Source organism: Leguminivora glycinivorella, chromosome 13 (genome assembly GCF_023078275.1).
Source record: "Leguminivora glycinivorella isolate SPB_JAAS2020 chromosome 13, LegGlyc_1.1, whole genome shotgun sequence".
Classification (NCBI taxonomy): domain Eukaryota; kingdom Metazoa; phylum Arthropoda; class Insecta; order Lepidoptera; family Tortricidae; genus Leguminivora; species Leguminivora glycinivorella.
Genome location: NC_062983.1, coordinates 20321893 through 20565685, shown reverse-complemented (window position 1 = coordinate 20565685; position 243793 = coordinate 20321893). Strand labels below are relative to the sequence as shown.

General features: G+C 37.4%; 1 protein-coding gene across 1 annotated transcript; it reads left to right on the top strand.

Annotated features, from left to right (window-relative positions):
* The first annotated feature begins 3263 nt into the window (after positions 1 to 3263).
* On the top strand, positions 3264 to 223798 carry LOC125232358 (sodium/calcium exchanger 1). Its single transcript, XM_048137990.1, is given in 10 exon segments — positions 3264 to 3327; positions 3330 to 4920; positions 152759 to 152850; positions 156021 to 156080; positions 196683 to 196825; positions 211768 to 211867; positions 214781 to 214879; positions 217507 to 217665; positions 220417 to 220588; positions 223617 to 223798. Coding segments are annotated over 10 exon segments (2523 nt in total). The 3' UTR covers positions 223660 to 223798.
* Positions 223799 to 243793: the final 19995 nt, after the last annotated feature.

Below are 243793 nucleotides of genomic sequence, written 5' to 3'. Positions count from 1 at the left end.
TGACAGATTAAAGTCGACGAGTAGAAAAAATCAGTACTGTTGTACTTATACCTTTAGTTTTTCAGAAAATAGTAAAATATAAACCTGTGATTAATGATAACCTAACTTAACTTATGATAACAATAACCTTATTAAAATTTTCAAAAAACTCCGATATAGTGGACCGATTATTATGAAATATGACTAAAGAACACTCCCGAGTAATTCAGTTTTCAAACAAACAAAACGAAATCTAAATCAGTTCATCCATTCGGGAGCTAAGATGCCACAGACAGACACACACACACAGACAGACAGACACGTCAAACTTATAACACTCCGTTGTTTTTGCGTCGGGGGTAAAAATACAGTAGATTGTATGTTTTCTTTTTGAAATGAATACCTAACCTAAACCATGAAATATCCATAACCCTAAATTAGATTTGACTGCAATGCGAAATTACCCCTAACTCGCGAACAATGAAAGCGTCTCTGTGAAATATTAAGCTGCATCAATCAGCGAATTCATTAAAGTCGCCCGTCACCTAAATTATTATCTCCCGACGCCCGACGAGTCAATCTAAAAGATTACAACTAGGCTTGTGTAGTACATGTACTAATAGTACAAAAGACACGATTCCCTGCACTGTACTAGACCGAACTATTCCCAAATGATTCTGCTCTCTTACATTTAGTACACTCACACACGCGCAACAGAATGGGAGCGAAAGGAACGAAGAGCCGAGAAGTGACAATGACAGCAAAGCGGTCCGTGTGATCCGACTCATCCGACCGCAACCGAAACATAATCCACTGACTCGGACCGAGAGCGCGCGAAAACGGTCGATCAGCTCTCGGTTAGTACGATCGAGCGTTACTGTACGCCATATCAAAGACATATATATAACTCCGTGTAGACAGATAAAGTCTAAGAAAAAAACGTACCTCAGTATCATACAGAAAAAGGTACGGTGGTCTAGATGGCATTACACCTTTGGGGTACGCTCAGCTAGATGGCGCTAATATTAATATTTGACATTTTAAAACATATCAAGCTAAGAATATGGGCCAAATTGTCAAAACTGGGGTTCAAAAGTTTTAAACCTGTGTCAAGAGATGGCAGTCTATGCTCTGTGATTACACTTTTTACTTCGACAGTAACTCTCTATAATACTCGATCCTCTTTGGCCATATGCACAATTTGTCTATCGCTCTCTCGGTGTACTACTGTACTAAGTGTCCTAAAAGAACGAACTAGTACACTTCGGAGATCGTATTACTAGTTGGGAGCGATCTTTTCAGTGAACGAGCAGGTACAACTCTAATTACAACCCTTTATTGATACACGCCCTTCTTCAAGACATAAATAACTTAATCGCCTTCAAAACTTCTTAATATTCACACCCCCTACCGCAAACGACAATATAAACCGCCCGCCCCGCAACTTAGCCAAACTTCTCATAACGAGAAGCGATTTTAAACTTAGTTTGATAAGTTTGAAAACTTATCGCGAGCTAATAACCTTTTTACCGCGAACTTTCTAAGCTGCGTACATTAAATCTAGGAACAAATTATGGGTCGCGTCCGTGGACGCGCGTCCACTGCCGCGATCTAGATGATGAATAGAGAGCGGATTTTTTATTTATTTATAAGCATCATAATTTTTGCCCAATATTCACAACAGCAACCAAAAAGGGTTTTACTTTTATGCTAGTCATATATTTAAATATAATATTTATATAAATCGCATTAATTTTTAAATCGCTACCTGAAATAGATGAACACATAAACTGGAAAGCGCACATTGAAAAAATTGCTGGCAAACTTTCAAGCTTTTCATACGCCCTCCGACAAATAAAATTGACCACAAACTTAAAAACCGCAGTGTGTGCTTATCATGCCTTTGCGCAGGCGTGGCTGCAATATGGAATAATACTGTGGGGAAATAGTGTTAATACTACAGACCTCTTTATTTTACAAAAGAAATGTATTAAGAGAACTTGTAAATATAAACGATGAGGAAAGTTGCAAGCCTCACTTCCCTAATCTAAAGATTTTGCCGCTGACAGCCTTATATATTTTAGAAACCTGAAAATTTGTTAAAAAAAACGTTAATCTATTCGAAGAAAATAAATACCATAGTTCAGAAACGTATAACCTGCGCCAACGAAATAGAGTCTTTATGAATGTCCCTGCTACGCTGCAAATGTTCAATAAAGGACCTCATGCAATGGCTATGACGATTTTTAATAAAATTCCTCAAAATATATTAAGCGAGAGAAAATACAAAACTTTTGTAAACAAACTAAAGTCCTATCTACTGAATTTGCGCCCATATTCCTTGCATGACTTCCTAGAGACCAAACTTAGCTGTAAGTGCATGTTGTTTTTGTTTTGTTTTGTTGTACTATTTATAATATGTAAAAATGCTACACCCTAGTGGGGTCCATGTTTGTACCTACAATCTGTAAACACCTCTGTAAAATACCATGGTTGCATTGAATAAATGAATATGAATATGAAATCCGCTCTCTAATAATGAATATACCTACACTGAATTGTGCAAACTATCGGTTTTAAGCCGTGAACGCGGCTGGCGAGCTGGTTGTTTTATGACTGTGCACACTTTTCAGTCGAGTTCACAGCCGCGTCCGTGAACGCGTCCGTGGACGCGTCCGCCTAATGTGTTCCTAGATACAGGAGGGGTCACAGATTATTATTATTTTTATCTGCGTCTGACCGTTTTGATTTTTTTGATATTCTTATTTTTAAAGACGCTACAGGCCATCAAAAATTTCCAAAAACGGCATTATTGTTTATGGCGCAAAAAGGGTGTGGTATTCAAAATTGGTGGCAAAAACAATTAGCCAAAAAAACTAAACTGTCCGACACTGATAATTTCATTGTTATTTACATTCTCAAATTTGGTTACGATTGATTAAGTTTTGAAAAAGGAAACTTAAAGGAAATTTAAAATTTTTCGCAATTTATCTTTTGACTGAGTTCTGAATTTACATTTTTTTTTTCGATAAATGTAGTTAATAACTCCAGTATATTTAAGTGAAATTTCCAATTCCATTTTAGCATTTTCGCTCCTGTAGCGTCTTAAGCGCATACAAAGCCTAAATGTTCGAATGTGAGTTTTAGTTAACCGCAAGAAGCCTCGTCGGGTGATGCGCGGAGCGGGGCGGCGCGGCGTCGCGACGCTCAGTCGGGCGCCGGCTTCGAGCAGCGCCGGTCGCCGGTCGCCGCGCATGGGAGGCGTCAGGTAACGCGGCAGCGGCATGCGGCCCGCGCTCGCCGCGCTCGCGGCCTGCTGCGTGGTGGCCCGCGCCGAGCCGCCGGCGCGCCCGCGCCGCGCAACGCCACCACCCCGCATCGCCTGCAGTGCTCGGACGGGCTCGTGCTGCCCGTCTGGCACCCCCTCGACGATGTCCCGACCCTCGAGATCGCGCTCCGCGGCCTCGTCTACTTCTTCGCGCTCATGTACCTCTTCATCGGCGTCTCCATCGTCTCGGACCGCTTCATGGCCGCCATCGAAGTTATCACGTCGCGTGAAAAAGAGGTGCGCGTGCGGCGGAACGGCAGCGACCAGATCGTTGTCGTTCGCGTGTGGAATGAGACTGTTGCCAACTTGACTTTAATGGCCTTAGGGTCTAGTGCGCCTGAGATTTTGTTGTCCGTTATAGAGATAGCTGGAAAGAACTTCGAAGCGGGCGATCTGGGGCCGGGGACTATCGTGGGCTCCGCCGCTTATAATTTGTTCGTTATTATGGCGATATGTGTGGCTGTGATTCCTGACGGTGAGGTGCGGAAGATCAAGCATCTCCGAGTATTTCTCGTGACCGCCACCTGGTCCATATTCGCATATGTGTGGCTCTACCTCATCCTGGCTGTTATATCACCGAACGAAGTCGAAGTATGGGAGGGCGCTGTCACCTTCCTCTTCTTTCCAGCGACAGTTATGACAGCTTACATAGCAGACCGCCGGCTGCTAGTGTACAAATATTTAAAAAAAGGATATCGTGTCAACGAGCGCGGAGTGATTGTGGAAGGGGAAGGAGATGGTTCCGTAGAGATGGCTTTAAAACCGGGCGATGACTTTGCATCCGATGACGATGAAGGTCGAGAAGTGGAGAAATCTCGTAGAGATTATGTTGCTGTTCTCAAAGAACTGAGGAGACAACATCCAGAGGAGGATTTGGAGACCGTAGAGAGGATGGCATTGGAGACTATGATGGCAAAAGGTCCCAAGTCTCGAGCATTTTATCGAGTGGCCGCAACGCGGAAGATGACTGGGGGAGGTGACTTCTCGCGTAAGATATCGGAAAGGGCTCAGAGTGATCTTAGTGAGGTGAAAGCCGAGTTGCAGCGGCGAGGATCAGGTTCACCGTCGATTGAGCCTCGCGGCCCTAATGTCCGTTTTGAGCCTGACCACTATACGGTCATGGAGAACTGTGGCTCGTTTGAAGTTCGAGTGGTTCGGGCTGGAGACTTGAGCGGAGAAGTTTCCGTGCAGTATACCACTGAAGACGGCACAGCCGAAGCCGGGTCAGACTACGTTGCCGCTCAGGGCACTCTAATCTTCAAACCTGGTGAAACAGAGAAAACCTTCACTGTACAAGTTATCGACGACGACGTGTTCGAAGAGGATGAGCACTTTTACGTGCGTTTGAGCTCTGCTAAAGGTGCTTGTTTGGCTTCGCCGTCGTCAGCAACTGTAGTGATATTGGACGATGACCATTCCGGTGTGTTCGCGTTCGCTCAGAGGGACTTTGAGTTGACGGAGTCGGTCGGCACGTACGACCTGCGTGTGGGTAGGACCGCGGGAGCGCGGGGCAAGGTTCGGGTCCCGTACTGGACGGAGGATGGGACCGCCAAGAGCGGTGCTCAGTACGAGCCTGCTGAAGGGCACATCATCTTCGAAAACAACGAAACTGAGTGAGTACTTAGCCTTAGCAAATTTTCTCAAAAGCATGATAACATCCTCTTTACCTGCTTTTCAGATACCGTGATGTGAACTAATGTCCAACTAATTATGTAGTAGTACAAAAAATAATTATCTTTATGAATAGGTTTAAATTTGGCTGTCAAAAAGTGCCAAATAAGTAAATAAATAGGTACCACTGAAAATCAGCATAATGGCGAAATCCAAATAATATTTCGTCAGGCTTTACTATATCATCTAACTAAAACTAATTTAACCTAAGTCATTACTAAGTTAAACATAGATAGAATTTGTAATTTGATTTGCGATTTCAGTAATTTGGTTTGTGAAGGATTACGCAAATGGATTTCGTAGCCCGTTGTCCCGTTATGTCATCCATGGTAGCTATTTGCTGACCGCAGTGCGTTGGATAGCACTGTTAATGGTATGATGTTATCAACTAATGTAAATTCGAGGTTTTGCTGCAATATTAACATTACAGGGTGTCCCCTTATTATTATTGGGTATTTATTAATTAGTAAAACACGTTTACATGACATAACAGTAAAAGCAATGCGTCACGAAACTTAGACTGACATAACAAAAAAGATAATGTTTAAAATCAAAATCTAGAAGATAACTTTGCGCATCCGCGAATATCAAAGTAATTTCCTAGATTTTCATTAACATGGATTTCCGCAATGTACCGCGCGAGTCCATCGATTAATGTTTAAAAATTAAATTTTATTAAAAAAGTTTTATTGATTGTAGATTAATAAGTATTTTGAAAATTGACATTTCTAAGTCAATCACTCGAAACATGAACTAAAAAACCGGCCAAGAGCGTGTCGGGCCACGCTCAGTGTAGGGTTCCGTAGTTTTCCGTATTTTTCTCAAAAACTACTAAACCTATCAAGTTCAAAACAATTTTCCTAGAAAGTCTTTATAAAGTTCTACTTTTGTGATTTTTTCATATTTTTTAAACATATGGTTCAAAAGTTAGAGGGGGGGGACGCACTTTTTTTTCCTTTAGGAGCAATTATTTCCGAAAATATTAATATTATCAAAAAACGATCTTAGTAAATCCTTATTCATTTTTAAATACCTATCCAACAATATATCACACGTTGGGTTGGAATGAAAAAAAAAAATCCGCCCCCACTTTACATGTAGGGGGGGGTACCCTAATAAAACATTTTTTTCCATTTTTTATTTTTGCACTTTGTTGGCGTGATTGATATACATATTGGTACCAAATTTCAGCTTTCTAGTGCTTACGGTTACTGAGATTATCCGCGGACGGACGGACGGACGGACGGACGGACAGACAGACATGGCGAAACTATAAGGGTTCCTAGTTGACTACGGAACCCTAAAAAGTATCAATCACTCGACTTAGCGAAGCATCAACATTTAAGTAGATATTAGGTATGATTAAAAGCAAACATAATCTAACAAAGTAACCAACATATTTATTTTGTGTGTTGCATTCTAATAAAACAATTATGACATGATTAAGTTTTAATACGTGTAAGTATGTAGACTTTTTCTTCTTCACTTCCTTATATTCATATTGGCCTTAGCGTCTATTTCAGACTATTCATGGTACCTATTGTCCCGGATCTGTAAGTTCACATTTTAGACACAATTGTTTTGAAGTATGTTGCGATGTGGCTAAGACGTATCTTTTGCCAAATCTAACGATTAATTTCGAATTGGTTGAATCGATTAGGCCCTATGTGCAAGGAGGCGCTTAAACAAATATACGATTTCTGTCAACTTACTGAAATGTCATTTGAATCGAAATGACAGACTCTGCCACAGCACTAGTTTAAAAATAAAAATGAATGATAAATGACATAATACCTCTAAGTCAATCCTGCGTGATAAATTAATATCGTAAAATACTCACTAACGAAGATCCGCAAAAATGTAACATGTGTTAGATTATGTTTAAAGTAAGCGAAATATTGTTTTTAAATACTTGATTTTTTTAAATATTATTACAGGATTTTATTTAAAATTTCATTAGATTGCGCGAGTTTACGTTTTGTGGACGCTGTCATGTGTCAAAGAGAGGTTCTTACAGCTCTGGGACAATACATGTAATGTCCGAGAAACAACGCTTTTGGTGACTAAACAGACTTATGCGAGAGCGACATACTTTGCTACATTTCTTTACCGCCATATTAAAATAACCCATCTCATAAGCAACTATCAATATCATTTGAATGGTTTATTCATGCGGCGTAATTCCCCCGCGTGCTACGTGTTCGCTCCTACCCTTTCCAGTCCGCACCAATTTTTAACCCCCGACGCAAAAACGACGGGCTGTCTGTCTGTCTGTTTGTTTGTCTGTCTGTCTGTGTGTGTGTGTGTGTGTCTGTCTGTAGCATCATAGCTCCCGATTTTTTTTTTGTCTGAAAGCTGAGTTAATCGGGAGTGTTCTTAGCCATGTTTCAATGAAAATCGGTCTACTGTGCCGCGGTCGGGGGTTTTTTCAAAATTTTAATTTTGTGGTTATGTACGGAATACCCTCCCTGCCTGGATCTTGATGTTGTATAAGTTTGACGTGTCTGACTGTTGTCTGTCTCTGTCTGTGTGTGGCATCGTAGCTCCCGAACGCGAACGGATGAACTAATTTAGATTTAGTTTTTTTGTTTGAAAGCTGCATTAGTCGGGAGTGTTCTTAGCTATGTTAGATGGAAAGCGGTCCACTATGCTGTTTTTTTTTTTTTTTTCTGAAATAATACGTATTTTTCAAGTCATCTCATATTATGCGTATTAAACGTGATACGTAGGTATTAAGCCGTGTCTCGTACCCTTTTGCAGTTCAGGCCAATTTTTGACGTAATATCATGAAGTGATACTGTATTCTTCAAGTAGGTATCCTTTTCAGTCCGCACTCATTTTGTACAGAATTCCCTCCCTGTGAGTTATATCACCACAATGACACTTGACGCTGACTATAGTGCCTATTTCTGGGTTGATAAGTAACATTGTTACTCAGCGTCAATTTTCGTCACTACTTTTTAAAAAACTTGTATCTTCGTCTGTCAATGAAAAGAAAATTGTGGTAAGTATGTATGGAATGCATATAGACTTACTGCGTTTTAACTTTGAGGAGCAGCGTGAGATACGAGATTTTTCAAAGTAGTGACGATTTCCTTGTTGAACAGGCAATGAACGGCAAAGTGTCACTGTCAGGCGACAATTGTCACTGTTGTGATTGGTAATCTTGAAAAACAGTCATTTTATGGAGCAAACTTTATACGTATTAAGCCGTATCTCCAAAAAGGAGGTGGGGAAATGCGAGTGATAGGGTCGAGTGGAGGAAAAGAGGGGAGGCCTTTTGCCCAGCAGTGGGACACTAACGCAGGCTAAAAAAAAAGCCGCATATCGAACCATTTGCAGTCCGCTCCAATATTGTTTAGAATACCGTCTCAGAGTATTCAAAGCTCTTGGTATTTACCTATTTAAGAGATAAAATAGTATTTTCATAATACTTTAATTAAGCGTGTTACGAGTGGCGATAAATTAAAACACCGATTTTTGAATCTCACTTTCACTAAAATACCGAGTTGAAAACGGTGAATTGCTTATTATTTTCAGTGACAATTTTCTGAATTCGAACGCCGTGAGACTCAAAAAACGGCCCCCTGAGGTGAATTTTTATCTATCACCGAAGTGGCAATTTTTGTAGGACATGTCATGAGTAGCTATCGACATTGATAAAAGTTCATGAAGCCTGAGGCCCATGACTTTATATCTAACCTGACAGATTTTAATCTACATGTCCCAATTATCGACATTGATAAAATTCACGATAGGTTCCCAATTTAAGAATAACCAATACAGATTCCCAATTCCACAGTTCCATAATTTAACAGATAACCAATTACTTCCCAATTCTACATATTCTTTATTCCACAGTTTCTTATCTCTACAGTTTCCCAATTATACAAATTCCTAACTGCACAGATTCTTTAGTTTTTTTATTATCTTTTATAAAACAGAGCCGCTTTCTTTGTAGTCAGATGAAAAACTTTGGTTAAATTTTTAAAACCCTACAGATTAGCATCCTTCAAAATGACCAATTTTACCGTTACAGTAAAGAGCTTCATATTTATTGAAATTCTAATAGGAGGTTCTGTCACTTCTGTCTATGGACAATTTTAGTTTACAACAAATAAAACGAGTGCGAATAAAATTTAAACTTATCATTTAATCACTCAACAAGACCTACCTAAGAAATAGTTTTTATCTAATTTGATACAACATACTCAAATAACATATCAAATTTTTATGGTGCTATTATAATATTTAATAATATTGTATAAATATATATGTATTAGAGTAAAATTGAAAATAGTATACATATTTTCAAATATGGCCGTACTAATAGTATAATCTGTAGAATTGGGAATCTGTAGGACTGGAAATCTGGGAGTTTGTGGAAATGTCTGTCTGTTTGTTTGTCCGTCTTTCACGGCAAAACGGAGCGACGAATTGACGTGATTTTTTAAGTGGAGATAGTTGAAGGGATGGAGAGTGACATAGGCTACTTTCTAATGCGAGCGAAGCCGCGGGCAAAAGCTAGTATTATTATAAAGTGATAAAGTGTACCCGTACCTACTCTGTATTGATTGTTGGTACGAATATGAAGCCAAACCGATCGACGGTCAACATTATTGTCTCCGGATCAGCGGATGTACTCATTTAGCGACAATTGATGACCTATGTCAATCTACCATCTATTGCTATTGCGAGGCAGAGGAATTAGCTAATATTTTCAAGTGCAACAAACTGATTATACACGGTGTAACATTAGGAAACCGAATAATTTTAACAGCGTATCATTTAAAAAAAAATCACTTAATATTCCTCACAGTTTCGTTTTCTGTCAACCCCTTATTTGCCAAGAGTGGCACTGATACTTTAGTAATAGTTTCATGTGCTCTGCCTACCCCTTCATAGGATACAGGCGTGATTGTATGTATGTATGTTAATATTCCTCAGTACAAAACGCTCTTTCAAACAATTCACAAATTTGTTTTTTCTTGACTTCATATAACATTTTATCTTTTGACCTCAGAAATGCTTTGTTAAAATCTTTCTGTTCCCTCATGTTACATCGTGTAATTACAAATAGTGTGACAGTTTCAAAATTGTCTAAATAGTAACACTTTAAATTCTCGCGTTTTGAAATTATTTAAGTCACACACGGATCGGACGCGATAATAGTACATTACTACAGAGGCCGGGACAAAGGGGGTTGCCGGCCGAAGACATATAGACGGCCGAGCGAGGCGGGTTGGTTAGGTCTGAGTGGTCGCGGAAGACTGATTCCCGCCGAGGTATGTATAGTGCTTTTCTCAAACATGGTATGAAATAAATAAAGTCTACTGAAAATAGTAACTTTGGATGGCTGTTCTCCTAAACGGTGCGTCGTAGCGCAAAAATAATCGAATTTTCGTTCCTCTTTGATACTCCGTATACGCTTAAAGAAAACAAAAAGTTAAAAAAAAAAAAAAAAAAAAAAAAAATTTTTTTACACATTACACAGTATGAAAACGCACCGGATCCCAAAATCAAATATTGTCTGGGGCCCGTACCAGTTGCAGTCAGATATTGCACGTCTAAAGCCCCTTATAGTTTTTTTTGTGTGTTGGCTAAATACCTGTGTGTGTTATGTCACAATTATCTGTGTTTGGAAATTAAAAAAGAGGACTTGTGCCGGTTGGCCTGCAAGGTTTGTATGAAATTCCATTATCTATCAATCGTCCTAGCCGCACCTGCAACGTCATACTTCGCTGCCAATTATAAGGCACATAACATCAATATTTCATACCATGTTTGAGAAAAATATTTTTCCCGTTTTTTCAACGTTTCGGCCAGGTTGCAGGTTGGTTCGGGACTTCGGGCAGGTTCGGTCGGTGGGTTGGTTGGTAAGCAGTGGTCGCGGAAGACTGATGTCCCAGCAAAGTGGCTAGTGTAAGTAGTATAACCTGGCCGAAACGTTGGAACAAAAATAAAAAAAGTTTTTAGATCGCGTTCGACCCGTGTGTGACATTAAAAAAAATCTAAATAGTGGTAAAAATTTCGATAAAGTCATGAAAGAAATGAAGAAAGTCTTTAAAATGTATATTATCTCTCAATTTTGGAACGTTCCGACGACCCATATTATCTATCAATTCATAACTTGAAATAAATCCGACCAATATTATAAATTTATCACGACACGCTGCGCGGTGAAAACAAATGAAGTGATTCTTTAGTTTAAAAAAAATCTGTGCAACACAAGTCCCAACACATCACAGGCCAAAACGCAGTTTTACTGTATTATTTGACGACAAAAATTAATATTCTCGACATGGGTATGCCCGTAAACCATCGGTTGTCTATGTCCACGTTACTAGCTATTAATAGACTGGTAGTTAGGAAACTTCGCGTTTATATTTAGTTAAGTGTGTTTGTTTACTCTCTAGACGGCAGCTTTTTATAAATAAGTATCTTCGTGTGTCTTTGTTTTACCTTATGAGCGGGGACCCATTTCGTTACAAGTCTCTTTCCAACTTGTCATATTAGACATTGACAACCACTTGTAAATTGTGACTTGTAGTTTTGAGAAATGGGCCCCAGATCAACTTTCTTTTTTATACGATAGGGGGCAAACGAGCAGACAGCTCGCCTGGTGGTAAGCGATCACTGCCGCCCATGGACACACGAAGTGTTGAAGGTGCGTTACCGGCCTTTAAGATGGGTGTACGCTCTTTTCTTGAAGGTTTGAAGGGTCATATGCTGTAAAGTTTTTTAATCAACAAGAAATTAATAAATATCGGGTGTGTTTACATACCTATTGATTAGTATTTATTGAGTGTTTGTAAATTAGCTATTGCATATATAATAATCAAAATGTAAATTATATTCAGTATGAAGCTTACACGTATTCTGAAATAGGAATTTCCGAAGCAATATAAAATAAAAACGGGAAAACAAAATAAGAAAATATGGGAATTATTGAAAAATGTAACTGGAAAATAGAAATGATGCGAAAATAAAGAAAGAATTCCTACTTATTTAGATTTTATTGTAATGTAGAAATAATAAACACGTATGAAGTAAAATCCGAAGCCTTGCAAAGAGCATATTATCATGTATTTTAATTGGCTGACTAATTGGACACGCAATTCATTTTCACGCCATGTGTTCCTTCTCTTTCTGATTAGAATGTACGAGAAGGATAGATAATCAATTTATGTTCGGTATTGCATATTAAATATAAATCAACAAATGTCTGCGTTAGTTATCTATTTTTCTATTGGTACGTTCTTATCGTTCTATACATCTCATGCAAACTGTTAAGTAAGTTAAGTTACGAACATACTATTGACAGACAAACAGGTTTCAACATTAACGATGTTTAACACTTTAAGTTCTCGCGTTTTGTACACATTTTTTAAAGACATTGAACACATTTTTTTTTTTTATATTTTTTAAAGACACTGATTGATTGAAGAGATTGAACGCGATAAAATAACATTATTTCGCTGGGACGTCAGTCTTCCGCAACCACGGCTAGTGCAACCTGGCCGAAACGTTGTGTAAAAGGTAATAATGTTATTTTATCGCGTTCGACCCGTATGTGTCTTTAAAAAAATCACGATATTTTGCAAATAATATTCACCAAATCATTAATTTCAAAATTTTCCCCCGAAATTTCGAGGACGATACGACGCTTAGCTCGAATATTTAGTATGAGTACATCTTCTAGGATCGCGAGTTATTCTAACAACCCGCTCTGGGTCTTATTACAGGTTTATTAAAAGTAACATGAACGTTTTGCCCACTAGAGATGTTACTCTCTTACACTACATACAATTACGCCTGTATCCCATGAAGGGGTAGGCAGAGCACATGAACTACTCAAGTTTCAGCGCCACTCTTGGCAGGGGGTTGAAAGAAAACGAAATTGTGACATTGCAGTGACAGGTGGCCAGCCTCTCGCCTACGCCACAATTTAACCCATATACCACAGTCGACTTCTACTACACCCACGGGAAGAAAGGGGTTGGTACACGGGCACACTAACACATGTTAATGTCACGTCAGTGCCAAACTCGTGGTAAGGGTACTCAACGATTCGGAAAAGCGCCAAATAACAATCCGACTGTAGTACACATCGTTAGCGGGTAGGGGGTTTCGCAAAAAATGTAACACTTTCCCCTAACTATGTCACATACGAGGGAGGGGTGGTTTACCCCGGAAATGTGCTTTTTTAGATGTAAGGTTTTTTACTACGAACCGTCGAGCTTACAAGTCTGTTGTCAAATAATATTAAATTCAATTCAATTCAATAATTTTGCTAGATCGCAAAATTGCAATTTAAATCTTTTCTACATACCTTACGACTAGGTAAATCACGAAGGTTGAAAATATATTATACCGTAAAATATAATTGTCTTGTCAATATGGTAGGTACTACACACTTAAGTATTAAGTTATTACGCCTGATTAAGATGCACATTTGAGACAGATACGTACAGTAATAGGTACGTTCATATGATGGGAAAATAATTGAACAGGCATTCACGACTACTTTCCTAGGTTTTAAGATTGATCAGGGCTTAAAATGGGACCAGCAATTAGATAAACTGTGTGGTAGTCTGGGCAGTGCGTGCTTTGCCTTAGGTCGAGTTGCAAAGACTGTGGCTCCAGAAGTAGCCCGGACATGCTATTTCGCCACTGTCCATTAATTAATACAGTACGGTGCGGAGCTCTGGGGACGCTGTGCTGAATGGGAGGGTCTTTCGCTTTCAGAAACGAGCTGTCAGGATCGCTGCTCAGTAGTGCAGACACCCCGGCCAAAGAACTCTTTAAAAAACTAAGAATCCTCACACTGCCTGCAATAGTTATCATGCAGGTAGCCATTTATATAAGAGAGAACTTGGCGGCATACAAAACAGCAAACAAAAAGCGATTATTTCCGAACCCTATTCATTTTTAAATACCTATCCAACAAATATCACACGCTAGGGTTGAAATTAAAAAAAAATCACTTCCCACTTTACGTGTATGGGGGTGTACCCCAATAACCACTTGACAGTCCAGCCCGCACGACCATTTTCCGGTCAACAGTCCGGATTTTTAAGTGACGCGCGCAGCGCGCTGCGCATCCACAACTTTCTACAAAAACGTCTGTATCTTCTAAACTACACAAGATATAGTTAAAAAAAAAATACTTCGGCATAAATGAACGTACAGTAATGCCGAGCGAACAGACTGGTGTAAGTTAGCTGTCCCGATAACTTCCCGCCCCGCGACGCCGTCTCCAGGCTCGTTAAACATTCACCATGGAACTTGTAAACACGGTTAACTTCGCCCTGCGGCTTTCCCGTACCCAAGGAATGCAGGAAGTTTTTGATTATTATCCTGTTGGGGTTTTAAGAGTAAGGGCCAGTTGCATCAACTACATATATTTGACAGGCAACATCATCGTCACGCACCAGACGTCTATGGAACATCGCATACAAACAAAAACGAACGCTTTAACGATGACAGATGGTTTGATGCAACCGGCCCTAAGTATAGTGTAAAACATACTCGTAGGACTACAGATTCAAATCTTTCAAAAATATGCAAATGTACAAAGCTGATGCCTAGCTATAAGTGCGTGCCACTTTCGTTCCGGAGGTCGCGGGTTCGAACCCCGGCTCGCACCAATAAGTTTTTCGGAACTTATGTGCGAAATGTCATTTGATATTTGCCAGTCGCTTTTCGGTGAAGGAAAACATCGTGAGGAAACCGGAGTAATTCCAATAAGGTATAATTACCCTTCGGATTCGAAGGTCAGATGGCAGTCGCTTTCGTAAAACTAGTGCCTACGCCAAATCTTGGGATTAGTTGTCAAAGCGGACCCATGAGCCGTGGCAATGATGAGGATGATGATGTACAAAGCTGAACTTAAGAAAACGTTTTCTGCTGTCACTTTCCAAGTTCAGAGTCAGAGTCAATGAAACGAACAGAATTGTAATGAGTGTACTTTCATTACCTATATGTTATTTTTTCAATAGCCTGTAGAGTGTCTCACTGCTGGGCATAGGCCTCCCCCCCTAGATTGCCAATCCTCCCGATTAAGTGCAGCATCCCTCCAGTTGTTGAGAAAGGAGTCCAGGTCATCCCGCCATCTCTTTCCGGGCCGATCCCTCGGGCGTTTGCGTTTTGGCACCCACTCCATAGCTAACTTAGCCCGCCGCTGTGGATGCATACGCCGTACATGGCCTGCCCAGTCCCACTTCAACCTGGCGGTTTTGACCCCAACGTGCCTGTCTTGGCGCGCAACGTAGTATTTCGGACCCGGTCAATCCTTTTCACCCCAAGCATGTTGCGCTCCATGGCTCAAGTCATGAAAAACATAGTCTTGATAATCATGATACTCTTAAAAAGGCATTAACGAATGAAGTTTCCAAGATCCAAAATTTCTCAGAAAATAACGATTACATCTTTGAAAGTTTCGTTCGTAAATTTTTAACGAGGTGCGTGCCGGGATCCATGTTTCAACTTGAATTTATTGGGGACCACTAACTTGTGTGAGATAGAGTAGGGAATATGTATATCTTGTGTAGAAATTTATTTGTATCAGATGGTGTACAGTCACCAGCGAAAACTTGTTATACAACAAAGGTCGCAAAATTTCTGACACGTTCTTATTGGTTAGAGCGAAGCGGACAGTATTATTGCTGCCGACTTTACAAAATTGTGTCAAGCGATATACTAAATATAAGAAGATCATACAATCTCATACATTAAAATGCGACCGCCTAAGAACGCGCATACACTACACCACACATAGATGGCGCCACAAAAAATGTCTTGTTGCCATCGATTATTTGTGGATTGGCGTTAAGTGTCACTTTCGAGCCATAAATCTATATCAAAAGTGACACGTAACGCCATCTACAAGTATTAATCGAAAGCTACAAGACATTTTTTTTGTGGCGCCATAATATGTGTGGTGTAGTGTATGCGCGTTCCAGCGTTCCCATGTGATGATATTGAATTAAGGCAAAACAGGACATATGAACGCTCTCCATTATTTCCTCCCTGGTTTATACCTATGTACTTATTATTATTATCAATATCTGTGTCGCACGTCGCACCGTTTTGCTTTTTTGGCATGTTTGTTTTTACTAACGCAAAGACGACGGAGTGGTATAAGTTTGACGTGTCTGTCTGTCTGTATGTCTGTGTGTGTGTGTGTGTGTATGTCTATGGCATCGTAGCTACCAAACGGATGAACCGATTTAGATTTAGTTTTTTTTTGTTTGATAGCTGAATTAGTCGGGAGTGTGCTTAGCCATGTTTCGTGATAATCGGTCCACTGTGTCGGGGTTTTTTTTCTATTTTTTTATGTTGTGGTTAGGTTATTAAAGAAACAAGTTGAGCCTTTCAGTTGGTCAAAACGGCTAAATTTAATTTGCCACAAAGAAAGACGTGGTATTCAAAACTGAGATCAATTATTAGCCAAAATATCGAAACGGTCCGACACAGATTATTTCATCATTATCCTGATTGAGAGGAAGTTTTTGAGAAGTAAACAATCGGGAGCGAAATCTCGATTTTTGTATTTTTCATTAAGTACGCAGGATTTCTCGCCTGAGCAGCAATTGTCCTTATCGCATCAAATTTAGGGGCGGGGTTTTAGTGTCTAAATTCGTACACTGAAATAAAGTGATGATACTACATATATAATTTGATAAGAATTTATTTTTAAAACATTAAATAATAATTTGATACTATATATACTCGACATTCAATGTCGATAATCTAGTGAAGTGAGAAGTTATTGATATAACAGAATTTTGCACAAAATAGGCTCACCCCTTTGATGTTAAAAAGCCGCCACTTCAAAGCAAATGAACCGCACACGAGCAGACGACATTGAATTCTATTGCGCGGCGCGAAGGTCGAAAGCCGCGCCCGCACCTGGCCGTGTAGGTAGCCAAGAGGCTGCACGTGCGTTTTTCTTTGAATTCGCCGACGACGCAGCTGTGAACGCAGGTGCAGCCTTCTATCTCTTTCATTCATATTTCTGTTTCAACGGTTAGCCGTTTGCCAGCCGGCAATGAAGGTTGTTTTTTATAACCGAGTTCAAAAAAAGAAGGAGGTTCTCAATTCGACTGAATGTTTTTTTAGGGTTCCGCAGTCAACTAGGAACCCTTATAGTTTCGCCATGTCTGTCTGTCCGTCCGTCCGTCCGTCCGCGGATAATCTCAGTAACCGTAAGCACTAGAAAGCTGAAATTTGGTAACAATATGTATATCAATATTATCAATCACGCCAACAAAGTGCAAAAATAAAAAATGGAAAAAAATGTTTTATTAGGGTACCCCCCCTACATGTAAAGTGGGGGCTGATTTTTTTTTTCATTCCAACCCCAACGTGTGATACATTGTTGGATAGGTATTAAAAAATGAGTAAGGGTTTACTAAGATTGTTTTTTTGATAATATTAATATGTTTCCGCAACAAAATCAGCCTGTATAATGACGCATCGCGCCGTGTTTTCGCCTCTTATGTGTAATTTAGATTGCGTCCGCGCCCCGTCTGCGCCTCGTCCTCGCCACGCCCGCGCCCCGCCACGTCCGTTGTGTTTATTTTAGACGTAAGACGCGCCCCCAGGCGGCGCGGCGCGCGCCACGCCGCCGCCACGCCACCTGGGGCGCGCCTTACGTCCTTCCTATACAAAATGTACTGAGGAGACGCTTTTTGAATTACACTTAGGTGGCGTGGCGCGGACGCCCTTTGCGCGCCCCGAGTAGGGAATGCAAACCGGTAAACCGGTTTACCGGTTTCCCGGTAATTTTGCCTAATTTGGGTTCGGTAAATTACCGGTAAATATACTCAAAAACCGGTTTTTTACCGAAATTTAAATTTACTTAAAAATTACTACAAAAAGCACTTCTGTCGCTGTTTCTTCGTAAATAAACACTTGTAGATACTTCTGGTAATCACTTTATTTAGTAAGAATTCGTTTTCTACATTAAAACGTTTATTTTTTGTATATATTGTGGTATTGAAAACATGTCTGTTATATCTTATCTTACCCACTGTAATACGTCGACAGTCAATACGCGCGAGAGGGATGACTGGTTGTCGTTTCATAAACGTACCTAAGTACAATATGTCTGCCGACATGTTTCGTGGCATATAGAGAGAGCTCTTGCAGCGGCTAGAGTCCGTGCATTGTTGCCTGCACTGTGCGTGCCTGCATAGTCGGTTCCAAGATAAAAAAAACCTGATTCCTATAAAACCAACAAGTTTGGACTGTGGATAATCAGTTCACTATCCACAGTTGGGTTTATAAACTCCAAATTTAGACCCCGAATGAAGGATAAGACCATTAATTCACTCATTGTTATTTAAATATTTGCTTAGCTTTTAAGATAAGACCCCTTCCTCCTCGCCATGGTATCTTCATTGCTGAGGGTCGTGAAGTCCCAATATAATCAGTTTTATTCTGACTTTTTGTTCCGGTTCTGAAGTTGGGTGTAGAGGATAGAAAGGATCTCATTTGTCCATCTTGCGACCTCTGGATCGTTAGCCATCAACCTTGCCAGTAATGATTAGTTGCTCAAGGTTGTGGCCTTTTTCCCTCCAAAAACTCCAAAATTCTACGTAAACAGATGGTTGATAACCTGGTGTTGATTTTCAATTCGCGTAAGATAGACCCATTTGTACGGAAGGCAATTCAGGGTATTTGCAAAATCTTCATCTAGCACCACATCTCGAAGGTTGTCTATTGTTTGCCCGACAGTCATTTAACATAATATTCATTTGCCCGAATCTAACTTGCCTGAATTTCATTTGCCCGAATGATTTGTTTACCATAAAAATCATATGACATACTCGTTGTTTATCCGAATATTACCTTCCATAATCATACAATGCCATACTATTTGTTAGCCATATTATTAAGTGCAATAATATGGTTCCATAGAATATTCAAACGCCATAAGCAATTATTGCCATATTAATTGTTGCCCATATTATTACCTAACCTAACCTACTTTCTGATAGCAGTTTCATTTTCCAGGGGTCACTGTTCTAACCTAACCTAACCTAACCTAACCTACTTTTCCAGCAGTTCCATTCTCCAGGGGGTCACAGTTCTAACCTAACCTAACCTACTTTCTGATAGCAGTTTCATTTTCCAGGGGGTCGCAGTTCTAACCTAACCTAACCTACTGTCTGATAGTATTTTCATTTTCCGGGGGGTCACAGTTCTAACCTAACCTAACCTACTTTTCAAGCAGTTTCCTTTTCCAGAGGTTCACAGTTCTAACCTAACCTAACCTACTTTCTGATAGCAGTTTCATTTTCCAGGGGGTCACAGTTCTAACCTAACCTAACCTACTTTCTGATAGCAGTTTCATTCTCTAGTCCTTCTAGTACCTATTATAGTAGTTTTCGATTCTGCCAAAGCACATTATGGAAATTGACTTTTCTGGACGCTAATTTGTATGACAAATGATGGTATGAAATGTGGTAATTACGGATTTCAATGATTCTGACAAATGACATTATGGAAACTGACTTTATGGGAAACAAAGTTTCTGGCACTAGATTAATATAGTAAACAATGATTATGGCATAAGATGTTATGAGAAACAATATTATGATTGTTGAATAGGATGGCAAATAAAATTATGGCAAATGAAATTCTGGCAAATGGGGGTATCCCCATCTCGAAAACGTCAATGCGGTTGCAGCTTTTTCAGACTCCAAGTCTCAGCTCCGTAGATGAAAATGGAGAAGACTAGAGCGTAAACCAATCCGGTTTTGGTTTTTCTAGAGACATGCGGTTCTCAGGAACCAAGACTTATGGAGATAATCCTTGTAGCTAGGACTCTTTTGGCCATTCCTATGCGTATTCTGATTTTTTTTTTTCAGAAGAACCGATATTGTCGATATTTGCGCCGAAGTATATGAAGTCATCTACTGTTACTGGCCTAAGAACATCTGTGTGTTGTATCTACCTACCACAATCCACCACCATGAGCTTGGTTTTTACTGTGGTTAATCTTGAGATGCGTTTCCAGACTGATGCGTTCCATTTTACCAGTGCTGTCAACCATTTCCGCTTCATTGGCGGCCAGAAAATTGGTGTTATCTGCCTATCGAAGATTCGTTATTTTGGTTCGCACCAATGATGATTCTTCCCTCCCAGCTTCCGCAGGCTCTTCTGATGACATATTCACCGAAGGCAGGTGACGGGTAATCTTATCAACACCTTTTACAAAAGGGCTCGAAGGTTCTCTGCTACTTCAGTTTCCTTTTTCAACGGAATTTCAATTCAATGAAAGCTACCAAATGCTTGATGACAAAACGATGCAGATCTGTTTGCACCTTTGCCCTTGACGAAACTTGCCTGTTTTTGCGGGATCTGCCAGTCCAGCATGTGACATAACCTGCTGTATAACACAGCACGTTTCTGGTGGGATATAAGAACCAGGGTCCTGTAGTTGTAATTTACGCAATTACAAATACGTTAGGCGGTCGCATTTTAATGTATGGGATGGTAAAATTGATCTTCTTATATTTAATGTATGGCCAAGCGAAGGAGTATATCCCAAATACCAATGTCGTGTGCAAACCCTACCATTTTGATATGGCTAAAAATGGCAGAATACTAATTTATGTGTTCGTTACACAATGAGGGGCATTAATTGTGTTTTAGTTTATGTGATAAGCTGAAAGTGAGTTTCACAAAAACCTCACATAATTATGTAGTTACCAATGTAATTACCTACATAATCAGTTCCAATTAATGAACCGCATATGTTTAAGAAATTACATCCCATCGACAATCCATAGCCTTTCAAATTAAATAAAACCGATATAGACGTTACACAGTTAACAAAATATTGTAACAAAGATTCTTATCTTTATGCTGGTCGTAATTTGCGGTTTTTGAACACAACATAGAGGGTTAGAAACCCTTAATGGCTCACCAATTAGACCTTGACCCCACCTACAGATAATTGTTAGGGGCTAAACATAAAAGATAATTGTATGTTATGTCACAAACAATTTTGTTCCATTTTTAGGCCGACGCCATAAATAAATTGCATTTTGGTTTAGTTTTAAGCTTTTAAGTAAATCTAATTTGGTTTAGTTTAGTTGTAAGATTTGCTGTTTTAGTAGATATAGTAAGGTACAGCGGGGCAAATCTCGACTGGGGGGCAATTGTAACTAATCCATTTTTCCCATTATTACACTATGATGTTGAGTTCTACATGTATCCACTGAACACGCCTACCATATATAGGCAACCGGTGGAAACTCTATTTAATAATGCAAAGATTGTAAAACATGGAGATGGACCAGTTACATTTGTCCCCCAGTCGAGATTTACCCCGCTGTACCTTATCGGCCAAATTTTTATATTACAGGAAAAAATTTAAAAATGTACGCTTCCGTCGGGTCTTGAACTCGCATTCTGCACTCCGTGCATTGCTCTTAACCAATTGAACTACTGAAGCCACGCCGGACCTCGCAAATCTTTCCATGCCTAGGAAAATTAAAATATGTAATTTAAAAAGTTTTTTAGGTGTCATTTCTTCCCAATATCATCGGCGAAACGAAAGCCCACAGACTTCGCTGGTTCAGTCACTTACTTGGAATGGGAAACGATCGGGCTGTCAAGAGAGCGTTCTTGGGTCGACCGGCTGGTGGCCGTCCGGCGGGTCGACCCAGGTATCGCTGGGAGGACAGTATGGTGGCGGATCTGCGTTGGCTTCAAGTCAGTGACTGGCAAGAGGCTGCACAGGATCGGGACAGGTGGCAATCTCTCGTTTCGGAGGCCAAGATTCACTTTGGATCACCGAGCTTAAATAGTTAGTTAGTTTTTATTCATTTCTTCAGATTAAATAAATTAAATTAGATTCTAGGTTTGCAGGCGTTTCTACATATCTAAAAATGTTGGTACAAATATGTATTTTGTGACGTAATTGCCGCTCGTACGTCTATTTATACAACCCGGATTATATTTGTCTACAAAACGCCAAACTAGTAAGCGGTGACGTTACGGATGATCCGGGCTTACGGCTGACCCGCCGCTGGAGCGTGAACGTACGGCTTCCGAAGCCCGAAAATGTGGGACACCTGATTGAGAGACGTTACACTAACTAACAAGCCAATAGGCGAGACGACTAAAAAAAATTAATTAGTCCGTCAGTTAGATTATCAAAGAATTTCAGACACGTATTTTTTCTTTTTTCTCGTAAACGAAAAATGACGATGGTACAGTGCGTTGAAGTTTCGCGTGACGTCACGCCTAGGTACAATTTTTACTTAAGTAGAAGTGACGTCACAAGCCCCCACTCCGCAACTTGGATGCTCTATATCTTTGTATTTTTTATTAATTAGAAAAAGCGAAAAAATGTGTTAAGTATTTTTGGACGATTTAACTGACGGACTAAACAGAATGCCAAAATTATCAGTACAATCAACAGAAAAAATATCAGAATCGGAATATAATAATTCAATTACTATTATATGTTTGTATGATAGTTCGTGTCATTCACAAAGACGTGCTCACCCCTCTTTGTAATCGCTTATAATAAAAATGTGAAATTTTTCAGCGCAGCAGAGTTTCGTCTACCTATAGCTTAAGTGACCGGCCACATCAGAGCGTCGCGTGTCTCGGGGCGCGCAACGGACGTCCACGCCACGCCTTACGTTACGTCCTTCCTATATAAAATGTACTGAGGAGACGCTTTTTGAATTACACTCAGGTGGCGTGGCGCGGACGTCCGTTGCGCGCCCCGAGACACGCGACGCTCTGATGTGGCCGGTACCTAAGGGCGTTCCCTGCGCCAGTGACCTTCGATTTGAATTCTTTGAGCTTATCATATTAACAGCATCGTCTTGAAACAAAATAGTATCTCCTAATTCAAGCTTATGCATGTTTGTGGCAAAATTACCAATAAAATGTTATTAGCTCTTGATAAAATGATATATTATTTCTTTATTCGATTTGTGTCAGCTTTCGTGAATTGATCTAGGAATATGGACGCTAAAAATCCGGTTCGTTCATCAAGTTTGAAGTGTAACCCGGATAACCCGGATTTAACCAGTTAACGAACTTGTCGCTCACGTTCGGTTAATTGTTTGCTTGTGCGCTGTGCATTAACATATGTGCATACATATTGGTTGATTACTCGTACATAGCGCTGAGGTTGCTGGCTTTTCAGACTGGCGGTTATTTTTTCAGTGTCGGTTATTCCATAAGCACTCTTATACGGGAATGTGGTCATTGTGTTACGAAGTTTTCCGAATGTGACATTAAAGGTAAAATGTATAGGTTGTTCTATTAGTAATATCACCCTGTTACAGATAAGGTACAGCGGTGCAAATCTCGACTACTGGGCAATTGTAACTGATACATTTTTCCATTATTACACTATTTAGTTGAGTTCCACATGTATCCACTGAACACGGAAAAAACTGATCATTTGGACTTGCCCCCAGTCGAAATTGTCCCTTCTGTACCTTACCTAGTGTATTTTTTAGCTGAAGCCTTTGGCAGAAACTGATGAGAGCTGGGTATCTTTAAGTATTTGTTTTGTTTTACGATAACTAGATATAAGACTGCTTTGCAATGCCCTCTCAGGGCGCCATGTCGCTCTATTTTAATGAAATGTAACAACTCTACGTGTACCATGGTTCGCAATAAAGATATTGTATTCTAAAACCGAAATAAATTACACATATGAAGGAAAAAGTGACCAAGTCCTCTGGTGCCTGAGGCTGGTAGTGAGGAGGTGCTCTGGCTTCCAGCCTCAGGCACCAGAGGACTTGGTCACTTTTTCTTTCATATGTGTAATTTATTTCGGTTTTAATTTATATACATAGTAGTGTGACTACTTTAAGACAGCACAAGTTGAAATATTTTCAATAGATTATAATTTAACTTGTGTTCATTAGAATATTCTATTCTATTCTATCTCATTATACATAGCCAATCGTTCGCTTCGTGGTAATGTCTCTCTCATATTTGCGGAAAAGATAGTATTATATTAGTTTAGACTAACACTATCTCCACTCATAATATTAAATTAAAACGGGACTTAATCGCGTAAAACTTACGTTCCAAATGCACCATTAGAGGAAAAGGTCAAAGAACATTATCACGGTGGTTAAAAAACGATAAATAAATAAGTCTGCGGTTGCCGAGCATTTGCTGAAGTCAGGACCAAACCACTGGATTCAACTGCATAATCCCAAAGTCCTTTCAACTGAACGAACCGAACGAAATTTTTTATCTGTGCAATGGACTAATAGGGTGGCGCCATCTGTCATAACCTTTGAGGAGGCACCATCATCTCATTAAATCCTTAAAAATAAAGAAATAAGCTAATATTTAGTGTGATACTATACAGCACGACCACGGATGATTTTATTAATTCAGATGCGGTACAAATTCACGAAAAAAAATGTACTTTTTTGTACTGACGTTTAAAAAAAATGTACCCTTATGATTTTGGAGTTTCGACATAGGGCCCGGGGTCGTGCTAGGTAGGTACTCCGTGGCACGACCACACTATATTTAATGAGATTTTAAGTTTCTGTTGCAGTACGCAAATTCACGAAAAAATGTACTTTTTTACTTACCTTTAAAAAAAAAAATACCCTCATGGTTTCGGAGTTTTGACATGGGGTGTGGTCGTGCTAGATAGGTGGTACTTCCTGGCACGACCACACTATATTTATGTTTAATTTGATGGTCAAATGAATACTAAACAAGTGTTTTGAAATTGTACTATGTAAATTACTTCAAAAACTTAGTGCGGTCGTGCCAGGGAGTACCTATCTAGCACGACCACAACCCATGTCGAAACTCCGAAACCATGAGGGTACTTTTTATAAAAAGGTAAGTACAGAAAAGTACATTTTTTTTCGTGAATTTGTACCACTACAGAAATTAAAAAAATCATTAAATATAGTGTGGTCGTGCCAGGAAGTACCACCTATCTAGCACGACCACACCCCATGTCAAAACTCCGAAACGATGAGGGTATTTTTTTTAAAAGGTAAGTACAAAAAAGTACATTTTTTTTCGTGAATTTGTACTGCAACAGAAATTTAAAATCTCATTAAATATAGTGTGGTCGTGCCAGGGAGTACCTACCTAGCACGACCACGGGCCCATGTCGAAACTCCAAAATCATAAGGGTACTTTTTTTTTAAACGTCAGTACAAAAAAGTACATTTTTTTTCGTGAATTTGTACCGCATCAGAATTAATAAAATCATCCGTGGTCGTGCTGTATAGCATCACACAATTTTTATTAAGCAGAAACGTCTGCTAACGATTCTAAACATTTTTATATTAAAGGAAAAAATGGAAAAATTTACGCTTCCGGAGGGACTTGAACCCGCATCCTTTTTGCAATCCGTGCAATGCTCTTACCAATTGAGCTACGGAAGCCACGCCGGACTTCGCAAATCCGTATACATATACAGGATGTTTCAATGAACAAAATAAGTGATTCCGGCTCTATTAACGACGAAGAATATAATACTCGAATTCAGATCTTAAAGTTCCACCAGGGGCGGATCACTCCGCGATTTTATTGCCGCGCTACAAGTACATGCCGTCGGCCGTGAGTTCGCGGCCTTCTCGGGGTGGCGCGCGTTCTCACGGAACGCACGTTCGCATTTTCTATTGTTACTTTATGTCGCGAGATTTTTTTAAGGTTCATATGCGATGTCCGCGTGTGGAATATCTAATGATGCTTAGTTGAATTAGACGTCATGAATAAAATAAATACCATAGGACATTTTTACACAGATCTACTATTGATTAAGTCCCACGGAAAAGTTGAATAAGGCTTGTGATGTTGGAGCCTAAAGAAAAATATATATACTGTATTTATGCCTAGAAAGTACCCAAGATTTGAATAAATAATAAATAAATAAATAAATAAATAAATATTATAGGACATTCTTACACAGATTGACTGAGTCCCACGGTAAGCTCAAGAAGGCTTGTGTTGCAGGTACTCAGAGAACGATATATATAATATATAAATACTTATATACATAGAAAACATCCATGACTCAGGAACAAATATCTGTGCTCATCACACAAATAAATGCCCTTACCGGGATTCGAACCCGGGACCGCGGCGTAGCAGGCAGGGTCACTACCGACTGCGCCAGACCGGTCGTCAAAATTGAATATATAGTATAACATTTTTTCTGAGTATTAATGAGTCTTAATCCATAGGCAACCCTATAGCCGATCGCGGCGCACGTGCGGCTCGTTTCTTTGTTAGAATTTTTTAGGCATTTTAAAAGGCGGCATTTCGTTAACAATGTTAACATCAAAGCAGTTGGCCTTCTGTACTTGTACTATTATATATTCTGCGGTTCCACGTAGTTCAATTTTGTTAATTTTCTAACAAAATAAATAAATCAAACTCTCGAAGTGTGGTCACTCTTTGTGACGTCATGGCATGTCTTGCTATTACGTCAGTGGGGTGTCTTATCAATTGTCAACATTTTAATTTTTGTGACAACTAACACGTCAGAATGCATTTTATTCATAAATTAATCATCCTAGCTAGATAAACGAAAAGGTAAGTTTATACTACAAAACTAGGTTCGAACTTTTTTCTCTTAACAACCTAGGTAGGGTAACCATGTTGTGACCAAAATAACAGGATTAAAGAAAACAATGATACTAATGATTATTAACTAATTTAACAACACGCGACCTAATACACCCTGTTTTTATTGAATTCCGTTAACTTAAAGGAATGGTTCTTTAGATCAAATTTAATTTCTCTAAGAAACTAACGTTTTAACTGTTACGGTTATCGAGTTATTAAAAAAATAAAAATAATTACTGAACACGTCTTTGACAGCCTTTACCACTTCCCAATGTTATTTGTTTTGACATGTGCCGTCAATCACTTGACACTAGTTTGAATATTATTCTAAAGTGTCTCTCACACTAATTAATTCATTTATTATGTATGAAAACGATGAAAAAATTTTTTTGCGAATTTAACTAAAAGTGATATACAGGGTGGTTCCTGATGACAACGAACCTAACGACATGTCGAATTTAAAGGAAAACAAAAAAACACGGTGTTTAGTGTTTTCGCAATAGGAAGACGAGTTTGAAGAACAGGTTTTGTATTACGTTCATTGAAACACCCTGTAGTTCCAACTGTCTACAGAGTTCCAACGGTTTTCCCTAATAGTTTTCTTGGATTACATTATTTGAAACCCTTCATTGCATCCCTTTTGAAGATAATTTTCGGGGTTGTATTTCTAAGGTCTCGAAGGAGAAGTATGAATATAACACTGAATTAAATTATAAAGTTACGTATAATACAGGATGTCCGGTGGCAGATTTCTATTTTTATCTTGAAATAAAACATAACGGCTTAAGCTAGAAACTTGATTAATATCTGAAAACATAGATAACAAATGCGGATTTAGTTATTTTAAAATAATATCGTCTAAATGTCGTCCTTCTACACGTACACACTCCTCGAAACGGAGCCTCGTGTCACAGTATAATAAAGAGTACTATCGTACAGTATGGCCACTCCCGCTCCCCGCTGAAAGCGCCGCCCACCCCCTCTCGGTTACCTCAAAGTTACCGCCTGTCAAGAACGCGAACAGTCGACCTGTCATATCTCACTCATACAAGCATGGTACGCGTTCACCTACACGAGCTAAAATTTTTGCTAGGAACGCGCCTCTCATATATTTGATCGCCAGTGTCCGAGATGTGCTCCTGTTTTGTATCACTCGCCGCAGCATATCCTGCGAAACGTTGCTGATTTCATTAGCGATATTTTTTTTAAATCATCTATAGATCGGAGGGTTAACCCACCATTTTATATGGAATTTGACAGTATAGCCCACTAACCCTGAGTTAAGTGGTTGGTGCAAGTGGGCCTTAATGTTCTTTTTCTACTCGTCGACTTTAATCTGTCAATAGGCTAGTTTCCTACTAGTCAAATCAGCTTCTTTTTAAGAATTGTCAAAACGATTTTTAAGAATTGTCAAAATGGAGTTACTATTAAATACAGTCAATTCATTTACTTTAAGTATATCTTCCTCTTTGACTTATTAAATAGAAATTATGTTTAAAAATAACTACTGTCCATATTTTTCTTCTAATTACGTGGTGCTTTATTTCGTGCACTGCACAAAATATTTTATTTTAAGTATATAGGAAACTAGCCTATTAGGACACCACAGACTAAACTATAAGTGCTGACTTTTCAGTGTTGGATAGTCTTTGACATAAGTGACATAGTTGATTAAGATATAATACAATTACAGTCACTCTTGTTAACTGTAATAATTTCAAAAATAGAACGTCATACAAGTTCTATACTATTTGGCGATACCTGGCAAATATATCTGCATCTGAAACACATTTTTTTTAATATTGCGTTATCGACCAATCAGAGACAGTTTTACAAACAATTGGTTGCCATGGAATTCGATGTTGATACAACGGTGAACGACGCTATTAATATTAGTTTTGACTTGAATGATGATATTGTTCGTCCATTGATGATGAAGATGACGACTATATAGAAAAAGTATTGTATACAATAGTGATGTAATTAAGCTTTTCACTCTCGTACCGTACTATTAGGCCACGAAGCTTGCTGAAACATGGTACTCGACTGAAAAGCTCTGTATTATATCACGATTGTATAAAATACTATCGGTTTGGACATTTTTCTATTAAAAGGGGTGCATAAGCTGATTGGATGACGGATCGCTTAATAGCATGACTGGTCACGCTTCGCCTTGGTTTTTTGTAGAATGAGTTTTACTTTTGCTCGGAAAAGCGGGAAACTTTTTATTTATGTTCGAGCGTTTTAGTAGTTTCGGGAGTTGATAAAAACTTTACATTTTAGAGTACCTAAATATATCTATAAGATTTTTAAAGAGAAGCTTCTACCTGAAAACTGATGTTTTTTTAAAATTCGTCGAAAAGGCAGTATTAACAAAGATTTTTCTATGAAAATAATTTAATTTGTTTTTAAAGTAAGTAGGTATTAACAAAGTTGTTCAAAACTTAATAATATAAACTCGATTAGGTATATAACTGGCTTTATGAACTCATTGGGGGAACCAGTTCAGACATAGTGAACCAGCCTTAAGAATCTATATTACGAGTATTTACGTCTTTTTCTCTTGTGTGTTGTTAGATTGATCAAGGACCATATAATACGGGACAGACAAAGCCCATATAAAAAAGCGTACCCCTGAAATGTATGGGCCTTTTAGGCTTAAAACTAGATGGCGCTGTTTCGCAGCCTGGAAGTGGCCAAAATCATATTTTCCCGAAATATTTTTGCGTTTTTATTTTTATAAGAACAAATGACAGGCTTCTTTATTTTAATATCATGATATCCCGTCAATACACATTTTGAAACAAATAAATTTTTATTACCCCCCTCAGTGTAGTTATGATAGTATTTAATAGGTGGCGCTAAAAACATTAGGTACGATACGATTCTTAGTAAGGAGACTGTAAATCCTAACAAAAATTATCCTTGATTATGATTTAAAAAAATCTATCACATTAGTATGTAAACCAGTGTTTCAACTCGACATCCCATAAGACCAAAATGGTCGCAATCAGGCAACGCGTGACCGAAATGTGTTTAATCGCATCGAGCAGACCGCATGGCTCCAATTACTGCAGTTGAGTGCAGTTGCACTAGTTGCAGTTGCATTATAGGCTAGGTTACCACAGAGCTCGAATGTCATCGACTTTCATTGAGCAATGAAGCGAGATACTAGTAAATACCTAATCCATACTAATATTATAAATGGGAAAGTGTGTCGCTTAACTGGTCAAACGTCTACAGTATCCATACTAAAAAAAAAAAAACTTCAAAAGTTGGTAAATCCATTCTGCTATAGGGTTGATTATATAAAAAATGTAATGTGATCTTAAAGATACCTCAACCTTATAGCAAAATGGATTTACCCACTTTTGAAGTTAAGCGACACAAGTGTGTGTGTCTGTTTGTTTGTCCGTCTTTTACGGCAAAGCGGGGTGACGAATTGACGTGATTTTTTAGGTGGAGATAGTTGAAGGGATGGAAAGTGATATGGGCTTCTTTTTGTTTCTTTCCAACCCCCACTTCCCTAAAACAAGAGGTGGAAGTTTGTATGGAGAATTCCGAAATTTTCGAATTTGACGCGAGCGAAGCCGCGGGCAAAAGCTAGTACACTATAAATTATACCTAACACACAATTATGTACATGAGGAATCAAATTTTAATTTTTTCACTTCGTACCTACCAGGGTTTCAGTGGTGACATCTAGTGTCTGTCAGGATGGCGTGAGAGATGTCTGAATAGTCACAAAATTTGCACCAAATAACTGTACCTAAACTGTACCTATGGCGAAGAAAACTGTACCTCAAGCAATGAAACATTAAATAGATACCTACTTACTTACACGCTGTTTTGACGTCAGCTTGGCGCGCATAGCCTGCGTACTTAACACAGCAAAAGGGAATGTACAAGTTTCTAATAGGGTGGCAACGCGCATGTGACACTGTTTGAGTTGCAGGCGTCCATAGGTTACGGTGACCGCTTTACATCAGGCGGGCCGTATGCTTGTTTGCCACCGACGTAGTATTAAAAAAAAAAAAAAAGCCGTGTATCGGCCCAACGTGTGGGAACTATATTCTGGAACATATATTAATAAACTGTACCTAAACTGTACCTCATTAAACTGCCAAAAATAAAATTTAAATCACACGTGATATCGGTCAAATCAACAACAAAATTTTGTGTCTATTCAGACATCTCTCACGCCGTCCTGACGGGCACGACATCTATCTATACTAACCTTTCAGTGTGCTTCCTTATTTCGGAGGGCTGTCAAGGTTCTGCAAAGACATATGTAACTCCGTATAGACGGATAAAGTCTAAGAAAAAAAACGTACCTCAAAGCCCTAGAGAAAATAGAGAAAAAGGTACGGTGGCCTAGATGGCGTTACACCTTTGGGGAACGCTCGGCTAGATGGCTCTAATATTAATATTTGACTTATTAACACATATCAAGCTAACAATATGGGCCAAATTGTCAAAACTGAGGTTCAAAAGTTTTAAGATTGTGTCGAGAGATGGCAGTCTTTGCACTGTGATTACACGTTTTACTTTGACAATAACTCTCTATAATACTCGATCCTCTTTGGTATCTGTAACGATGACAAATCGTCCAAATAGGTACCTACTTATTTAGATTCGGTCCATCCCTCATCGTGATGAAAAACGAATTTTCTCTCAATATCGAATGAAGCCAAAGAGAAATATGTGTCAGAAATGACAAATGGGCTAAATTTAACGATACCTATGACTTTATTTTATGCTTCTTAAACTTAATTGGAAATAATACAAGACGATCATGACACTTGGTCCCGTAGCCGAATGGCATTTCTGCGATGCGAAACGAAAACGAAACGCCGCGAAAGGTAGTCTGGCTCTGTCGCGCCAATACGCAAATAATCTACTAGCGTTTCGTTTCGTGAGCGTTGTGCCATTCTGCTACGTACCCAGGTAACGTAATCATAGTTGTAGAGGCTCCACTGAGCGTGATAAATAGTGATTTTGTCTCATTCAAGAGTGAACAGGCATCTTCTGGGCGAGTTCACTCCATCGTAGGCCACGTCTTTGCCTTTGGATAGTCTGTGGCGAAGAGTAAGCCCATTTATATTTAAAAAAAATCTGTGCAAATAAAATCGTAGGTAGGCAAATATTTATAATGTATCAGTGACGTAAACCAAATGGAATCGAATTAATTAAATTGTTTACGAGATCAGCAGATTGTAAACATGAACACATAAATTATTCATTACCTCCCTTGTGAGGGAAAGCTCTGTTTATTTTAGCAATTAAGATTTTTGACGACGGCTCTGGAGTTTTCGTCATTAATTTTAATGGGGAAGTTTGGCACATATTTAAATTTAATTTACATAACAACACCCTTAAGTGTTATATTTTGTTTTATATAACAAAATAGCGCCTTAGTTTTCGGTACCTTGGACGCCAATAAATTTGAAAGAAAACATAAAAATACACGAAAGAGGTTAAGCTACGCTAAGTTAAGACGATACGATACAGGTCAATTCTCCATACAAACGTTCTCGACTAATTTCTTCCCTGGTTTTTGAAGATAGAGCAATGATTTTTTCAACACAGATTATTATTATTTTTATCTGTGTCGGACCGTTTTGATTTTTTTGCTATTTTTATTTTAAAATACACTATAGCCAATCAAAAATTTCTAAAAACTTTTTCAATATGGCTCAAAAAAAGGTGTGATACTCAAGATTGGTAATAATTAGTCAAAAAATCTAAACGGTCCGACATAGATTATTTCATTGTTATTCAGATTCTCAAATTTCGTTCCGTTTAAATAAGTTTTGGATGAGGAAACAGTCGAGAGCGGAACCTCGATTTTAAAGATTTTTTCGCAATATCTTTTAACTGAGTAATGACTTAATGGACATTTTTTTTCGATAAATCTAGTTAATAACACTAGTATATCGTCACTACTTTTAAAAAAACTTGTATCTTCGTATGTCAATGAAAAGAAAATTGTAGTAAGTATGTATGGAATGCATATAGATTTACTGCGTTTTAACTTTGAGGAACAGCGTGAGATACGAGATTTTTTTAAAGTAGTGACGATATTTAACTGAAATTTTCGCTCCCGTAGCGTCTTAACTCAGACAGTCAACCAAATCATGGCACTTAAAAGTCACGAAATAAAAAATTTTCTATGGGAATCAAGCCTTTGCCCCTACATTTTAAATCAATTTTTAAGTGTAAGGGCTCAATTCCGCCTACGTCAAGGTTTAGGAAGGCACGCGCGTTACGCCGTGTCTTGCGTGGGCGACGGTCGCGCGACGGTCGCGCGACCGTCGCCGTCGCGTCTCATATCCACTTTACATATACAGGCTGTTTCAATCAACAAAATAAGTGATTCCGGCTCTATTAACGACGAAGAATATATACGAATTCAGATCTTAAAGTCAGTTTGATTTCGTATGCGTCGCATCGCCGTCGCGCGACCATCGCGCAACCGTCGCCCACGCAAGCCACGGCGTTATGAAGACAATTTGCCATTGCAGCATTGCCAAGGTTTGGTTGACCATCTATCAGTGTCGCATAAATATGGAAGAGTAATAGTGCATCAAGTGTATCAAAATCAAAACAAAAATATTTAGAAATTATTAAAACATAAGTATAACCAACCAATTAGAATCCTAGGCCACTCTAGAGCCCTGTCGTATTGACACCGTGCTTCATTTGCTATGGAAGTCAGTTTGACTTTTACTGTGAAAGGATTCTACAGCGGCCTAGGATTCAGATTGGTTGATTAATAAAACAATAAAATTAGCGACTCACGCACCAGGACCAGGACTAAAGCTAAGTCTCCGTAAAGAAGTTCGTTAGGAATTCAAAATTAATTCAATTCTAAGTCAATTGGCCATTGAATATGTATGGCGTAGGCTTTCGGCGGAACTTGGTGGAAATAATTCAGTGTCAAAATTAATACAGGCGGTGACGAGTCTTTTATTACAGATTCCAAGGTTTTGGGATATTTTTTTTTATGATATAGGCAGCAAACGAGCCGCCTGATGGAAGCAGGATGGCAGTCATCAGCGTTGCCGACCTTTGAGATCCCTAAATACCTGCTTCCCATGTCATAGCGCAAGGAGAACACCTCAGAAGGTACCTCATTCTACAACTTGCACGTTCTGGGCAAAAACGAGAGAGAGGCCCGTTTGTTTTTGGTTTGCCACGTGTCGAGAAAGTGAGAATGAACTATGTTTCTTTGTCGGGAAATGCGGTGATGAAAGCGCACGGTGAAAAAGTTCTTCAGAACACTCCTCGTTGTACAGATAGTTAGTTGATAATGATGAAATATTGTGTTCAATTTCATTTGGGGAACCGGTCAGTATTTTTGTTTTATACCTCTCTATCGGACGTCATTTCATCATTCACTTGCATTATTTTCATATCATCTCTCACACAGTCAATCTACCTTTTCTTCGTCGTTCCTGTCTCGCTTCCTCCTTCCAACATTCATCCGTTGGGCACTGGTCCCACAGCGAGCTAGTAAACTATGAGCTATCGGCTATAAAAATGAACAAAACATAATCATTCCCATATAAATAAAAGAGACACGGCGATGTTTATAGTTACTTGTCCAGCGGTGAGCTATCAATATCGCTGTCAGTATCGTGTTCACAGAAATAAATCAAGATTTAGTTCTTGATTTAGTTCTGTGGCTGTGTTTCTTTTATTTGCACGGGAGTGCTTATCTTTTGTTCGTTTTATAGCCGGTAGCTCATAGCTTTACTAGCTCGCTGTGGGACCAGTGCCTAATACTTGTTTTGTAACACTTTCATCCCTCCGGATCACATCACCGTACCGCGCTAAGCACTTTGCCCTTACTTTTTCTGTTATACTTACACCTGAATCCATACTCATGGGCCTTTGACATCAATTATATGATGTATTAAGCAGCGTCCGTAAGATTGCGGCACTTACGCAAATGACTGGTAAGTCCGATGCGAGAGCGGCAGCCGCGGCCGCACAACTGGCAGGAGAATATCATGCCAGGTGTCGAAGGTAGTAAATCAGCGCGTTGGTGTCTCAGTTTTCAAAACTGAATCCATACTAAGTAATATTATAAATGGGAAAGTGTGTGTGTCTGTTTGTTTGTCCGTCTTTCACGGCAAAACGTAGCGACGAATTGACGTGATTTTTTAAGTGGAGGTAGTTGAAGGGATGGAGAGTGATATAGGCTACTTTTTGTCTCTTTGTAACGCGAGCGAAGCCGCGGGAAAAAGCTAGTATGGTTATATGTAATTTAAATTTTATAACTTCACTCAAGATAAAAGGGTCTTGACATACAAGTATACAGCGCGTAAACGTAATAAGGGCGATAAATGAAACCAGGCATATAATTCAATATTCTTATCATTAATTAAGAGGTGTTTTTGAGTTACTCTTAATTTCCACCTTATAGAGAATTTTTGAAAAATTTCCTAGCAGCAATGTACTGTAAACGTGGTTGCGATGACAATCAATGACAACCTGTCAACGAGCGTTTAACGCGAGTGTGTTTGCATTACGTTGCGGGCCGAATTAATTTGTATGGATAAAAAAATATTTCAATTTTAAGTAAAAGTTATTAATTCCATTTTTTATGTCCTATACTCACCACCGTTAAGAGGTTCGCCCGTATTAGGTTTACACCCTGTATACAGACAGTCCTGAGTCCTGACATTTGACACTGACAATATTTCAATTTCAATGGTTTATTTGCAGGAAAAGGGTTAAGTAGTATAAGTCTTAACATTAGGTTAATAATTTTATATTATTTTATTATTATTGGTTATTTTTGGATTGATAAGTAACATTGTTATTCAGCGTCAATATTTTAGATTCAAGATTCAAATTCAATAGTTTATTTCCTTAGTTCATTTCCTTGTTGAAAACGGCGAAATGTCACTGTCGGGCGACAATTGTCACTATTGTGAAATAGGCCACTGGACGGAGTCAAAAAGAAAAACGAATGGGTTCAGTTTTTCCCTTTGTTACTGTACTGGACCTTAAAAAACAGTCGGGCTAAACAAAATTGAGTGAGCCTAAAACGCGGAACCTTATGAATGGGCCCGTAACGAGCGCTCGAGGGCCGCTAATGATCTTTTTGTCACCCCTGGCTGGCATATTTAGTGGAATATCGCTTAATATGACGCAAATTGTGATGATTTTATGACATTACCAAAGGGGATCAAGTATACAGTATGTTATCGGATAGTGGGCTTTTTTTAAGGAGCGTAATCTAACACAGTTATTTAAATTAACTATGCCCTTAATTTAAGGAATAAATTACCTTTTTTTAATACTACGTCGGTGGCAAACAAGCATACGGTCCGCCTGATGGAAAGCGGTCACTTATAGACGCCTAATAAAAAAGTTGGCTTTATACACTTCCTAACAAAAAAAATATTGCTAGCAATGTAATTACAGCAAAATAATTTAAAAGCGAAATAAAATTTTCAGTTCATTTATTTATCAACTATGACATCTTTTCCTGGCAGGAAAGTATGGTCACGCGATAAAGGATAAAACATCTGGCCGTCCCTATCGCACTATTTGTAAGTGCGATAGGGACGGCCTGATGTTTTATCATTTAAGACGCTGACAACACCCAATGACCTTGACGCTAGCGTACACTGTCTATTCGCATGGGAGTAAGTGAGAGCGCGATGTCACTACAAGAGGGCGGCTAGGTACGAAAAATACGGGAAAATATTAAAATAAAATAGAAAGATGCATTATTTGTGCAATCTGTTTCGTCAGTGTTTTAGATATGTATATTTTTGTTATTGTAATTTTAATTAAAGACAACTAAGCGAATAATTGAATGACACAGAACCGTTAAATGACGAACTCGAGACCAATCTTTGCAATTTTTTTCTATCGAGCCGATTTCGTTAAATCGTGTATCGAGTACGGCTGTGTTCGTTAAAATATAATGAATAACAAAATATAATTTACTTGCTAATATAATTTGCTTGCTTATAATTAATTTGCTTGCCTTACTAAAACTAATAGTTTCGTCTTAAAACTGCGCAAGTAACATCAATTTTGCGCAGTTGGGTGTTGTCAGCCCCTTTGCCTGCCAGTCTCGATGGATTGGCTTAGGCTGGCAAAGGGTGGCATAGGCCAAAACAGTCGTCCCCCACAACAGATCTTTAAAGTTTGAATAAATTATTAAATAAAATAGCTATGAGAGCTATTTTACCCACGGAAAATGCAATATCAAGCTGAACAAGACGGACTATTCCTTATAAAAGGCCGGGACAATGCAGGGCTTTCTTTTATAAAATATGCATTGCAACGAAGCATCCTATATAGTCTGAGTGCACAAGCAAGTAGGAGTATACTCGTATATAGGGCAATTTTTATGAAAGTTTTTAAGACCTTTATAAATACATGAGACCGTACACCATATTTTTGGACTTTTTATAATAATTTACTCAATAGTGAAAACGGAAGAGGACTTCGGACTTCCGCGATATAGGCTTTGCCTAGTGTGGAAGTCACAGTGATTGATAAAATTGTAGCTATTCCTTTTCTTGATAAATAAATTATTCTATTCTATTCTATTTTAAAATGACGTCCATTGTTTGGAAAATGTGAACAGTGTCCCAAAATCCCTACTTACTAAAACCAAAAAATTACATACTTAGTTACGTTATTTATCCGAAACATCTATTATATGTACATTGTCGTACATGAATTAATGGCTGTGCTTTCAAAAGTGCTAGGCAGAATAAATTAAACTGTTTCAGTGCGTCTTTTATCAATTAATGGGTTGAAATACCTAGTTTACATTCGTTGAAATGTTTCTAATTGTACACTGGATCAAATATATTATCTTTTGAAATAACCTAAAATGTCTTCAAATTTTCATAATATTACGCGAAAAAGGTAAAGCGACTCGGTTTTTTCACGCCTTAAAGAAACTTTTTCTTCCTAAGTTTTCTGCCAACTAATAAAAATATTTTTTAGAGCGCGTTCCAACTCGCATCGCCGTAAAACTTGAACGTGTCAGCGACCTCTTGGTTTTTTTACGCGTAAGGGTGGTTTCACATTGTCCGGTCCGGATATCGGATAATATATGTCATTGCCCATCCACAGGTGTCGCGCATACCACAACATATGCTATGTGTGCAAGACTGCACAACCTATTTATCCTATAATTTAATATTTTTATAGTTTTTGTCTATGTTTTTTTATATTCCCTTTGTCTATTTTTGCTGATTGATTTTATTACATTTTATGTTACCTCAAAAGACCAGTGCTGTAAAACTATGAACACATAAACATAATGTACTACTTAGCTAAAAGCTTTTCAGCATAAGCATTTGTCTGTGTGTACATACCCTGTATCTAAATTCAGTTTTCGGAAGGTGTACTATCAGCTGCAAAACTGCATGGCGAATTTATCAATGAATTCATTCATAATTTCTTCATGCAATTTTGCAGCTCACTACATCAAAAAATAGCTACAGGTGAGAGACTAATCATCAAGTCCACCATTTTGCAGTATCTATAGTTTTTTTAGTAATAACCACAAAATTAAAATTTTGAAAAACCCCCGACCGCGACATAGTAGACCGATTTTCATGAAACATTGCTAAAAACACTCCCGACTAACTTAGCTTTCAGACAAAAAAAAACTAAATCTAAATCGGTTCATCCGTTCGGGAGCTACGATGCCACAGACAGACAGACAGACACGTCAAACTTATAACACCCCGTCGTTTTTGCGTCGGGGGTTAAAAATGAATCCCTTGATTAATAAAAAAATAAAGTGCAGAAAAACTCGTATGCACGCATGATATCGGATCGGGTAATGGGAAGAGGCTCTTATCCGTAACTCTTGCTCTTATTTTACAGCAAAGTGCAATTTATTTTTTTCGAGGGGCTACTTTTCTCCTCGATTATTCTAGATTCGTGCTGTTTTCAAAAGTAGGTTTCGCTTTGATCTTAGTTTTTAAGGAAACAGTATACTGTATCTACAAAAACGTATATTTATAACTCCGACTAGTCTAAGAAAGTCTAAGAAACAAACGTACCTACCTCGGAACCATTAAGAATTATTTATATAATACACGGTCGCCTACAATTTGGCTGACTTCGGCTAGGATGGCATGCGCTAAATTGTCAAAACTGAGGTTCAAAAGTTTAAAGCCTGTGGCGAGAGATATTATATTATATTATATTTAGTTATTTGTAAATCGGGACTTAATCGCGTATGACTATATATTAAACTGACCTCCAACGTTTCAGGTCGTTGGAGGTCAGTTTAATATGTCATAATTATGCGACTAAGTCCCGATTGGAAAAATAATTATGTGTTATAATCGTGAAAGTTTAAATCAGTGTTTTACATTTTATATTTACTAGATAGTGTAGACGCTACAAAAAATAACAATTTATTGTATGGAGAAAGAGGCAAGAGCCTACTACCTTGTGTTTGACAGTCTTAACGCCACGAACAATGTAGGTATGTACCTACTAATATCATTTCTGACTCTATACTAAATATAAATAACCATTTGTGGGCACTCTTCACTGTTTCCTTTCTGTGTATGTAATTTACCGTAATATTACTCGCTCGCGAGTAAGGTATTCCTAACCCATGGTAGCCACTCTGTTACCTAATAAGTTTGTTTAGTTTGTAATACATAGGTATTACTAAATTAAGCGGTCATAAATTCAGAGCAAGTTTCAGGCATTCCGTGCAATAGTGAAATAAGTCAGTCTCGACAATATTTCATTGGGCTAATTAATTGTTCGTAATATAGCTCTTTATTGGAAAACGGGGTTTCGATTCATTACACTAATACTCCCTGCTTCATTCATTATTATGTACTTCATTATTGTAAACAAATTGATTTATTATTTGTTTAGTTTTAAATGTAATTTTGTAGTTATTTTATTTTTTATAATTTTATTCGTCTCAAGTATGTCAGTTCACTTTTAATTGTTTAACACCTTGATTTAATTAACATGATTTTACAACGATAATTAGTAAAATTACATGTTTCGAACAACTTTATTACATCCATACTAATATTATAAATGGGAAAGTGTGTGCGTCTGTTTGTTTGTCCGTCTTTCACGGCAAAAGAGAGCGACGAATTGACGTGATTTTTTAAGTGGAGATAGTTGAAGGGATGGAGAGTGGCATAGGCTACTTTTAATCTCCTTCTAACCCCCCACTTCCCTAAAATAGGAGGTGGTTTGTATGGAGCATCAGTTTTCGAATTTAACGTGAGCAAAGCTGCGGGCAAAAGCTAGCAGTGGCGGAGCGTCGATACAACTCGATTCCCAACGGGTTCCCTAAAATTCTCTAGTATCTGTAGAAGTCCATACAAAACAGATGCCAAAAACCCCTCCGGCTTTACCAACGAAAATTTTCACGCCCCGCCACTGAAAGCTAGTATATAATATGTTGATAAAATACGATGAAAACTTCTCTCGAATTATTGTGTGTATGTAAGTAAAGATGTAATTGCTGTTGTTTAGCCTTTTTCTTATTTTTCTGTATTTACTCGGATAAAATTTTAGTACCCAAATTTAATTTACTATCCAATCCTTTATAAAGTCACCTTTTATTAAATTACCTTTTATTTAATATGTAATATCTATTTCAATTTTAACATTATCTACAGTGAAAAGTTCATTTGCAAATAATACGCGATATAATCCGTTTCCATAGTTTTACTTCATGAGTCTGTCGCGGTAACCGAAGACAATTTCATTTGCAAAATTAAACACTATCAATAAATATCAAAGTTTCTTTTACAATTAATTGGCACGAGCTGTAAGTTTCTTGGTCTCAATAGACGGCCTTAATGACAATAGAACTTCCAATAAAGAAAGTTTCTCATTAGTGGACGAGGAAACTACACAGAAAATAATAGCAGTAGGTCAACTTCGAATTAGTGCACAAATAATGGCACGAATCGCTTTAATTTGTATTTTTAACCCTGGATGCAAAAACGACGGGGTGTTATAATAAGTTTGACGTGTCTGTCTGTCTGTTTGTTTGTGGCATCGTAGCTCCCGAACGGATGAACCGATTTAGATTTAGTTTTGTTTTTGTCTGAAAGCTGAGTTAGTCGGAAGTATTCTTAGCCATGTTTCATGAAAATCAGTCCACTATGTCGCGGTCGGGGGTTTTGTCAAATTTTTAATTTTAAGATACATACCTACATTTACAATTAGGCACATTTAGATTCAAATTCAAATCATTCTAGATCTAACTCTGAGTCTAACGTTCAATATTATTGTATGTGTTTATAGAATATGTATATACAGTGTACTGTAGTTTTAGCTGCCATACGATAAATAATAATAAAAAAACCGGCCAAGAGCGTGTCGGGCCACGCTCAGTGTAGGGTTCCGTAGTTTTCCGTATTTTTCTCAAAAACTACTGAACCTATCAAGTTCAAAACAATTTTCCTAGAAAGTCTTTATAAAGTTCTACTTTTGTGATTTTTTTCATATTTTTTAAACATATGGTTCAAAAGTTAGAGGGGGGGGGGGGACGCACTTTTTTTTCCTTTAGGAGCGATTATTTCCGAAAATATTAATATTATCAAAAAACAATATTAGTAAACCCTTATTCATTTTTAAATACCTATCCAACAATATATCACACGATGGGGTTGGAATGAAAAAAAATGTCAGCCCCCACTTTACATGTAGGGGGGGTACCCTAATAAAACATTTTTTTCCATTTTTTATTTTTGCACTTTGTTGCCGTGATTGATATACATATTGGTACCAAATTTCAGCTTTCTAGTGCTAACGGTGCTGGGATTATCCGCGGACGGACGGACGGACGGACGGACGGACGGACGGACGGACGGACAGACAGACATGGCGAAACTATAAGGGTTCCTAGTTGACTACGGAACCCTAAAAAATGAGGTTAATAATTTTCTAAAATGTAATAAAAACAATTAAGTTTTTCAATGCAAGTAGAGTAGATACAGTTGAACACAAGCTTTTGAAATCGTGATGAATATTTATTTTTTACTCTTCTTATTTAATGTATTACTGTCAGCTTCAGTAGGTAGTAATGGAACAACACGACCGACCATCAAACGTTGCAAAAAAGAGCGCACCCTTTTAAAAGACAGCAATGAATTCGCAGGCAACCTAATCTTGGAGGTGCCATGCAGTCTACCATTATATTAATCATTTACTTAAGCAAACGATTTAGGAGAATAAAAAAAAATATTCAAAACTTATTAAATTAAAATTATAATTATGATAATGGTTGGGAAAGGAATTTTATAGTGTCATTTTGTATTTATGTAGTTTATATAATTGTTAGCAATATTTTGGTTTTGGTTTACTTTTGACCTTTATTGTACTCCTGTAAGTTTGTCTATCTTACGTACTGGAACGATCCTCTCATGTTCTCCAAGGTTAGCTGGAAGAGATCCCTTATAGGGATAAGCTCGCCTTTGTATCTCTATTCCTACAAATTGTATATAAACTGTTGTACACAATAAAGTGATTACTACTACTACTACTAAATTTAATAATATTTGAACCATGGTCTCTCACTGCTGCATAAGTCTTCTGCGCCATCTTGAAAAAGAGCTTACTCCGCGAGCGGGTTGAACAAAGGTAACTAATTGCTAATTACCGTGGGTTCGAAACCGGCACGTGCCAAATTTACAAGTGGGATTGAGATGCTTATAATAAGTTCTTTCATTTAATATGTAACACAATATGATTCAAAAAACTTTTTTTTTCTACATTTAGCCCAAAAGTGACCCTCAAATTGCATGTCCGTCTTTGCGTCACAGGTTTACATATGTGTACCAAATTTCAAGTTAATCGCTTCAGTACCTAGTTTCGAAGAAAACTGGCTGTAACAGACGGACAGACAAACGCACGAGTGATCCTATAAGGGTTCTTGTTTTTCATTTTGAGATACGGAACCCTAAAAAGAACGTATCACTAAAAGGTCGGCAACATACTCGCAGGCAACTTAATAATGCATTGTACAACTCATCTGCTCGTTAAGACAAATGATAATCCAACATGATAAAATAATAATAATAATAAATAAATAAATATTATAGGACATTCTTACACAGATTGACTGAGACCCACGGTAAGCTTAAGAAGGTTTGTGTTGTGGGTACTCAGACAACGATATATATAATGTATGTGTATTTATATATTATATATATCGTTGTCTTAGTACCCACAACACAAGTCTTCTTGAGCTTACTCAGGAGCGGCTGGTCCATACAAGCCGATTCCCACCGGCTTGCCTAAAATTGATTACTAGTAAAGTACCTAAAGTTAAGGTAGGCTTTTTTGCTCAGTGTTGCCCAGCAGAAATTTTCACCAGCCGCCACTGATATACATAGAAAACATCCATGACTCAGGAACAAATATCTGTGCTCATCAAATAAATACACTTGCGGGGATTCGAACCCGGGACCGCGGCGTAGCAGGCAGGGTCACTACCGACTGCGCCAGACCGGTCGTCAGACAAAATACTTTTGAATAATTTTATCTTTGTCATAGCATAGGCCTCTCTGTGCTTCATATATCTTGTGCGCCATCTTGAAAAAGAGCTTACTCCGCGAGCGGGTTGAACAAAGGTAACTTATTGCTAATTACCGCGGGTTCTAACTGAGCACGTGCCAAATTTACAAGTTGGCACGTTCGTAAACTACTCTGTATTAACATCTTTTGAGGATGCGTCGTGGAGAGGAGAAACACGCGTCGAGTTTTGTATTTTTGGTGTTGGTTTATTGTTGACGCGAATTGTCAACTGCCAGCATATCTCTGATCGGCTTGACCCCTTGGCGCTGCGTAGAAATGTGGCCTCACTCTGCATTTTCTATCGTAGTTAACAGACATATCAACGTCACGCAGCGGAAATATATGGAATTTTTTCATAATGGTTTGATGCAACCGACCCTAAGTCTATTTGGCGACAAGACAATATTTTTGTAGTTTAAAAAATACAGACTTAAAATTAGATTAGAAATTAGAAATAAGTATTAGAAGTGGTCTAAGAGCAATAAATGTGACTTTATCTGGGTAAAGGGACCTTATTGTCGATGACGCTTATGGTATTATGAGCGATGTTCATATACAAATACGACGCCGCCATCGACAATGAGGTCCCTTTACCCAAATAACGTATCAAAATATAGTTTGTAATAACTTTAATGATAATAATTATAGACAAAATATGTTCAAAACACAGACAAATTTAACTTAATAGTAATTACAGCCTCACAAAGCTATTGTGCTGAGAACGTGCGCTCCGGAGCTAACCCCGGTTTTGACGCGCCTTTTCTCGCTTTCATACTGCTCAGGTAAATGCCCGTCATCCTGGAAGACTGCTTGGGTCCATCCAATCCCAAAGAAGGGTGATCGCACAGACCCGGCCAACTATCGGCCCATAGCGATAACCTCCCTTCTCTCCAAGGTAATGGAGCGCGTGGTCAATAACCAGCTTTTAGCGTACCTTGAAGACCACCAGCTTATAAGTGACCGGCAATACGGCTTCCGCCATGGTCGTGGCGCTGGTGATCTTCTGGTATACTTGACTCATCGTTGGGCCACCGCCATTGAGAGCAAGGGAGAAGCACTGGCAGTCAGCCTAGATATTGCTAAGGCTTTTGACCGGGTTTGGCATAAGGCGCTTCTTTCCAAGCTCCCTTCGTACGGGCTCCCAGAGGGGCTTTGCAAGTGGGTGGCCAGCTTTCTATCTGGCCGAAGCATTTCAGTTGTCATCGACGGACAATGCTCAGATCTCCGGCCGATTAACGCTGGTGTACCCCAAGGATCTGTCCTGTCACCGACCTTGTTCATCCTTCATATCAATGATATGCTATTAACTAGCAATATCCATTGTTATGCGGATGACAGCACAGGTGATAGCCAGTACACGGGTCGTGCAAATGCCTCTCGAGAGCAGGTATTGGAATGCCGAATGCAACTTGTGTCTGAAATCGAGGCCTCTCTTGAGCAGGTATCCGAGTGGGGTAAACGTAATCTCGTCGAGTTCAACCCCAGTAAGACACAAGTTTGCGCGTTTTCCGCTAAAAAAATCCCATTTGACATAGCGCCTGAATTCCAGAACACTCCCCTTACCATCTCCAAGAGTATCGGGATACTCGGTGTCAACATTACGAATGAGGTCCAGTTCCGGGGTCATTTGGAACTCAAGGCCAAACTGGCCTCTAAGAAGCTCGGGGTACTCAATAGAGCGAAACAGTACTTCACATCGGGTCACCGGCTTTTACTATACAAAGCACAGGTTCGACCACATATGGAGTACTGTTCTCATCTCTGGTCTGGGGCACCGAAATATCAACTTCTTCCACTTGACTCTATCCAACGCCGGGCAGTTCGTATTGTTGGCAATCCCGAACTCACAGTCGGTTTAGATCCTCTTAGCCTCCGGAGAGATGTTGGCTCTCTGTGCTTATTCTACCGTCTGTACAACGGGGAGTGTTCTGAAGAACTTTTTGACCTGGTGCCACCGTCGCGCTTTTATCACCGCACCTCCCGCCAAAGAAACAAAGTTCATCCTCACTTTCTAGATACGTGGCAAACCAAGAACAAACGGGCCTCTCGCTCATTTTTGCCCAGAACATGCAAGTTGTGGAATGAGCTACCTTCTGAGGTGTTCCCCTTGCGCTATGACATGGGGTTCTTCAAGAAGCAGGTATTTAGGGTTCTTAAAGGTCGGCAACGCATAGGTGACTCCCTTGATGTTGCTTATGTCCATGGGCGGCGATGACTGCTTTCCATCAGGCGGCTCGTCTGCTCGTTTGCTGCCTATTTCATAAAAAAAAAAAAAAAAACAAATGAATTTAACCATTGAACCGCCCCCCAGTGCTGGACTAGAATTATCTATAAAGTACTCCCCACACGCACCATTATTCACGACGCCGATAATTGCTTCACACGATAAATTATGTGGGATAACCTGACGGTATATTCTGAATCTCTGAAAGTTTTGAAATCATATTTATACGGAACTGAGACTAAGCAGAAAACTTACTTATATCTAAAACTAGCCTTTTCCCGCGGCTTTGCACGCGGTAGAAAGAGAAAAAAAGTAGCCTATGTCACTCTCCATCCTTTCAACTGTCTCCATTTAAAAAATCACGTCAATTCGTTTTGCCGTGAAAGACGGACAAACAAACATACACACACACTTTCCCTTTTATAATATTAGTATGGATAGGCATTTACACTTATTAGTTCTGGGTACATAGCCAAATGCACAAACGCTCAAGACAATATATGTTTCGTAGCTATCTGTCTCTATCGCTCTTGCGTATTAGCGCGTCAGAGCAAGATTGCCATTCGGATACGTCGGGCTGGGTACTTAGCAAAATGCAGAAACGGTTACGGGTTAAGAATTTCATCACCCCCTTTCTTCCCGTGGGTGTCGTAGAAGGCGACTGTGGGATATGGGTTAAATTGTGGCGTAGGCGAAAGGCTGGCAACCTGTCACTGCAATGTCACAGTTTCGTTTTCTTTCAACCCCTTTGCCAAGAGTGACACAGGAGCTTTAGTAGTTTCATGTGCGCTGCCTAACCGTCTATGGGATACAGGCGTGATTATATCTCTATTAATCTGCGTCTAGTTCCAACGATTGTCAGATCTCAGATTTATTTACATAATATGTTAGTTTCTGAATGTATCAATTCAGTGGTTTTATGTATTGAGTTAAACCACGTAATTTAATGAAGTACTAAAACTGCAGCGAACAGATGTTTTCATGTAATTGCAAAGAACGTATCTCTGATTTTATGGCGTAGTTCACGTGACTTTTAATACGTACTACCTTTTATTATGTACGGTCAGTAAATTTTAACAGTCTTTCTTAAGACTGCGTCGTACGACCAACGTAAAAGTAACCAATGAATGTATATATAAATCACTGTTTTACTATTGTTGTCCTATTTGTTCTCCCACTCGAAGAACGTGGACATTATTTGCATTTTTTTAATATTAGAAAAATAAGCAAATAAAACTAAGTACGAGCATGCAACAAGGAATTAGTAGTACTGTCAGCAACAACGATACATCCAAAGTGCAAAACATACAGGCAATAAAGTCCTGTAATCACATTTTTACGCTTCAAACATAATTGTCTATGTTTTTATTTCTGACTATAATGACTTAAACATTAACATACATACATACAAACATAAATAATCACGCATGTATCCCATACAGGGGTATGCAGAGCATATGAATTACTAAGTTTCACCACTCAGGTTGACAAAAAGGGCCAAATTGAAAACTGAAATCCAAATTGTGACATTGCAGTGACAGGTTGCCAGCCTATGCACTGTGCCTTTTACTATGACAGTAACTCTCTATAATTTCCTCTTTGGTACAGGCAATAAAGTCCTGTAATCACATTTTTATGCTTCAAAAATATCTATGTTTTTATTTCTGACTGTAAATGACTTACACATTTTTATTTGTGCGTGTCAAACAACTTGTTTTATTAGAAGACACAATCCCACACACGAGGGCGCCATTACACGGACGATAGTCTCTTAAACTGCTTGACTTCCGCGCTCTTAATAGGAAGTAACCTAATAAAACCACGTAAATACTACACGATAGTAACCATACTTAAAACAAACTTTTATTTGCGGTAAAATCTCATATAACTTATCTCAAATGTCCCTTCAAACGGCTGAGTAACTGGTACATGCTCCTAATTCCTTCAAAAAGGGCGCACTTTACCTAGTGAAGGATTGACTATGAATTAAACAACAAGTCACAAATAAAGCCGATATAAATTATAAAAAAATCCCAAACCCTTATATACATTCCCAATAAACATTTCGATAGCGCGATGTAGAAATAGTGACAGTTGGTACAGCGACATCTCTCGTGCCATATACATCTTAAAGTGACACAAACTTACTCTAAGGAACAATTAGCATTAATAAAATTGCACACAAACAAGATATATTTAATAATTCCACTCGGATTTCGACTGTGTTGATGGCAAATAAAGATAAAAGTTGTATGTTTCTGTACCAAATTGTCTTAGATATTAGGAGAATGTGTAAATGAAGCATTTCCTATTTAGTTACAAAGACATCCCACTATACTGTACCTAGCCAACGTTACAATCCCTTACGCTCCTTAAGTGTTTCGTAGCTAGCTGTCCCTATCGCTCTTCTGGGTACCTATGCGAAATTCAAATTTTGAAAAAATACCCGACATAGTGGACTGATTTCCATGAAACATGGCTTAGAACACTCCCGAATATGAAATTGTGTGTGTGTCACAAACAGACACACACACAAACAAACAGACAGGCACGTCAAACTTATAACACCCCTTCGTTATTGCGTTGGGGGTTAAAATTGTACTAAATAACGCTTTTAATCCATAGGCAACCCTATCATCCGACGCTGCGCACGTGCGGCTCGTTTCTTTGTTAGAATTTTGTAGGCATTTAAAAAGGCTGCATTTCGTGAACATCAAAGCAGTGGGCCTCTGTACTTGTACTATTATATATTCCGAGCTAACGCTTACGATAATATCGTTAATCGTAATAGATCCATCGCTCTTCATTACTAGTAGCCGAATTGCATTTCTGCGACGTGAAACGAAAACGAAACGTCGCAAAAGGTACTGGCTTTGTCGAGGCAATACGCAAGAGCGATAGAGATATATATCCACGAGCGTTTCGTTTCGTGAGCGTTTGTGCCATTCGGCTACGTACAGTCCAGTTCATAAATATGTGTACATTTCTTCACCTTAACTCGTTGCAATAAGGTGAAAAAATGTACACATTTATGAACTCGACTGTACCCTGGCGCGACTAGGGTTGCAAATAAAAAAAAAAACATTTTTTTTTTCAGAAATGTGAAAAAAAAACATTATAAAACCGAGTATCATTGTTTCTTTTTCTAAATATGTTTTTTTTTTCAGATGAACAAATAATACGACTATAATGGTTTTTCGTGATTTGTATCGTTTCAATAACAATAACGCACATTTTAATTCGATAAACATTTAGTGTACAAACGTTTATTGGGGAATCCCCGATGCAGCGTGGAGCGTGGAGAGGCCGTGGTGTTGCCAACAGTAAATAGCGACAACTGCTAACTACAGATTTCGTAAATGTTAGTTTGTTAAAACCAGAAATTAAAATTATTAAATGAAATTCGTTTAATAGTCCGAAACGTCGTCCGAAAAACCGTATAAAAGTATTAACTAACTAATACTTAAAACTAATAATTAAAATTGCACGATGCGCAGTTCGGCTTCCGTGCCGGCTTATCGACGGAAAGTGCTATTATTTGTTTGAAGCAGGCTGTAGAGTACTATACGCGTAGGAAGACACCTATCTATGCGTGTTTCTTAGACCTCAGTAAAGCCTTCGATCTTGTTAATTACAATTTACTTTGGAAAAAACTTGACGAAGTGCATTTCCCACGAGAACTCACGCGCATATTTAGGTGTTGGTACTCTGGCCAGAGAAATAGTGTGCGGTGGGGTGATGTAATGTCCGACGAGTACGGACTCGAGTGTGGGGTAAGGCAGGGGGGATTGACCTCTCCGAAGCTGTTCAATTTGTATATGGATGCCCTGATCGGTGAGCTCAGCAATACCCATGTTGGTTGTCATGTAGATAGGGTGTGTTTTAATAACATAAGTTATGCAGATGACATGGTATTGCTGAGCCCGTCGGTCGGTGGTATAAGAATACTCATTGTAAAGTGCGAGTCTTATGCCAAAAAACATAACCTAAGATATAACGTCGAAAAAAGTGTGTACATGATCTTCAAGGCGGGGAGCAAATGCCCATCATACGTCCCACCCATTCGTTTGAATGGAGAACAATTAAAGAGGGTTTATACGTTCAAGTATCTTGGGCATTTGGTCACCGAAGACCTTCGTGACGACGAAGACATTGAGCGAGAGCGCAGAGCGTTAGCTATTAGGGCTAATATGATTCGCCCGTAGGTTCAGCAGGTGTACAGCGCAAGTTAAAATAACACTTTTTCGCGCTTACTGTACTTCGCTGTACGCCTGCAGCCTGTGGACGAAATATACGCAGCGTACTATAAATGCCATACGTGTACAGTACAATGATGCGTTCAGGGTACTGTTGAGACTGCCGCGTTACTGCAGCGCGTCGGGCATGTTCGCCGACGCGCATGTGGACGGGTTCCACTCGACGTTGCGCAAGCGCTGCGCCGCGACGCTCCGCAGAGTGCGCGACAGTCGCCACAGTCTCTTAGCTGTAGTGGCAGGTAGATGGGATAGTGCATTTGTTAGGCACTGGACCTCCCAACATCTTAGTTTAAGTACTAACATAGTAATTTAAGTATTTCTGTAACTAACATACTATGGACTGTATTGTCTGAAATAAATGATTTTTATTTTTATTTTTATTTATTTATTTTTATAGGGACCAGAATGGCGTAGTTTACTTAAATTCGTATTTTTTTCTAAAAAAAAAAACCATATACCTGCGATGGATGTTACATCAATTGCTGTTGAGAAACGGGCTATACAATTTATTAAATAAAGTGTCAAAACTATGACATGTCAACCTCATATACTATGAGGTATACTTATATGATCGTAGGTATACTTTGGCTTAGTGTCCGGATCCGGATAATGACCAATTTTTTTAGTATTGTTTGGAAATATTGTAGGACAATATTTCTTGGGAGGGATATTTTTGTTTTTCATGAATTTATTTCATGAAAATATTTACTTTTAACCCCCGACGCAAAAACGATGGGTTGTTATAAGTTTGACGTGTCTGTCTGTCTGTGGCATCGCAGCTCCCGAATCGGATGAACCGATTTGGATTTAGTCTTTTTGTCTGAAAGCTGAGTAAGTCGGGAGTGTTCTTAGCCATGTTTCATGAAAATCGGTCTACTATGTCGCGGTCGGGGGTTTTATCAAAATTTTATATAATTTTGTGGTTATATTTGAATTGATCAATGACTGAATTAGTTGACTGATCATTTTTTAGTGTACAAAATGTTCGTTAAACGAATCTCTTGTATCAAAACCTGTAACGATGACTGAACAGAAAGCCTGTGGGTGGCTGCCGTGCCTGATTGCCGTTAGATATCTCGCTTTAATGCATTTTGGAGTGATAAGAGTCACGCGAAGGGAAACACCTAGCAGAGTGCTCGGCTTCCGAGGTTCCGTTCCGATGCTTCTAGCCTCATGTCATGACTCAAGTATAGGACTTCATATGTAGAGAAAGGTGAATGTTACGAATCAATAATAATACTCATTATAAATTCAAAAGTGTCTGTCTGATTGTGATACTTCTTCCCGCTTCACGGTCAGCATAAGGGTCGGTTGCATCAAACCGTCTGTCATCGTTAAAGCGTTCGTAAAATTTTATTGTATGGGAAGTTCCATAGACCTCTGCTGCGTGACGATGATGTGTCTGTCAAATGTGGTTGATGCAACTGTGCCTAAGCTTAATAAATCGAATCATAAAGTATACCGAATAGTATGGTATAGAGTTATCAGTCAAGATTTTCGAATGCAGCGCCATCTATTATTAAGTTACGACAACTTCTCGTGTGACTTTCCATGCCGAAAGGTTCCTCATAGCACATAAAACATTTGGACCCTTTAGACAAGGAACGTCTCATATTTATGGTGGGATTTTTAAATAGGTTTGATGTTTTCATTATGAATCTGAGCAAGAAAAACCAACTTATTTTCCAAGTTCCAAAATTAACAGTAAAATTTACAATGTAATTACAAAGAATGTTGTTTGCTAGTTTGCGGGTAGAGATGGGTAGTGAGTAAATACTCAAGAGTAAATATCGAGTAAATACTCAGTATTTATTCAAAATACCCGTATTTACTCGTTTTTACTCAAATTGGTGGGTATAAACTATTTAGCGTGCTGAAATGGAAATACAAATTAGAAATATTGGTGTATTTTAATATCGGCTACTAAGTTAAGTAATCAAATTTATATGAATTTTATTTTAAAGACGTGCTCTCCATACATGTAACTATTTTTCACAAAAATAAAATTCAGAAATTACCAGTGTGTTATACATCATCTGATAGGTCTTTAAAAATTAATTGAATGTTTTTAAAAAAGTTTTTTAATAATATGAACAGTTTTGGAATAAAACGATAATTAAGGCCGAAATAATGTTTATACCTTTATAACTTTCGAATTCGTTGATGGAAAAATATCCAGAAACCGTCAAATGATTGCCCATATAATACAAAACACAAAACTAGTACTTTAAATGTCATCAGCTGAACCATTTTTGAGTTTTCTTTAGAAAACCCTTAATAAAAGGTCGTAAGTGCCACATTAACAATCACTTCCGAAGGTCATGCCGTTATCTAGAACATCAATTTAATTTGAGTCTCATACTTTTACTGTAAATACCTGCTTTTTTAAAACAAAACTGCTAACTAAACATTATCACTATTTTTTTCTCACAATGATTACCTCTTTTTCGACAAACTAAGACTCCCATAAGCTTCTAATAATATAAATATCATTTAAACATGTCCACACAGTTAAAATAAACACGACTAAGTACTTAAATCTCATTTTTTAAATTATTTTTAGGTAACAGTTTCTACTCACCCAAATGAGTAAATACGAGTATTTACTCGGTGCTTTGAGTAAATTACGGGTAAATACTCAGTATTTACTCACCCCTACCCATCTCTATTTGCGGGTGGTACAGCGACATCTAGCGAAAAATTTGGTCATCAAAAAATACTTATACATTTTACGACAACAAGTCATTACCCAGTTTGCGGGTTTTTTTTTTGGTTGGTTATTTTAAGCGGTTAAGCGATCCCTTTGGTCGTTTCTCACTTACCTCATGAATGTTTTCCAATATCTACTAGAATCAATGAACGCCTTGAAAGATTACATCCCCAAATTATTATTTATTGCAGTTTTAAATCTTTTCCGCCCCTCAGCGTTCGGAGTCTACAAACAATAAATCAAATTTAATATCCCCGTCCCGCGGCATTGCAAGTTTGTTTATCTAAGCCAGTATAAAAACACCTAAAGTAAACAACCAAAAGAAATTCGAATCAATTCGTTTATCTTTGTCGCTCATAAGGAAAAGAGATGCAGATATATGTCAGTTATGTAGGTTTTTGTGTTTTGCAGAAAACCCTGGCATGTCATTTCTTTTTTGTTTTCTGAAAGAAGCGAGAAACTTTAATTGATTTATCATTTCCTTGGTCCATTATTTTAGTTTGTTTTCTTTTCGTCTTGCCTAGAATGACTTTGATATTTTAAGATTTTGATGTGAAACAACTACTTTTTTTTTAAAGTATAAATAGGTAGACGTTTGACCACGATCACACCTGATGGTAAGTGATGATGCGGTCTACGGTGGAGCATGCTTACCTATGAGATACCTGTTTACTCTTGCTTTAAAGAGACCTGTATAAAGTCTATAGCCTTTCTTCCTTAGAAATTATATTTTGTCGTTTTTATTTCATGATTATTTAAGGTTCCGTAGGCAAAATGGAAAAACGGAACCTAATATAGATCCTCGTGCGTCTGTCTGTCCGACAGTCACAGCCAATTTTTTTAAGGAATTATGTACCTAAACATTTATTTGTCCCTTCAACATTGTATGCAAATACATGTAAAAGTATTCTACTAAAATTATCATCATCATCCTCCTTGCGTTATCCCGACATTTGCCACGGCTCATGGGTGCCTGGGGTGCGCTTTGACAACTAATCCCAAGATTTAGCGTAGCCACTAGTTTTTACGAAAGCGACTGCCATTCTGTCTTTCCAACACGAAGGGTAGACCTTATTGGAATTAGTCCGGTTTCCTCACGATATTTTCCTTCACCGAAAAGCGACTGGCAAAATATCAAATGACATTTAGCACATAAATTCCGAAAAACACATTGGTGCGGGCCGGGGTTCGAACCCGTGACCTCCGGCATGAAAGTCACACGTAGGTACTTACCGCTAGGCTATCAGCGCCAAGGCTCGGAACCAGTTTATTTTTTACCGGTTAAAACCGATTATTTCGATTTTACTCCGAACTTTTTAACCGTCGCCTCATATCTCTCAAGAAGGACGGTTATCAAGTCGTCTGTATGTTTTTTTTTTTTTATGTTTGTTCCTCGATATCTCCGTCGTTACTGAACTGATTTTGAAAATTTTTTTTTTTGATTGAATGTATATGCATACAGATTGGTCCCATTTTTCTCAGAACCCAGTTCTGATGATGGGATCCTGGAGAAATCGAGGGAACTCCTCACATCTGAAAGGCATACATATGGTGATTTTTGTATTTTTAAAGGAACAGCATGAATTTACGTACGGAACAGTGACATTTGGTGCAGTGGAAGTGCTGATGACGGTCAGAACGGAACTCCTCAAATCTGAACGGCACGCTTATAGTGACTTTGGTATTTTTATAAGAACAGCATGCCCTTACGTCCAGAACAGTGACATTTGGTGCAGTGGAACTCCTGATGATGGTCAGAACGGAACTCCTCAAATCTGAACGGCACGCTTATAGTGACTTTGGTATTTTTATAAGAACAGCATGCACTTACGTCCAGAACAGCGATATTTGGTGCAGTGGAAGTGCTGATGATGGTCAGAACTCAGAACCGAACTCCTCAAACCTGAACGGCACGTTTATAGTGACTTTGGTATTTTTATAAGAACAGCATGCACTTATACGTCCAGAATAGTGACATTTGGTGCAGTGGAACTGTTGGTGATGGTCAGAAGTCAGAACCGAAATACGTAATCCAACATTCGCAAGTAGCTTTCACCAGAACCCCAAAGGCGGCGGTTTTTTTTTCTTAAAAATTATTAAGGAACGCGAACGTTGTGAGAACTTTATTTTAACCGAAATAAACCAGTTTATTTGACGAGCGGCGAGATGCACCTAAATACCTAAGTTCACGCAGCGAGTTTTTTTGTTTGGTTAGAACAGTATTACCTATCATGCTGCGGAATAAACCGGTTTATTTTGTTCTAGACTGGTTAATACAACGAAACCTTTATGAAAGAGTTCTTCTAAAAACCGGTTTAAAAATAGCGGTTTTTCGAGCGAAAACGAAATTTAAAGGTTTGTCCGCAAGTACATGATAACGGTTTGAAAATTAAACCGGTAATATCCGAGCCCTGATCAGCGCTTTTACTAAAATTATATCCAACTAAAATCATCTAAAATCCGTTGATAAAAGCCTTCAAAAAGGAACCCTTTCTTTATTTCGTCCATGGCGGCCGTTTCCCCATATTTCCCGAGGGACTGCCAGAAGATAACTTTACATACAAATCCGCGCTCTTTTCAGATACTTAGGAGGTTTGTTTAGGGCCCGATATATTTTGAATGCAATGATTTTATTTTACGACGCTATAAAATTACGTTTATAGTTACATAACGTAAAATACAATCTAGCCATCCCATAAAGGCATCCCGTTGGCTCGTTCGGTGGACGACATTCGAAAAACTGCACTGAGAGAAAATACAACTAGTTTTCATGTTTATTCAACAAGTTTTTTGGTTAAAATAGCGCCTACGTGCTGCTCTTTGTTGGTTCAAACAACAAGCTACTTGTCATTTGAATCGGCAATATATTTGAATCAACAAGTCGATTTTATAAAAACAACCTGACACATATTGTTTTAAACATACGTTTGGCTGATCCAAACGGATAAACCGCAACAAGTCGAACTTGTTAAATTCACAATGCAAATTTCTCTCAGTGTGCGGGGCACTTCTGGATGAGATTAGCCCAGGACCGGGATAAGTGGCGTACACGAAGGGAGGCCTATGCTCAGCAGTGGGCGATTAATGGCTGAAATGATGATGACGATGATCCTACTCTGAATATGAAACTACTCAAGTTTCAGTGCCACTCTTGGCAAAAAAGGGGTTGCAAAAAAGGAAAGGACATTGCAGTGACAGGTTGCCAACCTCTCGCCTACGCCTCAAATTTAACCCGTCTCCCATAGTCGACTTCTACGACACCCACGGGAAGAAAGGGGTTGGTGGAATTCTTAACCTGTCACCACACGGGCCTAGAATATGTATAAAAATCTAACTGTACTTTGCAGCGCATATTAAAAATAATAACTGAGAAACAAATCAAAAACATTGTGCGGTTCTAACCCATTTTATAATGTAAACCACAAACAAATTGTAACTTTGTTTCATCCATTTGAAGTAGGTACAAATTTGATTGGCATGTATCTGTTTCCATGTCCGAAAAGTTAGTTTACCGATAGTTGTAATGAAATTACTCAGTTCCCTGGTACTGGAAAAACAAACTCAAATTATATTTTGAACCCTAGCTACAGAATAATATTATTCATTCTATACTGTTTTTAACCCCCGACGCAAAAACGACGGGCTGTTATATGTTTGACGTGTCTGTCTGTGTGTGTATCTATTTGAGGCATCGTAGCTCCCGAACGGATGAACCGATTTAGATTTTATTCTTGTTTGAAAGCTGAGTTAGTCGGGAGTGTTCCTAGCCATGTTTCATGAAAATCGGTCGACTATGTCGAGGGTTTTTCAAAATTTTAATTTTGTGGTTAGGTTATTATCATTTTGATACTAGGGGTGACCCGGCTGACTCAGAAACATCTGTGCTCATCACAGAAACAAATGCTCACACCTACCGGGATTCGAACCCTGGACCGCAGCTTAGCAGGCAGAGTCGGTAGGCCAGACCGGCCGTCAAACGAACGGCAAATGAGTCACTATGACTTTTTCACCACATGCACTGGTAAAAGGTTTCTTGATTATTCAAAAACGGATAGCAATGTTGCATTTTATCCACTAGAGTGCAAAGTAATTTTAACTTGGTGTCTTAAACTGGCTGGTAGAATTTACCTATAAATGATGATTTTCAATCATAAATATTGGATAAATTGATCGATTTGATGTTTTTTTTTTTTCTATACTACGTCGGTGGCAAACAAGCATACGGCCCGCCTGATGTAAAGCGGTCACCGTAACCTATAGACGCCTGCAACTCAAACAGTGTCACATGCGCATTGCCACCCCATTAGAAACTTGTACATTCCCTTTTGCTGTGTTAAGTGCACAGCAAAAATTTGTACAAGTTCTAAATGGATTCGGGTTGAATCGACTCAAAGGACAACAGTTAAGTTAGGTTTACAGTTAATATTTTAACTGTGTTGGTGTGGTGAAATATATTGTGTTTCATTCGGTGGCAACATTTGTTTAACCTTCGTGCCTTGAGACCCTCGCAACACTCAAGATTCCACCTTTTGCTTGCTAGGGTATTCAATATTGGCACGTGCGGTTATACAACGTTACCCCCTTGTAAAACAATTAACTATATCTAATGTAATTTAGTTTCTAATGAAACCTCAATCAATAGTGACAGAACAAAACCTTCATTATTATCTTACTCCTAAACAAATATCGGGAATAAGGATCGTATTGATTTAGTTCTTACTTAAGTGTTATTTTAGAGTTCTCACTGTGAGTCTAACCTTTTGGGCGACATGTCATGTCTCTTCAAACACTTTTAGGGTCCACTTGAATATGTTTCACAAAAGGTTATTATGATGATACAGGAGGCGTCAGTTCTCCATACAAACGCTCTCGACTATTTCCTCCCTGGTTTTTGAAGATAGAGCAATAGTTATGTGTTTTACAAGGGGGCAAAGTAGTTGTTTAACCGCACGTTCCAATATTGATACCCGAGCAAGCGAAAGATTCCAATATTGAACCGCGAGCGTAGCGAGTGGTTCAAAAAGTGGAATCTTGAGCGTTGCGAGGGTTTCAAGGCACGAAGGTTAACATACTTTGCCACCGAGTGAAACACAAAATTTTTCACCACACCACCACGAACAAAATACTAACTATAAAACATCAATTTAAATGAAATCCATCAATTTATTAAATATTTTTGATTCAAAATCATCATTTATAGGTAAATTCTACCAGCCAGGTTAAGACATCAAGTTAAAATTTTGTATGAAATTACTTTGCACTCTTGTGGATAAAATGCAATTTTGCTATCTGTTTTCGAATAGCAAAGTAAGCCTTTACCAGTTGGTATGGTGAAAAGATTTTTTCAACACAGATTATTATTATTTTTATCTGTGTCGGACATTGCGGTTTAATTTATTGACTTAATACATTTGGGTTTCAGATACCTAGTTATTATATAATCATGTCATGTGCACGCTTTAACCAAGTTAAATTAAAATAGTTTCGAGAGCGACTCACGAACGAGCAAATTGAAACTTCAGTATTAATTTACTGGTTTTCACTAAAACCACACAGATATAATAACTATAAATTCAAAATTTGGAATAAGATTGTTGAGGCTCTGTTTATTGTATAAAGATCATTGAACTGCAAGTAGAAAAAGTCAGATGGCAGTCGCTTTCGTAAAACTAGTGCCTACGCCAAATCTTGGGATTAGTTGTCACGGCGGACCCGGATAACGCAAGGAGGATAATGATGATATAAAATCGTTCCCATTTCCCCGCATTCCTCGCGAATGATACATAACACTTTCGAACACTTCAACAAAACTCGGTTAAGAAAATTGTTTTTGCAACCATCAGCCGGCGTTTTGGCGCGCGATAAATCTTTTCCACTTATTTCCAGTGAGAAAAAGAAACTTTGTAAACTGCAGCTGACGCGGGTGATTCAGAATCTTGCAAAACTTTCTTATCCTTTTCTTTTATTTCCAATATTTGTCTTTCGAAGAGGATTATAATTTATAACATACGACGTATAACGACGACATCATGGCAGAGTGCCCCTCTCTAATGCGCACACGTAACATGATTCTGGGCAGTTACCAAATTCACCCAGAGGATGAGAGGTATCTCGATCTCAAAAAGATACTACAAGTCTTTGAATTTGTAGGACTTGATCGAGAGTTGTAGTAGGTGGCGATCACAATAGATCAGAAATGGTCGCAGTGATACATAAGGCGCCCTGAAGCCTTACAAAGCCCCTAACCTAGAAGAAGAAGAAGAAGAAGAACATACGACGTTTGTCGAAGCGTGAAATTATTTAACAGAAATAAATAATACTTTTGTAATCTCGATGTTGTTGGGCTTATTTTATTTTTAATTATGGCCATGTTTAAAGAAATAAATAATTTTAGTATTTTTTATTTTAACTTACCAACACTGGACTTTTTCTATTTTTTTGGTGGGACTATAACTGTAAAAACTGAGTGCATGCTCAATTGTTCATATTGGACTTGCAGGGGCGTACAGTGTGCATGTCAAACAATAGAAGGTCATACACGTGTCCTGAGTCCTGAGTCGACGCTGTATAGAGTGGACGCACGCTCGCTCGCTCCGCTGAACGCTCCGCTCCCAATGTCCACTCAGACCTTACACTAAGTGGGTTTTTATAGGACTCCACATGAGTTTGGGATTTGATCAGGTATTTCTAAGTGTTTTAGTTGCTCCAATATATTAGAGGGCGATTGTAAATACATCGAATATCCATTGGACAGTGCATCCCGTATTTCCATTGGCAAGTGCAGGCAGATAATGCATAATCAATGCACCCGGTGTCGGATCGCGATCGTTTTCCATATAAAAACAAAAGACAGTTAGTATGTTTCGATATTCCAATATGGGAACATACTGTCTATTGTTTTTATAGTTTGGCTAGACTATAGAACTGACTGTTGTTTCTGTGCCATTTTTTTTTCAAAGTTGTCCACCCCACTTTTTTTTGGATTTGGAAATTTTTATGTGGTTTCCACTCAGAATCGCGAGCTCTTTCAATTCTAATAGGAGAAAAAAAGTGTCCCAAGGTTTTTTTCCCGTTCCGTTACCATTTTTTCATACATTTTGTATGGCGGTAACGGAATGGAAGGTTCGAAAAAAATGTATGGAAATCTTAAGACATTTTTTTTCTCCTATCAGGATCGAAAATCCTCGCGATTCTGTATTAATCGCGTAAAAAATACCCATGCTAAAAAAAAGTGGAGTGGACAACTTTGAAAAAAAAAAAATGGCCCTTCTATAGATTTGTTAGGATTAGGAACCCTTAGCATGGAGCTCATTCCACAACTAGAACTGGAGCTGCAGTCTTACAATGCCATTGTCACTTATAGGTCAAAAGCGATAAAATAACGATAAAAAAAATTACGTTTTGATTGATGATTTTACGTTGATTTTTTTTATTTTTTATTTTTTTGATCGGGCTAAACTGGCCGTGGTCACAGAAGATCAGAAAGAAAGTGTGATATGTGCCATTTAAGTTCAAGGGTATGGGTATAAACCCTTTGCTAGCGGTATGGTAATAGAACGCGATCGTTGGAATCTCAAACAATTCTTCAGAACACAGAATATTGAACAAGTCTCACCTTAAGTATTATACTGTGCCTTAAGACTTTAAAAGTTCCAAAACCACATATTTTGTAAATTAAAGGAAAAATGGAAAAATTCACACCTCCGACAGGACTCGAACCCGCGACCTCTGGCCTTGCCGGGGCCTTGCAGAGGCCAGAAGGCGCAGGTTCGAGTCCTACCGGAGGTGTGCATTTTTCCATTTTTCCTTTAATTTACAAAATATGTAATATAGCTCGCAGACGTTTCTGCATGATAAAATTGATAAAAAACAAATTTAGTTCCAAAACCACTTAGGAGTTTTGGATTTGTCGAGATATTCTAGACGATGCAATATATATTGCTGGTGCCTGTACATCGAATATCCATCGGGCAGTGCATTCCACATTTCCATTGGCAAGTGCATACAGATAATGCATAATCAATGCACCCGGCGTCGGATCGCAATCGTTTTCCAAACGCGCCATTTTGGAATACGGACCGTATTTTGAAATGGCTCGCATTCGGACTAGGATATGTTAGGCACTGAAATAAAGAATTTTTGTATTTTTTGTATTTTGTATTTGTTTTGTACTTCCTCTAGTAAAAAAGTCATAAAATAATACATCGTAATGTATTATTGTGTGAGACACGTACAGGTGCGTACAAGTGCGAGAAACAGGAACTTCGAAACGAGTGGCGATAAATTTAAATCGACACGAGTTACGAATTTCCTTTTCGCAAGTGTATCGTACGACGTTTTTCAGTACAGATGGCCATCCGAAGTTTCGACCTGACATACATAATAATGAACCACTTCGCGCACTAGTGCGTAAAATACTGTACTGAAATGTTTATTTTCGTATTTTTTTCCATTACATCAAACGTAGTAAGTATCCATATCGTAAACTTATCACACAGTAAATATAATTTATCATATTTCTGTCTTACCGTAGCGCCATTGTTTACACAGAACGACTGTTTGAGACAATCTCCTCGAGATCCACTCGTGACGTCATAAATCACAATCCTGCCACTAAACAAACACCAGAACGCGTAGACAAGTAGCCAATCGTTCCGGCTCCGTAAAAATAATAATCTGCGATAAGTACTCTACAGAGCGTGCAAGGGAAGGCACATAAACAAATAGGCATCCCCGCTTGTTCGTCATCATGAAGGATTATTGGGGTTTATATTTTGGGGTTCTTCAAAAAAGGAGTGTGCAAGTTTCTAATGGGTCGGCAACGCGCATGTGACACCCCTTGAGTTGCAGGCGTCCATAGGTTACGGTGACCGCTCTCTATCAGGCGGGCCGTATATCTGTTTGTTTGGTATTAAAAAAAAATATTTATATAAAATTTACATACTTAATACTAAGAATCGTACCTCGATTTTTTACCGCCACCTATTAAATACTATCATAACTACACTGATGATGCCTACAATTTTTTTTTTTTCAAAATGTGTATTGACGGGATATCATTGTTTTAAAATAAAGAAATATGTCATTTGTTCTTATAAAAATAAAACACGCAAAAATATTTGGGGAAAATATGATTTTGGCCACTTCCAGGCTGCGAACAGCGCCATCTAGTTTTAAGCCTAAAAGGCCCATACATTTCAGGGGTACGCTGTTTTGTATGGGCTTTGACAGGTTAGTTAAATCGTTCTTGGTCATCATTAAAAAAAAAATTAAAAAGTAAGAAGGGAAGACTGAAAGTTTTCCGTTAAAGAATACATTGTTTATATATATATATATATATTAGCTTTTACCTGCGGCTTCGCTTGCGTTAGAAAGAGACAAAAAGTAGCCTATGTCACTCTCCATCCCTTAAACTATCTCCTTTTAAAAAATCACGTCAATTCGTCGCTCTATTTTGCCGTGAAAGACGGACAAACAAACAGACACAGACACTTTCCCATTTATAATATTAGTATGGATATTATCACACAGCACAAATTATTAAGTGTGGTTATGTAATTGTACACATTGTCGCTTACCGTAAGGACGAAATTTGACAACCGCTTGAGCTAAGAAAACGAAACACTATGTCTGTCTACCCCTTCTACATAATATCAATTTAATAATGACGGTTGCATCACAGAATATATATTATAATAGGACAAGTACAGAAGGCCCACTGCTTTGAAGTTCACGAAATGCCGCCTTTTTAATTTTAAATACCTACAAAATGATTACAAAGAAACGAGCCGCACGTGCGCGGCGTCGGACGCTAGGGTTGCCTATGTATTCAAAAAAAAATAATACTCAGATAAAATGTTATGCTATTAAGCGAGTTCTTCGCTTACAATGAGGACTCTTATTATTAAGACATAAGTTAGTAAGTTGCATGTTAGGTATAAGTAGTTAAAGAATTTTGAATTCTTGACTGTTTAAAATTCGCACGCCTGGAAAGGTGTAATATGTAGAACTATCTAGTATATAAGACCATTTTGTAACCATATTACTGCGAATAAACCATTTGTATTGTATTGTAAGTATATTCAAGTCTTGGGTACTTTCTAGGTATATACAGTATTTATATATTTTTGTCTAAATCCCAACGTCACAAGCCTGATTGAACGTTTCCGTGGGCCATAAATGACATAATCAATAGTGGATCTGTGTAAGATTGTCCTATTTTATTCATAATGTTTGTTTAACTAAGCGTTATTAGCCATTCCACACGCGGATATCGCGTGTGAACCTTTAAAAAAACTCGCGACGTATAGTAACAATAGAAAGTGCGAACAAGCGTTCCGTGAGAATGCGAGCCACCCCTGATTAGGCCGCGAACTCGCGGCCGCCCGCATGTACTTGTAGCGCGGCGATGGAATCGCGGAGTGAGCCGCCCCTGGTTGCATTTAGGCATTCGACATGAACTGTGAGCGATAAGCATGTTGCCTATGCTAATACCTTTTGTTTGCACAGGAGTAAGAAAATAATGCTTTCAGACAGACATGTTTGCAAAGTTAATTTAATTAATTAAGCTTTATTTTTGTTGCCATGTATCTTGTTTCTCATTAGTTGTGCTTTCGTTGCCTTTTCAATTAAAACTAATTAAATCTGCCCTTGAGTTTGTCTGAAAAGTCAATATATAAATTTACTTCTCTTGGCCAATGGCCAGAGACTAACCAAAGGCAAAGACGTGGCCTACGATGGAGTGAGCTCGCTTAAAAGATGCCAGCACGGGAAGCATGGTCGCGCGATAGATGATAAAATAGCAGGCCGTCCCTATCGCACTATTTGTAAGTGCGATAGGGACGGCCTGATATTTTATCGTCTATCGCGCGACCATGCTTCCCGTGCTGTTCACCTTTCATTTGAAGATACAAAATTAAAGACACACGAATCTTTATGATACGAGACTTATGTAAACATAGCAGTTAAATTATAAAATTCCTCTAACAGTATGTTTATTAAAAAAAACCGACACAGTGGATATCCATCAAACATGGCTAAGACCACTCCCGACTAATTCAGCTTTCAAACATTAAAAACCTAAATCTAAATCGGTTTATCCGTTCAGGAGCTACGTAGCCATAGACAGACAGACAGAAATACACATACACACACAGAAATTTTTAACCGCAAAAGTGTTGGTAGCAACCCTGAGCAATCTTTTTTTTTATACCACGTCGGTGGCAGACAGGTATACGGTCCGCCTGATGGAAAGCGGTCGACGTAACATATGGACGCCTGCAACTCAAGGGGTGTCACATGCGCGGTGCCGACCCATTAGAAACTTGTACACTCCTTTTTTGAAGAACCCCAATCTACGAGTAGGCTTGGATTTTGTTCAATACGGATTACACCTTAATCCCCAATATAGCAGTAAATTGAACACAACTAAACAGATCTAGCAATTCACTACAATGTCGACTGCGTGCTGTAAATATCAATAGCCTTATAAAGCCCAATGTTCTATTTTTAGGACGATAAAGTTACAAGGTCAACACTTTTCTATAATTCAGACCTTATTTCGAAGCTTGTGAATTGGAAATGAAATTATGACCTAACGTCCAATGTTTGAGATATATCAAGACGTTTTGTGTTACTTGTATTAAAAGAAAACATATCACGTAGGTATCTTTTAAACTACAATTTCGAATTGGAATTTACACTATACAGGTTGTTTCAATGAACGTAATACAAAATATGTTTTTCAATAAGTAGTACTCCTATTGCTAAAACACTAAGTTAGGTCGCGTGTTGTTTTTTTATTTTTTTATTTATTCTATATTAAAAATCTTACATTAAATTTGTTCATACACCAAAGTGCCATGAAACCCTATCAGGTTTGTGTTGACACTCGATTCGTGGATACATTTTACATTTAATTTATTGTGATACATAGGATAAATTAAAATTACAAATTACATACATACATACATACAATCACGCCTGTATCCCATGAAGGGGTAGGCAGAGCACATGAAATTACTCAAGTTTCAGTGCCACTCTTGGTAAATAAGGGGTCGATAGAAAACGAAAGTGTGACATTGCAGTGACAGGTTGCCAGCCGGGGTGGTGAAATTCTTAACCCGTTACCACACGGGCTACAAAAATTACAAATTAACTTTTGTTAAACAAACACATAGGATAAATAAAATGTTAAACTAGTTAATAATCATTAATATCATTCCTAAATCCTGTTATTTTGGTCACAATATGGTTACCCTATCTAGGTTGTCAAAAGAAAATAGTTCGAACCTAGTTTTGTAGCATAAACTCACCTTTTTAGGGTTCCGTAGTCAACTAGGAACCCTTATAGTTTCGCCATGTCTGTCTGTCCGTCCGTCCGTCCGTCCGTCCGCGGATAATCTCAGTAACCGTTAACACTAGAAAGCTGAAATTTTGTACCAATATGTATAGCAATCACGCCAACAAAGTGCAAAAATAAAAAATGGAAAAAAATGTTTTATTAGGGTACTCCCCCTACATGTAAAGTGGGGTCTGATTTTTTTTTTCATTCCAACCTCAACGTGTGATATATTGTTGGATAGGTATTTAAAAATGAATAAGGGTTTGCTAAGATCGTTTTTTGATAATATTAATATTTTCGGAAATAATCGCTCCTAAAGGAAAAAAAAGTGCGTCCCCCCCCTCCAACTTTTGAACCATATGTTTAAAAAATATGAAAAAAATCACAAAAGTAGAACTTTATAAATACTTTCTAGAAAATTGTTTTGAACTTGATAGGTTCAGTAGTTTTTGAGAAAAATACGGAAAACTACGGAACCCTACACTGAGCGTGGCCCGACACGCTCTTGGCCGGTTTTTTTGTTTATCTAGACTGACATTTTATAAATAAAATGCATTTACCTGTCACAATAATCAACACCTTGATAACTGATAAGACACCTACAACTGACGTCTAGCAAGACATGCCATGACGTCACAATGAGTGACCACACTTCGAGAAATGATTTATTTATTTTGAACGTATGGGAAGTTCCATAGACGTCTGCTGAGTGACGATGATGTGTCTGTCAAATGTGGTTGATGCAACTGGCCCTAAATATTAAATAAATGTCATATACAAAGAAAAAGTGACCAAGGCCTCCAGTGTTCCGAGCTGGAATCGAACCAGCGTACTCCGCTTACCGGGCGAATGCCTGAATCGCTATTTATTTTGCCGTTATTTATTTTCTTAGAAAATTATTTTTTCTCGTAATCTTTCACCCAAAAAGGACCTGCTAATATCAAAATGATGTTCAGATGGCTGTGAAATAATTATATTCTAAGTATGTATTAATTTACGTGCCTAACGAACGGAATTATTTATGAATAGCCCCACGTTAACAGATTCTAGTTTAATCATCAATCACGTCCGTTTGAATGGAGTGATTAATATCTAGACCGTGAATGGGACCTAGGCTGGTGCGAGCTTATTGACCTAGCCTGGGATAAATACCAAATACATATGGATATAGATAATTATCTCCAATTGCTAATTCGAGTCCAAAAAAACTACGACAGATACGTCAATGTCCTTATGTCACTGTCAAAATCCTGAAGTGATACAAGCGCAATATCAACTACAATTAAATATATAAATCAAAGGATTGAAATAAATAATAAATAATTTATCTTGGCGTGTGTTTTTTTATACTATTTTACAAACATTTTATTGCACTCGTAGTAACTCGAATTAGCAATTGGAGAATTAGACTTAGTAAAATTAAATTAACAAAAGTTATGTATTTGAAAAGAAATAAAAGGCTTTTAATTTTTATTTATAAGAAAATTATACTTAACTCCGTATAACAGATTAATAACAATAATAACTAACTAAATGCGATAAAAAAGGATCTTGATGGCCTTCCAAACGTGACATCGCCACTTACCCTGATCCTACGCAGCTTCCTGCCAATTATCGTAGTACCTATACTAGATAAAGACTAAAAAAAATGTACCTCGGAACTTTCAAGACAAATGCATGGTCGATTAGATGGCGATACACTACACCTTTGGTTGATTCTCAGCTAGGTGACGGTAATATTAATAATTGACGTATTTTAATTCGAAATTGTAATTGTAACGGAAACGAATAGGTACTTTTAACACAACCAGTTGCGCAACGCGGTCAGTTGCGGAACTTCGGACCGTCAACATCAGCTCCTGAGGATGCCTCGTAGAGAGGCGAAACATGTGTCGAGTTTTGTATTTTTATTCTTTATTCTTTCTTTATTGCACCATGGTAATTAGTGCTAATTACAATATGTTTTTTACATGCGAAATAGTCAGTACCTCATGGACCCAAGATGGGTATGGCAATTTAAATCTTAAAATTAACTTATGTGCTAATACATATATGCATGTATATCATTAAAATTAATTAAGAATTACAATGAATAAAATTTTAAATATGAACATAATTATTAAAATACTAACATCATTATTATTAGCAACATACTTTAATTATTACAAATAGTACCGAATGTGATAATCAATTTCATAGTATTAAAATAGTAATAGGTATAATTAATCAGTGCTCATGTCATGTCATTATCATTCATAAAATCCTTAACAGTATACTTAAGACGATACGGTAGGGGTCAATTCTCCATACAAACGCTCTCGACTATTTCCTCCCTGGTTTTTGAAGATAGAGCAATGATTTTTTCAACACAGATTATTATTATTTTTATCTGTGTCGGACCGTTTTGATTTTTTTTGATATTCTGCTTTTTAAAGATTCTAGAGCCAATCAATAATTTCCAAAAACGGCCTTTTTCATTGTGGCGCAAAAAAAGGTGTGATACTCGAGATTGGTAACAATTAACCAAAAAAGCTAAACGGTCCGACATAGATTATTTCATTGTTATTCAGATTCTCAAATTTCGTTCCGATTGATTAAGTTTTGAAGGAGGAAAGAGTCGAGAGCGGAACCTCGATTTCAAAGATATTTTTGAAATATCTTTTGACTGAGTTGTTCTTAATGGACAGTTTTTTTTCGATAAATCTAGTTAATAACACTTGTATATTTAACTAAAATTCCCAAGTTGAAAGGGGGGCTCCTTTCCATTTTAGCATTTTCGCTACCGTATCCTCTTAATAGTTTTTATTGATAAGAAATGTCGTCAACTTGTTTGAATGGTGGTTTTTGGTGGTGGGTTGTTATATTTATTTGCGTATTTATTTTTATTTTTCCATTTCTATAACAGGTCGGCACTGATTGACTTGCACGTTATCTATTCGCGGATTAGCAAAGGAATATTCTGTTTATGATTAACAATGATTTCCGCAAAGTAACGCCTGATTCCATCGATTACTTTTTTAACGCATGTTAATTTGTTTACCAGCAGCTCAACCTATATTCGATAAGAAAACTCCTTTTACTTTACAAGTTCCCATACATAATAGGTATTAAATCAACCCCGTGCATAAGGCCGCGTCCACATGAACGCATGACGTGCGCTCACATCATTGCGTTGTGCACACGCCACAATGATTTCAAACGCGAACGGAGCTTTGATATAATTGTTATAATTTACTTGAAAGCGTGATTAAGAGGAAAAGGGACAACAGTTTCTCCATACAATCGTAATGGTGAATTGGTGATGTATTTGAATCAAAGCCATTTTAAATTTGAATGAGCTGGGATTATAAAAATGAGGAACAATTCGTTAAAATTTAAAATGGCCCTGTCTCTTATAAATAAACAGACCGACAGACGGACAGAGCGGCACCATAAGGGTTCCATTTATACCTTTTTGGTAAGGAACCCTAAAAATACGAAAAACAAAAACTTGACTGCATCGCTATGTATAATTATAACTATTCATAGGTAGTAATATTATAAATCGGAAAGTGTGTATATCTGTTTGTTTGTCCGTCTTTCACGGCAAAACGGAGTATCGAATTGACGTGATTTTTTAAGTGGAGATACTTGGAGGGATGGGGAGTGACATAGGCTACTTTTTGTATCTTTTTTACTCCCCACTTGCCTAAAATGGGGGGAGGAAGTTTGTATGGAGCCTTCCGCAATTTTCGAATTTAATGCGAACGAAGCCGCGGGCAAACGCTAGTATTAAAATATTTTCAATAATGTGGGTAGGTATATAGGGATTGGCCCATATTTGAGTTTCTTTTTTTTGCCACTTTTATGAAATGTGATATTTTTGAAAAAAAAAAAATGCAATTTCTACTCAGAATCACTAGCTTTTTCAATCCTAGTAGTTAAAAAAAAATGTCCCATACGATTTTTCTTATTTTGTTACCATTTTCCGTACATGTTGTGTGGGGGTAACAAAAGAGGAAAGTAACAAAAATGTATGGAAATTCTGGGACACTTTTTGTCTCCCAGTGAGATTGAAAGTCCTCGTGATTCTGAGTACAATTGACCTAAAATTCCTTAAAAAAATCAAAATAAAAAAATTGCACAAAAAAAAAGAAATGCTCTTTTAATAGCCAGGATATGTCCGCCTCTGATTTGTATCACCAATATACCAATCCGTACGTGTATAGTTGATCGCGGATCAGATCCGAAGCTTGCCCGGCGGACAAATCCGTACGTGTATGGCTATTGTCTAAATTCAGGTGAAAGCTGATATCAACTAGTGATTGACTGTCATCTTGCTTTTGGATGTTTTGAAACGAAACAAACGACTGTGATCGATGAATTTTATTATAGCAAATACGATTATTTATTTGTATAGTGTTCTAAATTTAAATGTACCTACCTAATTAGAGTAAGTACAGTCGAGTTCATAAATATAAGTACATTTCTTTACCTTAACTCGTTACAATAAGGACACCTATCGGTTGCCGATATCGTAAAGTAAAAGTTACGATGCACTAGCAAATACATATTTCTTAAATTAGGCCATTTGCTTATTGCTCCTAAGCAATTTATACAGGGTGTAACAAAAATGGTGGTGATCCGTTTAAGGGCGTATTCAGTATAGTATTCTCATCAGGAAAAAGTAGGATAAAAATTTTTTTTCGCAAAAAAATTTTTTATCTTTGTATGGAGATTCGACCGATTCGCGCGGCCCGGCTCATACAAAAGTGAAAATTTTTGTTACTTTTTGATATGGATGTACCTAGCGAAAAAAAGACAACCTTTTCTTCTACTTTTTCCTGATAAGAATACGATACTGAGTACGCCCTTAAACGGATCACCACCATTTTTGTTACACTCTGTAGAGAACGTATGATATGGATGTACCTACATTAGTTTTGCAAAAATTAGAGAAAGATGGAAGGAGCTAGAGAAGGCATGTGTCAAAGACAACCTTATTACAATTAAAACAGAATAAATTTCGAAGAGGAATAGTAAAGCAAAATATAGAATACGAGTGGATACATAGATAGTTATTGATACTTATATGAATTATCAGTGAATTAAGGCTATTTAAGAAATTATAATTCATGTTTTTTTTTGTTTTGTTTCAGGTAAGTGGCGATCTCGTGGTATAAATATTATAGTAAATTTTACGTAAGTTTTCACTTCGTACAAAGGTGTAAGTACTTTTATATTAACTATTGTTGAGTTTTCCGGAACTCATGTGCGAAATGTCATTTGATATTTTGGCCAGTAGTGTTTATTTATTTATCAATAACACTTAAATAAAAATTTCATACAATAAATATCATAAACTAGGCAATTAAAAAGAAAATTAAAAATCTAGGTCTAATGAGGGTCCCTGAAGCATTTCCTCGCTGAATTGCAATACTTATACGTTGAGCGAGGAAGCTGTTTGTCCCCCGTAGTATCAGTCAGCCGCTTCGCCAAGTCCGTTGCCAGTTGCTATTCGATGAAGGAAACCATCGCAAGGAAACCGGACTAATTCCACTTCGGGAACGGAAAGGTCAGATGGCAGGATGATTTAAATCCCCCTCCCCCCCAACCCTACCTTTTGAACCACAACCTTAAAAAATCTGTAATTCCCAATAAGTTTTGGATTTGAACATTTGGATCATGTCTCCGGTTTGGATAAAAATTGGTAGGCTGATAGAGTCCATGATGCTGAGCAAGTTCCACTAGGTTTCCCAAAATGTCCTAAGTTGATTGTATGACATTTTCCTTTTTTGTTACCGAAAATGTATAGAAATCTGGTAACAAAAAAGGAAGGTTTCATACTAAACTACATAGGACATTTTGGGAAACCTAGTGGATCTTGCTCAGCATCGTGGACTCTATCAGCCTACCAATTTTTATCAAAATCGGAGACGTGATCCAAATCTACAAACTTTTCGGGAACTGCACGAATATGAAAAAAATCTCGTAAGTAGAGTAATGATTTTTTACGGTGAAGAATTTTGAAAAGTTGTACAAAACAATTTGAACTAAGTTTGTATCTATAAATTAACCGTATATGCAAGCATTTTTTTATCTTAGTTTACATATTTTATTAAAAGAAAAGGTATCATAGTTAAAATAAGACTTCTGTTTGTTTCTAGCTGTGTTAATGTGTAGCCAATAAATAATTTTCATTTTAATTTTTTCATTTTCATTTTTTAATTTTTATTTTTTAATTTTTATTTTTTAATTTTCATTTTCATTTTTTTTTCATTTTTTATTATCTTGAACGTATACCACCACTAGCCTCCTTCGATGAGATTCCTTGAATATTGTATTTTTCGCGAATTGAACTCGCAGGGCTGGCTCGTTACAGCCGTTACATTTGAATATTTGATACGAGTCTGTGAGGCAACCCTACTTTACATGGAAAACCTTGGAACGAATTCAATTTTCAATGTTAACGGTTGGAAATTAGATTTGAAATTAGAACGTGCTCTTTTAACGGTTTGAATAACGTTAGTACGTTTCTTATATTTAGTGATCCTAGGCTACCTAGGTTGGTACAGTAAGCGGAAATATACATACATACTTAAAAAATCACATCAATTTGTCGCTTCGATTTGCTGTGAAAGACGGACAAACGAACGAACACACACACACACATACTTTCCCATTTATAATATTAGTATGGATTATCTAGTAGGGTTTTGGAGTTCCTCAGAGATATTTAGAGTCAACAACACAGCTGTGAACACAAACAAAGTAAAGTACCAAAAATATGTAAACTAGAGATGGGCCTAATATTTGGTAAATATTCGGTATTCGGCATATTCGGCAAGTTTTTCAATGTTCGTATTCGGCCGAATAATTCGGTTGCTTTGCCGAATATTTTCCGAATAAAAAAAGTAAAAAAAAAAAATTAAGATCTTACGTATTCCTTTGGATAATAAGCTCCTATTTTAGTAGCTTTCTAAGAAGGAACTACTAAATAGAGATAATTGCCTATGCGTCAAAATACAAATACAAAGTTGAAACAACCGTGGTTCAAGAGTTGAGAAGAGTTTAGAGTTGTTTTAACTAAGTTTTAGATAAATCCCACTGAATCGTAATAACATATGTAGTTCTAGTAACATATGTAACCATTATCAATCATTTAATAGTTTTAATCTTAACATTCGCTTTCTAAATATGGCGTAACCGAATATTCGGCCGAATTTTCGGTTCTGTAAGAGCTGAACCAAATGTTCGGCCGAATATTCGTATTCGGCAAAGTCCATATTCGACCCATCTCTAATGTAAACGCACCTTAATATACAGGCAATAAAGTTCTGTATACATAATATTGGCACTTCGTCTGTATTCACACCTGTGTTGTTGACTGTAGGTACAATGTTTTTATTGATTTCCTTTATTTATATCATCTTTTTTTATAAAGTGTGTAATTTTTGTTTCTGAACTTAATAAAAAGCTACACAGCTATATGTACCAGGCTTCCAGCTCCTCTAGCTCAACTTGCCTTGTCGCGCGCGAGTCCATACTTGAAGTCGGGCTTGATGTATGGACGCGCGCGCGACAAGGCAAGTTGTGCTAAAGGGCCAGGGTATCAATTAATGAGTCTAAGTGCGTTTTCATTTTCACAGTCATTATCCGATCCGATACCGGACGTAGAACCGATATCCTATACTAAGGTAATAAAGATGCCATTTTTGATTTTTGCCTTTGATATCCTTCCTACATCCGATATCGGATCGTATAATCTGAAAACGGTCTAACGACGTCGAATTTAACGGAAAATAAGAAAAAAAAACACAAATATTTGACAATAGTTGATGATCCTTTTGTTTCTAGGCCATTTTTTTAAGTTTTCCACCCCACTTGTTTTGTAACATGGTTATTTTTTACGCGATTCATACTCAGAATCACGAAGTCTTTTGATCCTGATAGAGAAAAATAATATTTCAAGGCATTCCATTACAACCGCCATACACAATGTATGAAATAATGGTAACGGAATGGGAAAAAACCTTGGGACACTTTTTTCTCTTATTAGAATTGAAAATGCTCGAGATTCTGAGTGGAAACTGCATACAAATTTCTAAATAAAAAAATGGCCCTTCTACATGTATATTAAAGTCGATAAATCGGCTATGTTCTTTCATTACTCATTGGACGAGAAGTCCCATAGCTAATAAAGAATACTCTTTTTCATTTTAACCACACTGTGAAATAAACTAGAATGCCGACGACGTGTTTATACTCTCCTTCATTACTTATTCAGCTCTTGCACACACAAATTGCAACCGGAAAGATACGGAATCCACACAATTATATTTTCAACACTTATTATTATGACGACCAGTCTGGCGCAGTCGGTAGTGACCCTGCCTGCTACGCCGCGGTCCCGGGTTCGAATCCTGGTAAGGGCATTTATTAGTGTGATGAGCACACATATTTGTTCCTGAGGCATGGATGTTTTCTATGTATATAAGTATAAGTATTTATATATTATATGTATCGTTGTCTGAGTACCCACAACACAAGCCTTCTTGAGCTTACCTTGGGCCTCAGTCAATCTGTGTAAGAATGTCCTATAATATATATTTATTTATTTATGAAAACCGTAAGACCCTTCAAAATCTTATTCAACCGTATTGTAACTTTTAAGGCAACAAGTTTCAAAATCATACGACATTTTTAATGTAATTCGTAAACAGAATAATATATACTTATTGTCCAAGGTTTTATCTTGTTTGGAGACGCATTTATTTTGCATTTTATAAACAAAGGAAGCGGGTTAAAGAAGACGCTTGAGATTTGAATTTTATGTTTTAGATTAAGTCGAGCTAAAAATAAAATGGAGAGTCCAATATTACGAATGCGTTTTTTTAATAACCTCGTGTTGTGGAATCGAACAACGACAATTGTTTGAAATCTCTAGAATCATCCTAACATTTTGTATCTATCTTTTACACTGTCAAAGTACACACTGTAAAGTCCTTTAAGAAACTCCCGCTATGTGTTACTTTTGCCATGTTATACTATTGCGGGTAGTATCTTTTCCCTTGTTAAAATAAGTTACGGAATGACTGTCATGTCATAACCGAGACAGTAATGAAACAGATATAGATAGACATAGTGTTAACAGTGATATAAAGTCGCCGTCAATTAGAATTTGTGAACAATGTAAACAAACCTTGTAGTCAAAATGTCTTTAATTTCCATTCTAACTCATCAGATACTGGCTAAATTCATGTGCTATTTAATCAATTCATCTCACATTATGATCCTCAACCTTTGAAATAATAAAAATTGTGCTATAATATTGATATTTTATATAATAGTTTGTTTACGTTGTTGACAATTTCTATTGACGGCGATTTTAGCTGGAGCTGCGAAAGTACCTTCCCACGAAGATGCATAGTTAATAACTAACTGCACTTACTAGAGATCGGACGGATTTGCGACATTCTTAGTGACTTACGTCATTTTAATGACTTTTAGTATGAGATGACGCACAAAAATCCGATCTCTGCTTATTATACAAGTTCTTCCTGCCTCGTCTGGAACTTCTGGAAGTAACCAAATCAGTCCCGAGTTTAATCCCAAGCCGGCGTTGGACAAGTTTCGGTTCCGGCATCCTAGACGTTATTAAGTTCAGGCGACAGCTGTAAGGCTAGCGAAGTATTTACGATTTTATATTTCTTGATACTATCTATTATGAATTTAAGATGCCTAAAATTCTCTACTTGATAGAGTAAACGTCAAAGAAAATGTCACATTACAAATGTAAAAAGGTAAGAGCGACCCCAAACATTTACTGAAACTAAAAAATGCACACATTAGAGATGGGCCGAATATGGACTTTGCCGAATACGAATATTCGGCCGAATATTCGGTTACGCCATGTTTTAAAAGGGGATGTTCATTAAAACTATTAAATGATTGATAATGGTTACTTAAGTTACTAGACATGAGTAGTTCCTGAATGAAAGATTCAAATGAAGTACTTCACAAGATGACACCCTTTCATTCACTACTTCAGTTGAGATCTATTTAGTTCAGTCCTTCAACAGTTCAGTTTGTCTATCTTTTCTTTTACTGGCTCACTCGCTCAGTAAGTGAAGGACACAGTGTCGCGTCCCGCCGCCATTTCTCCGATAATTACCGAGCGCGACCGAAGTGTAAGGAAAGCTTTGCGCGCCAAAACTGCCGAGCGGCGTCAATAACTCGTCAAAATCGGAAACACTCCTCACACTTGCGCGTGAAAGTAATATTCCGTTTCACTAAGGCGCCACTGCCTACTCATAAACCCAACGATAAGGAATAAGAAATAATTAGGTACGCCACGTGCATCGCTTGTTTTGTTCTTAAAATCTATCTTTTGCTGCATTTGAATGAAGCAATGTATACTGACACTCATCTAGTAAGAATTTGCACTTTTTGGGTACTTTTTGAGTACGAATTACGAGTAGAATAACGATATTATTTTTAATTTTATTATCAAATTTTACATAAAATTAGTCTTTAAAACGATTGCATAAGTCACTTTTTGGGCTATAACTTCTAAATAACCTTATCTAGTTTTCGTTTAAATTTCAGGCATTTCACATTTTTTCGATTAAATTCATTGAATTTTATTTGAATCATTCATATTGAATGAGATTATCTGATTGTATTTATATTTTGACGCATATGTTTCTCTCTTTTTAGCAGTTCCTTAAAAAGCTACTAAAATAGGAGCTTATTATCCAATGCAATACGTAAGATTTTCATTAGTTATTTACTTTGTTTATTCGGTAAATATTCGGCAATGTAACCGAACTATTTGGCCGAATACGAACATTGAAAAACTTGCCGAATATGCCGAATACCGAATATTCGGCCCATCTCTAGCACACATTCTTATGACGTTATGACTACAATATTTGCTAATATAATAAAAACGAAGGGTTGCCTAGCCTAATTGCCAGCCGCTTACTTACACTGTGGAGAAGTGTCAGAAAGAGACTACCATATTGTTCACCAGTTCACCATGTTTATTAAGTTCAGGCGTTAGCTGTAAGGCTGGCGAAGTATTTACGATTTTTGTCCCAGCGTTAGCAGTCATTCTACTTTAAAAGTGCTTATTGTAAGCCTATTTAAATAATTTTGAGGTTAACTTTGACTTTACTTATTTGAACCAAATTGTACTTATTTACTATCCTACTGTACACTATTTTATGCAAATATATTACTTACTTTAATCTCTCTATGTTACGTGTGAATCCATGTTTGCAATGTAAGGAGCTCATTCGATGTTTTAAGGGCTAAGTACAAATACGAGGAGAGAGGGCTAATTAAATACAAAATAGTTATGTTTTTTTATAAAATAGGCAGCGAACGAGCAGACGAAACTTACTTGGTAGATATTCCTTTGCACGAAGCGCTTTGCTTCTTCTTTTCTTATGCGCACTGCTAAGGAGTGGAATTCCTTGCCGTCGGCTATATTTCCGAGCTCATATAACCCGGCAACCTTCAAATCAAGAGTGAACAGGCATCTTCTGGGCGAGCTCACTCCATCGTAGGCCACGTCTTTGCCTTTGGCTAGTCTGTGGCCAAGAGTAAGCCCATTTATAAAAAAACCGGCCAAGAGCGTGTCGGGCCACGCTCAGTGTAGGGTTCCGTGGTTTTCCGTATTTTTCTCAAAAACTACTGAACCTATCAAGTTCAAAACAATTTTCCTAGAAAGTCTTTATAAAGTTCTACTTTTGTGATTTTTTTCATATTTTTTAAACATATGGCTCAAAAGTTAGAGGGGGGGGGGGGACGCACATTTTTTTCCTTTAGCAGTGATTCTTTCCGAAAATATTAACATTATCAAAAAACGATCTTAGTAAACCCTTATTCATTTTTAAATACCTATCCAACAATATATCACACGTTGGGATTGAAATGAAAAAAAATATCAGCCCCCACTTTACATGTAGGGGGGTACCCTAATAAAACATTTTTTTCCATTTTTTATTTTTGCACTTTGTTGGCGTAATTGATATACATATTGGTACCAAATTTCAGCTTTCTAGTGCTAACGGTTACTGAGATTATCCGCGGACGGACGGACGGACGGACGGACGGACAGACAGACATGGCGAAACTATAAGGGTTCCTAGTTGACTACGGAACCCTAAAAAAAGTGGCGCCTGCTGGGAAGCAGTCCTCGCCGCCCATGGACATAAGCAACATCAGGGGAGCCACTTATGCGTTGCTGACCTTTGAGAACCCTTAAATACCTGCTTCTTGAAGAACCCACCTCCTATTTTTGGTCATTTATTGTCATTCCGATATATTTTTGTTGATTTTGTTTGGGCGATTGTTACCTTGGCCCTTGGCTAAACTTCCTGTACTCTCAAAGACAGAAGCGTACATATCCAAGTAAGTAGTAGATTTGTCTCAAAGACATGACTCCAGAACATGGCTCAGAGTATGTTAACAAGGGTAATGACCACTCATATCTTTTTACTTTGAAACATAACTAGATTTATATACAGAAAGAATCATCCATAAAACTTGAACCTTTCTACCTTTAAAACAAAAGTCACTTCCAATGACCAACTATATTGGATTCTTTTAGATAAAGCGCTCAATTGACCCTTAAAATCGCCCGTGCGCGGACTCCCTAACGTAAGGTTTAATACACTTAACCCGAGTTCTTGAGAACTTGGAGTGGCAAAAACAAAGAGAGGGTTTAGGGTCTTTTAGGACTGTGAAGATATCTTATAGGGTTCTGTATTTTCTGATGAAGGCGTAAATAGTAGGTATATTTAATGGAAATTAGGAGTCTGAATATCGACTTGCTTTTTTATATACATATTAGCTTTTGCCCGCGGCTTCACACGCGTTAGAAAGACAAAAAGTAGCCTAAGTCACTCTCCATCCTTCAACTATCTCCACTTAAAAAATCACGATAATTCGTCGCTCCGTTTTGCCGTGAAAGACGGACAAACAAACAGACACACACACACACACACTTTCCCATTTACAATATTAGTATGGATATATTTATTTATCTCCTTGCTTTTTTATATGCTTTTACTTTGCCACTATTAAAGTGCAATCCACCGGCCAGCTGTTCATCATTACAATAGGCGTAAAACAGGGGGACCCGCTATCCCCAAAACTCTTTACTTACTTATGAACACAAATTTAGAATCTTGGCCAGAATTCGAAGTAATGCTTCGAGATCTAAGGTCAGCAAGCCTTCAAATTGGTTTTACAGTGATAATTGCGCTCCGCTAACGCTACGATATCAAAATTTATTTGTGGCGGAGGCTTAAACCCTTGGTTACAAAATTCAGAAACGTTAAAACTGCAATGCTAGCCACAATTAAAATAGCTTTTAACTGATATTTCAACGAGCTTTATTACCCGCGAAGCCGCAAGCGGTGCTACCTGCAAATGTTTCCTGCTGCACTTATAAAATGGTTTTAATGGCGGGTTTGTTATGTATCTTTACTTATTCCAAGGTAACTGTTGTAAAATATACTCTGTCAAACAAGTTTGTCAGTAAATAAGAACAAAGAAAACTATAGGTATCCTTTTCTCTAGCACCCTAAAGAAAAGGATGCATATAGTTTTCTTTGTTCTTATTTACTGACAGACTTGGTTGACAGAGTATACCACAAAACCAGAGAATTTCAAAATTTTCTGCGCTGTTCTCTCCTTCTTAGACCCTGTTTACAATTTTATGTATAAGCTGCAAAAGTTCATGGCGAATTTATAAGTGAATTCATTCATAATTTCTCCATGAACTTTTGCAGCTGATATGCGTATTTCAAAGTTTGCTTTGAGCTTTTATAGATTCACATGCAGTTCCAAATTAAAAAATAACATATTCAATCAAGAGTGAACAGGCATCTTCTGGGCGAGCTCACTCCATCGTAGGCCACGTCTTTGCCTTTAGCTAGTCTGTGGCCAAGAGTAAGCCCATTTATAATTAAAAAAAATGCATAAATGGCGATTGTATAAAATAATGTACAGTCAACCAATTGGAACCCTAGGCCACTGTAGAACTATGTCATAGTGATGTTATTAAATCAGATTGTAAGAAATCTCTTACTGCTTGTCATTATGACATGGTTGTAGAGTGGCCTAGGGTTCCAATTGGTTGACTGTACAGATGTAGTGAGAAAAGGGTTTCCTTCGGAAACGTTCGTATTTGTCATGCTAGTTCACTGAACTGAAGAACACGAAGTACATCTAATCCTCGAGGCAGCTGGGCCGTCGAAAAACTGGAATTAGACTTCCCTAGAAGCCAATTACTTGGTGCAGATCTATTAGACATAGTGTTTTTAACGTAAAACAAGGCAACTTAAACATTGATTGCTTGAGCGACCTCTAAAACGCAATCAAATGAGCCAATATTTTGCACAACGATTACTACTAATTGACAGACAAAAGTTAGCTATGTGGAGGTAGATTTGAAAAACTTTTTTTTTTCTCCATACAACCGTGGACCACCCTAATAGTTCAGTCAATGTCAGTACATCTTGTACTGACACTGACTGAAATATAATGACACGTTCGTACGTTTCCGTAACAATTCGAAGGCAAATCTTTTCGTACTACATCTGTATCAGTTTGTCTCGGCTACCCTGTAAGCCTGACCCTTTAGCACAACTTCAAGCGCGACTTCAAGTATTGACTCGCTCGCGACAAGGCAAGTTGTGCTAGATGGTCTACAGTGTTGATGTAGGGTTGGCTTTCAGTTTAATCCTATTATTGAGATTTATATTATCTATTTCTTCTGTGACAATTTGATATGTTTTCTCTTAAGAAGAAAGACGCATTATTAAGCCATAATATAATTTATTGAAATCAATTTTCATAGAGTACCTACCTAGTCTGTTGACATTTTTTTTTGATAAATACTTTTGCATGTTAAATTGTATCTTATTATTTAATGCATGTTCATTATAAGATGTAATGTTTTGAAAAGAAGTGGCCCGCCGAGTTTCTTGCCGGTCCCATAGTGGATACCCCCCTCCCAACTGAGGGGGGACTGAAATCTTCTCGAGGCTGAGGCGTAGGGTTAGAGCCGGCGTAGCTTTATTTGACGTTCATATGCGCATTATAATATGCCTACTTGAAAAATAAATATTTCATTTTCATTTTTCATGTATTTACAAATTTAAGCAAAATTGTGTAGCTTAGATTCTTTATACAGTTGATTTATCAGTATTGCCTTTATATTTCCTTCATTTTCATCTTCATACCGTCTCATTTTAATTGCAGACTCCTTCAAAACGAAGATTTATTGCTTATCCCTCAGGACCGTAATATTTATAGCAAAAAAACATATCGCTTCCACGTTTCATAATAAAAGCGCCGGGTCCCCTGAGGGCAGTCAAAGGCGGTTCCGTTTAATCAAAAAGTGGAAAGATTGAGCTATACCGATTTTCCCCTACGATTCGAGCGTGTTTCGTAGACGACTATAAGCAGACTACGCGTTAGAAACTTTGACGTAGGCCCCAGCGATAGGAGATCCTCTTTAATTTTAAACTGGCTTTACACAGTCTGATTCAGTTCAAGGTCAATCTGATGAATTCAATACTAATATGAAATCATCATCATCATCATCATCATCATCATCATCATCATCATCATGACCACAGCATCTTTCCAGATGATAGTTGCAGCACTTGCAGCGACTAAGTAAGAGCTAGGTATTCTGAGTAGCGAGTCTACATCCTACATCGGTTATGATGGCTGTACAAGCCAATGGCGGATCGGCATTTTCTGACGCATCGATCACAAATGTGCCTTGGCTCCTGTGGTGGTCCAGCAGCTCTACGGAGACGCTTTACATACAGCTTCCCATCAGGTGTGACTAGGGTCAATCGCCGATCAGTCCATAATAAAAAAAAAAAAAAGCTTAGCTATCGTCCCCACAGACACATTCGGATATTACCAGATTAAATTAGTGTGGGCGACGCCAGATTGATCTGTTAAGGCCGGCCATAACTCAGGGAGCCGTTATTCTCTGTTGCACATATCACTTCATATATCATTATAACAATAATAAAGATTCCAGTTAAGCGGGATTTAAATAGAACTAAACGATTTCATACAAATTTTTTGCATTATTAAGCATTTTATGCCAAAAGTGGCAGTGCAAAGTGTCGCTCTCTAGTGGCAGTCCTATCGCGAATACCAAAGTTTCAAAATAAGTCGTAAAACTCGTAACCAGATTTATTTTACACTTGACAGAGATACTCGTTACTTCAAAATTCGCGGTTAAAGTCGTCTTGTGATCTTGCGTCGTCTATATTTCACGTGCAAATGGTCTGTGGCACGAGTACATTGGATCTGACGATTGGTTAGTACTTTTTTATTGGGTTGTCGAGTTTTAGGGATTTCGATTGAACTCGATCCGAACCGCAGTTTAAAAAGTAACGAACCAATTTGAAACCAATCAGAGTAACGTGTCGCAAAAAGATTTTCTTGTAAAAAGTGGGATGGCTACTTTTTTATTTAGGTCATCAAAAGCAAGACAAAGAATATAGGTAATTATGATGAAGTTAAAAATACAATACAGAAAGCCAATAAAATATATTTATACATAAAAAAACTTACCATATAGAGGTAAAATACGAAGAAATTAAAAATAGGTTCCTTTTAACCGACTTCAAAAAAAGGAGGAGGTTCTCAATTCGACTGAATGTTTTTTTTTATTTTTTTTTGTATGTATGTTATTTGATATCTCCGAGAATCATGGACCGATTTTCAAATATTTTTTTTCATTCGATCAGATATAACCCCGAGATGGTCCCATTGGCACCAAGTCGGGGTCTGATGATGGGATCTTGGAGAAATCGAGGGAACTCTTCAAATGTTATAGGGATATCTAAACGATAAAGGATATCTAGAAAGGATATCTAAACATCCAAATTATAAACAAATCAATTATTTTTGGAGTCGGGGTCGTATAGCAAGGCGACGAACAGGTCTGGTACCGACTACAAAAATAATTGATTTGTTTATAATTTGGATGTTTAGATTATTGCAATCCGATAAGAGATCAGGGTGGCTAGCCGAATGGCACAATCGCTCACGAAACGCTCACGAAACGAAGCGCTAGTAGATATCTATCTCTATCGCGCTTGCGTATTGGCGCGACAGAGCCAGCGGCGTATCGCTTTCGTTTGGCGTCGGAGAAATGCCATTTCGGCTACGGGGCCTGAATTCAAAGGTTTATTATTTTTTGCTTTTTAGTTACTCCGTGTTTTGTAACGCGCTTATTTTTTTGTAAATTCCTGTTCTTAGTGCGCTTTCACATTATCCGATCCGATATCGGATGTCGGAAGGATTTCAAAGGCAAAAATCAAAGATGGCGGCTTCAATGTATGTATAGGATATCAGACCTACATCCGATGTCGGATCGGATAATTTGAAAACGAACTTACACTTCTTACGAAGAAAATAATACTCTAGGAATCATTCCATTATTTTCTTTATTTGCCTAAAATAAGTAAAAAATAATCATGAAGAACATATATTTCATCATCATCCTCCTTGCGTTATCCCGGCATTTTGCCACGGCTCATGGGAGCCTGGGGTCCGCTTTGACAACTAATCCCAAGATTTGGCGTAGGCACTAGTTTTTACGAAAGCGGCTGCCATCTGAACTTCCAACCCAAAGGCTAAACTTGACCTTATTGGAATTAGTCCGGTTTCCTCACGATGTTTTCCTTCACCGAAAAGCGACTGACAAATATCAAATGACATTTCGCACATAAATTCCGAAAAACTCATTGGTGCGAGCCGGGGTTTGAACCCGCGACCTCCGGAACGAAAGTCGCACGTACTTACCGCTAGGCTACCAAATAATTTATTTATCAGTATGAAATAAATATTGTCGTTTCTCAGAATTCATCTAGTGTGAAAAACCTAGGAAAGCGCCTCTTGAGTTGACGGAGGCAACAGGCGTCTCAAACGGGGCTAAGTATCCACTCAGACTTTCATACATCGCTTAACATGAAGCCTGTCTTTGATAGAAAAATCTAAAATACAGTCGAGTTGATAAATATTTTTATTTTTATTAGCCTACGTCCCTAAAATATAGGTATCTATTTCCACATTGTCTATCTATACTAATATTATAATTGGGAAAGTGTGTATGTGTCTGTTTGTTTGTCCGTCTTTCACGGTAAAACGGAGCCACGATGTTACGTAATTTTTTAAGTGGATATAGTTGAAGGCATGGAGACATAGGCTACTTTTTGTCTCTTTTTAACGCGTGCGAAGCCGCGGGCAAGACCTAGTAAATAATAAAGTTACGAATAAAGGATGGCTCACACTTGAACAGAACGGGACGGGCGCGAAGGCGTCTTGTGATACCCCGCAGAGCATGTAACACTTTCTATAGACATTTACACACTATTCCATGTTATTCGAACGTAAATCGCCCTTTATGAGTTAAAGTTAAGTATGATGATCATATTTCTGACTCAACCCTACTCGAATATTTGCAAAGCAGCAGCTAAAACAACGCGCAAAATGAGTTGTAGAAGCTTAATGCTGATTTCACACTGCATAAAAATCATATCGTCACTACTTTGAAAAAATCTCGTATCTCACGCTGCTCCTCAAAGTTAAAACGCAATAAGTCTATATTCATTCCATACATACTTACTACAATTTTCTTTTGATTGACAGGCGATGATACAAGTTTTTTTAAAAGTAGTGACGATATCTGCCAAAAATGATGACGTCACAAATCCAATATGGCCGCTTTCGCGAACTGCTTAGGCGAAACTCGACGCGTCGCGAAAGCCCAATTATGATATCGTATTCCACCCGCGCCCCCGAGGCGTTTCCAGTAAATTGTTTATTTTATACATCTTCTGTAATCAGAGGATTCTTAAAGCGTAGCGAGCAAGAGTATGTTTTATAGCACGTTTCAAATCGATAAACATAGCTAGCTATGATAACGATGTCATCGTAATCGTTTGTGCATTTGGCTACGGACCACAAACATTTCCACACTCGTGATTTGATTGGTCAATCAAATCAACAGAATTTGGCATGCCAATATCATTTTGGTGTCCATGCAATAAAAATTGCCAAATAGTACCGGACTTAACACATTGACAAGGCTATATTGCCATTCGACTATAGCGGCATTTTCAAAATTTCCGATCCCCCAAATAGCGAAAGTTGTTAACAAAAATTTACTCACTGTCAGTTTTGTGACGATAATTAAGCATGAAATTTCAATAAAAATACTATTTTTATGTTAGTTATATAAATTTTAAGCGATAATCTATATTCAGAATACAAAAAAAAAATTTAGACAGATTTTATGCTTAATTGTCGCCACAAAACTGACAGTGTTTGCTAATTGGGGGACCCAAATTCTGAAAATGCCCATAGATGATTTTGTATTTCACATATCAATATACAACTCAGATAGTTCTTTTTCATAGATAAATTGAAGTCAAAACTTACTGTAAGCAATACATCAAAACTGTACCTAGCGTAAATTTATAACACTTAGATAGTTCTACACTGAGAGAAAATATAACCAGTTTTCATGTTCGTTCAACAAGTTTTTTGGTTAAAATAGCGCCTACGTGCTCTTTGGTTCAAACAACAAGCTACTTGTCATTTGAATCGGCAATATATTTGAATCAACAAGTCGATTTTATAAAAACAACCTGACACATATTGTTTTAAACATACGTTTGGCTGATTCAAACGGATAAACCGCAACAAGTCGAACTTGTTAAATTCACAATGCAAATTTCTCTCAGTGTACCCACTTATATTATGTAAGGGAGTCCCCTCTGCCAACAAACTGTCCTGCAGTTTGGCAGAAGAATTGATGTCAAAAAGGGTTTTTTTTAGAATAAACGATTTACTATTAATTTATTTCAATGCCTGACAACCTAATACGAGCCACAAGATAATATGATTTGTCTCAGCCCCAACTAAGCTTTTGGAATATATTAGGCCTGCGGCAAATGATGTCATAATTCCCCTCCCTCCCCTTTTGTATTATCCTTTAAGCAAATAAATATAGGATGAACATTCTTACGAAGAAAAATGAGGGAGAACGGGGCATAATGTTGCTATGAAATTTAATGCCGGTGTCAGTTTAGTTTTGCATGATGCATGGTCGTCTAGAGAGCAAAAATAATACTCTAGTTAAAGCATTAGTCCTACCAAATGCGACTAAGCTACAAACTGTAACTATCACGCGATCATCGCGTCTCTTTTTAACCCCTAACTCAAATACGACGGGGTGTTATAAGTTTGACGTGTCTGTCTGTCTGTGTGTGTGTCAGTGACATCGTAGCTCCCGAACGGATGAACCGATTTAGATTTAGTTTTTTTTTGTTTGCAAACTGAATTAGTCGGAAGTGTACTTAGGCATGTTTAATGGAAATCAGTCCAATATATCGGAGGTGTTTTTCACATTTAAAATTTTGTGGTTAGGTTATGTTTAAGTACATGAGAGCTATCCGAATAAAGGTTGAGGGAGGCGATGGCTGAGATACGCGTCATACTCGTGAACGGGTGCTGTCTCTGAAGACCGGTCTGTTAAAGCTTACAGGGTCATTATACCAAATAAGTAACATTCATTCTGATTGAAGCTAGGAACATACTACGCGGACGTCCGTCGTAAATCGACCGCGACCGCGACCGATCAGTGTGCACGGAACAAAACATCCAGCGAGCCAGATTTCGATCGGACGTCCATGCGCTCAAGGCCACGTCCACGTCCGTCGACCGATAGTTTGCACGGTTATGTGTAATTTCATTGTCCAGATTCCCGTCCGCGGTCGATTTACGACGGACGTCCGCGTAGTATGTTCCTAGCTTTATGTTTCATTAGGACGCTTTGTTCAGTGCGCGTTGGTTTCTTTTCTTTTAGTTAATATATTGATTACCTATACGATTTTGACTCTTGAAGACCCTATACATCTCTAAGGATAATTAGATTAAGTATAAATGTTACCTTTACGAGGGGTGATCCAAAAGTAATGATAATCAGTATGAAAGACACATAAAATGTTTAATAAAATAATTTATTTTTCTACGTAATCTCCTTCCAAGTCTACACACTTGGACCATCGTTTCTCCAGACTACGAATTCCTTTAAAAAAAAAATCTTTTTCTTGACCCTCCAAAAATGCCTCCACAGCGGCCATTACCTCGCCATCATTCAAAAATTTGTTGCCTCTAAGATCTTCCTTCAGCCGTGGAAAGAGATAAAAGTCGCTGGGGGCTAGGTCTGGCGAATATGGGGGGTGTTCCAGCAATTCGAACCCTGAATCACGGATGGCAGCCATCGCAACACCGGCCTTGTGGGGCGGTGCGTTGTCCTGGTGAAACAGGATGCCAGCTCGAAGTTTACCCCGCCGCTTTTCTTTGATTGCCTCTCTCAATCTGCGTATTTGGTCAGCGTAGTAGGAGCCCGTAATAGTGGTTCCCTTTTCCAGGTATTCGATCATTATGACTCCCTCAGCATCCCAAAACACTGAAGCCATGACCTTACCAGCGGAGCTTGCTACCTTGAATTTCTTCGGTGTAGGGGACGACGCTCGCTTCCAGGTCATGGATTGCTGTTTGGTCTCAGGATCGAAATGATGGATCCAAGACTCGTCCATGGTTACAAACCGACGCAAAAATGTTTCGGGATCAGTTTGAAATTTTTCAAGATTAGACTTCGAAATCTCACAACGTATTTTCTTTTGTTCAGCCGTTAACATTCTAGGCACCCAACGAGCGGAGACTTTTTTCATATGTAATTCATCAGTTAAGATTCTTTGAATGCTGCCATACGAGATGCCTGTGAGCTCAACTAGATGCCTGATAGTCATCCTTCTATCTGTTAAAACGAGATCATTAATTTTTTTTACGTTTTCTCCAGTAAGGGCGACAGATGGACGGCCTTCGCGGTGTTCATCTTGAGTGGATGTTCTTCCCAAGTTAAACTCCTTTGACCAGCGTGCCACTGTAGAATACGGCGGAGCGGACTCCCCAGTGTTCCCACTAATTCAGCGTATATATCTTTAGTACACATTTTTTTCAAACAGAAGTATTTAATAACCGCTCTCACCTCAGTTTTCTCCATTTTTGCGATATTGTTCCGACTGCTCGTGAAAAAACAAATGCAACTCTCTGACAGATACATATTTTTTATTTTTATTTTTTTTTATTTACTAAGGAGTCTTTGTGGACAGTAACGGCATACCTATTTATTTTAATCCGATGCAAAAAGTATTCAGTTATCATTACTTTTGGATCACCCCTTAGAGTAATTTGCATCTCCAAAGTAATTTTATACTTACTTTTTTGTATTTGTACTTTTCTATATTATTATGTGTAGTTTTTAGTTGAATATCGACATTTAGAGACCTTATACATCTCTAATCATTGTAGTAGCGTAATAATTTAGTTAGAATTAGTATTATCAAAGAGGATCAAGTATTATAGAGAGTTACTGTCAAAGTAAAACGTGTAATCACAGTGCATAGACTGCCATCTCTCGACACAAGCTTAAAACTTTTGAACCTCAGTTTTGACAATTTGGCCCATATTCTTAGCTTGGTATGTTTTAAAATGTCAAATATTAATATTAGCGCCATCTAGCCGAGCGTACCCCAAAGGTGTATCGCCATCTAGCTCACCGTACCTTTTTCTGTATGGTTTTGGGGTACGTTTTTTTCTTAGACTTTATCTGTCTATACGAAGTTATATAGGTCTTTGGTATTATGAATTGTAATTTCAGTTCAACTTGTATATTGACGTGTAAAAGTATCCCTGTGGCCTATTTGTTGAATAAATGATTTGTAATTTGTATTCTTTTGCTAGTTTCTACTTACCGCCGATAGCTCGTCGCTTGCCCGCTTCTGGTGGGACCAGTGTCTAAAGAAAGTGTTGCCATTTTTCACCTCAGCGAGACAGTTGCGGTTAACGAGTTTTTTTCTGGGATTTAGTCTTTAAGTGAATTGCTTCACTTAGTCGTTTGATAAATGATAATGTGTCGGCAAAAAGGTAGGGAAAGGGCAAAATAAATACGTCGTTGTAGAGAGGAGTTTAAATTTAATTGCATTAGTAATGAAAGTTTCCGATTGTTCAGATACAAAACAGTTTATTTTTGTTGGGCACTTTGCTTGGTAGAATATAAGAAAAGGGTAGACCGAGGCGAATTGAACCACTAAAAAGCGCTCAGAGTTTGAGTTCACTAAAATTTTGGCATGTGAAGTCAGTCGTAAGAAATACATAAATAATACGGTATTCTGGCTCAAAACTCAAATGTTTTATTGCTGGGTTCACTATGGACGAATTCATATTGGAATTTAGTATGGAGCATTCCCCAATCTTAGAATTTATTCCGAGCGAAGCCGCGGGTAAGAAAGCTAGTTAGTTCAATAAATAGATTCATCTTCATCGTATTTGTAACCCCCGACGCAAAAACGACGGGTGTTATAAGTTTGACGTGTCTGTCTGTCTGTCTGTCTGTTTGTCTGTCTGTGTGTGTGTCTGTCTGTGGCATCGTAGCTCCCGAACGGATGAACCGATTTCGATTTAGTTTTTTTCATTTGAAAGCTGTGTTAGTCGGGAGTGTTCTTAGCCATGTTTCATGAAAATCGGTCCACTAGGTCGCGGTCGGGGGTTTTTTCAAAATTTTAATTTTGTGGTTAGGTTATTTAGTTTCTTCTCCAAACCTAAATGTTGTATATATTTTATCAAATGTGTACCTAAGTGAATTTGAACTTGTTTAATTTAATTGATTGATTGTGATCTACAGTAGGGGTTCTTCAAAAAAGGGGTGTACAAGTTTCTAATGAGTCGGCAACGCGCATGTGACACACCCCGAGTTGCAGGCGTCCATAGGTTAAGGCGACCGCTTTCCATCAGGCTGTTTGCCACCGACGTGGTATAAAAAAAATCGTAAATCGGACCAGTAGCTTTGCCACGTCTCGTTTGAAATATTCGCTAGCGTTGATATATTTAACTTCTTGCTACGGAGAATTTGACAGAGACATGTTCCCTTGTGCCCTTATAACTTCTTGCTAGACATGTCGCTCGCATTAATATGCCGCGAGTAAGGTTTGCCACTGATGTGGTATAAAAAAAATCGTAAATCGGACCAGTAGCTTTGCCACGTCTCGTTCGAAATAAACATATTCGCTAGCGTTGATAACGTTGATATAACTTCTTGCTACGGAGAATTTGACAGAGACATGTTCGCTTGAGCCCTTATAACTTCTTGCTAGACATGTCGCTCGCATTAATATGCCGGGAGCAAGGTGTCTGGGATAAAGTTGCGCTAGCACTATCCAATATGTTAGAGAAAACTCGTGTTAAGACTGCAAATATTATTTTTTATAATCTACTTCAATCATTTGTTGTACAAAAATGTCATATTTTTTCTAAAGATGGTCAATGCCAATGGGATTAAAGAATCGCTCGTTGAACAGGAGTTGTAAAGCGTTGGAAATATCGGGATGTATTGTAAACTCATTATACACGGTATATTCCGTTTACATACTTTTTAACCTGTCTGTCCGTCTGTCTGTTTGTCTGTCTGTGTGTGTGTCTGTCTGTGGCATCGTAGCTCCCGAACGGGTGAAGCGATTGTATATAGTTTTTTTTTGTCTGAAAGCTAGTTAGTCGGGAGTGTTCTTAGCCATGTTTCATGAAAATCGGTTTACTATGTCGCGAATGGGGGGGTTTTTTTCAAAATTTTAATTTTGTGGTTAGGTTATATGACATGAGTAGTTAGGCCCGATTGGGGGCATTTTCAGAATTTGGGACCCAAAATTTTAACAAAAATTAACTCGCTGTCAGTTTTGTGATGATAATTAAGCATGAACTACTAAAGTTTGGGTCCCAAATTTTGAAAATGCCTTTAGACGCATGTTAAGTTATTTTAGATACAATGCGAACGATTAAGGACACATCCAATCGAAGACAAGGGGTGAATGGTTTATGTACAGTTTTCGTTAGTGGGCTTGATCGCTTTTTCTTTAGTGTATGGTATCTATTTCAGTTTATAATTTACGCAACGTTCTCTTTTCAATGAGGACGCAAGGCGGCGTAAGTTTAGGTTTAGTTTTCCGAGGCTTCGTTCGCGTTAAAAAGAGACAAAAAGTAGCCTATGTCACTCTCCATCCCTTCAACTATCTCCACTTAAAAAATCACGTCAATTCGTCGCTCCGTTTCGGCATAAAAGACGGACAAACAAACAGACACATCCACTTTCCCATTTATAATATTAGTATGGAGCAAGTAGCTTTTGCCCGCGGCTTCTCCTCCAATTGCTCAAAGGTTAACTGGAAGAGATCCCTTAAAGGGATAAGTTTGCCTTTGTATTAGTGATAAGCTCTCTTTCTTGTGTTGTTGTATTATTTTCTGGTACAATAAAGTTTTATTACTAAATTCGAAATTTGATTAGAAAAGTGCGGATTGCTGCATAGAAACGCACCCCCCCCCATTTTAGGGAGGTGGGGGTTAGAAAGTAGCCTTCGTCACTCTCCATACCTTCTGACTGTATTCTGCACTTAAAAATCACGTCAATACGTTGCTCCGTTTTGCCGTGAATGACGGACAAACAGACACAAACACTTTCCCATTTATAATATTAGTATAGATCAAATTAGCATCTGTATTTAAATAGGAATCACCCAAAATGCCATTAGCTGTATCCAAGGCCTTACCAAGTAACTTAACACGTGGAGCGCCGTACCATTTTCTCGCTATTATAGTGAAAATGGGTTGTAGCCGTTAAACTCTCCGGGCGGCGAAAGTGTTATGCATACCCGTTTATACATTAAAACTGTTATAGGTAAGTAGTTAGCCGTGTTCTCAAGCATTTTCTTATTTTGATTTAAAAATAGCAAGCAATATTGCTTGTGAAATAAAACTATGGAAACAGATTATATCGCGTATAATGAATTTACAATTCATCCCTAAGTTTCGAACACTTTACAGCATTCGTGGTCAACGGGTGACTGAGGAAAAATTACAATGTGCAAAAGCTACCCACATACAAGAAATATTAATGAACATGACCATAAATAATGTAGATTTTTAAGGCAGTGTGTATCAGTTGCAAAAGTGTATGGCGAATTTATCAGTGAATTCATTAATAAAAAAAAAAAAAATGTTTATTTCTAAGAAACGTACATGCATTTATAATATTTAACTTATAAAGTCGCCATGCACTTTGGCAGCAATAGTACACTACGCATAAACTTCAAAGGTCCATATCTACTGAAAACATCGTACAATACAATACTAGTGCGAAAAGGGACTTTGTAACTCACGATTTAAAACACTTTCTTCCGCAATGTACTATGTTTTGTCTCTCATTTATCACAGCCTAAAATAGTTTAAAAAAATTTGCACATGACAACCCCAGTATGAAAAATAACGCTGAAAACGATTATGCTGAACCTTGAACCAGTTTTTGTCTGTGGTCGTTTATTTGGCAGCTTTAATGGCCGCTCTGTTTTCAATGAAAAATGGCTTTAAAATTGAGAATATATTTTTAAAACTATGAAATAGCTTAATTTAATCGGGTTGTGTTGAAACAAGTTCGAACACTTTTTCGTTAGTGATTAATGAGATTTGAGAAACATGAAGAAACGTAAACTAGAACTTTCCTTTGCTAATCCGCGAATAGATAACGTGCAAGTAAATCAGTGCTAACCTGTTATAATTACTTGCGTATTTTTTACATGCAATTAATTTTCCCACCCTCCCACCGCAAAAATAAAAATAAATACGCAAATAAATATAACAACCTACCACCAAAAATATAGGTCCGAAGTCCCGCAAACTTCGGACCGTCAACATCAGCTCCTGAGGATGCCTCGTAGAGAGGCGAAGCACGTGTCGAGTTTTGTATTTTTGGTGGTGGGTTGTTATATTTATTTGCGTATTTATTTTTATTTTTGCGGTGGGAGGGTGGGAAAATTAATTGCATGTAAAAAATACGCAAGTAATTATAACAGGTTAGCACTGATTTACTTGCACTTTATCTATTCGCGGATTAGCAAAGGAAAGTTCTAGTTTACGTTTAACATGGATTTCCGCAAAGTAACGCCTGATTCCATCGAAACATGAAGAATAAACACATTTGGTCTAAAATTTACATGATGTATTTTAGTGAATGTTTAATTAAACCTATAATAAGTTAGTGTATATTCCAGTGATTAAAACTCGCCTCTTTAATGAATGTGTCCTGCCCACCATGATCTACGGTGCAGAGACATGGACGCTCACAAAGAAGGCTATCCATACGATACGAGTAGTACAGAGAGCCATGGAGCGCGCCATGCTCGGTATCAAGTTTCAAGATCGAGTGAGGAATACCGAGATCCATCATCACACTGAGGTGCAAGACGTAGGTTTCGTTATTACCGAACTAAAATGGAGTTTTGCAGGACATGTTGCTAGGCAGAGTGATGGCAGGTGGACTAAAATGTTAACGGAATGGTGGCCGCTAACAAATGTAAGAAGCGCCTGGCATCCGTTGGCTCGTTGGGTGGACGACATCCGAAAAACTGCGGGTCCCACATGGATGAAATTAGCCCACGACCGGGACAAGTGGCGTACTAGAAGAGAGGCCTATGCTCAGGCTGTGGGCGATAAAGGGCTGATATGATGATGTATATACGTTACTAAAATAATATCATGTTTAGGTAGTTTGTACCGTGATAAAGCTATTCCTACTTTCGTAAACATATTAAACATTGAGCTTAATATTATCGCTGACAGCATGAATTTTGATATAATGTAAAATTATTCCGTGGATGCTTAATATTCTGAGGCAAACTATACACATGTTAATTTAATTTTAATTCTCAAATTGACGTGACAGGTTACTAAATTATTCAAATTCGATGACTAATATTGTCTTGCTAAGTTTAAAACTTTCGTAGCGGCATCCATACTAATATTGTAAATGGGAAAGTGTGTGTCTGTTTGTTTGTCCATCTTTCACGGCAAGAAGGCGCGACGAATTGATGTGATTTTTTAAGGTGAGATAGTTGAAGGGATGGAGAGTGATATAGCCTATTTTTTGTTTTTCTAAACCCCCACTTCCCTAAACTGGGGGATTGAAGTTTGTATATGGCATTCTTCAATTTTCGAATTTAACGTGAGCGAAGCCGCAGGCAAAATCTACTTTTATTCATAAATTAAGCACACTTGAAGAGGCTGAATCAATCCGATGGCACAATATCATATTGTTACACATTTTTTATTATGTTTCAAATTATTAACGCTCTGTGTTTAAAATATCTAAGGCCTAAGAAAAGATGGATGGAATGTGTGAACAATGATATGAGAGTGAAAGGTGTTAGTATGGAAATGACGGCTGATAGAGAGGAATGGAGGAGGAAAATCTGCTGCGCCGACCCCAAATAATGGGAAAAGGACAAGAGAATGATGATGTGTTTAAAATATCTTAAGAAAAAACACTTTGTTATTATTCCAATTTAACAAATATTTTAAATGCAACTTGATTGGAATACTCTTTCGCTATACTCGGTAATAACCTAACCACAAAATTAAAATTTTGAAAAAACCCCCGACCGCGATATATGTAGTAGACCAATTTTCGTAAAACAACATTTGATAGAAATAGAAATATATTATGCAATTTTTTTTAATAATACATACATACATACATACAATCACGCCTGTATCCCATAAAGGGGTAGGCAGAACACATGAAACTACTAAAGCTTCAGTGCCACTCTTGGCAAATAAGGGGTTGAAAGAAAACGAAACTGTGACATTGCAGTGACAGGTTGCCAGCCTCTCGCCTACGCCACAATTTAACCCATATCCCATAGTCACCTTCTACGACACCCACGGGAAGAAAGGGGGTGGTGAAATTCTTAACCCGTCACCACACAGGCACCGTCACCACACAGGCAATAATATGTTTGTGTTTTTATGATAATATGTTTTGCAAAACTCTTAACTGAAAAAATAAAACTTATAAACTTAACACCTGTGATTCTAACTTTATTGCGATACGGCGGATCCGTCTGTTTTCTATTTAAATAACCTTATTCAATTGGAATAAGATTCTCAATTGTCTTGACTCTTTACTTATAAACTTCGTCTTCAATAGGAAAACAGACATTCGTACCGAAGGATAACATTCGAAACAGCTTTTTATCCCGGATAAACCTAAGGATTTTGTGGCAGCCAAATACTTTAGATTCTCGTTTTAGCTCGTCTTGGCAAATAAAGCTTTGCTTTCTTTTTTTGTATTTTTTATGACACCACAAACAATCAGATATTTAGATCGATTGATTGGAAGCACTGACCGTTGTCCAAGGACTCATGGAACATCAAAAAATTACAAGTTCGTTGCCAGTCTTAAGTATTAAAGCCTGGGTGCGTAGCCCGAACGCTCAAGAAACGCTCACAAAACGTAGATCTATATCTATCGTTCTTGCGTATTGGCGCGACAGAGCCAAACTACCTTTCGCGGCTACGGGGCCTGACCAGAAATATAATGATACGTGTATCACTACGCGCCATCTTGCGGAATTTCATGAGAACTATTTTCTTCATACTATATTGAACTGTCACGGCATACATCAGAATAACAGCGCCCTCCTTACGATAGTCATATATTTCTGGTCAGGCTTTGGGTATTACTACTAGTACTATCAGCTGCAAAAGAGCATGGCAAATTTATCAATGAATTCATTCATAATTTCTCCATGCGCTTTTGCTGCTGGTAGTACCTACACTTTTTTGAGGGTTGACAGTTGTAACGGTCGGGAAATATGTACAGTCATCTGACAGAGAAAAGGATACCCCCTTGCATACAAATTTCTATGTAGGGGGGTTTACTTTTCTCTGCAGCTGACTGTACCAACAATATCATTGTAATATGTGATCTCTGGTTTACGCGCGTTTGCGTGCCAGAATTAATGATAATTAAACCAAAACTAGGACAATCCATGACGCTCCCACAAAATGGCGCGATATCAGAAAATCAGGATTTTAGTCGCTTTATCGCAAAGCCACATGAGATTAATCAATATGAGTACAGTGCTTACTTAATATCTGCTTTCATAAAAATCTTCTACAGGCCTGTCGCAAAGACTGATTCACACATTACAGAGGTTTTTTTCTTTTACTCCAATTAAGGCGTCATGAAAATGACAGAAAGAAAAAAGTCAAATGGAAGAAGCTGTAAATTATGGACCTCCGATTTTCTTGGTAACAGTTTGGTTAACAGTTCACACGACGACGTAGAATGAGTCTGCCGACATAGATATTTACATTGGAATTTCTATAGATTAAGTCACAAATATTTTAGTAGCTTATTCACAAGTACTAGATTTACACTTAGCCTAATACGCGTCGAGATTTACATTTAGCCTAATTCATCTGCTCATGTTCTTTCTTTGCAGTCTGCACGGTCGAGGAAATTGATCTTACCAATTTGCGTTTCAAGTACATTTGGTTGCCACATGCACACAATTAAAGCTGTCAAATGTAAAGTGAACCGTTGACTGCTAAAGAATCAATTTCCTCGACTGTACTTTTATTTGCTTGTGTCGTAAATTCATTTGAAATTTTGTTTGTATTCGTAGAGCGGTCAAAGCCAGATGAAGTAGTTTTGATGGCGATTTTTAATTTTGAGCGCTTAATTTCACTTGAAAATCTATGTTAAACGAATAAAATGTTATTTTCCAAAAATAAATAGAAATTGGGAATCTATAATGACATTGACTAGTCTTTTCCAATTCTATTAGTAGATTGCGTCTATCTACGTCGGTGGCAAACAAGCATACGGTCCGCCTGATGGAAAGCGGTCACTGTAACCTATGAACGCCTTCAACTCAAGGAGTGTCGTCACATGCGCGTTGCCAACCCATTACCAGCGTGTACACTCCCTTTTGCTGTGTTAAGTACCTACACAGCAAAAAAGAGTGTACAAGTTCCAAGGAGGGTTCGGGTTGCCGACGTCTCAAAGGACAATAGACGGAACAAATTAGTTCCGTAGATCCTTCCGTCACCAGCACACCGCGTCGTCGTTGAGCTCTGGCAGCCTACTCACCGGCAGGAACACAACACTATGAAAGTACATTTTACTTACTTGGGTGGCGTGATAACCCAAAATGAGTTTTGGCCTCCAACACAAGAGCACGCCACTTTGTTCGGTCTTGAGTGGTATCGCGCCAGCTTTCGCCGACAATTGAAGGTAAAAACACGAAATCGAGCGATAAAAAAACTCCCCCCCCCCCCCCCTCCCCCCTCGTACCGAACAGCAAGATGCAACGTTGTACACATTTATTTTGTGGCCCTAAGGAAAAGTTATTGAAGATGAAAAGCTCAAAGTTTACACTTCAGGCCCCGTAGCCGAATGGCATTTCTCCGACGCCAAACGAAAGCGATACGCTGCTGGCTCTGTCGCGCCAATACGCAAGCGCGATAGAGATAGATATCTACTAGCGCTTCGTTTCGTGAGCGTTTCGTGAGCGATTGTGCCATTCGGCTAGCCACCCTGGAAACTTGGTGCTAGATTCACAGCGGTATTGGAACCATCAATTCCAGAAAACTTACGAAGTTCAGTGATACTTACTAGTGACATATCTAGTTGTGAATGTTGATAGTTTTGAGCTTACGTTACTGATTTGTTGTTGTTGTTTGTCCTATCCTATCCATAGATTCAATACATAGGGCCTCCACAAGTTCCTTTCACACCTTTCTATCTTGAGCCTTGTTTCGGCTGTCCAAATTCCCGCAACTCGTTCTGTCTTAATTTGTTTAGTTGTATGAAATAAGTTTTTTTTTTAATGGTCGAGTTACGAAGTAGACTGCGGTGTTCGTAATTTCGCCTGAAACTGACATGTTCGATCAATCGTGTCTTCATTGTACAGTCACCGGCATAAATAAGTGATGGTACCTTGTCACTTTAAATAAATAAATAAATAAAATCATTTATTTCAGACTCAGGGTCCATAGATGGTTAGTAGAACATTACAACTCTAAAGAACTAATATAGTGTTAGTAAGACATTTACCTAATGCTAAGACTTAAAAAAACTAAAACAATTCACACTTAAAACCTACGTAGCGACAGCGTGCAGCATTTGCCATCGGTTGAGCATGGGGCCATTTTCACGCTCCATAAATACGCTCAAGATGCTGTTGGGGCTGCCGCGTAGGCGACGCATTAGTGAAGCGCACCTTTTGCGCATTATTGCCGCGAAACTGTCCACTTTAACGTCGTGTTGGAAATGTTATACGAAATAGTCAAACGATTAAAAGCGATAAGGTATATAAACCATCACTTATTTATGACGGTGACTGTACTATGCAGTTTGGTGTGGTATACTCTGCGGGACTCATATTAGTGCAAAAACGCAAATTGTTGTGCAATTTGCATCTTTGTAGCGTATCGTGGTTTTTGCATACATTCTTTGATTCTACAAAAAAGTAGACCTCCCCCCCAGTAGCTATTGGTTTTCTATTCAAACAGTACTAAAACCGAGAATTCCCGGTTCTCGCCATAATTCCGATTTCGAAACTAGGAGCATTTCTGAACCCAAACGTCATCACATGAATCTGATAAGGACCTAAACAGAGTAAACAGAGGTCTATAGAGTGAAATAAATAGTGCAAAAAGGATGGCCTGACTTCAAACTTTATCACGCGACCATGCTTGCCAGCCTGCATAGTGACTTTTTTGAGGTCATAATGAACAAATTTTACTATGGGACTAATGCTGAAATCGTAAAAAAATTTTGGCTTTTCCATAGAAATGAGCGGCATCATGACCGACGAAATAAATGAAACAGCCAAATATTTATTTGCGATTTCAGCATTGGTCCCATAGAAAAAGTTGTTCATTATAACCTCAAAAGTCACTCTGCAAAGTTTGAACGGTCTTTTTTATTTCACCTTGTGTTTCCATGACGGCAAAGTAAACCGCCTTTAAGGTACAGCGGGGGCAAATGTAACTGGTCCATTTTTCCATGTTTTACAATGTTTGCATTATTAAGTTGAGTGTCCACCGGTTATATTATACGGTAGGCGTGTTCAGTGGATACATGTCAGTTACAATTGTCCCCAGTCGAGATTTGCCCCGCTGTACTTACCTTATAAATATAAATGCGGTTTTATTTGCCGTCATGGAAACAGCCATGGCAAGTGTCATACAGATGGCCTGATCATACACATAAGCGATTACATAACGATTAAAGCAAACCCGGGTAATTGAATTACCGTCGAGGTTCCGCGGAAGTGTGTAAGGCTTCATAGCCTTCGTACTATTTGTGGTAGGATTAGAGGAAGTAGTGTAATTGCTTTAGAACATGTGCTCGGTGTGCTGTTTTTATATTACACACTTACATACAACTTGATCCTGTATCCCCAAAGGAGTAGGAAGAGCACATGAAACTACTCAAGTTCCAGTGCTAAGTTATAAGATAACTTATTAATACAGCTTAATAACAAATTTGAGGTCGTCAAAGTATTTAATTAATGCAATTTAAGTATCGAGGGCCGCCCAGGGCACCCGTCCCCCATACAGTTTAATTATAGATATAACAACTTGCTACTATAGTCACTATAACTGTCATCTGCAAAGATGCTGGGGTCAATGATGATGATGCATGCGTTTAAGTATTTTATGCAACAGGTGTTTTAAGGAGGTCAAAAAAGACGAGTGGCGTGGCGTGGGTAACAATTTGACGCGAAGCCGAAATTTTTTAACAAAGACGCCACGAGTATTTTTTGACTCAGTTAAACACCGTTGCATACAATACTTTTTCTACGATCATGGACTTAGCTTTTAATAGTTTTCTAGAATAAATTTCGTGAAATTCACACTGTTTCCTGTATTTTGGACGCAAAGGTTTGCACTGTCAGCGCAGCTGTCCAAAGCCATCCCGCTCACACGCACAGTATCGTTATAATAATCCGTTGCCATGGTTACAGAGCCAAACAATACGTTTTCAAGTTTCCGACAGCTCGCGACTGCTGGTTTTGGGCAATAGACTTTTATGTAGGGTTTTAAAGATCTATGCACGACCCTGTAAATGAAGATAACAGTTCGCGAGTAGAAAAAAATTGTTATAAACACATGTTTTTATGTCCTTATTTACATACTAAGGATAACTTTCTCATATAAGTCGTTGTTATACTCAAATGTAGTCGCGGGCAAATGTATAATGATCATTACGCATTATGTTCCCCCATTAGGTTAACAACACATTTACTTAATGACATAAAAAGGCTATTGCTATAGGATTTATACAGGGTGGCAATCGAAACGTGTCATTAAGGGCACCTACTTGGACGGAAGGCTAATGTTTTTAGTAGATTTGATTGATCAACATGTTTTGGTGATACCTAATACCTAACTGAAACGCGAGTGATGTGACATTTTGCATTAATATTATATACTTTATAAAAATATATATTATAATAGTATAAAATGTGTAAAACAATAACGCAAATAAGCAAGTTCAAGGGCATCGAGACCGATTCTGATTTTGATTATTTATGTACACAGAAAACACCTATGGTACAAGAATCAAATTTAATATATCCGCTTTCACACAAATCTATTGACCATCAGTTTTATTTATAGACCTATTTAAACTTTCACCCTGTATTCAGCTTGAAAGTATTTTAGTATAAAACCGACGAAAATGGCTAACAAGCTCATTAGGCGAGTTATTTTAGAACGCGACATCTGCCGGGCACGTAGCCAAACTCATAAAAACTTACGACAATATGGCTAGCTATCTCTATCGCTCTTCCGTATTGGCGCGACAGAGCCAGACTGCGTTTCGATAGGCAAATAAAACCGCATTTGTAGACCAGTTTAGGCCCTTATCAGATTGAAGTGATGACCTTTGGATTCAGAAACGCTCCTGGTACTGAATCCGTATGGTGAGAGACGGGAATTCTTCACATAGGGCAAGTAGCCAGATGCACAAACGCTTGCTATCTCAGCTAGCTATCTCTCTTGCTCTTCCGTATTGTCGCAACCAAAGACGTATAAACTCCGAGAAGGATAAAGTCTAAGAAAAAACCAACCCTCAGAACTATCAAGACAAAGTAACGCTCGCCTAGATGGCACTAATATTGATGCTGCTGCTGAGCCACGGTGCTGGGTTCGAATCCCGGAAAGGGCATTTATTTGTGTGTTGAGCACAGATATTTGCTCCTGAGTCATGGATGTTTTCTATGTATATAAGTATGTATTTATCTATTTACGTATGTATATCGTCGCTTAGCACCCATAGTACAAGCTTTGCTTAGTTTGAGGCTAAGTTGATCTGTGTAAGGTGTCCCCAATATTTATTATTATTTATTTGACAGTACCAAGTAAATATGGACCAAATTGTCAAAACTGATGTTCAAAAGTTTTAAGCCTGTGTCGAGAGGTGGCAGTCTGCTCTGTGACTACACATTTTACTTTGACATAACTAGGTAGGTACTCGATCCTCCTTGGTCACGAAAGAGCCAGACTGTGTTCCGATGGTCGTCTAGCGTCAGAGATTGTCATTTGGACTAGGCCGGCGGCTTTGGGTGGTTCACAAGGTCGCGTTCAAAATAAACTGTAGCCGGAAGGTGCGTGATTAAACACAAGTATACTAATATGTGGGTCAACAGAGTTTCAGTGGAAATGTGCTGAGGTTTCTATTGCAGCTTGGGATAAATGCTATTGTCATCTATAAGGCTCACTTCCAATGTTGTTTTTTTACAAGCTTTTATTCAACTTGCCTTGTTAGTTAGTATGTTAGTTTGGGTCAAAACGTCGAAGCTAAATTTGACCCACTTCCCGGTTTTCGATTAGGCTGAAATTTTGCACACATGTGTAAATCACATGACAATGCAATATTATGGTATCATGGAGCTGATGTGATGATGGAGTAGAAAGGTGGTCATAGAAACTCTGCTATGAAACGCCATCCCTTTATTAGTGTTTTAATTTATCGCGACTCATTCCTGACTTCCTATTTTCCGCACTTATATTAAGGAGGACGGTATTATCCTAGTTGTCAAAATAATAAGTTATCATTGTGTACATACTAATTAACGTTTTCAATAACCATTATTACCTTAGTGAAATAATAATCTACGTCGTAAACATTATCGTAAAAAGCGCTTTATATTTATATTTTCTATTGATATTCTTAGGCGAAGCATTGTGTTAATAATTGATGAGACTACGGCCTTAAATAGATTTCTTATTCATCCATAATGGGGTAAACGAATACGATCACAATTGTATTGTACGTTTTATCGAACTATTAATTTACAAGTTGCAAATAATGTATTTGTAATTAATCGATATTGGCTAAGTTTATTGCTCCTGTGACCTTAAACTTGTCGAACTCAGGTAAATCCATTCTGCTATAAGGTTGATTATTTTTCATATTACACATATTTTTATAGATAATCAACCTTTAAGTGTCAAGTTATTGACAGATTGCAAATCAAGAGTGAACAGGCATCTTCTGGGCGAGCTCATTCCATCGTAGGCTACGTCTTCGGCTTTGGCTAGTCTGTGGTCAACAGTAAGCCCATTTATAAAAAAAAAATTTGAATAGAATTACCCGAGTTTGAAGTTAAGCGACACACTTACTTACTCTTTTTAGGCTTGATAGTCACATACCTACATAATAATATACTTTTATGTCTTTCCCATCACAGAACAATGGCGTTGGTACTGGCAGTTAAAATTAATGATTACAAATAAATTAATTTAATTGCATTGTTCCTCTCACACCCCGTAAAAACAGTATCATACAAACACATACATGTGTTTGTATGATACTGTTGATAGTAGGAATAAAATTTAGCAAAGTAGGTCGAGGAAATAGGTCAGAATTACCATTATACTACTTCCCGGCGCATTTGTATTGCTTACACGAGCGCGTGAGATTTGAGGGGGTTCCTTGAACCACATAAAGTTGACAACATGATGACCAAATACAATATAAATAATAACCTAACCACAAAATTAAAATTTTGAAAAAACCCCCGACCGCGACATAGTAGACCGATTTTCATGAAACATGGCTAAGAACACTCCCGACTTACTCAGCTTTCAGACAAAAAAAAACTAAATACAAATCGGTTCATCCGTTCGGGAGCTACGATGCCACAGACAGACACACTCACAAACAGACAGACAGACACACACGTCGTTTTTGCGTCGGGGGTTAAAAAACTTCATACTGTTTTTAACCCCCGACGCAAACACGACGGGATGTTATAAGTTTGACGTGTCTGTCCGTCTGTCTGTCTGTCTATCTGTCTATCTGTCTGTCTGTCTGGCTGTCTATCTGTCTGTCTGTTTGTCTGTCTGTCTGTGTGTGTGTCTGTCTGTGGCATCGTAGCTCCCGAATTTTTTGTCTGAAAGCTGATAAGTCGGGAGTGTTCTTAGCCATGTTTCATGAAAATCGGTCTACTGTGTCGAGGTCGAGGTTTTTTTCAAAATTTTAATTATTTGTTTGTCTCATACCTATTTAATAATTGTAAATTATTAATTATAAATTTAAAATTTCATTGTTTGTACCTTGCACCTTGAACTAGTACTTATAGTCAATAGGTCAAGGCCATGTTCCAAAATTAATTTCACACCTTGTGATAACAAACTTATTTTACAAAGCTTATTTATATCATGGGTTTCCACGGAAAATAAGCGTAATTTACTACTACACTAAATAAGTCAATCGAGAAAGTGTTATGGAACACAAATTGCGTTATTGCGTGCTTCTGGCAAGGTTTTGTTGTTAGAACTAAGGTATTATGTTTATACAAAGCAGGTATTTTTAATAACATTTTAGATTGCGGGCTTAGTAAGGCTGTTGACCGGTCGCTTGTATTAAAAAAAATCAGTTTAGTTCTGTTCAGTTTTTAAAATTGAATGGCTTCAGTCCATTGAGACTATTTCGCGAGTGTCAAGGTGATATGAGCTAATTATTAATAATTTTTGTACGGTAAGTACGACAGTGTACGGTGAGTTAGCACTTGTAAATTGATAGCTAGATTTTACAAGGGCACTTGGACTACCGGCCGTTGACGACAAAAAAGTGGCTATACGCGTTTCGAGATTAATTCTTTATCAGCTTCTCACTAGAACATTAGTTTACTGTTTATTAATCTATCTATATTACACTTTAAACAACATTAATGACCTAAAGAAAAGATTCACGACACGATAACGCTAAGATGGCGTTCGAACCGGAAGTAAAAATAAATCTACAATTACAGTAGAACCCGGTTAAAACGATCACGTTTAATACGATTTCCCGCATATTACGCCATTTTACGCCGGTCCCTACAATTTGAGACTTGATTTCAGATATTTTTTCACGGTTAATACGACTCGCGTGCCCGCTTAATACACCATCTAAAACTACCCACCTTGCATTACTTTACAACTTTATTTATACGGGTGACAAAAATCGGAACTAATTATACTGTACTAATTACGCGATTCTGGCGACACCGCCACCCGTAAATATAAAAGCTCGTGTAGGCGAACGCGTACCATGCTTGTGTGAGTGAGATAGGTCGACTGGTCGCGTTCTTGACAGGCGGTACTTTCGGGAAGCGGGAGAGGCCATACTGTAAGATAGTACTCTTTATTATATTGTGATCGACTGATCGTAGATAGCTCTTCTTATCCTAGTGTATTAGCATTTATAGTGGTATTGCCGCTACCACAGCGCTACAAGTTACGACCGTAGCTAATTATGAGGGTTCGTAGCAAGAAGCGCTTAGAAACAGGGTGCGTAGCCGAATGGCACAAACGGTCACGCTCTCTATCGCTCTTGCGTATTGGTTGGTGCGTGTGTGTGCCTATCAGTGGCGGCTAGTGAAATTTTCTGCTAGGCAACACTTAGCAAAAAGAAACCTACCTTGTACTTTACTAGTAATCAATTTTAGGCAAGCCGGTGGGAATCGGCTTGTATGGACCAGCCGCTGCTGGTGCTTATTAATTATTATGTGTAAAAAATATTTATTTTTCGGAATTTAACATTATATGCCAGGTAGGTAACGAGAATAACGACGTGTCGAATTTATCAAAAATAAAAAAAACACGGTGTATAACTTAATATAAATGAATAATTCTACCACCACCCACTGTTTGGCGCTAGTGTTAATACGTAACCTGCTTAGCCGAATAAAGGCCATATAATAGTCATAAAAAGGTTATATTAAGGTGTTCTCGTTCTTAATGGTATTTATTATTACATCGCTATTAAGTGACTGGCGAAACTTTCGTTAATGGACGTAATATAAGAAAGCAGATCCGTAAATAGTATATTAAAAGTACGGAAAAGAAGAAATTTAAAATAAGTAGCGAAATTTTTTTGACATAGTTTACCAAACTAGTGCGGGATTATAGCGCCAAATATACTGTAATACTACCTACATTACGATACACGTGCAGAAAAGGAAGAAAGTTCTAAACGAGTGGCAATAAATTAACTACTTATATGTATGTAATATTCCATCGGTTGTTTGTTTAAAATCGACTCGAGTTACTAGTAGCGGAGCCGGGAACCGAACCCGGGTCTTCAGCTTACACGGCTAACGTGCTTACCATTACACCATTTACACCACCCCGGTAGTACCCGTCGAAAATTATCTGGTACATGTTATCCCTGAAGGCTAGGCGTTTTGACCTCATACCACAGAATATATAAAATTGTACAAGTACAGAAGGCTCACTGCTTTGATCTTCCCGAAATGCCGCCTTTTTAAATACCTACAAAATTGTTACAAAGAAACGAGCCGCACGTGGGCGGCGTCCGGTGATAGGGTTACCAATGGATACAAACGAATTAATACTCACATTAAATGTTATACGATTATATTCAAGTCTTGGGTACTTTCTAGGTATATACGCTGTATTTATATATTTTTGTTCAAGTTCCAACATCACAAGCCTTATTGAACTTTTCCGTGGGACTTAATCGGTAGTAGATCTGTGTAAGAATATTATGTCTTTTGGTATTTATTTTATTCAATATGTCTATTTAACTAAGTATTATTGGCCATTCCACACGCGGACATCGCTTGCAAAAACCTCGCGTCGTAAAGTAACAATAGAAAGTGCGAACGTGCATTCCGTGAGAACGCGCGCCACCCCTGAGTAGGCCGCGAACTCGCGGCCGCCAGGATATACTTGTAGCGCGGCGATAGGATCGCGGAGTGAGCCGCCCCTGCTCATACGTATTTTACGCATCGACTTACAATAGGGACTGAGCTCACACTTTTTTTGCCATACTAAATTGAACCTTATCACGGGCGCATAAAGGCGTTCTTGACAGACTAGTAAAAGTGTGTCCACATGAGAGGGTCAAAGTTGGGGCTGGTGCACGGTCGCACGTGTGACCAGTGTTAAAAAATTACTATAGTAGTAGTATTTTTACCTGCATGATTACTAAGTTTATAAACTTCTTAAATTACTTTCGTATTATATCGAGGCAAGGGTATTAATTCCTTGTAACGAATTGGTAAGTCATTATTATGAAGCCATAAAACCAAAAAATTGCGCAATTATTAAAAACCTTTAATTGGGTATTAGTAGATTTGGTAGTAACTTTGAATATTGACTGGTATCCCCAAATGATGACAGTGATGACGTCATTCAAATGGTTTTGATAGTGGTAATAAGTGCGAGAGGGACACCAGCCCCAACTTTAACCTCTCATGTGGACACACTTTTTGGCCTAACTACTCATTCTGGTTTAATTATAATTCTGTGATTTTACGAAAACAAGGCAGCCATTAAGGTCACATCACATTTGACACAACACAAACTATAATCGATCCACTTTACACCCTACAAAAATGACAATAATGATAAGGAAACTCACTCAAAAGTAAAAAGTCGTAACAACCATAGTAATTCATATAATATAGGCTCTTTAGTTCTGAAAGTATGAACCTTGTTTATGGTGACGGATAAAAGTTGCGTGTTTCGGCAATTTCAGCAGATTTCGCTTTATTTCAGCCCGCTGGGACGGAAAGGACATGTTAGGACGTGTTTACACTGGCATTGCGGCGCCACGTGTAATAACTATATAACTTACAGCGGGGCAAATCTCAACTGGGGGACAAATGTAACTGGCCCATTTTTTCCATGTTTTACAATGTTTGCATTATTAAATAGAGTGTCCACCGGTAATATATGGTATGCGTGTTCAGTGGATACATGTAGAACTCAACATCATAGTGTAATAATGGAAAAAATGGACTAGTTACAATAGGGATGACGACTACACAAAAATAACGGCATTCTGTTTAATCCGTCAGTTAGATTGCCCAAAAATAGTGAAGACGTATTTGGGTGAATCAACTTTTTCCTGCTTTTTGCAAGAATTACCCTTACTTATTATTAGGTCTACTTTTGTGATTTTTAACCTTACCATCGTGAATTAGATCCTTATTTCACGTATACCAATTAGGGAAAAATTTTAAAACGATTCATTTTTAATTAAAACAATATGTGACCCAGTGGAAGAGACACTTTTTTCATACAAAAGTGAGGGACAGCTATGTCCACTGGGTCACTGCTCGAAACAAAGTTATAAAATAGGAAATCCTATAATTACATGTTGTATTGCGTAGCTAGTATATTTGTCTTTAATATAATAAGTATACATTAAATAGACTAAATCCCAATTAAATTTTCTGACCACATGTAGTCGAAGTATGCGAAATTTTGCTGGCAAAGAAAAGTTGATTCACCCATTTTTCACTTTATCTAATTAATGAAAAAATACAAAGATCATCAAAGATCCGGAGTCCCGCTTGTGACGTCACTTCTAAGTAAAAATTGTACGTAATATAGGCGTGACGTTACGCTTTTTTTGATAATCTACCTGACGTACCAAATAGTTAAATATTTTTTAATCGTCTCGCCTATTGCCCCCCAATCCAGATGTGCCCAGCTGTACCTTAAATCGCGAGAATAGAATTTGTTTTACAAGGGGTAAAGTAGTTTGTTTAACCGCACGTGCCAATATTGATACCTGCTTTCGAAAGATTCAATATTGAACCGCGAGCGTAAAGATGGGTTAAAATGGAATCTTGAGCTTGCGAAGCAGTATAAAGGCACGAAGGTTAACGAACTTTCCTCGCCACAAAGTAAACACAAAATTTTCTAAGGCACACCGACACTATTAAAAAGCTACTTATAAAACATGAAAAAAATCCATCGAAATTCAATATTTATTTTCAAAATCATCATTTATAGCGTAAAATCTAGCATCCAGATTAAGACATCGAGTTAATATTTGCATCGAAATTACAATTTGCCCCCTTGTGGATAAAAATGCAATTTTTAATCGTCTCGCCTATTGCCCAATCGAGATTTGCCCAGCTGTACCTTGAAGATGTAGTGAGAAAGCTTTTCCCTCGTATTTGTCATGCTAGTTCAGATAGTTTTAGTACGCCTTGTACTGAGACTGACTGAAATAGCATGACATGTTCGTACGTTTACGTCAACATACGAAGGAAATTCTTGTTGCACTACACCTGTCAGTCTGTTAGGTTTTGAAATGAAATGAAATGAAAAATTTTTTATTTCAGGCGTGATCCCATAAATTTGTTAGTAAACTTAAAAAACTATCCCTACTCTATATTAGTTACAATAATAACAAAAATAAATTAAATTAAATTACAATATAAATTAAATTAAAACACTACAACAATAAACAAATAACATTCCTAAAAATTATTTTTTATTATATTTTGGAGCAACTTCTATAGGGCTCATGGAGTTTGCTCCAGCGTCTCATGAGAGGGCTGTCCATCCTGGAGACTAATTTACCGATGCCGATTGGTACAAGCCCGAAATGAGAAATATTTGATGTTTACCGACATTGAGTTAGTAAAACCTAAGTCTTACCACGGCGGTCGGTAAATGTTTTATCAAGCAGATGTTTTGGAGAAGTTCTGTGAAGAGCTTGTGTGAATTAGAGGATTATAAAAATATAAATAGTAAAGTCAACCCAAGGTAAGTTTGCAACAATTTTGACAGCCTCGCCGGTGCAACTGTTGTTTTAAACGTCAAACTTCGATGAAATGATGACGTTTACTCAACCCTTACAGAGGCAGGGCTATCAAAATTGTTGCAAACTTATCGTGGGCTGACTTTAATCTCGTCAACTTCTAGCTGAGCATTTCTTTTTTTTTATCGCCACTTTTATGAAATGTGATATTTTTGAAAAAAAAAAGCTATTTCCACTCAGAATCACTAGCTTTTTCAATCTTAGTAGTTAAAAAAATTGTCCCGCACGGTTCTTTCTTATTTTGTTACCATTTTCCGTACCTGTTGTGTGGGGTAACAAAAGAGGAAAGTAACAAAAATGTATGGAAATTCTGGTACACTTTTTGTCTCCCAGTGAGATTGAAAGTACTCGCGATTCTGAGTACAATTGACATAAAATTTCCTAAAAAAATCAAAATAAAACTTATTTTAAGAAATGCTCAACTACTGAACTATTTAATAACAAACTTCAGTGTAGACGAACCTTCTTTAGTTTACTTGTATTTTTGTGGCTATTTCGTCTATATGAAAGCTTGGCTGACTTACGTAACATGTCGTTTTGTTTGACATGTTTCTTTCGGACAAATATTGCGTCAGTCACCTTGACCTTTATACATATATGTTGACCTTTATACAGGTATTTCTTTTTTATGATTGGAAAATATTTTCTACTAGCTTTTGCCCGCGGCTTCACTCGCGTTAGAAAGAGACAAATAGCCTATGTCACTCTCCATCCCTTCAACTATCTTTACTTAAAAAATCACGTCAATTCGTCGCTCCACTTTGCCGTGAAAGACGGACAAACAAACAGACACACACATTTTCCCATTTGTAATATTAGTATGGATTTATTTCTTACATATTTAGCACAAAAAAATGTGATAAAACTTCGTTATCAAGATTGTCTCAGTGGCCAAGATTAAACATTTCTTGCTTCAAAAATGTGTGATCAGTCCTGAGTTATCAGGTTCAAACCCTGGCTGCTGGGCTCAATAAGTTTGTAGTTACATTTGCTAAATATTTAGGTAATTGCTTTTCGGTGAACACATCGTGCCATTTGTCTTTTCCGTTTCCTTTTCAACCGACTTCAAAAAAAAGGAGGAGGTATGTTACTCGATATCTCCGAGAATCGTGGACCGATTTTCAAAATTTTTTTTTTGATCGAACGGGTATAACCCCGGGATGGTCCCATTGACACCAAGTCGGGGTCTGATGATGGGATCTTGGAGAAATCGAGGGAACTCTTCAAATGTTATAGGCACATGTAATGTTTTTAGTGTATTTTTCAAAGGTACACCAGTATTTACGCCTGATGGTAATAATTTTATGTGGCTGAGCTGATGATGGAAGGTCAACTCCTCAAGGGTTAGGAGTTAAAGGATAATTCTTTCACTACTGTACATATATTCGGAGCCAGCCTGCGTATGGTTGGGTGGGGCAAACAGGAAATAGCAAGGCGACGAACAGGTCTGGTACCGACTACAAAAATAATTGATTTGTTTATAATTTGGATGTTTAGATTATTGCAATCCGATAAGAAATCTGAATTCAAAGGTTTATTATTTTTGGCTTTTTAGTTTCTCTGTGTTTTGTAACACGCTTATTTTTGAAGGCGGTTTTATTTTTTGTTAATTAAGCTTAGCGTGGACTCAGTCAATCTGTTTAAAAATGTCCTATAATATTTATTTATATTTATTATAAGCAACGAGGAAAATACTCGTAACATGACGTGATCCATACTAATATTATAAATGGGAAAGTGTGTGTGTCTGTCTTTCACGGCAAAACGGAGTGACAAATTGACGTGATTTTTAATTTTAACTATAAAACTCCCGTGAGACTCATACATATTTAAAAATACTTTAAGCGGGTTACTCACGTATTAAGTCGATATAGCGTTCGACATGTTTCGGTCCAATTTCGAGGACCTTTCTCAAGAGTAGCGACCCCGCCTTTACATGTCTAGAGCGCGACGCATACTGCGCATATTTTTTTTTAATATGTGATTTTTTAAGTGGAGAAAGGTGAAGGGATGGAGAGTGACAGGCAACTTTTTGCCTCTTTCTAACTAGAGCGAAGCCGCGGGCAAAAGCTAGTTCAAAAGACTTCTTATTCGGCTGTTGCGTAACACTCCAATTGACCTTGTCACATGTCAAGTTTTCGACGCGACCCGGTTTGGTGAACCACTTAATGGAAACCGATAACCGTACAAAACTATTTGGTGCAGAAGGTGCTTTCCAATATATACAACAATTAGGTATAAATATTCACATTTAAGTTCATACGTAGGTACATACATACAATCACGCCGTATCCTTTAAAGGGCTTTAGACATAGCACATGAAACTACTTAAGTTTCAAGGGGTTTAACATAGCACATGAAACTACTTAAGTTTCAAGGGTTCACTTTGGGTTCTCGCGCTTTGTAACTACCCGATATCTAAATATATAAAAGAAGAAGCTGACTGACTGACTGACTGACTGACTGACTGACTGACTGACTGACATATCAACGCACAGCCGAAACCGCTGGTCCTAGAGATTTCAAATTTGGCACATAGGTTCCTTATATAGTGTAGAGGAGCACTAAGAAAGGATTTTCCAAAATTCACCTCCTAAGGGGGTCAAATGGGGGTTCAAAGTTTGTATGGGAAAACAAGATTAGTTTGACTATTTTATTTGAAACTTCACAGGAAGATTCCTTAAGACATATGACTGAACACGTGTTTCAGGTTTTTTGAAAATTTAACCCCTAAAAGGGTGAAAAGGGGGTGATAAAGTCAAAAAATCAATATGGGTATCGTTTTTATGGTTTATCGGGTCGCTCATCACGATAAATACAACGTTTTTAAAATCTAATGAGGCGGAAGTGAAATACCTTCTCCCCTGTTGTGGTGCAATGGGGTTTAAATATATAAAAGAAGATATTGACTGACTGATTGACATATCAACACACAGCCGAAACCGCTGGTCCTAGAGATATCAAATTTGGCACATAGGTTCCTTATATGGCGTAGAGGAGCACTAAGAAAGGATTTTTCAAAATTTTCCTCTTAAAAGGGTGAAATGGGGGTTCAAAGTTTGTATGGGGAAACAAGATTAGTTTGACTATTTTATTCGAAACTTCACAGGAGGATTCCTAAAGACATATGACTAAATACATGTTTCAGGTTTTTTGAAAATTTGACCCCTAAAGGGGTGCAAAGGGGGTAAAGTCAAAAACACAATATGGGTATCGTTTTTATGGTTTATCGGGTCGCTGATCACGATAAATACAACGATTTTAAAATCTAATGAGGTGGAAAAGAAATTTTCTCCCCTGTTGTTGTGCAATGGGGTTAAAATATCCAAAATAGCCATAAGTATAGCTTTAGTTTTTATCTTTACTTCTGGTTCAAGAGATTTCAAATTGACACGGAAGTTCCTTAGAGGAGCACTAAGAAAGGATTTTTCAAAGTTCACCTCCTTGCATGATAATTTTACAGGGGCAAGGACAGGGACAGGGCCAGGGACAGGGACAAGGACAGGGACAGGGACAGGGACAGCGACAGGGATAGGGATAGGGATAGGGATAGGGATAGGGATAGGGATAGGGATAGGGATAGGGATAGGGATAGGGATAGGGATAGGGATAGGGATAGGGATAGGGATAGGGATAGGGATAGGGATAGGGATAGGGATAGGGATAGGGATAGGGATAGGGATAGGGATAGGGATAGGGATAGGGATAGGGATAGGGATAGGGATAGGGATAGGGATAGGGATAGGGATAGGGATAGGGATAGGGATAGGGATAGGGATAGGGATAGGGATAGGGATAGGGATAGGGATAGGGATAGGGATAGGGATAGGGATAGGGATAGGGATAGGGATAGGGATAGGGATAGGGATAGGGATAGGGATAGGGATAGGGATAGGGATAGGGATAGGGATAGGGATAGGGATAGGGATAGGGATAGGGATAGGGATAGGGATAGGGATAGGGATAGGGATAGGGATAGGGATAGGGATAGGGATAGGGATAGGGATAGGGATAGGGATAGGGATAGGGATAGGGATAGGGATAGGGATAGGGATAGGGATAGGGATAGGGATAGGGATAGGGATAGGGATAGGGATAGGGATAGGGATAGGGATAGGGATAGGGATAGGGATAGGGATAGGGATAGGGATAGGGATAGGGATAGGGATAGGGATAGGGATAGGGATAGGGATAGGGATAGGGATAGGGATAGGGGTAGAAATAGGGATAAAAATAGGGGACGGGGACGGGGACGGGGATAGGGATAGGGGAGGGACGGGGACAGGGACGGGGACGGGGACAAAGATAGAGATAGGGACGAGGATAAGAATAGGGACTGGGGTCGGAATAATCGGTCGGCAATCGATATCTAGGCAGTGTAAAATGCAGGTGGCTCAGTGGGAAGGGATTAGTAAGTAGGCATCGGCGAGTATCCTGCATCCGTAATAACTATTACATTCAATGTGCTGTAAGAAGATCGTTGTTTGCTTGCCTTTTATATGTTTACGTTTGCAATATAAGCAAAATGGAAAAAATTGTAAGCGATAATGCAAGGAAGTACTTTTTACCCTACCGACCATAACGTCGAGATACTGGATATGTGGGTTGTATGAAGTTTCCCCAGTATAAATATTTATATAGGTAAAATTCATACATATTCGTACCTACTACCTACGCTGTGGTCGCTGTGTAACAATTCTACAATCATTGCAAGAATTTCTTTAAAAACGATAGTAATATGTGTAAGGTACAGTCAGCCAAAACCGGACCGTACAGCAAATAGATCAGTTACAATGGCCCCCCAGTCGAGAATTGCCCCGCTTTACCTGAATCGAAATAATCGCGGACAGATGTACCTACAAAGAAACCTACGGATCCAAATGAAAATCTTATTTTTTGTAAACGTTTCAATAAGAATACTTTTATTACGCGGGCGAAGCCGCGGGTAAAAGCTAGTTAATTTATATAAATGTATGTATGTATTTATGCAGTCCTAAGGATGTCATTCCGTACCAAAGTCCGGGTGTCTACAAGATAGATTGCAGTTGTGGAAGTGCGTATATTGGCCAAACAAAGCGCAGCGTTCAAGAGAGGGTGAAGGAACACATAGCGGCAGTTAAAAATCGCCATATACACAAATCTGCAATCGCCGAGCACTTGCTTACTGCGGAAACGAATCACTGGATTGAGCTACACAAACCCAAAGTTCTTTCCACCGAGCGACACTATTATCCCCGGATTGTGAGGGAGGCGATCGAAATTAAAAAATATCCTAAAAACTTTAACAGGGAAGACGGGTATAGATTATCGCCAACATGGGGACCAGTGATTCAAATGTTCAAACCAAAAGATCTATCTTCGGACCAGTGCGCGGATGTTGTGAGTGCTGTGTGTCGTGCGGTGGGAAATAAACAATAACTAAAAGCGGGTAGATTATATTGCAAACAAAACAATAGTTATTTGTTATACAAGGGGTGACAAAGTTGTATTTTAACGCCGAGTGTGGAATTGAAAAACGAGTTAGCGAAAGGATTCTATAGTTGAATCACGAGCGAAGCGAGTGGTTCGAGAATAGAATCCTGAACTTGCGAGTTTTTTAACACACGAGAAGTAAAATACATTTGCACCCGAGTGTAACACAAAACTTTTTCCCTCACTAAAGCGAGGAAACTACAACGCAAAAAATGCGTTTATCACTGCTTCCAGTAGTTCCACAGGTGGTAAATCATCTTTATTACTAGATTCACCTACTTTTATCACTTTTAAAGCAGTTAATTTGACTTTATTCAAGGTCAAATTACTTTACCCACTAGTGGATAAAATGCGTTTTTACCCGCTGGTATTGAAGGACAAAACACGTGTTTCCGAGCTAGTGAGGGGAAAAAATTGTGACATTGCAGTGACTGGTTGCCACTTGCCAGCCTTTCGCCTATGCCGCAATTTAATCAGTATCCCGTAGTCGACTTTTACGACACTCACAGGAAGGAAGGGCTGGTGAAATTCTTAACCCGTCACCATTTTAAACTGACCATAGTTGGTGTCATTTTATACTGTCAGATGATAGGTTTTATACTGATAGCATACAATTAGGCTTTTTATTATCGCATTTAAATTTAGTTATTTTATTGTTGACATTTAATTCCATTAATGAAGAATTATTTAGTATTAATTAAGTAAAACCTAAAAATACAATACAATACTCTTTATTGCACACCTCACATAGTTTACAAATGAAAAAAAAATGAGAAAAAAAGGTTAAAAATGAGAATGTCTATAAATTAAATTGAATTAAAATGTATACCAATAAATATTATCAATCCCAAAATATACACGTTAAACTTTCGTGAGACATATTCAAATAATTAATTTAAATACGGTTGTACTCACGTTATTATATCGCTATTAATGCGACGTGTTTCGGGCCAATTCGGAGGTACCCTCTTCAGGCATATAGGAGTTAGGCAGGCACTTAGTTAAGTATAATTGCTATATTTAACAGGGTTCATGTGATATTTTGCTGTAAATAGCCTATTGTAAGACCTTGTGTAACACATGATTACAAATGCAATAAATGAATTATGAATTATGAATAGTGACAGTTATAGCAGCGCAATGAAGTATTATTTTATATCCATACCTACTGTGATTTGTGTTAAATATCACAATATTTAAAGTCACACACAGGTCGAACGCGATTAATTAACATTATTTTTACCTTTTTTCCCAACGTTTCGGCCAGGTTGCACTGGCCGTGGTCGCGGAAGACTGACGTCCCAGCAAAGTGTCACCGGAGATGTAAACAACACAAAACTACCCGATATTAATTTATAAATATAAATGTTCGGGGTAGACAAATAAATATAATCTACCCGCTTTTAGTTATTGTTTATTTCCCACCGCACGACACACAGCACTAACAACATCCGCGCACTGGTCCGAAGATAGATCTTTTGGTTTGAACATTTGAATCACTGGTCCCCATGTTGGCGATAATCTATTATATACCCGTCTTACCTGTGTGTTTCCGTGCGGTGGGAAATAAACAATAACTAAAAGCGGGTAGATTATATTTATTTGTCTACCCCGAACATTTATATAAATTAATATCGGGTAGTTTTGTGTTGTTTACATCTCCGGTGACACTTTGCTGGGACGTCAGTCTTCCGCGACCACGGCCAGTGCAACCTGGCCGAAACGTTGGGAAAAAAGGTAAAAATAATGTTAATTAATCGCGTTCGACCTGTGTGTGACTTTAAATATGTGTACAAAGCGCGAGAACTTAAAGTGTTAAATATCACAATGTCAGATTTAATATGGATCAGCGTTGCGGTTTGCTAATAGATGTTGCTCGTATAGTAGTTAATTAATTCATGTCGCTTTGCTTTAATAACCCATTCGTTCTGATTGCATTATACCACAATGATAATAATATATTTTTGTTACCTATGTTTGCTTACTAAAAATATCTCGATAATATACTTTTTATTCAGGTATATTATTAATGGGCCTGTATGAAAAAGTCTTCATTATTCTAAATCAAATATTCAAATGTGAAATCTGCAATTTATTATTTTGTCGGCAATAAAAATGAAAACCTAACTGATTTTGTTATTGCTATGAAACTTTTCAAAAACTTCATTATTTTGTTTATAAATTCCTTTACTTACTAATATAATAAGGTACCTAGCTAAGGTACTAAGGTTAGCCGGAATAGATCCCTTAAAGGGATAAGCTCGCCTTTGTACATAACCAATAATTGTTCACTGTACTTGTATTTTTTTCTGTGCAATAAAGTGTTTACTAGTAATTCTTAAATATTCAGTAATTTTAAGACAAAAAAACCTTAACAACGCATAAAAAGCATTCAACTTAGAATAAGTATAAAAGGTTTATAAGAGCCAATCTTGAATATCCTAAGACCTGCTTGAGAATTTTCTTTTGATGGTTTCCGTGCATCTCTTATACTCTCGCGCTCGATCTAATTTTGTTTTTGAGGCCGATTGTGTCTAAACATTTTTAACCGCCTTCCAAATCTCAAAGGAAGGGGTTCTCAATGCGTCTGTTTTTTTTTTTTTAATATTTGTTCCTCGATATACATACATACATACATACAGTCACGCCTGTATCCCATAAAGGGGTAGGCAGAGCACATGAAACTACTAAAGCTTCAGTGCCACTCTTGGCAAATAAGGGGTTGAAAGAAAACGAAACTGTGGCATTGCAGTGACAGGTACGCCACGATTTAACCCATATCCCATAGTCGCCTTCTACGACACCCACGGGAAGAAAGGGGGTGGTGAAATTCTTAACCCGTCACCACACAGGTTCCTCGATATCTCCGTCGTTACTGGACCGATTTTGTAAATTTTTTTTTGATTGAATGTATATGCATACAGATTAGTCCCATTTTTCTCAGAACCCAGTTCTGATGATGGGATCCTGAAGAAATCGAGGAACTCCTCAAATCTGAAAGGCATACATATGGTGATTTTTGTGTTTTTAAAGGAACAGCATGCATTTACGTACGGAACAGTGACATTTGGTGCAGTGGAACTCCTGATGATGGTCAGAATGGAACTCCTCAAATCTGAACGGCACACTTAATAGTGACTTTGGTATTTTTATAAGAACAGCATGCACTTACGTTCAGAACAGTGACATTTGGTGCAGTGGAACTGCTCATGATGGTCAGAACGGAACTCCTCAAATCTGAACGGCACACTTATAGTGACTTTGGTATTTTTATAATAACAGCATGCACTTACGTCCAGAACAGTGACATTTGGTGCAGTGGAACTGCTGATGAAGAGTGAGCCGCCCCTGCCGGTGTATCATGCTGCCAATTTTATCACTTATCCACGTGGATAAGACATCTGTCACTCTCACACTGACATACTTGCTAAAGCGTGACGGATTCTTTATCCACGAGGATAAGTGATAAAATTGGAAGCATAATATGCCGACTGGTTAGAGTTCCGTTCTGATAATCATTCTCATCTGTAAGTACTTCAGAATCATCCAAATTTCAAAATTGGTTCATAAATGACGGAGATATCGAATAACAAACATTAAAAAATATACAGACGAATTGATAACATAATCCAACATTTGAAAGTATTTATCACCCCAAAGGAAGGCGGTTTTTTTTTTCTTAAAAATTATTTTAAATATATTATTATCACTGCGGTGGCTGGCGGGCGGGTGGTCTAGTGGTAAAGACGTTAGCCGCCGCGTAGTTATATGACAATCACATATTAACAAGTTTCAAACTGAATGAAAAACTACAAAATGACGGATGCTACTAAAAGTCACGTGATCATTTCAACTTCTTGGTTTTGACTGATATGTTCTTCCAACACTTTATCATCTTTGCCAGACTAGACTCCTATGCATTCTACGCGCGTAGAAAAATAGGTAAATTTATAACGTATAATGATTTTATGGGTGTCCATGGGCAGCAGTGATCGCTTACCATCAGGCGACCTGTGCGCTCGTTTGCTTCCTATTGCGTAAAAAAGCAACTCTATGTAAATTATGATTCCTTTACAAATTTAAACTATTTTCGTGTGATAACTCTCTTAAATGACGATTCTTTGATACTCTGTGGTAAGGGTGACAATTTTAGGAATTTTGTAACGTTCTAAATTTAAATTGAATTAGGGTGTTCGAAACTTCTTAATTGAAAAGCTAGTGGAGTTGTACTTGGCAAAGAGGTTTATACAGCTTAGTCTTGCGGTTTCTTGGGAATTTCGTCCGTTTCGTCGACCGAATCGTAAAATTCAAATATAATAAGTATTTAAATGGGTTAAAAACTTTGGTGTTGAATAATCGAAAATTTGTGTTCTTTAAATTTACATCAATTTTTTTTTACGTTTTACAAAAAAAAAATTAGTGCATAAAAGTTTTGAATGATTCACTGTTATTTTCATTATCCGCCGATGGGAATCTGAGTACGAAAAACATTAAATTTAGCTATTTTGAAAAAAAAAAGGTTTCAATCATTTTTAGCGAAAATGCCCCGATAAAGCTCATCGCTTGCCCGTTTTTGGTGGGACGTACCAGTGCTTAACACTTTCGCTACCAAGAACCCGACTGTCGGGTACACCGCTCGTAGAAGCGTAGCCGATTACATGGGTTTCCCCGTATGTAGCGAAAATGTCGTAGCGCCGCGTAGAGCCCGGTTTCGAAAGTGTTAACGTTGAAAATTAGGATTTTACAAGCTAATGTGTGCTCGACATATCGTGTCGGTTCTCTTTAGAAAAGGCTATCAAAGTTACAAAATTGTAACTTTATTAATGTGATATAAAGTTAAAGTTAGGCATAGCACGTAACGTCTAATTTCGTGTAAAGAACGGGTACGTCTTTGTTGTATGAATGCTGATAATATTCAAGTTTCAAGTTTCAATTTGTTTATTGCACTCATTTTAAGCTGTCAGCGGTAGTTACCAATTTAACCTATTTCAGTCCTAAACCTCTAGGAATAACCGAATATGTTTAGATTATACAAAATTTAATTTTTAGTTATATATCGCAGCTGTAAAGGAGAATATAGTAATAAGTATATAGAAGTAAGTATATGCTCCATATGAACTTCCACGCCCTCCCCCCCCATTTTATTGAAATCGCGAGTTCGGAAGAGATAAAGTAGCCGATGTCACTCTCCATCCCTTCCACTGTCTCCATCAAAAAAATCACGTCGATTCGTTGCTCTGTTTTTCCGTGAAAATGGACAAACAAACAGACACACACACTTACCCATTTATAATATTATGTATAATGTATATATGTATATGTATATATAAGTGTGAATATATTTATGGACAAATAGCATAACAAAATAATCGTTTGTTTAAATACACTAATTTTATTTCAAAGTTATTTGTCTCATACATACCTACAATCATTTATAAAACTATACGTTTTATAAATGATTGTAGGTATGTATGAGAACAACACCAGAGAAACGAACTACATTTGACCTTTATAAAAACCGACCGCGCCACGAATTCGAAAGTTTACTCGAAAATCCGATCCGTATATCCGATGTGTTTTATTTTATTTTCTTTATTGGGGAACAAAACAGATACAGCTGACCAATAATATTTACAGACAAGTTATAAAATCTTACTTATAGCCTACATCCTAACCACAGAGAACCTCCTATAGAGTGGCAGTCTTGTATATTTGGTTCGCGATACGAGTCACCACTGTTTGGGGTGCGAGGAGCGGGCGGGGAATGTGTTAAGCGCGCTGTGATTGGCCGTTTCAAGGACGGCGGGCAGTCGCGCCAGATGAAAAGGGACAGAAGTATGACTGTCCCTCTACTGACGCGTAAGTGGCCAATGTAAGTTGACCTATGCCGGCTCTGAATAAATTATAAATATGACTTATTTGTGGAATGTAATGCCGTCTGTTTTTAAATTTGAGCTTCTTGTTACCTTTCCACACCATTTCACACTACAGGTGGACATCTTTAAGGCATCAAAATACCCTTTTCCAATTTTTTTGTGCGAAAAACACGCGCTGCTTTCGGGTCTGTTACTTGGTCGATACTGATCGGGCACGGCGAGCGCCCGCGCTTATATCAGTGCAAATACTAGGAAGGCTGGCCACCGCGAGTCGTATCCTAACACAATTCCCACTAGGAGGTATGGCAGTAGTAGTTTTAGGGACAGCATTGTGATCAGAACTATGTAAAAGGTATGTAAAAGGGAAAGAAGACACCATAGCGAAACGTCGCAATCGGTTGCAAGCTTCCCTTGTCAGCTGTGTGGCAAAATGTGTCGCATAGGTCTCTTTAGTCATCAAAAGCGATGTCTCTCGGACATTGCACCATAAATCATCTGAAATAGACGCTAAGGCAATTAAATGTAAGTAATAAAATAGTTTACCAAAAACAAGTTTGCCAAAACTAGGTGGGTACTTAAGATACTCGTAGTAATAAAACATAAAACTTTTCCAATAAAAGTGCACCATGAATCAGGATATAATACAACCAAAAAGTACCTACATCCCGGTGTCTATGCTTGCAATTGTCCTCCAAAGATTAAAGGTTCTATAACTCAGATAAGTAGCTACATTTACAACATAGATATTTCCTATTTTCCTGCAAAATCTAAGATACTTCTGCTAACATGTAACTTGTGGTATGACAACAGGGTACATAATCGTATGGGTTGTGTACTACACTTAAGACGAAGGCTGTGTTCTCAGATAAATCAGCGAGGAGTTATGCGAAGCGGCAAATTGGTGTTGCTTCTACTTAATTCGCGATACATTTACGAATGTAGGTCAATTTGAACGTGAATTTCGATACAAAAATGATGTCATTTTGTTTTCGCTAGCGTACCTACGTTTTTAACCCCAGACGCAAAAACGACGGGGTGTTATAAGTTTGACATGTCTGTCTGTCTGTTCGTCTGTCTGTCTGTCTGTCTGTCTGTCTGTCTGTCTGTCTGTCTGTCTGTCTGTCTGTTTGTCTTTCTGTCTGTCTGTGTGTGTGTCTGTCTGTGGCATCGTAGCTCCCGAACGGATAAACCGATTTAGATTTGTTTTTTTTTGTCTGAATGCTGAGTTAGTCGGGAGTGTTCTTAGCTCGCGTTAAAAACAGACAAAATGTAGCCTATGTCACTTTCCATCCCTTCAACTATCTCCACTTAAAAAAAATCTCGTCAATTCGTCGCTCCGTTTTGCCGTGAAAGACGGACAAACAAACAGACACACACACTTTCCCATTTATAATATTAGTATGGATACATACATACATACATACAATCACGCCTGTATCCCATACAGGGGTAGGCAGAACACATGAAACTACTAAAGCTTCAGTGCCACTCTTGGCAAATAAGGGATTGAAAGAAAACGAAACTGTGACATTGCAGTGACAGGTTGCCAGCCTCTCGCCTACGCCACAATTTAACCCATATCCCTCAGTCGCCTTCTACGACACCCACGGGAAGAAAGGGGGTGGTGAAATTCTTAACCCGTCACCACACAGGCACACTAGTATGGATATTAGTGCAAAAAGGTGATTTCCAAATAGTCTCTATCTAAAACAGTCCCGTCGATCATGTCGAATTTCCCACTTTTTGCACTTTTGTTATGTTATTGACGTTTTATCTTATACTTTTAAACGAGCAATTCTTGTATATTTATTTATTTATTTATTTATATATACCGACGATCTCAGAAACCGCTCTAACGATTTCGCTGAAATTTGTTATGTGGGGGTTTTCGGGGGTGAAAAATCGATCTAGCGTAGCCTTAGACCCCGGAAAACGCGAATTTTCGAGTTTTCATGAGTTTTTCTTTCGCGTTAGTAAACGTAAAATATGGTCGTTAATTTCGCCGCGCGCGCATCGATTCCGCTTAGCTCAGTCGTACGAGGTCGGTCTAATGTACTCAGATAGATCGTAGGTGTCAGGGTTTCGAATCCCGGCCAGAAATTAAGTTTTTTTTTTGTCTTTTTTTTTGTTTTTGTATTTATAAGAGTTTTTTTTTTTATCTAAAGACGTGATATATTAAAATAGAACCGAGCGAAGCTCGGTCGCCCAGATATTTTTACTATAAATGGGCTTACTCATGGCCACAGACTAAACGTCCCACTTTGTCGGTTACCATTAAAGCGAGATTTGTATCTTCATGTGAATTAACTGACAAAGCGGCTTTATAGAAATCGATAAAGTGGGACGTTTTCCCGTGCACACTCACATATTATTTTAGCTAACGTGAAGTCGTGACCTAAAGTCGCCGTCAATAGAATTTGTGAACAATGTAAACAAACCTTGTGAAAATGAAAAAAAAAATGAAAAAATGAAAAAAAGTTTATTATATAAATTAACAATTACAGAAAATCGCGACCCTGTGTCCTGAGCTAGGAAACCCTGTGTTACAGGACGCAGTTTCATCGCACTAGTACCTTAATCTATATTATAAAACTATACAACTTGTAGTCAACATGTCTTTAATTTCCTTTCTAATTCATCAAATACTGGTTAAATCTATGTGCTTTTTAATCAATTCATCTCACATTATGATCCTCAACCTTTAAAATAATAAAATTGTGCTAAAATATTGATATTTTATATAATAGTTTGTTTACATTGTTGACAATTTCTATTCACGGCGATTACGTTGGAGCTCGCCTAAAAGGTACCAGGTGCCGTAGCCGAATGGCATTTCTGCGACGCGAAACGAAAACGAAACGCCGCGAAAGGTAGTCTAGCTCTGTCGCGCCAATACGCACGAGCGATAGAGATAGATATCTACGAGCGTTTCGTTTCGTGAGCATTTATTTTGTACATTCGGCTACGTGCCCTGTTCACCTTTGATTTGAAGGTTGCTCTGGTTACACGCAATTTTCAATCATCAAATTTTCCCATTGAAATCACACGTTTTATTGATTTCTTGCACGTGTTCTCCCAAATTAGTCCGCGAAACAAACGAAGACGAATTCGTGAATCAAAAAGTTTTGCGGAGCGTTAAATTGAAGGAATTTTCGTACAAGTTTACACGTGGTAAAGCCTCGACAGGGCAAAGACCAATCCGATTAATGCCTTGCCAAGATGATCCGCAGATAACAGAATATTTCAGTAGGGTAAACTCTCTTCATTCGGTGACACGCCTAAAATTCGGTGATACTAGCTTTGAAGCACTATTAAAAGAGACGATTTTTGATTGTTTCGCCGAATTAGGCGTGTCACCGAATGAGGCGAGTTTACCCTATGATTGGTAGAATTTATTGGTTTAAAATGAAGTGATTTTACCGTTTATGTGTGATTATTTAGGTTAAAATCGTTGTGAATTGAAAGGTTAAACGAAGCTGTATGAATAAGAAGTATGACGATCAGCGTCATCGTGACTGTTTTCTAGGTAGATGATAAATTAAGGCTGGTTTTTTGTACCTACTGTTATTAATCCTAATATTCCTAATTAACTCTTCCAGCTGGCTTCCGATATATATTATATTCCTTGGCAATGCTGCATCAAAATTGCTGGAAATTACGATGTCTGATGATCGGTAATATTTTTATGGTAAATTTTTCTTGTGACATGGCGCAGTCGGTAGGTTACGAAGAAAATCTAACTTCCAAACATTATCTCGCGAATTAGTGCGTTGTCACATTATCCGATCCGATATCGGATGTAGGACCGATATTCCATATATTTAAACTGATTCTTGCCTTTGAAATCCTTCCTATATCCGATATCGGATCGGATAATATTGAGAAGGAAATACTGCATTGTCTCTTGGCGTCAGCTCTTGTCCTAAGTCTAGTGGATTAGTACAGTACAAAGGCTGAATTGCATTTTTTTTAAATTATTAATGGGCTTAGGTACTCTTGGCCACAGACTAGCCAAAACTAAAGACGTGGCCTACGATGGAGTGAGCTCGGTCAGAAGTTGCCTGTTCACTCTTGATTTGAAGGTTATATCTCTGAAGGGTCTTGATATGAAAGACTTCCGACGAACTGATTATTTAATCAAAGCAATATTTAAACTTCTAACAGGGCAAGTATGTCAGTGATATGCAAAAATCCGAAAACGATTATAATTTGTTGACACCCTTGACCTAGGTCTGGCCTAGCGTGCAGTGATCCTGCCTGCTAAACCGCGCTCCTGGGTTCGAATCCCGGCAAGGGCATTTATTAGTGTGATGAGCACAGATATTTGTTTCTGAGTCATGGATGTTTTCTATGTATATAAGTATTTGTATGTTATATATATCGTTGTCTGAGTACTCACAACACAAGCCTTCTTCAGCTTACCGTGGGACTCGGTCAATGTGTGTAAGAACGTCCTATAATATTTATTTATTTATTTTATAATATCCATCTCTTACCTATCGTACTGCGATAAACTATGTGCTAACAGGAATCAATCAATTTGATGGCGATCGTGTCTGAGCACGGTCCCATTGTAGGCGCGTCAGTCAAGGCGACTTTTATCCGAGGGTTCCTATCGCTCCAGTGTCTGACATGTATTGTTGTCCGCTTTTGAAAGCAAAGAGGTTTTTGAAACAGGTTACTATTTAAATATAGGTATTTGAACTAAATTTATAGGAAACTAGGTTCTGCCCGCGGCTTCTTTCGCGTTAAGTTCGAAAATTGCAGACTGTTTCATACAAAGTTCCACCCCTTTTTTTAGGGAAGTGGTGAGTTAGAAAGAGACAAAAAGTAACCTATGTCACTCTCCATCCTTATGCAACTGCCAAGATGTAACGTGTTATTTCGAATAAATTTTATTTCATTTTCATTTTCATTTTTTTTCATCCCTTGAACTATCTCCACTCAAAAATACCAATTCTATTCGTCGCTCCGTTTTGCAGTGAAAGATGATGAAGGAGCCTGAGGCGAGTTAAAACAGAGGTAAATTGAAATAATGTATATTTTCTGATACCGTTTCTTCTCTTAAAATCTGTTACAGATAACTATTGTTAAGCTTTAATAAACGGCGCCAATTTCGTCTCATTTTTCGCTGGTGTGCTATTTTATACTCCTGTGTTTACATCCTGTTTGTCAGTACCTATAGCAAAAACCGATAGAAAAATGTAGAAACGGTCTTCTCGAAGTAAATTAAAAAAATATAGTTACGGAAATACTAAGCCAGCCGGCGTATCATGCTTCCAATTTTATCACTTATCAACGTAGATAAGACATCTGTCACTCTCACACTGACATACTTGCCAAAGCGTGACGGGTGCTTTATCCACGCGGATAAGTGATAAAATTGGAAGCATAATACTCCGGCAGAACATAAAACTTTATCATTAAATAACGCTTTCAAACAAAATCGGTGCCAAAATGGTAGTTTAAAAAACGACTGGATCGTTAAAGGGCACACAAAAATCAGCAAGAAAGTACCGGATTTAAGTTAATCTGAATGATCTGAACGTTTTCCAGAACAATTCGGCTGTAACGATAAAAAGACTGGTCATTTACCCGAATTTCCTTCGCTTACAAGCGTTCTTGGCATTTCAATGGTAATCGGCTTCGTTTACAATTAGATTAAGACTTTTTGGTATTAGAAGACTTTTTAAAAGAATATTTAATCGTCAAATCTTACTCTTATCCATACTAATATTAATATTGGTATGGATAAGAGTAAGATTATAAATGGGAAAGTGTGTGTGTCTGTTTGTTTGTCCGTCTTTCACGGCAAATCGGAGCGACGAATTGATGGGATTTTTGAAGAGGAGATACTTGAAGAGATGGAGAGTGACATAGGCTACTTTTTGTCTCTTTCTAACGCCAGCGAAGCCGCGGGAAAAAGTTAGTGTTGAATATTTTCGTGTGTGTTTCCCCTTTGTATACAAACACCCTACCTGTAGCTGCTAATCTAACCTTCATATCACGTCTTGTCTGTTGAAATTAACCACATCACGTACGTATTACGTAATACGCTTCCTCCCTATTAATCATTTTCACACTAAGATCTCACGTACCGTCTTTATTACAAAGGCATTAAGAAATTCTCCGTCAGATGTATCAGAGCGGACAAGGTGCTCATAAACGTCTGAACATACCTCTTATTACCAAAGCGTTGAATGAACCAATGACTTTATTGCGTTAACATGGTATACATCAGGTGCCGTAGCCGAATGGTCTGCGACGCGAAAAGAAAACGAAACGCCGCGAAAGGTAGTCTGGCTCTGTCACGCCAATACGTTTTGTGAGCGTTCATTTGCCATTCGGCTACGCCTTTTTTTACGGGGGGGAATGCGTTACGCATACCATTCCAGGCGCAGGGATCGACCTGGGATGGTTATGTGGGACTCCCATATAGGCAGACCCATAGTTTACCCCTAAATCCCCTCGATTGCCGCCTCAGGACTATAGGACGAGGCTGGTCAGGGCTGCCGGAGAGCGCAGTGGTGAAGTGAAACGTTCCGAACCCAGTGCGCTCTCACAACGGAAAAGAGGGTGAAACGCCGGAGTGGGTTTAGTGGGTAGGGCCGTTTCTCCCCTTCTCGCCAGGAGAAGGGAAAGCAACTGCGAGTCCCACACAGCGTGCGCAACTGCATTCCCACTCCGTGAAAAAAAAAGGCACGTTTTGGCACTCCTCCGCAACTACGTACCCTGGCCTAGCTGAAGTGACAGTCGTACAATACGTAGCGATCTAAACGCAGTCTGGCTCTGTCACGCCACTCCAGAAGAGCGAGAGAGACTGGGAATTTTCTAAGGAGAGATAACAAACACATTTTAGCTAAGGTAGATAAATTGATTGAAATACGGTTGTATTCACGTTATTATATCGCTATTGCTGCGACATGTTTCGGGCCAACATGTCGCAGCAATAGCGATCAGTACAACCGTATTTCAATTAATTATTTGAATATGTCTCACGGAAGTTTAACGTGTAGATAAATTGTATGCTTTTCCTACTAGAAATCACGAGCCCTTACGAGTTAAGACAAAAAACGAGGGACCATTTTTTATTTATTTGACCGATTTAAAAAATAAGTACGTATAATAATCGTGAAAGTTTAAATCAACAAAGTGGATATTAATTTGGGACGCTTTTTTTCACCTAATAATGTTGAAAGGTCTCGTGATTTTGAGTAGGTAAAATTCATTTCTTCTGGCGAAAATGCGATATGATACGCTTATGAAGCTTAAGCGATTGTGTTGGCTAGGTATTATAGGTAGGTAGGCTGGGTACAGTCAACAACACAGCTATAAATAAAGCCAAAGTTCGAAAAACATGTATACAGAATTTTATTGCCTGTACATTAAGGTGTGTATACATCATTTTTACACTGTATTCACAGCTTGGTTGCTGACTGTACCTTGGCAGTAGTAATCCTCAACACAAGGATCTTTTTGCGAAGTGCGTAAAAGGGCTTCACGAACTTGCGTTGAATGAGGCTTTGTGGCCTGAATAGAGCCTTGTTACGGGTTAGGTTATAATGAGAAGTGTTTTGTGTCTAGGGCTTACAAGCAATCCTGTTATAATACGTCTTAAATGAAATAGCTTGCAAACAATAGGTGTTTTAGAAACAATAGGAGAAGGTCACTTTGTTTTTTGTGAAAAGGTATTAGGTAAATAATAATTCAAAATTTGAAAAACTACCACAGTGACTGGTTCGTACACCGCAGTCTTGACTGTTAAGTTATGAGTTTCAAACTTTGATGCAATATTGACTGCACCGTTGTGAGAAAAATTACCTAGACATAAAAAAGAAACGTGTAAAACTCGTTGCCACCCAAATGAAGACATAATAGCCGCCTTTACACAGTGATACACACGATTGCTGTGAAAGAATGCGCGTGTAAAGCGGCCGGGAGGGAAAGGGTAAGATCGCGCGCTAAAAAACTTACAGAACGCAATCGTGCGCGTTTTGTAAGTTTTTTACAGGCGCACAGGTTTACCGGCGGCGCGCTATCCCGTACGCTCCAAAGAATGCGAGATAGAGCGACTGTGTAGGCGGCAAATGACGTTAATAAATGAATCCGAAATTCATCAGTCCTAACAAAAAGAGAATTTTCTCACAAGTCGCAAGACTACAAAACGTAAGATACACATGTTTGGGGCCAGAATCCTTGACATGCTTAATATGGCGGGTGGCTTACCTACTTAGCCAGTTATTCCCGTGGCATTACAAAAAGCCGTTTGAATATATTTTTTTTCAGATTAGTGATATTTATTGAATGTAATTAAAATCCTAACTATACCATTTGGAAAGCACTGCTACAGTATTTAACACTGTAGTAGTGATATGAATATCATTATAGCAGTATACGTCACAATGACTCTTTTATATCACAGAACTGTGGAATAATGGTTTCGGTATCTCTTTTAAAACACAATAGCGTTATAGCTGAGTTTACTATATGTTTTATAATAAAAAAAAACTGTTTAGAAGATCTTTCTATAGTAAAACATTGAAAACAAGTATTGTTTTCTATATAAAGAACTTATAAGTTAAACTGGAACATAGTGAACTAACGTGGAGATATTCTTTTGATATATGCATAGCAATCTTTTTTTAAATTGATAGCAAAGGAAATAGGAAGCGTGATCTGCACATGGCGATAAAATATCACAGATTAATAATATAGTTAATTAGCGGGAAAAAGAAGAACAATAACGAGTGCAAATTTCTTGTATAGCCAATGTTATAGCTATAAATCGGAGAAGAAGCAATTCCGTGTTAGACTTCAGAAATGTTATGGTTTTGATCTTATTTGGTCACGATACGACCTTGAAAATAGTTGGGACTAGTTGTTGATTGAAAAAAAGCTAAATAATTAACGTGTTTGCTTTCGCGGCAATCTCTAAGATTATCGTCGACGTCACATCAAAACCAGTTCAAAACCGTAATGTGAATCGTGTCTCCGGAAAAAGAATAAAGTCAGTAGCGGAATTTTCTCATATCGCCAACAATAACAAAGGACATCGAGTTTGCGAGATTACATGTCCACGTGCAGGGATTTCCCGGCATTCGTGATATTGTGACAAAAACTAAGGTCTTTTTGCGGATAAAAAAGCCAAAACGGTACATAGTGAATCAAGAAATAAGTAATGTGATTTGAGGGAAGCAATTTGAGCTAAAGAAAATTTACAGTTAGTTTCCGTTTTGATATCATATAATATGTAAATTCTGTGTAAATATTTAAAAAAGCAATGGTAAACATTTAATAGAGGCATTCTAATTGCAATGAAAGTGTTATCATGACAGCAGGAACAATTACAGTGCGTAAAAAAGGAAGTTCGAAACGAGTGGCGATAAATTAAAACACGACTGAAGAGAGTGTTTTAAATCGACACGAGTTATGAATTTCCTTTTCGCACGTGTATCGTACGACATTTTTCAGAACAGATGGCTCCCCGAAGTTTCGACCTGGCATATAATGAACAACTTCTCGCACTAGTGCGTAAAAAAAACACCATCTGTACTGAAAAAGAAGTAGGCAAGTAGACATTGAATGTCAACAACGTGTTATATCAATTTTACTTCTTACTTAGTTATGTTACTTTTCTGTGTATTGACGAAGCGTGTTGCAGATATTGTGGTTTGTTTTATTGATAATGTAGAATAAAAATCTGACTTGGGCGGATTACATCTGTGTTTTGAGGAAGCATGTGGCAGATCAAGAAATATCTTAAGTAATTTTACTTCAGCTCTTTATAAAACATTTTTAGTAAATCTTGCAAACGGTTCCAACTTCATATACTTACCTACTTTCGTATGTATATTTTTTCCCATTCATAATACCGTCGACGCAACGTCCAAAACCGTAAACACAACGATACAAAATCAATTACATCCAATTTTATCTCTTTCCCCACCGTTACTCCGAGATACGAAACTGTCTCGCAACTTCCACCTCTCGGGATTCGTGATAAATGATCCCACACGCTGACTTACGCATCTTTCTACTTTTACACCACTTACTTTCACAACATCATATGTTTCTTTAAGCTTTCACTTGAGTTTCAACCTTGTTATATGAGATTTAGTACGGTTTCGAAGACTTTTCTTTGAGTTAAAGTTCGGTTTCGAATGACGAAACACTTGAAGATGTTACCAATTGTGTGTATGTGCGTAGATTGTAGAAATGCGAATGTGGTACGCTTATAAGCTAATGTGAGCGTAAATAATTCATTGGGCGTATTTTATGAGATACGTATCGAATTTTTTGGCAGGTTAGGGGTTCAGTTTGTTAATGGATTAGGTGTACGTGAGTGTACTTAGGAAGTAGCTTTGGACAAGTGGATTACCTAAAGAAGAGAAACGCTTACTGAAATAATCATTTGCTCGTTGTATTGTTTTACAATATCCTTAAAGCTGAAGTGTATAGCTCTGCTCTTTACTTTTGTACATAGTACATATGTATTTCCTTTATTTATCTTTTCTCTTAAGCTAGGTTTTTTACAATATGAGTATAAAAGTAAAATAAAAAAACACTTACAAAACAATATAAAAACATATAAACATATTATAAAAAACCTAACCTAGGGTGCCGCCAGCAGCGGGGTAGGGCCCAAGCTGCCGGTGGTTAGGGCTGCAGAGAGAGGAACCGTCGAACTATCCGCGCCGTGTCCAAGATCACCGCCTTCTGCATCTGACCCTTGATCCAGCCACCTAGCGAGAGCCAGTTAGCGAGTCTCTTAAGATGTTGGTCGAGACTCTTCGCTATGAGACCGTTCGCTGAAACGACTATCGGAATTAATTAATTCTTACATATGTATTATTATTACATATGTAAGAATGCTCGATGACACAAGAATATAATTAAAAATGTATGATCATTCATCAGTAGTATAATTATTAGAACTGGTGATGTGAACTATCCAACTGAGATTTTATAATTTGTCTTGCGTTTCGATTTAAAGGCAAAATTAAAGTTTAAGTAAGTAAGTAAGTAAGTAAACACTTTATTGTACAGAAAAATAATACAGCACATAATATTTAAAATAAAAAGTTTAAGACGTAGGATATTTATTGCAAATTTTGTTTTCATCCTAGAATATTTTTAACACTTTACCTAGAGGTAATACACTTTACCTGTCATACACTAACAGAAACACGGTAAAATAAGTCACTAAGTCATAAAAATATATCGCTCGCCCATTTTTCCTTCCGATAACTAAAAGGTTACATTATGCCTTCGATAGCAGCGATTAGGGAGACAATGTTGCTAAAGTGACAGGTGACAGCGATGAGTAATAAGGGCGGTACTGACAAAAATATTCTACAAAGAGCGAGGAAATTAGAATGGGATAAGTATGCGAAGCACCGCGCGATAAAGGGATGGCCTTGGGTTTTTTTTGCAAGAGGTATAATAGTATTTTATGCAACAGGCGTTTAAAGGAGGTCAAAAAAGACGAGTGGCGTGGGTAACAATTTGAGGCGAAGCCGAAAATTGTTATTGAGACGCCACGAGTATTTTTTGACTCAGTTAAACACCGTTGCATACAATACTTTTTCTACGACCACGCACTTAGTTTTTAATAGTTTTCTTGAATAACTTTCGTGAAATTCACACTGTTTCCTGTATTTTGACTCAAAGGTTTGCACTGTCAGCTCGGCTGCCCAAAGCCTTCCCGCGCACGCCCGCAGTGTCGTTATAAGGCGTTGCCATGGTTACAGAGCCAAACAATGCGTTTTCAGTTTTTTCGATACATGCGCGCATGCGCGGAAAGCCGGCGGACGCTGGCTTTGGGGAATAGACCTTTATGTAGGGTTTTAAAGATCTGTGTACGACCCTGTAAATGACGAATAACAGTTCGGGAGTAGAAAAAAGAATAAAAGAAGTATAAAAGAAGACATCTCACCTCCCTAGCGCTTATTGTTTACTTAAATTAAATACTATCTGTGCACACATGTTTAGAGTTATAGGCCAGCTCAGTACTTTAGTAAAATTGTAATGTATTTTTCTATTAATGTCTGCAACTTGTTTAGTGAGCCAAAATAAAAAAAGAGGAAGCATACGAGAAGGTTGCCTGATGGTAAAGTACTACATTATACCAAAGAGGATCGAGTATTATAGAGAGTTACTGTCAAAGTAAAATGTGTAATCACAGTCCATGGACTGTCATCTCTCGACACAGACTTAAAACTTTTGAACCTCAGTTTTGACAATTTGGCCCATATTCTTAGCTTGATATGTGTTAAAATGTCAAATAATGATATTACCGCCATCTAGCCCACCATTCCCCAAAGATGTAACGCCATCTAGGCCACGGTATCTTTTTTCTAGGGCTTTGTGGTACGTTTTTTTCTGAGACTTCCTATAATCCTAATCTTATTCTCTTTATTTCATGTAAATTTAGTTGTTACTGTGTACACAATACATATTTAGGGTTAGAGTCCAGGTGCCGTAGCCGAATGGCATTTCTGCGACGCGAAACGAAAACGAAACGCCGTGAAAGGTAGTCTGGCTCAGTCGCGCTAATACGCAAGAGCAATAGATATAGATATCCACGAGCGTTTCGTTTCGTGAGCGCATCGAGAGCGTTTGGCCATTCGGCCCAGATTCAGTTAAAGTACGAGTATATTAATGAACTACAGATCAGTATAATGCTTTAATGACGCCTGCTTTATTTATGTGCTTTAAACATTAAATAAATGTCACCCACAAAGAAAAAGTGACCAAGGACTCCAGTGTTCCGAGCTGAAATCGAACCAGCGTACTCCGCTTACCGGGCGAATGCCTGAACCACTCGGCCATCGGTACACGAAGGCAAGGGTCGAAATTTCCAAGTATATGACATTCCCAAAGGCTCGTGGCGCCCTCTGGAGTGGAGACCTTGGTAAATTTTTCTTTGTATATGACATTTATTTAATTTTTAGGGTTCCGTACCTCAAAGAGGAAAAACGGAACCCTTATAGGATCACTCGCGTGTCTGTCTGTCCCTCTGTCACAGCCGATTTCTCCGAAACTACTGGACCGATTTACTTGAAATTTGGCACACGTATGTAAACCTGTGGCCCAAAGACGGACATGTAATTTAATTAAATGAAATTTAATCACAGGGGTCACTTTTGGGGGGTAAAATAAAAAATTAAAAATCAAAGTTATTAAAACTATATTGTGTTACATATCAAATGAAAGAGCATTTTATCAGCATCTGAAATATATTTTTTTATATTTTTTGTTTTGGTAATTTAGAAGTAATTTAAGAAAATAAGCAAAAAATGACCATTCCCCCCCCCTTATCTCCGAAACTACTTAGCGTAAAATTTTCAAAAAAATACACGAGATAGCCCTCTCCATGTAGATTACAGGAAAACCTATTAGAAATCTACAGTCAAGCGTAAGTCGGACTTAAGAGAAAAAAACTCAGATTACGAATTTCACTCACTGCCGCTGCAAGTAGTTACTAAACGTCTTAAAATTGTGTAATCGAGTTGGACAGGTATAAAGAAATTCATTTCTGTCTTTTTCTTTTTAGAACTTGTTCAATTTTTTTTTCATTTGTACAAAATGACTTAAGTTCCTACTAAAAAGGAGGCGCTTAAGACCGTTTATAAATTGACTGAGCAAAATTTTATTCAAATCGGTCCAAAAAAAGGTGTCTGTTGACGAAAACATAGAATTTGTGCCACCGAAAGCCCAAATCTGAAGTCCATTTTGCTCTATCTCTTATCGTTTCCGAGATATATACGTAAAGTCTTGAAAGTTCGAAACGTTAACTTTGCCATCATAGTCGTTCAGGCGCTCATGAGTTCTTTGTATGGAAAAGTCGAAAACCGACTCGCACTTGACCAATGTTCATAGAACGTTGTGGTTTTTTTTATTAGCAAAAATGACTTAAGCGCCTTCAGAAGTGTAGGTGCTTAAGACCGTTTGTAAGTTAAAGTTAGCTGTGATGGCTCAACGAAGAAAGAAGATTTCAGTATCCTACTTATCAGGGCGAGCGGTAGCGAAGCCCTCCTATAGTCGACAAAGTTCCGAACCTTGTGGTACATTTTTTGAAAAAACTATCACGCCTATGAAGTTGTGCTTAAACATAGTAATTTAATTATTTTATTGTCATTTAAAAAAAAAATCAAATCTCAGTTTTGTGTTCAATATTGTACTACTAACGCCATCTGTTAGGACTCTAAGGAGTAAGAAAACATCGTTTACTATTTTGTATAACTAACGCCATCTGTTAGAAAACTAAAGAGGTAACGTTGTATTTTTGACGTCTGTCAACTATGACGATCAATCGAAACTTGGCACTGGAAATGGCGCGTAATTCAATTTTTCTATGGGAATCAAAACTTAGCCCCTACATTTTTAATATTATGTTATGGCTCGTCAAAGTTTAGGAAGCCAGCCAGAAGCCAAGGGAAGAAAGGGAGGGAGAGAGAGGTTATCAACACGGTGTTTTCAGTCAAAAGAAAAAGTAAATTTTATTTATTTATTTATTGTTGAGAAACCCAATGTACTTAGGATATGTTTAGGAAACTCAACGATAGAGTTGTTCGCTGTCGTTCGCTAGATGTCACTGTTACCCCCGCAAACTGGGCAATGACTTGTTTTCGTAAAATGTATAAGTATTTTTTGATGTCCACATTTTTCGTTAGATGTCGCTGTACCACCTGCAAACTAGCGAACGGCATTCTATGGTTCAATAACATATATTTAAATTGTATTAATTTCATCTTTTTTAGGGTTCTGTAGTCAACTAGGAACCCTTATAGTTTCGCCATGTCTGTCTGTCCGTCCGTCCGTCCGTCCGTCCGTCCGCGGATAATCTCAGTAACCGTTAGCACTAGAATGCTGAAATTTGGTACCAATATGTATATCAATCACGCCAACAAAGTGCAAAAATAAAAAATGAAAAAAATGTTTTATTAGGGTACCCCCCTTACATGTAAAGTGGGGGCTGATATTTTTTTTTCATTCCAACCCCAACATGTGATATATTGTTGGATAGGTATTTAAAAATGAATAAGGGTTTATTAAGATCGTTTTTTGATAATATTGATATTTTCGGAAATAATCGCTCCTAAAGGTAAAAAAAGTGCGTCCCCTCCCTCTAACTTTTGAACCATATGTTTAAAAAATATGAAAAAAATCACAAAAGTAGAACTTCATAAAGACTTTCTAGGAAAATTGTTTTGAACTTGATAGGTTCAGTAATTTTTGAGAAATATACGAAAAACTACGGAACCCTACACTGAGCGTGGCCCGACACGCTCTTGGCCGGTTTTTATAACATAATGGTAGTGTTACTACTTAAAAAAAAATACAAGTTAAAATATCTTCTATGAAAATAATTTAATTTGTTTATTTATTTATTTATTTATTTAAACTTTATTGCACAAAATATACAAAAATGTACAAATGGCGGACTTAATGCCAAAAGGCATTCTCTACCAGTCAACCATAGGGCCAAACAGAGATTCAATACAAATGGTGCAGTGAGAAAACAAAAAGGTGATTTACTAAGAACACAGAACACCCCACTAGAAGCCAAATGCAAGCGATATTGTTCGAGACGCAAATCACCAATCCTTGCGGGGTGAGGCGGGCGCGCACGGTGCTGCCATTGGTCGTTTCAAATAATGGCGCGCCTTTATGATTAGCAGTAGGGATGGGAATGGGACATGTCTATTATAGACAATGGTACCGGTACCAGTACTGTGGTGAATTTGTTTTGCAACAAATTATAATATTATAATTAAATTATAATAAGGCCTAGTTACCCTTCGGGTTGGAAGGTCAGATGGCAGTCGCTTTCATAAAACTAGTGCCTACGCCAATTCTTGGTAGTAGTTTCCAAAGCGGACCCCAGGCTCCCATGAGCCGTGGCGAATGCCGATGCCGGGATAACGCAAGGAGGATGATAATTGTGATAGCATCTCAATAAAAATCATTCTAGTAACTAATAACTAAACTGTGCATTTTTACTTACGTTTACTAAGTTAAATAACCAACTAAATATTCTAAACTAATCAATGAACTAAATACCACTACAGACTCCACAGATTCTAGATAATTATTCACTATTACAAATCTGCTTTCTTTTATATTTCATAAAATGGTAGCACATGGTACGAACGGCAGTACGAAGTTCCCGCAACAGACATAAACTAACATGGCCCCATGCCTAGTCGTTTACGTGAAAGGGATAGCATATCACATTTTTAACTCGGTAAAGAGGGATGGACGCGCCTCGGCGCCGCTCAGCACAACCATATTGACCAGTATAAATGAACTCCGCGGACAATAAACAATATTCAACAAAATAATTAATTTGACTTAACTGTGGAATGTTGTTCCATCTTTTTTACATGTAGAAGTGTTAGAAGACTTGCCACACCACTTTATGCTGTAAGAGACCATTGTTTGCAACCAAAATTGATTATTTAAGATTTTTTCCCGAGCGGACACGGACACTGTTAGCGGGTCGTATACTTGGGCGCTACTGATCGGTGTCGCACGCGTTCAAACTTTTATAAACCTGATTTGTCGTATGCTTGGTGACCGCGAGTCGCCCTGTAAGGGCCATCTTGTTGTATTGATCTGTGACTAAGAAGAAAAGCAAACTATATATATACATATACAGCATATACTACACATACTTTTACATAAATAGATATTTACAATAAATATTTTAAATATTACATATAATACATACAATGAAATACATATAAATACATATAATTTGTTCTGTGCTTTAGACAGTTAGCTCAAAAACAGTTAGTGCAAATATTTCTTCATACTTTTCCTCGCTTGCACCGCACCGGAACCGATCATTCACCATACGTCACCGCTATTGAAGGGCGATAGTCGCACAATGGCAACTAATGTCCCGTAAGTGCGCACTAAGTGCGTCGTAAAGGACCTTTGTCGCTAAATAATATTCAGGAACTTGGCGACGTGAGGCGGTTACTCGTGGAGTTATGAAAGGTATGAGATATGAAAATGTTACGAGTTATGTTCACTTTTTAGAGGCCGTGAGCAATTGAGTTTTGAATTATAATAGATTATGAACTCTTTGACTTGATGCCACCGTCGCGCTTCTATTACCGCACCTCCCGCCGAAGAAACAAAGTTCATCCTCACTTTCTCGACACGTGGCAAACCAAGAACAAACGGGCCTCCCGCTTGTTTTTGCCCAGAACGTGCAAGTTGTGGAATGAGCTACCTTCTGAGGTGTTTCCCTTGCGCTATGACATGGGGTTCTTCAAGAAGCAGGTATTTAGGGTTCTCAAAGGTCGGCAACGCATAAGTGGCTCCCCTGATGTTGCTCATGTCCATGGGCGGCGATGACTGCTTACCATCAGGCGGCTCGTCTGCTCGTTTGCTGCCTATTTCATAAAAAAAAAGATACGTTTAAGAAATATTACATTACATTAATTGTTGCATTTATTTCATATTATATTGTCTTTTTCATTAAAACAGGACTTAATCGCGTAAAACTTACACGGAGAAAAAAGTCTCGTCCATGATACCTGAATAGTGTAATCTGAACGAGAAAATCTAGTAAATTCTGGGACAATTGTTCACATAGTATAAATAACTAAACTAGTCTGTTTAAATGCGTTGAGCTTAGTGAACTAGTTATCTTGTAATTGCTACACATTAAAATAGCGTGTATTACTAGAATATTTAGTAATCATAACACGTGGACCGTACAAATAAATAATATTTTCTTGCAGAGCTTAATAAATGAAATGTGACCTTGACAATATATTCTTGTAAAGGTAATATATACATTACGTATCATAAAAATATTGTAAGGGTCACACAGTCAAATTGTGTGTATTACTAGATTATTCAGTATTTATAACAAATGGAGTGTCTAAATAAACAAAATAATGTAAACTCCACAAGAAATTCTTGTAAAGGTTATAAAACTTTAGTTAGGCCAATAATAGGTATCGTTAAGAATACAAGTCATCTGATATATATTACATTCTCTTCATTTATGTAAACTTCATTAAATGGTTGATAGAACAAGAAAGTTAGTTACAGCAACTGCATTTATGGTACTCTCTAATAAATATACAATTGCGTTAACGTGTTATATTTTTATCGGTACCTATGAATTTGTCTGTGCACTGTATAGACAACTAACATTTCTTGTAAATGTAAAAAAAGGTTTGTTGTCTACACAAGGTGGTTCAGTAGGATTAAAGGCCGAGCCACGCCAGATACGTGTACGTAGACGTGTGCGTGGCGTGCGCGCTGTAAAGTACGAATCTTCAAAAGAGATGATACACCGCTAGACACACACGGGAAACACGTCACACAAGCGGTGTAATCTCTAATGAGGATTCGTCATTTACACCGCGTACGCTACGCGCACGTCTACGTACACGTATCTGGCGTGGCTCAGCCTTTAATCCTACTGTACCACCTTGTATAGACAACAAACCTTTTCTTACATTTACAAGAAATGTTAGTTGTCTATACAGTGCACACACAAATTCATAGGTACCTACCGATAAAAATGCAGGTTGCTAGGACCAGTTCCAAGAGACAGAAGCCTAGAGTTGAAACTGGGATCCGGAAACCTGGGTCACCCAGCATATGGAATGGATGCTATGAGCGGTGAAAATTGGTGAATCTGAAAGTAAATAAAATAATTATATAATTTGTTAAAAAATATATTTCAACGATCCTTAGTGCAAGACTTTGTTCATATATTCGTCAGTGTTAATAGAACCGTCCTTCATTTCGTCCAAAATTTATATTTTGCAGAATTTTTCCACTTTTGTTCCACAGTATGGCATGGGTCACAGGAAACTTGCAACCATTGTAAATCATCTGAAAAAGACATTAAAATTTCTATGAATAAATTTTACATTAAGTAATATTCTACGTCCACTTCAGATATATATAAAGACTGTCCACGATAAAAAGTGGTCATATATAACATGGTAAATCTTGAGAATAATGAGAATTTATAAGCAGCATGTTTGTCAAATAATTTGTAGATATTAAACTACATTATAAAAATACAAACAAATTATAAACTTTAGGTGGCCTATGAATTTTAGCAGTATGTATCTCATGATAACAATATTTTTTTGTACAGTGTCTTCTTGCAGTCTTTAAGTACAACAGTTTTAATGACAAAAATATTTTTTTAATGTTTAATTATAATAGCCAAAATATACCCGATTATGATTTTACGATAGTAATAATTTTTCTGATTGTAATCAGATTAAGAAAGTACTGAGATTTTCTAACTTTGCTGAATTCGAGTTTTTGACACTTTTTGGCTCTTCATACAAAAACAACTGTCAGTGCTTGGAGTAGAAAGTCTTCCTGACTACCAAAAGTCGAAATGAGTTTCAAAAAGTATTTTTTTGTCTGCTAAGATGTCATTCTAATGTGTGTAAAACAGCTTATAAAAATATAAGTATTTATAAAATTGTGCCAGGAAGCGTGTGAAGTTTGTTAAAAAACACTGTACAAGAAATGAAATGCTTGATGGTATACATTCGGTGAAACCTCAGACACACTAAAGCATTATAAGGAATAGCTTTAATTATTATATAGTTTTATGTATACAGATTTATCAAAATATAATATTGCTTCAAAATGTGCATTCAGGAAGAAAGATTTATCATGTTATGTATGACCACTTTTTATCGTGGACAGTCCTTATTAGTTCAGTATTTAGATTTTGCCCACGTAATGTCGTATGAATTTGTATGCAATGTAAAATGAATACAACATTAAATGCCTTATTACTCACCATTCTAATTATCTACTAAGTTCTACATGATGTACGGTATGTGACTCACCTGCTTTTGCCAACTCTGCCATCTCCCATCCTTGCAAGAGTTTTTGCACCTCTTCATCCATTTCCTAAAATGGAAACTACCAAACGAATGGATAATACGTAGTGAGTACGTTTAACGATAAATAATATAACCTATTGCGATCCGCGTCCACGCGTAATCTCTCATGACACGTAAATGGCCGCCGACCACGCCGCAAAACATTGCGTTTCGTTACACAAGCAAAACATTTATTTATGCGGACAATATTTTTGTTATAACAATTATTTTTCGGTGTATATTACGAGAATATCATTGTTATTTTTTACAAGAGGCGCAAAGTAAAATCAACTATACTGCTATAGCATTCACTAAGATATAAAATGGTACTTAAACATGGCGTTTCGTTACAAAAACGAAACACATATTTATACTAACTAAATACTTTTTCAACAGAACTATTTGTTCACCAGTATACATTACGAGAATATTATTGTCATTATTTACAAGAGCTGCAAAGTAATACCAACTTATAAAACAGTCATATCAACTATACTGCGATGGCATTCGCTACGATACAAATAATAGAGTTGACAGCGATGCGTACATATTATTTATACAAACTTAATATTTTTAAATATAACTCTTCGTTGAGTTTACATTACAAGAATATTCTTTTTATTTCTTTACGAGAACTACAAAGTAATGGCAACGTATAAAAAAGTTACAGGAAGTATACTGTGATAGTAACCGCTAAGATTAAGATTGTAAAGATAATTTTTATTTTTTTGGCATTACAAGAAGCTTCTTGTTAATAGAATTATCGTAACCTTTATTCTATTAGTTGTAAATAAAACTAGAGTTCTCGTATATGTAATTCAAACAGAACTGTTTAGTGCATATTAATGTTTGCTTAGTTCTATTGAATTCAAAATATAGTAAACGTAACAATACAGTTGTTTTTATTACGAGATTGTAGTATCAGTTACGATAAATCTATTTTACTAAACGTTCTGGTAGTATTGTTAAAATATTTTTTTTCCGTGTACGTTTATATTTAACCCGACGTTTCGGACATGACATTACGTCCGTGGTCACGGGTAGGCTGTCTGGAAGTTGTATCAACATCTTCTAGATTGATTGTCATTTAGTCACTTTTACGCTACGGTTGCCACTTTGCCTACATACAACACTCACGACATCCGATGGTATGGGACCGGAAGTTTTTTCACGGTAGTTTAAAATCTCTCACAATGCATAGCAATGGATAGTTTTCAGGAAATAATAAGAAAAAACATGGGTGTGTAATGATTGGTATAACTATTTTTGGTATAGTAACATTTGATATAACAACATTTGGTATATATTTAATGGATATAATCACTCATTTGACATAATTAACATTTGGTATAACAACAAAATATCTACTTTTATTTCAATAATCATTATTTCCTATAACAGTTATTTATAATAACCTTTACATGGTATAACTATCTATTGATATACGACTAGTATAATATCACTAGCAAACAGTATAAAACATTTCATGAAGTAATTTTATTCTTTTCCCCTCACTAGCTCGGAAACACGTGTTTTGTGCTTCAATACCAGCGGGTAAAAACGCATTTTATCCACTAGTGGGTAAAGTAATTTGACCTTGAATAAAGTCAAATTAACTGCTTTAAAATTGATAAAAGTAGGTGAATCTAGTAATAAAGATGATTTACCACCCGTAGAACTACTGAAAGCAGTAATAAACGCATGTTTTCGTTGTAGTTTCCTCGCTATAGTGAGGGGAAAAGTTTTGTGTTACACTCGGGTGCAAATGTATTTTACTTCTCGTGTGTTAAAAAACTCGCAAGTTCAGGATTCTATCCTCGAACCACTCGCTTCGCTCGTGGTTCAACTATAGAATCCTTTCACTTGCTCGTTTTTTAATTCCACTCTCGGCGTTAATTAAAATACAACTTTGCCCCCTTGTATAACAAATAACTATTTTTGAGGGGATCACAGTTCTAACCTAACCTAACCTATTTTTCTGATAGCAGTACATATGTTTAAGGGTCACAGGTTCTAACCTAACCTAACCTATTTTTCTGATAGCATCGCGTTGTGTGTAGGGATCACAGTTCTAATCCAATCTACTTTTCTGGTAAATGATGGATCTAATTTATTGTAATTTTTTTTATTCTAACTGTGCTTTAGAAAGAATTTGTGTTATACAATTTATTTATTATCGGAAATAAGCATTATACTCAAAGTATGTTATAGTAAATGTTATTCGAAGAAATGATACATACATACATACATACAATCACGCCTGTATCCCACAAAGGGGTAAGCAGAACACATGAAACCACTAAAGCTTCAGTGCCACTCTTGGCAAAAAGGGGTTGAAAGAAAACGAAACTGTGACATTGCAGTGACAGGTTGCCAGCCTCTCGCCTACGCCACAATTTAACCCATATCCCATAGTCGCCTTCTACGACACCCAAGGGAAGAAAGGGGGTGGTGAAATTCTTAATCCGTCACCACACAGGCTCATACAGGCTCGAAGAAATGATCATTATATTAAATAAGAATTATACAATTTGTTAGTATTATTTGTTGTTATATGATTCAATAATTATATCTAATGATCGTTATAACGACTAAAAATATATCAAAAAAGGTTATATCGATCGATACGCACCCAAAAAACATAGTGTCCTTGCTAAGTCGTGTGAGATGTAGTCCCAACAGCATTTTAAGAGAAATTGCTGATAGGTTCGACTGTCCGATCTTGCACTACTGGACCAAGCAGATTAAAAGTGTAGCGGTATATGAAATATAGGAATGTTAATATTATAAATTAGTACACATAAGTTTAGATATATTGTAAATACTAACACTAGATTAAGATTAGGCATGTTTACTAACTTTCTATGGATACCTTGTTTGTCCGAAATAAAATATTTTATTATTATTATTAATGCTCACGATATATCTACTATGGGGCATGTTGCCAGGCAGAGTGATGGCAGGTGGGCCAAAATGGTGGCCGCTATCGGATGTAAGAAGCGCCTGATCCCGACACAGCCCCCACAGCGCCCAGCGCGGAAGGGGCCACTCACACCCCAGCAGGGGTGTCGAATGAAGACGCACCACCAGAAGCGCCTGGCATCCGTTGGCTCGTGGGTGGACGACATTCAAAAAACTGCGGGCACTTCCAGAGAGATTAGGCCCAGGACCGGGATAAGTGGCGTACACGAAGGGAGGCCTATGCTCAGCAGTGGGCGATTAACGGCTGAAATGATGATGATGATGATAACTATAAACACATTGCAGATAACTGCAGCGACTGCACCGTCTACAAATCATGTACGGCTGCCTGTGGTAGCCATAGATTGGAAGCTGTATGCCCTACAACAGCGGTGGCTTCTGCGGGGTAGATGATGGACGCCCAAACTTAACTCACAAACATGTCCTAACCCAAACCTGGCAGATAGCCAGGCCACGCAGTATAGCTAACGCAACTATTATACTACCTACTCAAAACGACCTAACAAACAAGAAAGTTTCACAAACATTCGGCCTTTTTTCGAAACTGGGGCACTCTTAAATGAAACTGATGTAGCGGATAGGTTAAGGAAAATTATAATCTTATTTCCGTTAGTATTAAAGCTTCTAAGTAGAGATGGGCCGAATATTCGGTAAAGTATTCGGTAAAATATTCAATATTCGTATTCGGCCGAATAGGGCAATTCGGTTACATTGCAATATTTACCAAATGAACAAAGTTACATTGCCAAATATTTACCAAATAAACAAAGTGAATGAATAGCGTAAGTTGTTTCGTAATTCATAGCACAATGAAATCCTATTTCAGCATTCTAAGGAACAACAAAGGGAGTTAAAAATGCGCTAAAATATAAAATACAATAATTTTGTAAAAAAGGTAAAAAAACGTATCTTGAGAAACAAAAACCTATATTTTCTTATGCACTAAATTATACGACCATTAAGAGCCTTGAGTAGCCTTAGAGTTTTTAACTCTAAGCCAGAATTTAAAATATGGCTCAACCGAATATTCGGCCGAATGTTCGGTTCAATAACAGCTGAACTGAATGTTCGGCCGAATATTCGTATTCGGTAAAGTCCGTATTCGGCACATCTCCACTTCTAAGTGTTACAGTTAGCAACATAGATGAATAAAAACTTCCTATATTCGACATCAATGTAAAAATACAAGAAATAAATTGATGTATACATATTTTTAAAACCAATGTTAGTATATATTGATTGCTGAGTGTCTAACCACAGTATAATAAAGAGTAATATCGAACAGTATGGCCACCCCCGCTCCCCGCTGAAAGTGCCGCCCACCCCCTCTCGGTTACCTCACAGTTACCGCCTGTTAAAAAACACGAACAGTCGACCTGTCATATTTCACTCATACAAGCGTAGTACGCGTTCACCTACACGAGCTAAGACTGTGTGCTAGGAATGCGCCTATTCAATATATTTGATCGCCAGTGTCCGAGGTGTGGTCTAACTTTCATATAACCATACTTATGCGGCCAAATTAGGGAAAATTTAACCTTATGTATTTGTATTAAGCCTTTATCAGTTGTAATTATCTACGTTGGTTTATACATAGTGTTTTCAGTCGATTATGTAGAAGTATTAAGATTTTATCTAGTAGCAATCTGAATGCCAACTAGTCGATGGAATTTGAACCTTTTGGTGCTTATATAAGGTTTATATGGCTAGTTGTATTCATGTGGCTAGTTGAATAAATGTATTGGTCGAATGAAGTAACGTAGTTTTCCTACAATTTGAATTTTCTACCGGTTCGTATTGAGTTGTAACTTCTTAGTTTTGTTTTTAACCCCCGACGCAAAAACGACGGGGTTTGACGTGTCATAAGTTTGTCTGTCTGTCTGTCTGTCTGTGTGTGTGTCTGTCTGTGGCATCGTAGCTCCCGAACGGATGAACCGATTTAGATTTAGTTTTTTTGTCTGAAAGCTGAGTTAGTCGGGATGTTCTTAGCCATGTTTCATGAAAATCGGTCTACTATGTTGCGGTCGGGGTTTTTTAAAATTTTAATTTTGTCACATTGTAGAAACGTCTGCGAGAAATATTACATATTTTTAAATTCGAAATAAAAAAATGGTTTAGGTATAATACATATAAATTTTACTATGAATTCAATTAGAACAAATCTTGAAATCGCAAATTCTGTGAATGTATATGTGAGATCGTATTAGAAATGCTTCATATTTTGATTAAACAAAAAAAAACACATAGGTGAAAGTCATGTGACGAGAAATGTATTACGAATGAACGGAATGAATGTGGAAGGAAGTAACGGAGGAGGAAAACCGAGGAACATGCAGATGGACTGTGTGAGACATGATATAAAACGATAACAAGTTAATGATAAAGTTCGTAATAGATATTTATGGAAGAGGAAGATATGCTGCGTCGACCACAAGTGAAGGGATAAGGGCAAAAGATGATGATGATGATGAGCAAACATAATAAAATATTTCTTTTTAAAAACATTCTTCACCATGAACGCCATAACTTTTGTATTCCCATGAATTTGAACCTCAGGCAAACAACATGATGCGCCGAGATTGAAAGAAAATTGCTGTGATACCTTTTTGGCAAATTTAATTTGCCATGCCACAGGTAAAGGGAATCGCTTAGGCAATTTTTGATACGCGTTAGATATAAGGCACCATTTACGTTAGAAAAAAGTAACCTATCTTTTTACGTAACCTTAGATGTTTTATAGACTTTATAAGTATCTAGTAGACTAGTACAAAATAATTTCCACCTTCAGTGTGAACACGTGAATTACTCACTGCGCTTCTATTTTAGAATCCCTTACTTATTTCAGGATTCAGTGTTTTCGCCCTACTAAGTGGTTATTTTGTCTATACTTTTTTTTAATTTCCTTTTTAATAAAAACGCCTAGGTACGAACAGAATTACTCACTGCGCTTCTATTTTAGCCTTGCGGCGCAATCATAATATTCTTTGACACCGTGTAAAAAATCCTACATCCGTCAAATCCCTGTAAAGGGTTGCAAGTCATTGTATAAAAGTATTATTAATCCAACAGCAAGGATGGAGTAACATTTTCTTATAATTATAATACTCGTAGCTTTTGCCCGCGGTATCGCTCGCGTTAGAAAGAGACAAAAAGTAGCCTATTCGTCGCTCCGTTTTGCCGTGAAAGACGGACAAACAAACAGACACACACTTTCCCATTTATAATATTAGTATGGATAAAGGTTTTAGCCCAGTCATTCGGTTCGTAGCGATACGATCAAAGGACGCCAAATCACTAGTCTTGCATGAATGATTCGCCAAGATTGACTTCCAGGGTGACGTAAGACTACGTCCTCATAGTAAAACGCGGTGCAGTAGTTTCGATATTGTATAGTTTTATGAGCAATTTTTTTTTCAAATTTGTCCACCCCACTTTTTTGTAACATGGGTATTTTTTACGCGATTCATACTCAGAATCGAGAGCTCTTTCGATCCTGATAGGAGAAAAAAAATGTCCCAAGATTTCCATACATTTTTTCGAACCTTCCATTCCGTAACCGCCATACAAAATGTATGAAAAAGTGGTAACGAAATGGGAAAAAACCTCGGGACACTTTTTTTCTCCTATTAGGGTTGTAAGAGCTCGCGATTCTGAGTGGAAAACACATAAAAATTTCCAAATCTAAAAAAAAAGTGGGGTGGAGAACTTTGAAAAAGATGGCCCTTATACAACGTACGTCGGTTGCAACCAATACACGCAGCCCGCCAAGATCTAAAAATGCTAAGGTAAAACGCTGTTACCAGATTTCTATACATTTTCGAACAAAAAAGGAAAGTTTCATACAATCAACCTAGGACATTTTGACGTCTGCGACTCAAGATGTTAAAAAAACTCCTGCTGCGTACGTAAAGCCTAACCAGAAATATATGACTACGCGCCATCTTGCGGAATTTCATTAGAACTATTTTCTTCATACTAAACTGAACTGTCACAGCATACATCAGAATAACAGCGCCCTCCTTACAATAATCATATATTTCTGGTCAGACTTTTTTAGTACTATAATCATTGCATTGTCTTCAGGAATAAAACCGGCCAAGAGCGTGTCGGGCCACGCTCAGTGTAGGGTTCCGTAGTTTTCCGTATTTTTCTCAAAAACTACTGAACTTGTCAAGTTCAAAACAATTTTCCTAAATATTCTTTATAAAGATCTACTTTTGTGATTTTTTTCATATTTTTTAAACATACGGTTCAAAAGTTAGAGGGGGGGGACGCACTTTTTTTTCCTTTAGGAGCGATTATTTCCGAAAATACTAACATTATCAAAAAACCATCTTAGTAAACCCTCATTCATTTTTAAATACCTATCCAACAGTATATCACACGTTGGGGTTGGAATGGAGAAAAATATCAGCCCCCACTTTACATGTAGGGGGGGGTACCCTAATAAAACATTTTTTTCCATTTTTTATTTCTGCACTTTGTCGGCGTGATTGAAATACATATTGGTACCAAATTTCAGCTTTCTAGTGCTAACGGTTACTGAGATTATCCGCGGATGGACGGACGGACGGACGGACGGACGGACGGACGGACAGACAGACATGGCGAAACTACGGAACCCTAAAAACGCGACTGCAAAACAAAAGAAAAGCGTACTATGTAATGGGCTTAAGTTCATATTTGATTGTTACACGTAACGTCTTAATCTTTACATTATTCATTCAAGGCCATTGGGCAAGTCTTTAACCTACTGCCCGCTCGCATTTTGTGAAGTTTTGTCCTACTTCAAGGACGGAACCGTACATAGTCAAGCTATATGAATTTTTGTTAGAAATAATCGACTCATTTTTAGTGACAACACAATTACTTAGTACATTTGAATTAGTAATGTATTAAATCCTTATTTTATTGATGTAATTCAAGGACATGTTCATTAATCAAGTGTTTAGTTCTAGTTAAAAGAGGGTTATAAATATTTCGTATAGGAAGTTCTTGCTGCGAAAATACTCGCGGTTTCAAGCTAATAACCTTCTAATAACTAAATATTCAAGGATGAAAAACTACTCAAACTTCATTGCCACTCTTAGCAAATAAGGGATTGAAAGAATACGAAATTGTGACATTGCAGTGACAAATTACAGCCTCTCGCCTACGCCACAATTTACCCCTATTCCCACAGTCGACTTCCACTACACCCACGGGAAGAAAGGTGGTGAAATTCTTAACCCATCACTACAAGGAAAATATAGGTGTTTCGAAAATATTTGGAGCGTCGGCGATTCAAGGGTAAAACGGAGAAAATGTCATTTTTGGCTAAAAGTTATCCTGTAGTAATAAAAGGGTATGATCAATTGATCATTCGGTTAACCTACTGTCATTTCGTGTTCTGTCCTGCTTGAAGGACGGCTAAACTTAGCCCGTATGGTGGCGATAGGATCGATAACGCCTTATCGATGCAACAGTCACCAGCGGCTACTATCAAAAATATAGCGGTAAGAGCGTGCGACTTACGATCCGGTGGTCTTTATGCAGAGGGTAGACTCTGGATGGAGGAAAAAGCTAGGGAAGCTAGGCAAAAGACAACTCCAAATTATAACGGGAGTGTTCACAGGCCATTACGGGGTCAAAGGAATTTTGGCCAAGATGGGACCCGCCGACAACACTGATTGTCGCATGTGTGGCGAAGAGGAAGAGACCGTCAGACATTTAATGTGTGAATGTCACGCCCTCGCCAGACAAAGAATGAAGAACTTTGGAGCAGGCTACCTGGCACCGAAGGACTTCAGAGAGCTACCCTTGAGCCTCATCATCCGATACGTGGAGATGGTCGAGAAGCTCCTGAATGATCTTAGGATCGTAGAAGGTAATTGCACAAAAGATCCCGATGGGTCGAAGTGTAAACGTAAGGGCCCCCGCAGATTTAAGATAAGATAAGATACGATCCGGTGGTCGCGGGTTCGAACCCCGGCTTGTACATACCAATGAGTTTTTCGAAACTTATGTGCCAAATGTCATTTGATATTTTTGCCAGTCGCTTTTCGGTGAAGGAAATCATCGTGAGTAAACCGGACTAATTCCAATAAGGTCTAGTTACCCTTCGGATTGGAAGGTCAAATGGCAGAATTAGTGCCTACGCCAAATCTTGGGATTAGTTGTCAAAGCGGGCCCCAAGCTCCCATGAGCCGAGATAACGCAAGGAGGATGATGATGATGAACTTGTTGTAAAAAGAGGTATATATCATAGATTTCTAAGAAGTTGCCAAATATTAAGTACATAAGTGGGCCAGTCTGCGGAGTTTAGCCGTCGCGTGAACTCTATATCCCTGAATTGGGGCCTCCGAATTGGCCCGAAACATGTCGCAGCAATAGCGATATAATAACGTGAGTACAACCGTATTTCAATTAATTATTTACATAAGTGGGGTTATAAAAAAGCGGGTAAGCCATTACCTAAACGCCTAGTATCCCCTAATAGGCCTAATATCCTTACAACGTTACTAACCATGGTCTCCCTGGGCCGTTTTTCCCTACGTAAATCGCTTTAAGTCCCCCTCATAAGGGTCACACACATCAAAGGCGGAGGCGTTATTCTGAGATGATTATCTTGATGTATCGAAATGACAGTAAAAATGGATTGTAGCGTGCGTAGCCAAATGCACAAACGCTCACGACGAAACGAAACGTTCGTAGATATCTATCTCTATCGCTCTTGCGTATTGGCGCGACAGAGCCAGAATACCTTTCGCGGCGTTTCGTATTCGTTTCGCGTCGTGGAAATGCCATTCGGCTACGGGGCCTGGTTGTTTTCTTAACCACATTCTCTTGGCGTTCTTGTAAAACTACAGATTGAATGCGACTCTTGAAAACTTACAAAAATTCTAAATTTAAAAGCGCTAATTTCATATTCGTAGCCTAACCAAGAAGAGTAGATATTAAAAAGTGGCCACATCCTAGTGTCGTCTCTTTTTTTCACACATATTGATTTGAAATGAATCAATACAATGTTGTCACTTTTCAATTACTCTTTTTAGTCACACTGTACGCCGAATTTGATTGGTATGAAACAGGCATTAAATTTTTATTTCCGAACAAACTCGCCTGAATAGGGCTAATATTTTCTCACCTAAACGAGTTACCGTTATCGAGTCCCACGGGATGTCTTTCGAAAACTGTTGTGTTTTTATTAGGCATTATTATAGAGTCGTGTGCGTTTTCTGCAGTAAATTTTTTGTATTTATTAGTTTGAACGAGCGAATCATAACCAATATTGTAATTTTTATTTAATTTATTATTTTAATCATTTATCAAAAATATAACGGCCTTCGTTATCTACTACTTGTCTCCATTGTTCTGGTAAAGAATGAATAGCATCGGCGAAAAAGTTCTTAGGTTTAGATTCAAAAAACTCAGCTATGTACTGTCGTAGATGGGCTTGATCATTGAACTTTTTTTCATTCAAGGCATTGCTTAGCGATCTGAACAATGCGTAATCCGTAGGTGCCAAGTCTGGAGAGTACGGTGGATGAGGTACCACTTTCCAACCTAGCTTCCAATAGCTTTAGCCGAGTCACTTTTGCAATGTGTGGGCGAGCATTGTCGTGTAAGAAAAAAACTTTAGCATGCTGTGGACGATTCTGACAGATTTTTTGGTTTAAATTTTCAAGCTGATTACAGTATACTGATGCGGTAACAGTCATTCCACTTGGTAGGAGTTCCCAGTGAATAATACCATGAATATCCCACCAAACGGACAGCATAACTTTTTTCGGGTGAGGCTCTGTTTTTGGTGCCTCTATTCCTTTTTCGTTTGGAGCTAGCCACTGACATTTGCGTGTGTGATTTATATATAAGACCCATTTTTCATCTCCAGTGATAAGATGGTCCAACCAGTTGAATGTGCGGCGAAAAGACAGAAGTTGTATGCAGATATCGGCACGGCAGTTTAGTTGATCTCTATCAAGTTCGTGCGGTATCCAAACACTGTATTTGTAGTTTTTTCCCAACTCGTGTAAATGTGTTTCTATGGTGACATGAGAGCAGCCTAACTCTGTAGCAAGAGTACGACTCGTTAGCCTCGGATCTCCTTCAATTAAGGTTTTTAATTTGGCTACATCAATCTTCACCGGTCGACCAGACTTAGGTTGATCTGATAATGAAAAGTCGCCACTACGAAACCGCTGGAACCATCGTTTCGCCGTGGCCTCAGACACAACTTCAGGAGCAACACGCTGACATATATTACGCACTGCTTCGGCGGCTGAATGGCCAGACTGAAATTCATATAGTAAGCAATGCCTTACATGCACTTTTAATTCGTCCATTTTCTTCCTTATATTAGCTCGGCGACAGCTAGTGAATGACTAACGAGAAACTGGGCGACTCGCCCTTTATATACTTTCGACCATAGAAGATTCTAGAACTCTCTCAAAAATTTTATGTGGAATTCAATCGATCGCTCATTACTTTCTTACCAACCCAATAAATGTGAAAGTGTGTGTGTCTGTTTGTTTGTCCGTCTTTCACGGCAAAACGGAGAGACGAATTGACGTGATTTTTTAGGTGGAGAAGTTGAAGGGATGGAGAGTGACGTAGGCTACTTTTTGTCTCTTTCTAACGCGAGCGAAGCTGCGGGAAAAAGCAGGTACTTAATAAATGAGTAGGTAATAAGTTATTCAAAAAAATATGGGTCAATGATGCTCCAACAATATACAGATTAGTCAGTTATAATAATTATGATCAGTTAGGTATGTAAGAAGCGTCAGCTTGCTAGCCGAAGGACTAGTCAGTCGCCTTTGATTTTTTAAATGAGATATGAGACAAACGAGCAGACAGGTCGCCTGACGATAAGCGATCACTGCCGCCCATGGACACCCGAAACACAGGCCTCGTAGCCGAATGGCACAAACGCTCACGAAATGCTCGCAGATATCTATCTCTATCGCTCTTGCGTATTGGCGTGACAAAGCCAGACTACCTTTAGCGGCGTTTCGTTTTCGTTTCGCGTCGCAGAAATGCCATTCGGCTACGGCACCAGAAGTGTTGGAAGTGCGTTGCCGGCCTTTAAGATAGGTGAATTTAGAATAGTACTCGTTTTGTACCTTGTCGCGAATAATTTTATGCTCAACTTCGTTAGATGGTCAAGTTCAAATAGCTTAGCAGGTTTCGCTTTTAAGGATATAGGTTTAGACTTTCCGGTCAGAAGGAAGCAAACTATTATAATAAATAAATAAATAAATATTGGGACACCTTACACACATCAACTTAGCCCAAACTAAGCAAAGCTTGTACTATGGGTGCTAAGCGACGATATAATACTTAGATAGATAAATACATACTTATTGCTGTTTCTGATATATATAATTGATGTTTCTGATATATATAAATGACCTTCCAAAGGTCATTAAACATAGGTGTTTACTTTTTGCAGACGATGTCACAATACTCGTAAAATGTGATAATGTCGAGTCATTTGAAGGAAATATTAATAGCGCAATTAGGGATGTTGTAAATTGGCTTGATAGTAATAATTTGAATATCAATCTAAGTAAAACTAAAATGATTCAATTTCAGACATACAAAAGTAATCATATAGCGATGGACATTAACTATCAGGAGTCTCATATAGAGGAAGTAAAGTCAACAGTATTTTTAGGTTTGACCATTGATTGTTTTTGTAATTGGAAGGCTCACGTCGACGTTCTACGGCTTAAATTAGACCGTTTTGTATATGTTTTGCATCGTCTTCACAATGTAGTTTCGGAATCCACAGCGATGACAGCCTATCACGGCTATGTTGCATCGCAATTAAGATATTGTATCATTTTGTGGGGGAATTCTGTGGATTCAGACATTATTTTTAAGGTCCAAAAAAAATGTATAAGAGCAGCATGTGGTGCCGACTTTCGCGAACCTTGTAGACCATTGTTCAAAAAGAAAAACGTATTGACATTACCTGCTATGTACATATACGAAATCTGTATTTTTGTTCGGAAAAACCTGTCTTGCTTTAGAACAATTACTATGACATCAAAGCGAAGTGATTATAGAAACAAACTTTTTATGCCGCTGACAAATATAACTCTTCCTAAGAAGAATGTTTATGGAATGGCAATACAAATATTTAATTGTCTCACTGATCATTTTAAGGAACTCCCATTTAATTTATTTAAAAGAAAATTGTATAGACATTTAATGGAATGTACCTATTATTCTGTTAATGAGTTTTTAGAAAAGTGTGATTTATAATTAGGGAATTAGCCATTGATTATAGTATTTAAAATGTATTATTAAATTAATTAATTTGAATATAATTGCAAAATCATTTATATTGTATTTAATTTATTTTGATAATTTTTAGTTATTAGTGCTAGACATTTAATTAATTTGTGCCATTTAAATTACACCTAAGAGCGCATGCTTGTACATATAATGTATAAAAGCTAAGTTAGTTATAAGAATTAAATATTTGAACGCCAAACTGTGGTAAAATAAGGATTGAAATGAAAATGTATTGCCCATCTATTATGTACCCTTATTTATACAAATAAATATTTTTGATTGATTGATTGATTGATTATATACATAGAAAGCATCCATAACTCAGGAACAAATATCTGTGCTCATCACACAAATAAATGCCCTTACCGGGATTAGAACCCAGGACCGCGGCTTAGCAGGCAGTGTCACTACCGACTGAGCCAGATCGGTCGTCACAACTACTTACCGCATTTTACGCTGTGCATATTTATTATAGCATTTATTTTTGCTTGTTTCAGAAAGTTCATCCCACTTCATATAATAGAAGAGGACAGTTACGAGAAAGACGTCCTTTTCTACGTGAACCTGGGCAACCCGGAGCTGATCGGTGGTATGTAAAACATTTATATAACTAATAGGCAAAGGGGATCGAGTATTATAGAGAGTTACTGTCAAAGTAAAATGTGTAATCACAGGGCATAGACTGCCATCTCTCGACACAAGCTTAAAACTTTTGAACCTCAGTTTTGACATTTTTGCCCATATTGTTAGCTTGATATGTGTTAAAATGTCAAATTTTAATATTAGAGCCATCTAGTCGAGCGTTCCCCAAAGGTGTAACGCCATTTAGGCCACCGTACTTTTTTCTCTGGCTTTGAGTTATGTTTATTTCTTAGATTTTATCCGTCTATACGGAGTTACATATGTCTTTGCTATAGGTAATACAAATGCTTAGAATATCATAGTAACATCACTATGTATTACTGTGATGTTTGTCCATCATCCTTGACGAATAAATCAAGGACACTCATTAATATACCTAGATATTTTTCTGGCACGAACGTCAAGTTAGTGCTTGACAAAATAAAACATCGACAATTCTTTTATCGATAAACAGCCTTACATAAGAATATATTACCCCTAATAATAATCTCTAAATATCTTGAATATTTAAGAAAATAAGTAAACTATTAAAATAAATGGTTCGTTTTATTAATATTGTCCATTTATCTTCAAACATATTAAACAGCAAATGGTTCAAGTTTTAATAGGGTTTGTGAATGTTTGTCCGTCCATTTATTTTCATCAGGCGGGCCGTATGCTTGTTTGCCACCGACGTAGTAAAAAAAAAAAAAAACATGTGACATTTGTGTAAAACATTAATGTTATCCATATCCATACTAATATTATAAATGGGAAAGTGTGTGTGTCTGTGTGTTTGTCCGTTTATCACGGCAAAACGGAGGGACGAATCGACGTGATTTTTAAATAAATAAAATAAAAATAAAAATCATTTATTTCTGACTCAAGCTCCATAGATGGTTAGTAGAACATTACAACTCCAAAGAACTAATATTAGTGTTAGTAAGAAATTTACCTAATGCTAAGACTTAAAAAACTAAAACAATTCACACTTAAAACCTATATACATAGCGAGTTTAAGTGGAGATAGTTGAAGGGATGGAGAGTGACATAGGCTACTTTATGTCTCTTTCTAACACGAGTGAAGTCGCGGGCAAGAGCTAGTATAGACGTAAATTCAAGCCTATATTCCCTAAACGGGGTAGACAGAGAACATAAAACTACTCAAAATTCAGTGCCCCGGCAACAGATAATGACATAATCATAATGGTTAATGACATATTTTCATGTAATTTATCGATGCACTAAATATCGGAAGGAAGTCACTAGTGTCACTTCGTTCGTGCCAGAAAAATATCTAGGTATATTCATTAATATTTCATTTTCCATATTGGAAATTAAAAAAATATATTAAATCAGCCCTAACAGTGACAAGTGATACCAACATCAGCGGACAATTTTTTACTTTAAATTCTAAAAAGAAGATTTTTTGTTCTAATTGGCAGAAATTATTTTTTATGCTGTCACAAGAATGGATTACAAAATTAGGTAAATTGGCAAAAGAGCGCAGAAGTGGGCAAACACGATCGAAATTTATGATTGAAAATTCATTTCATTTTCTTTGTGCATGAAATGCTGTTCAAGATAAAAATATCATCTTTAAATCAAAAACTTACGTGACAAACATACTCCAGACTACATTTACGGTGAGTTTTTACTTTTAAATTATGTCGCCAACACCGAAAATGCAAAAAAAATCTGCTTTCCATCAGGCGACGCTGTCAATGTTGTATATCACTTGCATTTTCTGGGTTCTGAATTCATAGTAAAAGTTGTTCATTGTGATCTAAAATATAATAATGTACCTAGTCAGAACATCATTCTGTGAACATCGTTAACTGATTTTATTAAAGACTATCAAACTGGATGTTCTCAACAGGAAACTAAAACGATACCACAGTCATAAGTTTCGAACGTTCCATTTTCAAACTGTGAACCGCCCAATGCTGACAACCTAACGATAATGCTCGCAAGTTAACCAACACACTCGTGCCAACTCACGAACTTTGCCAACATACAAAACTTAGACTGTTGGCCCGTGAGACTTAACCGACTTAACTTACGCAAGGTCGCATCTTGATTTTTAGTTTAAAAATGCAGAGTGGCTCGGGAGACGTGACGAGATCAAACTTAGACGTTTAGTAAATTTTAATGGATCGGGCACCATCATTTTCAAGCAAAACAAACAAACTTTCTTTATGTTCTTTAATTTCAAGTTTACGTCTTAATGGTTATTACCTCAAAACCTATTTAATAATATTTATAATATGTTTTATAATGTATCTTGATTGTTATTATTATAATGTCTCACTAAAGTTTTTAATTTTCCGAACTTAACCAGATTTATGTCATTCAATTTGATTCCTAGTTTTGTTGTAGTCTCTATCAGACTTGACTAAAGGTACAGATAGTGTCTCGAATAATTCTAGTAGTTCGTAAAAAAACTTACTAAATTCATGTGGTTGATAAAATCATGTCTCCTGAAACTCCCTGTAAGATTACATCGAAATTTTAATGTAGTTTTCTAATTCTTTTGAATTAATTAATGCATTTTTCTAGTAAATTAGTTAATTTTAAGCATGGCAGAGATCCAGTTCGTGGAGTCGGCAAGTGCATTAACTATGTTTTTGTGTTGCTCGGTGAAAATGATAGGACCATATTATTTTTAGTATTAGTCTGATTCTTAAAAAAAATTGGCCACCTTAGACTGAGCTAAAACTGCAAAGATTTGGTAAGCAACATAGTTCAGAAGTGCCACGAGTTTGGTTTCATACATCCACTGGTACGAAATATCTGGCGAACAGTAGCATTTTCACATTTTGTAACTTCAATATCTTCGCACCTTTTAGTGATTCATACATAATTATGTAATCAAATTTAGTTAGTACTGTTTGAAATTAAAGAGTTTCCATACACAGTATTGTTTCCGGTCATTCTGGTTGATCTATTTTTTAACAGAATAACTGATATTTTAGAGGCACATCTTTTTTGCAAGACTAACATGTAACCTATCATTTTCACCAAGCACTGATTTGACAAGTTTTCATAGCGTTTGATAAAACATAGTCGATGCATTTGACCTATTAGTATAAATTGGCTTCATTCCTTGTTTATGCATGAATTATTTTGTCTCGGCAGAAGTTTTTGAGACATTCCTGCCTGATGCATCGGCTACTGTGTCAGTAGCGTTTGAGCCTGGTAAGTTGTGTTGTGAAGTGGGTTACGCCTGGTAATTACTACACAAAACTCACGCCTGTATTCCCGAAAGAGTTAGTGTTCCCACAGGAAACTGCTAAAGATTCTTAGCAATTAAGGGGTTGAAAGAAAACTAAATTGTGATATTGCAGTGAAAGATTGTCAGCAACAGTCGCCTTCTACTATTATAGTTACTACAATTATAGAAAGACTTATAAGAAATCGGATTTAGAAACAGTCTCAGACTGGACTGTAATTGTATCAGAATTTCCGATGTTTAATTTTCTCAGGTGATCATTATGATGCTGTTCATTGAAAACGAAGCTCGAGTCCAACGCGAGTTATCCTTAAATCCCTGCCGTTCTGCGATCACTTTACGAGACAATTTCTTATTTTGATGGTTTGCAGACTTCAATTGTGCGGTTCTGCAGACTACAGATACTTCCTGCATCGCACAGATAAATTTTTTGAATGATCAACGATATTTAAAAATATTTTAAGCGGGTTACTCACGTATTAAGTCGATATAGCTCTCGACATGTAAAGCTTAAAATATTTTTTAAATATGAACTATTTTATAGGATCAACGATATTTTTTAATATAGGTATGTTAATGTTTTTTTGAGACGAGAGTTTTACGCGTTATAATATTGTAAACTTTACATGTGCTATTTTGATACCGGATTTCTGTAAGTGAATTTCTTTGTAAGCGTATACTTGTGTGTCTTGATAGTATTTACCATGCGTAACCTGATGAGTTTTGTTGTTTTGGCTACCATTTTTGATATTGTTGTTTATTTTAGAATGTTTCTTGTTTTTGTGTGTGGATTATTTCGCAGTTTGGGGTTATATTGATTCTGCACGTGTTTTTGAAAATTTCAGTGTTAGCCCATTAATGACTATTTACAGATTCTCTCAATTTTCTGATCTTGCAAGCAAATAATAATTATGTTTCTTTATTATTAGCGTTATTCATAAACGATTTATAAATCTGAATTATCTAATGATCGTTTGTCATTATCTGCTATGATGCCATGTATTTGTGAGAAGGAGGTTACAATACCTAAACACTATAAATAATCGGTTTAGGAACTTTAATAATTAAAATATATATCTCAAAGATAGTGAAAAAAATGTGCCTAACTGGCTGTAATTCGCAGATTTTAAGGCATATCAGAGAGTTTAAGATATGAATCGCGTAGAAGAAGGAAACTGCTCAGAAAACCATTATTCTTAACACATTTATGTGCCTCTTTATGTCTCTCTCTGTATTGTTTTCCGAACGGTTAACATAAAACCAAACCAATCACACTTTACGTGACATGTATCAAAACCAACTTAAAATTGCTGATTTGAAATTCTTCACTTAATACAAAATGTTGGCAAGTTTGAAATTTTTGTAGTCACGACGAGGCATTCTCAGTGGATTTCAACATTGTTAAGTTTGTCATGTATTATGACATCTGTAAAAACATTGTTAAGTTTGTCATGTGTTACAGTAAAAAGTTATGTCGTTTTGAGAGCCGGATGTGCAAGTTTGAGGAGATAAAATAAAGTTTGCGCAACAAGACACACTGAAACTTTTAGGTTAAAGAGGCTTTCTTGGTTTGATGAGGAAGTTGTCATAAAGTTTAGTAATCAGTTTGTATGAAGAAGTTAAGTCGCTTTGGCTTCTATTTAGTAAATGATTTATTGATTGTCTTCAAACATATTAAGTAATAGTACCATATCTATATACATGGAAACAGCAAAATCAACTAGATTCGTTTACCTACTTCATGATAAATGTTTAAAAAGGTTATAGGTAATATCAAGGTAAACTTTTAAGGTAATAAATATTATATCGGTACTAAACCTTTTGTGAAAAAATGTGATATAATTTTAATGCCTTTAGCTCTGATACTAACAAGCAGTGATCACGTGAACTTTATTTTAATTAAGGCTGTTAATCTTTTTCAACAAACTCCGAGAACGAAACACCCTTAATCCCAAATACGTGATGATTTATATTGTAGCTTGTGCACAAGCGATTTTCGACTTTTTTCGATGCCCTTCGGTCTACCTAACGCGCCATCTTTCCTTAAGATTAGATATTACATGACATAATACGGGCGGGTCGAGATCTTCTATTGCGAACTGAGGGCAAGCTCAGGAAAAACCAGTTTATCAACTTAACTGTTAACTGGAAGAGATCCCTTAAAGGGATAAGTTCGCCTTTGTACTGAAACTTTTTATTTTAAATATTATGTGCTGTATTATTTTCCTGTACAATAAAGTGTTTACTTACTTACTTACTTACTTTATCTATGACCTCATGATCTGTAATCAGGTAATCACAATGTCGGTTTTCAACAAGTTTCTCTCTAAATATTGACAAAAATGATCCATACATATTAGAATATCATTACAAATCAACTATTCGCACAGAGGCCAAGTTTCTTAGTCTGCGAAACCCTTTGAAAAGAGATACTGATTAACTTGAAATTTTCTTTTATTCTGACTGACTGACTGAAAAAAAAGTGACTCTGTTCTTATTCAAATGACTTCTATTAAATATTTCATATTAAACTTGACCTACCTGACCATTTTCTTATCAGGCAGGGTCATTATCCCTAGCCAATTCCGGTCGTCAACTAATTTACTAAATCGTGTATTTCTTTACAATATATTTCTTGTTTCGTGTAAAGCTCAACCCGCGAATCTTTGAGTACCTACAGGGATTAGATTACTTAACCCAGGACCTTGCGAGCACTGGTTCTTGATCACCCGATAATATCATACAAGAAAAACATGGACACTGGATAGTGGTTATTTTTAAACCCATTTAAGAATATTAATTATATAAACGATTTCACATTAACTCTATTAAGCCGTGAGAGTCGGACAAACAAACAGACACAAATTTTCCCCAGCTAGCTCAGTCGGTAGAGTAGAGCTCGAGACCCTTATCTCAGGGTCGTGGATTCGGGCCCCACGTTGGGCGCCACTGTAACGCTAGGTCACGCTAGGGTAGGGCCGCAGGTCAATGAAGCCACATAGTTACATCATTATAATATCAGCAGTTCTCGAAAAGTTTGTACAAAAATGAAGGAAAAAGTTAAATTTCTTTTTGCGTATTATTCCTTTTTTGGCGTCGGAGAAATGCCATTCGGCTACGGGGCCTGTTCTCGAAAAGTTTGTACAAAAATGAAGGAAAAAGTTAAATTTGTTTTTATTATTCCTTTTTTAGGGTTCCGTACCTCAAAGAGGAAAAACGGAACCCTTATAGGATCACTCGTGTGTCTGTCTGTCCCTCTGTTACAGCCGATTTCTCCGAAACTACTGGACCGATTTACTTGAAATTTGGTACACATATGTAAACCTGTGGCCCATACCTGTAGATTACAGGAAAACCTATTAGAAATCTACAGTCAAGCGTAAGTCGGACTTACGAGAAAAAACTCAAATTAAGATTTTCACTCACTGACGCTGCAAGCAGTTACTAAACTTCTTAAAATTTTGTAAGCGTGATGGACAGGTAGAAAGAAATTAATTTCTGTCTTTTTCTTTTTAGAAATTGTTCAATTTTTTTTTTCATTTGCCAAAATGACTTAAGTTCCTACTAAAAAGGAGGCGCTTAAGACCGTTTGTAAGTGGACTGAGCAAAATTTTGTTCAAATCGGTCCAAAAAAAGGTCTCTGTTGACGAAAACATAGAATTTGTGCCAACGACAGCCCAAATCTGAAGTCCATTTTGCTCTATCTCTTATCGTTTCCGAGATATATACGTAAAGTCTTGAAAGTGCGAAAAGTTAACTTTGCCATCACAGTCGTTCAGGCGCTCATGAGTTCTTTGTATGGAAAAGTCGAAAACCGACTCGCACTTGACCAAGTTCATAGAACGTGTTGTGGTTTTTTACGCGGGTCCGCGACTGACGACGTTCGAATGTTTTGTTCGGAAATGTTTGAGGGTGGTTTCTTTGAAACGTCGCCGGCGGCGGGTGGTTCGACGGGCGAAGGTCACACGCCGCACGCGACGGTCTGTATTCGTTTTGTACAATAGCAACGGACGGCGGGTGGCGTCTTGATATGGAAAATGACTGACTTCACTAAAGATAATGATGAACTCATTGAGGTAATACTAGAGAGGACACTGTGAGCAAAACCTTTGCGCTACAAACATAGGTCCATTGGACTTATGTTTCTGCCTGCACACAAATAAAATGTAAAAATGCCTTCCTGCGCAACAAGATGCTGTTTAAGCCATACGAGAAAATCGAATAAAACTGACGTGTCACATTTAATCGGTTAGTATACACGCTATGTTAATCAATCTTTATTTAAGTAATTTTTTCAATGAAGGGACGCGCTTCACGCGCTCCTCAAACGCGAAGCTTATCGCTGCCATTTTGTTGAACGAAATCATAGATTAATCGCATCATAATCGCACAGACTTGACATGTAGGTAATGAAGTATAGTAATTGTGATTATATTCTGTTTGTAATATATAAAAGAGAAATGTTAAATTTATTTCACGTTATACTTATGAATACTACACAGTTCTAACACGAGTTGTAATCGATATTTTCATACAATAATAACCTATGATTTTCTTCAAGGGCAATTAAAGTATTTTTGTTTCACTTAGTAGAACTTAAACATAGCACAATGTATGATAGTGCTAAAATTAAACTACTTACCCCCTTATTCATAAACGTTCACTAAAGTTATCAAGCTGATAAAGTTCGTTTGTCCCTTTCTATCACACCAATACGCCGAAAAGGGACAAACGAACTTTATCGGCTTGATAACTTTAGTGTGCGTTTATGAATAAGGGGGTTAGTATTTTACAAAAAAGTATAAAAAAAGGTCTACACTAAGAGTGTCGCGTCTAGGTGGTCATTGGTCAAGTCTTACTCTATGACCATAGCTGGGCACCGTTAATCAAATAGTTAACTTCGATAATCGTTAATCCGTTACTTAAAAAGTTAACTTCGTTAATCGTTAAAGCGATACATTTCGGTAGATTTAACGGAAGTTAAAGTTAATCGATAATCCGTTAACACGTCATAAAAATAGGACTCTACTGTAGGTATTATGTATTTCTATTTACTAAGTATCCACCAAAAACCATTAAAACCTGTGACGCCAATCGGTAAAAAACCGAAATGTAATAATTACGGTCTCTTCGGGCTTTTACCGCCGTTGGTTGGCTAAATCCTAGGTTTTACTTCGGATTGGTAATTATTGGGTCATTCATGCGGTCGCGATCGTGGTGCGTCGGTTCTTCAGATTGAGATTTGAGATGACAACTCGATGCTGTGGGCCACGATAACTTGGTAGAGTAATCTAAGACCCGCGCCGGACTCTAACTCGATGCGTCGGTTGCGCGATTTGTCTGTCATACCTGATGATTGCACTCTATTCCCAGGTTAGTGATCGATCTAGCACGCCTAATAAGATTTAGAAGATCTCGAATAAGTGATCCAAAGTCACCAATTGGTCTTTAGACTGTTTATAACCGACGGATCTGCTTTTACCGATAAAACCTAGGTTTTGCCGTACTACGGGCTTTCACAGTAGCAGTAAGAACGTGGTTTTTGCGGCGCAGCGAGCCGCTTGGGGTGCTGGATTAACGAATAACGGACTCTATGAAATTTAACGGAAGTTAACGAATCCGTTAACATTTTTAAAAGTTAATCCGTTAATCGAAATGTTAACTTCGTTAATTAACGATTAACGGATTAACGAGTTAATGCCCAGCTATGTCTATGACACGGTACCTCCCCACGCATGCGCCGCGCGCTGCCGGCCGCAGCACAGACTTTGTTTGGGGTGTAATTTCTAGTATGTTAGTACATAGTAATTCAATGGATGAATTGTACTTCTGTGAACTGTTTTCGATATACTTAATCGAATATATGATGTAAATTTTTCTTTACTACAATGCAAGTGTTTGAGTACCAAGTTAAAAATTTCACTTTATTTTTGCCGGTTTCATACAAAAATATCGTTTGACTGTCTCTTTTTTTGGGTAATATCAATATTTATATGGAAACGGATTAAGTCGCGTATAATCTTCTTCCTCTAAGAATTACAATGTAAGTATTTTTGCATTCATTTTGATCAGAGCACAACACAACAGTTCAAAAATCAGTCTACCAGAGCTTCTGAGTTCCGTCGCCGACGACGGGTGACCAAGGGTCAGAAAACCCACGCACCCGCGACCGACAGCGTGTGGCACAGCGGCACATGCGGCTCACATCCAAACGCCGCCGGGCGCGTGTGACGGGCCAGAGAAACCAGGGCCTTAGGGCTAGGTGATTATCGCCGCGCCGCAGAGGACGCGCTGAGGGGGGGGGGGGCGGTGCCTACAGCAGTTGTAGTTGTATGCATACCTAGCTCACGCACACAGACGCGTCCGCTGGTGCCGCTAGGGGCGGCTCACTCCGCTATCCTATCGCCGCGCTACAAGTATATCCTGGCGGCCGCGAGCTGTGGCCGCGAGTTCGCGGCCTACTCAGGGGTGGCATTCTCACGGAATGCACGACTGCACGTTCGCACTTTCTATTGTTACTTTACGTCGCGAGGTTTTTTAAGCGATGTCCGCGGGTGGAATGGCTAATAATACTTAATTAAATAGACATATTGAATAAAATAAATACCAAAAGATATTCTTATACAGATCTACTACTGATTAAGTCCCACGGAAAAGTTCAATAAGGCTTGTGATGTTGGAACCTTGAACAAAAATATATAAATACAGCGTATATACCTAGAAAGTACTCAAGACTTGAATATAATAATATAACATTTAATGTGAGTATTAATTCGTTTGGATCCATTGGTAACCCTATCACCGGACGCCGCGCACGTGCGGCTCGTTTCTTTGTAAGAATGTTGTAGGTATTTAAAAAGGCGGCATTTCGGAAACATCAAAGCAGTGGGCCTTCTTTACTTGTGCTATTATATATTCTGTGGCGCCGCGCCGGTGTCCACGTGCGCTCTCTGCAGTGTGCGCTGCCGCTGCCACGAAACGTTTACCTACTCCGTGTAATACTGATAAAAGAAAGTATTGACATGAATTCACACGTTTCGGAAATGACTGTAGGTATTTTAAATATTTTAGCACAATATGTTTTTTGCCTCTTATTGCCTATTATACAATATATACATATCTACTATGGCAACTCTATCACAGCGCAGAATATGCAGAAGCCACATGGTGGTGGTCTGCGACAGAAACTCAATAGACATTTTTAGAGTTTTTAAAATAAGTACCTAAGTAGGTACGTGAAGTAACATGGTAAATTAAAAAAATATCATTAGATACATATTGCGAAGGTGTAAACAATTTCCTTCGTTTTGCCACATATCAATAATTATCTATCTATATTAAATTCATTAATCCGTATACATTACATTTTTACAGTACGGTAATACTCACCCCGTTATTCATAAACGTACACTAAGTTATCAAGCCGATAAAGTTCGGTTGTCCCTTTCCGACGTATTGGTGTGATAGAAAGGGACAAACGAACTTTATCGGCTGGATAACTTTAGTGTACGTTTATGAATAAAGGTGTTAAAATTTATAGCTACGAAATTTTACATAAAACACCTACTTTAAAATAAAATAAAAAATGTTGAATTTGGTTAACATTATAAAAGACCTCACGCAAGCTGTGCTAATTAGTTCGCGAATTCGTCGAGAGGTGGCGCTAAACACAATTATGCTCATTAGAGAACCTATACTTCTAGCCTAGCCCAGTCTTTAGACTTATGTGAGTAACGTAAAAGTACCTAATAGTTTTGTAGGTACGGAACCCTCGGTGGGCGAGTCCGACTCGCACTTGGCCGGTTTTTGTTACCAAGATTTATTTCATGAATTGAGATTTTAGTAAGTTTTATTTGGTCATTAAGGTTCTCTAGTATCTATATTTTCTTAATTATAACAATTATCCTGTATATATCTTACGAAAGTCGACTTATATCACTAAATGTTGGTAACAAAATAGGATCAATTAAAATTTGCTGACGTGGTTATGTACAAAGTATTCGGGAACTGCTCATATTAGTATGGATACTACTTACATACATACAATCACGCCTGCATCCCATAAAGGGGTAGGCAGAGCACATGAAACTACTAAAGCTTCAGTGCCACTCTTGGCAAATAAGGGGTTGAAAGAAAACGAAACTGTGGTATTGCAGTAACAGGTTGCCAGCCTATCGCCTACGCCACAATTTAACCCATATCCCATAGTCGCCTTCTACGACACCCACGGGAAGAAGAGGGTGGTGAAATTCTTAACCCGTCACCACACATGTACTACTTATTTCGTGTAAAACTCAACCCGCTGATCTTTAAGTGCCAACAGCGATTAGAACACTCAACCCGGGACCTTGCTCGCACTGACCCAGATCCCTGATCAGCCGATAAGCCCGAACGAGATTGCGACGTATTTCATTTATTATATTGGGTGGGAAATTGATAAGATTCCTGGGATGCCATTTTCATCCCTTTTTGTTGGTTTCCTGAGATATTACTGTGGATTCGTCGTAAATACTAGTATGAGTAGTGTAATTCAATGAAAGTACGTATAGCAAGTTTTTTAGGCATGTGTATTTTAACATGCTTTTTTGTAATCTAAACCAGTTAAAAAGTAGTTAATATTCAATTATTTAAAAAATAGCATGCCATTAGTAACATTGTTTGTATTCGAACAAAATGTCATGTTCTTATGATATTAACCGCTGAACTACTCGTAGCCGCTAACATGGATTTCCCCGTATGTAGTGAAAATGCGTCGTAGAGACAAAACGGCCATGTGCCGTGATTAACTTTGAATGGGTTAAAAGCCAATAAGTCAAGAATGGGTGGAAAGAACGTATGTTATCAAAACCGTTACAAAAACGTTGTTTAAATAAGTTTATATGTCTATATATTTAGAGAATAGCTTTGAAGCTTACCTTTAAAAATTATCTTCGAGATTTTCTTAAGGGAAGCGACAAAGTGAGTCCTTTAATTGAAAATTACACGTACCTATATTTGTTTTAAAGCATATTTTATTTTGACGACCGGTCTGGCTCAGTCGGTAGTGACCCTGCCTGCTAAGCCGCGGTCCTGGGTTCGAATCCCGGTAAGGGCATTTATTTGTGTGATGAGCACAGATATCTGTTCCTGAGTCATGGATGTTTTCTATGTATATATTTATCTATTTAAGTATGTATATCGTCGCTTAGCACCCATAGTACAAGCTTTGCTTAGTTTATGGCTAAGTTGATCTGTGTAAGGTGTCCCCAATATTTGTATTTATTTATTTTATATTAAAATTGCAACACTTATATTATTGCAACATTGTGCACCAAATAGCAATAAGTGAAAGAATACGAACAGCCCTAGAAGGTCAATCGATTTTACTCAAATGTCAAGCATTGAGCATGTGCCTCCTAATTTAATAATTACTGGAGTTTGCGATAGCTGCTTTGTATACATACAGTAGCTAAATCTGAACCCTCCATCTTCCATAATCCCCGTGTAAAAATAATAAATAAATAAATATTGGGGACACCTTACACAGATCAACTTAGCCCCACACTAAGCAAAGATTGTACTATGGGTGCTAAGCGACGATATACATACTTAGATAGATAAATACATACTTATATACATAGAAAACATCCATGACTCAGGAACAAATATCTGTGCTCATCACACAAATAAATGCCCTTACGATTTGAACCCAGGACCGCGGTTTAGGAGGCAGTGTCACTATCGACTGAGCCAGACCGGTCGTCACAAAATGTTGACAAAATCTATATTACATACCTAAATCTGTGACGTTATCCCTCCAAAAACAATTTTGTATACAAATTTCAAAATCTACTTTGAACTGGTTCATAATGGGTTAGAACCAATTTCATACAAAAACATAACAATTGCTTCTGGGACTAAGGAGGTTACGTATTACTAACTGGTTGGGAGGTGTGTTTTTTTCTGCTAGAGGGGCCCCTGCACCGATAGCATGGTCTCGTGATAAACGATAAAACATCAGGCCGTCCCTATCGCACGTACATATAGTGTGAAAGGGACTGCTTGCTGTTATATCATTTATAGCCCGACCATGCTTGCGACATATTCATTATTGGATATTGACAGGATTGGTGTCACATAATTATATAATATACTTTGTTCGAATCGGACAACTCAGTACACTCTTACTTAATAGTGCCACAGAAAAAATATTGTAATATTTAAGATAAGAGACATTTTAGATCGTAGAAATGTTAGTTTTGACACTGACGAATCGTTCTCGTATTTGTTCTGATGCAATAATAATCATTAAAATTCGGACAAAATATGGATCATAATATATAATCATAAATTAAATATAACAAGATCATACCATCCCATACATTAAAATGCGACCACCTAAGACCGCGCTTACACTCCACCACACATAGATGGCGCCACAAAAAAAATGTCTTGTAGCTTTCGATTATACTTGTAGATGGTTTTAAGTATCACTTTTGACATAGATTTACGGCTCGGAATTGACACTTAATGCCAATCTACAAATAATCGGTGGCAACAAGGCATTTTTTGTGGCGCCATCTATGTGTGGTGGAGTGTAAGCGCGTTCGTAGGCGGTCGCATTTTAATGTATGGGATGGTATGATCTTTTTATATTTAATTTATGATATAATTGTTTCGTTCGCATTCATGAAACAATCGGCATCTTGGCTATACCCCCTGGATGGACGAATTGGGTTGTTAAACTATCCACGTATACTCTGGTTGTAGCCCCCCGTTGCCCTCGCCAGTATAAATTGGATTAGGCGCGATATGTGTAAATATCGGCCAATTAGGACCGGCGGCCATTTTGTTTGCTTTTACACATTGCTAGAAAATTAGTTTAGGTATACGATCATTATTATACTATATACCCGGCAACCTTCAAATCAAGAGTGAACAGGCATCTTCTGGGCGAGCTCACTCCATCGTAGGCCATGTCTTTGCCTTTGGCTAGTCTGTGGTCAAGAGTAAGCCCATTTATAATAATAAAAAAAAATGATTCACCATACAGTTTGTATGGGCCGCTAGTGCTCCGTACACCAATGATATTCTGTTGGTTGCTTGATGTAATGATAAAACACTCACTATTTGGACGACCGGTCTGGCTCAGTCGGTAGTGACCCGCCTTCTGAGCCGCGGTCCTGGGTTCGAATCCCGGTAAGAGCATTTATTTGTGTGATGAGCACAGATATTTGTTCCTGAGTCATGGATGTTTCCTATGTATATAAGTATGTATTTACCTATTTAAGTATGTATATCGTCGCTTAGCACCCAGTACAAGCTTTGCTTAGTTTGGGGCTAAGTTGATCTGTGTAAGGTGTCCCCAATATTTATTATTATTTATTACCACAGTATGGCCACTCCCGCTCCCCGCTGAAAATGCCACCCACCCTTTCTCGGTTACCTCACAGTTACCGCCTGTCAAAAACGCGATCAGTCGACCTGTCATATTTCACTCATACAAGCATAGTACGCGTTCACGTACATGAGATGAGACTGTGTGCTAGAAACGCGCCTCTTTCATATATTTGATCACCAGTGTGCTATTATCGAAAGTAAACACTTTATTGTCACTAAAATACCTTAAGTATAAAAGTGCGAAATAATAAAAATGCTAATGAGAACACGCGTGATGGGCGCTAATTATGAACGTGAACTGACTCGTATTCTAATGCTTTACACAATTGTAAGTAATTTCGCTGAAATGGCAATGTGCGGTATGTGGACCGTACACAGTTTGTCAGAGATATTTGCTAGCGTAAGCGTAACTTACTTAAATTTTGCTCGCATTAAAGTATTAATTCAGTGCGAACGGGTTCTTACGTAGACGTTATCGAATTAAACTAGTAAAAAGTCATAGGACGCCAAAACCTGCATTTTTATTGGTGTTTCTTACTGTATTATATCGTCTTCGATTCAGTTATTGCTACGTACGAGTATACATTTAAGTTGTAATTCAACATTTAGAGACCTTATACATCTCTAATTAATTGTAGTAACGTTATACTTTAGTTAGAACTTAGAATTTATATCAATTGTAATTTCAATTCAATTTTAAATGTTTTGCATAATGACGTGTAAAAGAGCCCCTGTGGTCTTATGCTGAATAAATGGTTTAAAATTTGTATAAAAATAAATAAAAATAAAAATATAATCTCTTTATTTCAGAACAAAGTCCATACAGTTAAAAAAAGTCTATTCTAATTAAGTTAATCTTATAATTCTATGGTTAAAATTATACAATCTTCGAGAGAAGTCAGTCCTGTCTGGTGTAACTTGGCCGACATTCAGATATACTCTGTGAGTAATCACTGGTCAAATACATTCTTCTCAATTATGTTCTTATCTAAGGATAAAGTAGTTCATCGTCATTCTCTTGCCCTTATCCCAGTCACTTGGGGTCGGCGCAGCATGTCTTTATCTTCCATACATCTCTATCACTCGTCATCTCATAATTAACTTGTTTTAGTTCCATATCATGTCTCACACGGGCCATTTTTTTTAAAGTTGTCCACCCCACTTTTTTTAGATTTGGAATGTTTTATGTGTTTTCCACTCAGGATCGCAAGCTCTTTCAATCCTACTAGGAGAAAAAAGTGTCCCAAGGTTTTTTCCCATTCCGTTACCACTTTTTCATACATTTTTTTTCCTATCAGGGTCAAAAGAGCTCTCGATTCTGAGTATGAATCGCGTATAAAATACCCATGTTACAAACAAGTGGGGTGGACAACTTTGAAAAAAAAATGACCCTACAGTCCATCCACCTCGTTTTTGGTTTGTCTCTACTCTCTCCTAAGGATAAAGTAGTTGTGGTTGCTTAATTGAGTAATAATTGTGTTAGTTAAAATTATTCCACTACATTGCATTAACATAAACTACTTATATTTAAATAAAATTATGTAAAAAAACGAAACAAAATCACTGCAAAACTAGCATGTTTGCGTGACGGTATTTGCCTGAAAGAATTTCTCGTCTAATTTATTTCCTATATTATGGAATACTTTAGGCGGATGTCGAAACAATCACGAAGGTTATAAACATAGCCCAGTATTTTTGGTTAGAAAAGTAAAATTTTTAGACTTGTTTTTTAGCGTTAGGAAAAAAAGCCTTACTAAATTCGGAAGAAAATATAAATAATTTACCAGGTATTTTGACCTTTATTCGTCTTATGTTAGGTTGTTTGTAATATGAATATAAAAGTAAAATACAAATAACCATACAAAACAATATAAAAAACATATAAACACATTATAAAAAACCTAACAGGTTTTTTTTAAATTAATAATAATAGAATGATGTGCCTGAGGGTTTATCTGATCAATACCAAAAAAAAAAGTCATGCTGGTTTCTGCAAAATCTTTAAATTCCTAAAAAACAATTTTAGTGAATAGTCCAAATCAATATACCGAGATTGAAGAGAATTTAAATATAAAACTAAACCAAGAAGAAGCCGGTCCTAAAACTATCGTAACTTATACTCGAAACTGTCCGAGATAAATCTCGCAAAGTCGATATGGATAGAGGTAAAACTTACGCTCAACTCTGAAAGAGCATATATGATTCTGCTGTTTACAATTTTAACAACTATTGAAGATTTTTTTTAGTTGGAATTTTGTAGTGGTACATGCGTTAAAATTTAAGTATTAGTAAAAACGCATAAACTTACTAAAACTCTAATCAATATTATGAACACTCTGTTATAAGACGAAGCCTGCGCTGTGGATATAAACGTATGTATTTTTTAATGATTTCTTTTGTTCAATAATAGATTGGATATTATGAACAAGTATGAACAAAGTATGATGTATAAAACTGAATAGACTTCAATACAAGCTTCGTCAAAAATTAAGACAATGGAAAATCCGCAATATGCATCGTCAATAAACTAAACCTAAAAGTACATACTTAATAAAAAAAAAAACACACACACACACACACCTACAACTCAAAAACACCCTGCAAGTCGCCACCAACAGGCAGCGTGCCCAAAAGGCTGGCCGCATTGCCTCGCTGAATGGCGATGCTTATTCTCTGAGCAAAATACTGGCCAGCCCTTTTGTCACCCGTCACATCTACCAAACGAGACGCCAAATCTTTATAGAGGCGCCAAGCTCCGGGCCCCCAAGGTCCCATCGTTTCGACCGCAAACGCCTCAAAAGTATACCCACTGCCTAGAGTATCGTACTTGCGACGTTTAAGGTCTTCGGCAGTAGACGCCGCATGACCAGCAAGAGTGCTAGTGCCCGGCAAATGGGAAACAGCGAAAGTGTCCACGCACGTCGCATCCCAAACCAGAGGCCTCCCCATGGACCACGGAACCAACGTCATGCCGTCGGGCCTCTTGCCATCATCTCTTGCCAGACCAACAGGTTCCAGAATGGCCGGTACCTTCACACTGACAAGAGCCCTTCGGATGATCATTTAAACTAGCATGACGAGGAATCCGACCCGCACTCCTGCTACACGAAAGGCTATGATGACCCAGGGTGTCTTTTTTTTTTTTTTTTTTTATTATTTATTTATTTTATTTTATTTTATTTAAGGTTCGCCAACAGGTGTAATACATAATCTTACATTTTAAATGAAAAATAAAATAACTTGCTTTGGTATTCACCCAATTACAGGCAAACACGACATGCTTACGTTTAACAGTGAAAGTTTGTTTACTTAATTACATAATAAGTACTTATTCTAAATAGTAAGTTGATACATTATTACAGTTGTACTTTAAAGTGGTGAAATTATGGTGAGGTAAACGGTAGGTACACATTCAGAGAAGTAGCAATAAGACAAAAGAAAACAGTGATCAACGATACATAGGAACTCAGCGTGAAGTAAAAATAATACATAATAACATTATAACGATTTTATAAATTAACATTGGCTTTAAGTCTGTACAAATATGTTTTGAACTGGTTACACGAGGTATTTAAGATATCTATTTTGTTTTGTTTAAATAGTAAATTATGTTCTTTACAGATTCTAGGTATTATACTATGAGATCCAACATTGGTTCTATAAGATTTACATGAGAAGGGCCGAAAATTAACTATTCGAGAGTTCCGTCGTGGTACTATCCAATTGATTTTATTTAAAAGTTCTGGACAATCTAACGTGCCTGAGACAATTTTATGCAGTAAGATTTGGTCAGAAATCCAACGACGGTCCTCGAGAGATATCATTTTAAAATATTTTAATCGCTTAGAGTATGAATTTAGAGAGCGGAGCTTCTTCTGGTGTACGGATAGAAAAAATACGAATCTCTTTTGTATATTTTCAATTCGTTCTATGTGACATTTGTAGAAGGGATTCCAAACATTAGAACAATATTCTAGCAAACTGCGGACTAGGGCGAAAAACGCTGTCTTTAGTGCAGAAATATTTTTAAATTGTTTACAGTTGCGCCAGATAAAGCCAAGAAGTTTATTGGCCTGCTTTATTATACTGTCAAGGTGCGGAATAAACGATAGTTCCTTATCTAGCGTTACGCCGAGGTCCCTTATGTGCGAAACTTCTTCTAAGGGTATATTGTCTATAGTGTATGTCGTATTTATAGGAATGCGTTTTTCGTAAATTTTATATGCTTACATTTTCCTATGTTTAGCGGTAATTTATTATTAGTGGACCAGTTCGATATGCGAGTCAAGTCGTCCTGAAGCTGTTTAGAATCAAGTGGGGTCTCTATAACTTTACTAATTTTTAAATCATCTGCAAAAAATGAAAAGTTTGAGTGGTGAATTTCTTTAGCTAGATCGTTAAGAAAGATTAAAAATAAGGTAGGACCAAGGTGAGAGCCCTGGGGCACGCCTGACGTAGCTTCAAAACATTCTGATTCATGTCCACATATTAATACTTTTTGCGATCTAGACGTAAGATAAGATGTAAACCAGTTAAGCAAACTTCCATGCACACCGACTTTGTAGAGCTTACTTATAAGCAGATTATGGTTTACACGATCGAATGCCTTACTTATGTCGGTGTATACCGCATCAATTTGAGAACCCCTGTCCAAGTCTTCAGTTAGAGAGGAAACGTGCACAGCTAGGTTTGAAACAGTAGATTTATTTTTCCTGAAACCATGTTGTTCTGGAACTATAAGAGATTTAACGTGGGTGGTTAAAACTGTATTTACTAGGGATTCAAAAACTTTTCCAAGGATCGACATCAAAGAGATGGGTCTGTAATTTTGTACATTAGCTTTATCACCACCCTTCGGGATGGGGATTACGTTTGCCTGCTTCCAGAAAGATGGAAATATGCCACTCAGTAAAGAATTATTGTATATAATATAAAGGGGGTATGACAAAGCATTAGCACAATTGCCGATGAAAACAGCTGGAATTTTGTCCGGTCCTGGTCCCTTTTTTTGTCTAACCTTTTAAGAGACAATTCAATGCAATTGCGGGAAAAATAAAGAGAGCTCAAGGCATTAGAACAGTCGCAGAGATTAGTTGGTGTTGTGCTAGAATTTGAATAGCCAGTGGGGTTAGGATCATATACAGATGAGAAACAACGGGCAAATGCTTCACAAATCAAGGCAGGTGTGGATAATGTTGACCCTTCAAACGTCATTTTGCTAGGTAATGTACCTTCATTTTTACGTTTCGACTTTATGAAGGACCAAAAAACCTTCATATTATTAGAGGATATGGAGGACTCAATGGAATTCATGTAGTTTAAGTAGCATATTTCTATCTGTTTATGACAACGAGCTCTAGCCATTTTAAACTCTAAATGGTCAATAGGATTTTTATACCGTTTCCACTTAGTGCGCAATTTATCTCTTTCTTTGATTAACTTAACGAGATCCTTTGTATACCAAACGGGGTACCGGCTGTTGTTTATAAGTTTCGTCACAGGTACATGATTTTCGATAATATCTTGCAGTTTACCATAAAATACAGTCGTAATTTCGTTTACATCAGCTAAAGGTACTAAAAGTGACTCCCAATCAATCTTGTTAATCTCAGCATTTATCGCCTCATAATCCGCTTTAAAGAAGTTTGGCTTGGTTATATTTACTTTCTTCAAAAAGGGCACGATAGAGTAATTTAAGGTGATCTGCAAGGGGGGGTGGTAGGGATCTACTTTGGAAAGAGGCCAAGCAGCGCCTACTTTTGTCAGTTCATTTGTACTCAGTATTAAGTCAAGAATTTTACTATCGACATTCTTAGTAACGTTATATTGACGTAGATTATTTAGAGACATGAAATCAGTAAGAAGTGTACTTAAACCACACGGACATGTATTTAATTCTGTCTTAGTTGATTTATAAATGGGCTTACTCTTGACCACAGACTAGCCAAAGGCAAAGACGTGGCCTACGATGGAGTGAGCTCGCCCAGAAGATGCCTGTTCACTCTTGATTTGAAGGTTGCCGGGTTATATGAGCTCGGAAATATAGCCGCCGGCAAGGAATTCCACTCCTTGGCAGTGCGCATAAGAAAAGAAGAACTACATTGGCAGTGATGCGGCACTTTAATATAGGTCTACGGATATGGGAGAAAGTTAACCCTTGATTAACGAAATTTTCCATCAAAATATACATACTAGGTAGGTGATTTACTAACTTAGCGAAATGATTTTGATTGAAAAAAAAAATCTACCAAAACTGACTTATCGGCAATGGTATCCACACTATCCACAATTTTTACAAAGTTAAAATTCACATGCTACGTTTCGATTTTGGTCAAGATAGAAATGTTTTATCTATACCCGAATCTCAACAGTAGCGGAATTGGGATCCCACTTTTAAAATTTTAACTTGACTCGATATGTTCACTTCTAGAAAGTTGATTTTTCTGTCTGGGCTACTGTGAAAAAATTCGGATACGAAAGCATAAATCAATACTGAAGATTTGAGGTTGGTTTTTCTGCGAAGCTGGAACCTGAACTATCAGTCCCGGTTTGGAATTGACGACACCAAACCTTCGGCGAAAACATTTTTTTTAACGAAATCTGCTACATCATGCGAACTGGATGCCTTGAAATTGAAGTTGGCATCAGAATCAGATACCTAAAAATGGAGCGGTCAAGATTTCTTTAGGACTCGGGCGCAAACAAATACGTAAAATCCAATTTAGTTAATCGTTTATGTCGTCTCAACGTAAGTCTTGTGAAAATGTCAAATCAAATGGAGATTCTAAGTTGCAATGCCTCTAGTTCAAGCACGGCTGAGTTTATTTACATTTGATCACGGGATGGGCAAGTTCGGCACGCGTCTGAATGGATTTAAGGTTAGCGCACATCTGTCAATTCGACACTTGATTCATGTCTGAAGAAATCGGTGTAGGTCGGTTGGACCAAAGTTTATTTACCATGAAATGACAAAGACGGACTTTATACTAAGGCAGACATAATAAATAAATAATAATAAATAAATATTATAGGACATTCTTAATACACAGATTGACTGAGGGAGACGGTAAGCTCAAGAAAGCTTGTGTTGTGGGTACTCAGACAACGATACGTATAATATAAATAGATATTAGATAGATAGAATACTCTTTATTGGCACACCTCAGCAAAAGATACAGTGGAGACAAAACAAATGATTATAAATAGAGGCAGACAACAGGCGGTCTTATCGCTAAAGAGCGATCTCTACCAGACAACCTTTGGGTAGCGGAAATAAAAAACATAATCAAAAAGAGTAGGATATAAATATTTTCACCACACCAACTAATAAAGGCTTACTTTGCTATTCGAAAACAGATAGCAAAATTGCATTTTATTCACAAGAGTGAATTCAAAGAATTGAGAGTTTCATACAAATTTTAACTTGATGTCTTAAGCTGACTTGTAGAATTTACCTATAATTTTTTTTATGGGATAGGAGGCAAACGAGCAGACAGGTCGCCTGATGGTAAGCGATCACCGCCGCCCATGGACACCCGAAACACCAGAGGTGTTGGAGGTGCGTTGCTGGCCTTTAAGATGGGTGTATGCTCTTTTCTTGAAGATTTGAAGGTCGTATCGGTCCGGAAATACGGCAGGCGACAATTCATTCCACAGTTTAGCTGTGCGGGGCAGGAAGTTTCTGGAGAAACGCACAGTTGAGGACTGCCAGCCATCTAGATGATGACGATGGAAATGTTGTCGCGTAGGGCGATGGTGGAAAGAAGCGGTAGGGATTAATCCGAACAATTCCTCGGAGCACTCCCCGTTATACATGCGATAGAAAATGCAGAGCGGTGCCACATCTCTACGCAGCGCCAGATCGGAGATATGCTGGCAGTTGACAATTCGAGTCGCTCGTCGTTGGATGCGGTCCAGAGGGAGAAACTGGTACTGAGGTGCCCCTGCCCATAGATGATTTTGAATCATAAAAATCTAATAAATTGATTAATTTGATTTAATTTGATGTTTTAGAGTCAGTATTTTGTTCGTGTTGGTGTGGTGAAAAATTTTGTTTTTCACTCGGTGGCAAAGTTTGTTTAACCTTCGTGCCTTGAAACCCTCGCAACGCTCAAGATTTCACTTTTTGAACCACTCGCTGCGCTCGCGGTTCAATATTGGAATCTTTCGCTTGCTCGGGTATCAATATTGGCACGTGCGGTTAAACAACCACTTTGCCCCCTTGTAAAACAAATAACTATTATATACATAGAAAATATCCATGACTCAGGAACAAATATCTGTGCTGTGTGTGCTAATACAGTGTTATATAATACCAGCCAAACTTAACGCTCGCCGACGAACTATAAGTATCAACTCGCTCGCGTTATCATCGCGTCTCTTTTATTTACACGGGAGCGATTACCTTTTGTTCGTCTATATCGTCGATAGCTCATCGGTTACTCCCTTTTGGTGGGATCAGTGCTAAGGGAATTAGACAAGCCAGAGTTCATTTTACGATTACATCCTATTTTATCCGAAAACCGAAGGCCCCTTTGAAATCTCACAAGTTGTATGTGTACGATAATCTTTAGCTTGAGATATACGGAACGTTTTGAAATGTTTCGGTGAATAGGTTTTCTTAATGGTATGAAAGCGTGCACTAGAGAGCAGAAATGCGATGTGTGGCGATGTGTGGAAGCATTTGAAATTTACCTGCTCTTGGGTTTTGGTAGTACTAAGTTTTTAAATATTTTCTGTTTACACAATTTTTTACGGACAAAGTTTTCTGTTTAGTAGAAATGTTCGAACTTGACTCTAAAAACAACCATAACATTTTATAGTTTCAACCTGTGGACACTTTCTAGAGTTCGTTCATAAATATTAAAATATTGACGATATCATAAAAACAATTATTTCATTTAAACAATGATTAAATGGTCTATTATTGATGAAAGGTTTTATTTCCGTCTTGCACTAAAGAAGATCCAGAAATATCAAAGAGTGCATAATAACTTATTATGCATTCTTGACTTATTAATAATAAGTCAGATTGGGAATAACTATAAATTTAGAAACTATAATCGTACACTTATTTCCCTTCTATGTGTATATGACGGTCGTGTTCATTCCAATACGACCGACATATTGATATATTTGCCTTTATCTTCTAAGTCTATCGTCCCTGAAACCTACCTGTTTAGTATGTTGGTTCTGATTCACAATGTGTTTTGGTTATGATATGACTAGCTAGAATAACTTGCGTCGCTCGAGTCCACACTTTAAGTCGCACTAGATGTATGAACGATCTTGACAATCGTCTTGATGACTGACACATAATTATCTCAAACGTGGCACGAATATAGCCTTAAGTACTTCATTGACGCCCAACGTGGGGTCACACCATGCAAGTTTACCATGTACTATTTATCATAATATATCTTGTACCCAACAATCCTCGATAGGTTATCTTGGAGAAAAGTAATTAGAAGAGCCGACCCCACCTAATGTGGGAATGAGCAAAGAAGAAGAAGAAGATAATCTTGTACCCATACAACGAGTCACTGAAAGTGTCAACACTGACGTATGCGCTTCCTGACAATCGTCTTGATGATTGGCACCTATCTCAAATGTAGCACTAATAAAGTCGCTTACATTGGCGCCCAACGTGGGGCTGCAACATGCAGGTTCGCCATGTTACAAAACTAATACCCATGCCACTAGTCACTGACAGTGTCAACACTGACATATGCGCTAACGTCTACACAACTTAAGTTACTCTGCAAAAATAAGATCACAAATATCTCGCATTGTAAGTTTTGAATCGGGCTCGCAAAGATCATGAGGCGGAAAATTGACAAATAGAACCCCTGACAAATGAAATGATGTTCCTTTCATTATTGATTTTGTATTATTTTCAACATCCTCCCTCTGTTATCTCGATATACCGGTGGACGTTTTGTTGGATGACGATATTTTCAATGCTTTTTTGTTTTCAGTCTTTTGTGTCTAATTCTTTTGTCAAGAGCTTATCATTTTAACGCAGTATTTCGTAGTGCTGTTGAATGTGTACTAACTCAGCAAATTTTATTTATTACTCATTGATATTCACTAGGGCTTAGTGCGTTACTTATTAAATCTCCGAGTTTCGTCAATAAGTTAAATTAACATTTGGGAAAACTGTTTTTGTGTTATTTATTTATTTATTGGCCTAAACTTGATGCTAGTACAAATACTTAAAACATTGGGTGACGTAAATAAATTAAAATAGTGTAGAATATAGTCCTTAGTTTAATGAAAATACACTAAACTACATATATGATATACCTATGAAGTTTTATTTTTAATGTTAGTAATTTGTCTTATTTAAACCACCTTTAAAATTTCCAACGCAAACAATAAATACCCTTATTTGCACTTCATGAATCAAACAAACAAAAAAATAATCTCACAATTCATACTCAAACAAAGGCTTTTGAAATGTTTTCTTTCAGAGCTTTACACATAAAGGTCTTATTTACCTTCGCCTCGTCTTTATAAATAATTCAACGGGGAGCTTGGACGGAGAATTGACACCAGGAGGGGAATTCTAAGCACTAGCCGAGCAGGCAAATCATAGTCGGGGTAACTAGTTTTAGATTATGAATAGACAGAGATAGATATAGTTAGATATGAGATGAGTTTGATCATACTCGTAGAACAAACATGAGCCCTTTATTATGAATATGTATGTTAACACCTTGCAGGACACTACTTCAGACACAATAGAAAGAAAAATGGGATTACGCCTATAGCCGTTTAGTGTCCACCAAGGTGTTAAGTGAATATAAGCCTAGAAATATAATTAAAAAATGAATTTAAGAAGAAACGAGACAACGCCTACATAAATAAAACACCATTACACCATTCAAAAACGCCATAGCAAAAAAAGTGTTTTATGTATCATTAATATTCATATTAATGATACAGAAGAAATATTTCATGATTCCTTACTATAAAGAAAAGCATTTAGAAATGATCGGTTATAATTTGAATTATTTCATCAGAAAAAAAGTTTTATCTAAACTGTAAATATGGGAATTAGCTTAGTTACATAAATTAAGACTACAAACTAGTCAAAGCTAACATTAAAATTAAACTTATTAAGAAATATTATAGACATGTCAAATACCACGAAAAATTACTTAGATTAGAATTTGATCAGCGGTTCAATAATTAACTCAATTTCAAGGTCAAGTTACACAAGTATCTCCGAGAACCATCTTGCCCGTCCTTACTCAAGCGATCAGAATTGGATCCTGGTGTTACACAAATTGAGATAAATGTCGGGATTCACATAACGCGATATGGCTGGTGTCTGATGTCTTATTCAGGAATTGTCTTAAAGTAAAGGAAGTCTCACACTACTCTGTATCTTACCGACCTACTTATGTAAAGTACACAAGCCAGTTCGTTGGTGTATATCAGCAGTATTATATATATACAGTATTAGACTGAGGGGGATCTTTCCTTCTGGTCAAATTAACTTCTGTTTAACAACTGTCAAAACCAATTCGATGGATTTGCTAATATGGAATTAATAAAATTATATCAAGAGTGTTGGCCGGCTGACTCCCGGCAAGTTACGTCAATCAAATTTCGAATTGGATTAATTAGAATAAAATAAAAATTCCAATGACTCAAAAATCAGTCTGACACTCGCGGAGATACGAAAACGTGTTGAGTGACGTCACGGTCAACTCATTTACTTTATAACTTTCTATTCGACTAATTATATAAAAATTGTGTTAAAAAATAACTATTGTCTAGGTATGTTTCTTTTTAATAATTGGTTCATTTCTTGTCTGGTCGAAACTTTAGAGGGCCAACTAAACTGAAATCGTCGTACGATACTCCGTGCAAAGAGGGAATATGTAACTCCTGTCGATTTAAGACACTTCCATTGATCATGTTTTAATTTATCGCCACTCGTTTCGAATGTCCTCTTTTACTCACTAGTATATAAATGGGAAAGTGTGTGTCTGTTTGTTTGTCCGTCTTTCGCGGCATAACGGAGCGTCGAATTGACGTGATTTTTTAAGTGGTGATAGTTGAAGGGATGGAGAGTGACGTAGGCTACTTTTTGTCTCTTTCTAACGCGAGCGAAGGCGCGAGCAAAAGCTAGTAATGTTATAAACCGGTTATTTCAAAATCGTTTGTGAAAAGTTAAAGCTTAACTTCCAGGAAATACCTACAATGATATCTACATAAAGAGATTTTCCACAACTCACTTTTAGAAAAATGTTTTTCCCGTTCATCCTCGACTGTTTGTATTTTTACGTAAACATTTACGAGTCGGATCTGTGCGCCAATTTTGCTAGAATTCGTCCACTGTTCTAACTTTTACGTAGTTTTTTTTTGTGCATTTTGCTCCGAATTCGGGTGAAAAAAACGAAGGAAAGAAATTTGACCGCGATATGGAAATCAACGCAATTATTTTCTAGTAAAACATTACGATAAAACTAACCTTATTTATCAGGGCTTTCGAATGTGAGGACGGAACAGGGATCCTGTAGGTACTAAAGAAGGATTCTGAAGAAACGGCCTTAGCGAGAATAAGTGATTTCCATCTTTTAACAATCAATCGACTATTGCCAACTCTTGTTAATTTAACGTTCCAGACTACGTGCTTGGTTTTGTAGTTGTAAATATTTTATATTTCATTTTAACCTTGTTTCTGAAAAAATTACAAAAGTTATAGAATGACAATTGACATAGCCGTTGAAGTAATTAATCAAACTAAAGTACGGTATAAGGTAAGTACTACGAGTAGATTTTATAACATTAAAATTAATTTTTCACTCATTATTTTTTGAAGAATTTTAATAGTAGACTTAGAACGATTACATCAAAATTAGAATTTTCAGTTTAAACTATGTAGAGACTACTATTTATATCCAGAATTTCAATGATATTTTACCATAATATTATTAAGCTTAAAAAACTAAGGACGAAATTTTATATTACGAGGTATTTGACTTTTAAAAGCCTTTAGGCTGCTATAATGGAGATGTGCACGAGTTTAGTTTATTATCCCTCATTCCAAGGTGAAACCCCTAATTTGCCTGGCCCATATTTGAATAAGTATTTAGGTACGTATGTAAATGGGATCCTAAATAAATGGGGTCACAACGCGCACAAGTTCTTTGAAAAGTCGCAAAGCGTCTGGTAGATGTGACCGGTGACCGAAAATCTGGCGACTTCTTTTGCACAACATATCAGAAATGCGTCATAGCGACGAAATATCCGGAACTTGGTACATTGCCTCAAGTAACTTTCTTATACTGAAAAAACACTTATTAAAAACGAAAAAACTTAATTATGTGTAAATAAAATAAATAACAATTCATAATTATGTAACTAGACTCCTTAACTCAAATAATCTTTTCAATTTAAGATTAGCAGTTAAGTATGTTATAAATGCATGTACGTTTCTTAGAAATAAACAGATTAAAGTTAAATTTTTTTCTAGATTTCAGGTGTTTTAGTAGTTATACAACTTAGAAAATATTAAGGTGACTTAGGCACATGAAATTATCTGTATTATTTGTTTGTTTATTTTCTTTCTGACTCTTGCACGGGAAGCATGCTCGCGCGATAGACGATAAAATATCAGGCCGTCCCTATCGCACTTACAAATAGTGCGATAGGGACGGCCTGCTATTTTATCACTTATCGCGCGACCATAATTGCCTGCCTGGAGACAATACACATCTCTAAGAAAAAAAATAAGCATATTTATTATCTTTAGTTGTGATATCTACAGTCTTTTACAACTCTAAATTATGTTTGTTGCTCATGAAATATAACTATGGAAACGGATTAAATCGCGTATAATGAATTTAAAATTCATCCCGACGTTTCGAACTCTTTACAGCGTTCGTGGTCAACGGGTGACTGAGGTGTGGGGTTTAACAATAGTGCGTGAACCTGCCTTAAAAATCTATGTGTCTTGTGGTCATGGTTCGTTAATATTTCTTGTATGTGGGTAGCTTTTGCACATTGTAATTTTTCCTCAGTCACCCGTTGACCATGAACGCTGTAAAGAGTTCGAACTATCACGGTAACCGAAGACACTTGGAAATATCCGTGGACACAGTAAATAAAATACTAGATAGTTTTCCAATGTATATTTGTGCCGACCGCACAGGCAAACGAACTGAACCAAACTGATTATGTTTACATAATGTTGTCTCGATTCTATTCAACCAGTAGAGTTTATAATGGTGCACATACGAACTTCATAGTTAATAAACTTACGTAGGTTCTAACAAAGACAATATTATTTTTGTTGCTCTTATTTTTTGTATCAGTTTGTATTTTTTTTTACCATGTTTAATTTTTAATTTAAAGTAGTTTTTAAATTTTGTTGAAACCGTATCATTTATTGTAATCATGACATGTAAAAGTGCCCCTGTGGCCTACTTACTGAATAAATGTTTTTGATTTTGACATTGATTATTTAACGTATTGTCATTAATGGGCTGACACTAGTTTATATACTTCTATTTATATTTATTAATTGTATTGTTTTTCTTTCTCTCTTCTTCTGGCGGCTTCTATTTTCGACAAGTAAGGATTATTTTTGTTTTTGTTTTGCTAGAGAGTGGTTTTCTTTTTTGTGCAAGTTTTGTGCTGTGTTTCTTGATGTTGGGTTTGTGTTGTGTTATATACTGTTTGTGTTTTTACTTTCTCGGTTCAATTAAGGTAAACAATCTTACGAGTTATAAACTTATAAATAATTCTATGGGAAAAATATTTATCAAAAGATCAGACTCATTTACTTACGAACAAAAAAAAACACTTTGCCCAAAATATTTCTCAGCACCTATAACAATGAATATCATCTACTTATAAATAAAATAACACATATACTTCTGATTATTCTACTCTTTCATGTCACAATGTCAATTTTACATAACGTGATTCACAATCGCAAGTCATGACCAATAATACAATAATAACAATAATTAGCTATAAGGGTGGAAGGAAACATTTGCTTAAGCCGAAAGTCCACTATCATATGTATATCACAGATATATGATCATAGATCTGTATGCCTCCTTTTTTCTCTAACGTGAAGGAAAAGGACAGCATATTTCTATGATAAACATATGATAGTGGGCTTTCGGCCTAAGACACGATTTGCATTGTTGTCCTTTGCCTTTGTTGTTCATCGTCTTTCGACTATCAATTATCGAAAGTCCTTTCACCCTGTCGGGTTTTGCCTCTGCGTACACTAACAGTCAAACACACATACATGAAAAAGAGCATAATATAATTATGCTTGGAGTACCCCTACCATTTCTTTTGCTCACGCCTCCCAAGGGTTCGACATCATTGTTCCGTAATATATGATCAACATGGCCATTTTCATTGTGTATGTATAGAATTTAAACTAGAAGCGCTGGTAGCCTAGCGGTTAGTACGTGCTCCGAAAGTCGCGGGTTCGAACACCCCCCGACTGGTGGCTCGAACCAATGAGTTTTTCGGAATTTATGTGCGAAATGTCATTTGATATTCGCCAGTCGCTTTTCGGTGAAGAAAAACATCGTGAGGAAACCGGACTAATTCCAATAACGTCTAGTTTACCCTTTGGGTTGGAAGGTTAGGTGGCAGTAGCTTTCGTAAAAACTAGTGCATACGCCAAATCTTGGGATTAGTTGTAAAAGCGGACCACAGGTTCCCATAAGCCGTGGCAAATGCCAGGATAACGCAAGGATAATTTAAACTAGACTATGGGCTCTGTCTTCGGAGACTATAATTATAGAGGTACAATGAGGTCGGCTGTGCACATCACCTCAAAAAAGACTCAAACATAAAATTTTATGACAGTCACTACTATCATACTCTGAACACCAAACGCAAACGAGAACCTAGATATTGAATGTGTTCCAATAACTTTATGTCATAAAATTTCAACAGACGTCACATTTTTCCATTACCTATGTAACGACAAGGTATTAAAACGGTCGAACATTGCGGCTGACTGGATCTAGGGTCGTATTCAGATATTAAAAACGAAGATGCTAAGATTTATAAGACTAAGATAAGATTAATAAGACATAGAAAATTGTTCATGGTAAGTTGATCTCTGCATAATTAAATGACGCCCCGATTCGGACTGTAATAGACGTTAAAATTATATCCAGATACGATGTGGATGGGTTATGTTACTTTTTGTTTGAAGAAACGCCACTTTTGCCACTAACGGATCGGTATCATATCGCAGTGATATCTGATTTACATCTAGGGTGCTAAAGAATCTGTAACATTTTTGATCAAAATTTCTATAGTTGGGGTCGTATTAAAACTAGTTTGAAACTATTACCAATTGTTTCATCTGAATAGGCCCCTAGGCAATCAAAACCACCTGCGTGCATAATATCACATTATGATGCAGTGTGCGATAGAATATCACCAATTTTGAATGCATATGGATCCTTCTCCTATGGAAAGCTTATATGCAAACATAAAATATCTGGATTCTAACCTTTAAAACATAAGCACAATATTTACACAACAAATTCAATCAACAACCTGCAACCTGTCACTGCAATGTCACAGTTTCGTTTTCTGTCAACCTAATGCTGAAAAACTTGAGTAGTTTCATGTGCACCCCTTCATGGGATACAGGCGTGATTGTATGTATGTATGTATGTATGTACGTAATTTTGATTGTTTTACCTAATGCTGAAAATTTACATTAAAAAGTGGGTCTAGTTTAGCTAAAGCTAAGTAATTGTTTAACTTTAGGATATCTAAAAATAATGATTTAACTACGACAGAAATAAATGAAATACTTACTACCAAAAATAATTTCACTTAAAGGCTTTTTTTTACCGTTCCTTTGTTTTGCGAAACAGGGTCAAAGTTTAATAGCTACGACTTAAAACGTAACAAAGAACGTTGAACGCTTTTAAAGGTTTATAATGGTTCGTGATCCCTTTCATAAAGCCAAAGGTATCATTAATGTTACTGGGAAGGCTTGGCACACTCAACCTTGTTGGAACAGTACGAATAACATTTTACATTTGATAAAGTTTTCTCAACGAGAGAATTGTACTGGGTAACCCCAAAGCTTAAGTCACCAATCTCCAAAAGTGAAATTATTAATACCTATTAATACAGCTTTAATACAGCATGTCGATTTCTCCTTCATCAGTTTGGATTATTTGATTTCGATAGGACCTTCGCGATGTGCTTAGAAAAAGGAACAGTTAAAAATACTTAATTCCACAAATAATGTATGTGTAGTGTATGCTAAGCTTAAATAGCATACAGAACACTATCTCGTGTGTCTATTGCATTAGCGGCAAAGCCGTGAAAAGTATCTGTCACTGACTCTCTGTCTATTGTATGATGGCCGTGGGCTGGACGACGGAGAAGGGAGTGAGGATGTACATGGTATGCGAGGGCATTGCCGAGCCAGTGTGGATTGTAGGAGTAAATTAAATAGTGATTAAGCAATCACTATAATATGGATCAATCAAATTACAGTGGTTTAACGGACATGCACGCTATTGGCGCTTAAATCTTATATGACAGTTGCGACTATTTGGAAAATTGTCAAAAACTGACTCCTTATATAAATGTATAATCACACAAGAATCGGTTGAGAATTTCGAGCTAGAGGAGAACATGCGGATATACAAAAAACAAATCGTGCTAAGACCGTGCGTCTACGCTGTCGCTCCGGTCAATTAAGAGTAGTACGGTCAACCGGGGTGGCTTTAAAACACAGGGGCGACTTTGAAAATTTAGTTTTAAAGTTGTACTGTCAGTAAACTCGCGATTTTCTATGGTAGATTTACAAAAATATTTATTGATCTAATTAGTTACATGAACAGTTTCAGTAAATAATTAATAATGTTAATTTTAAAGCCGTTTAAATACCATCAAAGTAACCCCAAATTTTCCTAAAGTTACCCCAGTTGACGGTATAGTACTGGTAGGTACATGGTCAGTTGGTCACGAAACGTCAACGTTTCTGTAATAAAACAAATTTCCGAAACTTTTTTGAACATTGTTGGGAAATTACTTAAATTATAATTTCTAGTCTATTGAGTTTTTAAACTGTTCTAAAAACTTTACGTATATCTAAAAAAAAAAACATATTTTCTAACACTTTCTGACCACAAACTGTTTACTGTGTTAAAAGTATCTGGAACGCTACAATTTGGCGCATTTACGTTCTGCTGAGAAATCGATTGAATTAAAACGAGCAAAGCACTTTCATTCTATTTCATTATACAAACGTCATCAACATTGAAAAGGTTCTACTAATATCAAAATGTTTCCAATTTAATTTTCAGACCTAAGAAAATGTTTAACTAAACGGATGTACTCACGTTATTTTAGAGTCATGTGGATACTAATATTATAAATGGGAAAGTGTGTGTGTCTGTTTGTTTGTCCGTCCGTTTTTCACGGCAAAACGGAGCGGCGAATTGATAGTTGAAGGGATGGAGAGTGACATAGGCTGCTTTTTGTCTCTTTCTAACGCGAGCGAAGCCGCGGGAAAAAGCTAGTAATCGTATATTTCGATTAGTTTCGAGTCATATGGAGACCCGTCATCGGGTATGAGTGCTAGCGGCGGCTACATTCCATGCACTGACCGCGCCACTCGCCTCTCAGCCCGTTGCGCGCGCGCTGACAGGGTGGAGTGGGGGGTGCAGGGCAGTCCGCAGCTAGAGTTGTGTAGAGTTCGGGTGGTGCAGCTAAGGAACATTATAAAGGCATGTGATTTTAGCAAAATGACGACGTTAGGCCGCCCCACATGAATGGGGCACGCCCCGACACAGCCCCCACAGCGCCCAGCGCGGAAGGGGCCACTCACACCCCAGCAGGGGTGTCGAATGAAGACACACCACCACCGGAGTGCAAGACATATGAGGACAAGACGTAACGAATGAATGTGGAAGGAAGTAACAGTTGGAGAAAGGTGGATGGATTGTGTGAGAGATGATATGAAACGGAAGGAAGTTAAAATGATGAGATGACGGGTGATAAAGATGTATGGAATATGAAGACATAATATTGCGCCGACCCCAAGTGATTGAGGCATAGGAAAGCGAATGATAAATATAACAGGAAGAAAAAAATATGTGTGGTTAATAACTGTAATGTATGTGTTGCTGCTTTATGTATTAATATGCAAATATCCTGTAAGGGCGTAATCTAAATTTTTTATGGCACATTTTAATAACTTTAAGCACGGTACTGTGACGTTCAGGTTTTTTGGGTTAGTGTGTTGCCAAAAGAATTAAATTTTACGTAGGTACCTTAGTATTTTATTTCAGTAAGTACCTACTAATATTTCGCAAATGGTGTAAATTCATGCATATGCAATTCGTTATTGAGCAATGATCGAAAAATTTGTTCAAATGGCCCAATCTACTGTAATGCGTCACGAAAACCAATTCTATCTCGATCGTTCCCATTTAAAATTGTTACAGAACTTTTACAAATCTACAATAAATCACAAACAAAACAAGGTGTAACTTTGAAACTTAAATCAAAAGGGAAATATCTGAACAAAACTGTTCCCGGAGCGCCTACATTTCTATTTGAACTCCACATCGGCTATTACAGCCAGAATCTTCGAGAGTCCGCGGCGAGGCCAAATTGCCGATTGGCGGACGAATGAGGCCTTTAACCGTTAGGCTATGATATGGAGCGGTTAGCGACGAGCGGTAGCAAAGAGCGACAAACGGTAACCTTATAAACCTAGCAGTGGCGTCGCGTGAAAATTTTTGTTAGTAAACCCGGAGAGGTTTTTGGGATCTGTTTTGTATGGGCTTTCTATACAGATACTGCAGAATTTTAGGGAACCCGTTGGGAATCGAGTTGTATCAACGCTACGCCACTGAAACCTAGGCTTCGTTCTTTAGGATTGGCTTGGGAAGTACACAGAAACGTAGTATGCCACACTCCTTGTTATCGGCCGTTATACTGCCCTGCGTCTTCTCGCTGCAATGGATCGGCAAGCCAGAGTTGTGAAACGTGTGTCCGCAGTGGTATACTCCTGTATGAAGTCATGGCCATAAAGGTCTCTTTTATTTTTTCTGCTATGCTTCTCTATTCGTTGTGACATTTTAAAGTAACTTGGGTGATGATAATTGTTCATTATTCTTCAGTTCACCACCTGTTTAACCCTCCTACGCTTCCAAACTCTCCGCTTGCCGCTCGCTGCTAACCGCTTCTCTCACTACAAAACCATGCCCTTACCCAACCGGCTATTCTCGGTATTCCCATTCCATACACGTTGTGCGAAAGGAAGCTCCGGAACGATTCCGCTGTCAAATATTTCGGAGATATATCGTTTCTTGGCAACACTGCGCTGATAACAAAGGAAATGTTTGTTGTAAATTCAGCCGATTGCTACTTGGCAAGGAAACGTGTTATCGAACAAAAATGCTTAAAAGAGTTTAGTTATATTCGGTTGGAAGGATTTTAACCCCCGACGCAAAAACGACGGGGTGTTATAAGTATGACGTGTCTGTCTGTTTGTCTGTCTGTCTGTGTGTGTCTGTCTGTGGCATCGTAGCTCCCGAACGGATGAACCGATTTAGATTTAGTTTTTTTGTTCGAAAGCTGAGTTAGTCGGGAGTGTTCTTAGCCATGTTTCATGAAAATCGGTCTACTATGTCGCGGTCGGGGTTTTCTTCAAAATTTTAATTTTGTGGTTAGGTTAGGTTATAATATAAGATATCAGTTGGACCAGACCATGTCATTTGATATTTGCCAGTCGCTTTTCGGTGAAGGAAAACATCGTGAGGAAACCGGACTAATTCCAATAAGCCTTACTTACCCTTACTTAGCCTTACTTGTTATAGGGTAACCAGGCCTTATTGGGATTAGTCCGGTTTCCTCAAAATGTCTTCCTTCACCGAAAAGCAACTAGCAAATATCAGATGACATTTAGTACTTACACAAGCCAGGATTCGAACTCGCCATCTCCGGATTGAAACTCGCATGCTCTTACCGCTAGGCCATCAGCGCTTTTTTACTAAAACATTTACTATAATCCGATTAAAGAAGTGATACGTGTTGATAATGGGCTTCTTTTACAAGGATCGCCGCCGTCGATAAGGCAAACCAGTCGTCAATTTTCTCTAATAAAGTCCCCACGGCAACGTGGCACGTACAAACATCTTTACACCACCCTTTATTCAAATCACAGTCCTTCGCACTGACCCGGAACTACGTTTTGAATAAAAAGATCGGTTCTGGTTCGGTAGTAGACACGAAACTTTCCGTGCTTTACCATGTTATTTATCGATTTGTAACATTAACATTAGTTGTTGTTTGAGATCTGTTCAATTTGAATAATCTAGTACGCTACGGGATCTATAAGCAAACTTCTGAAAATCTTAATGGCATTAATTAGGTAACCCACGTATTATTACATAGATATTATTGGTGTCTAACAGAATGGTGGCCGCTTATTATAGATGTAAGAAACGTTTGGCATCCGTAGGTTTGTTGGGTGGACGTCATCCGGAAGGTTGCGGGTCACAACAGGGGGGTTACCATGACGTACTAAAAACGTTCAGTTTAGGTTGAGAGAAAGGGACACAGCTATAGCAATTACATAGCTCCGTCCCTCTCTCTTAACCTAAACTGAACGGCTTTAGCACTTTCTAGTCTTTAGGAGGTAGGGCATAGCGAATGATATTCCGCTTTGTGTGGTAGGGCACAGCACAGCGGATATCGTCTCGCTCGAATCTAGAGCAGAGCCCAACTGGGGTAGTACCTCCGCCTTACAGAAGACCGCAGCCAAATAGCACTAGACCCTACTCATAGTGTTGTGTTCCTGTCGGTGAGTAAGGCTGCCAGAGCTCAACGAGGGTGCGGTGTGCTGATGACGGGAGGACTTACGGAACTAACTTGTTCCGTTTATTGTCCTTTGAGTCGTCGGCAACCCGAACCCTCCTTGGAACTGGTACACTCCTTTTTGCTGTGTACTTAACACAGCAAAAGGGAATGTACAGGTTTCTAATGGGGTGGCAACGCGCATGTGACACTGTTTGAGTTGCAGGCGTCCATAGGTTACGGTGACCGCTTTACATCAGGCGGGCCGTATACTTGTTTGCCACCGACGTAGTATAAAAAAAAAAAAAAGCACGTCATGTTAACCCCCCTGAATGAGACTCGCTCAGGAACGATACAAGTGGCGTACTTAGAAGAGAAGCCATATGCTCAGCAGTTGGTGATAAAAAGGCTGATCTTATGATGATGATGAGTTGAGAGGCGACATGATCACCTTTAATCGCATCCCAATAAAACATGCACCAAACGTTCACCCCTAAAAAGAACGTTTTAATTCCGCAGCAACACTAAGTGCGGCATCGTTAATAAAAATTCGCGTTAACACCCGAGAAAGCGAGAAAAGCGCCTATAGAATTTCAGAGGAAAACCGTGGAATTTCCACGGACCCGGGAATTAAGAGCGCTTTATGCTTTCATTTTTATCTGGTTAAGTGTTTTGCCGGTGTTTATTTCTGCACAGCTATGCTGCAAAGCGATGCTAGAAAAGATGGGAGATTTTATCTGGGTATTTATTTGAGATTAGGTGTCTTGTTTCGTCGTTGTTTAAGAAACACTTGGTTTGTTAATAGTTTATCAGGGAATCCAAGATGGATGGTGATTATGGGTTATCTAACCTATTTTATTTGTTGTTCGACAAGTCACATTTCTGCAAAGGAAAATTTCGTGACAAAATCAGACTAAGCCAGAGGGCTCTCCACCAGGTTGAAAGGCCAGATGGCAATCGCTTCAATTTAATTCATGAAATTGGTAGCCTGGATAATGTCAGGAAAGGATGATGATTTTATTGACCATCCTCCTTGTGAATAATTGATTATAACAAGGTTAAATTTCCCGTCATATAAAAGCATTCTTAGTTACCTATATTTCATTAAAACTGACGTCACATAAACGTTTTAGTAAGTTTATAAAATAAATAGTTTTTCAGTAGAGATGGTGTTTTTTTTTACGCACTAGTGCGAGAAGTGGTTCATTATATGTCAGGTTGAAACTTCGGAGGGCCATCTGTACTGAAAAACGTCGTACGATACACGTGCGAAAAGGAAATTCGTAACTCCTGTCGATTTAAAACACTTTGGTCGTGTTTTAATTTATCGCCACTCGTTTCGAACTTCCTTTTTGACGCACTTGTATCGTAATGTACTATTTCCTAAGAATTTACGCTAGGACGATGTGATCTACAAATGAATCATGCATGAATAAAGACTTCGTCACCCACAGATGTCATATATACCATAGATCAAGCAAACGTATCTACTTAGCGTGTCAAATGAACTCAGTGAAATCCACTGAGTTGTCCGTCTTTACTCACAGCTGGCAGCTTTCGGGCGTCAATTTTTGTAAGTTGAAGTCAACATAAAAAATGCCTCGTTACGTGATATTCAATTGCAACAACACAAAAATTATGAACAATCAAGAGCCTGAGACATATTTAAAATTACAGGCAAGAATCAACTTCAGGGTGGCTAGCCGAATGGCACAATCGCTCACGAAACGCTCACGAAACGAAGCGCTAGTAGATATCTATCTCTATCGCGCTTGCGTATTGGCGCGACAGAGCCAGCGGCGTATCGCTTTCGTTTGGCGTCGGAGAAATGCAAACAAAATTTGATATACAAATATATGAATTTGTTTCTTCTATCTAAATTAAGTTCTGTGTCGTCACCCATATTTGCTACAAACTCACATTAAAATTTAACCCAGTTTAAACTACTGACAAAGTATTTTACTGGCAATAAAGAAACAGAGACCGGAGTGGTTTATTATTACATTACTGATAGTTTATAGTTTTCTGCTGTGCTCCGCTGAATATTTTACCTAGATATTACTTTTTAAAAGGAAGATTATTATTTATTATTATTTAAGCTTTATTTTTCCATATAAACTCTATTTGATACATTATATTTATAATTTCTGCTTTTCCATCATGTTCTTTAAATGTTTAAATATGTTCTATTTGTGGTTCATCTTGGTGTCATTTTATATGGATCCCTGAATGGAAAAGCCTCCTCTAACCCGTGCCATTTATTTCAATTGGTGGCCAGCTCCATCCAGCATGGCCCTGCAGCCTTAATAATGTCTTCTGTCCAGCGCTGTTTAGGTTTTCCTCTTTTTCTTTTGCCTTGCACTTTTGGCCCTGTCCATGTAGTTGCTTTAAGGGTCCATCTTTTGTCTGTAAATCTTGCAATGTGGCCGGTCCATTTCCACTTGAGACGAAGTGCATGTTGGAGGGCATCCGTTAGTTTTGTTCTTTTCCTTAATTCTTCATTTTTTGTCTTGTGTATCCTCCTCAAATGTAATAGCCTCAAAGGAAGATAATGAATACATATTTACATATGTATTAGACAGACTCCCACCATCTGAGTTCCTAAAAAAATACGACCTCGGTCTCTTTAAAGCAAGAGTGAATAGGCTATTAGTAAATCGGCGAGCTCCATAGGGACAATCGCCGATTAGTCTACAATAAAAAAAAAAAATAGTCAATCAAAAAGTAAAAAACGGCGATAGTTTTGAAAAACGTGGTAGCGAAGGTATATCGTCGCATAGAAAGTTTGAATTTCTCGATTTTTTTGTGTAAAGATTTGTTTAACCGTCTTTACGTTACATGTCCAAGAACCAGGGTGGCTAGCCGAATGGCACAATCGCTCACGAAACGCTCACGAAACGAAGCGCTAGTAGATATCTATCTCTATCGCGCTTGCGTATTGGCGCGACAGAGCCAGCGGCGTATCGCTTTCGTTTGGCGTCGGAGAAATGCCATTCGGCTACGGGGCCAGATAAGAAATCACATTTTAAAGGTCGCGCTATGTGATTTTCATTTAAGGTGATATTTGTCAAAATTAGCTATAAACATAATTATGGATCGGATATTTTTGTAACAAAGTAAACGTACATAATGTTTCTTCAAAAAAAAAAACATGAGTTACCCATATCGTATCAAATCCAAATTGACACCTAAAGTTCGAATCAGACTGCCAGTTTCATAAATTTTGTAAGTCTTGTACCTGACCTCTCTCATGTAATGTAATATGAAAACTAATAGTAATAAAATATTCCAAAAATAATGTGCATTGGCTGTATTTGTCCGCGCCGCGCCAACAAAATTTACCTCGCCAAAAGCACGATTGGGCCAGTCAGTCACGTTCTATACATAACGAAACTTATTACTGGGAAAAAGGGTTCAAAATTGAATATAGGTGTATAGATATTTATGTAATTGACCGTTCCGGTATGTATTGCGGAAAATATTACAAAGGATTTTAAATTGGGATTTCAGTTATTTGCAAGCCTTTATTTTAAACGAGATTCTGTACACAACGGTTACATATACCACACTCGGACGTGTACTGCATTTATATAGGAAAACCGCATGTGGAAATCGAATCACAATGTCATTTTATGTTCAACCAAGCACTTTATAGTCAGATACATCGATGAAACCTGTACGTACATACTTACATTGCATGGAGAACAACTTTTACCTACAACTACAGTCACTGCTGAGCATAGGCCTCCCTTCGTGTACGCCACTTATCCCGGTCCTGGGCTAATCTCATCCACAAGTGCCCCGCAGTTTTTCGAATGTCATCCACCCAACGAGCCAACGGATGCCAGGCGCTTCTTACATCCGATAGCGGCCACCATTCGGACAACATTTTGTCCACCTGCCATCACTCTGCCTGGCAACATGCCCCACCCAATTCCATTTAAGTTTGGAAATGAGGTCACCCACGTCCGGACCTTGGTGCGGCGTCGGATCTCAACATTCCTCACTTGATCTTGAAGCTTAATGCCGAGCTTGGTGCGCTCCATCGCTCTCTGTGCTACCCATACGGGTAGCACAGAGACCGTGTGCATACCACAGCCTTCTTAGTGAGCGTCCATGTCTCGGCACCGAATGTCATGGTTGAAAAGACGAGTCTTCAGGCATTGTGGAACATTATTCGACTTAAGGATATCCGCTAGTTTGTTGAATGCCGCCCAGTCCAGCCCAACCACAGTACATAAACCTATAATTATAAACTCCTATCTTCCGATGATCCGTAACCGTATGACTTCTGATTCGTTTGTGAATAGGCTTAATTCAAAACTTACAGAAGAATAAGTTTATACTGAATTTGTATATCTTAAATGTTAAATTTCTTAATCCTACAATTTGTTGTATTTCAGATTATCACATCACAGACCGTATAAAATAAACGTCTAACAGTAAAATCGTTTCTCCATTAGAAACACGGCTTTAAAGAGATTAGAAAACAAACCTATTTTCGTTCTGCGGCTTATCCGTCTCTCTTTCATGCTTAGCCGGATCCGGGTAATCGTTCGTGAAATATTTCAAACGGTTTGTTGAAATCTTGAGCGGCATGCGTAAATAAAAACGTATTATTGTTTTATCGAATAAATTATTAGATTCAATATTCAAGATTCAATAGTTTATTCATGGTAAACACATAAATTATTTACGTAAGTAATTCATAATTACAAGAAATAAGATTAGAAAAAGTATGTCGGGTTTATTACTACGAAATGGTCCCGCCTCAGCATAAATGCGTCAGGTCAGGTCAGGGGTCAGCGCTGATCATCTGGCGAGACCAGTTTGTGGACCGCTGTGCGGCCTGTCCTTCCGAGATATCTGAACGCGCCCACTATTGCGAGGCGGTGATTAGCGCCATGCTGTATCTGTCAGTGACTTCTTTTCAAAACATTACATCTTATAATTAACATGCATTAAATAAGATACAATTTAACATGCAAAAGTATTCATCGAAGAATATGAACAGACTAGGTATGGAAATTAATTTCAATAAATTATATTATTGCTTAATAATACGTCGTTCTTCTTCAGAGAAAACATATTAAATTGTCACAGAAGAAAAAGATAATATGAATCTCAATGTCATGTGGCGAACTCTATCAACAGTTATCATTCGATTGATATGAAATTGTCCAGACGAGTTATAGTGTAGGTAATAGGGCTTCGGGCAGCTTACTATTATTGACATTCCTTATTCGTGATATACTCGCCATATACACAAGCATTTTTATCTGACTCTTCAAACACCGTTTCGTCGAGTAGAGTATGTCCAACACATACGGTACACTAACAACATTTTCACATTTTAAAGTTTTAAGACTGACTCAAACCGGGCCGAGTCCGGGGATTCTGTCTTAATCATCTGAACATTTCACTAGAATCCCGGACCGTACTCGGCTCGATCTTAGGTGAATTATCCTTTAAAAATCCATCGGTCACCTCCGCAATGTGATGTGCAATGTACAGTCTGATCAAAAAGTGTTGTCCCGTTTTCTCACACACTGATTTGAAAGGGATCACACTACAGTGTTGCCATTTTTAGGGTTCCATAGTCAACTAGGAACCCTTATAGTTTCGCCATGTCTGTCTGTCCGTCCGTCCGTCCGTCCGTCCGTCCGTCCGTCCGTCCGCGGATAATCTCAGTAACCGTTAGCACTATTAGAAAGCTTAAATTTGGTACCAATATGTATATCAATCACGCCAACAAAGTGCAAAAATAAAAAATGGAATTTTTTTTTTATTAGGGTACCCCCCCTCCATGTAAAGTGGGGGCTGATATTTTTTTTCATTCCAACCCCAACGTGTGATATATTGTTGGATAGGTATTTAAAAATGGGTTTTCTGAGATCGTTTTTTGATAATATTAATATTTTCGAAAATAATCGCTCCTAAAGTAAAAAAAAGTGCGTCCCCCCCCCCCTCTAACTTTTGAACCATATGTTTAAAAAATATGAAAAAAATCACAAAAGTATAACTTTATAAAGACTTTCTTGGAAAATTGTTTTGAACTTGATAGGTTCAGTAGTTTTTGAGAAAAATACGGAAAACTACGGAACCCTACACTGAGCGTGGCCCGACACGCTCTTGGCCGGTTTTTTAATTTCTATTCTTTTTGGTCAGACTGTAAATGCGACTATATACGCCTACTGGTTTGTATTTGTTTTTTATGTGTTAATCTGTTTTGTGTTGTATGTTCGCTAAGTGTGGTATTTTGTGATTAAAAATGTCTAAATAAGTAACTGAGTAACGACGTACTTTCCTAAAATATGCTCTTAAAACTAAGCCTTATTTCCTGATATAGCTCGTTTATTACATGTACTATCACAAACTAAAGCCAGGGTACATAGCCGAATGGCACAAACGCTTACTAAACGGTCACGAAACGAAATGCTCGGAGACATCTAACTCTATCGCTCTTGTATATTTGCGCGACAGAGCCAGACTACCTTTCGCGGTGTTTCGTTTTCGTGGTGCCGTAGCCGAATGGCATTTCTACTACGGGAAACGAAAACGAAACGCCGCGAATGGCAGTCTGGCTCTGTCGCGCCAATACGCAAGAGCGATGGAGATATATATCTGCGAGCGTTTCGTGAGCGTTTGTGCCATTTGGCTACGTGCCCAGGCCCCGTAGCCGAATGGCATTTCTCCGACGCCAAACGAAAGCGATACGCCGCTGGCTCTGTCGCGCCAATACGCAAGCGCGATAGAGATAGATATCTACTAGCGCTTCGTTTCGTGAGCGTTTCGTGAGCGATTGTGCCATTCGGCTAGCCACCCAGGCCCCGTAGCCGAATGGCATTTCTGCGACGCCAGACGCCGCAGAAATTAAATCTATCTATCGCTCTTGTCTATTGGCGCGACAGAGCCAGACTGGCATCAACGATCGAACTATGCCTCACCGGCAGGTTTTAATTAACGAGTACAAAATCCATTCCAATTTTTCTGTATCTCCACCATTTAATGGGCCATTTTTTTCAAAGTTGTCCACCCCACTTCTTTGTAACATGAGTATTTTTTACGCGACTCATACCTACTCAGAATCGCGAGGTCTTTCCATCCCGATAGGAGAAAAAAATGTCCCAAGATTTCCATACATTTTTCAAACCTTCCATTCCGTTACCGCCATATAGAATGTATAAAAAAATGGTAACGGAGTGGGTAAAAAACCTTGGGACACGTTTTTTCTTCTATTAGGATTGAAAGAGCTCGCGATTCTGAGTGGAAACTACATAAAAATGACTAAATCCAAAAAAAATTGGACAAGTTTGAAAACAAAATGGCCCTAATAGACGTATTCTCGTCCACAGATGACGACAAACCCGTCCACACCGAAGCCAACCACCTGGCGACGTTGCCGGAAGAGGAGGCAGCTGTCGCCATGATGGGGTTGCCCCGGGCTGGTGACATCACCAGGGCGCAGCTTAGGATTAAGGAGAGCAAGGAATTTAAGGTAAATTTTCCGTTTTTTTAAGTCTCTTCTTCTTCCTTGATTCCTCATGATCATGACTGAGGGTCGACCTGAGGTCGTTATATTTTACTGTCTATTCGGCACGGTCTTTTGCAGTCCTAATAGTTATAATGTAGGGATTAACATTATAACTATTTGGACTGCAAAAGACCGTGGTAGGCCTTCTTAACGCTGTCCACACAGCGGTTTCTTTGTCATCATCCGCCTTGCGTTATTCTGGCATTTGCCATGGCTTTTGGGTCCGCTTTGATTTGATTTGCGTAGTTTTACGAAAGCGACTGCCATCTGACCTTCCAACCCGAAGGGTAACTAGGCCTTATTGGGCTTAGTCCGGTTTCCTCACGATGTTTTCCTTCACCGAAAAGCGACTGGCAAATATCGAAAAACTCATTGGTACGAGCTGGGGTTCAAACCAGCGACCTAATTGAAAGTCGCACGCTCTTACCGCTAGGCCACCAGCGCTTTTTTACCCAGCAGTTTCTTTAAGTGATAAGGAATAAATAATCCATATTTATTCCCTACTAGCTTTTTCCCGCGGCTTCGCTCGCGTTATTTCGGACAAAAAAAGAACGAGACGAAAAACGAACGAGACGGCCCAAGAGTATATCTAAAATTTCCACATCTGCATTTAAAAAAAAAACTTATTTTTGGCCTCAGAAATGCGTGGTTGAAATCTTTCGCAATGCTTACGAGTACCGTGTATATATCTACAGCAAATCTAAACTAATATTATAATTGGGAAAGTGTGTGTGTCTCTTTGTTTGTCCGTCTTTCACGGCAAAATAGAGACGAATTGACGTGATATTTTAAGTGGAGATAGTTGAAGGGATGGAGAGTGACATAGGCTAATTTTTATCTCTTTCTAACGCGAGCGAAGCCGCGGGAAAAAACTAGTTCTTTCATAAACTCGTCATACAATTTTGCGAATAGCTGTACGCATTCGGTTCTAAAAAAGTGAAATTAAAATTCGTGTCCAATTTCCGTCTAAAATTTCCATCCATTATTGTCCACTCTGTCATCGGTGATATTGAGGACTTATTTTCAAATTCCGAATCTCATCAATCGGAGCAATACAGGGTGTCCCAGGGCTGTGCATCATCGAGTGAAAAAAGACTTTATTTTTATTTTTAAAATTTGGTGAAACTGCATTTAAAGATTTTTAATATTTTTATAAAAACGGCTACGAGAATACTATTCCAAAAAGTAACAATTAATACGGTAAAAGAGTAAAAGACTTTCTGCTCCCATTTATATTAAACACCTTACCTAGCAATATACTAAATGAGTTAACCAATACTACTGAAAACAAAAACAAATGTATACCTACACTAAAAAAAACTATTTAAGTCTAGATAAATGCACAGACCTATAGAAACAGATATATACATGTATAATAAGTGTGTTTAGACTTATATTGACCGGGATACAGACCGTGATTACCTTTTTGATCTTTATGTCTAATGAAAATAACCGTGAATCATTCAAAACTCTTAAATGTGTTTAGTATAGATTATTATAAGTTTAACATGCACCTGTAAGAGCTGTCATTGTAAATTGATATCCTTATACATAACACTAAGATCAAATAAATTAATCACAGTGAAGAATACAATTACGGCTTCAACAGGAAAATAACGTACCTACCTAACAATAGTTTTAACAAAGCTAACGATCGTTTTTTAAATAAATTAATCACAGTAAAGAATACAATTACGGCTTCAACAGGAAAATAACGTACCTACCTAACAATAGTTTTAAGTTTTAAGCAAACGCGGATCGGACCGCGCGATCTCGCCGACTATTACATGAACCCCAGAGGTTTACAATAGTGGCACTTTTGTAAACGTAATTTAAGAAAAACTTACAGTAAATAAATTAATAAGAAAAAAAAATACGGCCATGTGAAATTTTAAAATTCATGGTCTTTCTTTTATTTCCGACTGTATACTATTTAGAAAAACATAATCCTTATGATAAAGCCTTTCGATCAGTATGATAAACTAAAGCTTTTTTTCTCGAGTAGCGGGACGATTCCTGGTTTAACTAATGTAATCATTTAATAATCTATGAATGCAGTTTTACTAAACTTTAAAAAAAAAAGTCTTTTTTAGCAAATTATCCTATCTATGACTATTTAAGGTACTTTCGCTCCATGTGCAATAGTATGGTATGTACAATTAGTGTTACAATATGTATAAAAAGTTTCACATGGACCCCGGTGGGGTGTAGCAAAGTCCTTATAACCAGGGTTTATAATATAGAACTTAAATATTTCGTACGCGTACGTGAGTTCGATATAAGTAGCTGCGTTATAAATACATAATATTGGTACTGTAAAATAGGGTTACACTGAGAGAAATTTGCATTGTGAATTTAACAAGTTCGACGTTGCGGTTTATCCGTTTGAATCAGCCAAACGTATGTTTAAAACAATATGTGTCAGGTTGTTTTTATAAAATCGACTTGTTGATTCAAATATATTGCCGATTCAAATGACAAGTAGCTTGTTGTTTGAACCAAAGAGCACGTAGGCGCTATTTTAACCAAAAAACTTGTTGAACGAACATGAAAACTGGTTGTATTTTCTCTCAGTGTACTCACTGTACGGGAAAGGTAATAGCCATGGGACACCCTGTATACATTTCCATCATGGCCGTCAGTTCTCTCGTTTGTATGGCGCTGGCGTTTGCTCGATCTTTCTCGAATAAACGGATATTGATAAGATTGAAATTCAGACGGAGTTTTGATGAAAGGTGGAGCATATTGACGAATTTAAAAGCGAAATAGCAAAACAGGAAATCAATTCTTAATGGAAAATGAGATGCTGTTGGTATTCAAACTAGGTACCAGTGGCGACGCGTGAAAATTTTTGTTGGTAAAGCAGAAATGGTTTTTGGGATCTGTTTTGTATGGACTTCTACAGATACTGCAGTATTTTAGGGAACCCGCTGGGAATCGAGTTGTGTCGACGCTACGCCACTGCTAGGTACAGTCTGCTGCAAAGAAAAGTAGAGCCTCTTGTTTACAAATTAGTATGCAAGGGGGTCTACTTTTCTCTGCAGCTGACTGTACAGTCACTTTCACTTCTATGAATATTTATACATAATCGAAACTTGGTACTGAGAAGAAGGTTCAAAATTGAATACAGGTGTGTATATTCATGTAGTTGGCCGTACGTTCTTTGTTAAAATTCGTAGACTGTACGTAGAGACTGTTCGGAAAGATTCCCCGACTCTTCTCTTTCCGAACAGACTCTATTAGACAAGATTTTCATACTTGACCATTTTTATAAATAGATTAGGAAAAATATATATTTAACTTCTAGATAGTAGAGCGGCGAGAGGGTCTCGGAAAAAGTTGATGTGACTGGAGAGTATACTGCTGACAAGTGGAATCGTTGTGATCGGTAGACTTTACTGAGTACGAAATAATGACTTGTCGCATTCTCAGACTGTGGGGGGGTTAACTATGACGTCACAAAGATCGCGGTCCCGGGTTTCAATTTTTTGCCAATTTGTCTAGAACCCCTTATCCAGTTTTGAAAAATGAGGTGTCGATTGAAAGCGTATAACATGCTGATTAAGATTTATTATATGTGAAAAGTATAGTTTTGTTAGTTATTTTTTAATTAACAATAATGCAAAAAATACTTTTTTTTACTCTCTTTTTGATTTTTGTGACTCAAAAGGGCAATGAAAACGGCCACTTAGCTAAAAAATATGTTATATAAATCATTTAACTACATTATTAAACTATCTGTTGCTTTTTGAATTTCTACGATCGGATAATAAATGAGCAAACTACAACCACATACCTGTAGGCGGGGAGTACCGCTTGACACGCGTTCCCATACATTCGGCGTCTACCAAATTACACCTCGCGCAAAATTCGTTTCAAGCAGATATACCTGTAATCTTATTCATCGTAACCTATCAATATTGATATCATTTGAAAGCACAATTAAAGTATTTTAAAAAACAATGTCAATCATTTTTTTAAATCAATAATCGCCAGTCTGTGGTGGTTACAAAGGAAAAAAGTGGGTATGCAATTTGACTGGTTTCCTAGGTTTGATACCCTAGACGAGTTTAAAAGGGGAGGTAAAGGTGACATATTATGGGTTTTTCTCTGGCCTAAAAGCTACACAGAGGGTCAGGGGAGAAAAAACTAGGGTTTAAGTTTAGTTTTAAGTTATTTTTTCCTTTATTTGTTGATTTTATTGTGTTTAATTTTTTTTGTAATTTTATCAAGGATACACGTTGGTTTCTTTTGCTAAAAGTTGCCTTTTTTATGAAAAATGTTATGGATTTTATGGCTTTTTCCGATAGAGACTAAAATTAACTTTCAAATAAGGCCACATAGTCATACTTTTACTTATATAATATTAAGGGTATGACTATGTATCAGTATGACTATGTGACCTTATTTGAAAGTTAATTTTAGTCTATCGGAAAATGCCATGAAATTCATAACATTTCTCATAAAAAAGGGAATTTTCAGCAAAAGAAACCAATGTGTATCCTTGATAAAATTACAAAAAAATTAAACACAATAAAATCAACAAATAAAAGAAAAAATAACTTAAAACTAAACTTAAACCCTAGTTTTTTTCTCCCCTTCCTCTGTATAGCTTTTAGGCCAGATAACAACCCATATGTCACCTTTACCTCCCCTTTTAAACTCGTCTAGGGTATCAAACCTAGGAAACCAGTCAAATTGCATAACCACTTTTTTCCTTTGTAACCACCGCAGACTGGCGATTATTGATTTTAAGAAAATGATTGACATTGTTTCTTAAAGTACTTTAATTGTACTTTCAAAAGATACCAATATTGATATTGTTTCTTAAAGTACTTTAATTGTACTTTCAAAAGATACCAATATTGATAGGTTACGATGAATAAGATTAGAGGTATATCTGCTTGAAACGAATTTTGCGCGAGGTGTAATTTGGTAGACGCCGAATGTATGGGAACGCGTGTCAAGCGGTACTCCCCGCCTACAGGTATGTGGTTGTAGTTTGTTTATTTATTATCCGATCGTAGAAATTTAAAAAGCAACAGATAGCTTAATAATGTAGTTAAATGATTTATATAACATATTTTTTAGCTAAGTGGCCGTTTTCATTGCCTTTTTGAGTCACAAAAATCAAAAAAGAGAGTAAAAAAAAAGTATTTTTTGCATTATTATTAATTAAAAAATAACTAACAAAACTATACTTTTCACATATAATAAATCTTAATCAGCATGTTATACGCTTTCAATCGACACCTCATTTTTCAAAATTGGATAAGGGGTTCTAGACAAATTGGCAAAAAATTGAAACCCGGGACCGCGATCTTTGTGACGTCATAGTTAACCTCCCCACAGTCTGAGAATGCGACAAGTCATTATTTCGTACTCAGTAAAGTCTACCGATCACAACGATACCTCTTGTCAGCAGTATACTCTCCAGTCACATCAACTTCAAAACTAGACGACTTTTTTCAATTCCGCCGCCTTACCATAGAAGAGTATGATCGAATTTAAAACATCCCCAAATAAAAGTTTGTGTTCAAATACTTCTTGGTGATAACTTTAATAAACGTACAATACGTACTGCAGTATAGTATACAACTATACATATGTACATACATACATACATACAATCACGCCTGTATCCCATAAAGGGGTAGGCAGAACACATGAAACTACTAAAGCTTCAGTGCCACTCTTGGCAAATAAGGGGTTGAAAGAAAACGAAACTGTGACATTGCAGTGACAGGTTGCCAGCCTCTCGCCTACGCCACAATTTAACCCATATCCCAAAGTCGCCTTCTACGACACCCACGGGAAGAAAGGGGGTGGTGAAATTCTTAACCCGTCACCACACAGGTATATACATATGTACTGATAAAAAACCTACTTAACATGATTAGATCGCGGATCTAAGTAACGTGACAGTGACAGGCATATGTCTTTTCCAGAGAGTTACAAAAAATCCTCCGAAAGAATTCGGTGCTGACAGTGAGGACGTTTAGGGAATAATATTGGGGACAGTTGCTTTTCGTAGCTGAACCATGAAAAATTGTAAATTGTGATTCCGCATCTCTCTCTAAATGTAGCGCAGCTTTCTGAGTACGCAATGGTTAAATAACACGAGACTGTTTAGGTATAATTAATAGTATTTTATGCAACAGGCGTTTAAAAGAGGTCATAAAAGACAAGTGGCGTGGGTAACAATTTGAGGCGAATCCGAAAATTGTTATTAAGACGCCACGAGTATTTTTTGACTCAGTTAAACACCGTTGCATACAATACTTTTTCTACGACCATGCACTTAGTTTCTAATAGTTTTCTTGAATAACTTTCGTGAAATTCACACTGTTTCCTGTATTTTGACGCACAGGTTTGCACTGTCAGCTCAGCTGCCCAAAGCCTTTCCGCGCACGCGCGCAGTATCGTTATAACAATGCGAATGACAGAGCCAAACAATGCGTTTTCAGTTTTGTCGATACTGCGCGCATGCGCGGAAAGCCGGCAGACGCTGGCTTTGGGGAATAGACTTCTATGTAGGGTTTTAAAGATCTATGCACGACCCTGTAAATGACGAATAACAGTTCGGGAGTATATATTAAATAACGAACAATGCTTAAACGTTACAAAATATATATTAAATAACATGCATCTTAAAGTAAACAAACAGATCAAGTGACATGATATTGTCAAGCAGACAAAAATAAGAACAGGCGAAATATAAAATTCAAAATGCTTCACCGTAATCCAGTAACATATTAGGTAACATGCAAATAGTAAGATTATATAAATACACATTACATTTAAATCTAACACTTTTGTGGTGCATGTCCGAGGGAAAGTAAAAGCTCTTGTTTATTTAAAAATATGAATTGTTAAAAGATACAAGTAGGTATAAAGATACCAAAAATATTTTAAATATAAATTTCACCACACCAACTGGTAATGGATGAAAAATTTACATTTATCCACAAGAGTCAAAGTAACTAACTTCATACACATTAAAAGTTTTAACTTGATTTCCAAAGCTGTCTGGTAAAAATGATTTTTAAATATCTATTTTGAATAAATAATGTTTATGAAATTGATGGGCATATTTTTATTTTCTTGTCTGTTTTACTTTTTCTACCAAATGTGGGAATTTTTGTACTTTTTCTACTCAGAATCATGAGCTCTTTCGATTCCACAGAAGAAAAAATGTCTCACAGTTTTTTTCCACTGGGTTACAATTTCTCATACAACTTGTTTGATCGTAACTCAGAGGAAGACAAAAAAATGTATGGTAATTTTGGGACATTTCTTGTCTCTAGTAGAATCGAAAAAACTCATGTCACTCAATCACTTCTTTGTAGAAAAAAGTGCAAAAATTTCCAGATATAAAAAAGTGTAATCGACAACAAAATAAAAATATGCCTTATTAATATGCTTTATGTTTATAAGTGTTTTCCTCATGTTGGTATGGTGAAAAATGTTACGTCTTACTCAGTGGCAAAATTGTCTAAACCTTCGTGCCTCTACCCTACAACGCTCAATCAAAATATCACAATTTGCCAATATTGCCAATGCACCGGGGTTTAAACAACAACTTTGCCGCCTTATTAAACAAGTAACTGTTTCAAAGTTCTATCAAGAAATAACACGATTATAAATCCACCGATCGATTGTCGACCGGTCTGGCGCAGTCTCGACCGGTCTGGCGCAGTCGGTAGTAACCCTGCCTGCAGCGCCGCGGTCCCGGGTTCGAATCCCGGTAAGGGCATTTATTAGTGTGATGAGCACAGATATTTGTTCCTGAGTCATGGATGTTTTCTATGTATATAAGTATTTATATATTATATATATCGTAAATATCGTTGCCTGAGTACCCACAACACAAGCCTTCTTGAGCTTACCGTGGGCCTCAGTCAATCTGTGTAAGAATGTCCTATAATATTTATTATTATTATTTATTTATCAAAATTTGCCAATATTGCCAATGCACGGGGGGTTAAACAACAACTTTGCCGCCTTATTAAACAAGTAACTGTTTCAAAATTCCATCAAGAAATAACGCGATTAAAAATTTATTGACTTTGTAAAGTTAAAATTGTTATTGAAAACATTCTTTAAGCTTAAAATTGAAGGAAAACTTCTGGAATCTCATTAATCTGCTTAATCGGATGTAAAACGTGTAAGAAAAATCTAAATATGCACTTTTACAATTATAATGCTGTACAAAACTCTTGACGTCTTATTTTTCAACTAATCCATACTAATTATTATACATGGGAAAGTGTGTGCGTCTGTTTGTTTGTCCGTCTTTCACGGCAAAACTAACTTTTGAAGTGGAGATACTTTGTAGGCTAATAGTCCGTGATGCTAAGCAAGATCCACTAGGTTTCCCAAAATGTCCTATGTAGTTTGTATGAAACCTTCCTTTTTTGTTACCAGATTTCTATACATTTTCAGTAACAAAAAAGGAAAGTTCCATACAATCAACCTAGGACATTCTGGGAAACCTAGTGGATCTTGCTCAGCATCATGGACTCTATCAGCCTACCAATTTTTATCCAAATCGGAGACGTGATCCAAATGTACAACCTTATCGGGAATTGCTGGAAAATGCTTTCCAATCTCAGAAATATATTTTCTCTAAAAAATTGTAGATGCCATATTACAATACCTTCGAAACTAATGAAATAATATCAGCGTTCATAATATCGTGCAGTCTTTGTTGCTTACTACTAATAATATATGTAATTAAGAAGTAAGGTACTTAATCCGAATAGTAATTATGTACTTAAATGAAATTATATGAAGAAACTCTAATTAAAGCGACTCCACTCGACTGATTACATAAATCACGCAAACAGCTTATAATACGCAAACAGCTATAATAAACAGCTTATAAACTATACAGGGTGTCCCGCGACTATTACACAAGAAAGGAAATGCCTTAAATATTTTAGATAAGATATTTTGCTAAAATAAGACAATAATCTTAGTTTAAAAAGTTAATACTGCATTCAAAGATATTTTAAAAAGTATTTGCTTCGTTTGTAGATCTAACCGACATAAATGACATGATGACCGGTCTGGCTTAGTCGGTAGTGACCCTGCCTGCTAAGCCGCGGTCCTGGGTTCGAATCCCGGTAAGGGCATTTATTTGTGTAATGAGCACAGATATTTGTTCCTGAGTCATGGATGTTTTCTACTATGTATATAAGTATCGTCGCTTAGCACTCATAGTACAAGCTTTGCTTAGTTTGGGGCTAAGTTGATCTGTGTAAGGTGTCCCCAATATTTATTTATTATTTATAAATAGAAATAAATTATCCCTACTTTTATGCTTATCTAAAGAATGGAGAAAAAATAATCATCCTTTTTAAGTAATTTTAAAGAAAGTAACACGTAAACAGCTTGATTTAAATATCATCATCATCATCATCCCTGTTACGTTATCCGTTAGCCTGGCGTCTGCTTTTGACTACCTACTCATCCCAAGATTTGGCGTAGGCCTTAGTTTTCCATCTATTTCCTTTCATGTCTCATAGTTTTATTACATTCATACATACAATCACGCCTGTATCCCATAAAGGGGTAGGCAGAGCACATGAAACTGCTAAAGTTTCAGTACCACTCTTGGCAAATAAGGGGTTGAAAACGGAACGAAACTGTGACATTGCAGTGACAGGTTGCCAGCCTCTCGCCTACGCAACAATTCACCCCATATCCCACAGTCGCTTTCTACGACACCTACGGGAAGAAAGGGGGTGATCAAATTCTTAACCCGTCACCACACAGTTTTATTACGCCCTGTATAAAGTCTATTAACTATTCTTGTTACCAACACGCGGCTCCTAACCATCCAATTCTCATTCTTATGACATTAGGACATGTTCGATATTACTGTGTATGTGGATAATAAATATTGCTTACATCGTTAGGCACAGCCGGTCTAGCCAAAATGACAATCGTTGACGCTAAGTGATCTAAACAGTCTGTTTCTGTCGAGCTCACAGATTAAAACTTCTCTAACTAGTTCTATTTTTTGTCATAAAATCTATGAATTATAGAGCAGCGAAGTTAAGTGGTCCAATGATAGCAACCTTCCCCTTTGAAGGAAGCAGATGGACATGCCGAGCGATTTCGATTGAATACGCCCTCTTCTTGCACCCATACACACTTGTAGATGGACGCTCGTCGTGGTCGTGCATAGATCTTTAAAGGGCGGTTCTCAGGGATGACGTTCGGTGCCTGATTTCGGTGGTGATTTTTATTTACTACTTTATTGATATGTCAGTCAATTTACTAAAATCTAGCCTAAATATAAAAAATATTGGTGGTGGAGGCCTCCATTAGAACCTTATAGTTTGTAAGAAATCTGACATTTTAAAATCACCGAAATTATGTATGGGCACTGTAATCAATTTGCCCCACCGAATTCAATTTTTTACACATTATTCCACATTTCAACTTAATATATAACTTATTATTAAATTTATTAATATTTTTCAGTTTAATCCGATGACAGGTCATGTAAAAAGGCTCATAATCCTGCAATTTTACAAAATTTAACATGGTAATATGCTAGTCATTATCGAGTAGAGAATTTTGTACCCATAGAGTGGCTTAATTTGCTTAGAAACATAGTTCTATGTTTTTACAAGGTATATCCTACTATTTAAGTATGAAATATTAGAAAATAATGAACATTTAATCAGTTTACAACGTGGCAATCGAAGTCGGTGGTCACTTTTTTTGATATCGGTGGTCAAAAAATCCACCGAAACCACGGAAATCAACTCCACTGATATCAAATTTTATAGCTTTTTAGGGTTCCGTAGTCAACTAGGAACCCTTATAGTTTCGCCATGTCTGTCTGTCCGTCCGTCCGTCCGTCCGTCCGTCCGTCCGTCCGTCCGTCCGTCCGCGGATAATCTCAGTAACCGTTAGCACTAGAAAGCTGAAATTTGGTACCAATATGTATATGAATCACGCCGACAAAGTGCAAAAATAAAAAATGGAAAAAATGTTTTATTAGGGTACCCCCCCCTACATGTAAAGTGGGGGCTGATATTTTTTTTCATTCCAACCCCAACGTGTGATATGTTGTTGGATAGGTATTTAAAAATGAATAAGGGTTTACTAAGATCGTTTTTTGATAATATTTATATTTTCGGAAATAATCGCTCCTAAAGGAAAAAAAAGTGCGTCCCCCCCCCCTCTAACTATTGAACCGTATGTTTAAAAAATATGAAAAAAATCACAAAAGTAGAACTTTATAAAGACTTTCTAGGAAAATTATTTTGAACTTGATAGGTTCAGTAGTTTTTGAGAAAAATACGGAAATCTACGGAACCCTACACTGAGCGTGGCCCGACACGCTCTTGGCCGGTTTTTTTGGAGATAACTGCAATAGCATGAATGATACAGAGGAGATGTTACAATGACGTAATAACATACTTTCAAGGATTTGTTAGTACCTTACATAACGACAAATGGACCTAAACTGTGGGAGTAAATTGATCCACCGAATCTTAAAAAACATGGGACCAAACCCAGCGAACGACTGAGAAACCTTCAAAAAGTCCCCTTTATAAAACGGTACTACATCTCCTCTACACTGAATGGTTAAAACATAGCTAAAACTAACTACTTTGTGCTACTACGTCCCTGATCTACTAATTTGTAAGAGTAATGTCATGTTTAAAAAATTACACCGAAATCAGTCACTAGCCCGGGACACATGGTAAATTTGTCTTTACTCGATGAGTTTAGCTAACATATTATTTTTATACAGAAAATATGATGGGTTAACTAATACCTTATACGTGAATATCTATAACAACTGCGATCAACAACTCCATTTTGAGTTATGATTTTTTGTTTTGCAAATTTTGAGTGCGGGACACGCCCACCGACGGTCATTTTTCGCATTTAATATTTTATTACTCATATCATACAAATAATAAATAAATAATGTTAAGGTGTACCAAATAGAACAGAGGCTAAAGATTATGCCTGATTTAATTCAGATTTTTAGAACAGTCCATTCTGACGTTTTTTGCCTCGGACACGTAAAAACGCGCCTCCTGAGAAATGCCCTAAAACCCTACATAAAAGTCAGCTCCGCGGGCTTCCCGCGCATGCGCGCAGTAACGAAAACATTGAAAACGCATTGTTTCGCTCTGTAACCATGGCAACGCATTTTTATAACGTTACTGCGCGCGTGCGCTGGAAACCGGCGGGGGATGGCTTTGGGCAGCTGGCTCGAGCGCTGGCAGTGCAAACCTTTGCGTCGAAATACAGAAGACAGTGGGAATTTCACGAAAATATATTCTAGAAAACTATTAAAAACTAAGTGCATAAAAAAAGTATTGTATGCAACGGTCTTTAACTGAGTCAAAAAATACTCATGGCGTCATTATTAACAATTTGCGGCTTCATCACAAATTGTTACCCACGCCCCTCGTCTTTTTTGACCTCCTTTAAATGCCGGTTGCATAAAAAGCTACATTCAAACGGGCTTACAATACTCGTAAGTACTTTTAAATCGTCAACATTGTTCAGTTGTGACGTTGGCAAGGTTTCCATTTATTCGATCCTTGGAAAAGTCTGCCATTTCCGTTGATTGCAGATTGACGAGCGAAGGCCGGGATATAATGTACCTATTCATAAGGTGTACTGGGGAAAAGGATAACGTGTGTGTATTGGAAATATTACAAAAATATCTGAAAATGACCTTGACCTTGACTTATATTTGTCCCTACAGTGACTACGCTGGTATTTATTTATATTAGTAATAATGGAATGGAATCTTTGGAAGCGCTGGTAGCCCAGCGGTAAGTACGTGCGACTCGTTCCGGAGGTCGCGGGTTCGAACCCCGGTGCGCACCAATGAGTTTTTCGGAATTTATGTGCGAAATGTCATTTGATATTTGCCAGTACAGTAGAACCCAATAAGTTAAAACGATTAAAACGATCGTTTAATACGATTTCCCGCATTATACGCCATTTTACGCCGGTCCCTACAATTTGAGACTTGTCTTCAGACATTTTTTCACGGTTAATACGACTCGCGTTCCCGCTTAATACACCATCTAAAACCACTCACCTTGCATTACTTTACAACTTTATTTATGCAGGTGACAATTATCGGAACTAATTGTACTGTACTAATTACGCGATTCTGGCGACACCGCCACCCGTAAAGATTAATTTGTAATTTGTCGTCCTAACTCAGCGGTTAGTGCGATAGTTCGTACCTACCTACATACACTTCGCTCATTATCACTGCTGCAGTGTTGAGTCTCTGAATTCTTTGTCCCATCTTTGGTTCAGTGATGTCAAAAATAAGAAGAAAAACATTAATGCTCCAAGAAAAAGTAACCATATTAAAAGTTTACGATGAAAAATCACATTTTTTTCTCGTTTAATACGATTTCCCGTATAATACGCTTTTTTGGCTGGGTCCCCTCAGAATCGTTTTAAGCGGGTTCTACTGTAGTGCCTACGCCAAAATCTTAGGATTAGTTGTCAAAGCGGACCCCAGGCTCCCATGAGCCGTGGCAAAATGCCGGGATATCGCAAGGAGGATGATGATGGAATGGAATATTTGGTATATTGGGGAAAAGGAAAGGGGACCATTTTATAAGCCTTTAATTTTAATACAATGAAACGAAAACCTTTTTTAACAAACGCTTACTGTTGAGATGATTAGTACAAATCTCTATATTTATTTTTTTCGTGTAATATACACACGTGTAATGTACAGTAATCTGCAAATGTGCACAGCGAAGCTATCAATGAATTCATTCATAATTTCTCATCCAATTTAGCAACTCACTGTACTCTGAGTTTGTTATTTAGATAAAGTAATTACCTATGATTAATTAAATATCAGATTTTTATTCCATATTTGTATTGAGAAGGTGATAAAAATAAAATTAATCCAACTGGCGTAGCGCACTAGTTCAATAAACTTTTCCCCTCACTAGCTCGGAAACACGTGTTTTATCCTTTAATGCCAGCGGGTAAAAACGCATTGTATCCACTAGTGGGTAAAGTAATTTGACCTTGAATATAGTCAAATTAACTTCTTTAAAATTGATAAAAATAGGTGAATCTAGTAATGAAGATGATTTACCACCTGTGGAACTACTGGAAGCAGTGATAATAGTTATTTGTTATACAAGGGGGCAAAGTTGTATTTTAACGCCGAGTGTGGAATTGAAAAACGAGCAAGTGAAAGGATTCTATAGTTGAACCACGAGCGAAGCGAGTGGTTCGAGAATAGAATCCTGAACTTGCGAGTTTTTTAACACACGAGATGTAAAATACATTTGCACCCGAGTGTAACACAAAACTTTTCCCCTCACTATAGCGAGGAAACTACAACGCAAAAAATGCGTTTATCACTGCTTCCAGTAGTTCTACAGGTGGTAAATCATCTTTATTACTAGATTCACCTACTTTTATCAATTTCAAAGCAGTTAATTTGACTTTATTCAAGGTCAAATTACTTTACCCACTAGTGGATAAAATGCGTTTTTACCCGCTGGTATTAAAGGACAAAACACGTGTTTCCGAGCTGGTGAGGGGAAAACGCATTTTTTGCGTTGTAGTTTCCTCGCTATAGTGAGGGGAAAAGTTTGGTGTTACACACGGGTGCAAATGTATTTTACTTCTCGTGTATTGAAAAACTCGCTAAATTCAGGATTCTATTCTCGAACCACTCACTTCGCTCGTGGTTCAACTATAGAATCCTTTCACTTGCTCGTTTTTCAATTCCACACTCGGCGTTAAAATACAACTTTGCCCCCTTGTATAACAAATAACTATTATCGCATCGGTGTGTCCCTATCGCACTTCCAAATAGTGCGAAAAGGACGACCTGACCTATCTCTGCAACCTTTCTTTTGTTTCAGAACACGGTGGACAAGCTGGTGCAAAGGGCGAACGCGTCTATAATCATAGGCACGTCGTCTTGGAAGGAACAGTTCTCTGAGGCTCTCACAGTCAGCTCGGGTAAGGACACTTATTTATATCAGGGGCCCATTTCTCAAAACTGAAAGTTGCAAGTTACAAGCGGAAGTCTCCTTCCAACTCAATAAAACATCATTTATTTCATTCAAATACTACAAAACACATTACACAGGCAATCATAAATTAAAAAAAAAAAACAATACCACTAATCACATTTGTCATCCGCAACGCAGGCTTCGTCGGGTCCATATTGGCTCATATAAAATTATTTGTTATAAAATTATTGTTTATACCGATTTGTGCTCCGAATGATCATTTCTCATAATTTTACTTATCATAATTTTGTTTCATTATTATCAATAGTACTACTATCACTGTTCATAATAATCATTTAGTCGAAAATTTTTAATCATAAATTCTATACAAATATTTAATAACATTCATAATTTTGTGTTTAAGAAAATCATTCATCATAAAATTATTTAAAAAGTTTTGGGGAAGTTCTATGAAAAACTTGTGCCATTTATAGAAGCGCGCTTGAAGCTTTTACAGTGACATATACAATTTACATTAAAAATTCGTTTCTGGTTCGCTCACGGTCAACCTAACACGCTCCTCCTCGCTACGCTCGTCGTCGCACCTAACTGGATTGTCACATGTCATGTCTGTTCTGTTAACAATAATATAACGATAAATTATATTACTCGCAATCGTTATGATCAATAAGTATATAAACATAAACATTAGTATAAAACGTATTTATGATGAATGACATTATGAACATAAGTCATTCGAAGTTACGATAGTTATTAACATAAAATTGTTATAAATAATGATCATTATAATGTAAAATTGTATGAGAAACATTTTCGGACTACCAATAATCTATATAACAATTTTATATGAACTTTGGCGCACCCGGCTTCGTCAGGTGGCCACAAATGCAATCAGCACCATGCTTCGTCACAACCAAACCAATGATGATATCCGCAACAGGCTTCGTCATATGTCTAAATAATTTAATAAATTAAGTTGGAAAGCATAATATGCTTTCCAACTTGTCATATTAGTGGACATTGACAACCACTTGTAAATTGTAACTTGTACCAAATTGTCAAAACCAAAGAGGATCGAGTATTATAGAGTAGTTACCTTTGAACTAAAATGTGTAATCACAGTGCATAGACTGCCATCTCTCGACACAGGCTTAAAACTTTTGAACCTCAGTTTTGATAATTTGGCCCATATTCTTAGCTTGACATGTTTTAAAATGTCAAATATTAATATTAGCGCCATCTAGCTGAGCGTACCCCAAAGGTGTGATGCCATCTAGGCCACCGTACCTTTTTCTGTATGGTACTGAGGTAAGTTTTTTTCTTAGACTTTACCTGTCTATACGGAGTTGTATGTCTTTGTCAAAACTGAGGTTCAAAAGTTTTAAGCCTGTGTTAAGAGATGGCAGTATATACACTGTGATTACACATTTTACTTCGACAGTAACTCTCTAAAACTCGATCCTCTTTGGTATAGGGTAGGTTTGTCATAAATAAAACGGTAGTGCCAATTCCAAAATATCGACTTTGAAATTATTTGACTTAACTACAGAGAGCTGGCGTTTGAGCTTGGCCGATTTGGCTGTGCTCTTATTTAAATTATGATTTCCTAACAATTTCAGGTAAATTACATTTACATTCAAGTCAAGATGGACGTAAGAACAGATATGTTTACGATAAATATGACAATATACCTATGTTTTATTATGACCTGTAAAATTTAAAGAAATAAAAGTAGTTATGCAATCGTATAACATAATAAAGCGGTGCAGACATTTCGGCGACACTAAGAGCAAATTTAAACTTAGTCGGTAAACCAGTTTTATAGTTCAAGTGAGCAGTTTTCGTAATAAAATGTCTGTAGATGGCGTTGAAACTCCTGAAAACATCCATTACGCCCAGCTTTCAACCCAAAAAGGTATGAAAGTTGTAGGCGCACTCATTTCAGAAGTTTACAGTTATTCTGGAAACATAAATTGGGTGTATTTGAAAATATTTCTTTTCTCAAACATGCAATGAAATATTGTCTTTACGTTCCTTAAAATGGGCTGGGAAGTATCGCTTTTGGGCGCAACAACTCGAGAGGACTGTAAAGGGATTTCATATTATTTTTCAGGCCTAGGCCTGCAAAGTAACTTTTTTTTATAAAATATTGTCCTTTAGAGCATTTTTATTTTATTTCATTGTATGTTTGAGAAAAGCACTATACATGCCTCGGCGTGAAAACGGATTCCCGGCCTCGTATCCCTATCCGGCCTCGCTCACACGCTCGCTCGGCCGTATATACCCACTTGGCCGGAAATTCTCATTTTCCCGGCCTCTGATGTAATGTACTATTGCGCCAACTTTTACACCCTTAGTATAGATTTCATAGTTGTAGCCTAGTATTTATACAGTGTGTCAATCTAATACGGGCAAATTCCTTATTACGGGTGATTGGTATAGGACTTTACGAATTGAAATTAAAATCGAATGTAAACAGTAGACTCGTGTTAAACGCTTGTTGACTGTTAGTCATTAACTGTCATCGCAAAACATGTTTTCAGTACCTACATGGTTGCTGAGAAAAATAAAAAAAAATGTGGTGAAATTCTAGAGTAACTAAAAACACCTCTTAATTAATGCAGTAAAATACCACTACTTTAATAAAATTAATTCTAAGGAGTGTACAAGTTTCTAATGGGTTGGCAACGCGCACGTGACACTCCTTGAGTTGCAGGAGTCCATAGGTGGCTGTGACCGCTTTCCATCAGGCGGACCGTATGATTGTTTGCCACCGACGTAGTATAAAGAATTGGTTAAATATATCGCCCGTATAAGGTTTACACATTGTATATACTCAATTTTCTTTCGTTTATATTTTAGGATATGGAGTTTTATTAACAATTTCTCTTTTTTTCAGGATCCGATGACCCTGACGAGCCCCCGTCAGTATCTGACTACTTGATGCACGTTCTGACTGTATTTTGGAAGATTATTTTTGCCCTCATCCCCCCGACAGGTAAGTAAGCACAGGAAAATTTCATTTCTCGTAAAGAAAAACACGCCTGTCTTCAAAAAATGATAGGTAGAATATAACACTTTAAATTCTCGCGTTTTGTACACATATTTGAAGTCAACCTGTGTGTGCAACAGGGGCCCGTTTCTCGAACGGTACAAGCCTTGTATTACAAGTGCGCGAACTGTCAAATCGTATGGGGTTGTCATGGAAACACACTTGTAATACACCTAACCTTTCGAGAAACGGGCCACTGGCCGAAACGTTGGAAAAAAGGTAAAATAATGTCTAATTAATCGCGTTCAACCTGTCTGTGACTTTAGATAACACAACCTATAGCACACTCAATGAAGCCTATCTCGCGGGAAATAATTCGTGTATAGGCAAATTTTGGCATAGTTGTAGGGAATGATGTTCTAATCCACATACTCAAAGTACTGATGGGTAGGGGAGGAGCTAACGGGTGGAGGGGAGTGTAAAGGTCCCTTTTTTTAGTTTTTCGCGAATAACTCTTAAACTGTGGCACATAGCAAGAAATGTTCTGAAACACAAGTAATCTTCATAAAATTCTCTACAAAAAAGTCTTATACACTTTTTATCTGGGACCAATCGTTCATGAGATACGGAAGGGAAAAGATGGACAATAAAGGAATAAACTCATTTGTTTATGAACAATACGTTTATTCTTATAGAGACGCGGTAGCGTATCAAGCCAGGTTCAAGTAACAAAAGTAGCAAGCAGCACCGTGTGTAATATTACACGAACCGTTTGGAGCCACATTTGACCCCCTTCTAACTCAAAAACTATATCACATAAACGTGTTATAATGCAACGTAAAAAGAAACCAACGCGCGTAGTAAAAGTATGAGCTATAAGCGCTCCTCAATAAGTCCGGTACTAGCAGCCCGCTTTAGTGCGTTTTCACATTATCCGATCCGATATCGGATGTCGGAAGGATTTCAAAGGCAAAAATCCAAGACGGCGCCTTAAATGTACGGGATATCGGTCCTACTTCCGATATCGGATCGGATAATGTGAAAACGCACTTATCCCGCGCGCGCGCAGCCCTTTATAAGCCACCGCGCGGCCAGCGCTCGCTCATCTCAGTCGTCCTCAAAACGTCGACGTAAGACCGCCCCACAAGGATGGGGCGCGACCAGATACAGCCCTCACAGCGCCCAGCGCGGAAGGGGCTACTCACGTTTATGTGATATAGTTTTTGAGTTAGAAGGGGGTCAAATGTGGCTCCAAACGGTTCGTGTAATATTACACACGGTGCTGCTTGTTACTTTTGTTACTTGAACCTGGCTTGACACGCTACCGCGTCTCTATAAGAATAAACGTATTGTTCATAAACAAATGAGTTTATTCCTTTATTGTCCATCTTTTTTCCCTTCCATATCTCGTGAACGATTGGTCCCAGATAAAAAGTGTATAAGACTTTTTTGTAGAGAATTTTATGAAGATTACTTGTGTTTCAGAACATTTCTTTCTATGTGCCACAGTTTAAGAGTTATTCGCGAAAAACTAAAAAAGGGACCTTTACACCCCCTCCACCCGTTAGCTCCTCCCCTACCCATCAGTACTTTGAGTATGTGGATTAGAACACCATTCCCTACAACTATGCCAAAATTCGCCTATACACGAATTATTTCCGCCGACGGACAGTTAAATGTCTTCGTTAGGCGTGCTACTACGTAGTAGCGTTATTACGGGACGCCAGTTTTTTTATACAAATAATAACAGAAATAATACAAATAAAACATCACTACAATTTATCGCTCCGTTTTGCCGCGAAAGACGGACAAACATACAGACACACACACTTTCCCATTTATAATATTAACCTCGTAAGGCCCACTATAGTTAGTTTTCTCATTTTGAATTTGAGCCTTATTCTATAAATAAATTGGTAAGATTTTCGTTTGTTTCAAAAATCAATGTAACAATGGAAATTCTACTTTATTCCGTTCGTGGAAGGTTCAAATTAGATTGCAATACTATGTACATTGTAATGTACATTGGGCCTTACGAGGTTAGTATGGATTTGTAGAAATTTAACTAAGTATTAAATACAATTAATTTAATTTTCTGTAGTTTTAAGAATTCGTTTCCACCATAATTATCCTTTTACACGTTTTAATTAAACATGTAATTAGTATAATTAAATTAACGACATTCCCCCACGCAAAATTAAATTCTCGCAAGAGTTATGTCCACAAAGAAGCTCATTCGTGTTCGACTCATAATTTGTCCCTCGACAAAACGTTGCGAGTAGTTGGTTCTGTTTTCGCAATTTGGTGTGTTTTTGAAGTGAAGCTTCTAATCCGACTTCCAACTGCAGCGCGTAACACTCAGTCATTGTTACGCCGTGGCTTGCGTGGGCGACGGTCGCGCGATTATCGCGCGACGGCGATGCGACGCATACGAAATCAAACCTTATCGATATGGAAGTATGAGACGCGACGGCGACGGCTGCGCGACGGTCGCGCGACCGTCGCCCACGCAAGACACGGCGTTACTTTGCGTGGAATGCCGCTCACAGCGCGTAACATTGACCCCTCCTGTATCGTCTTAACCCGTCACCACACGGGGCATATTAACTTACTTATATATGATTTTTTCCCAGATATCGGCGGAGGCTACGTATGCTTCGTGATCTCCATTATCTGCATCGGCCTCGTCACAGCCGTTATCGGAGATGTGGCCTCGCACTTTGGCTGCACTCTTGGCATCAAGGACTCTGTGACGGCTATAGTGTTCGTGGCGCTAGGAACTAGTATACCAGGTAAAACATATTTATTTTTCTCTTTAGACCATACATTGGCAGAAGCTACCTATAAAATATACTTGGCAATTTATACTGATCTCGTCACCGCCATTGACGGAGATGTGGCTTCACACTCATTTTGGTCATCAAGGACTTTGTGATAGCTATAGTGTTCGTGGCGCTAGGAACTAGTATACCAGGTAAATAAAGTTTTAAAAACACGTCTTGTATCAGCAATTAGGTTACATATGATTTGTGATTATTTTCATTGGCCTCATCATGTCCGATATTGACGATATGGCTTCGCACTTTGGCTGCACTTTTGGCATCAAAGACTCTGTGACGGCTATAGTGTTCGTGGCGCTAAGAACTAGTATACCAGGTAAAATATTAAAAACACGTCTTGTATCAGAAATTCCCTACAAATTGAATTGAATTGAATTGGTCTCGTCATTTGGTATTAAAAATGTAGCCTTTCACTTTAGCTGTACTCTTGGGATCAAGGACTCTGTCACTGCTTTAGTGATTGTGGCGCTAGGAAAAAAAAAATATACCAGGTAAAAAAAGATAATTATGTAACTCAATATCGCCCAAAATGTCGCTTAAGGGGTTTCTCCTTTCCCACGTCGATTTTTTAAATAAACCTGACAATATTTGGCGTGTGGACCGAAAATTTACAGTGGCTACATGCCTCTTAATCATTAAATTTGTATTAGCTTATTTTTTTCCGTTAAGTATAAAAAATTTAGCCTTTGGTTGTACTCTTGGCATTATAGTATTTGTGGCTTGTAGCGTTAGGAAAATTATACCAGGTGATATGATATTTTAAATAAACATGACAATATTTAAAATATTTTAAGCGTATTACGTCGATGTAACGCTCGACATGTTTCCATCCAATTCCGAAGATCTTTTGTCAGACATGACAATATTTAACGTTTGGAACATCTGTTGATCTGTTAAATATCTATTGAAACGTACGCCACATGACGGTCTCATTGAATATGTGGCCACGCACTTTCGTTACATTCTTTGCATCAATTACTCTGTGATCTTCTTCATTCAACTAGAAACTATCAGGCAAAATAAATTCTTACTTGTATGGCAAGGTTTTTGCTGAGCACAGGAATATTCACCTAGGTACGTTTTTCATCTATTTTGAAAAACAACATAAATATTGCCTTAATATCGGATGTCGCTGTAGCAGCAATCAGCACTGCAGCATTTAAAACAGAAAAAATGTTAGTACTCTCAGAATTTAAAAAATTGTGATGTGAAATAACCTAGTTAAAATTCAATTCTAAAGTATCAGCATAAATTGTATTATTTAAAACTTAATATTTACTGAAAAAAAAAATTGCGCCACACCGTGTCATAGCGTGGATCCATTACACGGAATAAGTGGTTAAAACGTGACCGGCTCATCTTACACCGGGCCAGTCTTCAGGGAGACAAGGCTTTTAGCTCTGGGGCGATCTTGAGCAACGGTACATAATGGCTGCAACGTGGGGTACAATTTTGTTGAATTTTACTGTACTTATAAGTATAGTCACAGAATATATAATAGTACAAGTACAGAAGGCCCACTGCTTTGATGTTCACAAAATGCCGCCTTTTAAATACCTACAAAATTCTAACAAAGAAAAGAGCCGCACGTGCGCAGCGTCGGACGATAGGGTTGCCTATGGGTTAAAACGAATTAATACTCATATAAAATGTTATACTATTATATTCAAGTCTTAGGTACTTTCTAGGTATACATATATACCTCTATTATATCCATACAGTATTTATATATTTTTGTTTAAGTCCCAACGTCACAAGCCTAGTTGAACTTTTCCGTGGGACTTAATCAATATTAGATCTGTGTAAGATTGTCCTATTCTATTCATGATGTCTATTTAACTAAACATAACATATGAACCTAAAAAAAAAACTCGTGACGTAAAGTAACAATAGAAAGTGCGAACGTGCGTTCCGTGAGAACGCGCGCCACCCCTGATTAGGCCGCGAACTCGCGGCCGCCGGCATGTACTTGTAGCGCGGCGATAGAATCGCGGAGTGAGCCGCCCCTGGTATAGTATAACTTTGTGTCACAGATATGCACCGTGTCTTTATTAAGTTCAGTTAACTTCGTCATATTGTTAGGTCCATTATAGGAAAAGGAATGGCATTGTTAGTTTTCTTAAATTCGTAATTTTTATGTAAAGAAAATCATACACCTGCGATAGATGTTAGGGCTTTACAATAATTAACTCTTATATTGAGAAATTCACATAACTTGTTTAGTGATATATTGTAATTAAAGTAATGCATATCCCCTCGGGCGGCAGAACAATATAATTGTAGATACTTAAATGAATGTGTGATTGGCGAAAAGCGTCGCAGTCGAAGCTTCTTGCCGCATTGAAGATTATAAATAGTTTTTTTTGTGTGGAGGAATATTTTGTTTCATAAAATTCACACATAAACACGATTATTAAAATAAACAACAGTATCAACATTTCAATCATCATGGTTCCGAGTTTCCAACATACCTGTTGCAGAAATAAATTAATGGTTTTACTTTTTTTTATAAAATACTATTTATATAAGTATGTATATCGTCGCTTAGCACCCATAGTACAAGCTTTGCTTAGTTTGGGGCTAAGTTGATCTGTGTAAGGTGTCCCCAATATTTATTTATTTATCTATTATAGACGTTTGTTTTATTTCAAAAGTGTGTACACTGTATTGATACTGAATTCTAACTCTGTTTTTTCTCCATAGACACATTTGCAAGCAAAGTGGCAGCCATCCAGGACAAGTACGCAGACGCGTCGGTTGGCAACGTGACAGGCTCCAATGCTGTCAATGTGTTCCTTGGCATTGGCGTGGCGTGGACGGTTGCTGCCATCGTCCATTGGAGTAAAGATGAGAAGTTCCTTGTAGATCCTGGGAAGTAAGTATAATAACTCCATTTAATCTCCTCAGATATATAACACAACAAAATGCGCCGATTAGCAAAGTTAAGGCTCGAAAGGTAAAAAGGTAAAAGGTAAAACAGTTTGACAACTGGACAAGCTGAATTGTTAAAAATCTACGTATTTAGGAGTGAATATTTATAAATATACTCTGTCAAACAAGTCTGTCAGTAAATAAGAAACAAGAAAACTATAGGTATCCTTTTCTATAGCACCCTAAAGAAAAGGACGGATATAGTTTTCTTTGTTCTTATTTACTGACAGACTTGTTTGACAAAGTATATATTCTAATGCTTATGACGCAAAGTTGAAATGCTAGGCAAATGTGTTCACTTCAAAATGCAGATGCAAATATCAGGGCAATAATGATCGGCTGCGATGTGAAACAGATTCCTGTAGGCCTAGCACATGATGGCCGCGGGAGTATGTCGCCGCGAGATAGATGCCACGTCTTCTTCTAACTGTATTAATGACATAAGGACGGGTAGTCTATCTCGCGGCGACATACTCCCGCGGCCATCATGTGCTAGGCCTACTGGTCATTGATTTGTATGAAATGCTGCGACCATCAGCCGGAAATGTCAGTAGATCCTCATTAATTCAAAGCATAACTCGAATCTCCTACCTATTCCTTTGACATTTATTTTTATGTAGAAAGATTTTAAAATTGCCGTGTGTTCTTTAGAGTGGAAAATGCTCGCTTCGCGGGGCTTCATCGCCTTGTTAACGGGTCAGAGAATAGAGCAAGGAGATATGACGAATGCAACCTGAAGTGTGTTTTGACTGAAACTTGTCCATCTTAATAAAAACTGCTAACTGCTGCATTTAGCCATAACTTGATCTTGAGTAAATAGGATAAAAACTATAGAAGCATAAATATATACTAAAAATTACAATTTTGACATCATCATATTAGCCCCTTATCGCCCACTTGCTCACTTCTGAATAAGTACCTAAGGTAAAATACCCTATAATGGACGGTGATGCCATTATGGACAAAAAACACAAATCCTTAAAAATAAGTATCTAAAATTAGTTTCTAACAACTGACGGCAATGTACAATAAACTAGATATAGAGCTGCTTAATTTTGTAGTTTCATTTAATTCGGTTAATTCTGAAGGATTTGGCGGCAAGATAAAAGTCATCAGTTTACTGAAAAAATATCAGGACGAATTCTTAGTAATGTTGCTAAGAGGGTTGAGTTCATGTATAAAATAATAAAAAAAAATAATACTCGGTGTAAACTTGAATGAGTTTTACTTAGTATAAGACATACATAGTTTGTTGCTCCAAAGATATAAAGAAATAGTGTTATTTTGCGAGTGTCCATAACTGGAACCGGAAAACAGCGTACCTCCTATGATGGACAAGGAACAATTTACGGAACTAAAATTTACAAGAAACAATCCTATGTTAAAATAACCCAAACTAATTTTATTTGGGGTATATAAAATTGACTCATTGAGTATCAGTTGGCTTTAAAAGCAAAATTTTAAACTTATTTCACTGTCCATAATGGGGGATCCATTACTGGAGAACTGCCGTCCATGATTAGAGAAAAAACACCTCGTTTTATTTTTTTACTATGAAGAAACCAATAGGAGTATCTATTCTGCAATACGCTTAAAATGTAAAAGAGGGATAAGACATTCAAGTTTTAACACTCTTAGCGGTAGAATTTTTACACATATCAGTTAAATATCAAAACTAGGCAAAATTTTATCTTAAACTGTCCATGATTGGGTCCGTTACGTTATACAGATTTGTTTTAGAATCGGCTTCCGTGTAACATTTTTATTTCTTTCTCGAATTTAAATACTCTAGAAGTTATTTTTTGGTTTTTATCAAATCATGAATAAATAATTAATTAAAGACAGACGACTGTCTGGCCTAGCGCGTCCTGGGTTCGAATCCCGGTAAGGGCATTTATCTGTGTGATGAACACAGATATTTGTTCCCGAGTCACGGATGTTTTCTATGTATATAAGTATGTATATCGTCGCCTAGCACCCATAGTACAAGCTTTGCTTATTTAGTCTGGGGCTAGGTTGATCTGTGTAAGATGTCCCTAATATTTATATTTTTAGTTAGTGTACCCCCCCTACATGTAAAGTGGGGGCTGATATTTTTTTTCATTCCAACCCCGACATGTGATATATTGTTGAATAGGTATTTAAAAATGAATAAGGGTTTCCTAAGATCGTTTTTTGATAATATTAATCTTTTCGGAAATAATCGCTCCTAAAGGAAAAAAAAGTGCGTCCCCCCCCTCTAACTTTTGAACCATATGTTTAAAAAATATGAAAAAAATCACAAAAGTAGAACATTATAAATACTTTCTAGGAAAATTGTTTTGAACTTGATAGGTTTAGTAGTTTTTGAGAAAAATACGGAAAACTACGGAACCCTACACTGAGCGTGGCCCGACACGCTCTTGGCCGGTTTTTTTATTTAATTTAGAAGCCAAGTTTTGTATTTGATTGGTTGTCTTACAAATGTTATAACTACCATCATTCGCCTGCCTACCCGAAATAATTTACAAATTATTTTTATACGTTATTTTAAACACCTTAAAATACAGAGTAGGTACAGAAGAAGACCGGGGTAGGTAGGTCTTGTCGATGTCAATATACTAAAAAAACATTGAGAACAAGAACTTGTTCATCTCAAAACTTAAGACACATCTGATAGAAAAAACCCATTATACCGTTAAAGAATTCATGGAAGAAACAAATACTTAATTACTTAATATCGCGTCGCGTGGTCGCGTTGTACACTTAACTTTAATACATACTTACTATACTACGGCTTTTATCATAAAAGCTCCTTAATTTAGTGTGTAATTCTGTATATTATAGAAACTACTAGTTATAAGAAAAATTGCTACACCCCACCGGGGTCCATGTGTAACTATCCACAATTTGTAACATCTATGTAAATACCATGGTTTGCAATAAAGATCTTACTTACTTACTTACTTACTAATTTTTGTTTTCTCCCACAGCCTCGCCTTCAGCGTCACGATGTTCTGCTCAGAAGCTGCCTAGCCGTTCTGGTACTCGTACTCAGGAGACGAAAATCCATCGGCGGAGAGCTCGGGGGTCCGCGCGGCGTCAAAATATGCACATCTATTTTCTTGTTCTCTCTGTGGCTCATTTACCTTACCATGTCCAGCTTAGAGGCTTACGACGTCATACCTGGATTCTAGTTTTAGAAATGTTTTTGGCTAATTATTGTAGGTGTTGCGAGGTTTTATTTAAACGCTGTGACAATAGTTGACGTCCATTTCTCTATGCACAACATTGAGAATATTTTTAAACGTATATTATTTCGTAAACTATAACTACTTTTCTCTAAAAATATCGTTTACCAAATAAATATTTGTACGACTTTCCAAATATTTTAAAATCGTAAAAAACAAACGAGGAAAATTTTGATTAGTAATGTTAAAAACTACGACACCCACGGGAAGAAAGGGGGTGGTGAAATTCTTAACCCGTCACCACACTGGAAGTCGACTGTGGGATATGGGTTAAATTGTGGCGTAGGCGAGAGGCTGGTAACAGTGGTAACCTGTCACTGCAATGTCACAATTTGGATTTCTTTCAACCCCTTTTTGCCAAGAGTGGCACTGAAACTTAGTAGTTCATGTACTCTGCCTACCCCTTTATGGGATACAGGCGTGATTATATGTATGTTTGTTTGTTAAAATCTGGATGAACTAGATTTGTACTGAGAAATGGTCATGTCGTCTCTTTTTCTCTTATAGGAACAGATTCTGTATTTTATTTTACTATATGCTTATGGAATAGAAATTGAATAACTAAAGTAACTGTTATCCCAGCTGAATATTTTCGTCATTAATACAATAGGGTATATAAATAAAATTTTAAAATGCCCTCAATGTGTATACGCAAACAATTTTAATGATACCTAGATGATGAGTAATATTTTTACCGATGTGGAGGTCAATTCTTAATATCATTGATATCTATTTAAGTTAAAAATGGTATCCAATTTAATGTGTGTGATATCTATCTAAAAGGTTTTTTTTTGTTGAATAAACGCGTATTGCTGACTTTGCAACATTGGATGCTACGGAAATCGTTCGAAATTTCAAAATGTAAGTTTGAATTCGAAATATAGTATCTTTAAAATCAGCAAAAAACATTATTACATAAAAAATATTACTGAAATCCTCTCAACCTTCTCAAATCTTCTCTTTGCCATATTTTTCCTCAATTTTAACTTTTAAAAGGGGTCTCATAAAATGAGGTTAAAATTAGCTAGAAAACCAAGTAACACCATTAAGATGATTTAATATTTGAAAAACAGAATAGTAAATTTATTTGAATATTTTTATTCATTTATTAGATTTGTCGTTCATATAAAAAAAATGATATAATAAATAAAAACCGGCCAAGTGCGAGTCGGACTAGCGCACCGAGGGTTGATATAATAAATAATGAACATCTTAACACTAACATAAATGTGCCATAATGGTCTACTAATTCTTAACATCTATTAAAAAACGATTACAATGTACAATAATATACGTTGCATATAATTGATACTTACAAATACAAATACATGCTTTTTTACATTACTTATAATTTAGTTTGTACAACTGAATAACTCTTAATAATCTGTAAGTCAACGTGTAGATATAAAAAAAATTGTATATTGGTTTCGTTTAATATATTTTTGTTGATTTTAAGTATATTATGCATCTAATTTAATAATTCCTTGATAAAACAACAACAAAAAAAATCATGCCATTAGTTTTTTATGTGAAGGTTATAAGAGTTGTTCAAGGTTACAAGCAAAAATGTATGAAAAATAAGGAGCCGCGACTTATTTTTTAGAAAGTTTATTGTAGAATAATGCCAACTCAGTATCATAAATAATTTATTTTTATTAGTTTTCTGTAAATAAATTATTTAGGCATAAATAATTCTGTTCATGTAACAAGTGTTCAATAGAGTACCATGAAATATGAATTTATTATTTTGAATATGAATTATTCAGAATAATAAATCAAAAATATATAATTGTCATAAAACACGTATAGCAAGTTTAGTGTATATAGCAGTATGCAGTTATTATTAGTTTTTAAGCCAAGATTTAGTATGTGAAATAAATTAATAAATATCTTTGAAAAAAAAAATGTTTTTAAAAATGCTTAAGGGTTTTTTTCTGAAATTTGATTTTATTTCTCGTCACATTTTGTCCCCAAAATATAAGTTATTATTTATAATATAAAATCATTGTGTAAGCATTTTTAAAAAACATTTTGCGTAATATGGATGAAGGTGGACATGAAAATGTCAATTTGCCTATTTTTAGTTGAAAATAGTCGTTTTGTAGTCCTCTTATTTTTCCTTAGATATACTGCCATTTTAATATATAGTTTATAAGTTAGGTTCGTTTTGGTTTTAATTTTAAGTGTCCTATTTAGTGTTATTCATTTATTATTGATTTATTTCTATTTATAATAGTGCCTAACATTTTTTTTAAAGAAGTTACTTATAAAAAATCACATGATAGTAATCCAGATATTTCTCAATCTGAATTTTTTGTTAATATTATGTTCTGCTTAGATGACACCTGCAGTTAAAAAAGAAGGCTATAAACTGCTTCACAGAAAGTCGATATTATACTTGTTGAAAAAATGTGAACAAATTTTTAATTTATTACATGAAGGTCTTTTTAATTTTTTCAAATTATTATTCAATTTTAAAATTCTAAAATTCCGTCAATCGTCACTCAAAGTAGCGACCTCATCTACTCAAACTTATAGACTACTATTACTCTTTCTGACTTGTAATGTAACAATTTTCTGCCTAAATTTGGACCAAATTAATTTCGAATTTATTTAAATTAGGACTTTTCTACGCTCTCAGTGAACTTTTTAGATTTTCTAAATTTTCAATAATATGTAGATTGTGCTTGGATTTTAGAAGTTTTATACATTTTTAATTTAAAATTTTAGACTATCAAAGATGATATTCGAGGATTTTAAAGCTATCAATCGATTAATCTTTCCCTAGACCTAAATTTAATCTTAAATGGAATTAAACTTCACTTACTCGCTTATTACTATTCCGAATAACGTTCGCATTTCTTATTAAATACGTGACTACGCTACGTCTACGTCGTCTCTCTACTTAAAATAATTTGCATTATTATAATAAGAAATGAGATAGCTATCAAAGTGGATGACTTTGAATAATTTAAGTAAAATATCCTCCATCACATTATTGGCGTATGTTGAAAACCTAATAAATTATGATTGTTCATGAAAAGTTAAATAATATTTAGATCAAACTTAAACCTTGGAAAAAAATAAAATTGCTCAATAAATGTTGCGATTCATGATTTTTTTTTTGTAAAATACATCAATTTTGCATGTTCTAGCTCTTCATCGGGTTTATCGATTTGAATATTTCTTCTATATTTAAATAATGTACTTTTTTCTCTACGGCAAAACGACAATAGCCTTAACCTTATAAATACATAATCGAATAATAAATAAATTTCAAATTGTGAATAATAAATAAATTTATTCTCATCGATAAACCTTTCTATCTAATCGTTGTGAGTGTTTAGATTTCTCTGGATTATGTAATGTTATCGTACGCAAATTCGAATGTAGATATAACGAACTGATAGTGTAAATAGGTGTCGAGATAGTTCCAAATGTGCATGATATGGCTTACTCATGAAATATAACACCAAACAAAAATTAATAATTTATTTTGTGATAATTTCTGATAACGTGATACGTATTTCAATACAACAAAATATTTATTTAAGACCGTCCGTTGTAAGGCATATTTTTATATTTACTTACCCCAAAATAAAAATGAATTTAATAATTTCAAAGTTCAAAAAGTGCTGTTTTCCTCATGTACAAATACAACGAATTATTTTCGGCTGATTAAAGCATAATGTATTTTATTTAAAAGATTCAATGTGTGTATAAAATATTAAAGTATTGGCAGGTATGGTTTGTTGATTGCAATATAAAATGTTTATATCATTAATATTTTTATTGTTACCGTCTAACGGTTGGTAGGTAGTCACTGTCATTTACAATTTTTTTTACAAAATTTTAGATAAATAAAATTGCAAATGACTGGGTACTCTCTACTAGCTTCAATAACAAAGACGTGATCATAATTTATTTAGCGTTAGAAGCAAAAAAATAAAATATGGAAAAAAGAGAATCAATCAGCTTTATGTAGAATATTAAAAATGGGAGATAATGCCATGTATATTTAAATAAATGTAGTATAGTATTAATAATCGCCAGAAAATATGTGTTGTCGAAATTCTTTGGAAAATACTAACGAGTATTTCTATTGTAAGGTAGGTGTCTTAATCTCTTTAAATCTATAAAATGTTGTATGAACTGTTGCTGTTACAAACCACATTAATTATTTTAAGTTTTATATAAATCTGATAATGGTTTTTTGATCCGTTATCATTATTTTAAAATGTAAGTGATTTGTTTTAGATACAATACAGTTTCAAAAAGAATTATTGTTGAACTTTATATAATTGTAACTAAATAAAAAATAAACGTTCAAATTTAAAAAAAAACTTATTTTAACAAAACTACGTGCTTGTAACAGCAATTCGCAAACAATATTATGATTGTACGTTTCTCTTAGAATAAACTAGATACTCGTACATACATTTGTTTTAAATCTTGTGGTTCCTATTCAAACTCTACAGTTTCGGGCCTATGCTTTAACTAAATGGTTTGTAATTAGTTTGTTTTCTGATGTCCTAATCCAAAGCTCTATCTATTTGTTAATTATAATAGATTTAGTAGTCATTATAGGAATTTATTTTGTATTTATGTCAGTGTCACAATTTTTCTGTTGATAACAACATAGGTAATTTAGGAGTTTTCTTGAAAAGTATAAGCAACCAGATAAAAAAGGTACTTATAGTAAAGTTACCCACAGAGAATTTTTTTATGATAGATTCCTCAAAATATGTATAGGAACTTATAGCTACATATTTCTGCAACTAACTACTTTGTAATACCTATCTATTTCTTTTTTTTAACTAACACCCAGTATAATGGTGTTGACTCTTTTCGCACCATTCATATTGATGAGCACAGGCGTTTTCAACTAGAAAACAGAGTGAATATACTGAAAAATTGTGGCCTGACCAATTCAATATTAGTTTTATATCGACAGCACGCCGGACGATAGATTGATTGTGTTATTTTGATAAATTATTGTTATATTATTAAAGTGTTTGTTAAGTAATAAATATGTGTTTCATTATACAGTATTACAAACCCGCTTTTATTCAATGTTAACCGCCCTGGGGGTACAATATTGAAATGAAAATGAGTTCTGAATACCAGTAAAATTCAATTTAAAAGAGTAGTTCCAAAAATTGATGACCGGTCCGTCCCTACCTGCTACGCCGCGGTCCCTGGTTCGAATCCGGGTAAGGGCATTTATTTGTGTGATGAGCGCAGATGTTTGTTCTTGAGTCATGGATGTTTTCTATGTATATAATTTTTGTATATTATACATATCGTTGTCTGGGTACAACACAAGTCAATCTGTGTAAAAATGTCCTAACTACTAAAAATGTCTGTGTATAATATTTATTCTTTATTTCTAAATATCGCTCGTCAATACACAAAATAGGGTTCCAGTATTTTCCACAAAATTTCAAGTGACAAAATCGAGTTCTCTTATTTGAAATGTAGGTTCCGTCGCCCGTTTCTCGAAAGGTACAAGCCTTGTATTACAAGTGTGTTTCCATGACAACCCATACGATTTGACAGTTCGCGCACTCGTAATACAAGGCTTGTACCTTTCGAGAAACGGGCCTCAGAGAATATTGTACGAGAAGTCATAGCCGGTGCATTTTAAAAACACAGCTACAGCTACATCGACTTTTTTCAGGTGATTAAGTTTTATTTATTAATTTAACTCTAAGCCATCCTTCTGATATCACTGTAAAGCTTGACCAGAAATGACAGACGACTACGCGCCATCTTGCGGAATTTCATTAGAACTATTTTCTTCATACTCAGTCACCCCATACATCAAATTAACAGCGCCCTCCTGACAATAGTATTATATTTTTCGTCAGCGCGCCCCGGCAGCTCGGATGTATCTGATGGTGTACACAAGTTCGTTTTACAATGAACATGGCGGATCGTTCTCCGATATATTTTTTTATTTTTGCATTCTGCTGTTTAATGTATAAGTTGGATAGGATATTATGCAGTGAATAGCCTGCGCAAAGAGTGCATTTAGTGAAGAATTCTTTTGGAGATACGAATAACCAATTCTACGGACATCACTCGGCAGTTCGTGGTCCCGGCCGCCATCATGCTTTGTACTGCTGCTCCAGCTATCCTCCAGTGTATCGCGAAGGCCTCGTTCGCAAAAAAACTACTTATACTGTTTTATATATCTCTGTAATTTACTTGACATTGCGCTCCTTGAAAAACATAGTGACACTATCCAAAAACAATAGGTTTTTAGTTAACAACGCCATCTAGGTCGCGCGTTCATAACGAACGCAATGCAAAGACACCTATCAATTTAGCTCGCTTAGAGGCGACAGGGGGCGCTAATGTCACTATGGCGAATAGTGGGAATAGACGCGTGGGCGACGGGAACAATGTCATGTTTGCAATAATGACCTGGACGCCGATCAAAATGTAGTGAACTCTAAGACGAAAATTGTCATTTTGTGTTTAGTGACGGTGTTCCGCGAGATTGAATGGTAAGTATGACAATTTTCTTATGGAACATTGTATCAATCCTTAAAGTGTCACTTTGAACTTGTAATAACTATTCAATATTGAGTTTCATTTTAAAGTAACAGTGTCATTTTTGCTATAATGACACTAGTACTTTAACAATTCTAAACGTTTTGAGATAGGTATAGTGACACTGTGCACGTAATGACGGTTTGGCTTTAAACTATTAGGCTTAATGCAGGTTAGAAATAAAGTTGTACTGTACTTTTACTTAAAATGACGTTATGGTCTTAACTCGCTAAAAAGAATTTGCATGAATGAATCGTCATTATCTGTTTAGTGTCATTTTTGATTGTATGAATTACCATAATTACGCTTGCAAAGAAATGGAATACCGCTGTTATGAGTTTAAAGCCACTTTAACTGGTAATGGTAGCTTTAAACGCGTTGACTGATTATTGTCACTTTAAGTTTTATGTCATGCTTTGCGGTAATTAAAATTACAAAACAGTTAATGATTAATTACCTTCTAAGACATATTACGTTTAATACCATTGTTCCATTTAAGTTTAGCACATAAACCTACACAATTTTGATAAAATCCTATGAAAAAGACATTTTACTCTATTTTTTTTGTAAAATACCTATAAACAGCGCTAATAAAAATGAAGGTTATTTTTTGTATAATCATTTTTTACGAAGTAATTGCTATTTTTGTGATCTACAAGACACAATTATTAATTTAAGATACAATATAAAAACTATGATTGCTAGTGGATAAATTTCTTGTGCATTAATATAATTAAATTATTAGCCATAAATAAGTATATTTGTTTGTTACAGTAAAAAATGGCTCAACGATATTCAAGGCTCAAAAATTCAAAGCAATCATCAATAGTATAAACACACCAGTAGGCCTAGCACATGATGGCCGCGGGAGTATGTCGCCGCGAGATAGATGACACGTCTTTGTCTAACTGTATTAATGACATAAGGACAGGTAGTCTATCTCGCGGCGACATACTCCCGCAGCCATCATGTGCTAGGCCTGCAGCATCTACAGATCACCTATTTGCTACATCGCCACGAGCATGCACATTTCAAGCGGCCGACTAAACTTCGCATAAGTTAGGGTATACCACGTTCAAAAAAAAATCGCACCTCGCTCAAAATCGTTTCAAGCAAAAATATCTCTAATCTTATTGACTGTAATTTATCAATATTTGTATCATTTCAAAGTACAATTAAAGCCCTTTAAGAGAAAATGTGTACAACTTTCTTAAAAAAAATAATCGCCAATCTGCCGTGGTTTAAAAAAAAAGGTATTGATGCGATTTTAATGGGACTCTAGGTGTGCTACCCCAGGCGGTTTTTAAAGGAGCTGTAAAGGTGTCATGTGGATCTTTTGCATTCCAAAGGTCACCGAGGACGAACGCCTGCAGAAAAAAAAGCCTTGAAGGCAATAAGGGTAAAACACCAGAAAAAGCAGCTCAAGTGGTACTGCTCCTAAACGGATTACGGCAGTAGTAAGTTGCTGAACGCCTAAGCATAATCCGTTTTTGGGTGCGACGAGTCTTGTTGGGGTTTCTGGAGACCAGTAACTACATCAGGAGGCCTAGATCTGAGAGAAGACGCTGCACCACCGCTAGAGACGACCGGTACATTGTATCGGCCTCTTTGCGGAACCGCTGTCTTATCGCTCCTGAGCTGCAGATACTGCTTAGAACAGCTCGAATAACTGTAGTGAGTGTCTTCATGATCAGAAGAAGATTGAGGGAGAAGAAAATGTTACCCCGAAGAGCTGACAGGGGCTACCAATTGAAGCCAGAGCCAATACCCCAATCGAATTGCCATAAGGCTTAAGGATTGGACGTTGCAGCAAAAGAGGAAAGTTTGTTCCCCAACGAGACGAAGGAGATCATTTATACCAAGTATAGGCGCAAAAGGGTGTACAGGAGTCAAGGAGAGCAGTTTACACCAGTCTTCACCGAAGAAACAGTCAGTTACGTGCATGTTCTGGGGCGGCATTTCCATCGACGGCAAAACGGATCTCGTCTGTGTTTCCCGCACTGGCTGTGGTCGGTTTGAGGGGTCCTTAACTGCAGGCAGTTACATTATGGAGATCTTAGAAGAACGTATGGTCTCGTACGCTGAGTTTTTTGGACCTGATTTCCAATTCATGCACGTCTACGCCCGTTGCCATACTGCCTTGATAGTGCGGGACTCCCTGCATGAGGTCGGAATGCACCGTAATGGAGTGGCAGCAGCGAGCCCCGACCTGAACCCCATCGAACATATCTGGGATGAGTTAAAACGGCTTGTTTGGTCACGGGATCCTGCTCCAGCCACCCTCAAAGAGCTGGAAGCCGTAGTTATTGAGGAATGGGGAAATATTCCTCAAAAACTGATCGTAACACTGATCAGCCCCTCTAGCACAACTTGTCTTGTCGCGCGCGAGTCCATACTTGAAGTCGTGCTTGATGTATGGACTCGCGCGCGACAAGGCAAGTTGTGCTAAAAGGTCTGGTCCATAACTGATCGCATGGAAGCTACACGAAGGGCCAGAGGGAGGAACACTGGGTTTTAAGGTTAGTTTTAAGTCATTTTTTTCGATATTTGTTGATTTTATTGCGTTTGATTTTTTTTAATTTTAACCTGAATGCACTTTGGCTACTTTTTTCTGACAATTTTAATTTTTTGTATAAAATGTCACGAATTTTATGGATATTAAAATAAATGTTGTATTACTAACGCAAATGTCAAGATTGAAAGTGATTTTTGTTTCTAATATTTTTTTAGTTATATTTTATTGTTTCAGAGGGCAAGCCAGGAGTGTTTCTAGTTTTTAAGGGCAGTAATGCTAAATAGATACAGGGTTTGAGACCGAATGTCATTTAATTCAATAAATTTTAATGTATATACATAAAAGGTGGTTTGATTGCTAATTATTCATTGAAATAAAAGGTAAATTTCATAAAAAAATGGCTATAGTGTCATTTTTCCACAAAGTAAAACGAAAATATAAAATTGTCATGTGTCCTTAAACAAAAATAAATGGAAAAGTGTCACTACCATTTTGTTTAAGCTTAATTATCTTAGAAACAAAATAAAAAAAATACAATTTACTATTATATCTATCAGGTTTAGTCACAAAACTAACAAGAACTGCCAAAAAAATTACAAGTTTGTTGTAAAAATGGCAATTTTTGACAATTCAAAAATTTCAAAACTTTAAACCATTGTACCCAAAAAAGACGTTTTTCATTTAATGACACTATGTTTTTCAAGGAGCGATTGGCAAAGTGCCCTGGTAGCAGAAAGCCATTATTATACGAATAAAAAAAAAGTACTGTGGCCCGTTTCTCGAAAAGTACAAGCCTTGTATTACAAGTGTGTTTCCATGACAACCCATACGATTTGACAGTTCGCGCACTTGTAATACAAGGCTTGTACCTTTCGAGAAACGGGCCACAGTACTTTTTTTTATTCGTATAATAATGGCTTTCTTTCTTTCTAAAACTCTCAAGGCAATTAAGCAAGCTGCAACCAATCCGAGCGGAGCCTAACCAAAATGACAATCGTTAACGATAGACGTCGAGCAAAACGCAGTCTGGCTCTATCACGCCAATACGGAAGAGCGATAGAGATAGCTAACGGACTTCCGGTTCGAACGCCATCTTAGCGGTTTCGTGTCGTGAATAATTTATTTTTCTTTTACTCATTAATAATTAGCTTATATCCCCCTTGACACTGGCGAAATAGTCCCAATGGACTGAAGCCGTTTAATTAAAAAAAAAAACTGAGATAGATAACTACGGTAACGATAGTATCGTAAGCATTTGTGCAGGCTACGTGCCCTGTGCCGTATCGCCCGTATCTCTGCCGAACTTTGGTGGCAAGTGGCCAACTTCCACTCTCTAATTAACAGAAGGGGGGGGGGGGATTTTAACCCAGCAAAACACGAGGAGAGCCTTGTGCTATAATCAAGAATTCAGTTCATCCAGTGCACTAAAATAATGTAACAGGGATGACGACTACAAAAAAAAATGGCATTCTGTTTAGTCCGTCAGTTAGATCGTCCAAAAATACTGAACACATATTATTTTTCGCTTTTTCTAATTAATGAAAAAATACAAAGATACAGAGCATCAAAGTTCCGGAGTCGGGCTTCTGACGTCACTTCTAAGTAAAAATTGTACATAGGCGTGACTTCACGCGAAACTTCAACGCACTGTACCGTCGTCACTTTTTGTTTACGAGAAAAAAGAAAAAATACTTGTCTATAATTCTTTGATAATCTAACGGACGGACTAATTAGTTCTTCTTGTCGTCTCGCCTATTTGTCAATTTACGAGTATTATTATTCTCCTTTATTTATTTTGCTTCTTAGGTTAAGTTTTTTATAATATGGATATAAAAGTGAAATACAAAATCACATACAAAACAATATAAAAAAAACATATAAACACATTATAAAAAACCTAACCTAGGGTGCCGCCAGCAGCGGGGCAGGGCCCAAGCTGCCGGTGGTTAGGGCTGCAGAGAGAGGAACCGTCGGACTATCCGCGCCGTGTCCAAGATCACCGCCTTCTGCATCTGGCCCTTGATCCAGCCACCTAGCGAGAGTGTCTCAAGATGTTGGTCGAGACTCTTCGCTATGAGACCGTTCGCTGAAACGACTATCGGAACAATGACCGTTGATTCAACATCCCACATGGCGGTTATCTCGTGAGCCAAGTCTAGGTACTTACTGGACTTGTCCTTCTCGGCTTTCACGAGATTCTCATCATGGGGGATGGTGATGTCAACGAGCACTGCCCGGCGTTGCAGTCGATCTATTATCACAATGTCAGGCTTATTGGCTACAATAGTCCTGTCAGTGATAATAGATCGATCCCAATAGAGCGTGGCACGACCATTTTCGAGAACTGGCGCAGGTAATACTTGTAGTACGGTACTTCGCGGTCCACAAGGCCGTATTGAGGAGCAAGTTGCTGGTGAATAATCCTGGCTACGAGATTATGTCTGTGCAAGTACTCGCCGTTAGCAAGATGAGAACAACCGGAAATAATATGCCTGAGTGACTCTCCGGGACGGCGGCATGCCCGACAAATGTCGACCGTACCGTCCTTCAGGATATATTTCCGGTAGTTGTTCGTCATCATAACTTCGTCCGCAATTGCACAGGCAAAACCCTCGGTTTCTCCGAAGAGGTCCCCGAATCGTAACCAGTTCACCGATGCGAGCAGATCTACATCGGGTCCCGTGAGGGCCTTGTAGAACCGCCCGTGTAGCTGCTTGCTCTCCCATACCGCCTTGCGGTCCGCAGTATTTAGTACCACAGGTTTGCGCCAGTTCTCTTTCGCCAAGGAGAGCGGCGTGAGGTTTCCGTCCACTGCCACCACATCACGATGCATCCCGCACTCGTTGTTAAGGAAGTAATTCCTGAGATTGTACACCTCACGGTTGTGGAGATCTTTGGCGTTTAGGAAGCCTCGACCTCCGCACTTCCGTGGGATGTACAATCTCATAACAGACGAGCGCGGGTGTAACATACGGTGTGTGGTAAGCAGTGAGCGGACCCTCCGATCCAGGGCGTCCAGCTCAGTCTGGGTCCACCGTAGTATGCCAAAGGAGTATGTGAGTAGAGGCATTACCCAGGCGTTAAAGGCGCGCACTTTGTTGCCTCCTGACAAAAGACTGTTAAGGACTTTTGTCAGCCGACTGAAAAAGCGCTCCTTCACCGACCGTCTAATGCCAACATCCTCAATACCCAACGACTGTGACATACCAAGGTACTTATAGGTTTCTGATTCAGAGATAGATCTGAACGACATCGTCTCAGAAAGTTGTAAATTTTCTGAATTTACAACCTCCCATTTGTTATTATTATTAGGTATCATGGGATTTTTTTAAACTTAATAACCTTGAATGGTTTGAATTTAAGAATAAAGTATAGCAAATAAGTAAGGCTAAGTGTATTATTGGTCGAATAAGATAGATCAGACCTACACAATATCTATAAAGACTGTATCGTTAAGTATGAAGACAACTTTGAGTAGCCGTATTTATTTGCTATTAGATTTTTTTCTTATAACAAGACATGGGCTTAATAAGGCACATCATAAGGTACACATTTTGTCCTAGAAGCTCGACGTAAAGCATATGGTTTAGACAGTATTGACTTAATCCTCCCGAGTACCAATTACGATTCCGGACAAATGCTACTAGAAAATTCACAAAGTGCGTAAAAGACGATACGATTGCGAAAAAAAATTGTACGGTGCGAACCTCAACGACACATGATCCACAAAGCAGAATATCTGGACATAGTCTAGCCACTGTTATTTAAAAAAAATAAAGTTCAGGATCTGTGTATGGCGGCCATTTAGAGAATGTGGCATGGTGCTTACTCTAACTCCGACTTTGATGTCGAATTTGACTATCATACACTGTTTATATTGATCTGGTTTAGGCACTGTTCAAACACCATGAATGTCAATTAGATTTTGGCCTATGGCTAATTTTTTTATCTGTTTCTCTCATCCTGCTCGCATCGAAAATTTACGGCAATCCGGAACGTTGCTCAAAATTGCGTTTTATTAATTTATATAAATTCACCGCTTTTATTCTACAAGTACCCAAATGGAAAACCATGAAGAGGACTCTTAAAGAATATATTTTGGCAGCATATTAACCTTTGTTTGTTGAAATCGTACAAAGAGTCATTGAAATATTCTCAAATTAAGCCAGATAGGGCCATTTCTCAAAATTTTGGCACCGACAGGTGAAAGATTTGCTTTTTTTTAAATGTCGCATTTTTAAAACAAAAATTGTAGGGATCGTTTGAATGCGTCTCAAACATTTCAAAACTGTCAAAGGCACTGATATCAATTAATTATTTTAGAAGTTATAATCGATTAAAATTCAGGTGAACGACATCATGATCAGGTGAAGGATAAATATACACAGGTTATCGACAACAGCAGCAGGTTAACGACAAATTAATACAAATTTGTATGACACATTTGACAAGTTAACGACAAGCGTCGCTAACCTGCGTCCGTAGTCGATCACCTGTAGTTTGGTGGTCATTCACCTGATATGGACGTCATTCACCTGCCCACCAGCATTATAATAGTTTTTAACCGCCGCCCAAATCTCAAGGAAGGGGGTCATTAATATTTTATACCCGACCTTTAAATAAAATTATAATATAATAGCTACTCTGAAGTATAATGAAGTGACTTCACTTCAAGCAATCACTTGCTTACTTACACGGTATTTAGACTATAATTAATATTTCATTTTTAAAGGGGCAAAAAACAAATGAAAAAATTAAAATATGTAAATAAATCACAGAAGAGTTACTTTTAATTATAAAAATATAAGGATACTCATTATTATTATTATCATAATACTCATATTCTAGATTATGTTTTAATACTCATTATCATTACTTATTGATCCGATTGATCGCCCCTCGTAATGGTTCATCTGGCTTATGACAAGTTATCGACGTGTCGGTTTCCTGTCACTGAGTCGTTCACCTGGCTTTATCGCACAGGTGAAGGACACACACCACAAAAAAGCAACAATCCTTTGAGAAATGCAGCCTAAACCGATATAACAGTAATACTTTTCTCATTTAACGCACAAAACAAATATTGAAGGTATAAAAAAGTATTATTACGATTGGTAAATTTATCATTATTGTCATCACCCTGTCCCAAAATGTCGTTCACTTGCCTATTTTAGCCAGGTGAACGATGCACAGGTGACCGACAAAATGCTAGTTATTTCGCCAAAACTCAAAAAGTATTTGCCAAACGAACTAAATATTTAGGCGCCTAAAAATAAGCAACTAAATACGAAACATATGTTACAGTTAATGCATTATCTCAAACAATAACCAGTTTATGATTGACAGAATAACGACTACTTACCCGTTACAAACTCCCGTTCGAGGTAATTAAAAATTTCTATTTTCTAATCAAGGCGTAGTGAGCACGTGCCGTTGCTTACAGGTGATGGCCGATACTGGCGGCTTCGATTCATGTGGGGTGGGGCGGCAGAGGTGGAGTAGGGATCGCACAGTGCTTGCGAGTTTGTCTCGACAGGTCAACGACAAAAACGGCCGTGGACAAACTTTAAAGCCAAATAACTTGGAACATAAGTGTAATATTACTATCAGATACTCTAGTTTTAAAAGTTAAGGATATATGCAAATAAAATACAGCAATAAAGATAAGTAAAGTTAATAATTTGTGTACTTTTAACAACTTTACTCGAAACATGAGTACTCCGCGTTGGGACACGGAAGGTGAACGACAAAACTTAGTTACAATTATTATTTATTTCATTAATATAAAATAAATCGATTTCAAAGCATCAGGCCTCTATGTAAAAACTGTCTTTTAATATGTATTGATAATTTATTTATGAAGATATTGTATACTAAAAAAAAAGTTCTAACATAAACGTACTGACAGGTGGGGGTGGCAAAATTTTGAGAAATGACCATAGGGGTTGTCCGAAATTTATTTGCTAGACCTTAATGAAAGTACCATAAAGTCCCTAAAATAAAAAAAATATCAGACCTTCTTATATCAAATAGTGCTTACCAATACCTTCAGATCATACTCTCGGAACATAATAATACAAAATTATGCACATGTCAACATTTAGACGAGGTTTGTTTTGTCCTTATACTTAACGATACAGTTCTTAATACGATTTGCCTTATTCAAACTTTATTAAGTTATTAAGTTTAGTCATGATAGAAATAGACTAGATAGATAGATAGATAGATAGATAAATTCTTTATTCAACCACAAACTTACATGCTTTGCAACACAAAACAAAATAAAGAAAGACGAAATACTAAAAAGACTTAACATAACATTGTACAATAATTAGGACACTTATTAATTTAACTGAAGTATTGGTCGTGGAATGTCAGTTGTGGTATAGAATAGGCGCTGACTCAGCATACATGCTACGGAAGCCGCAGCGCTGATCTTCCGTCAGAACCTTATAAACTTAATACTAAGGGAACGACCTAGTGCAGCGCAAGTCGATATATATTATATTTATAGAGTGTACGAGTAGATAATAAATAAGCAAAATATTATTACAAGTATATAATGTTCATTAAACGCAATAAGAGTAAAGTAGGTATGTGAACAGAATAGGAATGATATTACAATGTACAATGATTAGTTATCGGTAACAGAATTATAATCATGATGTGGAAATATAAAGGACAAATGGTGATACTATATGAATCGGGCATCGCAAAGACATGAGCAACGTTTGTGTTCAAATCTATACTAATAATTATAAATGGGAAAGTATGTGTGTCTGTTTGTTTGTCCGTCTTTCATGGGAGACGAATTAACGTGATTTTTAAGGTTAGTTAAATGGATGGAGTGTCATAAGCTACTTTTGTCTCTTTTTAACCCTCCACGTCCCTAAAATATGGGTGAAAGTTTGTATGGAAGCATTCCACAATTTTCGAATTAATCGCGAGCGAAGCCGCGGGCAAAAGCTAGTATTTATTAAGCATAGTTACCTACCAGTAAGTATAATTAAGGTTGCTGGACATAGAACTGCGAAATAAAAGCAAAAAAAAAATAAAACTGTGACTTACTCGTTTAGATGTTTTAGAATATGTATTCATTATATGGAGAAAAAATGCTCCCAAGCGGTTGATACTTACTACTTAACTAAACTAACTAAACCATATTATAGTATGTACAATTTCCATGACATTTATGTGCATTTATCGAGTAGGTAACGTATTTGAACCCCCGACCCCCGACGCAAAAACGACGGGGTGTTATAAGTTTGACGTGTCTGTCTGTCTGTCTGTCTGTTTGTCTGTCTGTCTGTGTGTCTGTCTGTGGCATCGTAGCCCCCGAACGGATGAACCGATTTCGATGTACTTTTTTTTTGTTTGAAAGCTGAGTTAGTCGGGAGTGTTCTTAGCCATGTTTCACAAAAAACGGTCCACTATGTCGCGGTCGGGGGTTTTTTCAAAATTTTAATTTTGTGGTTAGGTTAGTTAAACATAAACTCACGATAGACACACAGAATGAACCCTTAATTCTGGATACGGGGGACGTCACGTCAAAGCTTCGGAAGTCTGAACTGCATTTGTCTCAGCCGAGCGAGCACAACACTAATGGAGTCTAGTCTAGCGCGGGTAGTGATGTACCAATGAAAAAATTCATAGTCTTAAAATCAATTAGAACCTACTTCTGAGATTTTTGAATGATCACGGTTATTTTCATTTGACTTATATTGACCGGGATATAGACCGTGATTACCTTTTTGATTTTTGTCGAGTCCCGATATTTCGACGCAGTTGCATGCATCATGATCACGGAAAACTGAATAACGCGGGTGGATGTCAAAGTTGCTTAGACAGCAGCGCGCGATCTACCCTACTTCTCGCGCGTCGGCTGAGTTCACTTTCAGCGTTACCACTGGTCGCATTCACACTCGATGGTCTGTCCAAACACACTACACTCACAGTGTCATAAGTCTATAGGTACTTTAGTTTGCATTGCTTCAAACCTAAGCCGCATGGCCTGTTAATCAGTGATTGCTTGGCTTCGCCTAGTGTGCCGTAGAATTGTTCGTCTGTTAAATCGTCATGTTAAATAAATATTTCATTTCAAAATCTTTTCTCGCGCGTGTATCGTACGACGTTTATCAGTACCGATGGCCCTCTGAGGTTCCGACCTGGGTGGCTAGCCGAATGGCACAATCGCTCACGAAACGCTCACGAAACGAAGCGCTAGTAGATATCTATCTCTATCGCGCTTGCGTATTGGCGCGACAGAGCCAGCGGCGTATCGCTTTTGTTTGGCGTCGGAGAAATGCCATTCGGCTACGGGGCCTGACAAGAAATGAACAATTTTATTCACTAGTGAGGGCAAAAAAGAACCATCTGTATTGAAAAAAAAAAAAAAACATTATCATTTTCTTCATTGCATAAGCCATGAGACAAGTTGTTGAAAAAAATCGAAAACGTTCCTAGATTTCCTGGAAATATCACTAAAAAAAATTTCATACTTCAGATAATTTCAATCTTTGTGTGGGGATTGAAATTATCTGAAGTATGAAATTTTTTTTAGTGATATTTCCAGGAATAAAAATTGCAATTTTAGAATGTTTCCGTAATACTATAATCGAACGTAAATTGAGAATGACAGTTTTATGTCTGTTTAGGATCATCATCATCATCATCATATCAGACCTTTATCGCCAACTGCTGAGCATAGGCCTCTTTTCTAGTACGCCACTTCTCTGGTCCTGGGCTGAACTATAAGGGTTCCTAGTTGACTACGGAACCCTAAAAAGGTGCTGCTCGAATATTACACCATAAATTGTCTGCAATAGACGTTGCAGGCCAATGCCACAATGGCACAGCACTACGTTCGAACAATAATTGAGTAAGCCCGCTTGCACTGCAGTACAGTCGGAAAGGATTAACCCATCGATTTCTGTCCTAGATGTAGAAAATATTCTCTCTTCTATGGAGATTGTCAATTTGAGATGCAATGGAATAATTATAAGATGCCGTGTCTGGACAAACCTTCTAAAATGTAAGTCACTACTATACAGTCCGAGGAGTTTCAAAAAGGTCCTTTAGTTTTCGGGAGAAATCGGACATAAGCTTAAAATGGACACAGAATTGCCATGCCCTTGTTGCTCTTTTAGCTCACGTACTAAACTTATGATTACTTATATCTGTCAGTAAGCTTCTTTAAACATAACCTAACCACAAATTAAAATTTTGAAAAAAAACCCCGACCGCGACGATGTGGACCGATTTTCATAAAACATGGCTTAGGCCGATTCAGCTTTCAAAAAAAAAACTATTTTGAATGATTCACGGTTAAGAATATCACCGTGGGTTTTCCGTGATCATGATGCTAACTGATCTTCAAAAAGGTAATCACGGTCAGACAATATAAAAATAAAAAAAACTAAATTGAAATCGATTCATCCATTCGGGAGCTACGATGCCACAGACAGACACACACACAGACAGACAGACAGACACACACAGACAGACACGTCAAACTTATAACACCCCATGGTTTTTACGTCGGGGGTTAAAAAATCGTCATATATGACCTACGTCTTCGGCCTACATCGGTTACGTATTTATTATTATAAAATTCTTTATACAACAAATCTAAGTATACAAAAATAAAATGAAAGCTAAAATTAAACCTACATCGTATCTATATCTAATAATTGGGCGTATATCAAAGTGTTAATCGGGTCGAAGCTCTCGATCCTTGTCGCGCGCGACTTCTAGTATGGACACGCGCGCGACAAGGCAAGTTGTGCTAGAGGGGCTGGAGTAGGATCCTGTCATGTGAAATGTTTGTAGACTTCTTTTAGAAGTGTAAATTATCTTGTAAAGAAAAGTACCATTTAAGCATAGAATAGTTTTTTTTTTTTTTCATTTTTTTTAAAGGATTTTTATAGAATAGTGATTTAAGTAACAGAATATTTTATCGTAAATACTTCTCTTTTAATTTTGTGGTTAGGTTAATTCCATTCCGTGAACGCTTTTTAAAATGAAACAAAGGATGTGTAAAACCAATTTATTACAATAAAATTAAAATTGCAATAAAAAATATCAAAATAGCAAAATAAATTCCAATTTACGCGACTCCATTGTCCCAAGTCGCTTTTATATTTTGAAATGTTATTACTAAAATGGTATTTTAAACTTTATTATGCACGTGTAAGGTTCACTTTCCCTATTATTTACCAGAAAATTGTACAGATAAGGTAAATTAAATGTGTTAATATCGTCGCTTTCAGAACAAAGTAGTAATGCTCGTTAAATTATGCTGAGATTAAATGTATTGTTTTGCAGTGAATTGTTATACATTTCTGTAAGCGTGCATCGGTTAATTTTAACAATGAAGTGTGATATTATATCACACCTCAATGCAATGTGGGCGAAAGTCTTATAAAGCGTGTGGATTCCATACGGGCGAATAATGTATCCAGTTATAGTATCTGATCATACGAATCGTATAGGATAATCATTTTGTTAAGAAGTGCTATTAATTAAGAGTAATTAATTTTTTTAATCTGGCCAAGCAGCAATGTACGCCGTCCAACTAAATTTGAGATTCCATAAACGTCATGTCGTAATGACGTTTAGGTAGGTACGCTAATTGATGTGGACTTAATACATTGCGTGTTGAATTATTGTATGAAAAAAAAAATCTCATCTATTCAAAAAAAAAACATGTAGTTAGGCTCCTTAGGTCCGATACTAATCGTTATTAAGATATTCGCCCGTATGGAATACACACGCTGTATAGGCTACTTGCTTCCTAGTTAAAATCAGATTCTTTTTAAGAGCTGTCAAAACGAACTGTCAGCGGGGC